The sequence below is a fragment of the Hippopotamus amphibius genome, chromosome 1 (assembly GCF_030028045.1).
Source record: "Hippopotamus amphibius kiboko isolate mHipAmp2 chromosome 1, mHipAmp2.hap2, whole genome shotgun sequence".
NCBI lineage: Eukaryota > Metazoa > Chordata > Mammalia > Artiodactyla > Hippopotamidae > Hippopotamus > Hippopotamus amphibius.
Window position 1 is genome coordinate 163,031,831 of NC_080186.1, and position 288,358 is coordinate 163,320,188.

Below are 288,358 nucleotides of genomic sequence, written 5' to 3' on the forward strand. Positions count from 1 at the left end.
TAAAAGGGTGGGAATGGCATTTAAGAGTCTGATAATATTGTCTGAAGCATCCTGAAACTAACCCCACCCAGGTCCTTATCCATAGGATAAAGTTCTTTTCCTTATCTCACTCACCTCTCCCACTCCCAACCACTATCAAGCCGGTTTGGAGAGACCTGGCCCTCTAGGTTAGATTTATCGCAGAGAACAAAGACCAGGAAGAAAAGGAAGTATAAAAAGTAGGAGGCTTCCAGGTTGAGTTTGCAACTATATAGTATGTTTGCAGGATAAATCAGCTAATACATGTGAAAGTGCTTTGTAACATTTTAAGGTAGTAATGAAAGGTATTACTGTTCCTCAAAAGAATAGGAACTGTGTTCTAGTGATTGCTAAACCTTCAGTGCTCAGCCCAGTGTCTGACACATAGGCCTTTGTTTTTTTTTAATTTTTTACTATTGGAAAATTTTAGTTACACAAAGGTAGAAAGAATGGTTTAATGCATCTCCGTGTACCCAGTTTCAAACTGCTATCAATTCATTAGCTAGGCGTTTAAAAAATTTTTTTAAAAAGATTTATTTATTTATCATTGTATTGGGTCTTTGCTGCTGCGTGCGAGCTTTCTCTAGTTGTGGCGAGCTGGGGCTACTCTTCTGTTGTGGTGCACTGGCTTCTCATTGCGGTGGCTTCTCTGGTTGCAGAGCACGGGCTCTAGGTGCACAGGCTTCAACAGTTGTGGTACATGGGCTTAGCTGCTCTGCAGCACGTAGGATCTTTCTGGACCAGGGATTGATCCCGTGTTCCCTGAATTGGCAGGCAGATTCTTAACCACTGCGCCACCACGGAAATCCCCATTAGATAGACATTTAATTAATGTTTTTTGAAGGAAGCGATTTTGGAAATTTCTTAGACTTAATTTACCCCATCCTCCTTTTCTTTAGAAGATTATGATCAGTATGAACAATAATATCAGAAAATCATATTTCCTATACTAGTTCTCATTATGTTAATCACATCTGAGAAAAAAAGGGGCAAAAATCTTAGGGACACTTTTCATTCTGGGTTATTTGATAAAAGTATTATAAAATAGACATCTTGATTTTATAAAGAGCAGAACCTCAAACTATCTGCTACTCACGCTTGTGATTAATCATTCATCCAGCTTCAGGATTTTAAAAAACATTTTGGCATGGGGGGTGACTGAAAACCATTCTAGCGCTGACTTGTAGGGCCATCAGCTCTCTGCTTTGACTGTGATATGGATGGAATGGGGCCAAGGTCTCCATGTTTCTTGGTGTTTCTATTTTATTTGTCTCCGACCCTTGTCCTCTGTGTTCTTTATCTTTAAGGACACAGATAACAGGCTGCTGAGTCTAATATGTTTGCTTGAACAGCCTTTTGGCAGTTTTCAACTCAGTTTTCCATGAAGACCAGAAAAAAGCCCACAGGTGATCTGGATTGAGATGGGCATCCTAGCTACGAGGCTGTGAATGTTGGGTGAGTTGCTTTCCTTTGGGGTTTCTGTTTCAGTAAAATGAGGCTTTTTGGTGTAACGACATAGTGGAGAAAGTGCAGCCTTTAGAGTAGAAGAGACCAGTGAAAAAGACCAGTGTTTGAATTTCCTTTCCATGTTTTTCATATTTCTCATCTGTAAAATGGGTTGTTTCAAGAAAAAAATTATATTAAAGCACCTAGTGCAGTGGCTGGCACATAGGTAAGTGCTCAGTATATAGTGGCTACTCATGATCAAAATGAGGAAGTTACAAACAGAAAAATAGGCAATGGAAAGGGACAGGTAATTCACTCGATAAGAAATACGACCGGCCAGGAAGCATATACTCAGCCTCACTTGTACCACTGTTTCTGCTCATCAAACTGACAAAAATAAAAATATATAATATCTATTGTTGATGAAAGTTTAAGCAAATAGGCATTCTCCTGTACTGTTCATTAAGCCTTTGCCGAGGTAGTTTTGGTAATATCTATCTAATTTTAAATGCATTAATCTTTAACTCAGCAATTTTGTTTCTAGGTATCTGTTATACACAAATATACACATGAGTATACAGACACTTATTAAATACTGTTTTTCATAGAGAGGACTGGAACAGCTTGAATTTACTATTATGGACAGATTTCTATGGATTATGCATAAATATGTATAAAAATATATTATAGAACATTATAGTATGATCCTATTTATGTTAAGAAAAATAATTGTGTGTGTATTTTATAAATGTATAAAAAGAGGTCTGAGAGGCTATACTTCATAAGATTTACTTTGCAGAGTAAGATTAGGGGATAAATAGAAAATTTTACTTTTTATACTTTATTCTTCTAAATGTTTTGAATTTTCTCAATGACTATATATTATTTTTTGTTTGAAAAAACAATTAAAAAAAAGGTGGTGATTTGAATTAGACCATCCCTTAGCCCCACGGTGAGAACTTGTTTAGATCCAACTTTATACTTGAGTAGAGCCAAGCACTTCTTAGATCTGGAAGAGTGGGCAGAGCTTGTATTTAAGAAGCAGAACTTCCTCTTTATGCTTTGGGGTTTGGATTGTTAGAGCACTGAACCCAGGTGACCCTTTCTGAAGACAGCAGGACTGCACGGGAGTGAGGAAAGGTGTTCCAGGAATCTTCTGTCCTACCCAAGGTGCTCTGTTAAAAAAAAAAAAAGAAACAAAGAAGGGTCTTGGACTCTTTGGAAGAGTCAAGGCAATCTCATAGCTAAAGAATCTCAGAATCCAAGACTCCTGGGCTGGCACAGAACTTCTGAGTTCATCTTCCTCACGGGTCAGCATGTCAGATTTTATCAGACATGCCAGGTCCCTAATAATGAAATTTCTCTTCAGGTCTTAGGGAGCTTTCTTGGATTAGAGGTGCTCACCAATTTCTCTGTGGTTGCACTATTGTGTACAATACCTGGGTGAGAAAATGGATAGAACCTCTTATTTAAGATAGGGATAGGAGCTGAAAGAAAGGGAATCCTGTTTACCTGCTCATCAGTAACTTCCCCTAACTCTGAAAAGAGGTACTTGGGGTTAAGAAAATCATCACTCGAATATCCTTCAGAACTCCCTGATTTTAAGTTGTACACAGAGGAGGAATGGCACAAAAGTACTGGCAAAGGTCTGCACAGGGTGCGAGTGCACTACGTTTCACTACATGGCTAAATATTTTAACATTTAAAAAATTACGAACAACATCTATAGGAAAGAGGGTATAATATAATAGATAATAAACATAAAAACAATTTGAAGAGTAATTATGAAAAACAAACCCCATATACCCTTCACCCAGTTTGAGAAGTAGAATATTATAAAACTTTGGAAGGTCCATGGTGGGGCTGCCAGCACTGTGGTACAAACTGAGCACTGTACACTGGTCTTTGCCAAGGTGGGGTATTTCCTCCTGGAGGATAGGGCCTTTACCTAGGGTACAAAGGCTCTGGCTGCTGTTAGGCTGTGGGCCCACAGAGAATGATCCTTTTTCCCACTCCCAGAGAGGCCACTTACAGGCTTCTGCAGCCCTGTTCGTCGGGGGTACTCCACCTGTGTGCTCCATACCCTCTACTAGAAGGAACAATTATACTGAATTTTGGATTAATTGTTCTCTTATTTTTCTTTAGCATTTTACCATATGTGTATGTATTCCTAAATCATCTACCTCTCTTCTTTTTCCCCTAAAAATGCCATTTGCCATTGTATTTGTTTTTCAGTATTGCTCTAACAAATTGCTACAAACTTAGTGGCTTAAAACAACACAATTCATATATGGGGCAGGGGGTATATGGTATGTCTCTGTACCTTCCACTCCATTTTGCTGTGAACCTAGAACTGCTCTAAGGTTTATAAATATATATGAAACAGCATTAAATAGTAGCATAAGGGGAGCTGGGAATTCTCTGTTCAGTCTTTGCAATTTTTGTGTAAATCTGAAGTTATTCCGAAATAAAAAGCTTTCTTATAAAAACAAAAACGAAAACAACCAACCACTGTCTTACAGTTCTGTAGGTCAGAAGTCTGACTTGGGTCTTGCTGGGTGAAAATCATGGCTCTAGGGGAAAACCTGTGGGGCCTCATAGAGGAGAATTATTTTCCTTGTCTTTCTTAGCTTCTAGAAGCTGCCCGCATTCCTTGGCTCAAGGTCCCCTTCCCTCCTCAAAGCCAGCAGTGGCAGACTGAGTCAGTCCCACATCTAATCACTCCAACCTCTCTTCTGCCTTCCTCTCCCATTTATGAAGACCTTGTGATTACATTGGGCCCACCCAGATAATCTGGGATAATCTCCATGTCTCTGGGTCAGTTGATTAGCAACCTTTATTCTCCTTTGCCATGTAACCTAACATATTCACAGGTTCCAGGGAGTCGAGTGTGGACGCCACTGAGACATTGTTATTCTACCTCCTACAGCCATCTTTGTGTACTCCTTTGTCACATGCTTGTTCTGCTCACCATCTAAAAGGCTATTATTCTTTTGTTTCTTTTTTACAAACAGCTCACTCCATATTTGTCTAAGTTGTTTTCTGAACAAGTGAAAAGAATAAATACTCTTATTTTGATATAGTGACAGTGTTTGGACACAAAGTAACATTAAAAATATTCTCGACATTAAACTCTGGGCATTTATCAATACTTTCAAGTTGAACTTGAGGAGCAAGTAAGGTAATCTAGATACTACCAGTTAAGCTCCCTGTGGTTTCCAACTTTTTAAGTTGCAAAATGAACATATGTTAAAAAAAAAAAAGAGCAGAAACCATAAATGTACAGTGTGAAAAGAATTCTAAAGCAAACATCTGTGTAACCAGCAGCCAATTCATGAAATAGGACATAGACAACACCCCTTCCCCAAGTTCCCCTTGTGGCCCTTGCCTATCCCGTACCATTTCCTTTCCTCTTAGAGATAAACCACTACCCTGACTTTTATGGTAATAAGTTGCTTGCCTTTGCTTTATAGCTTTACCACCAAAGTATGTACCTCCAAACAATATAGTTGAGTTTTGTCTCACTTTAAACTATATAAGAGTCATACTGTATGTTTCTTTTGTGTTTACTTACCTTGTGTATTATAAAATTCAGCCATGTTGTTATCCGTAGGTTTAAGTCTAGTTCACTCGTTTCGTTGTTGTATGTATTCATTGCATGGTCCATTCTTCTGTGGCTGGAATTTTGTGTTGTTTCCATTTGGGGGCTATCATAGTCACTGTAGCTGTGAACATTTTTGCATATGTATTCTGGTACCTATGTGCACATAGTTATTCAGGGTATGTACTCAGGAGTAGAAATGCTTAGTCAGAGTTTTTTGATCTTCAACTTTAGTGGATAAAGCTAAACTGTTTTCCTGCTATCAGTGAATGACACAACCTATTGCTCCACATCCTTGTCAACACTTGGTATCGTCAGACTTACTAATTTCAGCCATTCTGGTGGGTGTAGTGCGGTGGATATATAGTTGGATTTTATCTTAGTTTGCTTTCCCCTGGTTACTAACATGGTTGAATATTATTCATATATTTATTGGCCATTTGGATTTCCTCGTATGTGCAGAACCTATAAAAAAGGTTTCTTTTGGTGAAATTTTATATTGGATTGTATTTAAAATTTTTGATTTCTGGGAGTTCTTTTTATAACATGAATAATACTCCTTTTTGGGTTGAATGCTTTGTAATTAACTTTTCCAGTTCTTTGGCTAGTGTTTTCACTCTTTTTATGGTGTCAAATATAATGTGGTTGAATTTATTACTCCTTTCTCTGTGGTAAGAGAATTTATGTTTTAAGAATCATGAAGACATTCTCCTATAATTATCTTTTTCTTGAAGCTTGTTTTAAAATATTTTTACTGTGAAATATTCATATAGATAAATGCCCAAAACAAAGATATACACAGCTCAATAATAATTTAGTACAAACACCCATGTAACTACCACTCATATCAAGAAATAGAACATTGTTTACAACCCAGACAACCCATTCTTGCTTCTCCCTCCCAATGGAACCACTACCATGACTTCTATGTTAATCACTTTTTGGCCTTTTTAAAAGAAATAATTTTTCCATCTCAATATGTATCCTCAATAACTAAACATGATGATTTAGTTTTTTCTTTTTGGAAAAACACTGTTATATTTATCTTTAATTTTTATTTTTTTTTGAATTAATTAATTAATTAATTTTATTGGCTGTGTTGAGTCTTTTTTTTGCTGTGCGCGGGCTTTCTTTAGTTGCGTGAGTGGGGTCTACCCTTCGTTGTGGTTCATGGGCTCCTCATCGCCATGGCTTCTCTTGTTGCGGAGCACGGGCTCTAGGCACATGGGCTTCAGTAGTTGCAGCACATGGGCTCACTAGCTGTGGCTCACAGGCTCTAAGGCACAGGCTCAATAGTGGCGCACGGGCTTAGTTGCTCTGCAGCATGTGGGATCTTCCTGGAGCAGGGATCGAACCCTTGTCCCCTGCATCGACAGGCGGATTCTTAACCACTGCACCACCTAGGAAGCCCTTTAGCTTTAATTTTAAAAAATGTAATGACCTAATTAAATGATGCCTCACACCGGTCAGAATGGGCATCATCAGAAAATCTACAAACAGTAAATGCTGGAGAGGGTGTGGAGAAAAGGGAACGCTCTTGCACTGCTGGTGGGAATGTAAATTGATACAGCCACTGTGGAGAACAGTATGGAGGTTCCTTGCAAAACTAAAAATAGAGTTCCCATATGACCCAGCAATCCCACTGCTGGGCATATACCCAGAGAATACCATCATTCAAAAAGACACATGCACTCCCATGTTCATTGCAGCACTATTTACAATAGCCAGGACATGGAAGCAACCTAAATGTCCATCAACAGATGAATGGAAAAAGAAGATGTGGTACATATATACAATGCAATATTACTCAGCTGTAAAAAGCAAAGAAACTGGGACATTTGTAGAGACATGGATGGACACAGAGACTGTCATACAGAGTGAAGTGAGTCAGAAAGAGAAAAACAAATACCGTATATTAACACATATATGCGGACTATAGAAAAATGGTACAAATCTACCGGTTTGCAAGGCAGAAATAGAGACACAGATGTAGAGAACAAACATATGGACACCGAGTGGGGAAAGTGGGGAGGGTTGGAGCGTAATGAATTGGGAGATTGGGATACCAAATTGTACACTCTAAATATATGCAGTTTATTGTATGTTAACTGTATCTCAATAAAAGTTCTAAAAAAAAAAAAGAAAAAAAAAGAATAATACAATAAACAGAATCGTCACTAAAAAAAAATGTAAGGAGCTAATTAAAAAACTTTTTTTCAAGTATAAAGTACATATAGAGAAGCATACAAACCATAAGACAGCTAGATAAATTGTCCCTAAGTGAATATACCCATATAATCACCTCCTAAGTTAAAACATAGACTATTTCCTTATAACTCCTCTCCTAATCACTGACTCCTTCCTCCCCCCCAAAAAGGTTTCCCTCCTTAAACAAAATCCTGAATTCTAAAACCATAGTTTAATTTTCCCTGCCTTTAAATTTATTTAAATGAAATCATACAGTCTGTGTTTGTGTCTGGCTTCTTTCATTTAAATTATTTTTATGGAATTTATCATGTTGTTGCTTGTAGCCATAGTTTGTTTTCATTGTTGTAAGTATCATATGGTATAAATACACCAGAGTCTGACATTCATTACTCTATCATTGACAGCTACTTGAGTTTCCATTTTTTTGCCATTATGAAAAACACATATACACATATTTTTAATGTCTTTCAGTGCCTATGTGCACATACTTTATTGATATGAGTGACATTGATGAAGTTTAGAGTACATGTATATTAAACTAGTCTGAATATATATATTAGATATATCTGTGTATGTAATATTATATATATATATAATATATATACTTTTAATGTTTTTTAAAAAGTTTAACTTTTCTGTGTTCTTATGTTTTAATTATGTTTGCAGTAAACAGCATTTAACTGCATTTAAAAAATTTAGTTTGACATTTTTTGCCTTTTGAGAAGTTAATATATTTACATTAATTGTAATCACTCAAATATTTGGATTTGTTTCTGCTAGTTTTTTACTATTTGTTCTGCTTTTAAAACTTCTTATCCTTATTTTGAATTAAGTTTCCTCCATTTCATTTTATCCCCTGTAATCAACTGGCAGTTATACATACTGTTTTATTTATTTTACATAGAAATTTTGACATGCATATTTAACTCAACAAATTATAAATTTAATACATTTAGCCTCCTCTAAACAACCCAAAACCTTATAATACTTAACTCCTTTCATCCTCTCCCAACATATGTACAATTATTCAGTAATTGTTGAATTTAGACATTATTGCTATTATTTTGGATAGCTAGCATTTGTTTAGATTTACAGAATGTTTACAGTTTTCTTTGGTCACCATTACTTCTTGCATTTTGGAGCTTCCTTCTGGGATTACTTTCCTTTTTCCATATGTACATCCTTTGGCATGTCCTTTAATGAACATCCATTGGTAGTAAATTATTTTTTTTAGTCTGAATTTTATCTAATTTTTTCAGTTCTTATATTGTCTTTCTGAAAATGTTTTTATTTTGCTCTCATTCTTAAAATGTTGTTTCACTGGATTTGGCGTTGATGGCAATTTTCTCTTAACATTTTGAAGATACATTCCAGTGTGTTCCGACTTCTGTTGTTGTTGAAGAATCAGCTGTCAGCTGAATTATTTCTTTGAAGATTAATTTGTCTCATCTTCTCATCTTTGAAGATTAATTTTAAGATCCTCTCTTTCTCTGATGTCATGAACTTTCACTATGAGGTGACTAAGCATGGATTTCATTTAAATTTTTTGGCAGAATTAAGAATATTTATTGTCAATTCTGGAAAATGTTCAGCATTATTTCTTTGAATACTGCCTTCCTCCATTCTATTATCTCCTTTTTGAATTTTAATTAGATATTTGTTGACTCTTACCCTATCCTTCATGCATCTAAACCTCTTATACTTTCCATTTCTTTATCTCTCTGTGTTATATCTTGCAAATTCTTCAGATGATCTTTCAGAACATGAATTCTCCCTTCAGCTGTCAAATCTGATAGTTAACTTGTCCTTTGGGTTTCTAATGTCCATTATCATATTTTTTTTATTTCTGTAGGTTCATTTGGCTCTTTTTCAAATCTGCGTGATCAATTTTGATAGTTTCTTATTTTCTCATTATCTTTATTTCCCTAATTCCTTTAAAAATATTAAGCATTCTAAAGGAATAACTGTTTCTGTACTCACAATACTTTTGACACCAAGTGTGTGGGTTTTCCGCACAAAACAATTCTCTAATTCTCTTCAGATGTCAACTGGGTATCCTACAGTTTTAGTCAATTCTAACACTACCTGGACTTAACACAGACTCCATAGGTTAAAGGCTCAGTCCCACAAGACTGCTCCCCTCCCTTCAGATACCAATCACAAGTAGTGGGTCCTCAAGTTACCCACACTTTTGTCTGAACTGGGTACAAATCAGGGGTTCCCATGACCCTCTTCTTAAATTCGATAATTTTCTATAATGACTCACATAACCCAGGGAAACACTTTATTTTCTATTACTGGTTTATTATAAAGGATATTATAAAGGATGTAAATGAACAGCCAAATGAGGTACATAGGGTGAGATCCAGAAGGGTCTTGAACTTAAAGAGATTTTGTCCCTAAGGAGTTTGGGGTGTACCATTGTCCCAGCTCACTGATGCATTCACCAACCCAGAAGTTCATCAAATCTTGTTGTTTAGAGTTTTTACAGAGCTTAATTTCCAGCTCCCCTCCCTACACAGCAGGTCAGGTGTAGGGTTGAAAGCCACAACGCTCTAACCATTTGGTCTTTCTGGCATCAGCCCCATCCTGAGGCTAGAGGGGCCCCCCCCATAAGTCACCTAATTAGCATAAACTCAGGGATGATGGAAAGGGACTTGTTATGAATAACATAATATACTTCTCTTACTCCTATCACTTAGGAAATTACAAGAGTTTTAGAAGTTCTGTGCCAGGAACTGTGGACAAAGACCAAATATATATTTCTTCATATGTCACAATATCACAAATATTCTTTCTTTATATATGGTATTTGATAACTAGAATACTTGCAGTCATTGCAGGTATTATTCTGAAGTTCATTATTTCCTTGTGTTTTTAGTGATATCTTAATATGAGATCCTATTTCTACAGGAACCTTACTTGTAGGATTTTTAAAAAAGTTTTTTTGGCTGCGTTGGGTCTTTGTTGCTGTGCATGGGCTTTCTCTAGTTGTGGAGAATGGGGGCTACTCTTTGTTGCAGTCCGCGGACTTCTCAGTGCGATGGCTTCTCTTGTCATGGAGCACAGGCTCTAGGCATGCAGCCTTCAGTAGTTGCAGCACTTGGGCTCAGTAACTGTGGTGCACGGATCCAGTTGCTCTGCGGCATGTGGAATCTTCCCAGACCAAGGATCGAACCCATGTCTCCTGCATTGGCAGGCAGATTCTTAACCACTGAGCCACTAGGGAAGCCCCTTACCTGTAGGATTTTTAGAGAAGATTTACTTTTGCTTATACAAGGTGCCTGGGGCACTAAAGTGATCACCTTTATGATTTTCAGCTCAAGGCTTTCTGGGTCACACAGGTAGTGTGAAATTCTAGCCCCCCACAATATGCTTGCAAACTTGTTTAGGAATTCTCAGAGGAGAGTTGTTTTCTTTTTTCTTTTTTTCCTATTCCATCCACAGTTAAGGAGTTATCCTTACCCTTTCCCTCCGTAGGTCAGGTTTTTTCCCTTAATCTCCTACTGAGGATGTAGCCCTTCAGTTTTGGGGAGGTCTTAGTTTAGGGAAGGTTGCCAATGTAATATATGGGCAAGAGAAAGGGTCCCAGAGAATGGGGATGTCTTATTCAATCTAGATGAGGTCACAGAGGTGGCCTAGGTAAAGTGACAGTTAGGACACTTAAACTGAACTCAGGCTCATTAAACAATAAATGGGAGTCTGCCATGCAATGGGCATAATTACACTGTGTTCATCACAAGGCAAGAATCATGTCCAGTGTGTTTACTGCTGTGTCTCCAGCACTTAGCATAGTACTTGCACATACTAGGTGCTCAATTAATATATTTAAGTGTATCAATGAGTAAGAAGTATCAAAGTATTCAAAATGGAGGGAAACAATATATATAAAGCAAATAAGAAGAAACGAATAACAAAACTTTATTAAAAATAACAAATTTGATTGAACAAAGGGCCATTTCTTTTTTCAACAAGTGTTTTTACAGTAGTTGTACACAATAGTGTAGGACACTTATTTAGGATACAGACAGTGCCACACTCTAATAGGGATAATAAGATGCATGCATAATAACTATAACACTTCTACCCTGTGCACACAGTTAAGTTTCTCTCTCACTGTGAAAGGCTAAAATAAGGGTATGAGGCTTCATGCTTCAGAGCCTCTCTGCTGATGAGCTTGGGGATTGGGAAAACACTAAATGCTTCTGCAAATCATTATACCCTTGTCTTTACTGGAAAAGAGCAGTTAGGTGTAAATGTTTGGCAAAAATGTGGTTGTAGTTTGATTGCAATCTGCAAATATTTGGGCTGTCAGTTTGCCACAGAAGGTGTAGTCCTCATGAAAGGACTTTGAGGAGCCTGGCTGGTCAAATGGTATGAAGGCTCAAAAGCATAAGGCCTCTAAGGAAGAGGTAGGGTATGCAGAATGGGAAGACCCTCCTACCTGAATTTCTGGCTAAAGGGCCAGCAGAAGGCCCATGGTATTGTGAACGCCACAGTCTTTTTTCTTTCCCTTACATGGATATAGGGAGAGGGAAGAGGAGAAAGGGATATTAATTCTTAAACAACAACAATGACAACAACAACAACAACAACAGAAGTTCCAATTGTGGAAATCATATCTAGTTGACTATACGAATTTAATCCAGAAACCAAAACAACCTAATCTTATAGCTGATGATCTCACTGGCTTATACTATTGTCATACACTGAATTCTGAGTTATCAGGCCAAAAATGTGGACTTGGCAAAGATGAGAGTTACTGTCAATTGTTCCAGCTCCTCAAACTGGATGGCACCAGTGGCTGTATGAGTGAATACAGAAGTTGAAATCAACATCATGTTAACTTTGGTTCTATGCCGAAAACATTCTATTCCAGAGATATGTAAGATGAAACTTTTTTGAGGCAGAGATCATAGCTATATTCCCTAATAGAGTGCCTGGCCCTTAATAGTTGCTCAGGAAATATGTGGTGAATAAATAAATGCTCAAAGGTTACTTTGGGTTGCTAAGAGCAGAACAGTATTTGACATTATTCTGGATGTTGGCGTGGGATTCGTGCACCCTGGAACAGTTTCTTCTTTTTGCAGCTAGTAATATTTTTTTTGTTTATGAAGAACAAGCATTCTTGCACACTGGCACAATGGTCTTGGGGAAAGTGACACAGACAGATTTCCACTGCATTCCTCAGAAGACCCAGCAATACCACTCTCTCTAATGGTGAGTGTTTATCAGAAGATTTAAAATTTGGGGGGTTTTAATCTTTTCTCTTTTCCCAGTAAAGTATTTCAAGAACAAAAAAATGAATTGGCCAAGTTTGATTGAATTTGATAGCATTTTACTGCTCTGCAGGAGTCAGGGTAGTTACAACTTCATCTCCCTGTGCAGTAGTTTTTCCCACACACAAAACTGCAAGTAACTTCTCATCCTTATCTACATTTATGTCTAATTCTATTAGTGGGCACTGTAAATATGTTTCTAATTAGGGAGGAGGTGTGCTTGTATTTATTGTAATTTCCAAGGTACAAAAGATGTTAAAAACAGTATCAAGAGTTTGGGGGTTTTTGGTGGTTCTTGGTTTTCATTTAAAAATAAGTAGACAAGTATTTAGCAACTTCTGCCAAGAAAAATTTCCACATACGGCCTCATCCCTAGCAATAAAAAACCAGATATGGCAGCAAAACATTTCCAGATACTTCTTTAGGTCTCTGAAAGCAGTATAGGAGAGAAGAGTAAAAATATTATAGTATATAGCTTATAAAACACTTTCATGCATGCCAATTCATTTCAGTATTATTTTTCCTATTTTACCAATGGGGACTCTAAGGTACATTTAGGTTAATTACCTTGACCAGAGTCACATGGCTAGTAAGTGATAGGGCTAGAATTGAATGCAGGTTTTCTTATTACAAGTTCAATGTTCTTATCCCAAGGCTAACATTCATAAGTGTTGAATGTTTGTTGTGTCTATTTTCCTTTCTAAGTAATAGCATTGGTGGAGGGTGGAGGGGGAGGTTTTCGGATATGCCTTTTTGGTTCTTGCTGGCTACTGTGGCTCCAGTTTCTTATGAACATTGTACTAAAATAGATAATAGCAGTCTTGACTGAACAAAAATTAATCTGTATGCTAGTGCTTAAATAGCCTTGGTCAGAGATGAGATCAGTAAGGGTGGGGAGGAGACCTGAATAATGAAAGTTTCTTTATTGGTGGCACAAGAGATGGGCTCAACATTCTACTACATCTGAAAGAGCTGAATTCAATCAAACTAATCCAGGGGCAGGGGTAGGCAGGAAAGACGTCTACTTGCATTCTCTTTGAATAATAAGGGTATCTGTTGTAAAGTGACTACAGAGATAGAGACAGCTACTCCCTGACTCAAGTCTCATCCCAGTGACACAGGTGATCCTGGGAAGGCACACATGCTGAAGTCTTCCCTGGTACCTAGGAAATGGTCTGGGGTTGTAGCAAATATATTTCTTTTATAGTGATTTGACCTATGACTTGACTTCTGAGAAGCATAAAGCCTCTGCTCAGACAAGCTCAGTAAATTGTTTGTTTCCCTGGGCTATGAAAGTCATCTTGCAAAGAAATAACTAAAAAATCTCAACTCAAGTAATAATTTTCCTGGCAGGCCTCACCTCCAGAAGAAGTCTTAGAAATATACAAGTCACTTCTCATCCTGACCAAACAGCTATCTGAAATGCTGTTTCTAACACTAGTTATATTATATTAAATTGTGACCTCTACATCTACCAGTAAAGCATTTGTAGGAAGAATGAAGAAAAAGTGATGTAATTTTAAAGTATTCTCTTAGTGACTGCCAAATGTAGAAATTCTATTTGTTACAAGATATTAAGTCTGAAGTTACATCATCAGCCAGATAATTCTTTTTTGTGGGGAGAATTGTCCTGTGCATTGCAGGATGTTTAGCAGCATCCTTGACCCCTATTTGCTGGATGCCAATAGTACCTCCTGAGTTTTGACAACCAAAATGTCTTCAGACATGGCCATAAAAGCTATCCCCAGTTGAGAACTATTGTTTTACCCAAAGCACCAAGATATTACAGGAAAAAAACCCAACTTCCTCCACCCCCTCCAAAAAACAAACAAAAAAACCAACCAACCCCCCAAAATCAAAAAACAAAACAAAACAAACCTCTAACTAAGAGTGAGATCTGAAATGGACTATCCCTGGAACTGAGAGGATTTAGACAAAATCATACCGATAACTTAGAAACTCACAAGTTATAAAAGGACAGGTGAGAATTACCAGGAGTATTTCTTTGGAGATCATTGCTGGTATGCTGTGATTCTTACCACAGACAACTGCCTGCCTCTTACCTGACGCTGAGTGAAAGGGACCTTCAGTGGAACTACTCAGAGTACTTGAGATGTGTCTCTTGCAGTTAAAGGTGCACAGTGGACTTGTGTCTGTCTCCTGCCTGAAAAATATAGAGAACAAGAGACAGGCTGGCAGCTGTTCTGCCAGCAGAGCAGAGGAATGCTGAAGCTGCACTGGGATTGGCCTATATTCCCAAGTTTGGGCAAGAAGTGGATGAGAGCTTCGTGTGGGCCAGGTGTGGATCTTACAGAGCTGCCATTAACCTAAACAGCACCATCAGAAAAGAAGCTCTCCTTCGTCTAGACACTCCACTTCCATCTGTTGGAAAATAATCACACTAATTTAGTTTGGACAAAACACTTTACTGCCACCTGCTGGAAAACAGTCAAAATAAATATACAAATCCACAAGGATGATGTGAATGGCACTCCCTAGGGTATGGAGTGCATAACCTTGCACAATGCGGGGTAGTCCCAGAGCCACTTACAAATGGGCCAGTGTGAGAGCTACCTTAGATTCTGACAGGGTCCTTACTGAGAAAAACAGATTTCAACAGACAAGAAGTTGGAGGTGGGCCACCAGATTCTTAAGGACTGAAAGAGAGAGTAAAAAACTGCCAGAATAAAATGCTTTTGCCCAGGACTTCCTAGGTGGCGTAGTGGGTAAGAATTCGCCTGCCAATGCAGGGGACTCGGGCTCGAGCCCTGCCCCAGGAAGATACCACATGTCGCGGAGCAACTAAGCCCGTGCGCCACAACTATTGAGCCTGCACTCTAGAGCTTGTGAGCCACAACTATTGAGCCCATGTACCGCAACTACTGAAGCCCATGCGCCTACAGCCCGTGCTCTGCAACAAGAGAGGCCACTGCAACGAGAAGCCCGTGCACCACAAGGAGTAGCCCCCACTCGCTGCAACTAGAGAAAGCCTGTGTACAGCAGCGAAGACCCAACACAGCCAATAAAATAAATAAATAAATAAATTTATTTATTAAAAAAAAAATGCTTTTGGCCAGATCAAGGTTACTATGGGTGAGAAACCACCAAAGGATGGGGATGGTGGTGGTTTCTGAAAACCGTAAAAGCATTCATCAGAAAAAACACCTACCAGGCTCAGAGTGTGAAACCATCACATGCAAGTAAAAGTTACAAATTTTCCTGCTCCCCTTTCTTTTCCTCTCTCTCCCTCCCTTTGGCTCTGTTTGGTAAGCTGGGTGAGAACAAGAAAGACCAGGCACGATGCCTCTCCAGTGCAAGCAGTTAGCCAACTGTCCCAAACTGGTAAGGAGGGAAAACTTTCACTCTCTGTGTCTCAATAACCATACGACTTTCTATTCCTAATAGGGACCATAGTACTCATGGAAACTGTGAGTCAGGTATATGACAGATTGACTCCACAGGTTTAAAGGGATGGAGAAATTAAAAAATAAAGTTTTTTCGTTTTGTTTTTTAAAATTATACCCCTGAATCGTGTATGTTGAACATATTGGTTACATATTATAAAGCAGGATCTGGAAAAGATATCTTCCAAGGATATGTTCTTGAGTTTTACGGGGGAAAATGGTCTTTGAATCAATTCATTTGTTGAGAGCCCATACTTTGGGTGTAGGTCACATAAATGCAAGGGAGTCTCTGTCATCTGGGAGCTTACAATCTTGGGTTTCATACTCAGAGCTATGTAACTATTACTGTCAGTTATGTCAACAAGAGCCTGTGTTGCATAGGCAGGGCAGGTTCAGGAGGGTTTTTACTCTAATGATTTTCCTTTCTTATGATTTTTTTACTCGCTTATGATTAAGCTTCAGAAGCAATCATGTCTCCCCTGTTCTTCAAGCCTGGAATCACAGGTAAAGCTTCCATTTAAGACATTTAAAGAGAAATGCAAGGCTGAATGCATAGGCTGTATCTTGATTGGGCCGCTTTGAAACCAGAGTCTGTCTGGTCCTCAGTTTGGCAGATTCAGACACGTAACATTTCACTTTACTCAGGCTCTGAGAATTTAATTTGGGTAAAACAACTTTATTCAACCCAATGAACAGAAGCTGATTTATGAACCATGATTTGAATTTACTGAGAATAACTGTATTGCTAGTATAACTAGTACCAGTCATGTGCTTTGGACAATTGCCTCTTACTGGGTGTGCTGATTTACTTGAGACATTGTGAGTGATGGGAAGACTACCTGACAGGTGTGGAATCAGAGCATGGGTCTTTGTATGTTCTTAAAGGATATCTAGAATTTAAATTTACTAGGATATAAACTCAATGACAGGAATCTTATTTGCTGATGTATCCTAAGAGACTAGAACATAGTGAGCATTCAGGAAGTATTTGTTGAGTTAGGGACTGAATCTGAACTAAGTTTTCCAAACTGTTCTTATAGTGGATGGGTACTGGTCTCGGTCATTAGAATCAGTAGTTTCTCTCCTAGACAGAGTGGGAGCCAACAATACATTCTTATTCAGATTCTGCTCGTTCTAGACTCTTTATGGACCCCACCCCTCTCTTATGACAGCATCAACTGGGCATGTAACACTTAGGTTACAGATGATTTATTTTACTCTCTCTGATGAAATTTGGGAGCCCCCCTGGCCTCTGTAACACATTTACAGATCATCTCATAGGGTGACTTATTTTTTTTCCTTTTTTTTTTGGGGGGGGGCGGGCGTGGGTTGTAAATCTTGTCCCAAGTTATATAAGGGTTCTTGTCTTTCATTTTTTGGGTTTCTGACTTCCACCTCAGGCAGGTAGGGGACAACCGAATTGTGGTGGTTTATATTTTTACAGACACCCAGAGTTCTTTGTGCAGGTGTGGATCTATCTACCCTCCATCAAGGAGTCTAAAGGCAGAACACTGCGTTTTAGTCAATGGAAGATCTCAAAGTCCTTAACAGAGTAAAGCCAAAACGAGATTGGCTGAATATTCATAACCTTGTGAACGTGTGGGAGCTGCACGGTCGGTCTGGGTGTCTATGCAAGCAAGTACAGACTCCCTAGGCATAGAGAGCTCCTCAAGCTTTCTGCCTTTCAGCTCTGCCTCTGAAATTTTGGTTTTGTATAGGAAGCTCTACGTAAGCATGTAGCCCGTCGACTTTCGTTTTCCCAGATGCTTTCGGCACCAGAGGCATCTATGTTCTCTCTGGAGTCTAAGTCGTGTCCTTAGGTGAAGAGTAAGGCTAGGGGCGGGCAGGGTCCCCGATCTAACCTCCGTCGCTGAGAATGGCAACGTGAGTCACCGCTTCAATCAGCCCAGAGGTTTCTGTTAAGATCTCCATGCTCCGCACCTAGGTAAGGGGACCTGGATTTTTCTGGCTTCCTGCAGGGGGGCATGCTCCCTCCGCAGAGACCAGGAGTGACCTCCGGCTGCGGATTTGCTCTTCATGACTCCTACGTCCTCTCCTCACTTTCCTCTATCTTCTTTCCATCCTCCCCAGACTGAGGACCGCCAGACACCTCCCTCAGGCCCGCGTCCTGCTCCTCACATCCTAACTCAGGAGGCCAAATTTCGGGTGGGAGAAGCCCGGCGGCTCTAAATAGAGCCCACAGACTGGCCGGCGGCAGCCGGAGGCCGTGGGGGACCCCCGCCCCCCGCCCTCACTGCGCGCTCGCCCCGCCCCCGCCCGCCAGCCGGCCCGCCCCGCCCCCTCCCACGCACGTCACGTCCGGCCAGGCCCCCGCCCGCCCTCCGCCCTCCGCCCTGCGCTCTCCTCCCGTTTGCCGTTAGGGAGGCTCTGCGCCTCAGCTGCTGCCACCGGTGCCCCTCCCGCCCCGTGTTCCGCGTCTCTGTCGCCACCACCGCCGGGGGCATCCGGGGGTCGCCTACCGGGCTGGCCCCGCGCCACAGTCGTCGCTTCAGCCTCCCGCCAGTGGCCGCCACAGGAAGAGGCTCGCCGGCCGCGGAGCCACTTGGGGCCTCAGTTCTCGCCCTCTTGCAGTCGCCGCGGGTCCTGGAGAAGCGGTCGCGGCCGGGGAACGGGGCGTCGCGGTTCCAACGGTAGGTGAACGGGCGGGTACCCGTATCTGCGCATGCGCTGGTCCCCTGTTGCCGCGGCCCTCCCCCCTCTGCCGCCCCCCAGCGCCGTGTCCCACCCGCGCAGGGTTCCAGGGCTTTGCGCCTCGGGGTGCGGGGGATGCCGGGCGGTGCCGTGCAGGTGCGGCATTCCTTAGAGTGCCCTCTTTCTCCTAGTGCAGGAGAAGGTGAAGCTGGGTCCCTGGCTGCCAGGGGGTGTGGCAGTCTTCGATTTTTCAGTCGCTGCAGTGCGCGTGAGCGGGTGTGCCTTTTCGCCTCCTAGCTCCCCCAAAGTAGAAGGCATACCTACCCACGCTTGTTTGCTAGCTTCCCCTGCACACTGTACCTGCGCCGCCGCCTTGCCCTTTTCCTTCGTGCTGGGCAGTGAAGTTGATGCAGAAAAAAAAAGTGTGGTTTAATCCGGACTCAACTGCGCCCCTTTTTAAGATCACGTGAGATGAGTGGTTGCTGACTTCCTTAAATCGTTCAGAGAATATAGCCAAAATTGGGCTGTTGGTGCACTGGGGACTTGTCTAGAATGCATTCTGCATAGGCCAGGGTAGAGAGGGTACAGCACTGTTTCAGATGGGGCGCCTGGTTTCCGAGATAAGGTAATAGGAAATTGAATCAGTTGGCACACTTGCCCAGTGGGAAGTTGGTAAACTTCAATTAAAAATCAATTAAAAATCAAACGGACTTTTAGAAAGGCATTTCATCCGTCTCCCCATCATGTCGTCTAATCGATGAAAACAGTACCTAAGATTGGGCACTTACCTTAGGAACATTAAATAACTGAGATGCACTTACTTTTAAAGGCAGACGTTAAAGAATGGTTTTGAATTATTGACTTTCTGGGTTAATGTGAGGCTATCTTCAACTTTCCTTTTTGTAACCTTGCATGCGATACTTGTTGGTCTGGATGTCTCTCAGGTACTGTGCATTTAGTAAGTGCGTACTTGCTGAATGGAATTGAATGAACTGGTTATTATTTGTATACCCATCGGGAGCTCATTCTTACCTTCTTAATCTCTGCAGCTTTTAAAATTTGGCAATATTTTTAACGATTTAATTGTGCTACCAATTAGGGATCTGAGACATCTTAAATCCTTGGAAAGATGTAGAAAGGCTTATCAGTGTCATAAAATTCTTCCTTAGATGAAGTAAATGTTACATTGTGTGCGTGTGTGTTTAACTGCATATGTAGTGTTTTATTAATTAGTATGAGTGTATAGAATTCTGTTATTTTCTATATCTTTAAAACATTTATTTTAAAAATTAATAGGCTATTTTAGAGAAGTTTTAGGTTCACAAAAAAATTGATCAGAAGCTACAGAGTTGTTACATATCTTCTCCCCCCGCATGCAATTTTCCCTATTTTTTATATCTTGTGAACAGTGTGTTTTTATTAGAAGGCCATTGTTTTATGACAGAGAAAATGACTGAAATGGATATATTGTGCCTTGTCAGTTTTTCCCCACCAATAAAATGACAGCTACTTTTATTATCATTTATGAATAACCTCAGTCTGTGCATGACTCCCCTTTATTGTACAGAGTTTAATATTGGGGAATATAATAGTATAAATTGTACCTATACTTTGAAAAAATTGTGATAAATATACATAACGTAAAATTTACCATTTTAACCATTTTTAAGTGTACAATTCAGTGGCATTAAGTACATTCACAGTGTTGTTTAACCATTGCCACTATCCTTTTCCAGAACTTTTTCATCATTCCAAACAGAAACTCTGTAGACAGCAATTCTCCATTCCCTCTTCCACCTAGCCAGTGGTAACCTCTATTCTACTTTCTGTCTCTGTAATTTCCCTATTCTAGGTACCTCATATAGGTGGTATCATATGGCATTTGTCCTTTTGTGTTTGGCATATTTCATTTTGTACATTTTCAAGGTTCATTCATATTGTAGGTGTATCAGAATTTGCTTCCTTTTTGAGATTGAATAATATGTGTGTATATACAACATTTAGTTTATCCATTCATCTGTTGATGGATATTTGGATTGTTTCCACACTTTGGCTTTTGTGAGTAACGCTGCTATGAACATTGGTGTACGAGTATCTGTTTGGGCCCTTGGTTTTGATTCTTTTGGGTGTATACCTAGGAGTGCAATTGCTGTTAATTCTGTTTTTAACTTTTTGAGGAACATCTGAACTGCTTTCCAGGACTGCAACACCATTTTACATTCCCATTAGCAATGTACAAGGGTTCCAGTTTCTCTACATCTCTCCAACAGTTGTTACTCTCCTTTGTTTGTTGGTTTGTTTGATAATAGCCATCCTAATGGGGTGAACAGGTATCTCATTGTGGTTTTGATTTGCATGTGCCAAAGAGTGATGCTGAACATCTTTTCATGTGTATATCTTTGGAAAAATGTCTAAGCCCTTTGTTCGTTTTTAAAGTTGATTTTTGTTTCTTTGTTGAATTACGTTAAAAAAAAGGTACTTGAAAAAGTTATTTTGTACATGAGTTAAATCTTTTATCTGAAAACTTTAATGGTTCATGAAATGAATGAAATTCTGAAATTTAAAAAACAGAAATTGGGGAAATCCCTAGTGGTCCGGTGGTTAGGACTCCACGCTTCCACTGCAGGGGGCACAGTTTCAATACCTGGTCGGGATCTAAGATCCTGCATGCCATGCAGTATGGCCAAATAAACAAATAAATAGAAATTGAAAATTTCTGTTTTACACATGGATAAACAGCAAAGAGATTTTACATCTGAAAAAGGTTTCCAGTTATTTAGTAAGTCACATTATATTAAAATCTCAATTAGGTATGTATATCAGTACTGAGAACTTATTTCCATAACCTCAGTATTACAAGCGTGCATGCATTGAGTGAAGATCCTGTCCTCACCAATGAGTAAGGTTAACGCTCCTGAACTTTCCTTTGTTTATAAAGTGTTTTGTTAACATGGTTAGGAGTAGAGGAGAGGATTACTGGATGGAGAAAAAGGAAGCATAGTATGTACACATGAACTTGACCTGAATCAGTGTTCCCCAAGTAATGCAGTAGGCCAATATGTGAGGAGGTTCACTTTGGAGCCTAATGGAAGGGCTGACTTTGATTGGAAACGGAAATAGTGAAGGATTTTTGTAATGGAATGTAATAAAGGCAGGTTTAACGCACCAACTCATAATCACATGGTACACTAAATAGATATTAATACTAATGGTATTAAGAGTAACTCATTATCAGATTTATTTATTCATTCGCTGGGTATTTATTTTTCTCCTTCTAAATGTCAGAGATACATGAAGGAGCAAAACCCAGGTAGTTACTTAGTGATGGTTGCATAACTGTAAATTTACTAGACATTGAATTATACACTTAAAAAGAGTGAATTTTATGATATGTAAATGATGCCATAATAAAGCTGCTTTAAAAAAAAAACAAACCCACCAGTGGACTCTAAGGAACTTATACTTTCTTGGGAGAAAGATACTTTAAACCAACACAGAAAGGGATATGTAATAAAACTTGTGATGAATGTTTTGGAGCCGAGGAGTAACATGTCCTAAGAAAAATTAACAGGGAATTAGGTTGGATGTCTCGGAGAATGCCTCTTCAAGAATGGGACTTGTGTAAGAGCATAAGATGAGTAGGAGGAGTGAGGGTGAGTGTTTGAGGTAAATGAACCAGCACGTATAAGAGTCTTAGGCTGAGGAAGATGCAGTGTGTTGACAAGATAATTTAATGAAATTTATTGGATTTCTGCTAGAGAAGGAAATACCCTAAATCTTTTCAGAGGTTTTTACCTAGCTTTAGTGTGTATTTTCTTTTTCTTTTGTATATGATGTATAATAATTCTTATCTCTTTGGTTTTAAACAGTTTTCAGGGAGATGTCTGTCTGGTTTCTATTATTGCCCTTTTCTGGGATAGAAAATTAGAAAAACTTGAGTTGTTTACTTATTCTTAAAATATGTATTTTTGCTTTTGTGTACCAAACTGCTGTTCCATGTAATTGAAAAAGAAAAGTAAAAATAAAACCGAAAAGCACTTGTTGATTGACATAGTAGGTGCTTAATATTTGGGGGGAAGGGTGGGAGGAGGTCCTTTTTGGACACCAGTCACAGTGGATTAAAAATTTGGAAAGGTGAAGGAGCTATAATTTAGGATCAGATAAGATGAGAGAATTTTTATAGGTAAAGCAGACCATATTGTGATTCATTGTAGAATTACTCTTGAAACTAATAATTGGAAAAGATGTATATTTTTTTCCGTTGAGTATTCTAGTGTTTGAATAATGATTTTTGAATAGCAAATACAGAATATTTAAGTGAAGTATCATTGCATACATTTCAGTGAAATTTCAACTGATATTTTCATTGTTGGTTGTAGTCATTTTTGCCTGAAAGAGCATTAGCCTAAAAGGCAGCTGACTTAGGGTTCTACTCATTAGTTTAGTAACCTATTCACTAGTTAAGTGACTTTAAACCAGTTTCTTCAGCTTTCTGAGATTTTTGTTTGTTTCTTCTCTGAGAAAGAAAGTGATAATCTGCCAGCTTACCTCACAGGGGATGGTTGTGAGGATTCAGTTGGATAGTGAACTGGAAGGTTACCAGAAATGAGAGCATCATTTCAGATATTGGAGTTCTGCTGTTGTGCAGTGTTCACAACCCAGGAAACAAAGATGAAGTCATATTTTTTGCTCTCAAAGTTTATAATCAAGTGGAAAAGACAGATACAAAAAATAAGTATAGTGAGTGCTTTTTTGTGCATATCCCAGCTTTCTCCTCCTGCACCCCCCCGAGCAGTTTTTACACAAGTGTGTGCAAAAAGAGAAGTGTTCTTCTCTCAAGGGACCTGCTTGGCTAGAGCAAGTTGTGGAATTACCTCCAATGGTTAAAAAAAAAAAAAAAGAGAGAGAAAGAAAAAGTATTGTAGTTTTGTATTAAAAGGGCAATAAGAAATGATATGCTAGTCTTCTTAAGACTGTACTCATTAGTAGGCCCTAGTGAGCATGTTTTCAGTGGAGAAACCTGAAAGGTGAAAATTTACTTGAACAGTAAATTCAAGAGGAGTCTTGAAGAATCAACATTTGTCAAAATTGAGATTATATGCATGCATGTAATTGACTACAATATGTGTTCTTTTTATGTATATGTGCTTTCTCAGATACTTTGTCACCTTCTAAATTGTAGAGGTTTTTTTTTTGAAAGGGCTAGTCATTGTGTTGGTACTTAGTGGGAAGAGCTGATTTAACACCTACTCGCTTTGACTTAATAGAAAATCATGCTAAAGTAGTGATCAGTGCCCTTGAAGTGCATGTGGGGTAAAGGAACCTGTTGGGAGTCAGTTTGCCCCGGCACATTACAGGCTTACCCTTTCTTCAGGAGACAGCATTTAAAATGTCACTTTTCCTCATACTTTCACGAGTAGGATTAAACATCCCTCTATCACTCTTAACCTGTTTTTCATGCACTGATATGTGAATCTTGTAAAACTCTAGATCTGACTACTGATAAATATTTCAAAAGGTCATCCTTTGGGTAAGTTTTTTCATCTATCTTGGAGACTAACTTCAGGTACTTTATGTTTTCCTTGGCTTTTTGAATCAGAATTGTGGCTGATTTCCAAGTAAATGTGAGAGTAAGTCTTTTTGCCCTTGTAATACTGCTCATTTTATTCTGGTTTCTTAAGACTTAAACTACTTTCATTAGAAAGATTTACAGTTAGATCCAGCAGCACATTCTAGCATCACCATTTAGAAATTTTGAAGTTTAACTCAGTGACTTGAGGCTCAAAGTACATGAATTAGGGGAATAGTGTCTGCTTCATAGCATTCTTCTAGGTATGAGAAATAACTTGTGAAGTGCTTATAGATATTCCATAAATCATAGTTGCTTTCCATCTTTTTTAAAAATTAAAAATTGATGCACACTATTGTTAGTTTCACGTGTACAACATAGTGTTTCAATATTTTTATAGATTATACTCCATTTAAAGTTATTATAAAGTGCTTTCCTTTTTTGATTTAATTATCTTTGGTTATTGCTGGAAGTAAATATGGCAGTCACTGTTAATGTTTTATTTAGTTTTTAATCACTTAAGATGTTCCCTTATTGTTAATCTTATTAAATTTGAATAGCCAGTATTATTTGCTTCTTATTTGTCTTTATTCAACATATTTTTAAACATTAAATTATATGTTAAGGATTATATGAGGCAATACAGAGATGATACAAAGGTGATATAAAGGTGATACAAAAATGAAATGACAGGGTCACAAGGATCCTCTCTTCTGAAAAAGAGATAGACATATTTTTAGATTCTTTGGGACAATTGCTAAAAAGGTAAGAGGTACATTAGGAGTGAAAGAGAAGGATCGCTGCTTCAGGAAGTCAGGGAAGGTTTGACAGGAAATTGGAGTTGAGACTTGATGGTGGATGGCAGTTTGGTGAGCAAGGTGGAGTTGGCTCTGGTGTTGAGTTAGGGCTCCAAGACAGAAAACAATGTGCACAGTTTGGGAGGTATGGATCGTGAATTTCAAGCAGTTAAGTATTGTTGGAGAATAGAGTGAGATGGAGGAGTGGCAGGAAAGGAGATTTTACTGGTAGGTGAAGTACTTGTAGGCCATGCCATGCGATAGAGTTTTCAGTTTACTGTGTACATCAGAGGTTCTTAAAACTTTGTATGTATTATAATCACTCAAAGAGCTTATTAAACATACAGAGAGCCCAGGCCAGGCTCTCATGGATGCTGAATTGGGGTTGTGGCTTATATTGAATATCTGTATATTAAACAAACCCCTCCTCATCCCCAGATGAAGTTAGGAAGCCAGTGCTGTAGGTCACTGGTCTCAAAAGTGGGGTGCTGGCATGTTCAGTGGTCAGGATGACATATTAAAATGTGTGTGGAGGTAAAGGAGTAAAATTTATGTTTTTATTTATTTATTTTAAATTTTATTTTATTTTTTTGGCTGCGTTGGGTCTTTGTTGCTGTGCATGGGCTTCTCATTGCAGTGACTTCTCTTGTTGCAGGATATGGGCTCTAGGCGTGTGGGCTTCAGTAGTTAAGGCACACGGGTTCAGTAGTTGTGGCACGTGGACCCTAGAGCACAGGCTCAGTAGTTGTGGCACATGGGCTTAGTTGCTGTGTGCCACAGGGGATCTTCCTGTGTCCCCTGCACTGGCAGGCAGATTCTTAACCACTGCGCCACCAGGGAAGTCCCTTTTTCTATTTATTTTTAATGTTAGGTTTTTTTTTTCTTTTGCCACACCATGCTTCATGTGGGATTATAGTTCCCTGACCAGGGATCAAACCCATGGTCCTTGCAGTAGAAGCACAGAGCCCTAACCACTGGACTGCCAGGGAATTCCTTTTAAAATGTTATTTTTGTGTATGTTTATTATGTGCATACTACACTGGGGTATTCACTGTTCTCCTTTAGAAATACACATACATATATGAGAGGTATGCTTATAATCTTTTTCCTGATCAAAAAATTTGGAGCCCAGGACTCTAGGCATTGGAAAACAATTGAGAAATTTTGTGCAGGGGAATTCAGGTTAGATTTGAGGAGGATATGAGTGAGGAGAATAGATAAGGGGACTTAGTCACAGGGGATTTTATCTCCCTTTGGCTTTATTTTGATTTGCTCTGAAAGCTTGAAATTATGGAGGTAATAAAATAATTGACTGTGGCTGTGAAACCCTTGCCTGAATACTTTGAATAAAAGAGGGATAAGTGAGCTGTCCCAAGGTGAAATGTATTGTTTAGTGGGTTGCAATCTGTAAAATATATGTGCTGTATCTAGTACCATGATTTGGTTAGTGTAGTTATACAAAATATACTTGATTTCATTGCTAATTGTAGTTTTGTGGAGTCACCATGGAGGAGGATTATTCCCTCAACAAGTATGTTAAAGTGCACACAGATGAACAGATCCTCAGGTGTAGGGGTAATAATTGTTGTGATAAACACTTTAATCTTTTTAAAAAAAAATTAATTAATTAATTAATTAATTTAGATTGGAGGGTCTTAGTTGCAGCTGGCGAGCTCCTTAGTTGTGCCTTGCTGGTGGCACGTGGGCTCCTTAGTTGTAGCATGCAAACTCTTAGTTGCGGTATGCGTGTGGAATCTAGTTCCCTGACCAGGGATGGAACCCGAGCTCCCTGCATTGGGAGCTTGGAGTCTTAACCACTGTGCCACCAGGGAAGTCCCAGATACTTTAATTTTTTTTGGTTTTGTTTTGTTTTCTAAGGCAAAGAAGTTCTTCAACTTTTGAGTATTAGAGCTTTCTTTAAAAACTTTCTACTTTTTTAGATATATATACTTTGATAAATTACTTTAGGGCAAAGTCAATATGAATTTATTTATTTATTTAAACTTTTAATTTTATTTTGGAGTATAGTTGATTAACAATGTTGTGTTAGTTTCAAGCATACAGCAGAGTGATTCAGTTATATATACACACACACGTATCATTTTTTTTTTTTTTTAATATTCTGCCACCCTCTCTGATCTCAGGGTACTCACCTTTATTTTTATTTATTTATTTGTTTATTTATTTATTTATTTAGGCTGCTTTGGGTCTTTGTTGCTACTTGCGGGCCTTCTCTAGTTGCAGCCAGCGGGGGCCACTCTTTGTTGCAGTGCTCGGGCTTCTCATTGAAGTGGCTTCTCTTGTTGCGGAGCACAGGCCCTAGGTGCGTGGGCTTCAATAGTTGTGGCACACAGGCTCAGTAGTTGTGGCTCTCAGGCTCTAGAGCGCAGGCTCAGTAGTTGTGGCACATGGGCTTAGTTACTCTGCAGCATGTGGGATCCTGGCCCAGGGATCTAACCCATGTTCCCTGCATTAGCAGGAGGATTCTTAACCACTGTGCCACCAGGAAAGTCCCTCTATTCTTTTTTTTTTAATTAATTAATTTTTTAATTTATTGGCTGCATTGGGTCTTTGTTGCTGTGTGCGGGCTTTCTGTAGTTGGGGAAAGTGGGGGCTACTCTTCACTGCAGTGCACAGGCTTCTTATTTGCCATGACTTCTCTTGTTGCAGAGCGCGGGCTCTAGGCGTGCAGGCTTCAGTAGTTGTGGCATGTGGGCTCAGTAGTTGTGGCTCTCAGGCTCTAGAGTGCAGGCTCAGTAGTTGTGGCACACGGGCTTAGTTGCTCCACGGCATGTGGATCTTCCCAGACCATGGCTTGAACCCTTGTCCCCTGCATTGGCACGTGGATTCCCAACCACTATGCCACCAGGGAAGCCCCCTCTATTCTTTTTCAAATGAGTTTAATGGTAGACTTAAATGACTTGGTGTTTTCCTGATCAGAGTGGCATCTATGAACATTTGACAGATAAGTTTACGTGCTGTTAAGATGTTTGTTTAACCTTTCTGTTTCCTTGGTACTATTAAGGATTCAGACAGATTGATGCATTGTCAGTTTTTCAGGCCAGGAGTGAAATTTAGTATACTGGCGACTTTTGTAGTACCATCCTTGTTCAGTCAGAATGAAAGAAGTGCCTTTTCCTTTGGTAAATTGCTTAGAGCTCAATAATGAAAAGATGAATGTATGGAGCAGGGATACATTATCTCTGTTCTCAAAGTTTACCATCTTTATTGAGACTCAGCTCCCTCTTGGCTTTTTCCTCTTTTTGTAGTAGCAATAGTGCTTTTTTTGGTTTTGTTTTGTTTTAGCAATTATTTTCTTTTTAAGTACTTATATTTATTTGGCTGCTGTGGGTCTTAGTTGCGGCATGCGAACTCTTAGTTGTGTCATGAGAACTCTAGTTGCAGCATGTGGGATCTAGTTCCCTGACCAGGGGTTGAACCCAGGTCCCCTGCATTGGGAGTGTGGAGACTTAGTCACTGGACCACCAGGGAAGTTCTGTTTTAGCAGTTATTGAAGATTATTGGCGTAGCTCTTTTAAACTTTTCTGTGTGAATTGTATCCCTATTTTGTCAAAAGCATTTTGGGCAAAAGTGACTTTTCTTTTTCTTTCCTATTCAGTTTGAAGGTGGAACGTTTTTACATTTTTGCAGATACCGCTCTTACCACAGGTTGTTTTATTTGTAAAATGATGAAAGTTTATTAGTATATTACAGATCTACTCTTATTACCATTATACTGTTTTGTAAAATTATTTGCTCTGAAAAGACTTCCAACTAGTGTCTAAAATTTATAACGTCTTCAGTGTTTTATTCTGGTTTGTTTTTTTTAGTTTTGTTTTTTTTTTTTAGTTATGCTACGTAGAAATTGTAGTAATTTCTGGATGTGCTAGATAGAAGGGCCAAACAAGATTGGTTCTTGAAATGTGGTTAAAGAAATACTTTATTTTCAGAGACTTCCCTGGTGGTCTAGTGGCTAAGACTCTGCAGCCCAGGTTTGATCCCTAGTCAGGGACCTAGATCCCACGTGCTGCAACTAAAGATCCCGCACACTGCAACTAAGACCTGGCTCAGCCAAATACATAAATAAATAAATATTTTTAAAAAACCCACAACAAATGCACTTAAAAAAAAAGAAATATTTTATTTTCCTTTTGTGGATGGAAAAGTATATTTTTAAAATGTCATTTTATAATAAAAATAGTTTAATATTCAGTAATTAACCTATTAAAATGATGCTATGCCTTTATTCATGTGATTTTTCTTTTTAATTTTTTCTGCTTTATTGAAGTATAATTTATACACAATTGCATTCACCAATTTAAAATGTTCAGTTTAGTAAGTTTTGACAAGTGTATTAAGCATGTAACCACTACTACCACAATCATCACATAGAACATTTCCATCACCGCCAAAAGTTCTCAGTGCTTTTTAATTTTCTCATCAGTGAAATGAATATAATGAAAGTATGTAGTTCCATAGGATTGTTGTAAGGATTAAGTGGATTAATACATTGAAAGCCCTTAAGATAGTTCCTGGCTCAGTAATAGCTCAGTTAATGCTATCTTTTGTTGTCCATGGTATTGATGTTAGTGTTATATCCTTCTAAAAAAAACTGTCACTACTAATTTTATTAGATGCGTAAGACTAAAGATTCTTTGCTATTAAGAAAGGTGTGTTTGTTGCTGTCACAGATATGTATATGTAACCATATGTGTATGAATGGAGTGTAGAAGGTTGCAGATTGATAGCTGGTATATGAAGGTACACTTTCCTGACTGTACCCATTAGCCAGCTTATTGAGAATTGGTATTTAATTGCATTATTTTTTATCACTCTTGTCTCATGGTAAAGTATGTGATATAAAATTCAAAATGATTTCTTATTTGTTGTTAGTACCACCATGCTAGGCAACTGTCACTTGTATTTAAAATGATTTTTCTGTTTTGATTTATAATAAAATTATTCTTTCAGAAATCCTTGGTTATTTTGAAAGTCTACACATTGTATTCTCTTGGGTTAATTAGCCTTTGATTAACTCCTTTCTTTGCATTTTATTGACTGTATCTTTTCAGGCATTTTATCTGATCTCTTTGGCATATTTTTCTGTGGTACCTGCTGCTGTTTTCTTTTCCATTTTATTTTCTTTGAAAATGGGATATTGTAGTTTAGATGTTGCATTAGTTTTCTAGGGCTTCCATGACAAATTACTAAAAATGGGGTGACTCTAGACTAATAGACAAATTTCTCTCACAGATCAGGAGGCCAGGCATCTAAAATCAAGGTGCGGGGGCTTCCCTGGTGGCACAGTGGTTAAGAAGCCACCTGCCAATGCGTGGGACACGAGTTCGATCCCTGGGTTGGGAAGATCCCATATGCTGTGGAGCAACTAAGCCTGTGCGCCACAACTACTGAGCCTGTACTCCAGAGCCTGCAAGCCACAACTACTGAGCCCACATGCCACAACTATGGAAGCCCGAGCGCCCAGACCCCGTGCTCCGCAACAAGAGAAGCCACCACAGTGAGAAGCCCACGTACCACAACGAAGAATAACCCCCACTTGCCACAACTAGAGATAGCCCATGTGCAGCAACGAAGACCCAACACAGCCAAAATAAATAAATTTTTAAAAAAAGATTAAAAAAATCATTTATTTAAAAAATAAAATCAAAGTTTGGGCAGGGTGATGCTCCCTCTGAAGCTTCTATGGGAGAATTCTTCCTTGCCTCTTCCATCTTTTGGTGGCTCCTGGCATTTCCTGTCTTCTGACAGCATAACTCCAGTTTCTGCCTCTGTCTTTAATGTGGTCTTCTTCCTCCCTTGTGTTCATGTGTGTAGTGACTGGATTAAGTACTCCCCTAAATCAAGGTGGTTTCATCCTGAGATCCTTAACTAATTAGATTTGCAAAGATCCTATTTCTAAATAAGGTCATATTTTGAGGTTCCAGGTGAACATGAGTTTTGGGGGGACACTACAACCTACTACATATATAAAGGGAATATTTACATGATTTAAGCTCTGAAAAGGGACAGGAAACAGTATTAAATAATGTCAGAAACAACTTTGCATTTTGCAGGAATGTTATTTTGGGCCACTCTAGTCTGAATACCTTCAGCATTGTGCTCTAGATAGAGGTCTGAAGTGAACAATCATTGGCTGCTAGGGCTGGAGCATAGACGTGTGTTAAAAGTACCTTTTAGCAGAAACAAACAAAACAAAACAAAACAAAACAAAACAAAAGTACCTTTTAGCAGGCTGTGCATGAATGACTTCCTAAAATATGTATAAGACTCTGTGGTCAGTTTGAGTGATGAAATGTAAGATTCTATGGTACTTTAAATTGTCAGAACTTACATGGAGTGATAGTACAGTATAGTGATAAACAGCAAGGACTTTAGGAGTTATACTCCCTGGATTCAGATTCTGCCTCTGACCCTTATTAACTGGGTGGACTGTGGTTAAATTGGTGAGCCTCTATGCAATGTCTCATTAAAATAAATGTTAAATTAATAATACCGTATCAATACGTCTAAAGTGCATAGAAATGCCTGGCATGTAGTATCAGGCATTTAATGTTCGTGGCTGCTGTTTTCATCATCATCATGATGCCCTTTTCCAGGAGAAAGGCTCATCACCTGAAAGATTTATCCCTTTGTTTTTCCAGTGGTAAGGATGAATTTGTACTGATGAATTTGTGGATTCCTACCCAGCATTGCCTTAGGAAAGATGTGCTTTTCAGATTGTCTAGTTAGAGGTTGGGAGTAGTAGAGAACACAGGATGAGATAACTGGTTTCTGGTTTCACTAACAAGTAACTAAACCTGAATAGCCATTTTCGTGATATATAGAACTTGCCTTTAAAAAAAATTTTATTCATTTGGCTGCGTGGGGTCTTAGTTGCGGCAATGCAGGATCTTTAGTTGCGGCATGCAGGATCTTAGTTCCCTGACCAGGGATTGAACCTGGGCCCCCTGCATTGGGAGCACAGAGTCTTAACCACTGGACCACCAGGGAGGTCTCTAGAACTTGCCTTTCACATACTCTTCTAATGACTCTTAATTTATTATACATCAAGCAGATCCCATTTCCTTTATATCATGCGGATATCAACCTGATCTCTATTTTTTTTAAGGACTTTTATTGAGATATAATTGACATACAATAAACTGCATATATTTAAAGTGTACAATTTGATATTTTTTTTCTTATTAATGTGTATATGGCAATCCCAATCTCCCAATTCATCCCACTCCAAAGTGCACCCCCCTTTCCTCCCTTGGTGTCCATATGTTTGTTCTTTACATCTGTGTCTCTATTTCTGCCTTGCAAACCAGTTGATCTGTATCATTTTTTTAGATTCCACATGTATGCATTAATACATGATATTTGTTTTTCTCTTTCTGACTTACTTTACTCTGTATGACGGTCTCTAGGTCCATCCATGTCTCTGCAAATGTCCCAATTTTGTTCCTTTTTATGGCTAATATTCCATTATATATACATACCATATCTTCTTTAGCCATTCATCTGTCGATGGACACTTAGGTTGCTTCCGTGACCTGGCTATTGTAAATGGTGCTGCAATGAACATTGGGGTGCATGTGTCTTTCTGAATTATGGTTTTCTCTGGGTATATGCCCAGTAGTGGGATTGCTGGGTCATATGGTAATTCTATTTTTAGTTTTGCAAGGAACCTCCATACTGTTCTCTATAGTGGCTGTATCAATTTACATTCTCACCAACAGTGCAGGAGGGTTCCCTTTTCTCCACACCCTCTCCAGCATTTATTGTTTGTAGATTTTCTGATGATGCCCATTCTAACCGGTGTGACCTGATACCTCATTGTAGTTTTGACTTGCATTTCTCTAATAATTGGTGATGTTGAGCAGCTTTTCATGTGCCTCTTGGCCATCTGAATGTCTTCTTTGGAGAAATATCTGTTTAGGTCTTCTGCCCATTTTTTGATTGGGTTGTTTGTTTCTTTGATATTGAGCTGCATGAACGATTTATATATTTTGGAGATTAATCCTTTGTCTGTTGATTCGTTTGCAAATATTTTCTCTCATTCTGAGGGTTGTCTTTTCATCTTGTTTGTAGTTTCCTTTGCTGTGCAAAAGCTTTTGTTTCGCTAGGCCCCACTTGTTTATTTTTGTTTTTATTTCCATTACTCTAGGAGGTGGATCAGAAAAGATCTTGCTGTGATTTATGTCAGAGTGTTCTTCCTATGTTTTCCTCTAGGAGTTTTATAGTGTCTGTCCTTACATTTAGGTCTTCAATCCATTAATCCATTTTGAGTTTCTTTTTGTGTATGGTGTTAAGAAGTGTTCTAATTTCATTCTGTTACATGTAGCTGTGCAGTTTTTCCAGCACCACTTATTGAAGAGGCTGTCTTTTCTCCATTGTATATCCTTGCTTCCTTTGTTGACCATAGTTTATCTCTGGGCTTTCTATCCTGTTCCACTGATCTATATTTCTGTTTTTGTGCCAGTACCGTATTGTCTTGATTACTGTAGCTTTGTACTGTAGCCTGAAACCAGGGAGTCTGATTCCTCCAGCTCTGTTTTTTTTTACCCCCTCAAGATTGCTTTGGCTATTCAGGGTCTTTTGTGTCTCCATAGACATTTTAGGGTTTTTTGTTCTAGTTCTGTAAAAAATACCATTGGTAATTTGATAGGGATTGCATTGAATCTGTAGATTGCTTTGGGTAGTATAGACATTTTCACAATGTTGACTCTTCCAATCCAAGAATATGGTATATCTCTCCATCTGTTTGTGTCATCTTTGATTTCTTTTATCAGTGTCTTATAGTTTTCTGAGTACAGGTGTTTTACCTCCTTGGTTAGGTTTATTCCTAGGTATTTTATTCTTTTTGTTGCAATGGTGAATGGGAATGTTTCCTTAATATCTCTTTCTGATCTTTCATTGTTAGTGTATAGGAATGCAAGAGATTTCTGTGTGTTCATTTTGTATCCTGTAACTTTACCAAATTCATTGATCAGCTCAAGTAGTTTTCTGGTGGCATCTTTAGGATTTTCTGTGTATAGTATCACGTCATCTGCAAACAGTGACAGATATACTTCTTCTTTTCCAATTTGGATTCCTTATGTTTCTTTTTCTTCTATGATCGCTGTGGCCAAGGACTTCCAAAACTATGTTGAATAGTAGTGGCGAGAGTGGACATCCTTGTCTTGCTCTTGATCTTAGAGGGAATGTTTTCAGTTTTTCACCATTGAGAATGATGTTTGCTGTGGGTTTGTTATATGTGGCCTTTATTACATTGATGTAGGTTCCCTCTATGCCCACTTTCTGGAGAGTTTTTATCATAAGTGGGTGTTGAATTTTGTCAAAAGCTTTTTTCTGCATCTATTGAGATGATCATATGGTTTTTATTCTTTAATTTGTTAATATGGTGTATCACATTGATTGATTTGTGTATATTGAAGAATCCTTGCATCCCTGGGATAAATCCCACTTGATCATGGTATATGATCCTTTTAATGTGTTGTTGGATTCTATTGGCTAGTATTTTGTTGGGGAGTTTTGCATCTAAATTCATCAGTAATATTGGTCTATAATTTTCTTTTTTTGTAGTATCTTTGTTTGGTTTTGGTATCAGGGTGATGGTGGCCTCATAGAATGAGTTTGGGAGTGTTCCTTCCTCTGCAGTATTTTGGAAGAGTTTGAGAAGGATGGATGTTAGCTCTTCTCTAAATGTTTGATAGAATTTACCTGTGAAGCCATCTGGTCCTGGACTTTGTTTGTTGGGAGGTTTTTTTTTGTTTTTTTTTAATTAACTTATTTTATTTATTGGCTGCATTGGGTCTTCGTCGCTGCACACAGGCTTTCTCTAGTTGCTGTGAGTAGGGGCTACTCTTCATTGTGGTGAGCAGGCTCCTCATTGTAGTGGCTTCTCTTGTTGTGGAGCACAGGCCCTAGGCGCATGGGCTTCAGTAGTTGCGGCACATGGGCTCAATAGTTGTGGCTCACGGGCTCTAGAGCACAGGCTCATTAGTTGTGGTGCACGGGCTTAGTTGCTCTGTGGCATGTGGAATCTTCCCAGGGCTCGAACCCGTGTCACCTGCATTGGTAGGTGGATTCTTTACCACTGCGCCACCTAGGAAGTCCTGTTGGGAGATTTTTAATCACAGTTTCAATTTCATTACTTGTGATTGGTCTGTTCATATTTTCTATTTCTTCTTGATTCAATCTTAGAAGGTTGTACCTTTCTAAGAATCTGTCCATTTCTTCCAGGTTGTCCATTTTATTGGCATATAGTTGCTTGTAGTAGTCTCTTATGATGCTTTTTTTCCTGTGGTGTCCATTGTAACTTGTGCTGTTTCATTTCTAATTTTATTGGTTTGAGTCCTCTCCCTATTTTTCTTGATGCATCTGGCTAGAGGTTTATCAATTTTGTTTCTCTTCTGAAAGAACCAGCTTTTAGTGTTATTGATCCTTGCTATTGTTTTCTTTGTTTTTATTTCATTTATTTCTACTCTGATCTTTATGATTTCTTTCCTTCTACTAACTTTGAGTATTGTTTGTTCTTCTTTCTCTAGTTTCTTTAGGTGTAGGGTTAGATTGTTTATTTTGGATATTTCTTGTTTCTTGAGGTAGGAATGTATTGCTATAAACTTCCCTCTTAGAACTGCTTTTGCTACATCCCACAGGTTTTGGAAAGTTGTGTTTTTGTTGTCATTTGTTTCTAGGTATTTTTTATTTCCTCTTTGATTTCTTCAGTAATCTCTTGGTTATTTAGTAGTGTATTGTTTAGCCTCCATGTGTTTGTGTTTTTTACAGTTTTTTTTCCCTGTAATTGATTTCTAACTTCATAGCGTTGTGGTTGGAAAAGATGCTTGATACAATTTCAGTTTTCTTAAATTTACCAAGGCTTGATTTGTGACCCAAGATGTGATCTGTCCTGCAGAATGTTCTGTGTGCATTTAAGAAGAAAGTGTAATGTGCTATTTTCCGATGGAATGTCCTATACATGTCATTTAAATCTATCTAGTCTGTTGTGTCATTTAAAGCTTGTTTCCTTATTAATTTTCTGTCTGGATGATCTGTCCATTGGTGTCAGTGGGGTGTTAAAGTCCCCCACTATTATTATGTTACTATCGATTTCCTCTATTATAGTTGTTAGCATTTGCCTTATGTATTGAGGTGCTTCTATATTGGGTGCATATGTACTTATAATTGTTATATCTTCTTGGATTGATCCCTTGATCATTATGTAGTGTCCTTTCTTGTCTCTTGCAACATTCTTTATTTTAAAGTCTGTTTTATCTAAGTATTGGTACTCCAGCTTTTTTTGATTTCCATTTGCATGGAATATCTTTTTCCATCCCCTCACTTTCAGTCTGTTTGTGTCCCCAGATCTGAAGTGGGTCTCTTGTAGACAGCATCTATATGGGCCTTGTTTTTTTATCCATTTAGCCAGTCTGTGTCTTTTGCTTGGAGCATTTAGTCCATTTACATTCAAGGTAGTTATCAGTATGTATGCTCCTATTACCATTTTCTTAATTGTTTTGGATTTGTTTTTTGTAGGTCTTTTTCTTCTCTTCTGTTTCCTGCTTAGAGAGGTTCCTTTAGCATTTGTTGTAGGCCTGGTTTGGTGGTACTGAATTCTCTTAGCTTTTGCTTGTCTGTAAAGCTTTTGATTTCTCTGTCAAATCTGAATGAGTTCCTTTCTGGGTAGAGTATTCTTGGTTGTAGTTTCTTCCTTTCATCACTTTAAATATTTTGTGCCACTCCCTTCTGGCTTGCAGAGTTTCTGCTGAGAAATCAGCTTTAACCTTATGGGAGTTCCTTTGTATGTTATTTGTAATTTTTCCCTTGTTGCTTTTTTTTTTCCTCTGTTCACTGAAAGACCATTTATTTTGTTAACGTCAAGCAGGATGATCTGTTGAGAGGTTAAGTGTAAGTGTTGAACATGAAATCTGTACACATTTTCCATGGTGGATTGCAAGATAAAAGCCACAGGTAATCCCTGACTGAAATCTCGCTATACAGAGCATTCCACAGCTGAGCTATGACCAAAGGTCATAGCCACCACCCAAGAATGCCAAGGTCTCTTGTTTTTAATAATTTTTCTTTGTCTTTATTTTTTGTCAGTTTGATTACTATGTGTCTTGGCGTGTTTCCCCTTGGATTTATCCTGCCTGGTACTCTGCACTTCCTGGACTTGGTTGGCTGTTTACTTTCACATGTTAGGGAAGTTTTCAACTATAATCTCTTCAAATATTTTCTCGAATCCTTTCTCTCTCTCTTCTTCTGGGACCCCTATAATGTGAATGTTGGTGCATTTAATGTTGTCCCAGAGGTCTCTTAGGCTGTCTTCATTTGTTTTCATTCTTTTCTCTTTCTTCTCTTCCACAGCAGTGATTTTCACCATTCAGTCTTCCAGGTCACTTATCTGTTCTTCTGCCTCAGTTATTGTGCTATTGGTTCCTTCTAGTGTTATTTTTCATTTCAGGGATTGCGTTGCTTATCTCTGTTTGTTCTTTAATTCTTCTAGGTCTTTGTTAAACTTTTCGTGCATCTTTTCAGTTTTTGCATCCAGTCTTTTTTTCAAAGTCCTGGATCGTCTTCATTATCATTATTCTGAATTCTTTTTCTGGAAGGTAGCCTGTCTCTACTTCATTTAGTTGTTTTCCTGGGATTTTATCTTGTTCCTTCATCTGGTACAAAATCCTCTGTCTTTTCATTTTGTCTGTCTTTCTGTTGCTGTGGTTTTTGTTCCTCAGGCTGCAGGATTATGGTCCTTCTTGCTATTGCTGTCTGCCCTCTGGCAGATGAGGCTATCTAAGAGGCTTGTGCACACTCCTGATGGGAGGGACTGGTGGTGGGAAGAGCTGGGTGTTGCTCTGGTGGGCAGAGCTCAGTAAAACTTTAATCTGCTTGTCTGCTGATGGGTGGGGCTGAGTTCCCACCCTGTTGGTTGTTTGGCCTGAGGCAGCCCAGCACTGGAGCTTACAGGCTCTTTGGTGGGGCTAATGGTGGACTTCAAGAGAGCTCATGCCAATGACCGCTTCCGAGAACCCCCGCCACCAGCGTCCCCCTCCCTGTGGTGAGCCACAGCCACCACCCGCCTCTGCAGGTGATCCTCCAACACCAACAGATAGGTCTGGTTCAGTCTCCTGTGGGGTCACTGCTCCTTCCCCCTGGGTCCTGGTGCACTCACTACTTTTTGTGTGCCTTCCAAGAGTGGAGTCTCTGTTTCCCCAGGTCCTGTGGAAGTCCTGCAGTCAAATCCCACTGGCCTTCAAAGTCTGATTTTCTGGGGATTCCTTCTCCTGTTGCTGGACCCCCAGGTTGGGAAGTCTGATATGGGGCTCAGAACCCTCACTCCAGTGGGTGGACTTCTGTGGTATAACTGTTCTACAGTTTGTGAGTCACCCACCCAGAAGTTATGGCATTTGATTTTATCACAATTGTGCCACTCCTACCACCTCATTGTGGCTTCTCCTTTGTCTCTGGATGTGGGATGTCTTTTTTGGTGCGTTCCAGTGTCTTCCTATTGATGATTGTTCAGCAGTTAGTTGTGATTCTGGTGCTCTCACAGGAGAGAGTGAGTGCATGTCCTTCTACTCTGCCATCTTGAATCAGTCTCCTAACCTGACTTTTAATGTAAGTTCATTAAACATCTTATCCTTGAAGTTAACGTCTCTAAAGGATCTTATGTAACTTTGAAGTTGGTTTTCACATGAATAGACTACATGTTTTAGCGGGCATTTCAGGATGTTTTGGAAGTAATCATCTACTAAAGATTTGTTGTGGGAATGTGGTTTTCCTTCCTCTCAGTTTTTAATGTTCCTCCTAGAGGTATATGTAACTATTAGGACATTTTTGAAAACCACACTGCATGATAATACTCTTCGGCTTACCTGAATCCTCTTGAGCAGAGTCTTACAGTTTAGTGAGCTTATTAGAAGATTTTAAATAGATTATTAGAATTTACAGAAGATGATGAGACCAAATATTAAACATATTGCCAAACAGGTTTTTCCTTCCCTCTTGTCTCTCTCCAGCTTGTTTTGCTGGTCTTTTAACATTATGTAAAGAAGAGAAGGAAACTGATTTTCTTTCTGATGCATGCATGTACTTTCTCAGTGAAATGTAACATGTGTATAGGTATTATTTTATATAAGGAAACTTAGGCTTAGAGATATGGAAGCTGTTCAGGATCACATCTACAGAATGATGGAGTTATTATTTGAATATGTGCCTTTCTAGTTTTATTAACTGCTCTTTTCCAACATGTGTTACTGCCTCTCCAAATTAGAAGGCTCAGACAACTATATTCTTGTTAATGAAATGTTTGTTGTATACAAAGAAAAGAGTAAAGTATATGTGTAGATCCAAGCTTAAACTCATGTCTTCCACCCTTTCATCTAAAAATGCTTCCATGTTTCGTTTTGAGTATATGAGGAGTCAATAGAACTGGGTGGGGTATGTGTGTGTGCAAATGAAGGGTCCGTTGAGGAAAAATGGATTATTAGAATGGTGTAATCCTTGAAGAAGTGTACTGTCAAAGATTGTCGTGTGTAATTCCTTCATTTGTTTATCTTTAGCAGAAAGATTCATACCCAGATTAGCCATCATAATGTGAACGCTTGTGTAAGATTTTGCCTCTAACTAGGTCACAGACAGATTTTTCAGGCAGAAGAATGCTTTTCATCATAGGCACCTTCCTAAATGGACTTCACTGCTTATTCTAGTCTTTTCTCACAGTTGAAGATGTTGTGGGAAATTAAAAGAACTGTTTTTTTTTTCTTCTAGATTAACTGCTGAAGTACTGATCGAGTTCTGCGTTTCTTCAATGAGGAACTACAGGCTGATCTTCTGCCATAATCTCAAACAGCCATAAATGACAAAAGAATGCTTGCTCAGTGAGGGTAGCTGGTGCAGAAGTCATTTTTTAAACTTAGGTGTTTAAGTACTCAAAGGTAAGTTTTCACAGTGGTAACTATCCCATGCTTATATATCCACAGAGATTTTGGAGTTTATCTCCTGTTGCTGCTATTGGATTATTAACTTGAGGTTTTGTAGTTACTGTGGCATCAGATATGTTAAAGAATGGATTTTGCTTGTCTAAAACTATTTAAATTTGTGGCATTTTGCTGCCCCCAAGTTAATTTCAACTGTTTTTGTAAGTTAGATGGATTTGTTTTCCAGTCACAATGTCTCTTGATCCAGTGGGTACACCAGTTATATACATGGACCTTATTTGTGTAAACTTTAGAATATTGAGCTTTTTTTTTCCCCCTCCCTCTGTCATCTTTCTCTTGTGGTGTGAAAGGAATTGTTTCTCTGGAGTGATGAATAAAGCCCAGTTGGTGTCATTTTGTTCATTATCAACTTCTGAAAATTTTTCTTTCTTTTAAAAATACTCCTTTCCCCACAGAAAGTAATAAATGATTATTTTTTTTTTATTTTTATTATTTTTAGATTTTTTTGGCCATGCCATACAAGCTTATTTCCCCAACCAGGGATTGAACCTGTGCCCCAGCAGTGAAAGTGCAGAGTCCAAACCACTGGACAGCCAGGGAATTCCCAGAAATGATTATTTTAGAAAATGAATTTTTTTTTTTAGATTGCTATACTTGTTCTTTGATGCTTCAAAAATTGGAAACATTATTTTCTTCCACTGCTTGTCTATTGATCACAATTCCTACAAAGTTAAGACAAATAATTTATTTCTTCTGAACTAGCCGGGCTATGGAAATTTTTCTTTTGAATAATTATGAAATAGAAGGATTGATAAAAGAACATTTTCATTAGAGGTTGATGCCTAGAACTGAAAAATTTCCCTTGTTTATAAAAACGTATTATGACTGCTCTGTCATGTAGAAATAAGAACTGGTTAATCTTGTTCTTATTATCCCATCATTTTTTTTTTTTAATGATTCTCTCCTGTTTGAGTGCTTATGAATTGAGAGGTTAGATGAGCTTCACATAGCAGAGTCCAGAAGTGATTAGGTTTTGCTTTTTACTTGTGTAATTAATAAGCTTGGTCAGTAAGGTCCTATTGGAGCAAAATTTGCCCCTTAATTTGTCTTTGAGACATTAATATCCTCTGCTAAGTTTAATGATCCATTTTGCCATTGTTTGATAAATATACAGACACTAAGGGGAGCATTCAGAACTAACTTCACATGGTAGAGAAAATGCTTAGATGATTGTATTGAGCTTTATTTGTAGAACACACTATGGGAATGATAACTGGAACATATTTAATAGATGAGAACACATTCAGGTGTAAAGCCTTTTTCTTTAATGTATTTAGTCATATTGCCACCTGTTAATCATTATAGTCTTTTTTTTTTTTTTTTTCCTTTCATTTGGCAGAAAAGACAGCTTTGATTTCTGGCTGCAAAAAAGATATGAGGAAGAGCTCCTCCCCTTCCTTGAGTAACTGCAACTCCGTTCTTGCTAACAAAATATTTGGAATTCCACTTGATGAGCTGCAGCAGGGAGGACATCCAGACAATGAGGTTCCGTTCATAGTCCGCCACGTAGTGGACTATATTGAGGAACATGGTATACATTTCCTTACTTTGAGGGCTAGCCTTTGTTTTAATAAACACAACTTACCCATTTTTGGCCTTGGATTTTTTTTTTCCGGTATTCTATGTCCAAAATATAGTGAGGAAAAACAATGGAAATTCTTTTTAACATTTTAGTGTGTGTTTTACTTAAAGTCATATATTCAGAAATGCCCAGTTTAGAGCATATTTTGGTGGGAGGGGTGATAGGAATATTTTTAATGTATATAAGGAGGTGGGATAAAATAGAATATCCCTCAGGACAGAGATAGTATATGTTTCTAGATATGTAATTTGAAGGTGTTTAGCCCAATCAGGGGAGCCAAGAATGGCTTTCCAAAAGTATGAATATTTGAAGTTGATTGGAGAATAAATATATATGGTAGTTAAAATTGAAGCTTATTTAATTTTTGCCTTGAACTAATGTAGGAGGTCTGGAGCAACAAGGACTTTTTCAAGTCAATGGAAATGCTGAGACAGTGGAGTGGCTTCGGCAGAGATACGACAGCGGAGAAGAGGTGGATTTGGTTAAGGAAGCAGATGTTCCCTCAGCTATTAGTCTTCTTAGGTTTTTCCTTCAAGAACTTCCTGAACCTGTTATCCCTGGTAGTTTGCATATTCAATTGATGCAGCTTTCTCAAGGTAACATAATTTGAATCTTATCAGTCTTATCAATCAGTCACTTAACATTTAATTTCTAAGTCTTTACCTTTTAGAAATCTTGACATGTAATAATTATAGTAATTCTGAGATTAATTTCTTATGTTCCCATTTGGGGACATATGCTCTTTGGGACTGTATTATCTAGTTAAGGGAATGGCAACCTCTTAGATTTGTGTAGTGCTATTTACTTTTTACGGTTGGTCTTAGGAAGCCTAAGATATAGAGTGATAAGGAGAAGGAGGAAAGGCAAGAGACAAGAACAAAGTGTAGGAGGGAAAAGAAGGAAAAAAAAATGTGTGTGTGGCAGAATGTTCCGTAATAGCCAGTGGTGTTGGTTAGTGGTGATATTACTGTGTTTATCCTTGGTTTGATAGAACATCCTAGCATAAACCAGAAGCTTTGATTCTAAGTTTAGAATATACCTAAAGCTTGTTCTTGGAAACCTGTCTGAAGGAAATAAAATATCAAATTGGACATCAGACTACAAGTCAAATAAAGAAAAAAATTGATTTGTTTGCTTAGTTTTTTGGTGGTGACTAAAAGTAGGGCTTAGCTGGGATGGACAAGAATAATAAAGGTAGACATATGGAGAAAGGTAAAAGAACCAAGGGGTGAAAAGATGCTTCGGTTCCTTGAGCCAGATGGTATTCACGTGTACATAATGGAGTTACAAGTTTTGTTATATAGGAAAATTTTTGAAGTTGGTGTATAATACAGTTGACGAACAACATGAGTTTGAACTTATATACATATTTTTTCAGTAAATTTGTACTACAGTACTACATGATCTGCAATTGGTTGAATCCATGCACGCAGAACCGTGGATATAGAGGGCCTACTGTAACATTATACATCAGTTTTCAACGGTGTGGTGGGTTGGCACCCCTTACCCCTGTGTTGTTCATGGGTCAACTGTATAATACATTTCTTGGATTTTCAGATTGTTTTTTCTGGCTTTTATTTGTATCATGGAATCTCTTTAATTTTTTGAATTGGGGATTCTAGAGAAATTCAGTGATGTTAGGAAATTATAGCTTCTTCCTTAATCCCTATCACTGTCAGAGCTGGACATTTTGTATGTTTGTGTGTACCCTCAAGCAGTGTATGGTCAGAGAAGGAGGATTTCTTTTTGAGAGTATTTATTCACCTTACTTTTTCTTAAAAACGAACCTAAATTAGTGGATGCCTCTTATTTATGTGTCAATACAAAGATATTTTATGACCCTCTTACATATGTTTTCCTCTGTACAGCTGGATGGTAGGGCTCACTTTGTACTTGCTCTATTCAGGAATGGTTAGCCTGATTCAGTTTTCTTGTTTTCTTGTGCCACCTGGATCAAAGAACAGGTTTCAAAATGAAGTGTCATCAATAATGTCACCTTTTTTCATAGTATAACTTTCTTTTTTTCTCCCAACGAATACTGTTTTTTTGTTTTGTTTTGTTTTGAATTTCTGAATCCATTTCAAATTTCTTTTCTTAGAAGTAGGAACTTTTTCAAATGTTTGTATTGAGTCACCTAATAAGCATTTTGCAGCCATTAAATATATAATGAAACTGGTGTTTGAGTTTTTTGAGCCCTTTTTATCTGTCTAGAGCCATTCATTTTGTTTTTATAGTGATAGGGTTCCATTTTCCCAGTGTTATTAGCAAATCGTAGACAGGTCTTTTAAAGTTCCAAGAATCAGATAATCTTTCAGTTTTGATTGAGAATTTATAAATGAATAAATGGAATAAATAAGATAATAAAGTTACTGCCTCTCATTGATGCTACCAGTCAGAAGCTATTTTGTCAGTAGGATTATCATTTTGATTGGTATTCATTTAAAAGTATGACAGCATTATGCATGTGTTATTTATGGAATTACAGTATATATCTTACTAATTAATTATTCTTATGTCAGATTTCACTTGTTAAGGAATTTAGGCATGCAAAAGTGCTTGTGGCCCGTTTGTTATGAGAAATCCGACCACGCTCCTCCATTCCCCACTTACATAACCATTAGCATGTGTATGTATGCATGCACACACACCCATATATACACCTGTTTCTTTAATAGCTATGCAGATAGGTGTGGCAGTACTTGAGGTGATATTTGCATTTCTGTTGTAATAAAATCCTTTAGTTTTTGTTTTGGGAAGGTGTCTAGATCTCTGGGCAGAGTTTCTCTCTCCATTTATTGTAGGTTAACTATTATGTTAATATTTTAATTGACATTCACAAATACATGAGATTAATGCTTTTAGGATCATGGAAGGAGAATGCAGTTGCATTTGAGTTAGTGTCTTTTTTTTTTTTTTTTTTTTTTTTTGGCGCACGGGCTTAGCTGCTCCGCAGCATGTGGGATCTTCCTGGAGCAGGGATTGAACTCATGTCCTCTGCATTGGCAGGCGGATTCCCAACCACTGCACCACCTAGGAAGCCCGAGTTAGTGTCTTTTAAGAAGTGATTTTTATTTTCTGTGGTAGCAGGACATTGCAAAGTGGCCTTTCTGGTGTGGTTTGATCTTTTATTTAGACCAGGATTTCACAGCCTTGGCCCACCTGATATTTTGGGCTGGATAATATAGGGGCTATCCTTGAATTTTAAGATATTCAGTAGTATTCCTGGCCTCAAGTTATGACAACCATTCCATTCATTGTTAAATGTTGTCAACCGTTGGTTTAGCCCATGCTAGTTTGTCCAGTAACTTACACATTATGTTTTGGTAGAAAACACAGTTCACAGTTCTGTGAATTTGTTGTAAAATTTACAAAAACTGTTACGATGCTTGAAAGAATTCCTAGTCAGGGGAATCTTCTTGGATACATATATATTTTTTTTCCTGGTTATGATTTAACTAGGAAAGAGGCTCAAAAGGAAAAAAAATTAAGCAGTTTTTTTTTTAAAAAGATTTATTTTATTATTTATTTGTGGCTGCGTTGGGTCTTCGTCGCTGTGCACAGGCTTTCTTTAGTTGTGGAGAGTGGGTCCTACTCTTTGTTGCAGTGTGCAGGCTTCTCATTGCAGTGGCTTTTCTTGTTGCGGAGCACGGGCTCTAGGCACGTAGGCTTCATTAGTTGTGGCATGAGGGCTCAGTAGTTGTGGCTCGCGGGCTCTAGAGCACAGCCTCAGTAGTTGTGGTGCATGGGCTTAGTTGCTCTGTAGCATGTGGGATCTTCCCGGACCAGGGCTCGAACCCATGTCCCCTGCATTGGCAGGCGGATCCCTAACCACTGCACCATGAGGGAAGTCCAAGCAGGTGTGTGTGTGTGTTTTTTAAAATAAATTTATTTATTTATTTATTTTATTGGCTGTGTTGGATCTTTTTTGCTGTGAGTGGGCTTTCTTTTAGTTGTGGTGAGTGGGGGCTACTCTTCATTGTGGTGCGCAGGCTCATTGCTGTAGCTTCTCTTGTTGTAAGAGCCTGGGCTCTAGGCACATGGGCTTCAGTAGTTGCAGCACATGGGCTCAATAGTTGTGGCTCATGGGCTCTAAAGTGCAGGCTCAGTAGTTGTGGTGCACGGGCTTAGTTGCTCTGCGGCATGTGGAATCTTCCTGGAGGAGGGCTCGAACCCTTGTCCCCTGCATTGGCAGGCGGATTCTCAACCACTGCGCCACCTAGGAAGCCCAGCAGGTATGTTTTTAATACACACACAGAAATGTTTCTCTGCCTTATTTGAAGACTTTAGAAGCAGCCTGGTAGGTGTAAATATTTTTGAATACTAGAAATGTTCACTAACAAGTAAAGCAGCATGAATAGTATTTCAAGTAAACCAGTATAGCCCACAGTCTTACCACCTCATCAAGTCAGCATCTTTTTTCATTTATTGTGTATTTATTCAGCTTCTTCAACTAATTTTTATTGAACTCCTGCTGTGTGCCGGGCACTGTTCTAGATTCTGGGAATGCGGAAGTGAACAAAACTGGCTAAAAATCTCTGCCATCATAGTGCTAAGAATTCTAAAAGGGCATAAGGAGAGTTAGAGGAAGTATAGATGATAAGCAAAATAAATACAAGCGTATGTTAGATGTTAAGTGCTACATAACTAGAGAGTATGTTTTGTAGAATCTGTCGGTGTTGATGTAGTCATACTGATAATATTAATTGCTTACATATGTTTTTTTGAGTTGGTATACGTGATTTCTTAATCTATTCTGCTAAATTTAGGTTGTTAAAAATTTCCACCAATTATAATCACAGTAATCTAAAAAACATTAATTCACAAACTGTTCCAACCAATTATAAAGTCAAAGTACCTGGGCAGTTGATAATATTATGAGATATAGAAGAATTGCTATTGGTTGCATTTTGAATTTTAAGTAAAACTCATTGACTGTAGCCTTTCCTGTAAACTTCTTAAGAGTTGTGTTATTTTGCAGAGACAGCCAATATCATGATCATAACCTTTTACCAAGAATGTTTTTTCCCCAAGAATTTTTAAATTAATTGTAAGAACCTCGAGAAAAATAAAGAATGAAATATAATTGGGTTAATTTTCTCTATTGGAGCAATAAATGGAGGGTACCTCTGAGAAATTACTTCTCCTGAGTGGGGCCCTCATCAGTCAGTGGGTTGATACAGGCCTAATTTCTGTTAATGAAAACTCATTGACCTAAACACAGGGCCTAGCTTCTAGTAGTTGAAAATTCACTTGGTAAACAGAAAACAACATCAGCTTAGAGGAGAAAAACAACTGAGAAGTTGAATTCATTTTTATTTAGTTCTGTTGACATTGCTGAAATTAATTGTTCTTTTCAGAATGCTAAAGAAGAAAGTCTGTCTCTTAAACTGTTCCTTGTTTTTTCTTTCATTCTGATACTATTAGCTGGTTAAATTGTTTCTCATCTTTGCTTACTCGTGGTTGGTGTTACTGCTGTTGGCCAGTGCATTTTGACTTCTTAGAGCTGTCACTAATTTGGAAACACAGGTACAGTCATGCAAGAGACAGTATGATGAGAATTTAAAAAAATAGAGAATTGTGGCCAGTGAGTAATAGATGAAGAAAACATCCTTCAGCAGTTGACGGGGTTACATTCCTTCTCAAATTCTTCCACTTAATAGATGAAATGCAAAGCCCTAAGGTGTTTGGCCTCTAGTAGAGGAAGTGAAGAGGTTTTGAATTGTTATAGTAAAATGGTGATATGGGTGGAATAATATGAACCTGGCAAAATATCTGAGCTTTGCTTTTACTTTATTATTAAAAAACCTGTCATTATGTTTTATAGATTATAATAATGAAGATGAATTTGGAAGAAAGTTGAGGTTCCTCTTACAACAGCTTCCACCTGTTAATTACAGTTTGTTAAAGTTTCTGTGTAGATTTTTAGCCAATGTAGCATCACATCATGAAGAAATCTGGTCTGCAAACTCTTTGGCTGCTGTCTTTGGTCCAGATGTCTTCCAGTAAGTTTTTTCACAAATTTTTGTTTGATTAAAAAAATATATATGCATTTGTGAAATAGAATCATTGTACTGTTTCCCAAGGGTCATAGGTTGCTTGATGAACCATTATTCTTTTTGGTAGATCTGATTAATCCTCCCAGCATTTCTGTGAACAGGGTACAAATTAGGTAGGCTTTACAGATGAAAAAACTGAGGCACAGAATGATGGCATAAATTGCTCAGGTCTATAAAGTGACTCATTGGTTGTCTTCGAACTTCACCTGTGATTACTTTAAGAACTCTCAATTCAATTTGAACTTTTATTCTTAGTATTTACACGGATGTGGAAGATCTGAAAGAACAAGAAATAGTAAGCAGGATAATGGCTGGACTTTTGGAAAATTACTATGAGTTTTTTGAGAATGAAGAGGAAGATTTTTCATCTAATGATTTGAGTTCAGTTACTGAACAGGTGAGAATATTTTAAATATTCTACTTGGAGGGACTTTTTGTTGTTGTTTTTTAAAGAATTTTCTCGTAAGGGCTTGGCCCAAACTTGGGTGGAATTTTTAAGTACTAAACTGGAAGTAATTTTCTTGGTTGTTATATGTAATCATAGGTGATACATCCATGTAGTATATGAATGTGATCTTTTTTCTGAACAACTTGTTGTCCTCAATTTGGATATGGAAAAGTAATTGAAACCAGAGTATATGGCTTTTGTGGACTTTTTTGTTTTTTTTCTTCTGTTAAATTAAGCATTTTTTATGTTGTAAGAATAGTGTGTTTTTGTTTTTGCAAAGGAACTGCTAGCGTAGAGGAAGGTAGGCAAAGTTTGAGAATTAGAAGATAGAGGGAAAGGTTGACTACAAAATTGACACAAACTTTAAAAAATATTCTTGATTGAAGTAGCACGTCAGTATAGCAGTGCAAACATTATCATTAATGGGAAGCATCAGGAGAGTGATAGTTTAGGTTGCAGATAATGTTTTAAATCTTGTGACTCTTGAATATTAAAACCTATTTCTCAAACAACATTATATTTTGTTGTCATTGCTGTGCCTTGATGGTTGAGACTACGGAAGGATCCTAGTCTTTATGAAGTGAGAATATTGATTCTGAGTAATTATAAGTGATTGTAAACCCACATTAATGCAGACTTCTCAGGTTTAAAATTCGTGATTTAGATCTATTTGGAGGTTTTTCTTCTGTACTTAAGTGAAGTGATTTGTCAAGCAAACTTTTATATTAAAACCTATGATGTTATTTATATTTTGAGTGTAGAGTGGGGTGGCTACCTTTTTTTAATGGCTAATAATTCACCAGGTTAAAAATAAATAAGGTAAAATATATAGTAAAATGTCATGTTCTTACCTATGCCCACCCTCTCCCTCTCACTGTTTTTTTATGTGTTTTTCCAGAATTTCTTTATGCAAATATAAGTAAATATTTCCTCTCAGTTTTTTTTTTTTTTTAAACAGGAAAGCAGCATACTCTACATATTATTGTGCACTTTGGTTTTTTTAATCAGTTAACGGTGTATCTTGGAGATATTAGAATGTAGAGAACGTACTCATTTTTTTTTAAACATCTGGGTAGTTTCCTATTGTATGGATGTAACGTGTAATTTATTTGATTCATAGTACCTGTATCCACTTGAAAAGGTGATAGTATATCGGTTTTCTCAGAGTAGTCCTAGTATATATCTGCTTTCTGATGTAATTATTAGTAGCTCCCCTTTTCATTCTCAGATGTATCCAGATTTAGATGATAAATTATATGGTTATGCTATTTGTTGATGGACAGTGAATTACTTTCCTTCATTTGTTCTTAAAGTAGCAACTCTTAAAATTTTATCATGCAGATTTTCATTCATTCTTATAGGTGTTGGCTCTGATTATGTTTATTAAGGAGTTTTATTTCTTGGGTAGCCCAGCTTTTATTTAAAAGGGTTTCTATACTGTTGTGAACTTTTATAGATAAGTCTTTTTAATACTTTGGGGTTGTACTTTCCTTAGGTTGGTTGGTTTATTTTGTTTTTCATTGAAGTACAGTTGATGTACAATATTGTGTTAGTTTCACATGTGCAGCATAGTGACTCAGTTATACATATATTTATGTAGCTGTTCTTTTTCAGATTCTTTTCCCTTATAGGTTATTACAGAATATACTGTGCTATACAGTAGGTCTTATTTTATATATATAGTGTGTACATGTTAATCCCAAACTCCTCTTTGCCCCCACCCCTCTTTGGTAACCATAAGTTTGCTTTCTATGTCTGTGGGTCTGTTTGTTTTGTAAATGTGTTCATTTGTATCCTTTTTTTTTTTTTAAGATTCCACATATAAGTGATATCACATGATATTTGTTTTCCCCTGTTTGGCTTTCTTCACTTAGTATGATAATCTCAAGTCCATCCATGTTGCTGCAAATGGCATTATTCTTTTTTATGGCTGAGTAGTATTCCATTGTGTGTGTGTGTGTGTGTGTGTGTGTGTGTGTGTGTGTGTGTTGTGTTTCACATCTTTATCCATTCATCTGTTGATGGACACTTAGGTTACTTCCATGTCTTGGCTATTGTAAACAGTGCTGCAATGAATATTGGGGTGCATATATCATTTCTGACAATGTTTTTCTCTGGATATATGCCCAGGAGTAGGACTGTAGGATCATATGGGAGCTCTATTTTTAGTTTTTTAAGGAACCTCCATACTGATCACCATAGTGGCTATACCAATTTGTATTCCCACCAACAGTATAGGAGGGTTCCTTTTTCTCTACACTGTCTCCAGCATTTATTTTTTATAGACTTTTTGATGATGGCCATTCTGACTGGAGTGAGGTAATAATATTGCATTGTGGGTTTGATTTGCATTTCTCTAATAATTAGCAACGTTGAACATTATTTTCATGTGTCGGCCATCTGTATGTCTTCTTTGGAGAAATGTCTATTTAGATCTTCTGCCCCCCCTCCTTTTTTTTTTTTTTTCTGATATTGCACTGTATGAGCTGTTTGTATATTGTAGAAATTAATCCCTTCTTGTTTGCATTGATTGTAAATATTTTCTCCCATTTGGTATTTTTCTCCCATTTATTTATTTTTGTTTTTATATCCATTACTCTAGGAGATAAAGCCAAAAAGATATTGTTGCGATTTGTGTCAGAGTGTGTTCTGCCTATGTTTTCCTCTAAGAGTTTTATAGTGTCTGGCCTTACATTTTAGGTCTTTATTCCATTTTAAGTTTATTTTTGTATATGGTGTTAGGGAGTGTTCTAATTTCATTCTTTTACATGTAGCTGTCTAGTTTTCTTAGCACCACTTATTGAAGAAACTGTCTTTTTTCCATTGTATAGTCTTGCCTCCTTTGTTCTAGATTAATTGACCATAGGTCATTTCCTTAAGTTTTTTTATGTTTTCTTCATGTAAGCATTTTTATCTTTGTCTGACTCTCCTTCCCTCTTTTTCTTCTTCCCTTCTTCCCTTCCTTCCTCTCCTCTCTCTCAAGTATCAGAAACTGTTAAGAAAACAGTAAGAGATGCCAAATTGTGACTTATAGTGTATAAACTGAGGATGAAATCAAGTGTGTGTGTGTGTGTGTGTGTATTTGTGAGGTAAATCAAGTGAGAGAATTTGTAGTTCGAATCATTGATCCATGGAACTCTTGGCATATTTTTTGAAGGTTTCCAACTATCATATATAGTACCTGACTTAAAAAACTTGGTTAAAGTAAAGAACTGACCCAGCTGTTCAAAATTATTTTTGCTTAAAAGAAAATGACAAGAAGAGGACAAGTAGATATATATGCCTTAAACCTTTAATGCTTTTTGATATCTGTAAGAAATCCCATCTTTGGGGAATTCTTTGTGCCACCTTTCTTTTCTTTATGTTTTAGTTAAGCAGTTTATTTTTTTAAATAAAATTAATGGCTGCTGAAAATGAAATAATATACATACGTTTGTGTTACTCATGTTCTGCTTTTCCAAGACTATGTGACTTGTAAGAAAATGATGATGCCACTTTGATCTAATGTTTATGTCTTGACTCCTCTAAAGTCTGCAGGGTTTATCTTGATTATGTTTTACATTGTGGTGTAATTCTCTGATATTTGTATTATCCTGCAGCTTCCTTATGTAACGTGAAATATATTTGTATCTCACATATATTGCATTTATATTTCTGTATTTTTTAAGCACTACAAAAACTGACTTAAAATATACTGTGCTTTACATTAAATAGAATGATGGTTAATTAACACCAGGAAATAATGTTGAATTCTGCAGATTTGTCTGTGAATAGAAAAGAGGATGTTAGCATATTGAACAGAATATACTCAATAAATAGGGTACTGCAGTGAGTCCTGAGAGACAGTGATGTGTCTTAATTATCTTGGCTCATGTTGCTAATTATCAGAATCTATTTTCTTATCCATTTTTATTATTTTTTAATTATAACTGGGTTACAAGTAACAGAAGAACAGATTTCTGAAAGTATTTTTTTTTAAAGCAGATTTCATAACTTCATTTTGACTTGTGAAGCTGAATTGATCAGGTATTGAGTGAAAGTAAAGTCTCCTCAAACTCAGCACAATTTGGTTGCATTTTAAAGTTGGCATAACTTAAATGTTGCTGATTTGTTACCCATATATTTAAAGAGGTAGGCAGACCTGGTCTATCCTAGCAGTGCTTTGATTTTTCTCCTGATTTTAATACTTGAAGGAAGCAAAGTTTATTTAGCATTCTCTGCTTTTAGAGTTTCATCCCATTAATGGAAGTGTTTGGCTGTTAGATCCTTTTCAGGTTAGTAGTTATTATTATTATTATTTTTTAAATAGTATGAGAGAGATGACTGGAGATGTTGAATAGGGAGTGTTTGAGAAATGACCCAGAGTCAGAGAACAGGTTCTTTGTATGGGATCCTTAAATGATTGCGAATCCAGTAGAGTGGTTTGAAGATGTAGGTGATAATTATGTTTCTCTATACATTTGAGAAGGCAGGTAGCAGCGTTCTCCACAAGCTGGAGTCTGGAGAGCAGGCATTTCACGAGGCCCTAGAGAAGGGAATTACAGCAGTCAAAGAAAGAAGAGATGTAAGTATGGCTGAGGGTTTTCCATAAGTGGAGTTGAGGCAGCTGCCATATATAGGGCAGGTTCAGAATAACTTATGAACAGAATAGTGTTAATAAGCAGAAGGTCAAGTTGACAAGAAGAGGATCAAGAAGAATTTTTGAAGATAAGTGTGGGGTGAGAGAGAGAGCATTTTTGTCCAAGTTTATAATTTTTACTCTTACCCAAACCAATTTAGTCAATTCTTACTGCAGGAAGTTACACTGGAAGGCCTGAGGGGTGAGGGGTGGGGCGGGAAGAAAAACCCATAGCCCATAGACCGGGCTGGTCATATCTTAGTTGATGATTACTGGCGAAAATACTAGGGAATGTCAATTAATTTATATAAAGCTTATTAAATCAAATATAATATATTCAGTATAATTGAGTATAAGGCTTTTGTAGTTGCTAAGAGCTATTAACTGTAGACATACACTGATTTTAAAATGTGTAATGTAACATGTTAAAATTGCAGTACTTCTGTACCAAAAATTTGTGTACTGAATAAATATTCTTCTATTGTCAGTTTAAATAGCCATCTTAATTTTTTTTTTTTTAATATTCTACTCTTGTGCCCAAACCTGAAAATGATATTTTCTTGCCAGTTTTTTTCTTGCTTGGATTACCCGGTAGATGTTGATTAAGTACATTCTTGATTTTCACTAATGTATTAAATATGTAGATGGAGAAAGAGGATAATTTTCCATTTGATCCAGTTTAAAAACTGACATCATTTGAAATTTTCATCTTTGTGTATAAATATTACCTCTCAGTTAATAACCATTAGGCCAATGATTTTCAGTACTTGTTGATTAGGAATTGGTAGAGTATCACAGTGTAATTACCTTTCTTCTGGTTGAAGTTTTCATTTCTGGGAGTCCTGTAGCAACTGTATTTGCCTGTTGGTCAGGAAAAACACCACTGTTACATGTAGCAGTAAATTTATTCTAGGTATTGTCAGTGCATTTGGCTAGAATGGACAAAAGTGTATGTTTACTGCTTAATGTTTTTAATGACTAGTATTAATTTATAAAAAATGTTAAGACCATTTATGGCTAGTTTATTCTATGGAGTAGCTTAACAAATGTTTCTCATTTGAAAATATTTTGTTGCTTTTCCTTCTCAGATATTTGTATATTTTTATTAGAGTGATTATTTACTTATATAGCCAATTTAATAATAGAAAGTGTTTTATAGCCCCTGCCAGAAAGAGAATTATAACCTTGAGTTGTGGTTAATGGTCAAAACAGTGAGTTCTTCCTTGTTGTAAGGTCCAGTCTCTTCATGAAGAGTTCTTCCTTCTTGTAAGGTCCAGTTCTTCATGAAGAATTCAGTCAATCATTTAGAAGTTGGCCGTCATTTCCTAAAGCATAGTTAAGACCTTAAGGCAAAATTTCTGTGCCCTTCTTTTTTTCACACTTATTCTGTATTAAAATCACTTGTTCATTGCACTTGGAAATTGGAGAGATCAATTGAAGTCTTTGATGTAGCAGTTACATTTATAAATCTGATTGGTTAGGAAATGAAACTTTCTTAATGTTAATTAACTACAGTGTGCAGGCTTTTTCATAGTTTGCAGTCTTATTCATATTCCTAGTAATATACTAATGTAATCATTACTTCCTGCTTTAAAATGTTATGTTTGGTTTGAAATTTTACTCTAATATGGAGAAGTTGGCGGCTACTTACTTTGTAAGAGAAATTGGTCCTAGGAAATAAAGTGAAAAATGAGTTATATTTAAATTTTTCTTAGACTAGTATATCTGTCTTAGAATAGTATGTCAGTTGACAGTTTCATTAAATTTTAATTTTCAGTTTCCTTTTATTTATATAGGTTAATGAACTTTCTGAGGAAGAGGAGGAAGATGAAAAGCTGGAACATATAGAAGAACTTCCAGAAGAGGGTGCAGAAAAATCAGATGACATGTCAGAGGTGGTACAATTAAGGATGACTGAAAACATCCTGGAACCAAATAGTGTTACAGCATCAACAAGGTAGTATTTCAGTTGAAAGGACTTTAGTTTTTGAGCATTTCATTCTAGATATAAATTCACTCAAGCACTAAATCACACAGAGTGTAATGGTATATGAAAGATTAGTTTGTATATGAAAGAGAATAATACGAAAATTTTAAAGAACCTTGTTAAGGAGTTTGCAGTTATTAGCATTTATACCTTTCTTTAAAAATATAATCTCTTACATATATTTCCTCTTAAAGTTTATTTGTTTTTGTGTTATTAATGTATTAGTTGGGTTGGATAAAATTCCAGAACCTTTGGAAGTAGAATTCCTAGAGAAAGATACAGTGATTGAGTTGACTATATTTCCAGCTCCTAGGCTAGAACTAAATTGAACTAGGCTGTAAGGGGAGGACTCTGATCCTTTAAGATAGTGCTTTTCAATCCTTTCCATGTATAAGGTGGTACTATTTATGGGCATACTGGGTAAACTTGGTAAATGTGGTAGGCTGGAGGCACTATCCTAGCATATAGCCAGTACCATTGGACACACTGTTCAGGAAGCATTAGAGAATTCAAGAACTCCCCATACATAGCTCTAGGTTTGTTAAATTCTGTCCTTCTTTTCTGTAAAACACCATGGTTTTCTAATTAGGGGGACAGTTATTTGTTTAAGCCACTAGATATTTTTCATTAAATTTGTGTTTAATAGAATGGTGGTTAAACAAGCAGAGGAAATAGTAATTTAAGAGTCAGGGACTTCCCTGGTGGCGCAGTGGTTAAGAATCCGCCTGCCAATGTAGGGGACATGGGTTCGATCCCTGGTCTGGGAAGATTGCATATGCCGTGGAGCACCTGAGCCTGTGAGCTACAACTACTGAGTCTGCGCTCTGGGAGCCACAAGCCTCTGAGCCCTAGTGTCAGCATGTCGCAGCTACTGAGCCTGCTTGCTGCAACTACTGAAGCCTGCGTGCCTGGAGCCTGTGCTTCGCAACAAGAGAAGCCACCACAATGAGAAGTCTGTGCACCCACAATGAAGAGTAGCCCCCACTTGCCACAACTAGAGGAAGCCCATGCGCAGGAACGAAGACCCAACACAGCCAAAAGAAAAAAAAAAAAGTCAGTGAGACTTCCTTGGTGGGAATTCACCTTCCAATGCAGGGGACATGGGTTCAATCCCTGGTCAGGGAACTAAGATACCACACGTCACTGGGCAACTAAGCCTGCATGCCGCAGCTACTGAGCCTGTACGCTCTGGAGCCCGCACGCCACAACGAGAAAGAAGCCTGTGTGCCACCATTAGAGAAGCCCAAGCCCTGCAACAAAGAGCCCATGTACTCTAATGAAAGATGCTGCATGCTGCAACTAAGACCCAGAGCAACCCAAAAAAAAAAGTCAGACAGCAGAATGTCATTTAAAAATAACTAGTAATAAGGGAAGAACTATTCAATGTCATTTAGAAAAATTATAATTTAAAATATATACTTCTAAATATAACTATTACATTTCTCTATGGGCCTCTAGATTTTTATATTGTGTATATAGTTTCTTCAGATGTGATTATAATTATGGTATATTAACAAGTTTATTCACTCTTTTGCCCCAATTTAACTTTTTGTTTTTGCTTTTCTGTCTGCATGACATTAGCTATATTTTAGTTTTATATTAAAATATTTATAAGCTGTATGTTGAAGTATTTAACTATATCTTAATTATATACTTACTGTCATTCTTTTTTCTGAACTTTGAGTTATTCCAGCTAGCTTGTTGTTACTATACCACTATACAACCTTTGTTGTTAGGTCCTTTTTTCCTTCTTTTGACTTATTTGGATAAATTTATTAGGCTCAAAGAGTAGATTTTCTATAGCTTTTGGTAAGTATTTCCAGACTGCTTAAAAGATTTGGCCCAATTTGCATTACTATTAGCAATATTTTCTTGAGCACCAGAAAACAGTAGATTGAAATTGGTGTTCTTTATTTTGTTAATTTAGAGTTATGCCTTCCAATAAGATAACCACTAGCTAGCTACATGTGGCTATTTAAATTTAAACTTAAAACAATTACAATTAAATAAAATTTAAAAATCACTTCCTCAGTTGTACTAGCCACATTTCAAATGCTCAGTAGCCATATGTGATTAGTGGTTACCATATTGGACAATGCGGATATAGAACAATTCTGTCATTGTAGAAATTTCTTTTGGATAGTGCTGATTTAGAGAGGTAAATTAAGTATTTTTATTTATTTAATTACCAGCAAGGTTAAATACTGTTTCAAGTGAATGCTGCTAATAGTTTCTTCTTTTTGATCATCTGTCTAGTTTTGTAGAGGATTCTCCTTCCCTCCAGCACAGTCATTTTTAGATGGAGTCATTGGAGATTTGATGGTAGTCAGGATTCCTTAATTACGAGTCGTAGAAACAGATCTTGGTTAATGGAAAGAAAAAAGGTAATTTATTAGAAGAATTCTGGATACGTCCCAGAGTTGAAAGGAAAAATAGAGAGAAGAACATGAGAGCTCTGGAGAATTTAGTCACAAAGAGTCATGGAAGAATCTCTTCATCATGTGGCTGTTGCTGTGAGATTTCCACCTGTTTCCTTCCATCTGTCATTCTGCTCAAGATCAGATTCCTGTGGGGTAGCAGGAAAGAGGGTCTGGCCTAAATTGGGTCATGTGTCCATTTCCTAGCTACGGTAGAGCTGGGTCATTGTAATTTATGCATGTAACAAGAGCATTGGATGGAGGGAGGAGCTAGTTTGCCACAGAAAAATGGGGCTAATACCGAAAGAAAGGGGTAGGGATATCAGGCAACAAAAATAGATGAGTCTGTCACAGTGGTCTTCTAGATTTAGTGTCGATATCTATAAATTTCAGTTAATATTTATACATTAAAATTTTGTTTTAGTTTTGGCTGATTGGTTGCATAAAGGTAAAAAATATATTCTTTGATATCCATCTTTGATGAAGGAAAGGTAGGGGACAAATATCCTAGAATGCACAGCATCTAGAAAATAGGGAGCTCTTAAGAAATTCATTTTAGGGAATCAGTGGATACTGTATTGCATGAAAAGAGAGGTTGAACTTTTGCTAACTTAATGTTTTGTTTCTGAGTTTTTCTCTGAGGTCACTTGCAAACATTTTGTGGAAATATTAGGTAGCCTATTTTGTATTTCTGTGGGAAGATATGTTAGAAACTTAAGGGAAATAAACATTAAGTGACAGTTTAGCAGGCTCAAACATTTTGGTCTCAAATGTTATGCTCTTACAAATTACTGAGGACTCCAAAGACTTTTGTTACTGTTGATTTTATACCTCTGGTTATTTACTGTATTATAAATTAAAACAGCAAATTGCTGGGAGTGTTCTTTGTTGAGTTGTACTTTGGAAAACGATTAGTATTTGTAGCTGAGATATAGCTACTTATGATCTAACAGATTTTTTTGTTGATAGATTTCTCCTCCTTTATTAGTTTTAAGTCATCTATTCTCAAACTTTTTGGTTTAATTTGAGGACCGCAAATAACTTTTGTTAATGTAGGTTATAGCTATTGGCATTTACTCTATTGGGAACCAAAACTGAAAAAATTTTTAAAGTAGTAATGAACTCATTACATGTTAATGTAAAAATTTTTAATCGAAAGTAACTTTTTCAGAATCTCCCCAAAATTTTTAGTGAGAAATTTTTTAATGGCATTGTTTTACATTTTTACAAATCTCTTTAATGTGTGGCTTAATAGAGGGTAGCTAGATTCTCACATTTTCTTTTGCATTTCATTTGTTGCCATACGTTGTTTTGGTTGAAGTAGGTGAAGACAGTCTAGCATTATACAAGTATGTAGTTGAAAAAAGAGAATTTTTGTAGCCTTGTCAGATAATTGTGGATATTCTTCTTTGACAATACACCAAAACTCAATAAGTGGTAGTTTCTTAAAGGTTATTTGTAATGTGGAACCTGAAAGCATATCTGAATTTTTCATACTTTGATCCATTGGTCTATCTTGTACTTTGAGAGAATCTTTTAGCCATGCTTAATTTTGTAATGTGGTATATTGGTTGTTTGGAAAATACTGCCTCAGTGAGTTACTCAGAGATTTCAAATAGTGATATATTTTGTTATATAATATCAAAATGTATATTCTGTAATATCACCATTAATTGTATCAAAATATCTTTAAGTACTGGGATGCTTCTAAACTTATGGTGGAAGATACAGGTTTTCCAGAATTCTAATTTGTGCTTGAAAATGCAAATTTTATCAGTATTGTTAGTCTTGCTCATTTTTGAGAAAGTTTCTGTCAGATATTCAAGTTGAAATAACCATAGTCTGCCTGCCTGTCTTTCAAGTAAAAATGGGTATTCCATGATAAAAGTTCTGCTCTCAACTCAAACAAGACAAACATTGTACTAAGTTGTGCAGCAGAGTTGCTTTGTGTGTACTTCCTATTTGTGACACCAAATATTAAAAAGAAGTGTACTCAAGGGCTGAGATAAAATTAATAATATGTATTACTTCTTAATCAAGGACTGGCTCCTTTTAAAAAACGATCGCAGCTGGGTAGTGATGAGGAGTGCAGTGGCCGTGGAATAGTTTGATACCACTTACCCAAAGTTATGCTAAGAACCCAAGCAGTTTTTTTCTGCCATTGATTTTGAATCATCATGCAAATATCAGCACAGTGAAAAAGGCAAATGTTATGAAAACAGTTTTGATCTTTTGGTTCATAGACCACCCTTTGAAAACCAGTGGTTTAGATATTTGGGTATGAGTTGTATTGGTTAATTTACTTATGCATCTATTATTTGTATACATTATTTGTCATTAGCCATATTTTGTTAAGATTTGAGCTGAGTTCAGAGTGGAGAAAATGATGGGTTTTAGGCTGTGGGTAGCCTAGAGTGCACAAAAAGCAGAAGTTTTGGTTGCTTCTGAGGCTCAGTCTTTTTTCTTTATTAATATTTTATTTATTTATTTATTTATTTATTTATTGGATGAGTTGGGTCTTTTTTTTTTTTTAATTATTATTTATTTATTTATCTTTGGCCTCTTCGGGTCTTCATTGCAGCACGTGGAATCTTCGTTGAGGCATGCAGGATCTTTTGTTGTGGTGTGCGGGCTTCTCTCTAGTTTTGGCGTGCAGGTTTTCTCTTCTCTAGTTGTGGGCTCGCCGGCGTGTGGGTTCCAGAGCACATATAGGCTCTGTAGTTGGCAGCACAAGAGCTCTGTTGAGGCACATGAATTCTGTAGTTGTGGCACGCCGGCTTAGTTGCCTGACGGCATATGGGATCTTAGTTCCCTGACCAGAGATTGAACCTGCATCCCCTGCATTGGAAGGCAGATTCTTTACCACTGGACTACCAGGGAAGTCCCTGAGGCTCAGTCTTATCCAGGAACTTCATGGACATCTCAAGCTTGTTTCTAAAGTGCGTTGTATCTATAGATGAAGAATTATTAGTTTATATTCACATGTTTATCTAGTATTTGGCTTTATTTAGATATACAAATGTTAGGGGAATCTTTACCTTTTAAAAATTTAAAGAGAGATGGCAGAGTTCTGAAAGCGTTCTTTGTTTTCCCTGTGCTTTTCACAGTCTTTTTCCTAGACTGTGTTGGAACAGTTTATTTTGGCTTGACATTAAGTTTTAATTTATATTGCTTCCAGAACCACAAATCAAAAACCAGCTAATTGGCATTATTATAAAGTTTTTTTGAAAGTTGTGCTTTTAATGCCTTGCTAAAACTTAGAATTTAGAATGACAATTTGATACTCTTTTATGTGCTGCTGATGCTAGGGCTTCATTTTCGTGAGTTCATTAATTTATGATGGTTTGATTTTAGGTGTGGTGCAGGAAAGAAGGTGTAGTGATTAAGGAAGAGCTCTGAATTGAGGGGTTTGAGATTGATTGGCACTTCATTCTGTGGATATCTTATTGTTGAAGAAATGTGCCTTTAGCTGACTATAGAAGTGAGAAATGTAGTAGTAACTTTTTCTTTTAAATTAATTAAATAAGCAGTTTGCAGAATATTTCAGTTGGTAATCGATTCACATTTTCACTAGCTAGGTTCCACTTAAAAGTGTAGGGGATGAACACTACTTTGGTGGGAGTATCAGAAATGTTGGGTGGGTAAAAGTAGAATTTATGCTTTGGGTCATAAGATAATTTAATTAAAATATTTCTTGAAGTATCAGAGCATAATAGATATTGACAGGTTCTCTTCCTCCTTCCTATTGCCCTGAAAATGATGCATTTGACATTTTAAAGACTTGTGGTTGTTATAACTTATTGACTAGTTTTCTAATAGTGAGGAATCTTTCCAGTTTACTCTTGTCATAGGTATAGGGTATTCCCAAGTTGATGGGGAAATGAAGGAATGGATTTTGCTTTTGACTGGAAAGGGATACGTGGTTTTTGGTTTTTGGGGGTTTTTTTGGCCGTGCTGCACAGCATGTAGGATCTTAGTTCCCCAACAAGGGATCAAAGCTGTGCCCCCTGCATTGGAAGCACGGAGTCTTAACCGTTGGACTGTCAGAGAAGTCCCTGTTTTATGTATTTATTTTTTGAAACCACAGTTTTTTAAATGGTAATTTTAGTGGGGCTCTGGCATGAATTATCTGGAAATCATCCTAATTTTAGATTTGAAAAATTAAACATTAATGCTTTTCTGAAAATGGATGAGTGAACAATAGTTCTCTGCCTGTTGTACATCTGTTCATAATTTATAACTCGATATAGTGTGGTTAATGAAAACAGAATTTTTTTTTCTGCTTAGTACACTGGGTTAGGCTTAAATATTTTTATAGGCCTTCCAGCCAGATTCAAAATTTGTTCCCCTTTCCCTACCTCCTGCCATGTTGCTTAGTACCTGGGAAAAAATTTGTGGGCTGTTGATTAGGTCTCCTTGTCAGTAGTGACCTCATGTTGCAGCCTGCTTCCATTTAGACTGCAGCTCTGATTGCTCAGCAGTTTTTTAAGCCCATCACCATCCTTTATGATATTTGAAGTCGCTTTACCTGATGTTTTTGTTAGGAGATGCCACAGTGCTCAGAATGGCTTGCAAGGCTCTGTTACACAGGTAAAGTGATCCTTAGCAGATTTAACTGAAGCAGAGCTGCAATACTTTTATTAAAATATTGTATATAATAAATATTTGCAATTGGGAAATTAAAATAATAGTATTTCCCTATGATAACTGTATTTGAATTACAAAAATTAGTAACTGGAATAAATGACTGCAAGATTGCTTTTATGCTCTCAAGAAGATTATGTGATTCTAGACAGATTTAAAAATAGAGTTAACAGCAGAAGGGAGAAAAAGTTCAAAGAATGACGACAATCTTTAATGGTACACTTGATTAAAGCCTAAAATACGTGTGATTTATTTTGTCCTTTTCATCTGGTCTTCTTTGTCTGGTGATTTAGTGAAAACAGTTAACATTTTTAAGTGGTCTTTATGGCATCTATCTATAGTACCTAAGTAATTTGACCTTGAATTTGTCTGCAGTTATTTTTATGTGTCTTTATTAATCAGAACTCACATTCTTAATGATACTTATGTTATTTTGCTTCTGCTGCAGATGCATAACCATATTGATAAATCTTTTCTTATAGCCGTAGGTGTGTGTTAGCCTTGGTTTGTACATAAGTACTTTTTATTCCCCACAGAACTTGGCAAAAGTCTGAAAACAAAGAATAATTAAGTTCTTGAAATCTGAAAACCAAATCAATCCTTTGTCCTTCAGAAATTCAGAGATCTTTTTTACAGTCAACTTTGTAGCCTCAATGTGACTCATAAAGTATAAAATCTGTTTATTTGATTTGTTTACTGTAGTTTTTGGGGGTAGGGAGAAGGTCCTTATTGAAAGTAACTGTTTGTTTGATTGTCCTAGTCTATTCTTCAGGGCCAAAGAATCTTTACTTTTGTACTAATAATCTAGCTTGCTGATGACTACTTTTATATATATATTTTAAATTTAATTCCAATAGCATTTTAAAGGGATAGAAAACTGAAAGATCAAATCCTTTGCCTACCCATCTGTTTTTTCTTTTTAATATTTAAATATTTATTTATTTACTTTGGCTTAGTTGTGGCATGTGGACTTCTTAGTTGTGGCATGCGAACTCTTAGTTGTGGCATGCATGCAGGAGCTAGTTCCCCAACCAGGGATCGAACCCAGGTTCCCTGCCTTGGGAGCACAGAGTCTTACCCACTGGATCACCCAGGAAGTCCTTACTCACCGAATTTGAGATCATTAGAACTTTTGTTCTGTTTAGCTCCTTTGGATAACTGGAAAATATAATTAAAGTTTAATCTTTTGGGAGGCTAGATATAAATCTCGGCCAGTGTTTCTTAAATTTATTAGTATGAATCAGAATCATCACTGGGTTTTGTTTTGTTTTTTTTTTGGTGAGAAACTGTGTTTATGTATTTTTTAATTAATTAATTAATGATATTTATTGGCTGCATTGAGTCTTCATTGTGGCAAACGGGCTTTCTCTAGTTGCGGCGAGTCGGGGCTGCTCTTCATTGTGGTGCACGGGCTCCTCATTGTGGTGGCGTCTCTTGTTGCAGAGCACAGGCTTTAGGTGTGTGGGCTTCAGTAGTTGTGGCATGTGGGCTCAATAGTTGTGACTCACGGGCTCTAGAGCACAGGCTCAATAGTTGCGGTGCATGGGCTTAGTTGCTCCGTGGCATTTGATATCTTCCTGGGGCAGGGATTAAACCTGTGTCCCCTGCATTGGCAGGCGGATTTTTAACCACTGTGCCACATAGGAAGTCCCTCATCACTGGTTCTTATTAAAAATGTAAACTCTTGTGGTCCTACCTCAGAGCTTTGGGGAGGGACTGAAGAATCTTACTTTTGTAAAGTTTTTTTTCTTTTTTCCAAACTGGGGAGGAAATCATACATACAGAAATGGGCATAAAATAAATGTATATCAAAACAGGTTAGTAAAAAGCAAATATCCAAATATCCTAGATCTAGAAATAAACACTGAAAGCACCCTGGTAGCTCTCAAAATCCTGATCTCCTCCCTCCCCACCAAAGGTAACAACTATGCTGACTTTTATGGCAATCACTTTCAGTTTCTTATATGTTTTTGAACTTTATGAAAATTAAATCTTACTATATGTATTTTTTGATCCAGCTTCTTTCACTAAACATTGTATGAGAGATATGATTACACCACAGTGATCCAAGTTACTGTTGCTGGACAATTGAATTATTTTTATTTTTGACTGTTGTGGGTAACTTTGCTGTGTACATTGTTGTATACATCTTCTGGTGTACACATGCATGCACATTTACTCTTTCAACTTGAGTAACTATTGCTAAATTGTTTTCCATAGTGCTTTCTCTACTTCTCATTCTAAAAGTGTGTGAGCATTTCCATTGCTTCACATTCTTGAGTATTTCATTGTCCTTGTAATAAGGTCCCTCCCCTTCTCATATGTGTATTGGCCAGTTTCTTATTTTGTGAGATGCTTGTTCAAGTCTGTTTCATATTTTTTATTGGGTTATCTTTTTCTTATTGAAAAAGGAACCCTTTTTAGGGGACCTTTAAAAATATGTTGTAAATGTGTTTTCCTCATTGTGTGTTACGCCTTTTCCTTCTCATAGTGTGTCTTCGATGAATAATTCTCAATTTTAATCAAGCTTGTCATTATTTTCCCTTTGTGGTTAATGCTTTTTGTGTCTTTTTTTTTAATTTTTAATTTTTAATTTTTTACAATAAACTGCATATATTTAGAGTGTACAATTTAGTATCCCAGTCTCCCAATTCATTCCCCCCAACCCTCCCCGCTTTCCCCACTTGGTGCCCATATGGTTGTTCTCTACACCTGTGTCTCTATTTCTACCTTGCAAACTGGTTGATTTGTACCATTTTTGTATAGTCCACATACATGTGTTAATATACGATATTTGTTTTTCTCTTTCTGACTCACTTCACTCTGTATGACAGTCTCCAAGTCCATCCATGTCTCTACAAATGTCCCAGTTTCATTCCTTTTTTACAGCTGAGTAATATTCCATTGCATGTATGTACCACATCTTCTTTATCCATTCATCTGTTGGTGGACATGTAGGTTGCTTCCGTGTCCTGGCTATTGTAAATAGCGCTGCAGTGAACATTGGAATGCATGTGTCTTTTTGAATTATGGTTTTCTCTGGGTATATGCCTAGTAGTGGGATTGCTGGGTCATATGGTAATTCTATTTTTAGTTTTGCAAGGAGCCTCCATACTGTTCTCCATAGTGGCTGTATCAATTTACATTCCCACCAGAAGTGCAGGAGCGTTCCCTTTTCTCCACACCCTCTCCAGCATTTACTGTTTGTAGATTTTCTGATGATGCCCATTCTAACAGGTGTGAGGTGATACCTCATTGTAGTTTTGATTTGCATTTCTCTAATAATTGGTGATGTTGAGCAGCTTTTCATGTGCCTCTTGGCCATCCGTATGTCTTCTTTGGAGAAATGCCTATTTAGGTCTTCTGCCCATTTTTTGATTGGGTTGTTTTTTTGATACTGAGCTGGATAAACTGTTTATATATTTTGGAGATTAATCCTTTGTTGATTCATTTGCAAATATTTTTTTCCCATTCTGAGGGTTGTCTTTTAAAGTGTCTTGCTTATAGTTTCCTTTGCTGTGCAGAAGCTTTGAAGTTTCATTAGGTCCCACTTATTTACTTTTGTTTTTATTTCCATTACTCTAGGGGGTGGATCAAAAAAGATCTTGCTGTGATTTACGTCGAAGAGTGTTCTTCCTATGTTTTCCTCTAGGAGTTTTATAGTGTCTGGCCTTACATTTAGGTCTTTTATCCATTTTAAGTTTCTTTTTGTGTACGGTGTTAGGAAGTGTTCTAATTTCATTCTTTTACATGTAGCTGTCCAATTTTCCCAGTACCACTTATTGAAGAGGCTGCCTTTTCTCCATTATCCTTGCCTCCTCTGTCATAGATGAGTTGACCGTAGTTTATCTCTGAGCTTTCTATCCTGTTCCATTGATCGATATTTTTGTTTTTGTGCAGATACCATACTGTCTTGATCACCGTAACCTTATAGTATAGCCTGAAGTCAGGAAGTCTGATTCCACCAACTCCATCTTTCCTTCTCAAGATTGCTTTGGCTATTTGGGGTCTTTTGCATTTCCATACAAATCGTAAAATTTCTTGTTCTAGTTCTCCGAAAAATACCATTGGTAATTTGATTGGGATTGCATTGAATCTGTAAATTGCTTTCGGTAATATAGTCATTTTCACAGTGTTGATTCTTCCAATCCAAGAACAGGATATGTCCCTCCATCTGTTTGTGTCATCTTTGATTTCTTTCATTAGTGTCTTATAGTTTTCTGAGTACGGGTCTTTTACCTCCTTGGTTAGGTTTATTCCTAGGTATTTTATTCTTTTTGTTGCAATGGTGAATGGGAATGTTTCCTTAATATCTCTTTCTGATCTTTCGTTGTTAGTGTATAGGAATGCAAGAGATTTCTGTGTGTTCATTTTGTATCCTGCAACTTTACCAAATTCATTGATTAGTTCAAGTAGTTTTCTGGTGGAATCTTTAGGATTTTCTATGTATAGTATCACGTCATCTGCAAACAGTGACAGTTTTACTTCTTCTTTTCCAATTTGGATTCCTTATGTTTCTTTTTCTTCTATGATTGCTGTGGCCAGGACTTCCAAAACTATGTTGAATAGTAGTGGCGAGAGTGGACATCCTTGTCTTGTTCCTGATCTTAGGGGGAATGCTTTCAGTTTTTCACTATTGAGAATGATGTTTGCTGTGGGTTTGTCCTATATGGCCTTTATTATGTTGAGGTAGGTTCCCTCTATGCCCACCTTCTGGAGAGTTTTTATCATAAATGGGTGTTGAATTTTGTCAAAAGCTTTTTCTGCATCTGTTGAGATGATCATGTGGTTTTTATCCTTCAATTTGTTAATATGGTGTATCACATTGATTGATTTGTGTATATTGAAGAATCCTTGCATTCCAGGGATAAATCCCACTTGATCATGGTATATGATCCTTTTAATGTGTTGTTGGATTGTATTGGCTAGTATTTTGTTGAGGATTTTTGCATCTAAATTCATCAGTGATATTGGTCTGTAGTTTTCTTTTTTTGTGGTATCTTTGTCTGGTTTTGGTATCAGGGTGATGGTGGCTTCATAAAATGAGTTTGGGAGTGTTCCTTCCTCTGCAATTTTTTGGAAGAGTTTGAGAAGGATGGGTGTTAGCTCTTCTCTAAATGTTTGATAAAATTCACCTGTGAATCCATCTGGTCCTGGACTTTTGTTTGTTGGGAGATTTTTAATCACAGTTTGCATTTCATTACTTGTGATTGGTCTGTTCATATTTTCTATTTCTTCCTAATTCAGTCTTGGAAGGTTATACCTTTCTAAGAATCTGTCCATTTCTTCCAGGTTGTCCATTTTATTGGCATATAGTTGCTTGTAGTAATCTCTTATGGTGCTTTTTATTTCTGCAGTGTCCATTGTAACTTCTCCTGTTTCATTTCTAATTTTATTGATTTGAGTCCTCTCCCTCTTTTTCTTGATGAGTCTTGCTAGAGGTTTATTGATTTTATTTATCTTCTCAAAGGATCAGCTTTTAATTTTATTGATTTTTGCTATTGTTTTCTTTGTTTCTATTTCATTTATTTCTGCTCTTATCTTTATGATTTCTCTCTGTCTACTCACTTTGGGTTTTGTTTGCTCTTCTTTCTCTAGTTTCTTTAGGTGTAAGTTTAGATTGTTTATTTGGGATGTTTCTTGTTTTTTGAGGTAGGATTGTATCGCTAGAAACTTCCCTCTTAGAACTGCCTTTGCTACATCCCATAGGTTTTGGATGGTTGTGTTTTCATTGTCATTTGTCTCTAGGCATTTTTTGATTTCCTCTTCGATTTCTTCAGTGATCTGTTGGTTGTTTAGTAGTATATTGTTTAGCCTCCATGTGTTTGTATTTTTTACAGTTTTTTTCTTGTAATTGATTTCTAATCTCATAGCATTGTGGTCAGAAAAGATGCTTGATATGATTTCAATTTTCTTGAATTTACCAAGGCTTGATTTATGACCCAAAATATGATCTATCCTGGAGAATGTTCCATGTGCACTTGAGAAGAATGTGTAATCTGCTGTTTTTGGATGTCACGTCGTATAGATATCTGTTAAATCAAGCTGATTTACTATGTCATTTAAAGCTTGCGTTTCCTTATTAATTTTCTGTGTGAATGATCTGTCCATTGGTGTAAGTGGGGCATTAAAGTCCCCCACTATGATTGTGTTACTGTCAATTTCCTCTTTCATAGTTGTCAGCATTTGCCTTATGTATTGAGGTGCTCCTATATTGGGTGCATATATATTTATAATTGTTATCTCTTCTTCTTGGATTGATCCCCTGGTCTTTATGTAGTGTCCTTTCTTGTCTCTTGTAACATTTTTTATTTTAAAGTCTATTTTATCTGATATGAGTATTGCTACTCCAGCTTTCTTTTGATTTCCATTTGCATGGAATATCTTTTTCCATTCCCTCACTTTCAGTCTGTATGTGTCCCCAGGTCTGAAGTGGGTCTCTTGTAGGCAGCATATATATGGGTCTTGTTTTTGTATCCATTCAGCCAGTCTATGTGTTTTGGTTGGTGCATTTAGTCCATTTACATTCAAGGTAGTTATTGATATGTATGTTCCTATTACCATTTTCTTAATTGTTTTGTTTTTGTTTCTCTAGGTCCTTTTCTTCTCTTCTGTTTCCTGCTTAGAGAAGTTCCTTTAGCATTTATTGTAGGGCTGGTTTGGTGATGCTGAATTCTCTTAGCTGTTGCTTGTCTGTAAAGGTTTTGATTTCTCCATCGAATCTGAGTGAGATCCTTGCTGGGTAGAGTATTCTTGGTTGTAGTTTCTTCCCTTTCATCACTTCAAATATTTTGTGCCACTCCCTTCTGGCTTGCAGAGTTTCTGCTGAGAAATCAGCTTTAGCCTTATGGGAGTTCCCTTGTATGTTATTTGTCGTTTTTCCTTTGTTGCTTTTAATAACTTTTCTCTGTCTTTAATTTTTGTCAGTTTCACTACTATATGTCTTGGCATGTTTCTCCTTGGGTTTATCCTGCCTGGGGCTCTCTGCACTTCCTGGACTTGGGTAGCTATTTCCTTTCCCATGTTAGGGAACTTTTCAATTATAATCTCTTCCAGTTTTTTCTTGGGTCCTTTCTCTCTCTCTTCTCCTTCTGGGACCCCTGTAATGCTAGTGTTGGTGCATTTAACGTTGTCCCAGAGGTCTCTTAGGCTGTCTTCAGTTCTTTTCATTCTTTTCTCTTTATTCTTTTCTGCATCAGTGATTATTACCATTCTGTCTTCCAGGTCACTTATTCACCCTCTGCCTCAGTTAATCTGCTATTGGTTCCTTCTAGTGTATTTTTCATTTCTTATTGTGTTGCATATCTCTGTTTGTTTGTTCTTTAATTCTTCTAGGTCTTTGGTAAATTTTTCTTGCAACTTTTTGATCTTTGCATCCAGTCTTTTTTCAAAGTCCTGGATCATCTTCACCATCATTATTCTGAATTCTTTTTCCAGAAGGGTGCCTATTTGCTCTTATTTAGTTGTTTTTCTGGGGTTTTATCCTGTCCCTTCATCTGGTACAAAGTCTTTTGCCTTTTCATTTTCTCTGTCTTTCTGTGGCTGTGATTTTCAGTTCCACAAGATGAAATACTGCTGATACTGCTTGATTCTGCTGTCTGCCCTCTTGTGGAGGAAGTTGTCTAGGAGGCTCCTGGGTGCTTCCTGATGGGAGGGACTGATGGTGGGTTGGGCTGGGTGGGTGGAGCTCAGTAAAACTTTAATCCCATTTGGTGGGTGGAGCTCAGTGACACTTTAATCTGCTTGTCTGCCAGTGGGTAGGGCTGTGTTCCCACCCTGGTGGTCATCTGGCCTGAGGCAACCCAGCACTGGAGCTTACAAGCTCTTTGGTGGCGCTAATGGTAGACTTTGGGAGGGTTCACTCCAATAAGCACTTCTCAGAACCCCTGCTGCTAGTGCCCCTGTCTCCTCTGTGAGCCACAGCTACCCCCCACCTCTGCAGGCAACCCTCCAACACCAGCAGGTAGGTCTGGTTCAGTCTCCTATGGGGTCACTGCTCCTTCCCCCTGGGTCCTGGTGAGCACACTTTTTTGTGTGCCCTCCAAGAGTGGAGTCTCCGTTTCCCCCAGTCCTGTGGAGGTCCTGCAATCAAATCCCACTGGCTTTCAAAGTCTGAGTCTCTGGGGATTCCTCCTCCCGTTGCTCAACCCCCAGGTTAGGAAGCCTGACGTGGGGCTCAGAACCCTCAGGACTTCTGCGTTATAACTGTTCTCTAGCTTGTGAGTCACCCACCCAGCATTTATGGGATTTGATTTTAACGGATTGTGCCCCTCCTGCTGTCTCATTGTGGCTTCTCCTTTGTCTCTGGATGTGGGGTGTCTTTTTTGGTGAGTTCCAGTGTCTTTCTGTCGATGATTGTTCAGCAGTTAGTTGTGATTCCGGTGCTCTTGCAAGAGGGAGGGAGGGCACGTCCTCCTACTCCACCATCGTGATGGGTCCCCTTTGTGTCGTTTTTAAGAAATCTTTTCCTAAATAAACACTTCTGTGTTATCTTCTAAAAGTTGTATCATTTCACCTTCCTTGTTTAGGTCTGTAATCTACCTGGAATTGATTTTTGTGTATAACAAGTGACTGGGGTGTCAAGTTACCTTTTTCAGTATAGATACCAAATTGTTGCAGTATTAATTTTTGCACCTTTGTTCTAAATCATACATGGGTCTGTTTCTGTTCTGTATACCATACTATCTTATTTAGTTTGGTTTTATGGTATTTGAAGTCTGGAGTAGGGTCTGGGTCTCCAATAAAATAACATTGTCACTTCACGAGGTCTGATATAGGCGATTCATGGATGACCTCCCTGTTTAAGAAATGGGTGGTAAGAAAGCTTCCATATTCTGGTTTAATCTTTATTAGCCTGTGTGTGTAAAAACATATTTATTAAATGTAACCATTTTGATACATGGTTGCACACATAATTTATGTTCTTTCTCATGTTATATTTCCTAATCTTTATGGACATCAGTAATTTCAAAATAGTCCATTGGCTATGTGTAGCCTGGTCCATTTTCTATATTTATTTGCTGATATTTCTTAAAAATAATTCTGCAAATGTATATTCTTTTCCAGATTCTTTTCCTGGTTATTAGAAGATACTGAATATAGTTCCCTGTGCTGTACAGTAAATCCTTGTTGTTTATCTGTTTTAGATATAGTGGTGTGTTTCTGTTAATCTCACACTCCTAATTTGTCTCTCCCCTCCCTGCCCCCATTTTCCCCTTTCATTTTTTATTTTTTATTTTTTTTATTATTTTTTGGGGGTACACCAGGTTCAGTCATCTGTTTTTATACACATATCCCCGTATTCCCTCCCTTCCTTGACTCCCCCACCTCGAGTCCCCCCCACCCTCCCCGCCCCAGTCCTCTAAGGCATCTTCCATCCTCGAGTTGGACTCCCTTTGTTATACAACAACTTCCCACTGACTATTTTACAGTTGGTAGTATATAGTATATATATGTCGTTTTCCCCTTTCATAACCACAAGTTTGTTTCCTATGTTTGTGAGTCTCTGTTTTGTAAATAAGTTCACTTGTGTTATTTTTTTAGATTCCATGTGTAAATGCTGTCATAACAGTATTTGTCTTTCTCTGTATGACTTATTTCACTTAGCATAATGCCCTCCAAGTCCGTCCATGCTGCTGCAAATGGCAAAAAATTTTTTTTTTATCGCTGAGTAGTATTCCATTGTGTGTGTGTTTGTGTGTGTGTGTGTGTGTGTGTGTGTACACATACACCACATCTTCTTTATCCGTTCTTCTGTTCATGGACACTTTGGTTGCTTCCATGTCTTGGCAATTGTAAGTAATGCTGTTATGAACACTGGAGTTCATGTATCTTTTCGAATTAGTGTTTTTGTTTTTTTCGAATATATACCCAGGAGTGGAATTGCTGGGTTGTATGGTAGTTCTATGTTTAGTTTTTTTTTTTGAAACCTTCATGCTGTTTTCCATAATGGCTGCACCAATTTTCATTCCCACCAACAGTGTACAAGGGTTCCACTTTCTCCATATCCTCCCCAACATTTGTTGTTTGTATTCTTTTTGATGATGGCCATTCTGACAGGTATGAGGTTTCTCACTGTGGTTTTGATTTGCATTTCCCTGATGATTAGTGATGTTGAGTGATTATTTTTCTTTTGTTTATTTGATTCTTTGTGAAGTGTCTTGTGTCCATGTATCCACTAGTACTTTATTGATAATCTAACGTAATAAAAAAGGATGAGGAAATCCCTCTGGGAGAATGAGTAGATGGTTAACGGTGCAAATTTGAAAAAGAATGTAGAGGGGATGTAAACCCTATGAAAAGTTAAAACATGATAGAAGGCTTTAGTAACACACTGATGGGACTATGTAATTGAGAATTGGAACTTTTTGAGAATTTGTTGTAAGATACAGCAAAAGCTCACTAGAAATCACAAATTAAATGGTGACAAGAACGATGTTGGATATATAAATTTTCTTCACACCATTCAACATACTACACTGTCAGTGGCTAACAGGTATTAAAAGTAAAATGTATATTTCTAAATAGGTAACAAATTATCTAAACTTAGACACTGCTAATGTTACTGAGGAAAATATACCAGATTTAACTTTTATAATGAAATAGAAACTTATAACCAAAATTAAATATATAATCAACAGATCATTGTAGCAAAATATCAGAAAAAGATCTAATATCCTAATTGACATTTAAACACTCTTGGGACTTCCCTGGTGGTGCAGTGGTTAAGAATCTGCCTGCCAATGCAGTAGACATGGGTTCGATCCCTGGTCCTGGCAGATCCCACATGCCATGGAGCAACTAAGCCCATGCACCACAAGTGCAGAGCCCACGTGCCACAACTACTGAAGTCCACGTGCCTAGAACTTGTGCTCCGCAATAAGAGAAGTGGCCACCGCAATGAGAAGACTGTGCACTTCAGTGAAGAATAACCCCCAATTGGCTGCAACTAGAGAAAGCCTGCACGCAGCAACAAAGACCCAACACAACCAGTAAATAACTAACTAAATAAATTTAAACACTCTTTGAGGAAAGCCTCATTTATCATTTTCTGTATTTTGTTTTTTTCCTGCAAAATTTAAATATTTAAATTTCAGTTCATCTGAAACTGCTATAAATAGACTGTAGGCTATACTGTTCTTTGTGCACATGTGATTTTTCTCCCCAGCTTTTTCTGATTTTAGAAATGAAAATGATTAAATGATTTCACTTAAATATGAAAGAATTTTAAGTACTTTCCTTGAGGGTATCAGCATGAAAGTATTAGTAGCTAGCAATAATCCATTCATGAAAACTAGTATCATATTGGCACTTAAAAAACTTTTTTTAAAGCTAGAAAGGTTGTGTGTGCCAAACGAGGATGGCTTACTGTTGTCTGATAAAGCAGTTGTGCAATTTGCTACTGATGTGTTTGCTTAAGGGAGACCTGAAGATTATTGGATGACTGGTAAATGGTGTTCATTTGGTTTTCTACAGACAATCCGGAGAATATTAACGTGATAGATCTTCCTCATGTCGGTTAGAGTTTGAGTTGGCACATTTTACAGAGGATCTTCATAAAACTAATTTAAATTTACTTTTTAAAAATGATTATTTTATTGAAGAATCACGTGCATACAGAAAAGTTCACAAATTATATATAAGGTCATTAAATTATCAGAAAATGAACTCAACTTATATAAACACTGCCTGGTTCCCTGCCCTGTCCCTTCTCAAATGGTACCAATTTCTCTGCTCCCCCAAAGTAGTCACTATCTACTTTGATTCTTGTAGATTATTTTTTTTCTCTTACTGATTTTTTCCTTTGAAAATCAACTTTACTGAGATGTATTTTTCACACAATAAAATGTATTCACTTTATAAATGATGAACTCCTATACATATGTATCTGTTAATAACCACGGCAGTCAAGATAGAGACTGTTTCCATCACTTCACCTGCTTCTTTACAGTAACTCTCCCCTTGACCCCCGCAATTTCTGGCCCCAGGCAATTACTGATCTGCATTCTGTCACTATGTAGATGAATTTTGCCCGTTTTAGAATTTCGTATAAATGGAATCTCATAGAGTAGGTACTCTTGTGCTGTTACTTCTGGCTTCTTTTGCTTTCTGTAATGCTTTTTGAGATTCATGTTATTGCATGTATCAGTTCAAGACTTTTATAAAAAAAAATGCTAAGTATATTCCATGGTAGGAATATCCCACACTTTGTTTATCCATTCACCTGTTGGGGTTGATTGCCGTTTTTGACTATTGTGAATAAAGCTGCTGTGCTTGTGGAAGTCTTCCTGTGGACTTAAACTTTAATTTCTTTTGAGAAAATACCCAGGAGTACAATTGCTGGGTCACTTGGTAGGTTTTATAAGAAAACTGCCAGGGAATACGGGGATATGTGTATAAATACAGATGATTGACCTTGGTGTACCTCAAAAACTGGTACAAGAGTGTAAAGCAATTATATTCCAATAAAAAAAAAGAAAAAAAAAAAAAGAAAAAAAGAAAAAAGAAAACTGCCAAACTGCCAAACTGGCTTCCAAAGTGGTTGGAACATTTTACATTCCCACCAGCATTATGTGAATATTCTGTTTGCTTCACGTCCTTACCAACACTTTAATTTTAAACAATTTAGTAGTACCCATATTTCATTGTGGGTTTTAAGTTGTACTTTTGATAACTGTGGTAAAAATGAGTCTGTTTTATGTTTTTACAAATGTGAGTAGATTTTGTGGTACAAAATTTGCTCAGGAAAGTCTGTTACCAGCACAGTGAATGATGTGGCCTGAATTTTAGTTTCTGTTTTGCCTTTTCTTTTTGTAGCTTGAGAACATCCACTGAGTAGTAGCATATGCTATTACTTCCAGCAGGGAGTACATGGCCAACATTGAGGCCTCCATACTATCCTAGATGGGTACTTTTGTTTGTCCCAATAGTCAGTTTTTTTCCCTTCAGGCTTGGAATAGGTCAGTGTTCCTCCAGGTAAGCACCAGATGAAGTAGTTGCGTCCACCCCCCCGCCCCCGCCCTGCCCCCAGAATATGTATTTTGAAGGTCTTCTTATGTGAGAACTAATTTCTGTAGAAAATTAGAATAATAAAATTTAGTGCATGCTCTCCTGGGTATATCAAGGTAGTGTAATTGAGGCAGTTTTCTCCACATTTTGTAGGCATTAAGTACTGAAAATTTTATAGCTGATTTCTTTCTGTGATTACAGTGCCCATATATCTCCCATCAGCATCTTACCAGCCTCTGTGGAGTAAGTACTATACTTATAGAAGACAATTTAAAAATTAAAAAAAAAATTACTAAACTGTAGAAATTAAAATCATGTATTTATTGTACTTACTTTAGAGGAAGGATTGTACATAAGGCAGTGAAACTAGTTAGTATTTTATGTACTTCAGTTGGAACAAATGAGGAAGGAGTGCATTGCATTAATATAGAAAATAAAGATCAACATTTTTTTCAGATGATTATTTTGATCTTCTGAAATGATTGAAAATGTCAAAAGAGCTTTTTTATGAAGGGTTTTTTTTTTTTTATGACTGCTCGCTTTATTTATGTATTTATTTATTTATTTTGGTTGCGTTGCACGGCATGTGGGCTCTTAGTTCCCCGACCAGGGATTGAACCCATGCCCCCTGCAGTGGAAGCGTGGAGTCCCTAACCACCAGACCAACTGAAAAGTCTTTTTAAATGGCTTTATATGTATTGAGGTGAGGAATGAATTACTTGGGACAAGTGATCATTCCTACCTCAGTAGCAATAGTGACATTATTATTGATTTGTATAATATCAATTTGGGCAAATTTCATTTTAAAATTTAAGCCAATATCGTGTATTCCTATTTCTTTTTCCCCTCTAGCCTATTCATTTAAATACCTCTTTTTTTTTTTAACTGGTACATTTTAAAATTTGTGTTTATGTGACCAAATACCCAGTTAGGGGTTAGGGTGAGTGCTTCTCACTAAAATGTGTTCTGTTTTATAGCATTTTAGAAAGAACAATTAGAGCAGCTGTGGAACAGCACCTTTTTGATCTGCAGAGCAGCATAGATCATGATCTTAAGAATTTACAGCAACAAAGTCTGGTGTGTAATAATGAAGCAGAAAGTGTTAATTGTGATGGGGAAGGATCTAATAACCAGTAAGAAACTTTTAAAACATTTTACTGTTATTTGTTGAGTTATAAAATTGTTTCATCTTTTAAAAAACTGTTTTTTTTCTTAAATGATGGGGTCTGATTTTACTTGCACATCTCTGAAAGTCAGTGTGAAAAGTGACTTTGTGTATACTTCTTAACATTGAAAATCTCTTAAGTCTTCCATTAAGGTAGTAGACATTAAGTCCAGCACAGCCTGTGAATACCAGATGAAGTAGCAAGCTTACCTTTAGGATCTATGTTGTATGAAAAATAACTTTAAAAAAAAGTAGACCTATATTCTGTTCTCCAGATGGTCACACCATGACATGCAGTTATCTAGACAGATAGGTACAGGGACAGCAGATTGACATCACTCCTAGTGCACATGGTCATTGAGTGAAATGGTGGATGGAATTATCCTTTGCTATTTCAATTGTTATCCCCTGCCTGAGCCTTTGCCCTCCCTATATGCTGTTGTTTTAGGTTAGCTGTTAATAATTGAATTTGTGTAAGTTAAAAGTACTCTATGTACTGTGTGATGTGTGATATTACTGCCGTTTTCATCTGACTTGTTACCTTTAAATAACAAAAGCTTCATCTCCTTTCCTGTTAATTCAGCCTTGCACTTTAGTATATATAGGTACCTTTCTCTGAGACCACAATGCAATGATTTCATAGTTTGCATTGATCAGTTTTTGGTTTGGGGACAGATCTACACAGCAGCATAGATCATGATCTTAAGAAAGATGTACCCAAATTTGGAGAATTTATAGGAAGGCCAAAAAAAATTGATGGCTGGGTAGAATTTTGTTTTTGTTGTTAAGAATTAGATTTTTGAAAGGCTAAATATGTCAGGTATACTAGACTAGCTATCAAATATGAAGTGAAACTGAAAAATTAATGGATATAAAAACCAACGCTTAGTATATGTTTATGGAATACCATATTGTACAACTGCAGGTGTGCCATGTAGTCTGCACAGATGGCATCACCAGCCTGTGCAGCTCAATGTAATGATTTGTGTGCTTTGAAGGCATGATTTGAATTATATAAGTGGATCTGTAGGGGGAGTATTTGAGTTGAATATGAAGGAAAGCAGCGGTATCTAAAAGGTGGAAATAATAGGAAAATATTTCAAAGGATATATGTTAAGCAGATTTCTTGGCGTTTGCACTTAGGTTAGAGATTCTGAAAGCCTATGCCCATGCTCAGACAGTGTTATGGAAATAATTCATATTCTCATTGGTAGTGGTATTGTCTTTGTAAACAAAAACCTGCAGTGTTTTGCATATTCTAAATTATATAAGATGAAAAAACCTGCAGTAGGAAGCTATTCCTGTTGTACTTGATAAAGTATTGGACTCAGTGGTACCTAATGCTAGACTTGTATTTTAATTAGCAAACAGATCATTATTATGATTTAGAGTATGCATTTGTAAAGGAAATCATTATTTTGGCACATAAATTATTATTTTTGTTTGTTTTTTCATTTTACTTATTTATTTTTTTTGGGGGGGGGCACACCAAGTTCAATCATCTGTTTTTATACACATATCGCCGTATTCTCTCCCTCCCTTGGCTCCCTCCCACCCATAAATTATTTTTAAAGCCGTTCATTTGTTTTTGAAAATATTCAAAGTGGATAACAAACAAGGTAGGTTCCTCACAACATCCCATGGAGAGACAAAAATAAACTTTGTGCACTTAATAATCTAACTTGGCAAAATCAAGAAACAGTGGCTCTTTTATGAAAAAGACACATTTTCTTTGACAAGGAAAAGTTTCAGATTGTCATTTTTGTTTATTTTAAAGGCATATTCAACATGTGGCCTGATCTGACTTTTTAATCTTCATTACTAGGGTTGATATTGCTGATGATATTATTAATGCCAGTGAACGTAACAGAGACTGTTCAGAACCTGTGGCTAGCACTAATTTAGAGAATGAAGTTATGCAGCAAGACTTTGTATTTGAGGATGAAGAAAATAACCAGGTAAGAAATGCAAAGACTTAAAAATCTCTGTGTTTGGTGTACTAGATTACAATTCTGATTGCTTCATGTGTTCTTTTGATACCAGAAGCCATAGTTCAGTATCTTTGCTGATACACGTTTGTCTTGATTGTAAGCCCCAGGAACATGCATTCTCTCAGTAGAGGTCAGGAGCCATCATTGAGTAGAGAAGTAGATATAAAACATCTTATTTTAAAACACTTTTCTGGAAGGAGACAAATTATGATGTCAGCTGAGGTGGCTGATGGTATTATTATGGTTGAATCTTGTTCTTTTTAAAAGCCCTTACGGAGCAACTAAGCCCGTGCGTCACAACTATTGAGCCTGCGCTCTAGAACTCATGAGCCACAACTACTGAAGCCCATGCGCCTAGAGCTCGTGCTCCACAGCAAGAGAGGCCACCACAATGAAGAGCCCACGCACCACAATGAAGAGTAGCTGCTGCTCACTGCAGCTAGAGAAAGCCTGTGTGCGGCAACGAAGACCCAACACAGCCAGTAAAATACATACGTACATACATAAATTTATTTTTTAAAAAAGCCCTGTATGTCCCAGAGTTTTTCTGAACAACATGGGATCTTTTCATAATTATGGAAAACCCATGAATATCATTTAAAAAGTAAATTATTTTCATTGTCATAATGTTTATAGTAGTGTTGTTTTTAAAATAATTTCAGTAAATGTACAAAGCAGCATTTTTCTTTCTTTTTTTAAAAATTTATTTATTTATTTTATTTTTAAATTTTTGGCTGTGTTGGGTCTTTGTTGCTGTGTGCGGGCTTCCTCTAGTTGTGGAGAGCGGGGGCTATTCTTTGTCGCGGTATGCAGGCTTCTTCTTGCAGTGGCTTCTCTTCTGTTGCAGTGTGCAGGCGTCTCCTTGCAGTGGCTTCTCTTCTGGAGTATGGGCTCTAGGTGCGCAGGCTTCAGTAGTTGCAGCATGTGGGCTCAGTAGTTGTGGCTCACAGGCTCTAGAGTGCAGGCTCAGTAGTTGTGGTACATGGACTTAGTTGCTGCACAGCATGTGGGATCTTCCCAGACCAGGGCTTAAACCCGTGTCCCCTGCATTGGCAGGCAGATTCTTAACCATTGCACCACCAGGGAAGCCCCAAAGCAGCATTTTTCTAAGATGTTTCAAAGTTTAGTTTTGTTTTTTAAATATTTATTTATTTATTTGATTGCACCAGGTCTTAGTTGTGGCAGGCAGGCTTCTTCAGTGTGGCAGGTGGGCTCCTAAGTTGTGTCTCCTGGGCTCCTTAGTTGCAGCAGGTGGGCTCCTCAGTTGTGGCTCCAGGGCTTTTAGTTGCAGCATGTGGGGTCCTTAGTTGCAGCAGGTGGACTTATTAGTTGAGGCTTCAGGGCTTCTTAGTTGCGGCTCGTTGGCTCCTTAATTGTGTCAGTGGGCTCCCTAGTTGTGGCATGTATGTGGGATCTAGCTCCCTAACCAGGGTTTGAGCCCGGGCTCCCTGCATTGTGAGTGTGGAGTTTTTTAATTTTTTTATAAATTTATTTATTTATTTATTTATTTATTTATTTATTTATTTATTTTATTGGCTGTGTTGGGTCTGTTTTTTTTTTTTTTTTGCTGTGCGTGGGCTTCCCTTCTAGTTGCGGTGAGTGGGGGCTGCTCTTCATTGTGGTGCGCGGGGCACCTCATTGCCATGGCTTCTCTTGTTGTGGAGCACGAGCTCTAGGCGCGTGGGCTTCAGTAGTTGCAGCACATGGGCTCAGTAGTTGTGGCTCACAGGCTCTAAAGCACAGGCTCAATAGTTGTGGCGCACGGGCTTAGTTGCTCAGTGGCATGTGGGATCTTCCTGGAGCAGGGATCGAACCCGTGTCCCCTGCATTGACAGGTGGATTCTCAACCACTGCGCCACCTAGGAAGCGCGAGTGTGGAGTTTTATCCACTGTGCCACCAGGGAAATCCCTCAAAGATTAGTTTGGTTAACACTTTTTATTTTTATTTATTTATTTAAAAAATATTAATTAATTAATTTAGCTGCACTGGTCTTAGTTGTGGCACGTCGGATCTTCGTTGCAGCATGTGGGATGTTTAGTTGCCACACACGGGATCTTTAGTTGCGGCATGTGGGATCTTTAGTTGCAGCATGTGAACTCTTAGTTGTGGCATGCACATGGGATCTAGTTCCCTGATCAGGGATCGAACCCAGGCCCCATGCATTGGGAGCGCAGAGTCTTAGCCATGGGACCATCAGGGAAGTCCCTTGTTAACACTTTTTAAGATAAGATGCTTAATGAATGAGGAAATTTTCTTCAGCATGTTTTCATTCTAAATAGTAAGCTAACATACACGTAATAAGGAATTTATAGAGATTTGTATTCTGGCTTTGCCTCTTAATAGCCGTGTGATTTTGACGAAGTTACCTAACTTCTCTGAGTTGTTCTTCGCTTTTCTTTATATAAGTGGGAGGTGATACCTATGTTAGAGGATTGTTATAAATATCCAAAGAAGTAAAAGCATAAAGTTATTTTATAAAGTGGAAAAGATTTCACAGAAGTTAAGCTGCTGCTGTTACTTTTACTGGACTTGTACATTGCTTGTGTATTAATCTTCTTACTTCCACTCGTGTATTAGATTAATCTCTTTTCATCTGTTCATGGTTATTGCTTCTGCTATTGGCTCTTTGCTCTTTCCTGGTTTATTAGTTTCTGCCTGTCTACTGGATCATTCCCATTAGTGTAAAGTATTTTTGCTGTTACTTTTCCCATGTTTAGGAAAGAACCCTCTCTTGACTCTTCATCCCACTCTAGCTACACCACTACTTTTCTGCTTTCCTTTTTAATAAAATTACTTGAATGAATTGTCTGTGTCTGTTTTCTTTAATTCCTCTCCTCACATTCTATCTTAAATCCACTCCAGGCAACCTTTACTCTTATCATTGCTCTGAAACTGCTCTTGCAAATCACTAATGATGTCTTTTGCACATTTTACTTGACCTAAGAGTACAATTTGATTCAATTAATTATGCCTACTACCTTGATACATTTTCTTCACTTGGCTTTCAGAATTTCGCACTCCCCTGGGTTTTTTTTCTCCCTGACTGGCTGCTCTATCCCTTTGCTGATTGCTTTTGGTGTTCTGAAATTTAGTATGGCCCAGGGCCCAGTTCTCACATCATTAATTTTCATTCACTCCCTTGGTAATCTTATTTAAAGTCTTATGGTTTTAAATACCATCTGTATGCTAAAGGCTCCCAAGTTTATATCTCTAGTCCAGATCTCTCTCTTGAACTTTAGATTCCTATACGCAGCTGTTGTACTCGACATTGAATATCTTATAAACATCTTAATATCTTATAAACCTCTTATAAACAGTTTATAAACATCTTAACATGCACCAGATTACTTGTAATCTTGTTGACACATCTGTTCTTCCTTTCGTCTTTAAACTCTCAGTAAACGGCAGTTTCTCCTTACATATGCATGGGCCAAAAGCCTTGTGTCATCCTTGCTTTCTTTCTCATTGCACATCCAGTCTGTTGCAAAGTACTGTTGATTGTATCTTCCAATTTTATATAGAGTCTGACCATTTTTAATGTTTCCATTGCCACCACACAGGTCCAAGCCAAAATCATTTCACTTAGATTAATACAGCCTCCTAACTGATCTTATCTTTTCTGCCCTATGGTTTGTTCTGAGCAGCAGCTCGAGTGATTGTTTCAAAATGAAAATTACATAATGTCAGTTCTCATCTCAGAACCTTCCAGTGCCATCTAGGTATAAAAATACAGCAATAGGCAGTATGGAAACATGGACTGAGAGATAGTTATGATTGAGACAGCTCAGTCTTAGGGTGCTGTCTGGATTGCTCTTTGCCCAGATATCCCCATGGCTTGTTTTCTCTTTTGATCCTGCAGATTTTTTCTCAGTTTTACTTTCTCAGGCCAAATTTCCTCATTATGTATTAGGAGGCCTCCTCACTGACCTACCTCCTTTCAGTCTCTGAACTTTTTGTCCTTCTTCACTGCCTGTCCTCCTTACCCCTTAATAGTTCTGTCACCATTGCACATATCTATTGTTAGTTCGTTTCCCATAATTAGACTATAAACTTCATGAGTGCTGAGATTTTCATCCATTTTGTTTATTATTACCTCCCTATTATCTAGAACACACAGTATGTATTCATTAAGTATTTGTGGAATACATGACCAAACAAATAAATGTCACCAGGCACATAGTAGGCAACTCAGTAAATTTGTTGAATGAAATTAGTGTATCAGTTACTGTAAGAAAGCAGGAATTCTTTTTCTTTTTTAAGAGACTTTATTTTTAGAGGTGTTTTAGGTTTACAGACGTAATTGAAAGGGAGGTACAGAGATTTCCCATATGCTTCATGCCCCCACATATGCATAGCCTCCCCCATCATCAACATCACTCACCAGAATGGTACTTTTTTTTTTTTACCCAGAGTGAACTTACACTGACATACCATAATTACTCAAAGTCTAGTTCACCTTAGGGTTCATTCTTGGTGTTGTACCTTTTATGGTTGGACAAATATGTAATATACTGAGTTTTTAAACTGTGCTCTGCCTTTTCATACCCCACCACAGCAGCAACTACTGATCTTTTTATTGTCTTTATAGTTTTACCTTTTTCAGCATGTCGTGTAGTTGGAATCATATAGTATGTAGCCTTTTTAGATTGGCTGCTTTTACTTAGCAGTGTGCATTTAAGGTTTCTCTGTTTTTGTGACGATAGCTCATTTGTTTTTAGTGCTGAACAATAATATTCCATTGTCTATATGTACCATACTTTATTTCTCCATTTACCTACTGAAGGACATCTTGGTTGATTCCAAGTTTTGGCGATTATTAATAATGCTGGTATAAACATCTATGTGCAGGTTTTTGTGTAGACTTAGGTTTTTAACTAACTTTGGGTAAATACCAAGGAGTGTGATTGATGTATCATACAGTATGAGTTTTGTAAGAAACTGCCAGCTGTCTTCTGAAATAGCTGTACCAGTTTGCATTCTCACCAGCAGTGTATTAGTGTACCTAATGCTCTATAACCTCATCAGCATTTGGTGTTGTCAGTGTTCCAGATTTTGGCCATTCTGATAGGTATTTAGTCGTGTCTTATTGTTTTAATTTGCATTTCCCTGATGACATATGAAGTGGGGGTATCTTTTCATATGCTTCTTTGCCATCTGTTATATAAAGAAGTGTATCTTCTTTGGTGAGAAGTCTTTTTTTTTTTTTTTTTTTTTTGATTGAGTTTTGTTGTTAATTGAGTTTTAGTTCTTTATTTTGGCAGTGCTGCATGGCTTGCAGAATCTTGTTCCCCAACCAGGAATCAAACCCAGGCTGCCTCTGAAAATGCCAAGTTCTAACCTCTAGACTGCCAAGGGGATTCCCTGGTGAGAAGTGTTTTAAGGTCTTTGGCACAGTTTTCAATTGGGTTGTTTCTTATTATTGAATTTTAAGAATTCTTTATGTATTTTGTATAACAGTCCTTTATCAGGTGTGTCTTTTGCAAATATTTTCTTCTAATCTGTGGCTGTCTTCTAATTCTCTTGATATTGAATTTTGCGGAGCAGAAGTTTTTAATTTTAATGAAGTCCAGCTTATCAATTACTTCTTTTTTTTAATAGACAAACTTTAAAAAAATGTTTATTTATTTATTTGGCTGTGTCGGGTCTTAGCTGTGGTGCACAGGCTCTTCGTTGCGGCACTTCGGATTCTCTCTAGTTGTGGTGTGCGGGCCCCAGAACACGTGGGCTTAACTGCCCCACGGCATGTGGGATCTTAGTTCCCTGACCAGGGATTGAACCTGTGATCCCTGTATTGGAAGGCGGATTCTTAACCACTGGACCACCAGGGAAGTCCCTGCTTCTTACATGGATTGTGTTTTTGGAGGTGTATCTAAAAAGGCATCATCATTTCCAAGGTCATCTAGGTTTTCTCCTGTGTTACATTCTAGGAGTTTTATAGTTCTTTGTTTTACATTAGGTCTGTGATCCATTTTATTTATTTATTTATTTTTATTTTTTAGGCTCTTTATTGGAATATAATTGCTTTACACTCTTGTAGCAGTTTTTGAGGTACACCAAAGTCAATCAGCTGTATTTATACACATATCCCCATATTCCCTCCCTCCCTTGACTCCCCCCACCCTCCCCTTCCCGGCCCTACAGGGCATCACCCATCATCAAGTTGATCTCCCTTTGTTATACAGCAACTTCCCACTGGCTATCTATTTTACAGTTGGTAGTATATATATGTCTATGCTACTCTCTCACTTTGTCCCAGCTTCCCCTTCACCCCCCGCCCCCCCCCAACCTCATGTCCTCCAGTCCATTCTCTGCATCTGCATCCTTATTCTTGTCCTGTCACTGGGTTCATCAGTACCATTTTTTAAAAAAAATTCCATATATATCAGTTAGCATACAATATTTGTTTTTCTCTTTCTGGCTTTTTTCACTCTGTATGACAGACTCTAGGTCTGTCCACCTCATTACATATAGCTCCATCTCATTCCTTTTTATAGCTGAGTAATATTCCATTGTATATATATGCCACATCTTCTTTATCCATTCATTTGTTAATGGGCATTTAGGTTGCTTCCATGTCCTGGCTGTTGTAAATAGTGCAGCAGTAAACATTACGGTACATGTTTCTTTTTGAATTATGGTTTTCTCTGGGTATATGCCCAGGAGTGGGATTACTGGATCATATGGTAGTTCTATTTGTAGTTTTTTAAGGAACCTCCAAACTGTTTTCCATAGTGGCTGTACCAACCTACATTCCCACCAACAGTGCAGGAGAGTTCCTTTTTCTCTACACCCTCTCCAACATTTGTTGTTTCTAGAGTTTTTGATGATGGCCATTCTGACCGGTGTGAGGTGATACCTCATTGTGGCTTTGACTTGGATTTCTCTGATAATTAGTGATGTTGAGCATCTTTTCATGTGTTTGTTGGCCATCTGTATGTCTTCTTTGGAGAAATGTCTGTTTAGGTCTTCTTCCCATTTGTGGATTGGGTTATTTGCTCTTTTGGTATTAAGCTGCATGAGTTGCTTGTATATTTTGGAGATTAATCCTTTGTCCTTTGCTTCATTGGCAAGTATTTTCTCCCATTCTGAGGGTTGCCTTCTTGTCTTCCTTATGGTTTCTTTTGCTGTGCAAAAGCTTTTAAGTTTCATGAGGTCCCATTTGTTTCTTCTTGATTTTATTTCCATGATTCTAGGAGGTGGGTCAAAAAGGATCTTGCTTTGATGTATGTCATAGAGTGTTCTACCTATATTTTCCTCTAGAAGTTTTATAGTGTCTGGCCTTAAATTTAGGTCTTTAATCCATTTTAAGTTTCTTTTTGTGTATGGTGTTAGGAAGTGTTCTAATTTCATTCTTTTACATGTAGCTGTCCAGTTTTCCCAGCACCACTCATTGAAGAGGCTGTCTTTTTTCCATTGTATATTCTTGCCTGCTTGGTCAAACATAAGGTGCCCATATGTGCTTGGGCTTACCTCTGAGTTCTCTCTTCTGTTCCATTGATCTTCCTTTCTATTTTTGTGCCAGTACCATACTGTCTTGATCACTATGGCCTTGTCATATAGTTTGAAGTCAGGAAGCCTAATTCCACCAACTCTGTCTTTCCTTCTCAAGATTGCTTTGGCTGTTCGGGGTCTTTTGCATTTCCATACAAATTGTAAGATTTCTTGTTCTAGTTCTGTGAAAAATGCTGTTGGTAATTTGATAGGGATTGTGTTGCATCTGTAAATTGCTCTGGGTAGTACAGTCATTTTCACAGTGTTGATTCTTCCAATCCAGGAACATGGTCTGTCCCTCTATCTGTTTGTGTCGTCTTTGATTTCTTTCATCAGTGTCTTATAGTTTTCTGCATACAGGTCTTTTGTCTCCTTAGGCAGGTTTATTCCTAGGTATTTTATTCTTTTTGTTGCAGTGGTAAATGGGAGAGTTTCCTTAATTTCTCTTTCTGCTCCTTCATTGTTAGTGTATAGGAATGCAAGAGATTTCTGTGCATTAATTTTGTATCCTACTGCTTTACTAAATTCATCAATTAGTGCTAGCAGTTTTCTGGTAGAGTCTTTAGGGTTTTCTATGTATAATATCATGTCACCTGCAAAGAGTGACAATTTTACTTCTTCTTTTCCAATGTGGGTTCCTTTTATTTCATTTTCTTCTCTGATTACTGTGGCTAAAACTTCCAACTATGTTGAATAATAATGGTGAGAGTGGACACCCTTTTCTTGTTCCTGTTCTTAGAGGGAATTCTTTCAGTTTTTCACCATTTAAAAAGGTGCTGGCTTTTGGTTTCTTATATATAGCTTTTATTATATTTAGGTAATTTGCTTCTATGCCCATTTTCGGAGAGTTTTTATCATAAATGGATGTTGAATTTTGTCAAAAGCTTTTTCTGCATCTATTGAGATTATTGTATCGTTTTTATCGTTCAGTTTGTTGATATGATGTGTCATGTTGATTGATTTGCGTATATTGAAGTATCCTTGCATCTCAGGGATAAACCCCACTTGATCTTGGTGTATGATTTTTTTAATGTGCTGTTGGATCCTGTTAGCTAGTATTTTGTTGAGGATTTTTGCATCTATATTCATCAGTGATATTGGCCTGTAATTTTCTTTTTTGTGACATCTTTGCCTTGTTTTGGTATCAGGGTGATGGTGGCCTTGTAGAATGAGTTTGGGAGTGTTCCTCCTTCAGCTATATTTTGGAAGACTTTGAGAAGAATAGGTATTATCTCTTCTCGGAATGTTTGATAGAATTCGCCTGTGAATCCATCTGGTCCTGGGACTTTTGTTTGTTGGGAGATTTTTAATCACAGCCTCAATTTCTGTACTTGTGATTGGTCTGTTGATATTTTCTATTTCTTCCTAGTTCAGTCTTGGAAGATTGTATTTTTCTAAGAATGTATCCATTTCTTTCAGGTTATCCAATTTGTTGGCATAAAGTTGCTTGTAGTAGTCTCTCATGATCTTTTGTATTTCTGTGGTGCCTGTTGTTACTTCTCCTTTTTCATTTCTAATTCTGTTGATTTGAGTCGTCTGCCTTTTTTTCCTGATGAGTCTGGCTAATGGTTTTTCAATTTTGTTTATCTTCTCAAAGAACCAGCTTTTAGTTTCATTAATCTTTGCTATTGCTTCCTTTCTTTCTTTTTCATTTATTTCTGATCTGATCTTTATGATTTCTTTCCTTCTGCTCACTTTGGGGTTTCTTTGTTCTTCTTTCTCTAATTGTTTTAGGTGTAAGGTTAGATTGTTTATTCGATAATTTTCTTGTTTCTTAAGGTAGGACTGTATTGCTATAAACTTCCCTCTTAGAACTACTTTTGCTGTGTCCCATAGGTTTTGGGTTGTTGTGTTTTCATTGTCATTTGTTTCTAGATATTTTTTGATTTCCTCTTTGATTTCTTTAATGATTTCTTGGTTGTTTAATAGTGTATTGTTTAGCCTCCATGTGTTTGTATTTTTTGCAGTTTTTTTCCTGTATTTGATATCTAGTCTCATGGTGTTGTAGTCAGAGAAGATGCTTGATATGATTTCAGTTTTCTTGAATTTACCGAGGCTTGACTTGTGACCCAAGATGTGATCTATCCTGGAAAATCTTCCATGTGCACTTGATGAGAAAGTGTAGTCTGTCGTTTTTGGATGGAATGTCCTATAAATATCCATTAAGTCGAGATGGTCTAATGTGTCGTTTAAAGCTTGTGTGTCCTTATTTATTTTCTGTTTGGATGATCTGTCCATTGGTGTGAGTGGGGTGTTAAAGTCTCCTACTATTATTGTGTCACTGTCGATGTCCCCTTTTATGGCTGTTAGCATTTGCCTTATGTATTGAGGTGCTCCTATGTTGGGTGCATAGATATTTACAATTGTTATATCTTCTTCTTGGATGAATCCCTTGATCATTATGTAGTGACCTTCCTTGTCTCTTGTAATAGTCTTTACTTTAAAGTCTAATGTGTCTGATATGAGTATTGCTACTCCAGCTTTCTTTTGACTTCCTTTTGCATGGAATATCTGTCTCCATCCCTTGACTTTCAGTCTGTATATGTCCCTTGATGTGAAGTGGGTTTCTTGTAGGCAGCATATAGAAGGGTCTTGTTTTTGTATCCATTCAGCCAGTCTGTGTCTTTTGGTTGGGGCATTTAATCCATTTACATTTAAAGTGATTATTGACATATGTGTTCCAATTACCATTTTCTTAATTGTTTTGGGTTTGTTTTTGTAGGTCTTTTCCTTCTCTTGTGTTTCCTACTTAGAAAAGTTCCTTTAGCAAGTGTTGTAAGGCTGGTTTGGTGGTGCTGAATTCTCTTAACTTTTGCTTGTCTGTAAAGCTTTTGATTTCTCCGTCAAATCGGAATGAGATTCTTGCTGGGTAGAGTATTCTTGGCTGTAGGTTTTTCTCTTTCAGGACTTTCAGTGTATCCTGTCATTCCCTTCTGGCCTGCAGAGTTTCTGCAGAAAGGTCAGCTGTTATCCTTATGGGTTTTCCCTTATATGTTATTTGTTGCTTTTCTCTTGCTACTTTTAATATTTTTTCTTTGTGTTTAATTTTCATTAGTTTGATTAATATGTGCCTCAGTGTATTTCTCCTTGGGTTTATTCTGTATGGGACTCTGTGCTTCTTGGACTTGGTGAATTATTTCCTTTCCCATGTTGGGGAAGTTTTCTACTATAACCTCTTCAAATATTTTCTCAGATCCTTTCTTTTTTTCTTCTTCTTCTGGGATGCCTATGATTCGAAGGTTGGTGCGCTTAATATTATTACCAAGGTCTCTGAGACTGTCTTCCATTCTTTTTATTCTTTTTTCTTTTTCCTGCTCTGAGGCAGTTATTTCCCCCATTCTGTCTTCCAGCTCGCTTATGCGTTCTTCTGCCTCAGTTATTCTGCTGTTTATACCATCTAGAGTATTTTTAATTTCAGTTATTTTGTTGTCCATTGCTGTTTTTTCTTTAGTTCTTCTGAGTCCTTATTAACTGTTTCTTGTATTTTCTGTATTTTGTTATTGAGATTTTTTATCATTTTTACTATCATTACTCTGAATTCTTTTCAGGCATTTTTTCTATTTCCTCTTCATTTATTTGGTCTTGTGGGTTTTTTTCCTGCTCCTTTGCCTGCATGGTGTTTCTTTGTTTTCTCATCGTAGTCCAAACTTCAGAGGTTGCTTGACCTGGTAATAAAGGGGTTTAAAGAAGACTGTCCAAGCCCCAGACTAATGGCAGAGTGCTGAGTCAAACAAATACTAAGGAAACACATACCTGTATAAGACACACAAATACTGAAACCAGTAGAACATAAGGCACTAGAAAGACCTGACAGAAGAGCCCCAGTATGCTGTCAGACATTCAAAGAGAAAATCAACAGAAATTCAAAACCAAAACAGAACAAAACAGAAACAAAAGCAAAAACAAACAAACAAACAAATAACACCACACACACACAGACACAAATCCAGGGAGATATTGAAAGCTAAGATCAAATATAATAAAGAGTTGGGGTACCACTAGACAGACTGCAGGTTCTCAGAATGAAATCAGACAATTATACTTAGAACTAAGATAAAGACAAAAACCTAATTATAGATACCAAAGCAGTGTGTCATCTGGAGAATAAAGCAAAGAGACAGAGCAGACTGATAATATTGCTTATAAGTATATGGAGATAAAATAAACTAAAGAAGGGTAGAAGACAGGACAACAGAAGTGCATAGTGTGACTGGAAATATGAAAATAAAAAGAAAGAAATAGAAATGTATGAAAGATAGAGATGAAAAGAAAGTAGGAGAGATACAGTCAGCACTACAAAAAACTTAGCTAGAAATAGAAATATATTAAAAGGCTAAAAATAAAAATGGAAAAAAAATGGAATAAAAAATATGTTATAAAACTTGTAGATCCCTGAGGACTAAGATCGTAATTAATAAAAACAAAACAAAACAAAAAAACTAGAACTGACCCCAGCATGAACCAGTTCGATAGAATCAATACTAATATTTCTGTTTTCTTGGGTTCTCAGCTGTAAGTGTCCTTCTACCCGCTTGGGTTTTTTGTATTATTCTGCGACCAGCAGAGCTTCCTTTATTGTTCGTCTGTAAGCGCTGGTGTGTGGGGAGGGAGAGGGTACAATAGTGGTTCCTTCCCCTGGGAGTGAGTGAGCAGTGGTGCCCTGTGTGGGACTCAGCGGTTCATTTGGGTGTGGCGGTGCCTGTTGCAGAGGGATGCCGGTGGCTCAGGTGTAAACAGAATGTCTCAGAGTTGGGCCACTCTGTGGGGCTTTTGGCTCTCGGCTGCAGGCACTCTAAGCAAGCCCTTCCCCGGGGACCTTTGTTATCACTGAGTGCCTTAGCTTGGCCCACTGGGGTCCTTCATCTGTCCGTCGCAGGTGCTGAGAGAGAGGCTACGTCTGTGGTTCCTCCCCTCTGCTGGTGGGTCAGCAGTATCCAGCCGCCACTATGGTCTCGCAGCCCTCTGTGGTAGGCACTCCTCTCTGTGGACCTCTTCCCTCCTGTCCCCTTGGTTCGTCTCCCCACCACCAACAATGTTTCTCACCCTGAACCAGCTCTCCGGTTCCCACGCTCCCGCTCCCAGACCCCCTGTTCAGCTGCGAATGGACATCTCAATCCGGGCACGCTGAGCCGTGGTGCGGACCCTCCATGTGTTTCTCTCTCACTCCCGTCTGCCACAGCTCAGCCGCTTCACCCTCTTCTTTGAACAGTCACAAATGTCTCCCTACTGGTTATGTCAGGATCTTTGTGGTCCTTTCTGGTGTCTGAGGTCGTTTGCTGCTGTTCAGCTGGTTCTTTGTGGGAATTATTGCATCTTTTGGTGTATTCTTAATACATCTGTGGAGAGGGATGCATTCCACATCCTTCTACTTCGCCGCCATCTTGCTTCCTATGATCCATTTTAAATTAATTTTTGTGAAGGATTAAGATCTGTGCCTAGATCCATTTTTCTGCATGAGGATGCCCATTTGTTCCAATACTGTTTGTTGAAGAGACTATCTTTGCTTCATTGTGTTGACTTTGCTTTTTGCAGAGATCAGTTGGCTACTTATGTGGGTCTATTTCTGGGCTCTCTGTTCTGTCCCATTGATCTCTTTGTCTATTCTTTCATCACTACCACATTGTCTTGATTATTGTCTTTTTATAATATGTCTTGAAGTCAGGTAGTATTAGTTCTCCAACTTTGTTCTTTTCCTTCAGTATTCTTTTGGCTGTTCTGGGTCTTTTACCTCCCTCCATAAAGATTAGAAACAGTTTGTTGATTTCCATAAACAACTTGCTGGGATTTTGATTGGGATTGTATTGAATCTATACAACAAATAGGGAAGAACTGACATCTTGACAGTATTGAGTGTTCAGTCCATGAACATGGCATACCTTTCGATTTATTTAGTTCTTTTATTTTTTTAATTTATTTTTATTTATTTATTTTTTTGGCATACAGGCTTAGTTGCTCCATGGCATGTGGGTTCTTCCTGGAGCAGGGATCAAACCTGTGTCCCCTGCATTGGCAGGCAGATTCTTAACCACTGTACCACCTAGGAAGTCCCTATTTACTTCTTTGATTTAGTGCCTCAAAATTCTGTAGTTTTCCTCATATAGATCTTATACCAAAATTTTTCACTTTTTTTGGGTGCTAATGTAAATGGTATTGTGTTTTTAATTTCAAAATGCACTTGTTTATTATTGGTATATAAGAAAGCAATTGACTTTTGTTTATTCACTTTGTATGATGATAGATTACATTATATGATTTTCAAATGTTGAATGAGTCTTACCTACCTGGGATAAGTCCTACTTGGTTATTATATATAATTCTTTTAATAGTTTTTTAGGTGTTTAATTAGGTAATATTTTGTTGAGGATTTTTGCATCTTTTTTTTTATTGGTGTATCCTTGCTTTACAATGTTGTGTTAGTTTCTGCTGTACAATGAAGTGAATCAGCTATATGTATACATATATCCCTCTCTCTTGACCTCCCTTTCCCCCCACCCCCCACCCCAATCCCACCCATCTAGATCATTACAGAGTGACAAGCTAGGCTCCCTGTGCTATACAGCAGGTTCCCACTAGCAGTTTTACAGATGGTAATGTATATGTCAGTCTAATCTTCCAGTTTGTGCCACTTTCCCCACCCTCCCCGTCTACATGTTCGTTCTCTACATCTGCGTCTCTATTCCTGCCCTGCAAATAGGTTCATCTGTACCTTTTTTCTCGATTCCACATATATGCATTAATATAAATTTTTTTGCATTAATAATACAATTATGGTTTTTTCAGGGTATATGTCCAGTAGTGGGATTGCTGGGTGATATGGTAGTTCTAGTTTTAGTTTTTTAGTGAGCATCCATACTGTTCTCCATAGTGGCTGTATTAATTTATGTTCCCACTAACAGTGCAAGAGGATTCCCTTTTCTCCATGCCCTCCCTAGCATTTATTGTTTGTAGATTTTTTGATGATGGCCATTCTAAGCAGTGTGAGGTGGTACCATATTGTAGTTTTGTTGTGCATTTCTCTAATGATTAGTGATGTTGAGCATCTTTTCATGTGCCTCTTGGCCATGTGTGTGTCTTCTTTGGAGAAATATCTGTATAGGTCTTCCATCCATTTTTTTGATTGGTGGTGTTTTTTTGATATTGAGCTGCATGAGCTGTTTGTATATTTTGGAGATTAATCCCTTGTCCATTGCTTTATTTGCAAATATTTTCTCCCATTCTGAGGGTTGTCTTTTCATCTTGTTTGTGGTTTCCTTTGCTGTGTAAAAGCTTTTAAGTTTCATTAGGTCCCATTTATTTATTTTTGGTTTTATTTTTGTAACTCTAGGAGGTGGGTCAAAGAAGATATTGCTGTGATTTATGTCAAAAAGTGTTCTGCCTATATTTTCCTCTCAGAGTTTTATAGTGGCCTTACATAGGTCTTTAATCCATTTTAAGTTTATTTTTGTGTATGGTGTTAGGGAGTGTTCTAATTTCATTCTTTTACGTGTAGCTGTCCAGTTTTCCAAGTACCACTTATTGAAGAAACTGTCTTTTTTCCTTTGTATATTCTTGGCTCCTTTCTCATAGATTAGGTGACCATAGGTGTGTGGGTTTATCTCTAGACTTGCTATCCTGTACCATTGATCTATATTTCCGTTTTTGTGCCAGTACCATACTGTGTTGATTACTATAGCTTTGTAGTATAGGCTGAAGTCAGGGAGTCTGATTCTTGCAGCTCCGTTTTTCTTTCAAGATTGCTTTGGCTATTCGGGGTCTTTTGTGTTTCCATACAAGTTGTAAAATTTTTTGTTGTAATTCTGTGAGAAATGCCATTAGTAATTTGATAGGGATTGCATTGAATCTGTAGATTGCTTTGGGTAGTGTGGTCATTTTCACACTATTGATTCTTCCAGTCCAAGAACATGGTATATCTCTCCATCTGTTTGTGTCATCTTTGATTTCTTTCATCAGTGTTTCGTAGTTTTCTGAGTACGTCTTTTGCCTCCCTAGGTAGGTGTATTTCTAGGTATTTTATTCTTTTTGTTGCAGTGGTAAATGGGATTGTTTCCTTAATTTCTCTTTCTGGTCTTTCTTTGTTAGTATATAGGGATGCAAGAGATTCTGTGCATTAATTTGTATCCTGCAACTTTACCAGATTCATTGATTAGCTCAAGTACTTTTCTGGTGGAATCTTTAGGATTTTCTATGTATAGTATGTCATCTGCAAACAGTGACAGTTTTACTTCTTTTCCAATTTATATTCCTTTTATTTCTTTTTCTTTTCTGATTGCCATGGCTAGGACTTCCAAAACTGTGTTGAACAATAGTGGCAAGAGTGGACACCCTTGTCTTGTTTCTGATCTTAGGGGAAATGCTTTCAGTTTTTCACCATTGAGAATGATGTTTGCTGTGGGTTTGTCCTATATGATTATTATATTGAGGTAGGTTCCCTCTGTGCCCACTTTCTGGAGAGTTTTTATCATAAATGGGTGTTGAATTTTGTCAAAAGCTTTTTCTGCAACTATTGAGATGATCATATGGTTTATATTCTTTAATTTGTTAAAATGGTGTATCACATTAATTGATTTGTGTATATTGAAGAATCCTTGCATCCCTGGGATAAATCCCACTTAATCATGGTGTATGATCCTTTTAATGTTTTGTTAGATTCTGTTTACTAGAATTTTGTTACAGATTTTTGTGTCTATGTTCATCTGTGATAGTGGTCTGTAATTTTCTTTTTTTGTGCTATCTTTGTCTGGTTTTGGTATCAGGGTGGTGGTGGCCTCATAGAATCTGGGCCTCTTCAGGTTGTCTATTCCTTCCTGAGTGAATTATTTGTATCCTCTAGTTTTTTCTTAGCTAGCTTGACTAGAGGCTTATTGATTTTATTAATCTTTTCCAAGAACCAGCTTTAGTTTTTGTTGATTTTTTAAAATTGGTTTACTATTTTCAACTTTATTTCTACTCTGTGTTTTATTGTTTCTTTTCACCTCTGTACTTTGAATTTAATTTGCTCTTCTTTTTCTAGTTTACTGAGATTATTCATTTAGATCTTCTTTTCTAATATATGCATTCAGAGCTGTAAATCTCCCTAGACATTGTTTTGCTGCGTCCTACAAGTTTTGATTAGTTGTGTTTTCATTTTCAGTTGGTTCAAAATATTTTAAAATTTTTCTTGAGATTTATTCTTTGACCCATGTGTTATATAGAAGTGTTTAATCTCCACATATTTTTGGATTTTCCTGTTATCTTTTTGTTGTTGATTTTTAGTTTAATTCTTTTGTGCTCTGGAATTAATTTTTTTCTTAACTGGGTTTTAGGAAACCTTTATGGATGATAGCTTCTTGGTCAGAAAAGAAAGCTAAGATACAGACTGGTTTTCTTGTTATTGTTGGAATAGGTCACTTCAATTGAGCATATATTTAGTTAATACAACATGTAATACCTGTTTACTTGGATGTATAAACAGAAAAACACCAGATTTAGGTTTTCATTGATTTGATAATCTAGATTGTAAATGCACACAGCTTAATATACAGAGTATAATTGTGTTGTTAGAAGTAGAACTGAAACACTACAGTTTTGCAGAAGAGAGGAAAGAATGTCTGGCTGGGAAAATTATGGAATGCTTCTGGGAGGGAGGGGTATTTTTGAATGTGGACTTTCAGTGAGTTTGATTTTGTTAGGAATTTGCAGAAGAGACTATAGTAACAGTATGAGTGAAAATTACAGAGAAATGTTGAATGTTGGTGAAGTAGTGCTAGTCAGAGTGTTAGTGGTATTGTGGAGAGGGTAAGTTGTGGAAGATAATTCTGGAAACTTTAATAGATATGGGTCATGGATAAAGTTTGGAATACTATCTTAAGAACTATGGGTAGCTGGATCAAGATGGTGGAGAATGAGAACATGGAGCTTACCTTCTCCCACAAATACATAAAAAAAAATCTACATGTCGAACAATTTTCACAGACTACCTGCTGAATGGTGGCAGAAAATCTCACAAAACCAAAATTGCAAGAAAGATCACCATGTAACTGGAAAGGGTGAAAAATGATAAAATAAAGGAATTGGGACAGGATCTGCACTCCTGGGAGGGAGTTGTGAAAGAAGGAAATGTTCCCTCACTCTGGGAAGCCCTTCACCTGCAGGGAGATAAGCTTGGACGGAAAGGGAGCTTCAGAGGCTTGGAGGAGAGTGCAGTACCTGGTTCACGGTGGGCAGAATGGAGAGAGACCTGCATAGAAGGTCCTGGTTATCTCTTTGCAGCTCCTAGTCTGAGATGCTTGTCTGCTGGTGTGTGTGCACAGAGGCTGGGTGGTGAAACTCAGGCTTCAGAGGAAAGACCAGGGAGAGAACTGGGAGTGGTTGCTTGGAGACAGCTTGAAGGGACTGGAGTGTGGTTCAGGCTACAATGGTGGGTGTGCACAGGAAGGAGTCGGGGTCCATCATTAAAGCCCCATTGTTAATGCTTGTGAAAGGTGGGGCAGGGTCCATCTTAGAAGCTTCATTCTTGGTGTGCTCACAGCAAACTTGGCTCCACCTCTATGAGTTCTGGGAGCATTCAGGTTCAGGCGTGTTGCCCACATGTGGAGACGGGGCTGAAATCTGAGCCGATCCCCAGGGACTGTGCAACTTGGGAAGCAGGGCTGAAATGTGAGTGTCCCAGCGGCTGTGTGATTATGAATGTATACATGGCAGGCAGCTTTGTAAACTTAGTATCCACAACATCTGAGTGGATTGCTGCAGACACACCCATGCAGAGGTGGAGCTGAGGTCTGGGCTGCCTTCAGTAGTTCCAGGGTGGGTCCAGGTGTGTGACTCTGGCAGTCCTGGTGCCTGACCTCACTGGTTCTGCACCAACAGATGGGCGCTAGTGGTTTTGTGAGCGCAGTGCCTGAGGGACACCTGGCAGATTGCCTGAATTCCCATGGCTGAGGCAGGGCTGAGAGTGGTACCAAAAACAGTGTACTTTGTGAGCCCGCACACCGGGTGATAGGCAACAAACACCACAGAGTGCACTCCCCAGTAGACAGCTTCTTCGGAGGAATACTCGATGGCTCCTCTCCCAGCAGGAGTGCTCCAGTTTCACCTACCTCACACCACAGTTCAGAAATGGATCTGGGGGCGTCTACTCCAACAACTGGGGAGCAGATCCTGCCCCCAACAGGGGTTTGACAACCATGGAGCAAAGAGGAGGCCCCACTCAACATCCAGTGCAGGCTGTGGTCTCCACAACAACAATCACACCCACTACCAAGAGGATAATGGCCAACACACACTGAAGAAAGCCATGGCAGGCATCCATACTAAAAACAGCCCTTGCACCAAAAATACTAGACTCACAAAAGGCTACACAGGGACACTCCCACATAAAAACAGCCCTTCAAGACCACAGTAGATAACTGTTTCTTCTAAACTCATAGAGTCAAAGAAGTGTTAGTAAAATAGTAAAATGAAGAAACAGAGGAATCTCTCCCAATTAAAAGATCAAGAAAATTCCCCTGAAAGAAGAAACAATGAAACAGACATCTCCAGTCTACCAGATCCTGAGTTCAAAAAAGAGGTAATGAAAATACTGAAGAAAATTTAAAAAGGCTATCGATAGAAATGCAAATTACTGTGAAAAGGAACTAGAAACTATAAAGAGGAGCCAATTAAAATTAGAAAGCTCAATTGCCAAGACAAAAGCTGAGCTAAAGGCAGTCAGTAGCAAACTGGATAATGCAGAAGAACAAATAAGTGATCTGGAAGATAGAATAATGGAAATCATTCAAGCAGAACAGCAGACAGAAAGACAGATGAGGAAAAAAACGAAAGTAACACGTGAGACCTATGGGATAATATAAAGCCTCCCAATCTTTGCATAATAGGGATCCCAGAAGGAGAAAAAAGAGAAAAGGGGATTGAAAATGTATTTGAAGAATTTATGGCTGAAAACTTCCCAAGCCTAAAGAAAGAAACAGATATCCAGGTATAGGAAGCACAGAGAGTCCCAAACAAGATGAGCCCAAACAGACCTACACCAAGACATATTATAATAAAAATGGCAAAACTTAAAGAGAGGATTGTAAAGGCAGCAAGAGAAAAACAAAGAGTTAATGACAAGGGAAGCCCCATAAGGCTGTCAGCTGATTTCTTTACAGAAATGCTGCAGGCGAGAAGGGAGTGGCAAGATATATTCAAAGTCCTGAAAGGGAAAACCTGCAACCTTGGATGCTCTGCCCAGCAAGATTATCATTTAGAATAAAAGGAGAGAGAAAGAATTTCTCAGATAAGAAAAGCTAAAAGAATATAGCAGTACTAAACTTATCCTAAAAGAAATATTGAAGGATCTTTTTGAAATAGAAAAGAAACAATCTGTAGGAAAGAGAAATCACCATTGGAAAGAAAATTACTTAAGTAAGCTAGCATACAGATTAAAAAAATTTTTTTTCTAGTGAAAGCGATGATAACTACAATAAACAGCAAAAGGATGAAGATGAAGATGTAAAAGAGGACATCAGAATCATAAAATGTGGGGAAGGAGAGTAAGAAAATGTAGGGGGATATTTTAGAATGTGTTTGAGCTTGTATGACTACCAGTCTAAAGCAAGTAGATACAGTAATGTGTTAACCTACTTGAAAAACAGGGTAACCACAAATCAAAAACATAAAGTAGATTCACAGAAACCAAAAAGAAGAGAACACAAGCATAGTACAAAAGAAAACCATCAAATGACAAAAGGAAAAACAAATAAAAAGAACAAAGAAGAAATACAAAATCAACTGGAAAAAAAGGTTTAAAATGGCAATAAATACACCTCTGTCAGTAATTACTTTAAATGTCAATGGACTACAAGAACAGGGAAGCAGATACAGGGAATGGACTGGAGAACTCGAGGTATGGGAGGGGGCGGGGGGTGAAGGGGAAACTGAGAAGAAGTGGGAGAGTAGTACAGACATATATATACTACCAACTGTAAAATAGTCAGTGGGAAGTTGTTGTATAACAAAGGGAGTCCAACTCGAGGATGGAAGATGCCTTAGAGGACTGGGGCAGGGAGGGTGGGGGGGAATCGAGGTGGGGGCGTCAAGGAAGGGAGGGAATATGGGGATATGTGTATAAAAACAGTTGATTGAACCTGGTGTACCCCCCCAAAAAATAAAATAAAATAATTAAAAAAAAAAAAATGTCAATGGACTAAATGCTCCAATCAAAAGACATAGAGTTGAGAATTGGAGAAGAAAACAAGAGCTTGCAAGATGCTGCCTGTAAGAGACCCAGTTTAGGGCAAAGGACACACATAGATTGAAATTTAAGGGCTGGGAAAAGATATTTCATGCAAGTGAAAATGACAAGAAAGTGGGGTTAGCAATACTCAAATCAGACAAAATAGACATTAAAACAAAGGCCATAAAGAAAGATAAAGAAGGACACTATACAATGATAAAAGGATCAATACAGGAAGAGGATATTACACTTGTTAACATATGTGCACCCAATATAGGAGCACCTAAATATGTAAAACAAATATTAACAGACAAAAAGGGAGAAATTGACAGGAATACAATAACTGTAGGAGACTTTAACACCCCACTCATATCAGCGGACAGATCTACCGGACAAAATCAGTAAGGCAATAGAGATCCTAAATGATAATAGAACAGTTAGACTTCATTGATATTTTCAGGACATTACATCCAAAAAAAATCAGAGTACACATTCTTTTCAAGTGCACTTGCAACATTCTCTAACATTGGCTACATACTAGGACACAAAACAAGTCTCAACAAATTTAAAAGGATAGAAATTATTTCAAGCATCTTTTTGACCACAATGGCATGAAACTAGAAATCAGCCACAGAAAGAGAAATAAGAAAAAAATGATTATGTGGAGACTAAACAACATGCTACTAAAAACCAGTGGGTCAACAATGAAATCAAAGAGGAAATTAAAAAATACCTTAAGCCAAATGACAATGAAAACACAGCCGTACAAAATCAATGGGATGCAGCAAAAGTAGTTTTTAGATGGACGTTCATAGCGATATAGGCCTTCCTCAAAAACAAGAAAAATCTCAAACAACCTAATCTACCACCTAAAAGAATTAGAAAAAGAAGAACAAACAAAACCTAAAGTCAGCAGAAGGAAGGATATGATGAAGATTAGAGAGGGAGTAAGTAAAATAGAGATTACAAAACAATAGAAGATATCAATAAAACCAAGAGCTGGTTCTTTGAAAGGGTAAACAAAATTGACAGATCTCTGGCCTCATCAAGAAGAAAAGGGAGAGGACCCAAATAAAGAAAATAAGAAATCAATGAGGAGAAACAGCAACAATACCATAGAAATACAAAAAACTGTGAGAGAATACTATATGCCAACAAATTATATGCCAACAAATTGGACAACCTAGAGAAGAAATGAACAAGATTCTAGAAACATACAGCCCACCAAAACTCAATTCAGGAAGAAATAGATAATTTGAACAAATTGGTTACTAGAAGTGAAATAGAATCTGTAATTTAAAAAAAAACAAAAACAAAAAAACTCCCTACAGACAAAAGCACATGACCAGATGGCTTCACAGGCAAAATCTACCACACATACGAAGAATAACTTATACTGATCCTTCTCAAAGTCATCTAAAAGATTGAAGAGGAGGGAACACATCTAAAGTCATTCTATGTGGACTTCCCTGGTGGCACAATGGTTAAGAATCCACCTGACAATGCAGGGACCACAGATTTGATCCCTGGTCCCAGAAGATCCCACATGCTGCGGAGCACCTAAGCCCATGTGCCATAACTATTGAGCCTGCACTGTAGAGTGCAAGAGCCACAGCTACTGAGCCCTCGTGCCACAAATACTGGAGTCCATGCATCTAGAGCCCATGTTCCACAACAAGAGAAGCCACTGCAATGAGAAGCCTGTGCACCACAAATAAGAGTAGCTTCCGCTCACCGCAACTAGAGAAAGCCCGCCCACAGCAATGAAGACCCATTGCAGCCAATAAATTATAAATAAATAAAGTCATTCTATGAAGCCACCATCACCCTGATACCAAAACCAGATAAAGACATTATGAGGAAAGAAAATTACAGGCCAACATCTTTGATGAATATGGATGCAGAAATTCTCAACAAAACATTAGCAAACCAAATCCAGCAACACATAAAAAAGATCATACACCACAGTCAAATTGGATTCATCCCAGGGCCACAAGAATGGTTCAGCATACATAAATCAATCATTGTGGTACACCGTGTCAACAAAAGAAAGGACAAAAAGCACATGATCACCTCAGTAGATGAAGGAAAGGCATTTGATAAAATTCAACATCCTTTCGTGATAAAAACTCTTACCAAAGTGGCTATAGAGGGAACATATCTTAACATAATAAAAAGCTATTTACAACAAACCCCAGCCAACACAATACTCAACAGTGAAAAGCTGAAAACCTTCCCGCTAAAATCTGGAACCAGACAAGGATTCCCACTCTCATCATTTCTATTCAATGCAGTATTATAAGGCCTAACCACAGCAATCAGAAAAGAAAAAGAAATAAAAGGTATCCAAATTGGAAGAGAAGAGGTAAAATTGTCATTATATGCAGATGACATGATACTGTATATAGAAAACCCTAAGGACTCCACAGAGAAATTACTAGAACTGATAAATGAATTCAGCAGCATAACAGGATATAAGATTAAACATACAGAAATCTGTTACATTTCCTTACACTAACAATGAAATATCAGAAAAGGAAAAAAAGAAAACAATCCCTTTTAAAATCACATCAAAAAATAAATAAAATACTTAGGAATAAACCTGACTAAGGAAGTGAAAGACTTATATGCTGAGATATATAAAACATTGATAAAGGAAATTGAAGATGATTCAAAGAAATGGAAGGTATCCCATGCTCTTGGAATGGAAGAATTAGTATTGTTCAAATGGCCATATTAGCCAAAGCAGTCTACAGATTTAGTGTGATCCCTATCAGATTACCCATGACATTTTTCACAGAAGTAAGACAAAAAATCTTAAAATTTATATGGAACCACAGAAGACCCAGAATTGCCAAAGCAATCCTGAGGAAAAAGAGCAAAGCTGGAGGCATAACCCTACCAGACTTCAGACAACACTACACAGCTACAGTAATCAAAACAGCATGGTATTGGCACAAAAACAGACATATGGATCAATGAAACAGAATAGAGAGAGCTCAGAAATAAACCCACACACCTGTGGTCAATTAATCTTTGACAATGGAGGCAAGTATATACAATGAGGAAAAGACAGTCTCTGCAGCAAGTGGTGTTGGAAAAGTTGAACAGCTGCATGTTAATCAATGAAGTTAGAACACATCCTGACACCATACACAAAAATAAACTCAGAATGGCTTAAAGGCTTAAACATAAGACATGACACCATAAAACTCCTAGAAGAGAACATAGGAAAAACATTTTCTGACATAAATCATACCAGTGTTTTCTTAGGTCAGTCTCCCAAGGCAATAGAAATAAAAGCAAAAATAAACAAATGGGACCTAATCAAACTTAAAAGCTTTTGCACAGCAAAGGAAACCACAAGCAAAATGAAAAGACAACCTGTGAAATGGGAGAAAATATTTGCAAACAATGCAACCAACAAGGGTTTAATTTCCAAAATATACAGACAGCTCATACAACTCAATAACAACAACAAAACCCAATCAAAAATGGACAGAAGACCTTAATAGACATTTCTCCAAAGAAGACATACAGATGGCCAATAGGCACGTGAAAAGATGCTCAACATCACTAATTATTAGAGAAATGCAAATCAAATCTACACTGAGGTACTATCTCACACCAGTCAGAATGGCCATTATTAAAGTCTACAAATAACAAATGCTGGAGAGGATGTGGAGAAAAGGGAACCCTCCTATGCCATTGGTGGGAATGTAAATTGGTGCAGCTGCTATGGAAAACAGTATGGAGGTTCCTCAGAAAACTAAAAATAGAATTACCATATGATCCAGCAATCCCACTCCTGGGCATATATCCAGAGAAATCTACAGTTTGAAAAGATACATGGACCCAGTGTTCATAACAGCACTGTTTACCAAGCACTGTTAGCCAAGACATGGAAGCAACCTAAGTACCCCTCAACAGATGAATGAATAAAGAAGATGTGGTATATATGCACAATAGAATACTACTCAGCCATAAAAAAGAATGAAATAATGCCACTTGCAGCAACATGGTGGACCTAGAGATCATCATACTAAGTAAAGTAAGTCAGAAAGAGAAGGACAGATACCATATGATATCACTTGTATGTGGAATCTGAAATATTACACAAATGAACTTATTTACAAAACAGACTCACAGATGTAGTAAACAAATTTATGGTTGCCAAAGGGAAAAAGGGATGGAGGAGGGATAAAGTAGGAGTTTGGGATTAGCAGAAACAAATTTGCTATATATAAATTAGATAACTAGGTCCTACTGTTTAGCACAGGGAACTATATTCCATATCCTGTAATAAACCATAATTTAAAAAAGTATGTATAGGTATAACTGAATCACATTACTGTGCATCAGAAACCAGCACAACGTTGTAAATCAGCTATACTTCAATTAAAAAAAATAAGAATTGTGAATTTTCTCAACAGAGGGAAGTTTTAAAAGACTTTGAAGCAAAGGGAATGTATAACCAGATCTGTATTTTAGGAAGTAGGCTGTTACAGTAGAACTATAGAAAATAGACAATAGGGAAGATTAGATGTAAGGACAACAATCAGTAGGCTTTGTGCACTAGATTTGTTGAGAGCTTATAAACAGTGTGAACTATGGGCCCTAGGAAAGAGAAGGAGGATAAGGAAAATTCCACAGGTGAAAATGATTTCTCTGTAAACTTGGGTAAGAAACATGCTCAGAGAGTAGGAAAGAGGTCAGTTTTGTACCACTAGGATATGAAGGTGAATATGAGAGCAGAAATTTGAGTCTTGAGCTTTGCTTTGTCATTTTGGTTGTGAGTGAATGGAATTGCCATTCAAAAAAGTGATTTGAACAGGAGAAGAAAAGGGGGATTGAGGGAAGCCTTGGGGAAACATCTGTATTTGAGGGCTTTGGAGAAGAAAGTAACCATGGCCGTAGAAGCTGGGATTGTCAAAAAGGGTGGGTTTTTTCCCTAAGTCTGACATTCTATAAAAATAATTAAAAGAAAGGAAAAGGGTGGGAGACAAATGTGCAGAAGTAAAATGTTTGTTTAATTTTCATTTATTTGCTTGTTAGGTTGAAAGTCTAACGAAATAGAGAGATCTTTTTCCCCTTTGCCTCAGTGTTGAACGAAAAATTTAAAAATACCCAGGAACAAAATATTTAATGCTGGTGAGTGTGAGGTTAAGATGGACAGCCTTATATACACAGACATTGGGACTGTAAACTGCTACAAACATCCTGGAAAATATTTTGACAATAAGGAATAAAGACCTTAAAACCTTTTACTTAGAAATTTCAAAATCTGTGACTGTGTCCTAAGAAAGTACACACAAATCAGAGATGCATGCAAAGATTTGTCTACTAGAATTCTTCTTAGGGGTTTGTTCGCAGGTGAAAAAATGGGAAGCATTAAAAATTTTCATTAACTGGGATGTGGTCAAATAAATCATGGTATGTCCATAAAACGAGGTATTCTTTAGGCATTAAAAATTATGTTTTAAAGGCCTGAGTAATTGTCATGGTGTGAAGGTATATTGAAAAAGCTCATGTGTAGATGGCTAGAACTATTGCAGCCTCAATTTGTGTGATATTGACACATAGTCCAAAGACTAAGAAGAAATGCAACAGAATTTTTACAGTGGTCATCTCTGGCTGATTTTACTTTTCTTCATATACTCTTTTACACTTAGGTTTTTGATTGTTTCTGTTAATTTTTTTTTTTTTTTTTTTTTCCGTTTCTTTTGTGGTGAGTGGAGGCTACTCCTCATTCTGGTGTGCGGGCTTCTCAGTGCGATGGCTTCTCTTGTTGTGGAACATGGGCTCTAGGTGCATGGGCTTCAGTGTTGCAGCATGTGGGCTCTAGGGCACACGGGCTTCAGTAGTTGTGGTGCACAGGCTTAATTGCTCTGCGGCATGTGGGATCTTTCCGAACCAGGACTTGAACCCATGTGCCCTGCACTGGCAGGCAGATTCTTAACCACCGCACCACCAGGGAAGTCCTGTTTCTGTTGATTTTTTAAAATTAATTAATTTATTAATTTATTGGCTGGGTTGAGTCTTTGTTGCCGCGCACAGGCTTTCTCTAGTTGCGCTGAGCAGGAGCTACTCTTCGTTGTGGTATGCAGGCTTCTCATTGCAGTGGCTCCGCTTGTTGTGGAGCATAGGCTCTAGGCACATGAGCTTCAGTAGTTGTGGCACACGGGCTCGGTAGTTGTGGCTTGCAGGCTCTAGAGCGCAGGCTCAGTAGCTGTGTCGCACGGGCTTAGTTGCTCCTTGGCATGTGGGATCTTCCCAGACCAGGGATCGAACCCATGTCCCCTGTATTGGCAGGTGGATTCTTAACCACTGCACCATCAGGAAAGTCCCTCTGTTGATATTTTTTTCCTCTGTTGATTTTTAATCAAATAATTTAAACAAAGTTAATTTCAGTTAAAGAAAATTCATTGGGTTTAGTGATAGAAGTTATTGGTAAAGCAAGCAGTAGATTTTAGTGAAGAGGATACATGTTAAGAGTTGGGGAATGAGTGCCAAATGAGTAGGTAGAGGTGGCAAAGTAGAGTGTCTTTTGGACAAGTTTTGCATTAAAAATCAAAGGAAAGAGAACTGTTGAGGCAGTCTGGTTGTGGAAGAGTTTGTGTGTTTTTCTTTCTGTAGGAAAGAGATTTGAGCATGTTGGCAGGAAGGATGGGAATTAGTCAATGTTAGGGAGAGACTGAAAAAAATGTCAGAAAAACGATAATTAATGGGACACTGCATGGAAGGGATGAAGGTAGGGGTAGAAGGTGGAGGGAAGATGACTCGGCACAGGTTGAGTGACTGTTACTACATAGGAAAATCTGCTTTTTAATTGTCAATTGAGGGGGAGATACAGAATATTTTTTGAAGTTGGAGGAGTTTGGGGCACTTATTCCAGATGTTTTTGACCATTTAAAAATGAATTGCCTTATCTACAGAGGGTGAAGAATAAGGAATAGGGTTTGGGATTTGAAGAAATTGGTAGTTTTGTAAGTTTTCTCTTTGCAGGGAAGTCAAGTGGACAGAGATCAAGTAGAAGTGAGTTAGTAGTATTGAATACAAGTGGAGGTCTAATTGAAGGTTGATAATGTGTTTATTGTGACCCAACTCAAGCAAAGTTGCATAATGTGATTTTATCATGTTGTGTTTGTCTGCCTGGAAGACAGAAACCTGACCATTAACTTGTTTCATATTGGTAAGACCATTCATAAAATAGCTTTGACCAGAGGTACAGAATACACAATAAAGTAAGTTAGAAACTTGAAATGGAATCTTAAAGCTGGTTCAGTAGAAGTGAGCAGGGTGAAAAAGTCAGAAGAGGGTAATATGAGTTGAACATCATGTGTGCCATGGTATGATTTAAGAAGCTTACATAGAAGGTAACTGGAATCCAGAAAATTTGAAAGGCTGGATAGAGTAGGGGTCAGCAGACTTTTTTTGAAAGGGCCAGATGGTAAATATTCTAGGCTTTGTAGGCCTTACAGTCTGTCCTAACTATTTAACTCTGCTGTTATAGCATGAAAGCAGCCATAGAAAATATATAAACAATATAGGATAGCTAGGTTCCAGTAAAACTTTTTTTATGGATTCTGAAATTTGCATTTCCTTTAATTTGCAGGTCACAAAATATTTTTTTTTTAATTTTTTTTCTTACCCCCGATCATTTAAAAATGTGAAAACCTTTCTTAGCTTATGGACCATAAAAAACTGGCAGCAGACTGGATTTGGCTGTAGTTTGCCAACCCATGGGCTAGAATATTGTAAGGAGATCAAGGTTTAGCTACAAAAAATAATTTTGAAGATTATTTCTATGAAATTGACTTAAAATATAAGGAAACCTGATTACTTTTCGTTTATTATTATTATTTTAAATTTTATTTATTTATTTATTTTGCTGTGCCGGGTCTTAGTTGCTGCACATGGGATCTTCGTTGCTATGTGCGAGATCTTCGTTGTGGCATGCAGGATCTTTAATTGCGGCATGCAGGGTCTTAGTTGTGGCATGAGGAATCTAGTTGCCTGACCAGGGATTGAACCTGGGTCCCCTGCATTGAGAGCATGGAGTCTCAACCACTGGACCACCAGGGAAGTCCCCTGATTACTTTTTAACATTTCAAGTAAACTAAAGAGTATTAGGTGCTGCTAGACAAACCACAGTTCCCCAGTGGTTGTTGATTAGCCAGTGTGAAATCAATCTTAAGGACTCTTAAGTTACTAAATGCTTTATGTGTGGATGAATGATTTTTGTTGTATAAGTTTTTAAAATATAATTTTATATATTTGTCTTTTGAAAAGGGATAGTTTCAGATAGTTAAAATCAAAAAGTTATAAAAGGATATATAGAAAAGTCATCCCTTTCATTTTTATCCGTATTAATTTCCCCTCACCATAATGGCATACAATAAAACTAGAAAGAAAACCGTCCTATTCTAAAAATTGTTGCAGTAAATAGCCTCATACATATGCTATTTTACCTGTGCAGACCGATCTTAAGTTTATAGAAGTAGAATTTTGGGTTGTAAAGTATTATATATGCATTTGTACTTTTATTGTATATTGCCAAATGGCCCTCCAATGAGCCATTTTACGCTATCAACTAGCAGTGTATAGGGGTATCTACTTCACTGTGACCTCACCAGTAGCAGATTTTTTATTACAACCTGATAATTGAAACTTGTAAATTGTAATTTACAAGAGCCATTTCTACTTCCAATTGTCTGTATCCTTTGTGCATTTTTCTGTTGGGTTGTTGGGGTTCTTTTCCATTTTGATTTGTAGACACTTTTGATTTATTAAGAAAATATTCCCCCTTTTTTGTGATCAGTTGCAAGTATTTATTTCCAGTTTGTTGTCTTTTGACCACTTACAGTAATTTTTGACAATATTTAATTTTGTCAGTTTTTCTTTTTTCGTTTTTAGATAGGTTTTATGTCATTAGAAAGGCTTTCTTCTCTGAGATTATAAACTAGTTTTCTTCGTCTTCTTTTTAAATACTTCTTTGGTTTAATTTCCCACATATAATTATTTGGTCCTTTGGAATTTATTGTTTAGTAAGTTATGAAGAATGGATTTAACTTTTTTCCTAGATGTTTACTTAGTTTTCTCAATATATGAATTTATTGAATACTCTATCTTTTTCCCCACTGATTTGAAATGCCACCTTTGGGAATTCCCTGGCAGTCCCTCACTGTCAAGGGCCCAGGTTCAGTCCCTGGTTGGGGAACTAAAATCCCACAAGCTGTGTGGTGAGGCCAAAAGAAAAAAAGAAATGCCACCTTTATTATAAACTAAATGCTTGCATAATTTGGGTGTGTTTCTCTTTCATTCAGCAGCAGTGAATGAGCTCCTGTTGCTCCATGTTCTTGCCAGTGTTTGGTGTCAGTGTTTGGGATTTTGGCCATCCTAATAGGTGTCTTCTGTTATCTCGTTGTTTTAAGTTGCAATTCCCTCATGACATATATGATGTTGAGCATCTTTTCATATGCTTATTTTCCATCTGAATATCATTGGTGAATTCAGGTCTTTTGTTCATTTTTTGATTGGGTTGTTTTCTGTTGAATTTTGAGAGTTCTTTATGTATTTTGAGTAAGTCTTTTATCGGATATGAAATATCAGGTCTTTTGCAAATTAGTAGTTTTTTAAATGTGCTAATGAATTCTGTAGAAAGTATTTAGGATTTTTGTATTGTTATGATGAGATTGATCTATGTAAATTTTTAAAATAAGTACAACAAGCTGTATGCTAATTTGCACTGTGTTGCGGTTGGAAACTGTCTGCAAATCACTAGCCTCATTAGAACTCACATCAGAATACCTGGTCTTATCAGTGAATTTCTCATAAAATCACTCCATTTCAGGATTAGCAGGCTTTCATTGCTGGCACCCTGCTAAATTTGCAATTATTTGTATCCTCTGAACCCTGAGAAACTATTGGAATGTAAGTATCTCCTTTTAGAAGTGGAGGCCAGAAGTATTTGGGAAACTCTAGCAGGCAACCAAGAGGAGGAAATGGTTGTCAATTTGACTTGTAGTATATGAGATGTCACTCTTTTTTTTTTTTCTTAAACAGAAATACTCAAAACCTCTGACAGGCAACAACCATTCAATGAAGTGTTTTTTGTTTGTTTGTTTTTTAAATCACAATCTCTTTGTTTTAAATTTTAAAAAATTGAGATATAGTTGATATAACATTACATTAGTTTCAAGTGCACAACATTTGATACATGTATATATTGTGAAATGATCACAAGTCTAGTTAATATCCATTACCACACAGCTAAACATTTTTTTTCTTGTGATGAGACTTTTAAGATCTACTCTCAGCAACTTTCAAATATACAATACAGTATTATTAACTATAGTTACCATGATGTATATTATATCTCTATGTCTTATTTATTTTATAACTGGAGAGTTTGTACCTTTTGACTGCCTTCACCCATTTTACCCACCCCCCAAACCCCACCTCTGGCAACCACCAATATGTTCTCTATATTGATGTTTGACTTTTTTCTTAAAATTCCACATATAAGTGAGATCATATGGTATTTGCCTTTCTCTGTCTAACTGATTTCACTTAAAATAATGCCTTCAAGGTCCATCCCTGTTGTTGCATGTGTCAGGACTTCATTCTTTTTTAAGGCAGAACAATATTCCATTGTGTATACACACACTCACACACACACACAAACACACACATTTTTTCTTTATCCATTTATCTATTAAGGGACACTTAGGTCATTTTCCTATCTTGGCTTTTGTAAATAATGCTGCATTGAATATGGGGGTGCACCTATCTTTTTGAGTTAGCATTTTCCTTTCCTTCACATAAATACCCAGGAGTGGAATTGCTGTTAATCCTATAGTAGTTCCATTTTTAATTTTTTTGAGGAAACTCCATACCATTTTCCATAGTGGCTGCACCAGTTTACATTTCCAGCAATTTACATGTCCATCTCTAGGACATTAGGGTTCCCTTTTCTCCACATCCTCACCAGCATTTGTTATGTCTTGTCTTTCTCTCTCTTTTTTTAAATTAATTAATTGATTGATTTTATTTTTTATTTATTGGCTGCGTTGGGTCTTCATTGCTGTGCATGGGCTCTCTGTAGTTGCAGAGAGCAGTGGCTACTCTGTTGTGGTGCGTAGGCTTCTCATTGTGGTGGCTTCTCTTGTTGTGGAGCATGGGCTCCAGGCGCACGGGCTTCAGTAGTTGCGGCACATGGGCTCAGTAGTTGTGGTGCATGGACTTAGTTGCTCCGTGGCATGTGGGATCTTCCCAGACCAGGGCTCGAACCCATGTCCCCTGAATTAGCAGGTGGATTCTTAACCACTGCGCCACCAGAGAAGTCCCCTTCATTGTGGTTTTGATTTGCATTTTCCTGATCGTTAGTGATATCGAGTACCTTTTCATGTACCTGTTGGCCATCTGTATATCATCTTTGGGAAAATACCTATTTAGATTCTCTGTCCATTTTTAAATTGTATTAATTTTTTGATATTGAGTTTTAAGAGTTCTATATATATTTTGGATATTAATTCCTTATCAGATATATGATTTGCAAATATTTTCTCCCATTCCGTAGGTTGTCTTTTCATTTTGTTGATGGTTCTTTTGCTATGGAGACCTCATTAGTTTTGACCACATTAATTCAGTGGAAGAAACTGGGCTAGATTGAAGTATATTTAATATTTTTTTATATAACCTTTAAAAATTGTGAATCACTATGAGGTATACTTGAAACTTATATAATATTGTATATAAACTACAACTCAAAAAAATTTTTAAAGCCTTCATAATCTAACTGATGGAAAAATATAATGAGTTGGCAACCCATTTAAATGGAAAGCTGTTGTTAATAAAAATTTTTTTCTGCTTAACACAGCAGACTTTTGCTCCAATGTGTTTTTGTGTCTGTTTAACTAAAAAATAAAATGAAGTTGGGGACTGAAGTTTTATTTTTCTGGGTATAATCTGCCATCTGGTGGTTGAAAATGCTTTAGTTAGTGTTTTCTAATAAGCAGAGAAAATGTAGAGAATGAAGTGGGGATATTAGTCTACCTAAAAGACGTATCTAGCATACTTGAGCAAAACTAGGTGGGTGGAGATGGGAAGATGTGGGACTAAGCTATGTGGAAGTATCAGTTATGGGTGGCTAAGGAATGGATGGAGACCAAAGAAATTGCTGTAAGTGCCCATTAGTCTTTGACTGGTTCCTGGCAGTAAGCCCTGACAGCCCCTAAGACATTGGCAATATTATTGTGCTGTAGATGCGCTCCCACTATTACTGCCACCGCCACCGCTACCACCAAAGCTCTCTAGCTTACCTGAATTGAAACCAGAGTGCCTTAGACGTCCTTTTTGAGGACCCTGATGTTTGTGGAGAAGGGAGGGAAGAAAGTATGGGCTATTTTGTCAGCTGATATTTTAGAAAAAAACAAAAAAATAGGCTCTTCCCTGCTTGTGTACAAAGGATTGTCTGTTTTATCTGCGATGAATTCTGAGGAAGTGAAATTTCTTTAAGTAATGAAGTATATTTTAGTTTCTAAAGGAAGTGTTGTATATTTCCCTGTGTGTTAAATTGAAGTCCGTCCATATTCTAACCTGACTCTTAATAACTTATTTTTCTTTGTCTTGGGATATCATATAGAGCACAGTTTTGCACTTGACTCTGAATTGCATCTGCCTTCTCCACTGCTGGGCTGTCAGCTTTTGCTGCTGTCACCGCATCTTTTATATTACCCCAGTCGGGTTTTTGTTTACTACTTTTCACTATTTGTTTAAGAATTATGTTGCCTAAATCTGGCTGGAGGGTATGTGGGTGTTAGTTATTTCAGTCTTCATACTTTGTTTCAATTATTTCATAGTAAAAGGAATTATAGGTTAAGAAAGAGTTGGTCATGTAATAGTATGCTTTTATAATCGAGCTTTATAGTTTTTCTTATAAGTTTTTTCTTTTGATTCTCTTACAGTAACTATAAGATAGGCAAGTAAGTGATGAGTATTTTCTTATTTTTCATGAGAAGGGAGCTGGGACTTGAATTTGGTTCTTTGAGTAAAACAAGAAGGCTCATTTTAAATATTGGGTCCGTGTAGTGGTTTTTCATGGTCCTTGAAACCTTCATATTTAAGAATGTAAAGCTGTATTCCTGTGTGTAAAGTTTGCTGAAGTCTGATTTCTAGATCAGTGGTTCTTACACTTTGGGTCCCAGGACCTCTTTATACTCTTAAAAATTATTGAGGATCCCCCAAAACTTTTGTTTACATAGGTATATCTATCAGTATTTAGTATATTAGAAATTAAAACTGAGCAATTAAAATATTTATTAATTCACTTAAAAATAGCAGTAACCTCACTCAAGATAACATAAATAAGGTTGCTTTTTTTTCCTTAATAAAAGCAGCTATTTTTTTAAAAGTTATTTTGAGGTATGGCGTTGTTATACATATTTACAAATCTTGTTAATGTCTGTCTGACAAGAGAAGTCAGCTGGATTCTCATAATCTGCTTCTGCATTCTCTCTGTTCTATAGGATCTTTTGTTTCTAGTGCATGAGGCCAGTTTAGCTTCGCATAGATATGTAGTTGGAAAAGAAGTATTTAAATAGCTTTTTACAGACTGTCTTTCATATTAAAATTGCATAAGTGGTAGTTTCTTAAGAATCTAAGATCAAATCTTTTGTTGATTTCAGAGGTGGTCATCAAAAACACTAAAAAGTTTACATAGTTTGAAGTAATGCACAGGACACTTGTATTAGACTTGGTAGGTATTTATTTTAGGGAGGAATAGGCATGGGATGATGTCACTAAACCCTTTGGAAAATGGGGGAGCATTCTCATGTGTTTCTGAGGTTCAGAGTTATTTCAAATATATGTAATAAAGGGATCTGGTGAACTACATGACTCCTCTGTTACCTGCTAGGAAGTTAACCAATTTGTATGTTCATGATTGAGGAGTAAGAGAAGTAGCAGACCATAATTTTTAAGGAGAGAATTCTAAGGAAGGAAAAAAGAATGTGATAGTAGTAGCAGTACCTGTTGCCCAGTAAGCAAGAAATTGCAGGGTCCTCATTTTATACACACACACAACTCAGTTTTTGAGGAAGATAAATTACTCTCTGTAAACGGAGATACTAACACCTGCAGACTATTATAAATAGTAGTTAAAGAGGGGCATTTGACTAACTTGTAAGCTAATACCCTAATTTAGATTGGAAACTTTCTCTCATGAGTAAGTGATGGGAACTCCATTAATACGGTGGTGTGTTCTTTTTGTCAGTCTGTAGGTATACTGTTAGAGCCATGCAGTGACCATGGTGATGGTGAAGATGGCTGTCTTGAGAGGTAAGCATTCTCTCTCTCTCTCTCTTTTTTTTTAATAAATTTATTTACTTTATTGGCTATGTTGGGTCTTTTTTGCTGTGCGCAGGCTTTCTTTTTAGTTGTGGTGAGCGGGGGCTACTCTTTGTTGTGATGCGCGGGCTCCTCATTGCCGTGGCTTCTCTTGTTGTGGAGCACGGACTCTAGGTGCGTGGGCTTCAGTAGTTGCAGCACATGGGCTCAGTAGTTGTGGCTCATGGGCTCTAAAGCGCAGGCTCAGTAGTTGTGGTGCACAGGCTTAGTTGCTCTGCGGCATGTGGGATTCTTCCTGGAGCAGGGATCGAACCTGTGTCGCCTGCATTGGCAGGTGGATTCTCAACCACTGCGCCACCTAGGAAGCCCCAGCATTTTCTCTTGTTGTTGCTAATTAATTATTCATTTTGAGAATCAGAGTTCTTTATAGATCTGGGGGTGAATTTTTTTTCATAAAGCTATGCATTATAACATACATTTTAGATGATCTAAAAAACCAAATGTCTTATTTTGATGGTAAGTATAAAGCATATTAAATGTCTGTAAATATTCACAGTAGATGCAGGTTCAGACAGACATTAGTTATAACTTGGAAAATATTCAGAAGGAAGAACACAGCCTTCTTGGAGACACTTAAAACTTTCAGTCGATTTGTAGAACAATTTGGGAGTTTACTGATATTCCGAATATGTCTTTCAATGAGTTAATTCATAGTCTTGGAACTATGGATAACTAACTGAAAGATTGTAATATATTTGCGTCAACAATTATGTAGGAATGTTTTTGTTCCCCTTCCAACTCCTCCTCCATGTGTCCCAGCAAAGTCCTATGCAGTTGGTGCTTGTTTATGTCCTTGGCCAGCAGTAATGGAAGGGGGATCCCTGAGGCAATGAGTCTTTCAGCCATATGTAGTCCCCATAGATACTCGATTTGAACAGAAGCTTTCTAGAATATTTTAAAGTAGGTTTTGAGTGTTGTTACTTTTATGATTTTAAGACATTGCCAAGAAGTGTGTTATAATTTTCTTAAAAATGATGATTTGATATTCTGAAAACACATCAGTAATGAAGTTGGAGACTAGATTGTAAATACTGAGAAATCCCATACAGCATTACTAATTTGGTGATAGCCTGTTGGCAAGGGTAAACTTGCATTAGTGCCGTTGTCTGTCTTAATTGTGGGTTGGAAACCTGTTCTCTGAGAGCAAGTAAATTCTTTGGAGCCGTGTCTCTGGAGTGTCTCCATACTCTGAAGGTCCACAGATTTCCTGCTTGCAGCAGTTCCTTGTGCTTCCTTTCAGGAGGCAGGAATGATCCTCTTCCAGCCCAGAAGTATTGGAGCTATGGGCTGAAGATAAAAGATTAACAGCATTAACAGGCATCCCCAGAATGATGACATCTGAATTTGGTAGAACAATAAGGAATCCATTTAGTGAGCACTCAGTCTTTTTCAAGAAAGCTCTTTCCCCTTCAACTTATGTGTAGGTTAGCAAGCTTGTTTTTAGACCCAAAGATTTTCTTGGTTAGGTAGATTACATTTTGCATGTCTAACACTCATGTTGCCCAAATTTAGGCGATTAGGTCTTTTAGTCTGTTAGGGTAGAATTTAGCTCACCCCCCCCCCCCCATTTGCTCCCACTCTAAGCAAAAGAGGGCCTTTGCTTTCCAGGGAATTTAGTTTGTTTTTCATGCTCAGCAAGAATAACGTTATTATATATATGAGGAAATGACTTGCCATCTTTAGATCAAGACCTGTTTTCTGAGTGTGCACTTTTATGGCAGCACCTTATGAGTATCTTTTTAAATCGCCACAATGTCCTTGGGGCAGAGAACTTTCCCACAGTCAGCATATTGATAACCTACTATGTTACTAGATACTGTGTCAACTGGTCAGATAGGTAGAGATAACTTGTGACAGCTTGCTTTAACACTTGTTCTAGATGGGGGTTAGTTTTTATGGGGGAATAAGAGGTGAATTGAGATTTTTAAAAATTTCCTTTTTACACGTTACCGTTATGTTTAGAGGAAGGAGAGGTTTAGAAGTAGTAACTTTGTTTTAATTGTAATAGAATGCCATCAGATTTAAAATTTAGGACATAGGTATACTTTTAAAAAAATCTTTAAAAGGAAAAAAATGTCCCAGAGTAGGAGAGAATAAAGTTATTTGGTTAAAACTAATATTTATTTTATAAAATCCTATTATACATTCAGTTCTTTTGGTTTTTATTATTATGGATTATATTTTTCCTTTTAAAGTGTTTTTCTTTTGGGGCAGTGGCTGTTATAAAAGGGTGGTAAATGTTACTTAATTTTTCGAAACCTGAACTGATTCTGTGGATCTTTTCAGTAGTATGTGATTTTCAGATATAGGGCTCAAAAAGAATGGGCATATGTTCAATGGTCATTTTCTTCTTTCATACTGTAAATGCTGACTGTGTGAGGAAGAGAGGAATCTAGGTAAGAAATATGCAGTGATAGTAACCAGTTTATTCTTAAAAGACTAATAACTTTATTTGATTTTTAGGAAAGAATATTGGTCATTTGACAGTGGTAAATTGTCACGCTTGATTCTGGTAAGAATTATTTTTCTCTTATGATTCTTAAAAGTTTGACTAGGTTTAATCTACTAGTTATTATATCTGGCCTTTAACTCTTGGGCTCAGTAGACTTAAAGGAGATTTAAATGTAAATACTCCTACCAAATGTTTTTACAGTTAAGCAGCAGCTTGATTTGCCACTTTTTTTTGTTTGTCTTTTGATTTGCCACCTTTGGTTACAAGAAACTTGGTTATGAAAATAGTTTTCTCAATTTGGGATCCAAACTTTGTCTTCCAGTAAGACGTATTATAAAACTGCAAATTTGTATTTGAAAATAGTTTGAATGTTGGAAGTAGGACAGTTGACTGTCTAGGCTCAGAGTAAACTAATGACTAAATGAGGATATATGCTGGTTGTCTTTAAGTTGGGTGTGAAAAGTTTCTTGGTTGTGAAATGTATTCTTTATTTTAAAATACAGGATTCTAGTAGCAAGATATGTGATTTGAATGCCAACACTGAATCAGAAGTGCCAGGAAGTCTAAGTGTTGGTGTTCAAGGGGAAGCGGCATGTGTCCAAATTCCACATTTAGATCTGAAGAATGTTTCTGATGGTGATAGATGGGAAGGTAATTTTACCCACACACATTATTTTCCTGATAATGTTATTTGTAACTGAAATTACCCAAAGCAGTAATGAGATTACTGCCCTTTTCTGAACAACCTTATTCATTTTTATTTGATTCATATTAAGAGTGAGTGACTATTTTTATTCAGATACACTAATGAAATTATGCGGCAACTATTTCATTTGAACTAAAAGTTCTTATTTGATCCATTAGCTCTGAAGATGGATATTAAAACTGATGAAAAAAAAATAAAATCAAGGATAGGCTTTTGTTAATTGTTAAACCAGGTGCTATCTCCCAGTTTTTGAAAGTCCAGTGTGGTAGGACTTGGGTATCTCACCACTTTAAACAGAGGGCTTATATTATTTATATATAGCTACCTTTTCTTTATAATCATCAGGAATACATTTAAAAAGAAATTATCTTCAAGGGTAGTTGTAAGCTAACATTGTACTGTACCCCTGTATCTTTGTGTTAGGTTATGAAGGTATGGGAGCAGGGTCCTAACAAATTTTACAAAGGAGAGAAATTTTAATTTGAAAAGCAAGCCACATGGGTATATGTATTTGTCAGAACTCAGCAGATGTATACTTCGGACTTGCATTTCATTGTTTGTAAGTTTTTTTTAATCAAAAGAAGCAAAAACTATAAATAAATACTGAACTTCAGTGAATGATTTGCATGCAGAAATGTTTATGGGGAAGTATATAGGTATCTACAGTTTACTTTGAGATTCGTGAAGAAAATAAGATGGTTAATGGAATGGAAATGTTATAAAGCAAGTATAGTAAAATGTTAATGATAGATCTAGGTGATTGGTATATGGATGTCCACTGTAAAATTCTTTCAACTTTGCTGTGTATTTGTAACCTTTCAAATAAAATGTTGGGTGGGGAGTGAAAGTAAGCAGCAAATTTGGATCCAGGAGGCCTCTGGATCATACACCTTCCTATGTTAAGAGACAAGGAGACCACTCAGAAATCTTACAGTTATATATTTGTCCACTTGGATGAAGATCCCTTGGTAATCTCACTTGGGCAAATTAGCCAGTGACATACAGTGGCAGTAACAAGAGGAATTGCAATGCCAATACCACAGATTCCTTTTGCCACCTTGAGTCTATGCACCTGATCACAGTTGGAGCTTTATTTATTTATTTATTTATGTATTTATTTTTAATGTATAGCTAATTTTTTAAAAGCCCCAATCAAGTCATTGTGCCGCTCTTTACTGCTGTCTTTCTGCCCCTGCCCCCCTTTTGGTCTAGATGTTTGGCATGCCCATTGGCATAGTATGTGTCTTAACTTAGACTAAATTAGGACGTTCTCTTCCATTTACTTTGTTCTGAGTTATTCAGGATGTTTGGAATTTATGAAGATGCTCCCCAGAGTTAGGGATATGTTAGCATTCTGGTGGCAATGAAGATCAAATGTCCCTTTTAGTATTTATCCTGGCATAGTCACTGAAAAGGAGTGGTGGTCAACAGAGCATCCCTTGAGCTGCAGTAGGAAAGGAGTCTCTGAAAAATGAAGCTGGGATTCTGACAGAGGATTTAATGCCGCTTCTTTTTGGAGGATGCAGATAAATAGCCCTTTACAGTTTTTGGCCTAAGGGTTCTGACCTTAAGTTTTAAGCATAGAAGACCATTTGTTTTCCATTGTCTGGGGAGATAGGACATTCTCTGTCCAGCTTCAGCTTTCTGGAGGCTTCTCCAAAGAGACTCTGATCCTAGGCTCTCTTCTGTTGCCTTGTCAGAATCCACCCTTTAGGTGGTAGGGAAAGTAGGTCACTATATACTCCTGATCCCTGATTTTCAGTGTCTGAACTGCCCTGTTAGCTACCTGACTCAACAGCTGTGACAAGTCCATGTAGACCTCCTTCTGACTCTTCCAGGAATAGGGGCCAGTGACTTTTAGAGAGCCAACAGCAGTAGACATATCTGAGTGAACTTCTCAACCATGAACTCTGCATGTGCTTGGGAGAGTGGCTGTTAGCAGACCATGTTGTTCTTTCCAACTGTGCCCACAATACAGATACTGATTTTCTTCAACTAGGAGTTAAGATATTCTAAATATTAGTCTTCTTTAAGGGACCAAATTACTTTAGACCCTGTATACCTTGGCATCAGAGACATACCCCACTTGAAATGACTCTTAATAGAGAAGTAGGGTGACTTCAAATGGAGGACCACCTCACTCTTCTTAAGTATGTGGGTTTTGTTTTTTTGTATTGTTCAAAGAGTAGCCAGCAGAATGCAGTTAGCAGGCAAGTAGCACATGTCTGCCACCAGTATGCATTTGTTGCAGCCATCCAAAGGTCTTGGTTTCTAATGGAAGTGGACAACATCTTTACTTCAGATTATCTCCTTCTGACTCTTGAATGAAATACAGTAGGATCTTTTCAAAGAGCAAACTAAGGGAAATATTTTTCTGTCAAATCATTTATACTGAAAAGCTTCAACAGTACCTAAGTTTCCATTTCTTCAGTTTTATGTTTGAGTTTTAATAGAACAGCACTACTTTGATTTTTTTGCCTTGCTTGCTGAAACGGAAATGTATGTTTGTGTTTGTTTTTAAAGTTTGGTTAGTAGTAATTTCTTTGAATAAAGTTTTTGAGCAGAATGCCTAACTGGTTTTAGGGAAATGTTTTTGGTATCTTTGGTTTTGTGTTAGTTATGTGTATGGTTTGTTCTGACTGTGCTGTGTGTTCACTTTAGTATTTTTTGCCATTTTTTCCATTTTATTAGCGTCATGCCCTATCACTTTTCCCCTCATTGATTTCAAAACAATGCATCTGCAGAGAGATGGGGAGGGTAAGTATGGTTCACCATAGTTTAGCTTTATTGCCTTTTTATGGTTCACGTTGCTTGCCTTTTTATTAGCCCTTCTCCTGCTGTCCCCATATATTAGGAAAACTGTTCTGGGTTAAAAATGATACCCAGAAAATATTGTTTTTGTTAGTTCCCTCTTTTCTTAAAACAGGAAATTTCTCGTAAAATGTTTATTACCAGTTACTTATTTTCTGGGAAGCAGGTACAAGGGTTGTTTTGAAAATCACTTTATTGCTGGGTTTATCATGGGATTGCACGCTTTGTACCCAATTTTTAGTTATCAGATTGGTCTGGGCTTTAAAAACTAAAGTATTTATTCTTATTACCCTGAAAAAAGTGTAATGCTTTAAATTGCTAAAGCATAAAGTTAAACTAAATTAGTAGCAATCATAGCTATTGTGTGAAGAAAAAGAAAACATCATTCGTGATTTTTGACACTGTCAAGCCACTTTTGCATCCTGAAATACTTAACTCATTTTTGCTATTAAAGCCATAGCATCAAAGTTTTACTTTGTAGTTATAAAGTTAATGTGTAGATGGAAAAGTCCCAATCCCCACCCGAATCCAGTGATACTTAAAGATAATTTTATATTTGGAGTATATTTGTGGATTGTGTGTTTATCTGTATGTGTTCTATATGTAATCAAATCTTATTTGTGCAAAGACATCAAATTTCTCAACATGGCTTCATTTGAGAACATACAGGATAACTCCAATAAAATAAATGTGTTTAAGAGGGAGCAGTGCTATTAAATTTTGTCTTGGTAATACTTTTGGGTGATTAATTATTAAAATATGTATTATACACAGGAATCCTGTAGGAGAAAATAACCACCACAGTTTAATGCTAGAGGCCAGGGACTGTCAGGTGAATTAGCTGCTTGTTTGGAAAGGTTAGGATTCTTTTGGAGTCCAAGAACTAGCTTCCACTTCTTAACATAGTTACTTTACAGTGAGGGACAGTATATTTACCTGGCAGCATTTGACTAAAGTTAAATTCCTAACTAAGGACTGTTAAGTGTTTACTGTTTCTAAATGAAGACTTTCCCCTACTTGAAAAATAACATTATAATTTTAAAGAGCTTGACAGTGTCCCTTCTTGCTTTGTGACTGGGTTCAGAAATTTAAAGTGTAACTCCTATGTGAAATTAGAACTCTGAGCTAAAAATGAAGCTCAGACAATTTTAAACTATAGTATGCTTTATGAAGACCCTAGTATCCCATAAATATTATATGAACCACTACATAATGATAAAGGTTTAAAGAATGTATAGTTGATATTGTGTGACTTTTTTTTTTCATGTGGAACCAAGAGACCCATGGTACTATTCTTTGTGTTTGTTTTGCAGAGCCATTTCCTGCTTTTAAGTCTTGGCAGGAAGACTCTGAGTCTGGAGAAGCTCAGCTCTCTCCACAAGCTGGAAGAATGAATCATCATCCCTTGGAAGAGGACTGTCCTCCAGTATTATCACACCGGAGTTTAGATTTTGGGCAAAGCCAGCGTTTCCTGCATGATCCAGAAATGTTGGATTCCTCATCTAAAGCACTTTCTTTTGCTAGGTATATGATTTTTACATTCTTATAGGAGGTGAATCCTATCAGATACCCAGGTCCTTTGAGAGATTTTTAATCCTCCACACCTGCAGTTGAGAGCTTTCTCCACTATTTCATGAATCACGGTTTGTAACTTTTTATTTTGGATGCCCCCAAATTCTGAGTTCATTAAGGTACTTAGGGTTTGCTCTCTAATAAGACATTTTTCCATGGTGTCTTTATTCATTTATGACTGAAATGTAGAACTCTGGAAGGGAAGCTGCAAGTGGAGCTCACCAATCCCAAATGTCTTTATTGTCAAAACTTTAAATTGATCCTGAAAGTTAAAACCTTTCCTCTGCAGTTTGAACACCAAAAGAGCTCTGAGCTGCTAGGTGTCTGTTTCTTTTCTGCCTTTGCCCAAACAACTTTTGAATGATTCCAAATTGTTTTCATTGCTACCTGTGTTAGCTAATTTTGTGGTCTCTAATATAGTATAAGTTTCTTTATACTACCTGTCCTTTAGTGTTAGGGACTTAATTTCACTTTAAAAATATACTTCTTGGTAATAATATCATGTTTTATCAGGGTAATAAGAGAGATGGTATTGATAACTTGAAATTTTAACTAACAGTGTTCACCTCTTGTTTTAATTCAGGATTCGAAGATCATCTTTTAGTTCAAAAGATGAAAAGAGAGAAGACAGAACACCATATCAATTAGTCAAAAAACTTCAGAAAAAAATCAGACAATTTGAGGAACAGTTTGAAAGGGAAAGAAATAGCAAGGTAAATTTGTAGCATTGTCCAGTGTGAGGTAGATCTGTTGAAACTTGGAGGACATTCTTTGGAGAGCATTAATCTCTCTCTTTCCTTAGGAGAGAAAACAAATCTAAGATGCCCAGAGAAATACTGATCATATAGATCTGAGATTATATAGATCCTTAGCCTTCTGATTCCAGACAAGTATTCTTGCCATTGCACCACTGCATTTTTATATTTCTATTGGAAAACAGCTTGTAGAATTCTTAAAGCAAATACTTTACATTGACAAATCACGTTAATGCTATTTCTGTTCCCTCAAAAACCACAGGTAGCCAGGCGAGGTGGGGGTGGAGGGATGATATTTAATAATTAGAATGTGTGAAGTGGAAAAAGTCCTACACTTGAAGTCAGAAGACCCATATTCAAATCTAGCTTCTGCCAGTTGACCCTCCTCTGAGACAGCTTTACTTAATATCTTACCCTGTCTCCTTAAAGATGAAGTGAGGATTGAGTGAAATCTCTGCTGTGGGAACTGTAAAATACTATTTGGGCATAAGTTAAAATAACCATTGGGACTTCCCTGGCAGTCAGGTGGTTAAGACTCCATGCTTCCACTGCAGGGGGCACGGGTTCAGTCCCTGATCAGGGAACTAAGATCCCACATACCATGCAGTGTGGCCAAAAACAAACAAACAAGCACACAAACAAAAAAAACACTGCTTACCCACAAAGGTTTTAATGATTCTGTTTCTTTTTTTAGAATTTCATATCTTAATTTTATTGAGGTGTTAACAAATCTCTTAAAATATTATCTTTATGAAAGAACAGTGCGAGTCTATGAGTAGATTTATAGTCATTGTTTTAGGTTAGATCATCTGGGAAGCATTCTGAGACAGAGATTTCAGTGCATGCGATTTCCAAGGGAATGTTTAGGGAGAATTGCAGCTGTAAGGAGTGAGGCCAAGAGGAGAAAGTAGACCTGTGATACAGTTGCTTTCTAGGCCTTAGCCTGATTCCAGTGTTTCAGGCTAGGATGGCCACTAAGGATTGACCTGAATTGAGATGTGGGGGACAGGCCTTTTTAATCCCACATAACAGTCATGGGGATGTGGGCTACTCCAGAGGAGGGGTTGTAACCTTGGGCCAGGCAGCTCCTTTGGGCAAAGGCAATTCCCGCGGGGGGACTTAACACAGGTAGGAGGTTGATGAGTGTCTAATCAGTGATTCTGTTTTCTTAATTTTTCAGCCCTCCTACAGTGATATAGCAGCCAATCCAAAGGTATTAAAATGGATGACAGAGCTCACCAAACTGCGAAAGCAAATTAAAGGTATAAAATATACCATTTTTCTAATATAATTGCTTTTTAAAATATTCTTTATAATAATATCTGAGAATTATAGTTATAATTTTTGATAATTTTAAATCTTGGACACTTTGGTGAAATAAAAGTTCTCTTGTTCTTTTATTAGCTATGGTCAAAGTGGCAATACTATATTCTATTCTTCCAAATGTCTTTCATTTTTTAAAAAAATTAATTAGCTTATTTGGCTGTGTCGGGTCTTAAGTTACGACGCACAGACTCTTTGTTGTGGTGCGCAGGCTTCTCTCTAGCTGTGGTGTGTGGGCTCCAAAGAGTGGGGGCTCATTAGTTGCGCTGCATGGGCTTAGTTGCCCTGTGGCATGTGGGATCTTAGTTCCTCGACCAGGGACTGAACCTGCATCCCCTGCATTAGAAGGCAGATTCTTAACCACTGGACCACCAGGGAAGTCCCTCTTTCATGTGTTTTTACTAGTACAGTCTTTTGAAGGGTGCCCTAGATTATATATTCATAGGTGGTATTGTATTATGACATTTATATGAAATATATTTCAAATATTGAACAATTTTGGGTTTGGGTAGGTATTAAGAATTTTTGGTGGGTATTTCATCTAAGACTAAGAATAATCATCAGCTATTTATACTACAAAGACTAAATTGTAAGTCTTCTTAATCAAAAACTAGGTCGTGTGTTACTGGGTGTCAGCCCAGTATAGCAGTTACTAAGGTATATTTACTTTGTGGGTGTTTAGAGAACATGCTTTTTAATAATTGTTAATACCTAAAAAATTATCTGTACTAAGTGTGGGTTTGTAATGTGGAGCATCACATTTTGGTTTATTTGTTTGAATTTATTCAACAAAAATTTTCGTGTCTGTAAGTACCAAGTACTTGAAGACATCTGAGGTTGCAGTGAATGAGACAAACAGGGTCCCTATTGTCATTGAGTTTATTTACATTATTATGGTTAAATAAATTCTCCTACTTCTTTAGAATTTTCCCTTACAATTCTGTCAAAAATTTCCTCGTTTAAAGCCAGTTTCCATCCATTAGTAGAAATCACTACCTTGAATGTATTACTAATGAGTGTCATTAAATTATTAGCCTCCTAACTAGTTTCCCAATTTTCTTCCACTCTTATCATCCTATAGTACATTCTCTGCATAGCAACCAAGTTTATCCTTTATAAAAACTGTGTTACTATCTTGTTCATAGCTCTTCAGTGGGCTTCTTTTTCCACTTAGAATAAAGTCCAAACCCCTTACCCTGGCTTTCAAGGCCTTTTGTACTCTGCCCTTTGCACATTTTATCACTTTTCCTCATTTTCTGTTCCTTAAATATGTCGTGGTTTAGGGACCTTGCCCTGGCTATTGCCTCATTTGGGGAGAAATGTTCTTCCCCTAAATCTTCTATGATAGTTTTGCTCCTTTTTATTCCATGTTCAACTAGGATGTCACCATCTCAGATAGGCCTTCTTTGTCAATTTCATCCAAAGTAGTTGCTCTTCCAGAAAGCACACTTCTTTAACATTGTGACATCATTCTATTTTATCGTCTTTATAGCACTTAGCAGTCATTGAAATTATTTTGTTTATGAATCTGATTACTTAGTTTTTGGTTCTTACTACCTGAATTTATGCTCCATGACAACAGAGACCATGTCTGTTTGTTTACTGCTGTATGCTCATCAGAGCATCTTACTTTAGTAAGCTTTCTATGAATATGAGTTGAAAGAAAAACCATACAGTTCTCTTGATATGTGTATAATTTAAATATTCATGTGACCTTGAAATAGCTGAGCCTGTGTATTGTTGATGTATACTTTACTTTTGCATGTCTTGCATCTCTTTTTACCTAGCTGTGTTTTAGCTAAAATCAGTATTACTGATCTGTCCTCTTGGTTTTGAAATGTAGATGCAAAACACAAAACCTCTGATGGAGAATTTGTACCTCAGACACGTCCACGTAGTAACACTCTTCCAAAAAGCTTTGGTTCTTCTCTAGACCATGAAGATGAAGAGAATGAAGATGAATCACGGGTCATTCAGAAGGAGAAGAAACCATCTAAGGAAGCAACACTTGAACTTATTCTGAAAAGACTGAAAGAGAAACGTGTGGAGCGGTGTCTTCCAGAAGATATCAAAGTAATCTTGAGCTATGTTCTTGCCCAGAATAGCCTTTAGAATCCCTGAAATAAAATAATTACAGTAGTGGTATATAAAGATGTCTAGGTAGTCTGCTGGCCTGAGTCTATTCTTCAGGTTTGCAGTTATAGAAACATGTTTTTATCAACACAGCAGAAGTGCCTGAGTCACAATAATAAAACTAAAAAAAACTAGAATATGACCTGTCTACTTATATTGGTGGCATTTGGCAAGATGAATGTGTTAAGAGCATGAAACATACCTGAGTTTGAGTCTTGGCATTGTACCTTAGTAGTTGCATGTATCAAACTCATAGCTTATGCCAGTTCCTGACTGGTTATATTGTGGGCATCCTGCCACTGAGTCCCTTCAACAGCCACGTGACTGTGATTACATCCATTAAAATACTAAAATAGTATGATTATGAGGACTAATTGAATGCATTTTTATGAAGAACCATTGCTTAGTAAAGCCTATGCCTAGGGCAGTCCTGGTCAAAGCACTTGGCAACCAGGATCATTTATCAGATGAAATTTGATTGGAGTGTACAGAGGTAGATGGTCTCAGGTGAACTTTTGTCCAGGCAGTGATGAATCCTGATGTGCATTCCTATCTTGACAACAGAGTACACGTCATGATCTAAATGAATGTTGGAGTCTTTCTCCCTTCAAACAGAGCTGGATTAGAAATTCTAGTCACTCCCCTCCCCAGTTTTTCTTGATTTTGCTTTTATGTTATACAGCCTCCTCTTCTCCTCACTCCCTTTCCTGTAAATGATTTGATTGGATAAGCTTTATTCAAATTCATCTTCCTAGGTTTAAGGTTCAAGCTTGAGGTTGAAATCACAATTTTTACAGAGTCTACACCTAGCTATCCTCTACTGAATGTACATAATAATCTAACATACTTTTTAGAGGATGTATGTATCCACTGATTTTCTCTTTTTTATTTTGTACCTCTCATTTTCATTCTGGTGACAAACAGGGTAGTTTTAACTAGTCCTAGGAGTAACTGGAGAGTGTATTTGGGTTAAAGTGTATTCTGTGGAACATTGGTTCATTGGTATGTTAATAGGTCGTGCTAAGGAACAAAGGAAGAAGGCACTGTGGGCAAATAAATTTGGGATTCCTGCCTACTACCATTAGAGTACTAAGAAATGTGAGAAGAGTATCTTATTTTCAGTATAAAGAAAGTACCAGATGAAGGGGAACTGCAGTCATAGAGTAGAAGTCTAGGGTCACAAATTGAGATTGTTGAGCTGTTTTCAGAATCTTTCCACTACACTGCTGCCAGAAGACCTGTGCTTGTGTATGCATGTGTTTTGTGTATGTGCCCACACACAACAAAATTATAGTTATACTGCTAATAAAAAAGATTGTGTGCAAAATTAAATAAAATAATAGGCATTTATTTTGCTTATTGTGTGCTGAGCAGGCACTGTGTGAATGCCTTTATAACATATTAACTCATTTAGCCTTCATTAGAGCTCTATGAGGTAGGTCAAGTATCTCCATTTACAGGTTAGGATGTTGAACAAAAAAGAGGGTAGGTAGCTTACCCAAGGTCACTAAGTTCTGGTATTCATAACTTATTCAGATAAAATATAAATCAGACCACCAAAAGGGGTTTGGTACCTAGTTACTAGAAGACCAGATTCTCCAGGAGACTGAAAAATGTTGCCTGCAAATCCATAAGCAAAAGATGTGTTCTTATTAACCTAAGCTGAAGTGGTAATGGGCGGCCCTTTCAACGAAATTATTTACATTGTGCAGGTGAAGGGAATGATGCTGCTAATGGAGATTTTTTTTTTTTTTAATTCTAGAAAATGACAAAAGATCATTTGGTAGAAGAGAAAACTTCTCTCCAGAAAAGTCTTCTTTATTACGAAAGTCAACATGGAAGGCCGGTAATGTCTCTCTTGCTGAAAAGATTTGATTTTCTGTCTTAAAGAACACGAATCACTTCTGTGGCCCAAATCTTCAGAGCTATTTCATAGAGCATTGGCTTCCTACATTTGAGAGATTGCCTGCTTATTTAAAATAACCTTTTAAAAATTGGAGGGAAAGTCATATTGCTTAATGTTTTAGAAATTTTATATTTCTGATGACTAGGTGATTTCCATTTTTCTTGCTTCAGGTGACCAGGGAAGAAAGGCACATTGTTAAGCCTCTTTATGATAGATACAGACTTGTAAAACAGATGCTGACAAGAGCTAGCATCACTCCTGTCCTTGTAAGTAAAACACGCGAGTATTTATCTAGTTCATTTTACCAAGACCTACTCTTTTAAAAAAATTATTATGGTGGTATACTGGAGAAATACACAGCTGAGGTAACAAGAATTGTGTATGTAAGGTGAGGTTATGGTTTTAAAAGAATAGGAAATTAGTAAAAAGTGCCTACTACTATCTCCCAGATACTCTTGTAAGCATTTTTAATCTATGATTATGTCATTAAGTCCTGACAAGTCAAGTCACAACAGGTAGAGGATGGTAGCCTCATTTCACAGATGATGAAACTGAGACTCAGGAGTGATGTGCCCAGGGTCACCTACTTGTAGAATTAAAAACTCATATTTCAGACCCTTGCCTAATTTCTTTCCATTTAAATTTGTGTCTTTGAAAATACATTACTTTTGTGATAGCCATCATGATGACGTTCACTTAATTGCACAATAATACAAACTGATTTTTTTTCATGTTCATCATTGTTAGCAAAAATGTCTTAAAATAATACATATATATGTGTATTTTTTTTGAGAAAAAGTGAAAACTGTAATACTTACAGGCATATTAAGTGCTATCCCCAAATTAACCATTAGATGGTATGCTCCAGGTGTCTCTCAGGCTCAAACGGAAAAAAGCATGTAGCCCATTCTGCATCATCTCTTAGGAATTAACTCTCTGGAGCTTATGGTTTGCTTAAGCTTGCAGGCCATTTTTATGTTGATGGCCTCTTGGAATAGGGGTTCCCTTGAGGCTTTGACTCTCTGGCTGCTTATTTTTAGAAGGTTTGCAGTAGCCTTCTGAGCACCTTTTATTTAGCCCTTACATAAAATTCTTTTTTAACTGGCTGTTTTTTTCAGTTGGCCATCTCTTAACAGTATTTAGATATAATCAATTTTCTTTGAACAATGAATGCTGTATAGTTTATACTCTTTTCACACATAAGATAGTTTATTTAATACAGGTTTAATCTTCTGATTACAAGATATTTTTGTGTGTCACTGACATTTTCATAATTCCATAATAGTATAGTCTTTGAATTTATTTATGAAAACCATCTTAGAATTCCACAGGTTTGTTTTTAAAAATTGAGTCTGTAGGAAGCATTTCTAGATCTTATGGATGCTTAAATATGACTATCATAAAGAGAAATTTGGAGTCTAAAAGTTAAGCCAAAAACAATAGGAAAGAATTTTTTCCAACAGATGGTGCTAGCAGTTCCTCAAAAGTTTAAACATAGAGTTACCATATGACCTAGCAATTCCCTTCCTAGTATATACCCAAGAGAACTGAAAACATATGTCCCCACAAAGATTTGTAGACAAGTGTTCAGAGTAGCATTATTTATAATAGGCAAAGTGTAAAAACAGTCCAGGTGTTCAGCCAACTGATAAACATAACGAGGTACATCCATATAGTGGAATATTATTCAGCCATGCAAAGGGATGAAGCACTGATACAAACTACAACATGGATAAATCTTGAAAACATTTATGCTAAGTGAAAAAAGCCAGACACAAAAGGCCACATACTGTATGATTCCATTTATATGAAATATCTAGAATAGACCAGCCCTCTGAGACAGAAAGTAGATTATTGTTTGCCATGGGCTGGAGAGAGAGGGCTAATGAGTATAGGGTTTCCTTTTGGGGTGATGAAATGTTCTAGAATCACTTAGTGGTGATAGTTGTAGAACTTTGTGAATATACAAAAGCCACTAAATTGTACACTTTATTTTTTTCTTTCGATCTTTATTGGAGTATAATAGCTTTACACTGCTGTGCCAGTTGCCCCTGTACAACAAAGCAGATTAGCTGTATATATACATATATCCCCACATCCCCTCCCTTGTGAGCATCCCTCCCACCCTCCCTATCCCACCCCTTTAGGTCATCACCAATCATCTAGATGATCTCCCTGTGTTATGTAGTTGCTTCCCACTAGCTATCTGTTTTACATTTGGTAGTGTATACATGTCAGTACTACCCTTTCACTTTGTCCCAGCTTCTTTTCCCCCCCTCCCCTTGTCCTCAAGTCTGTTCTTTACATCTGCATCTTCATTCTTCCTCTGCCACTAAGTTCATCAGTATCATTTAGATTCCATTTATATGTGTTAGCATATGGTATTTGTTTTTCTCTTTCTGATTTACTTCACTCTGTATGACAGACTCTAGGTCTGTCCACCTCACTGAACACTTTAAAAGAGTGACATGAATTATATCTTTTAAAAAAATATTTATTTATTTATTTATTTATTTATTTGGCTATGCTGGGTCTTAGTTGCGGCATGCAGGCCAAATCTTTGTTGTGGCACACGGGATCTTTTAGTTGCGACATGTGGGATCTAGTTCCCTGACCAGAGATTGAACCCTGAACCCCTGCATTGGGAGTGCAGAGTCTTAGCCACTGGACCACCAGGGAAGTCCCAGTGGTATATGAGTTATATCTTAATGAAGCTGTTATTTTTTAAAAAAGGGTTTAAAGGGGTCCTCAGACCTAAAAAGTTTGAGAGCTTTGTTAAAAAGAAAAATGCTTCCAATTAAATAATTTGTAACACTTTATTATTTAGAATTTTTAAAACATTTATTGAATGAGCTCTTTTAGAATTACCTAGACATAAATTATCATTTATCACTCTTACGCATACGTAACAAGAAAAAAGCAAAAATAAATTTAGCAAGGAATTCTTAAAAAATTTTAAACCGTATGGTTAGGATTTTGAAAATAAAGTTTACAATCTGTTAAACTTTAACTGTAATAGTGAAGCAATCTTCCTTAAACACTTTTTTTTTTATTTTTTTTTATTTTTTAATTTATTTTTTTATTATTTTTTTGGGGGGTACACCAAGTTCAATCATCTTTTAAACACTTTAAATACTTAAAGTGTACCCCATTTGTATGTTTCTTGTCACAGGGATCTCCATCCACCAAGCGAAGGGGTCAGATGTTACAGCCAATCATAGAAGGAGAAACTGCTCATTTTTTTGAAGAAATCAAGGTAATCCTTGAGAGAAATTATTCTCTGGTCTTTTTCCTAAAGGAAAAGTTGAAATCGTGGCATGTTTGATTCTCCGTTTGGATGTATTTTTAGGAAGAAGAAGAAGATGGTGTTAGTCTGTCCTCTGAGTTAACTGATATCTTGAAAACTGCTGTACAGGCACAGACTTCATTGGAAAACTCAGAATCTGATGTTGAAGAAAATCAAGAAAAACTGGCTCTAGATCTCCGATTGTCAAGTACTAGAGCAGCTTCTATGTATGTATGCTGGTTTGTGATTTTAGCCTCTTAATGTAATAAAATTTATAGGCAGAGAAATTCAATGTTAAATAATTGAGTACTTGGAGAGAATGAATACAATGCTTAAGAAATATACCCACTTTAAAAAGTGTGCTTTACAAATACATGTTGTCATTCACATTTTCTTTATTGAAAATCAGTGTGTTTTAAAAATTAAAAAAAATTAAAATCCTACATTTGCTGTATGACAAAGTGCCAGAACCAGCTGAGAGTTATCTGTTAGTTTGTGCTCTTTCAGCTTTTTACCTGATGTGGCCTTTGATTCTAATTCTTAGCCCTGGCGTCACTTTAGGATCATGTGGGAAGTTGTTTTGTTTTTGTTTTAAGTACTTATATAGAGTCCTACCAGCAGCTATTCTTATTTAGTTGCCCAAGGTGATACTTAAGATATTGGTATATTCTAAAAGCTCCGCAGCTGACTTGATTTTGTAGCCAGGGTTAGAACACCGTTAAGAACATAATGAATCAAAAGTGCCCTTTCAAATGTTTTCTTCCCATTTCAATTTTTAGGCCCGAATTACTGGAACAACTTTGGAAAGCCAGAGCTGAAAAAAAGAAACTACGTAAAACATTACGGGAATTTGAAGAAGCATTTTATCAACAAAATGGAAGGTTTGTTGAGCATCACAAAATTGAATCTTCTTTCTTCTTAAACTCACAAGTGCCCATATGTTGAAATAAAGAAATATATAAGAATAGAAATAAACTGTGCATATAAGGATGTTAACATAGAAAATAAAAGTGAAAAACATTCCTTTATACTTTGCAGCCCTGCAGTTAATGGAAAGAAAAAGAGCTGGAGTAAGCAGCATCTGACAGAATATTTCAGAATTGTCTTAGAGAATGCTTGGTTGGGTGGCAGTTATTTTGTGTTCCTTAATTCAGTATCCTAATAGTATCCTCACGATTTTGGAAGTGTTTGTGAAATGAGATCTCCTTTTAGAAAGGGTCCCAAACATGAGTGGTATCCTAACTAGTTTGAATTCTTATACTGAGACCATTGCTGCTTAGGCTACATGTTGGGTCATTCTAGGGCACATATTTCCAAAATGTGTATCAATCAGTGTGGCAGTTACGTGGCTCCTGTAATACAGTATGGCAGGTGCCTTTATCTAACTGGATAATGCATAGTTGACCCAGTGGGACTCTTTTAAAAGTAAGAAAAATATATTCTAATTCAGATTGTGGCCAGAAATGAGGATTAATTTATCTCAGGCCTCAGAAAAGTTTTTCCATGTTACCAGATGGTCTTACCAAGCCAACAGCTCTACAGTCCCCCCTCTTCAGTTTTGCTTTGCAGTTTCAGTTACTCCATGGTTAACTGCGGTCCAGAAGTATTAAATGGAAAGTTCTAGAAATAATTCATAAAGTTTAAATTGTGTACCATTCTAAGTTGTGTGATGAAATCTCATGCCAGCCCACCCAGGATGTGAATCATCCCTTTGTCCAGCATATCCTGCCCCTGAGTCACTTAGTATCCATCTTGTTTATGAGATCAGCCAACACAGTATCTCATTGCTTGTATTCAAGTAACCTTTACTTAATGCCCCAAAGTGCAAGAGTAGTGATGCTAGCAATTCGTATATGCCAAAGAGAAGCAATAGAGTACTTCAAGTGAAAAGGGGAAAGTTCTTGATTCAGTGAGGCAAGGAAAAAAATCATGTGCTGAGGTTGCCAAGATCTATAATAGGAACAGATCTGTCCATGAGATTGTGAAGAAGGAAAAAGAAATTCATACTTGTTTTGCTGTCATACCTCAAACTGCAAAAGTTATGGCCACAGTGCATAAGTGCTTAGTAATATGGAAAAAGCATTAAATTTGTACAATAAGATGTTTTGAGAGAGACCATATTACATAACTTTTATTACAGCATATTATAGTTGTTATTGGTTGTTATAATTATTCTATTTTATTATTGGTTGTTATTAACCTCTTACTGTGTCTAATTTATAAATTAAACTTTATCATAGGTGTGTGTGTATACTATATACAGGGTTTGGTTTCAGGCATCCGCTGGGGGTCTTGGAACATAACCTCATGGATAAAGGGGGGACTAATGTATTTGAGAGTCTTCTGTGTAGGTTGGCATATATGGTTAAAAAAACCTCACATGTGTTTTGCAAGTACCTTCTAATTCTCTGTCTTATTGGAAAAAAACTTTGCTTATAATTGGGATAGTTTGATGCTTTACCTGGTTATTAAACTGAATTGTTTTGGATCAGTAATATAAAGTGAGAAAAACGACTTTTTTGCTACTAGCAAGATGTTTTACTTTTACATCTTAATTCACTGAAGCCAGAGTTAAGTGATGTATAAAATGACTCACTGTAGCCGTCTAGCACTTAGTATATACTCAAAGACCTGACACAGTCTAGCAGTGCATGTCTTATTAAAATATTTGATAATCTGTAGTTACCTACAATCATCATTGATACTGATAGCATCAATTAATCTGTCAGTAGAGAAATCCATCAAAATTAGAAGTGTTTTAGGAGTGTTCCATTGGAATGAGGGGAGTTAGTCCAATAATCTTTTTTTCCTTGCAGAGCACTTTTTTATTTGAGCTTATATTGGGTAATAATCTGTCTCACATTATGACAACTTCTGAGACTTTATTTTCCAGATGATCTCTAGGTTTTATTTTCTCCCCTAGGAATGCCCAGAAAGAGGATCGTGTTCCAGTGCTTGAGGAGTACAGGGAGTACAAGAAAATTAAAGCCAAGCTTAGGCTTCTTGAAGTTCTTATCAGCAAACAAGATTCTTCAAAATCCATATAAAATACAGTCCTTGAAAACATCATAAAATCAGTTGCATTCCCTGAAGCTATCATCGTTTGTACTTGGCTGGTACTTAAGTTCATTTTGTCAGGCACTCAGCGTCTCATTTTGTACTTGCTGGTGGTGCCACTAGAGAAATGATGGGAGGGTAAGTAGACCCTGTCTAGGTAGTGCGATGTTCCATATTAACCACAGACTGTCCTCTCTACCTTTAGCAGACATCCACTTTTCTTCATTGTTTTGTACTACAGATACATCGTGTTAGTAAAAGACTAATATTTTATCTTTTCAACTTTAAGAACTTTGGAGATAGAAGCTTTTTGTTATTACCAACTTTATTATTTTGTTTTTCAATACTCAAGAAAATTGAGAGGAAAATCTTCATGTTGAATTCTTCTTCGGTTGCCTTTTTCTTACAGAATGACTGAAAATTTGAAAGAAAAGCCTATAAATGTGCACATATGCAGCTATGTTCTATGTTTTCTTAGAAAACCAAAATCAACTGAAATTTCAAGTCCTACTGTGGAACATATTTCTGTTAAATTCCCATTGTGACACTTTCTCACAGGTAGTATGTTAGCAGAATTTTGCAGTTCAGTGGTCACACAGTTCCTGGATAAAGACAACAGTGGGTAGACCAAAAAGTGACCTTGCTTATTAGTATAGTGAAAACACAGACCACACATCACACACACAACTGAATTATATCACATGCTGCCTTTGGGACTTAAGTTACTGTTTGTTTCCTTAGTTACAGTTTATCAGTTGGCGATGATGTGATTTGTCTGGATTAGGTCCTGCGTTTTTTCCCGCTACCCACCTCCAGATAATGTGAGAAAATAGCCATTTGGAATGCAGGAACTCTGATGGTGCTCAGATTTGTGTGTTCAATTAAATGGGCATAAATTGGCAAAAGAATCATTATGCCTGAAGTAAATCTATTCTTAATAAGGGCTATACCACTGCATTTTTACCTGTACCTTCAGGGGGTTGCATCATTTTTTTTTCTTTTTTAATCAGCAAAATCCATAAAGAAAACATCTAAAGGGATCACCTTTTGCTCAGTCATATGCTGTTTAAAGCAGCTTGTTACAAGGTGTATAGTGGTATGCATCTTGTCATATACTCTAAGCATATCTTTTCTTCTTTGGCTTTGCATGGCTTTTCTTCAGATTCTTTCCTGGTATAATTCTGCTAATTATTTTCACAGAATGGTGACTTTATTTGTGTTAACAATATAATAGTCATTAACAGCATATTCCGATCAGGCTTAATCTAAATGTTAATTTTTTTCCTGGTGCTTTTTTGGATTGATGATTGTCTCACTTTGTGCCGAAGTTTTGCATGCAGTGACTCATGCATGGTTTTCTTAACTCACTAATATTCATAATTTGTTTCATACAAAAATGGACTTTTGCAGCATCCTTTAGCAAGGTGAGGGAAGCATGAACCTCAGACTTCTGGCACTATTACATAGCACATGAAGTAGCTTGATAATAAGTAGCATTTCTTGTACTTCACATTTCACCTATGTGTGCAATGCCTTTTTGGGGGGAAGGGAATGTTCCTTGGTAGTGAACGTGTGTCGTTGGGGAATAAAGCACTAAATCCAGCTTTTTTGTGTCATTTCCTTTTGATACAGCGAGGTTATTCATAATGTACACCTAGAAACATGAAATTGAAAACACCAAAAGATGTTATCACTTTGATTTGAATTCATCATGCAGTGTACATTTAGTTAATTTCTTTCAGTCTCCACACAGGAGTATATCCAAACATCTTATTTAATGTGCACTGTATATTGTTTTATATGAATGTTTTATTTTATATACCACATGCAAAAATGTCCATATGCACTATTTAAATGTTTTAAATAATATATTCCTTCTTTATAATGCTAAATCTATATGAGTACCATATTTTTATAAGTCAGTGGCCTGACTGGTTTCATTTTAGAATTAACAGCTGCTTCATGATGTTGGTTATTCACTGTTAATGTTTGGCTGTGAGTAGAATAGATAAAAAGTGGCATGGCAGCACTTATGCTGTGTGACAGTATTGTGTGTCATAGTTCAGCAGTAAGTGATAGAATTAGGCAGTTTGTGATAATTTTACTTTGGTACAAGTAAAAACTGTATATCTATATACAAACAATATATAGATATATTTGACTATGAGTATAATTGCATTGCTGTGTCTGGCACTTCATTGTATAGACTTTTGTAATAAAAGAACTTTAATGTTCTAAGTCATTATAAACGTTTTTTTGTTTTTTTCAGTAGATGTTTAAAAAGAAAAAATAAAAATCTCAAGTGTTCCCTTGCCTTAATGTTCTCAGGCTTTGTTTGAATTACCCCAGCCAGGGACCATGTGGGGGGACAGCAGGGTTACAAAACCACATGGCTGACTACAGCTCTAGGAAGTGGTAAGACAAGGAAAGTCCATGTTGTTGATTCTCTTTGGAAATCTAGGGAGAAGATGCAGAGAGAATAGTCAGCATTTCTTGTTGCAGTGAATTATCTTATTAAGAAAAACTTGACATACAGTCTCTAAGAGAAGGGCTTGGCTTGAGGAAGGTGGGTATATTTAACAATTCCTTTGTTTGAGTTTTACTGTCCAGGGACTGTTGAGCACAGTGTGGAAGTCTATGGTCAAATGATGTTGCCTGGGCTGAAAGAACATATGGCTCTTCTAGGAGGGCTTATGTAACCTATATTAGAAGAGTTTCCTTCCAGTTTCCAAAATGCCAGCCATCCACAACTTCCCAACCATCATACAGAGCTTTTGCAGCACCCTCATTTACACTTTTCAAACATAACTAGACTTCTTATAACCCTAATACTCTTACCTTGCTCTTTTATTTTTTAAAGGATATTTTGCTTTTAAAGTAGTCGAGGAAGCACTTTTGGAAACTTCAAATGTATTACTTTAGAAACTGTCTACATGAATTTCTAATTTGAAGATATTAGTGAAATTTCTATAGGTGGTTGGGAAGTTTATTCTACACTTTGCCTTTTTCCAGGCGAATTGCAACTGGGAAGAATGGAGGTGAGATTATTTTACTTGGGGTCTTACTTAGTGGTTTTCTAGGATCCTAAGCATTTCTCTTAGTTTACCTTTGACTAAAGAAGTTAGAATGGGGCACATGATGAGAATGTCAACAGTTCTTATACTCTGTAACATTGAGAAAACTGTCTTTACTTACTTATTGAACTGTTAATTAGAGACCTGCCCCAAGAACTAAAAGCAATATTGTTTTATGCTTTCCATTCACACTCCTAGAATTTTATAATAAACCTCATTATAAAAGTCCTTATGTGTACCTGTGTATGTATACTGTGGAGGCATGTGGTAATATGCATGGGTTATATATTGGGTCCTGTTCCTAGAAATCATTTGATGATTATCATTGACCCTGACGATAGTTTGGTGGTAGCCGGTTTTGTGCTTTTAAAATGTACCCAAAATGGGGACAAATTTAGGAAATAATTCAGTACAAGAATAAATTGTTAGAAATGCTCCATGATTGTATCACAGATTCTCACCTCCATTTGTCTCAGTATTGTAGAGCTGAAACCTTTCTCATCACTCGGTTTAGTTTTAAACTGACGTAGTGTAATTCTTTCTCCAGCTCCACAGCATATAAAAAGAGGCTAGAGGATAATTTAGAAGGAAGTAGAGAATGAGTCAGTAACATTTTTGTACATAAAGAGACAGCAGGTTATTAGTGCCTATTGTGAAATACTTTGAGTGGGAAGATGGTATTTTAAGCTCCCAAAACATGCCTAGTATGGCCAGTTATGATTTAATATTCTGAAGCTGTGTGGAGCACAGTATCTGCTACATATGTCAAGTGTAAATGGCAGTTCCTGCTATTTAGAGATGTGAGGACAAAAGCAGTTGGTCTTGCTCTCACCTTACATTTAAACAAACGGAGTCTTGTGCTTTCTGTGTTATTTTAAAGTTGGGTAAAAAACCGGGAAAATAAAGTGGCTTCTTCACAGAATAAGATTCTGGATTCAGGAAAATTGTGCGATGTCCCCATTCCCCATATCATGATATCCCATAGTTCCCTGGTTAGAATGAATGCTTACTCTCGAAATTCTTGTTGAGTGACAGGCTGGTAGTCATCTTGAATTTCTGTAGAATAATACTTTTTCTCAAGCCTCTCTTTCCATTTTTTCATCTGCTCTGCACTTTGAATCTCCTGTAAAGTTAGAGGAAAAAACATAAGCTACAACCTTTGAATTTTTCTCTATTTAAGGCCTGTGGCACACAAACATCACAGGATTGAGAATCTTAAACTTTACTCTCCAGGGCTGTGATTTTGAGCCCCACTAGCTTTTTGCCCTGCCTGGTGTTTGGGTCTGTGCATCAGCAGAGTCACCTCAGAGAATTTAGTGTTAAAACTGTTTAGCAGAGTTAGGGGATTTTACAATTATACATATCGACTTATTCCTGTCTCACTGCCTCTTCCCCTCCACATCTCCAGCTGAATTTCTTCCTGGTATTCTCCATTCTTCACTCAGCCAAAGCTGAGATGTTCTTTGTTCTTTTCTTTACCTCTGTTCTTTAATGAAGCAAGTGTACTTCAAAGTAAGTTAGTAGGTATTATTTGCCCTCCCAGCTGCTTCTAAGCCAGACTCCTGTCAATTCCCAATCTCCTCTTCATAATTACTGCATCAGTCTGTGTACTCCAATCTGTCCACATACCCCAAATTAAGCTCCTTATACTAGAAGATTCTTGCTGTATCCTTGTCTGATCCTAAAGAGGCCTTTCTGTGCGTTGTGCTCACTACCCACCCATTTTCCTTTTAGTGTCCAAATACCTTTTCCCACCTTTAGGAAAAAATGCTCTGTGTGTTGTGGAAAATAGGGACAGCCCGAGAAAAAGAGGGAAAGAGGAGACAGTGCACCCAGGTACAATTCAAAGACTTCTCAGTAAGTGAGTAGGCTTTTGCCCTGCTCCAGCAGTAATGCTAGGTAGCAAAGTGGATCCCTGTATAAGGGTTCTGATTGCCGTTGTGGAGAGAATGATGATGCCCAAGTTCATACATTGTTTACCTGATAAATGAATGCTGTTCTGTCCAGAGGAGCTATGCTATATATCAGGAAGTGTTTGTCTTTAAACCAACATATCCGAAGTAGGAAAGGGTGGTTTTCAATCTTTTTAGTTTTATTTTGGCCACATTACAGCACCTATATTTTGACATGTTTACCAGTACTTCTAATGTGATGTTAAAAAAGTGATGGGTCCTGCAAATATTTCTAAATGACCAGGTCTATTAAAATGTGGATGCATTAGTAATATGGGTTGAATAGATTATCCCTGGTAAATGATGCATCCTTCAAAAAACCCATCTCAACCATCACTCTTTCTATGAAGCCTTCCTTGACATCATAGGAAAGTAATACCTTCCCTCACAGAGTAGCAACTATGTGGGGCCATTTGCTCAAGCTCCTAGGTTGTAGTCACTCACCCTCTTCCCTGTAGGTGGTAGCTGTTGCTTATAATTGTTTCTGGGTTAATTTAGTGTTCCACAATGGTTCTTACAGTCCTCTCATGCCTCAGAAATGAATTCCGTGAAGTAAACCCCCTCTTTTTGAGCTACCTAGTGTGTTTCTGTTTTTCTGACTGGACCCTAACTGATGACTGGTTGGTAGCAGAGAAGGCCCAAAGAAACAGACCTTATAGATAGTGTGCTTCCACCAAGGGACAGAACAATTGACTTAAGAGTTTGAGACTGCCACCTGGCTATTTGGGATTCCTCAGGCTACGGAACCAGCAGGCAAAGAAGTGACTGAGGTGACTGATCCCAATTACCAAGGGGAGATTGGTGCTACTACAAAATGGGTTCAGAGAGGGCTGTGCTTGAAGCCAGGGAATTCTCTGAGGGGTGCCTCTTAATACTTCATGTCTAAAAATGAACTCTGTATTTTAAAGGTTAAGTTCTTAAGGAATTGTGATTCTAGTAGAAAAGGTCTTAACGTCACCCAGGGATGGATACAGTTACCCTTGGGACTTTACTTCTCCCCTTTTGGGGAGAGAATAGGAGGGCCTTCATTTGTGTAGAGGATAGTTCTATCTTATTAGGTAGAAGCTTGAAATAATTATTGTCATTTTATGGAAGTACAAATGTGTGCTCAATAGCCAAAGGGGGTGAATTGGGCTGACCATTTCGCTAATATCTTTCAACTCAAAATTTGCCCTCTTATACTCTTATGCCCTCTGATGCTGGATCTCAGGCCTTGCAAACCTCATTCCCCAGACTCTCTTGCTACCAGATTTGTTAGGTTCTGCCTTACTGGACAATGGAGGAGAGAAGGTTCTTTTTGTTTTCTCTATCAGCATTGCTTCTGCAAATGGTTGTTATCTCTAGCAGCTGTGGTTGGCTCCAGGCTGCAGTGGCCCAGCTTCTTCTGGCATACCCAGAAGCAGATTTGTCCTACTCCCTCAGAAGTATCAGGAGCAGTAGGCGTGGGAAGGGGGTGACCTCAGAGGTCTGAGCAACAGCTCCAGGCCCCTTTATCTTAGGTTCCAATAAACCCATCTTTTGTAACCTTAGCCCTGGGAGTGGTAGCATCCTCCTACAGTCATTAATTATGAGTTGCTCCAATTTTTTACTTTTTCTATTTTCTAATACCTGTGTAACCAATTCGCTATAATAAAATTTCTCTGTTTGAAATACATAGTATGGTTTCCATTTTCCTGACTAGGTCCTCACTCACACATGTAGTAAGTATGTCATTTGGTCAGGTGTATTTTTGTCTTTAAGGAACGTTTAAAATTTTTCCTTATCTTGGTTTTAAACATTTTAAAATTAATCCCTGGGCATTTTCTATTTTGTTGCTATTGTGGATTCTTCTATTATAATTTTTAATGAGCTGGTTGATGTTTGCATATATGACATGACTATTTATGTAAGTTATTTTTTCCTACTAAATCTTTTTGTCATTTTTCAGTTCATTTTATACCTGAAAAAGAGAATCATATCTCAAATAGAGGTAGTTTTTACCTCTTCCTTTTGAACTCTTGTACTTCTCATGTATTTCTCTTGCTTAAGTCTTTTGGCTGATCCCTCTAATACATCCTTGTCTTGTCTTTGACATGTCCAATGTTTCCCTATCAGGCAAGGTGCTAGCTTTGGGGTGAGATAAATATGTTTTTATCATGTCAAGGAAGAGTCCATTGATTCCTGTTTTGTTTTCCCCCTCAAAATTGGATGTCAATTCAAATCTTATCAAACACCCAGCATCTATGGAAACTAATAATGTAATTTTTCTTTTTTGATCTATAAATAGAATGAATTTTGTTACTTAGTTGATGATACAATTTTGAATCATCTTTCCACTCTTTGAGTAAACTCTATCTGAATCATGATGTTGTGTTCTGTTGGATTCTGTTTGCTAATATTTTATTTAGGATTTTTGCTTCAAGATTTATAAGTGAAATTTTCTTTTTCTCTCTTTTTTTTTTACTTTTTGGCTGTGTTGGGTCTTTGTTGCTGCACATGGGCTTTCTCTAATTGCAGAGAGTGGGGGCTACTCTTCGTTGCAGTGTGTGGGCTTCTCATTGTGGTGGCTTCTCATTGTGGAGCACAGGCTCTAGGCTCACGGGCTTTAGGTTCACGTGCTTCAGCAGTTGTGGCACAAGGGTTCAGTAGTTGTGGTGCATGGGCTTAGTTACTCCGCAGCATGTGGGATCTTCCCGGACCAGGGCTCGTACCCGTGTCCCCTGCATTGGCAGGCAGATTCTTAACCATTGTGCCACCAGGGAAGTCCCTGAGTTTTTTTGTTTGTTTGTTGAGGTGGATACAATCTTTACTAGATTTTAGAATTAGTATATAGTTGCTTTATAAAAATAATTTGGAAGTTTTCAATTTTCTCTCTGCTCTGGAACAGCTCAAATAGCTTGAAATTATTTATTCCTTAAAAATCTGGTAAAATTCCCTTGTGAAACCATCTGGGCCTGATTGATTTCAGAGGTAGCTCTTTGATGACTTTATTTCTTCTATGGAATGGATTTGTTTAGGCTTTAAAAAATCTTTTTTGGGGCTCAATTTTGATAAATGTTATCAAAAATCATGGAAGTTGATGCAGTATTATTTGGTGCAGAGATAATCATAATTATTAACATTGATCTTAGCCTTATAAAGTGCCCTTCATCTCATTTAGAACTTTTTGTCAAAAATTCTGCCTTGACTTATATTGTGTCCCCTGATAACTTTTCCTTGACTTTTATATCTTGGCTCATGCTTTTTAAATTTATTTATTTATTTATTATTTTTTGGGGGGTACACCAAGTTTAATCATCTGTTTTTATACACATATCCCCATATTTCTTCCCTCCCTCAACTCCCCCCCCCCGCCCCCATCCCAGTCCTCTCAGGCATCTTCCATCCTCGAGTTGGACTCCCTTTGTTATACAACAGCTTCCCACTGGCTATCTATTTGGCTCATGCTTTTAATACTTAACTTTTCTAGGTTTTAGGCTGTAACATAGAATTAGGTGTTGCTCTGTGATTCAATATGAAAATATTTTCTTTTTAAGTAAATTAAACTTGTCTTTACTGATATGTCATATATACCTGGACACAATAGTATTGTTTTAAGGTATATTTAAAGTCTTTTAGCATGTGGTATATTTTCAGTTTTCTTTTTTGATTTGGTACTGCTTCCCTTTAAGAATGTATATATTTTTTAGTGGTCTGTTCTTATTCATGTATCTTTTTATACATCCTAGGACATCTCTTTCTTGTTTTGGTTCCCTCAACAAGAACCAAATAAGTTCAGCAATAAAAATTAGGTTATAATTTCTTCCTCCTCATTTCTTTCCCCTCTACTACCCAAGTATATTTAATCATATTACCATATTTTGTTGTATCTGAGAAATGAAGTCTGTTGTAAGACCATTACACCATTATTTTATGTACCACTTGGGGAAAAAAACGCTACCAGTTAAAACATGGCACACTGTCAAATATGAGGCACATCTTGATTTCAGAGATATTAAAATGTGGAAAAATATGTTTTAACATTAATATAATATCTTTCTTAATTACTACTGTACTCTTAAATATGCTAAAGTTTCTTCTTTTTGGTTACTAACCCTAAATGATAATTCTTCAACTTTTTAGCTATTATATATGAAATAGTCAACTTTTTCTACTTTATACCTTCTCTCTTCCTTCTTCTTTTTTCTAAAATTTCTCAGTCATCTCTTGTTTGGCTGAAGATGATCCTCACATAGAATCCTCAGGAATACAGTGGTATTCCCCAAGTTCTTACATGTTCAAAACTGTTTGAGCCTTTATACTTGAAGCACAGCTTTGCTGTATATAAAAACCCTTGGTTTACGTTTTCTTTCCTAGCTATGTTGTAGGTGTTGTTCTGTTGATTTATGGTGTTGTGCTAACCTAATTTTCTTTTCCTTGTAAGTAAATCCAAATTTTACTTGGATAAGTTTCATGTTCATTTTATGTAATTTTTCCCAGGTACACAGTATGTCTTTCTATTTACATTGCCTTTTATTTCAGAAATGGTTTATTGAGTTATAGTTTTGTTTTTTAAAAGACTCTCAAACTTACAGAAAAGTTTTAAGAACAATACAAGTACTTTCTATCCTCTGAAGTATTTGAAGTTGCCAACATGAATGTCTTACTGTCCCTGAATACTTCAGTGTATATTTCCTGCATACAAGGACATTCTCCTTTATAAGCACAGTATAATCATCAGAATCAGAAAATTAATATTGATTATTACCATCTAAATCCTCTGTCCCTCATTCAAATTTATCAGTTGTCCCAATGATGTCCTTTATAGTAAAAGGATCCAGTCCATGATTATGCATTGTATTTACCCATCTTTTAATCTCAGTCTGGTTTAGTTCCTCAGCTTTACCTTGACTTTCATGGCCTTGACACTTTTGAAGAATATAGGCCAGTATTTTGTAGAATGTCCTTCAGTTTCTTTTTGTGTGATGTTCCATCATGTTATGCATCTTTGGCAGAAATTTTACAGAAGGTATCCTGTGTTCTCTTAGTGTTCTATCAGGTGGCATATGATTTCAACTTGTTCCCATACTGATCAAGGTACTGTTTTCCAGACTTCTTCACTTTAATGTTATTCCTTTTCTTTTTGTAATTAATAAGTATTTTGTGGAGAGGTATGGAAATGTCCTTTTCTTCCTCAGACTTTTATTCGTGTATATGTTTAGATCAGTGTGGACTCATGGAATCCTTTTTTATCTCATGGGTTTAAGTTAATATTCATTATAGTGCTTAAATAGTCCCAGACTTAGCCAGTGGGATCCCCACTCAAGCTGACTTTTGTGTCCTTTTAACAGATTTCCATCATTCTATACGGAGTATGGTATAAAGCACCTATACTTTCCAGTCCTGGAATTAACTGCATTTCCAAGGAGCCCTGGTTCCTTTTAGAAGAGAATGGCATTTGGAAACCAAAATCTGGACACTTGTTCTATCATTGCTACTAGGATGCCACTCTAGCCTTCTCAGGAACTAGAAGATACACACACACACACACATACACACACACACACCTGCAATTCTAATGCAACACCACAAGATTCATTTTAACCTTCAACCTTTCCATTTTTGCAATTCCATTGTCTGATAATGAGAAACCTCACTCCAATATACATACTTACTTGCTTATTCCAATCTCTCGACCCTGCTGTCCTTTTTCTCAGTATATTGAGGGGTGGGAGGCATCCAGAAGTAGAGCAGTGTTTTATTTTTTCACTTGAGTGGTAGCAGTATGTGGAGGTTTGCTTAATAATTATTTATTAAACATATATGTTTAGTCATTTTTGAATATATATGTTACAATTTTGAAATATAAGAATCATTAAAGTGATTCATCACAGTAATGATTAAAAGAGAACAATTATGTAATCATCTCAATAGGATGTACTCACTAAACCCTGTGTGCTAATCCCACAGTGAGGGTACAGCTGTAGGACCAGGGTATCTGACTAAGAGCACCAATAAGAGAGAAGGAGCATCTGGAATCCAAACAATTTGTCCTAAATAAGAAATAATCTAGATCCTGGGAGAAATTTGGAGGTGGTCAACTACTGCTCTGAAAAAAGCAAATCATTCAATTCTTAATCAGAACTTTTTCTAATAAAGCTATCATTTCTTTATGAGAAAATTAAAATCTTACTTTTTCATCAAAGCCTTCTCTTCTGGCTTGTTCAGCCAAATCTCTGTTTTTCCTACTGAGAATATAAAATAAAAATCAGAGGCATATGACAGTAAAAAGGAAAATGACATTATAAAATACAACCAGATCTGTATTAAGGATCTGATTTACATTTCTGTTCTTTCTGATAACGCTAATTATTTGGAAAATGTGGTCATTAATAAGTTCTCTAGAGTATCAGGTCTCTAGCTATGGAAACGTTTATATTATGTCCCACTGCCAGAGGTCTGTGTTTGGGAAACATTTTGACACCAAAATTATGTAATAAATGTTAAGTATATTCTTAAATATTTTGTGTAAAATTTTTTTTTTACTTTGATAGCTAAAAACATGCATTTAATGTAGACTAATTTCTTACTTTTTTAGAGGGACTTTACTATCCTGTCCAGCTTTCTGTTAAAGCTTTCCCCTGGGTGGCATGGCATGCCTTATATTAATTTTAAATTAGCTTTGAGTTTCCTGACACTCTCAGAAATTATGAGATGCTACTGCATGTTTTGACAGCTTATTTAGAATCAACATATTGAATGGTGGTGTTTTAAAATCAAAACCTTACTGTCATTGTAAGTTTCTAATATAGAGCTTTAATAAAATGGTAAGTTAAAAATCAAAGAAAATTCATCTTACCTTTTCTTGTCTTCATCTGTTTCAGGTTTCTTCAGTTTGAGTTTTTCGAGAGCATTGTAGTAACTCTGGGCATAATTTAAAATAGTTTACAAGTTCATAAAAAATATATTCTGTATTGTTAATTTTTGATCACGGTAAAGGAAATAGGGAATGGTTGACTTTTGGGGACTGCTGCCCTAAAGAAATGTAGAGGCAAATACTACGATTATCCTTCTTTCACCTTGTCACTACTTGTGGTTTCTGCCTGCTGGTGAAAAAGCTGGTAGGCATCACACTTGAACTTGGGAAAAAAATCTTTAAAAAATATTATTAACATTTATTGCATTAGTGGATATTAACACTTTAATGCATATAACCAACATCAAATCAAGAGATAAAAGATGAAAAAATCCACAGTTAAGCTCATTGGGGGACATACTAATAGTTTACATTTACAGATAAGTTCTTGGACAGAGTTCTTAAGCCCCACTAACCCCCCAGCTAATGGGACCTCTTCTGTGTGAAATGCTATCGTTAGAGCTGTGGGTATGCAGAGATGGGCAAGATGGTACACACATGACTCTGCTGCAGTTCATAGTGAGGTAGGTGTTGAGAGGACAAGGAAGATTCCTCTCTGACAGGGAGAAAAGAATGTCAGGGAGAGAGCAGAGGGAATATTCCTGGGGGGTCAGGGAATGACATGAGCAGAGACCCAGAGGAGACAGGGAGAGCAAGCGTGGTAAACAGCACTGTACTCAGCATTAGCTGGGGCACACAATGCTGTAAATGGAGGCATAGAAGGTAAAAGTTGTATAGCTGAATGACAGTGACTAAAGATAGCTTGAGACTGTGAGACTAGAGAAGGCCCTTGAATGTTTGAGTAAAGAATTTGGACTTAGTTTGACAAGCCCAAGGAAACTGAAGAATTTTGAGCAAAGAAGTGATATGATCAAAACTGGGCTGGCCCAGGAAGGAGGCTTGAACAGTTAAGAAGATGTTACCATACAGAAGGCTGAATGAGAAGTACTGAGGGCCCTAATTATTAGTGGTGGCAGTTAGAATTCAAAGTGACCTTGAGTCCCACAAGTGTGAGCAAAAACTACAGAGGTGAACTTTACACACAAGCTTTGGCAACACACCGTTATAAGGGACAAAGAAAAAGTTCAAGGTTTTTGAGCCAGGAGTAACAGGAGAGTGTTGCCACTACAGAAAATGAGGAAGATAAGGCACATGGAGTTTTGAGTTCAGATTGTTTATAGGAATTTACCAGCATCTAAATTGAAAATTTTTGGAGGGAAGAGAGTTTTATTATAATACCCAACAGTGCTTTGCATTTAGTGCTCAATAGCTTTTTGATACATTGAACTCTGAAATAATTTTGGTCACATTTTTAAGCCAGAGAACATTTCTCTTGGTAGTGAAATAATATAAATATGAGTAACACTGAACCAAAACACAAAAACCCCAAACTCCCTCCTCACGCTACCACTTGGGGTTTAGGTGTTATTCAAACTACAGGAGTATAAACCGAACATGATTGGTCTTAGAATTCTGATTAGAAGAAGAATTTGACATACCTTTTTAATCATTTTAAACCGAACATGATTGGTCTTAGAATTCTGATTAGAAGAAGAATTTGACATACCTTTTTAATCATTTTACCAAGTTCAAAATCTGGCTTTCTGCCTATTGAATAGTCAGCTTTCACTTCAGAATAGGTATCATTAATTATTGCCAAGAACATGTTCTGGGGAGAAATGTTGAAATAAAGTATTTCAATAAAAATTTAGTTTAAATGTTAATGACTTTGACAAGTGCTGGGATTTGTAAAATTAGATTTAAATTTTAAAAGTAACTCATGCTCAATAAGAGATATGGCTATGCAGACTATATATAATATAGTAGAAGGGGAATGTGTAGTGTGTGGATATGGGCAAGTATGCTTATGGTAAATGGGGAAAGCAGAATGTAAAATAGTGCGTACAAACTGGTTAATAATATATATATAACTTTATTAATGTTACATATCAGAAGAAAACTTAGAATAATAAATGTTCGTAAGGGTGGTTTTTCTTTTTCTTTAAAATTCTATACAGCTGTTTAAATGCACAATTTTAGTAGGGCTCTTACAACTGCTAATGTCCAGATAACACAAACAGAATTGTGGAGAAGGTATTCTTACTCCAAGCCTACCTCTCTACCTTTCACTGTGGCCCAGATCTGTCACTGTGAGGACTCTTGCCCACCATCAGGGGATAACTGCTGTGTATGACAAAAAATGTTTTCATGGAGGACAGTAGCAGTGCCTTGTGTAGAAAGGCAAGTTTCCTTGATTAGGAAGGCCAGATAGATTTGTCCTGAGCACATGTGAGAGGCCCATCCTGGGGATTCCTACAAATTACAATGGTGTGAGCTTTCAGCCATGAGGGCCAGAACTGTTGCAATTTGCGTAGAACGTGAAGGGCCTCATTCATACCTACTGGTATGAAATCCCAGGCTGGAGAGACCTGGGACGTTCAAGTTATATGTGTAAGAGGTTTAGCACACTCTTGACGCATAATAAACACCCAGATGGTAACTATTATGATCACATTCTCCACTGGACAACTTGAAAACATGTAGACGCCCTGGATGACTAGGAGTCTACACCATTCTTAATAAATGTAAAGTGTTCTGACAGCTAAGCAGTGATACTATAATTTCTTCTAAGTTAATAATTATTTTTTTTTATTCTGAAAAATGTAAGCAAAAAGGGAAACATATATAGTCATTCTTACCAGCAGGACAAAGAACACGAAAAAGATGAAAGTGACGAAGTAAATGGGTCCCAAGATACGACTGGCTTGCTGAATACCAGCAAAATTAAAATCTCCAAGAACAATTCGAAATTGTGCGAATCTTTTATGGGAATAAAGAAAAACATTAGAAAACATTACATCTCTTCATACATACATGACAACAGATGAGGGTTGCTAATGTGCCTAGGAGAGTACCTAGCTGCATATGGTATATGTTCTCTGGCTTTAGTTTTGTTAGCACAGAGTTCTTTAAAACCGGATGTAGACTTGATAGTTGAACAGATAGTTGAGGAAATGATGGGCTTCAATTTATTTAACCAATGTGAACCCAATGTTCACCTGCAAGATTTGAACCATGAGATGCCTGCTTATCAGCTTGTTTTGACAGTGGCCTCCTTAGCCATTCCTGTGCCCTTATAAAACTTAGAATGCTTTGAGCTTTTCCAATAAGTGATTTTCAACTTGTGCATAGACCCAAGAGCCCTACAAATTCTAATATCAATGATATGCTTAATTTTTGCATCTCTTCCACTGAAACAAGGATGCCAACAATTTGTCACCTGCTAAGTCTCAAACAAGTGCTAGTAGTGTTCCTCAAATATGATCCTGAGGTGTATTTTCTCCATTAAGTACAAAAGCTTGGCTTTGAAGTGAAATAGCATTGAAAATATTATAAATCTTCATTTTATGAACTTTAAAGATGGAAAAATTAAGACATTAAGGCTTTGAATGAGCACAGTAGTTCCAGAGGTAGAATTAGGATTTCATAACCTGAAGTCTTATTTTCTCATCATTAATTTGCAGCGGTATTGCCATACACACCACGGATATGTTATAAATTATATATATATGAGTTTTTATTTTAAGGGGAAACTTGGGAAGGAGTTTTTAATAGTATGTAGACACTTTGCATGATTGGTAAGTCAAAGGGCAGAATGTTTCTTGTTCCTTGTTGCTTTTGCCAGTCACATGAAGGGAGCATAGGACTACGTACAATGAGGGAAGAAAATGTATTCAAAGAAATCAGCTATTTGGAGTCCTGGGACTCAGTTTTCTGGAATTTCATCCTCAGTACCTGAGACCTGACTAAATCATACTTAAAGTATTTATCTAGCTTCTTATACTGGATTCTAATTCTCATCTACACAAGATAGAGAAATGCTGAATTAGGAGACCAAAGTTTCTCAGCAAATCAAAATTTTTTTTTCCTCTCTGGCATAGGAGAATATGAGGTTCTGTTTTAGTGTTTTTAACTTAATTTTTTATCCTTAAGTTGTGTTTATGTAAGATAAGTTGAAGTCAGCATTTCTCCTCTCCAGAAAGTGTCCACATACCTCTGCTCTGTAAATAATGTGAATAACAAAAACCTGAGCAATTTACTGAATGGTTATAATCACATAGGAACTGGAAACTCCAAATGCAATGCAATTGTCACTTTTCTCTTAATTAAGCAAATTAAGCCAATTGGCACTTAGTTTATCCTCCCACCTACCCCCAGACTAAAAGGAACACCATGATTCTTCAGGATACAGGGTTATATTGAATGAAAACACTGTTTTTTAACTTCTTGATACCCCTGCTAACTTTCTACAGTTCTCTTTTGTTGAATTAAAATAACTTACAGACTGTTTCATAATAATGTACCATTTATGATTAATCTGACTTCCAGTCTCTCACTTACAGGCATGACTGGTTGCTAGGTATTCCTAAAGCATTCTTCAAATATTGCCTCTATTCCACTGCCATCTTCTGTAATTCAGGTTAAACATTTATCAGGCCTTCTCATTCTACCCTTTATGCCCTTTTCCCAACATTTTGCCTCTGTATCACTTTTAAATTTTTTCTGACCTATTTTTCATTTTACTCATTCTCTTTTCATCTGTCTCATTTGCTATCAAACCTGTCAACTGGGCTATAATTTTTTGTTCTAGAATTCTATTTGATACTTTTTCAAATATGTCACTTTTTTACACTATCCTGTTCTTTAAAGGTATTTTCTGACTTGTGTTTTATTTCCTAACTTTAGTAAGTATTGAGTGATTATTCCAACATTTGAAGTCTTTGAGTATGTTTCTGTTGTCTGTTGTATCTGCTGGTTCTTGCTTATGATTTTTTCCTCCTTATATACCAGGTTATCTTTGACCATGAGCAGTAAATTATACTTGAAGGGTTTAGGATGAAGATATTCTCCAGAGAGGTTTTGTGTGTGTGTCTGCAGGTGCATATGGGCATTCTAGCCTAGGACCATCTTAATCCAAGTTCAAGACATGAGGTTCCCTGGACACCTAGGTGATTAAACCCAGTCTTCAAGTCAAGTCACTCTGAGGGATTTACTTTTAACTTGAGGCTGTAGCACTTCAGGCTCCCTGCTTTATGTGTGGAGAGGTTATCAGACATTCCTCCTCTCCCCCCCAGCCCACTCCCCAACACACACACACAGGCCCTGGGTTTATCTTCTGTCTCCTCCTTGAGAGGTAATTAGAAACACAATTTCTCAACTATTTCTTCTGGATCAGCAAAAATGCCTTCATGGTGGAGGTTTTGGGGAGTAAGAAGCACTAGGAATCTGTCTCCCCACCTAGACAACAATCACACTGGCACAATCTGTCTGATGTAACTATTTTGGAACTCTGGAGTCTGTTGAAGGTTTGCAACTTCCAGGAAAGGATTAGGCAATTTGGGTCAATTTAAACTTTTAGTTTGGCAGTAGCTACCCATCTCCTTGCCCCACCCCCCCCACCCCAGCCCATGGCAGGTAGTCCTGCATGTGTTCCTGGAGCAGCTTGCATACAGCTCGTGGCAGCCAGGGTGGACAAGAAGGAATGTGTTGTCCAAACATCAGGAGTATGTGTTCTGATTGCTGATTGCTGCTTCTGATCACAGAAGCAGGCCCCTCCCTCTCTGGCTGAAGCAATAACCTTGGGATTAAGAGGCCCAATGCCCTTCCCTCCATCTTCATTTTTCTCTTTTTCCCCTTTGAGAGCCAGACATTCAAGACTAGGACATAAAAAACGAAACAAACAAACAAACAACAAAAAAACCCCAATTGCATATATGGAGGAAATTAAAAAGTCACCATGCATGCCCAAGGAATGGCACAGGCTTAGAAAAGACCTGAGAAGACCTTAAGTTTACACCTCTGGCTGATCCTCAGCATGGAGACAGTTAACAACAACAACAAAAAACCCCAAAACAGCAAACCTGGGGAAGGGAAATAATCTAATTTCCAAAGTAATCACATTGTTACACTTGAATGTCCAATTTTCAACAAAAAAATGACAAGACATACAAAGAAACAGGGAAGTATGGCCTATTCAAAGGAAAAAAATGAACCAACAGAAACTACCCCTGAGAAAGACCAGATGGCAGACCTACCACACCTAACCATCTTAAAGATGCTCAAAAAACTAAAAGAGGACATGAAGAAAGTCAAGAAAACTATGTGTGAACAAAATGGAAATATCAATAAAAAGAAAGAAAACCTAAAAAGAAACCAGAAAGAAATTCTAGATAATGAAAATTCATGGAGAGATTCAAAGGTAGATTTGAACAGGCAGAAGAAAAAAAAATCAGTCAACTTGAAGATAGGGCAATTGAAATTATTGAGTCTGAGGAACAGAAAGAAAAAAGTTTAAAGAAGAGTGAACAGAGCCCAAGGGACCTGTGGGACACCATCAAGTGGACCAAACATATGCATAAGCACATGAAAAGATGCTCAATATTGCTAATCAGTAAGAAAATGCAAATCAAAAACGTAATGAGATATCACCTCACACCCATTAGGATGGCTACTATCAAAAAAAAAAAAAAAAAAAAAGCCCAGGAAATAAAAATTTTTGACAAGGATGTGGAGAAATTGAAACATTTATGCACTGTTAGTGGAAATGTAAAACGGAATAGCCAGTGTGGAAAACAGTATGGCAGTTCCTCAAAAAATTCAAAATAGAATTACCATATGATCCAGCAATTCTACTTCTGGGTGTATACCCAAAAGAATTCAAAGTAGGAGCTCAAAGAGATATTTGTACACCATGTTCTCATAGCATTATTCATGATAGCTAAAACGTAGAAGCAACCCAAGTGTCATTGACAGATTAAGGAATAAACAAAATGTGGTATATACATACATTGGAATATTATTCAGCCTCAAAAAAAGGAAGGAAATTCTGACATATCCTACAGCACTGTTGAATCTTGAAGACATTATGCTAAGTGGAATAAATCAGTCACAAAAGGACAGATACTGTATGATTGCACTAGGTACCTAGAGTAATCAAAATCATAGAGACAAAAAGTAGAATGATGGTTGCCAGGGGCTGGAGTAGAGAGGGAAATGGAGAGTTCCTGTTTAATGAGTATTGAGCTTCAGTTTTGCAAGATAAAAAGATTTCTGGAGATGAATGATGGTGATGACTGAACAATATGAATGTACTTCACTCTACACTTAGAAATGGTTAAAAAAAAAAAAGAAATAGTTAAGACGGTAAATTTTATGTTATAACAGAATTTAAAATCTTTATCAGCTTAAAAAAAAAGTCTTCAGGGCAAAAGTAGCTTTGGATGCTGAGTTTACATCTCTGAGTTCTTGCTTTCTTTTTTTTTTTTTTTTTTTGTCATTTATTTATTTATTTATTTTATTTTGTGTGTGTGTGTGTGTGTGTGTGTGGCACACGGGCTTAGTTGCTCCGTGGCATGTGGAATCTTCCCAGGGCAGGGCTCGAACCCGTGTCCCCTGCATTGGCAAGCAGATTCTTAACCACTGCGCCACCTAGGAAGTCCTGAGTTCTTGCTTTCTGATTTTGGCCACTCACTTTTTTTTTTTAGTTCTTCAGTGTTTCATATATTTCATCCAGCTTTTTGAATTGTGAAAATGTTGATTTGAATAACCTAGCACATCATTACCAAAAGCAGAAGTCCCCTCATTAATCCATTCCAGAGTTTTCTGTCTGTTTACTTTGTGCCTTTTGCTTTCATTCCACCCATTATCCAAGGTAAGACAAACTTCCAAGGTTCTATAAATTACTACATTTATATTTAATGCCCAATACTACTTAGTTTTATTATTAACACTTGAATTAAGATGCTAGGAAAGGACCAAGAAGTTGTTGGAACTGCAAACATTATTCACTCTGGATAAGCTAATTAGACTTCTCAAATTATAGGTCATTTGAAGTTGAAAAGGACCTTTGGGAGTGATTTAGTCCAGCCCCTTCATTTACAGATAAAGAAATTAAGGTCTAGAAAAGCTAAATAGCTAGTGGCAGAATTGGAAGGTAGAATTATATCCTCTCAGTTGCTAGTCCACTCTTTCCACTACTGATTTAGTAAAGGGTTATTTCAGAAAAATTAAATTTCACGCATTTGATACTTCAATTATTTACATGTGGATGAGGAAAAGAAGGCAACCTAAGAAACTTTTCAGACCAGAATTTACCCCACATTGACTAATGGGCCATGGATAAGTTTGAGGAATTCTTAACTAAGGTTAGAAAGTTATTGCAGTTTTTCTCAGAGCCATATGTTACCATGCACTACAAATTTCTAAAAGAGTGATGCAAAATTTCCTAAACTTATTTAAACATGAAGCCATTTCCCCCAGACTATCTTGGTCTACACTGCACAGAACACATTGTGAGAACTGATATTTTAGACTATCATAATTTTTTTTTACACAGAATTTGTTTTACCTACTCAAAAACAAGTACATTTATTAAAATTATTCACTTTTAAAGAAAAGCCTGAATACTTTTCTAGGGATTCTACCTAATCAGTTCTATAAGTTAGTTATCTGTTGATTGCTTTATGTGTATAAAGCTATTTTTAAAATTCAGCTTTGCCAGATCAGCAAAGGATAATCAGGTCAATACCAATAAAAGGATTCTAAAGATAGAGCCCTCTAAAGAAAACACTTAAGATTTCTTTTGCCCAGAGAATAAATACTACAGAGACATGGAGCCAATTTCTTTTATCTTAGGTAAAATTTTCACTTCTAGTGAAAAGTAAAAAAATATTTTTGTAGTTTGACCTAGTAACACTTGAAAAGTGGATAACCATTCATTTGGATCTTTCAGTGCCTGACTGTACTTCTTTGAGTGTGACAGATATTTAGCCATCAGTGAAAATATCAAACCACTTTTAAATTTATTAAAGCTTATGTCACTATTTATAGGCCTTTTCATGATTTTTTTTGTTATAAACTGGAAAATATAATTACATTTATACCAAAAGCTTACATGGAATTTTGAAGAGTGGAAAAGTCATCAACTTGTGATCCAAAAACAAGAAATCCTAACTGAGCATAAGCAAAGAATATTATAAAAAACATGATGGCAAATCCTACTATGTCTTTGATACAGCGGGACAAGGTTGATGACAGCTGAGACATTGTCTTATTAAAGCTTATGAATTTGAATATCTGAAAAAGAATAAAGTTAATTGAAATGGGAGAATATTAAAGATTATAATTACTTAGAGTAAATTGATTTCAGAAGAAATCTGCCTGAAATTAAAAAAGATGCTTAATGATAGTCAGGGGTATTTGAGGATTTGCTGGCAATCATTGCAAAGCCAAACTACTTTAAAAATTATCGTATAGTTAAGAATATCCTTTTGTTTTTTCATAACTTCGTAGTTTAAGTTCCCATTTTATTATCTAATATAATAAAATATACCTAATCTGTTGTATCTGATAAAATATAAATACCTTTATCCATGCAAAGAAGATGGTTATGGCAATTATATTGTTGTAATAAATGTGCCAGTATGCAAGAAAATAGAAGTCTGGATATTTTTCAGTACTTTTTAACAGTTGTCCAAGCGAGAGAAAAATTTGTATATTACAGTATGAGTTGAAGAAAATGGCCACAAAACACAACTAAATGGGAAAATAAGAAGGGTTAAATTAAAGATTATTTCTACCTCCAAATCTCCTGCAGCCTACAAAGAAACACATGAAAAAGTTCGTCAGTTCAACAAAAAGGGAGGGAGTGATAAAACATAGGCTTTTACGTAAATGAAAGTAAGCCTCAATTTCGAGAAGTTTAAGGTAGCATAATTATCATAAAAGTAGCAAAATATTGATCGCCTGGCCATCCTAATCTATATGCCTTTTTGCTTCTTTGAGTCATAAAACACAAATGTATAAAATGATTATATAATTCTGACTCGGCTATGCGAGTTTCTGCTCCATATAACTACATGATACCTAAGAGTTTAATATTTTTCACCATGTAACACTACAAGAAAAAATTATTTACAGTTTCAAAAAAATAAACCCCTTTAGGGCTCTTTAACAACTCTTTCAGAAGAGGATTTTAGAACCAGATTATCTTAGGTATCAGAGTTTTATAGCTGTCATGAAAATTTTCCTTTGATTTCTCTTCCTTAAAATACTCAGTTAAATATTTAATGCTATGCCCTGTATTAAGCATTATTGGGGATACCAGAGAGGTAGATGGCACACTTTCTGACTCTGAGAAACTTTCAATTTGGTTTTGGGAAACAAATATATATATATGCACATACTGGATTGGCTATAACTAAGGGCCAATAAGAGTGAAAGGTTGTATAAGCCAAAATACTTGTTCATTGTTCCTAAAACCAAGCTCTTACAATTTGTTCCGCCCTGGCCACACCTCTATGTTTATTTTAGTATTTTCCAGTGATAAGAACTAGCAGTCTTTGGAATTTCTTTCAAAGATTATTTCCCCAATGCTTGTGGTGTCATCTGTGCCTACAAGCTACCCTCTGGCTGCTCAAACCTTATCCCCCCTTCAGTATTCTGCCTAGGCTTGTCTTTTGCCTGTTCTTTAAAAATTCAGTGTAAAGAGGAAAGCAGATTTAGGCAACATAGAAGAGTACATTTTAAAGGACCCTGGCCGAAAAGAATCATTGTTTTCAACAGGAGGCCCTGTAAGGAACACATTTTTTTTGAGTGACAGTAGGGAGACCTACTGTGCCTATTAAATCATAATACCTATGGAATCACCTATTCCTCTAGGTTTATGCTAGTCCTCCCAAGGACCAAGTCAGAGGGAAGAAAAGAAAAAAAAAAAGACTTCTCCCTTTTGGAGGCACACCATTAGTATGTACTATGATTGTTCATTTTATGATTGATACTTAGGACAGCTTTTAAAATAAGTCCCAGATGAAGGAGGTGCTTTTTACACCTCCCTCACTGGTGGGTTCAGATGTGATTCCCTTCAACTGTATCTGCGATTATATACTTACCACCAAAAGTAGTAATTCAAGCCAGTTCCAAATACTTTTGAAATAGGCAGACTTAAATTTTCTCATTTTTTGGATTTCTTGTGTTGTGAAGACAATAAGAAAAATACAAAATGTGATTTCACAGGAAGCAATAAAATAATCATAGTAGCTAACATATCTGAGGAGCTTCACAGAGTAAAACTGCCATGAAGTAAGTATTCCTCCAGTTGCAGGGAATTCTGCCACCAATCTGTAAAATGAGGTTTGTGAAAGTAATTGCATTTCAAGGATTTATATTTCAGTACCTAACTTGATTGAAATTTCTAGTTAGTGATGTTGTGTACTTTAATCAGTTATTTTGTACAAAATATGTTTTCTCAGGGTTATGGGCTCAATTCATTACTTCTTTTTAATGCTCCACTTTCTTTTGGTACTCTGGAAATTCACAGTGGTAAAAGACCAATGTAAATGAGAAAGAAAGCTGATTTTAGACAGACATTCATTTTACTCTGTGTTTTGATTGTTCATTCATAACTGGGATACAAATTTATCCCCACAGGAGAATGAGATGATATTCAAGAACATGCTATACTGCTGGTTACGCTTATTAGTCAGGACTCCTCACAAAATACACAATTTTTGAATATTTCAGAGGAGGGAAATACACTCTCCCCTTTTAGCTTATCAGAGATAATTCTTGCTTCTAAATGTCAAGATAACATATTTTACTAAAGCGAATGTTTTCTGTTTAACTTTAGGCACTGGATACAAAGATTTATATGCAAATAGAAGTATAAAAATTAATTCCAATACTAAATATGAAAAGATTTTGAAGTTGTTCACTGTATTTCTAGTGTTCTCCACAACTGCAGATAGTTAAGAACTGGCAGTAATTTAAGGAACCAGCATCTCTATCACAATGTCACAATGTAATTATTCCTACCTAAAGATATTAGCAAATCTTATCCGTACTGGAATAAGGTGCTGCCCAAAAAACAAAACAAAGAAACAAAAACAAAACTGAAAACAAAAACAAAAACGAAAACCCCCCACCAAAACCAGGAACAAAACAACCAGTTAACAGAGAGAAAACAGGAATTTTTTTTCCACCTTGCATACAGTAGGTGCGCAATGTTGGGTAAGTGAGTGAAGTGAAAGAAACTCAGTATTTTGATCTGAATTGTAGACAAGTAAGCAAAAAGCAAAAAATGATGAGCATTCAGTGTAGTCTGCCAGATATGTATACAAAAGGAAAGTAAGTGGATAAGGTCTTAGTGTAACCAATATGCTCCCATACAACTACTGATTAGATATGCTACCAGTTAAAAGTTTCAGAATCTGAAGTTTCTAAAAAATAACATTTTAAAAGGTAACATAGATGGGACATCCCTAGTGGTCTAGTGAGTAAGACTCTGCTTTCCCAATGTGGAGGGCCGGATTCCATCTCTGGTCGGGGAACTAGATCCCACATGCATGCTGCAACTAAGGAGCCCACATACTGCAACTAAGACCCAGAATAGCCTAGATAAATACATAAATAAATAAAATAATAAAAAAAAAAAAGGTAACAGAATAAGCATAAAATCTAGAGACAGAAAATATAGACTTTATCTAGTATTACAAGGAGTCCTTCATATGACTTTAAGCAAATTACCTCACTGTTTCTACTCTTATTTAGGAGAGAGAAATGATTTGTATTCTTCACTTTATCCCTACCAAGACTATTAGGAAAGGTGAATAATGTTGGTAAGAAGCTGATTCCCTGAAAGAAAATACTATAACATAAAAGGTAAAATGTCCATTGGCTGCTGACAGTAATTCGTTTTCATTTTTACAAATTTTAAAGGCTGTGATTGTGTTTCACCATCACTGTTGCACAAGGGTAAAATTCCCCAGTCAGAGTAAATGGCAATTCCATATTCCATTCAGAGTAAAAATGTAAGGCTCATGAGAAAAAAGTGGCTCACTGAGACTTAGTGGACACTACTGTTTGCCTGTCTAGTGTTCATTATCCCATTTCTCCTTTCTAACAGGACCCCAATTGTATCAGGCATTCACCCATTCTCAGATCGCTTAGAAGAAGCCAGTTCAATCCCCAGGCAGATTCAATCACAGTAATCCTATTTGCTTTGCCGGTAGAACCAGGCCTAAGCCAAATAGCATGGTCCAGGTTAGGCAGATTACCTAAGGTAATCAGACCTACAGAAATAATTTTTTCTCTTTGGTTGGTTCTCTCTCCTCCTCCTTGTGAGAGGGGATGTCTCTCATTCTTTTCTTGGGTCCAACAGGTTAGCCCAGGCATGTCCTTCTCATGCAACAGCAGAAGTGCAAGAGAGCAAGTTTTAATATACAAACCCTTTCCAAGCTTCTGCTTGGATCATATGTGTTGACATTCCATTGACTAAAGAAAGTCATGTGGTTGAAACCAGTATCAAGTTCTGGGTCAGTACATCTTGCCCTGGGTGACAGGGTACTGCAAATTTACATGGCAAAGGTGTGAAGAATTGGGGCCATTTTTGCAAATCACCATCGGCTGTAATCATTTCTAGAATGCTGACTACTGTTACATATTTTTGAACTGTAAATTGCTCATTTTTGTCTCAAAAATGAACAACTTAATAAAGAAGCTCATTCTGAAAGAAAATCAACAGATTTGAATGATCTGATTTAAAGGAAGCAATCATTAGGATTAAATGTCAGATCTGTCCAACTGCAGAATTACAAGAAATAAGACTACATATTCTTAAGTAGTATAAAACTAACCTATTGTATGTAATTCTCCATATTCTGGAATACATCCTGAAACAGTGAAACAATGAATATGATGTTGCTTTTTCTTCTTTATCATTATTGGGAGAACTACATTATATTTATTTTAGAGTTTATGATTTTAATCTCAGTACAAACATGCACAAACTGGAAACACTAGTGAGGGCTGTGGATGCCTTGTGCTGCTAAGAGGTTTTGAGTCACTCACCTGATGATGCAAAACAGATTTACATTAGCATTGTACAATGAAAAATCAATAAAAATAACTCTAGTGCTTCTTGTGATCCAGCTGTTCATTCGAAGATTAATTAACTTGTTTAGGGTTTCAGATTTTGATTTTGATAAAGTGAAAATATATCCCCCATTTCGGTAAACACCAACAAATCCCCAGTGCCAAGGGGAGTTCATACTAGGAGCAGAGTACTTCCATCTGTTAGATACAAAAAGAACAATGGAGAGATGAGAAAGCCTGACTGAGACGTATCTACGAATTTAAGTTAACCTTTGGTTTGAAAGTAGTAGTTAAAAAAAAAAGTAGTACTAAGTTCCTAAGTATTATAATAAATTTGAAGCAAGATGCTGAGTTAAGGATTTAGCTAAAAGGATTAAGATTGAGTATGTTTCCATTTTTTTAGTGCTTATTGTGGGCAACACGTTGGACTACATGCTATGAGAAAAGTTTTTTAATTCCATCTGTTGCCTCAGGGAACTTGAAATCTAGAAAATAATGATGGATTTTTTTTTTCTTTAACACGTTGTCTCTGTTGTCTTATGAGATCTGTAGTCTGAGTAGGACAAGAATATCCAGGGTTTTGATTCAGAAATATCTGTTTCAGTATGGGAAAAAGATGCTTCACCGTCTGTCTTTTAATAATCATATACCATTTATAAATGCCCAATAAATAAAAACTTTGTTACAATGTCTATATTGTTATATAGGTATCTTATTTTAATGAAAATACACAAAGTAAAATCTGTATAACTAAATTTTGTTTCATTCTTTCTACTTTTAACTTAGTTATGGGATATCAAAAAATAAATCTTTGAATCTTCATTTCAGTCTCTATTCAGTCTCCCAAAACAGATCTGAACAATTATCCAAAAATGCTCTGCTTAAACTTGTTTTTCTATTAGTAATACCATGTTCGTTTTCAGCAGAGAAGAAAAAAGTGAGAACCCTAAGAAAAAATACTCATATTTAATGAAAATTCCATATGTTTGAGTGTTTTCCATACAACTGTTAAACTGAAACAAGAACATTTATTACACCAACCCTCTCCTACTTCCAATTTTTTTATACTGGTTTTAATTAATGAATGTTACATTTTAGAAAGACAAACAAGCACAAATTGATTCTTATTTTGGTTGCTAAGAAATGACATGTATTAAAATTCTAAATCCATAATGTTAACTTTGGTATTTAGATTATTTGTAGTTGTTATGAAAATTTGGGACATTAGAATACTTGACAGATTAGTCTTTTTTTTTTTTATTCTTTTCTTTTTTTTTGACAGATTAGTCTTGAGATCAAATTAAAATGTGTAATTAAGAATTGACTTGTAATTTTTCACTGAAAGGGAAATAGTGTGTAGTACTATTAAAATAGTATAACATTTAAGAGAATGTGTCACCATATTCATGAATTTATTAGGTTTATAAGAGTTATACAAGCACTTCATTGCCCTCACAAACACCCAAAACTTGTACAAAGGAAACATAAGTCAACAAAACCCACAAAGCAATGATCAATCCTAGAACCACTACAGGGGTAGTTGTTCAAGAAAGCAAATGTAATCACTCCTCATATTTATAAAATAAACATCGACTAATGATTAACACAAATTATGGTATAACTACAGCCTAAGAGGAACAGGAAGCGTGTAAGTGGAGGCAGTGGCATAAGAGGGATACAGGACAGACACGTTCCATGATAGAGACAATAGATATATAAAACTATAAATCCAGTAATAGCAGTGTAAGCATATTATTTAGAAATAGGAAGTATATACAAGAATAAACAACTAAAAGTGCCTGCTTCTGGAGTGGGAATTATAAGTAGGAAAGGGTGGACCTTTGTAAATATTTGCATCACTTTGATAAACGTCAAGTTTTTAAAAAGATATATTCTTTGCCTCTATGATTTTCATATGACCTTAAAAGCAATGATACCAGCAGCTTCTGTGTTAAGGGGAAGTAGTGTCAGTGGCTTTGGGCTTTTACATTTTCAATATAAAGCGTAGACATGAGTCTATACTAGCATTAGCTTCAGTCCCTTTGGAGAACAATGGCCATAATATCTTTGGCAGGCATCATCAGATGCAGTGTCTGTAAAATGTAACTGCTTCTTTTCAATATTGGCACCAATAGAAGACATCACTGACGTAAGCCAGAGTGAGAAAGCAGCAGCAAAGACACTCCCTAGGGATCCCAAGAAGCATTTGGGATGTGTTTGAGGGCATCTTGCCAGAGCCAGAAAAGCTGATTGATTACTGTAAAAGCAAAATTGGGTGCTTTGCCCTGTGTCCAATATGACTTAGCACTTCATTTACTACAGTTGGAAAAAAACCACTTTACATCCTTTGGTAAACAAAAAAATAACAGGTTTACTCTTCCTTTTCTAAACATTGCATTGCTGAGTCTTCCTTTGATACTATTATTGAAACAGTCTCTACCAGCCTGCACCCTGTTGGTATTGTTTGGAAAATAAATATATTTTCACAATTGTTTGAAGATACAATGACTGCTAGAAAAAGTTATGTGTACTTTTATACTACTTACTCAGTATCATGTTTAAGGCCAAAATCAGACAGATCTTCATTTGCAGAAGTGTATTTGTCATAACATTCATTCATCAAAGACTGAAAGGATGAATGGACCTTGCATGTGTCGTTGCGGACTTTTAGTTGACGGACTCTGGGGACTCCTAAAAGTATGTTCTCATAGTAGATGCGACTGCTGTTCTTTAAATCATACAAATTTTCGTTATTGTACCATGAGTCCCAGTACAGACCTTCCAAAAGGGGTCCTTCCATAAACTTCACATAGAAAAATAAATGTTATAGGAAAAATACTTTCATCAATTGTATAACAGAATCTACATTCATAATGTTATCCATAAGAATATAAAAATCAGTGATTTTGAGGATGAGTATGAAAATTATTAGCCAAGCCACCACTACCAATGGTAATGGTAAGTGATGACATTGGTGATGATGATGAAGATGGTTAACACTTACTGAATACTTGCTATGTACTGCTCTAGGTACTTTACAAGTATTAACTCATTTAGTTCCATAACCCTTCCTCTCCAAGGGGTATCCTGAAAACCCTCCCCTAATACATGAGCATCTGGACTGGTCATAGCCACAGTTAATGACTTCACCTCTGTGTCCCCCCTTTCTCCTCCAACTCTGGCGGTGGTGACCACTTCTGTCTCTGTCCCTGTGTGCTCCTTCTAGAGATCCCAAGTCCAGGATTCATTTTTTTCTTTCCTGCTTTTGTCTTATTTGCCATTGGCCACATACACACCTCAAGATAGCACAGTAAAAAAGAAGCAAGTGAGCTCTACTTTTCGTCTCAGGGAAGATTTCTTATCATTCTTTCATATTTCACTTGGCCTAAACCAATGACTTCTAAGCCATTGGCCACATACACACCTCAAGATAGCACAGTAAAAAAGAAGCAAGTGAGCTCTACTTTTCGTCTCAGGGAAGATTTCTTATCATTCTTTCATATTTCACTTGGCCTAAACCAATGACTTCTAACCATTTGCCTTATCTCACACTTCTCTACTCTCAGGAAATGACAATGTCTCCTTGATAAGTTTCAAACTCCCAGCATGGCATTCATGATTCCATCTCTGTTCAATTCATAGTTTGGTCTTTTCTACCTCATCTCCCATACACCTATAATGCCAAACACAGCTCCACATGATGAATTACTTATAGTACATATCGTTTATTCTTCCTAGGATGCCCTTCTGCTACTCATCCTTTAAAACGTAACTGAACTATGATCACCTCTGGAAAGCCTTCCCTACCTCTTCCTTGTATGTCCCAATGTTTGTGGGACAGACATGGGATACCTGAAGCTGCTGTTCCCTTAATTGCTCTTTTCTCATAATGTGAACATCTTGTTAAGTATAACAGGAAAAAAAAAGTCTGTTTCAAAGCTAAAGGAATGATACTCTTATGCAATTAAAAACACTATAAAATTATATTTTGTATGTTACTCTTTATTATATACTGTACATTACTGTAACACACACACAGAGGACAGGGCTGTATACCAAAATCACATATACTTTAATTTATGGCAATTGAAGGAATTTTTAACAGTAATTTTCACTGTATATAATGAAAACTGTATACAGTGACTTTGGATCCTAACCCCCACATAAGAAGTCTCCTCTTTCCCAAATGCAATGAAAATGTTAAAAAATTAACTGTCACTTTTTTAAAGTTATAAGAACTCTATCACACTGAGAACACAGGTTCTCAATAAACACTTAATGGTTGATTGATTCTAATAGTTTAAAGACATGACATTTATTTTTATTCATCCCTTCAATAAATATGTATCAAGTGCCTACTAAGTGTGCCAAGGCCTTGTTTATGCAATACCTAAAGCTACTTCATCCAGTCACATGACACCTTACCTTCCAAAAGTCAGTTATACTGCGAATAGATTTAAAGTTGGTTCTTTCTTCACCACGCGCAGACGTGTCCAAAAATAGAGATGACATAACTTTGTTTAAGTAATACATATGTGGGTTTACCATTCCAAAAGTCACTAAGGAGAAGAATTTTTTGTTTAAAAATTTATGTTTAAAAACTCAGTTTTAAAAACAAAACAAAACTCAGTTTTTATCAGGATTAAAAATGTACTTGTAATTTGTTCCCAATTTTGTTTTGAAAATTTATTTTTCTAATTACAAGAGTAATAATAAAAAAACTAACATAGAAATACACAAAACAGGAAGAAATTTCCTGTAGTCCCACTGCTAGAGTTAGGTTTGGCATATATTCTTCAGATTTTTCTAAGTGCATACACACTAACAGAGAAAATGAAAAAAACTGAGATCACATTATAGATACTATTCCTCAAGTTGGCTTTCTCCCCCAATATTGAGAGTAGGCAACATAATATAGTGAGTAGTTAAGTCCATGAAATTTAAAATCAGATAACGGTTTGAGTCCCACCACAGGGGCAGTATCTCCTACCTCATACCTTTGTTATGAGACGTAAGTGAGCTAATTCATGTGGAACATTTAAAACTATGTTTTGGCACATGATAAGACTGAAAAGAACAACTAAACATGTCTTTTTTTTTCTTCTAGAAGCCTTTTATTTTTAGAATTAATATATCTTCAACATCATTCCTAGGCACACATAAGCTTATGCCATTCTTTAATGTTGCATATTATGTCACTGTATATACCAAAATATTAAACAAATCCTCTATTGGAGGTTCGTTTTGCATTCTTCCTAATTACGAAAAGGTGTTTTAAAAAAAATCCTTGAATAATGGGAAATGAGTGATTTTTAAATGTTTTCCCACTTCCCAAATGTTCTATAATAAGCGTTTAAAAACCAATCTATATTAATTTATAAGACTGGCAAAAGCTGTCTTTTTAATCAAGATCTGACTCAAGCTCACCCCTACAATACTAATTAATTAGTTAACTGATATATAATTGCCACTATGTATGCTGTACCAACTCAAGCCCAGCCAGTGAGCTTACATCTACTATATGTTGGGTGCTGAAAGTCAAAATGCTCTTTAATACTAATTAAGTCTATGCTATTGACCCAAAGGTATGAGGAGTGTAGGTTGAGATGTTCTCCTGGTCCTTCCTAAAGATTTTCATTGATTCATAACTTCTGTGACTCAGAACTATCATATTTTACTGTTAACTCTGCAACAGGCCAGGGAAAAGAACAACGCAGATATCAAGACTAACTTCTTAGGCCTCATTTGTAGTTTGACCTATGAAACTAGAGCAAAGCTAATGTAACTGAATGGCTCCAAAAGAAATCAAGAATTGGCAACTCAAGGGAATAATTATATTCAAGATGGAACTGCCAACAGGAAGGAATAATTAATTCAATCAATGCTGACTATGAAAGCTTTTTATTACTTCTGTGACCTAAAGCTGTGCCCCTTAAGAATTGGAAATATCAATCTAAATGAATTTAAGATGTTTAAAATGTGTTACCATTGTTTGAGAGATTTCAGTAGTTTGAAAGCCTATGGTTTTATAAAATTCATGTTTTGTTTTTCATCTGCACATAACTTCTTAGTTCAAAGTGTCTTCATCTACATCTGTGTACTTACATATACATAAGTTTATTAGAAAAATAAAGTAGAGTAAGAACTCCTGTAGTGTGGTTCTAATTTCTACTTCCTCTCTGTAACGCAGCTTATGTTTCGGAGTTCCTGTGAGACATAAAACAGAAATTTCCCTTAATTCATAATGTATATAAATAATAGGGATGGAAAAACACAGGCACTTTTAGCTGTTTACACTGTGTGAAGGAAAACTCCAGTGGCTTCTGGTTATGCTTTTACTCTCACTTTTATGAAGGAATAATTACTAACATTTTCCCATGCTGATAGTGCGCAATCATTTTATGACCGTGTATAATGAATTTTATAACCCATATGTTTCCTCAACAGTGTTGTTTTAAAGTGAAAAAATACAATATAAAGCAAACAAAACCCGCTCATTTGTCCCTAATCATTTTCTCCACTTATCATTGCTGCTAGGGATGGCTGGCTCCTGCTGGAGGGGAGGGAAGGACGCAGCCTGGGGTTCTGCCAAGGCCACTACTCCCTAGATCAACAAAGGCCTTCGAAGGCCGGCCTAGCGAAGGCCACTCTACAGCAAGTGGCAGCGCCCAGCTCCAGCTTGGGGCAAGGGGCGAGATGTGCCCTCAGGGCTTCACGTTTCCTGTCTGTGAAATGGGACCACAGTCCTTCTACGCTTCTGAAGGCTAACGGTTCTGGAGGTCATATCTGGAGGTCTGAATACACGTGCGGCTACATCTTTCCTTGCAAGATATTTGGAATTGCCAGCTCCGCCCTGCCCCACCCACTCCCTAGGAGTACCCCTCACCGCCTACGTGCCACCGGGATGCCTCAGCCATGGCAGATTTGGACGACAACGCCCGTCCAGCCTTCCCAAGCCGGCAGCGCCTGCGCGATACTCGTGCTGTGCGCGCCCCTACGTGATGCGCCTGCGCGAGCCCTTTGGTTCCACGATGTGACGGAGCGGCGCTAGAAGTCGCAAGCGCGCGTGCGCACCGAGGACTGCCCGGAGAGCCTTTTTGTGAGGCCGGCCTGGGCCTGGCGGCGTTTGTGTGCTGTGGAGGACGGACTTCCAGGGCAGACCTGGCTTTAGGCCTGGGGTTAATCATAAAAAACATAGTAATTAATTATAATGGGCTACTCTTTCTTGACTTAACATCTTTTGGCTTGTTTAGTCTTCACACCGCCTCTTCCTGAAAGGTATGTGTTTTGTCCTCGTTTTAGACCTGAAGAGACTGAGGAGAGTAAATTACTTACCAGAGGCCCATTGGGGCAAGGTTTGTTCGACGCCAAAGCCCGCATTTGTAACCAAGACCCCTGTCCGCCGCTGCAGCTTGCAGAGACTGATTATTACTAATCGAGAGCTGTTGATAGAAATATTTTCCACCCTTCTTTCTACCCAATATGGTGAAAGAGAACGTTGAAATAGATTAAAAAAAAAAATCAGTTCTGCAGTGATAGTGTAAAAGCGTAGGCCAAAACAGTAGTCCTGGGGAGCCCAGGCTCACATCTGACCCAGAAGCTTTGCAAAAATGAGGAGGTATGTAAACCAGCTATGGAAAAGGCCAGACAAATTTGGCTGTAAATTAAGGCATCCATAAGCCCTCCAGAATATGAGACAGGAGGGATTCTTATGTTGGTAAAAAAGGAAAATAAAAGGGAATTCAGTGGAAAGCCCCAGCGCAGCCAGCTAAGAAACCCGTCAGGCTGTTTTGAAAGTAAAAAATAAAGCCACTTTTGTTATTTCTCTGAAAGAGCTGTAGAGTGATGTTGATAAATGCTGTTTCATGGCAGGTAAAAAGGAAAACTAGGCTACACAGCAGTGAGGATGAGAGACTACCAATGATAAAAGGTATAGGAGAGGTCTAGCAAAAAGCCAGCAGCCAGTGGAGGAGAGACCTGAGAAAAAGGACTACTGGCCTAGCTTAAGTATGGTTTAATAGAAGGATTTGCCCTTTCCGGTACTCGGACTCTCAGAGGCTGGCAAAATTATGTTTTCTGAAGTAGTAGGTTATCTGAACCAGAAATGTAGGAGGAAAACCCCCCAAAATATAAGTATTCAAATTTACATTAAATATAAGAATTAGGTAGATGACTGCAGACTATTCTTAACCCATTGAGCTCAATAGACTCAAAGATCTTGAAGAATTAGAAACCTATTTGATTAAAACAAAATCACAATTTCAGAAGAGATTCTGTCTTGATTTAAGTTATTGTGGTTGCCTTTGAAGTGCAAACCGTAAAAAGTCTAGTTCCGTTTCAGGGGGAATTAGCTGAGCTGTAAGTGAGCGTCACCAAGACAAGCTGTTCTAGAATAAAATATTGTTGGTCCCTTGGAACTTGTTATTCATAGGTTTTGCTGTGTGTCGTTTAATAGATGACAAACCAGAAGTTTTATTTTAAAGATCTAGGCTTTTGTGAAGAGGAAACAGTCTGTTTTAAATATTTGAAATTTTATTCTCTTTTGACATAAAACTAAGGAACAATCAGATAATCTATACCATGTTAGTATTCCTATCAGAGAAAACAGGTAAAACAGTATTTAGAAAGCAGTACCAGTAAATCTTATTATGCATTAGATGTGTTTAAAACATTGATATTCATTTATAACCTGTAGTTGTTAAATGTATATGACTTAAATATTAAAACCCCACATTATTTAAGGCCTTCATCTACAATTACAAATCCAGATTTTCTGTAGGCTTCACAAACCGGAGAGATGAACAGAATGTGCAAGAGTCAAAGAATAAATGTATTATAAATATATATTAGTTGTATTACCTAATTAAAGTCATAATCTGTTAATACAGCTAGGCATTTCAAAAATTTAATTGAATATATTGCTAATAGTGTGATTGTTGTGTTTTCCAATGTTGGTAGAATTATTAAAGTTCTTCACTTTCATAGAGTCCAGATTGAGCTGCCAGACGCTCAAACTCTCCTTCAGGGTTAAAAGCTTGTTTCACATTCAAACCTCTCCCGTTAAGTGCTAAATATTTGCTGAAAGTTGGTCGGACACGTAACTGCTTAGGAGCTGGAGGAGCTTGGTTTGGACGGGCTGAAAATAGATCAAATAAAAGTCAATTTAGAAAACTTGTTCTAAACAAATAGGTTGCACTAGGTAGTTGTTAATCAGACAGGGAAAGAAAAAAAATCAAAATTGATTATATATGGGGAGGATCCCTCAGAATTTATATTGTACTGGAATTTGTGTTTCTTATTAAATCTTTCCAGTTAAGTTCTTTGTAACTGTTGACATAGCACTATATAACAGGGTGACATACCTGTAACATCTAATCTCGTGTTACATGTGGTCACTCCAGCTTCATTAACTGCAGACACAGTATACCACCCAGCGTCTTTCTTGTTTACATCTTTTATCAATAAAGTAACTCTTCCAGAGTTATCATGATATAAACTGGAAAGAAAATTAAAAATTGAAAGTAAAGGAATTAATTTTCCTGTGAGAATTTATTTATGATGCCTCTGATCTATAGAATCAGACTAATAAGAAAAAATGCATTTGGAAATTCTGAGTCTGTAGCTAGTCATTGCCAAATAGCTATTGGTTTTTTTGAATTAAACATCCCCCCAATCTTGTTTGTATATTTCCTTAAGCGTTCTTCTTTTATTGTTAGTAAAAAAGTAAATCCTAGCCTGCTTTCTCCCTTAAATTTCTGATTAGTGGAATCTGGCTTAATGAGGCTTATTATATTTCTCTGTCTCTATTTTTTAAAATTGAAGTTTACAATATTGTGTTAGTTTCATCTATATATGTTTTTAAAATTAGACAAATTGAGGTCACAAATGCATGCCATTTATAATGCATTTCAAAGTATAACTGGATTCACCCAAGTACACTTTAGTTAAGTCTAGAAATACTTATCCTACCTTATTCGATCAGTGTTGAATTGTACCATTTCATTATTTCTTTTCCAGAAAAGCTTTGGTGGAGGTATAGCCGAGATTTGGCATTCTAGCTTCACTGAGTCTCCCTCAAAAACTTTTTTACTCTGTGGTTTGTAGATGAACATTGGTGCTCTTCTATGTTCTTTTGCTACATATTAATAAAAAATTCATGTATTTGAAATATTATAAAAATATTAAGTCAAACCAAAGTATTATGAAGTTTGTATGCTGATATAAAAGTTTAAAAGTACTAACAACAGGATTGGAAGCTTTATGTTTCAGCTTTAGTTAAGATAATATGCAATACTGCTGTATTTTGTATACTGTATATAGTTGTAAAACAGTAATGATGCGTCGAATTTATAATCATGTTTCATTTGAAGCATTTAAGTCATGTTGAGATCATCTCAACTATAGGGAGGCAGCCTTAGTGGTGGAAAGAGTACCAAAAACTTGGGTTCAAATTCTGTTTGTCCCACCAGCCATGCCACATTGGGGAACATTTTGTTTAGTTTCTCTGAGGCTAAATGTTATCTATTGTAAAATGATACCCAGGTAATAGTGACTGCTGTGCCCACCAAAGCACAAAATTATTGTGAGGATCAGTTGTGATAATGAATGAAGAAGCACTTTGTAAACTATAAAATAATTTACAAATGCCAATAATTATTATGTCTTTTCTTCAAATACCTGAGGGAAAAGAAGGACTGATACTATGATACTATAACACTAACTTTTCTGAAGGAGAAATGAGATTGGATGGATGTCTGCCAAAGTCTCTTTCAGCTCTAACATTACTGTATTTTTGGAGCTATTGGCACAGAAAGGATTTGCCCTAAGCTTAATCACTTGGATTTTGTGTGTGTGGTTTGTTTTTTTTTTAAATAAATTCCCAGATCATTAGTTTTTCCCTTAGTCTGAGGCCTCATTATATCATAGAATAATCTTAAAGATTTTTCATTCGTCTGAATAGAATACAAACTCAAGATTGCCCATCTTTTAACTTGATCAAGCTTTTACATACTAAACTGTGAATTATAGCAAAACATCAGTTATACAGTATATTGTGGCTTAAGTCATTGCTAATGTGATATATTTAAAGCACTTAAATTGTAATATTTTAAAACAGGACGTTAGTTTTATGAGAACTGCCCTACTAAAGACAAAATTGACGTCAGTTTTACCATACTTGTTTTCTAAAGCAAGTAAGCGTGTTTTTATTGTCATAATTAGAGACTAGTTTCCCGTGCAATTTTAAACTATGTGTGATTATAACAGTTCTGTGAAAATGTGAGTCAGGTTGATTATTTTAGACTGGAGACCAGATAAATGATTAGAACAAAAATTTTCATTTTAAGACCCTTTAAGCATATCTACAAATACTGTACATCTAGAAATGTATCTAGAATATACTACTTTCTTTGGTCTGTCTGAAATTTTACCTTTATTTCTCTTCCAGAAAAGCCTTGTGGTAGATCTGTCATTCTAGTTTCACTGAGTTTCCCTCAAGAATACCAGCCCCTGCCCCACTGTGGTATTTACATAAGAATTGATGTTCTGCTGGGTTGTATAGTATAGACATTAACCTTAAATATAAAGTCCTCGGGGTTTTTCTTTTTTAACACTTTCTTTTTTGATTCTACAAAATTTTAAGGAGCTCTCTAGGATCTCTTTGAAAGCTTACCCAGGACATCCAGCTGCACAGTAAAGGTGGCTTCTCCTGCTCTATTCTTGGCAACACATGCATAAGCCCCTGCATCTGAAGCTCTGACCACTTCAAAGATAAGTGAATGAAAACCCTTCTCAGACACTATCATTTTGTGAAAATCATCTGATTGAACTGGTCGTCCATTTAGATACCATGACACATCAGGAGCTGGTAGTCCACTCACCTAGAAATGAAAACACAAGGAGATGATAGAATTTTAAATTATAAATCACCAGAACCCATTTGTCCATTTATGAATTTTAACAATTCAGTATCTGAGTGGGTTTGTGATTGAAAATACAAGACAAGAGCTTAAAAGATATTTTCTTTCAATATTTTTTAACGAAATAGTAAAAATTATAACCCTTGAAATTAATATAGTATTTTCAGACTATCTCAAACCACATCTAGCTCTTTCATATACAACCTCAGGCTCCTTAAGATCTCTTAATTGCATATTAAGGACATTAATTTATTTTATATTGATCTCCACAAGGAATATGGAAGTCATATGGCTTTTCTGGCTAATGACAAGTGAGAATGATGTCCCAGAGGCACACATATATGAGACTTGCTGATATAATTAATAACCTTTCCAAAACTGAGTGTTCTTGAGCTGCAATTCTGATGTGTAAATGGCATTTTGTTAAGTGTTTTCGTATAAGACTTAGCAATTAAATCCGTACACTGACTTTCATTCATAAGGAATCTGGAAAACATTTTATAGGAAGAAGTTCTCCAAAATGAGGATAATAAAAACATAGGCCTTTCTAATAAGTTATTTTAGCCTGAAGCATTCTTGTAGGCCAAGAGAGAGCAGAGTGACTTGAATTTCTTTTCTTCTTTTTTTAAGAACTTTTATTGAGGGACTTCCCTGGCAGTCTAGCGGTTAAGACTTTGCCTTCCAGTGCAGGGGTTGTGGGTTCGATCCCTGGTCGGGGAGCTAGGATCCCACATGCCTCATGGCCAAAAAAAAAGAAGTTTTATTGAGATACAGTTAACATACAATAAACTGCATATATTTAGAGTGTACAATTTGGTATCCCAATCTCCCAATTCATCCCCCCCCCCAGTCATCCCCACTGAATTTCTTTCTTTTTTTTTATTTATTTATTTTATTTTATTTTATTTTTTTATTAATTTTATTTCCCGCTGAATTTCTTAAAGAGGCATTCTACTTTAGAAATCCTATTGTTATGAAAGCTTCACTTATATAGAGTATTAGGTGGTAGGCACTATTGTGAGTACCTTATACCTATTTACTCAGTTAATCCTCAGACAGCTTTATGAGGTAGGTATGTTTGTTATTCACAAAGAAAAGCATAGAGATGCTAAGTGACTTGTGTCAGGTTACACAGTTGGAAAGTGGCAGGGCCAGAATTCTGACCCAGGTAAATTTAGCTTCAGAATTTTGTGTTCTTACCTACTCTGCATACTGCTTGTCAAGCTGTATAGAAAGCTATGAAGAGAAGGAGGACATTTTTTAAAAACTTAGTATCCCATTGTTAATTTTTCTCCAGTATTTTTGAACTTTTCTCTTACTTTGAAGTCCATTCTGCAGAATCTTCCTTCTTCAATTGACATGTTCTCTGGCACTTGAATGAAACGAGGCGGGTAGAATTTCTCCTGGATTGCATCCTGATCATTCACATCTCCCCTTGAAGATGATCTACTTCTACAAAAATATTTTAATAATCACTATGTAGAAGAGTCGTCATTGCTCTCTTTCATGCAAATATAGTTTAGCCATCAAATTTGAAACCCTAGAGTCTATGCTGTTTGATCTGATAGTGTAGTAACAATGCAGAGAGGCTGCAGAGCTGTATTTAGCTGTGGCATATTTGATGACTATTAGAAATGGTAGCAATTTAGAAACATCTGGTAGAAATTATATATCTTTTTTTCAGTGCCAAGAATTGATGAAGAAACTGATCCATTAAAATGCAGAGTACCCCATGGACAATTCTAGTCACATGCAAAGATTGTATAATTAGAATTGGGTTTCCATTGTTATGAAAAAGTTGTTTAGCATGGAAATGTGGTCCTGGCTTCTTTGACCAAAACATTTAAAAAATTTCCTCTGAGATAGTTGTGATAATTAACAGATAAAAGTTTTTATTGTCATCTTTGATATTAGAAAATTCACATTTTTTTCTCTATTGGTTCCAAAGCAGTATAAACATTATTTTCTTTTTTTATAGCCATATTTTTTAATTGTAGTATAGTGAATTTATAATGTTATGGTAGGTTCAGGTGTACAACAAAGTGATTCAGTTATGTATATATAATATATAATATATAATATATAATATATAATATTTTAGGTTCTTTTTCAGATTCTTTTCCATTATAGGTTATTACAAGACATTGAAAATAGTTCCCTGTGCTATACAGTAGGTCCTTGTTGTTTATCTGTTTTATACATAGTAGTGTATATCTGTTAATCCCAAACTCCTAATTTATCCTCCCCCCACCAACCTGCTATCGCCTCTGGTCACATTGTTTTTTTATAAAAGGTGTGTAAGAAGCTTGAAGACTTTGTAAATATTACATTTTTTAGGCTGAAAACATTTTAGGTAGCAAAATATATACTTCTTTAAAATTAAAAAATTTTTTTTACCTTACTTGTGATGTAGGAACTTGCAGTCGTGCATGTTCTATATTGTGCTGCTTGAGATTAAAAAAAATGTTAATGTTAACATGCCATTGTTATCTTGAAATGAAGCAGAATTTAGTAGTTGTAGTTGAAAGGAACATTTCTTTTGTGGCTGTATTTGTACTGTCATGGATAGTTCTATATATTTAGCTGTTAAGTATTTAAAATACAGTGCACTAATCTTCTAATACTCTAGCAAGAAATCACTAGAATTAAGACTATTCAATAGATATGATTTATGAAAATTAACTAGACTTTGAATTGATGGTGGTTCATTTTTCAAATGACTATTTTATGACAAAGGATGATGAGTCCCCCTGGTGTATTTGAAATGGGAGCACATAGTACAGATTGTCCTTTGATAAAACAGGAATAGTCATGAAGTCACTTGTGTTGGCACTAGATACAGGGTATTATGCCTACTGCCATAAGTGGCACCAACAGCAGTAAACACATATTAGACTGGAAAATACTTTCCTTTTTAGCTCATGGCATGAAATCATGATGGAGACTCTGGAAGCTATGTGTAGAGCTATGAAAAGCCTTTGAAAAACAGCATTAATTACTTCCTGCTTAATAAGGATGTATTAATTTAAGCAACCATCTTTTAGAATTTATATCTGAGCACCAGAAAATGATTCATATTTGAGGGTAAAATCAGGAATTGATGAATTTATTGTAGAATTAATTGATTAAATATTTAGTGCCTATTTTGCATATTTCATTGTGCTTGGTATAGTGAGAGTTACAAAGAAGTAGAAAATATAGTGCTTACCCAAATATATGAAAAAACATCTGTATAGCAACATAGCAGATCAGTACAAATAATTTATTTGAGGATGAACTTTAATGTATTTTGTCACCCTAAAACAAAATTCTTACAACTGTAATAATCTTTGGCTAGGCTTGAGTTTCTCTAAGCAAAATGTCAAAAGAACAATCAATGAATTTTTTTGGTAAAAAATAAGAATAATCAACTTAAATTCATAATATCTAAGTTAAGTTTTTGACTTTTTCCTACAGTGGTTTGAACATGTGTGTATTCATATTCATAGGTGTGATATTTCAGTTATATGTAATTTGATGACATTTTGTATTACTTAAGTAGACTGTTTGAAGTGTACCAAAAAGTGTAAGATTTTTCTTTTCTGATTTCTTAATGTGTTTTGCTGCTGTCTCTTTTCTTGGTGCCATCACCTTCATTTTAAAGCTTTTAAAGAATGAATGAGAAAAATAATACATTCTTGTCCTTGAAATCATACACTGTGTATTTACAAAATAAACCATCATCAAAATAATGTTACTTTGAGTTATTTCTTCTAATAGAGATTGTATTTGTGTCTTATTCTTGCTGTAATTTCCTGTACCAGCTCCAGAGCCCAATACACAGTAGGTGCTTCCTATAAATTAGTTGAATAAATGAGTGTGTGAACTCTTCAGTAGCCAAAAGAGATTTAAGTTCTGTTTTCAGGTTCTAGTTACTTGCTGTGCTAGACCCTGCTCTATCCTTTTCAGTAGGTGTAGTAACATTTAACAGAAACAAAAATCTTATTTTCATCTTCCTAAACTGCAGAAGGTTAGAATTCTTAAATGCCTGGTTTGGCTCCCAGTTTCTTGTGGACTTTTTAGGAAGGAATGAGACGTAACTACAGAAGGAAGACAGAAAGAACAATAGAAGTTCTTTCTGCCTTTCCAGATGTACACTTCTCTTTGAGGTTAAGTTAACTTGTTAAAATGAAGTTGGTCAGAAACTAGCCTGTGGGATATTCACTTTATGTTCTCCATAAAGTTAATCCTTTTCTTGGAAAGAATGATTTTGTTAATCCTGGAGCCATTAATCATAAGGTTTTTGTTGTTTGTTTTGTTTTGTTTTTAATAAGAAGCATTTTAAAATATAGGAACATGACAAAAGGAATTGGATATTTCATCAGTACATGAGTTTATTTTAAAACACTGAAATAATAAACAGCTTATAAGAAAAGGTTATAATTACTTTGGTTTACAGTTTTAACTTCTGTCCTGTTAAAGATTTACAACGCATAAATTTTCTGTCCATGTAGAGGAGAGTCCTAGATCTAACTGACCCCTAAATGTCCAGATGAAAAGTGACACCATTAGCCTTCTGGTGTTTTGACTTCGTAATATTTCATATGCAGATATTAGACTCTCCAGAAAATGGGGTAAAATTAAAATTTTTTGTGTATATATTCAACGCATCATGGCTTCTTTTTATATCTGTGGAGCATGGAAGTAATTGACTTTTGCTTTAAATGCTACTTATAAGCATTTAGAAAAGCAGACATTTAAAAATCACACAAAAGAAAAGTGCTCCAGTTAGATAAAGATTATTTTAATTTACCTGTGCTGAATCTTGTGCCTCACTGTCATTTTGAGTTTGAAACACAGCAGCTGCATTCTGTGGTCCTAGCAATCTGCGAGCCATCTTCTCCTCATATGTTAGGCGCTTTAAAGAAATAAATCATAAATGAGGTAGTAATGAGATTTAATAAAAGGTTGTATAGCTTTACCTTAAATCCACCAAGAATTATACCAAGGAAGTATAGTTATGCCTATTGAATGGTAGATACTGTGTTTTTAAAAAAGCATTTTCTTTCATTCAAAGCATTTTCCTTTCATTCTGGTGCCACTTCAGTTGTAATATTCATCTCTTTTCTTTCTTCTAGGAAAGGCAAGCATAATCACCCTTAAATAAGTCTCTCTCCCCAATAAAGGGAAATTCTTTGTCTTCCTCCTTGTTCTGCATGTTCGCATTGGCTCTGTCTTTGAATATAGTACTGTATGTCCTCAGATTCAGATTCAGAAATAACTTTTAAGTGAACACTGTATATTTGATTTACTAACTTCTGATTAAGAGCAGTGCAACTCATATGTTAAATGTATTTGGATTAAAGGGATATAGTAGTACTGTTTCAGAGATCAGTGACTAATGTCCATAATAAGAATTATAGCTATTTTTCCATCAATAATATATACCAAAGTATATAAAGAAGTCAGGTTGACAGCATTTCCCATGTTATTTGGTTACCAGACATATTTTTATGGGAGGGTAATGCTTAAAACAAAATTTTAATTAAATTATTCAGATTGATTTTTTTTTCATTTACCTCGTTCTTTTACTACTGAACCCCTAGAGGGGATTTCATGCAGAGAAATATGGAATAGGATTCAAATATTCCCTTCTTTTAGATACTCCTATCCCCTGCTGATTATATGGACATAGATCTGTGAGACAGAAACAACTTTCGTATTGAGATTAGATTTTATAGTTTTATTGGCTTTTTTTTTAAATACAAAATAGACTTCTTGCTTACTTGGTTTCCATTATGAAGAAGGCTGTCCTTGCATTTTAACTTTCTCTCCAGATCTTGAATCAGAGCTTCTTTTGATCCTTGTATTTCATGGTCAGGAGTCCTTGGTGTGGGCTTAGCATTTACAGGTTGGCCAGCTGAGGGATGTTGATAGCTTTAAAAAGAAAAAAAGATTTTTTAAAAAGAAGATCTTTAAGATGTGGTATCAAAAATAGAATTGGCATCATTTTGTCAGCCAGCTTTAGGTAGATTGAATTTACCATTTAGTACTGCTGGTATTATTAAAACACCAAGTGCCCTGATAGCAGTGGAGATTTTATAAGAATGGTTACTAGCTGTTTTTTGTTTCTGTTTTTGTTTCTTTTTGTCTTGGCAAATGAAAATTAAGTAGCAGGAGGAGCAATTTAGATTAGACATAAGGAGAATGTCCTTCCTTGAAGATCTTCCCTAAAGAAGTGAGAGTAAGTCTGGTTACTGGCAGCTGGAGAGCTCTTTCAATATTCCAACTGAATTTCCTAAGTTTGATTTATGGGTGGATAGTAAGCAGTGATGTGCTAGAGCTGACTTGTATGGGCTTAAGAGAACTGATTTTTAGTGTCTCTTCCCAGCTCGCTGTGATCTCATGTTGAAAGTTTGAAATTGGTATCTTTATCAGGGAAATTGGTAAATACCACAGGTCATGGCTTCTTCCTCCAGAGCTGATTGTTAAACATTTGTCGGCATAACCACCAGCTATTTAATGAATATTCGCTTGCTTTGAATGGAGTCTACAGTTTACATTTTAATTTCCACTTCCTATTAATTTCATATTCTAGATAATCCAAGTGTGGCACTATATAACAGCTTGTACAGTAATAATAGTTTCTTCAACATTGCTTAAGTGATTTTTAGAGAAAGGGATGATTAGAGGAAGAAGGAGAAAGAAATGTAAACAGAAAAAAACGGGGTTTGGGGGGAAAAAAAGCAAATTTGAATGGCAGTTGAAGAGTTTGGTTTAAATCCTTATTTCAAATTGCAGTTCTGAATTTTCTTCTGAGATGTCCTTGCCCCCTCCCAGAGTTCCCCTGCTGATTCTGATAGAGGGCAGGGGTGGTATTTAGGGAGTCCTGTATTTTTAGACCTATTAGGTAGCTCACACTTCTCACAGTTTATTCAGATTTTACCTAGTTTGTTTATTTAGGGTTCTGCAGGTGCTAGCTTATAGCTATTTAATGTGGGAAAACTGGCCACTGCCCTTTTACTATTATCATAATAAATATTCTCCAGATATCCAGATAAGGCAGCCTTGGTCTGTTCTCTGACATATTCTTGTTCAAAAATTCTCAAGAAGCATTAAAAGAACTTGTAAGCTAAGTGGAAACATATTTCCTCTGAGTGGAGCCAGGGTTTTAATTTTTGCAGGCTTTGGGGACTTGGTTAGTAATTGCTAGACTGTAAATATACTGAGGAAGAAAAGAAAGATGTTTTATTACTCACCGTTGTATTATTTATATCTACTAACAAAGCCTGCAAAATAGTGAGGCAATACTCACTATCAGTTCAGTGAATGAGTACTGTTCATTGTATTCAAGATGCTGTGTGTTGAAAGTTGATTATAAATATTTTCCCTCCTTGTATTTCAGATCTTCAGGATTGATTGTCTGTATCTGATTTATTTGTTCAGTGAAGTAAATAGCCAAACCAAGTGTTTGTTTTGTTTTGTTTTAAGATTGAATTTCCAGGTCAAAGTGGTAAAATTTCTTCGATTTTATAGATCTACTAATTCTCCAACTGTATGAAGTTAGAGTAGCCTGTTTTTTTGTTTTTTTCCATCTGAAAAAAGTCACATGTGTTTGGTAAAGTGAATTAGCATTAAGTAATTCTTCTGTCAGACTCATAATATGATGTAATATACCTGAGAAGTCCTGAAGCGCTGTCAGAACCAAGCTTGAGAATCACTGATATATACGTAACCTCAGTCACTGTATTCACTGAATACCTGCATTATTATCAGTTTAAATGGTTTAAGTGTTAGGACTTGATATCTGTTCATAACTAGAAACTAGTATTATACTTGCACAGTGCTTTATAGGTTTTTTTTTCCCCTATCATCAATCACCTAAATCCTTACTTTTGTTACACGTCAGAGAACTCAGTCACCAAGCAGGTAAGGTAAACTTGCTCAATGTCACAGAGCAAGCTTTTTGAAAGGAATACTTAAAGAGTTCCCCTAAATTTCCAGTCTGTGGTTTGATCAACTGAATAAAACATTTGCTTAAGGGTTTCATAACCTAAATGAAGCCTCAGACTTCTCTAGGTCAGAATCCAAGGGATTATTTTAGAAGACAGGGCAAACTTAAGCTCATCATAACAATGAAGGAGTTGTGCACAAATGTTCAGAGGGCCAGAGCTTTCCACCCTGTGCAGCTGGACGCTGAATGGGTATCAAGTAGCTGTGGCAAGATTAGAAGAGTTATCTATGGTTGCTGAAAATGGAACAGCTAAAGCTGGATCTTTGATCTCTGGTTTGGGATCCTTATATGCTTTATTTCTTATCCTCTCCATTTGCCCCTTCCTTCCTCTCTTAGTTCTGTGCACAAAGCTAGGTACATGCTTGAGGCACACTAGTATTTATATGGTAGCTTTCTTTTCTGGGCAGGAATTTGGAATAGGATTAAAAAGTTTACTAAGAAAAATTTTATAGTCAGAAGAGGTTATTTTAGATTTAAACACGTTAATACAGGAAATTTGGAAATAATTGAAAAGTAGATGGAACTAAGAAAAATCTACAGTGTGTGATAATGAGTATAATGGGAATGGGGGTAGAAGAGAAAGAGGGCTCAATTCTTGAAAGCATCTTTCAAAATCATTAGGCCAAATGATTGGCCTGTGAGAATGTGTTTTTCGTAGGTCAAAAATTTTTAACTATCAGCCATTTCAAATGGTTCAACCTAATATCTTTAGGATTCTAACAAATGTTTTTGGCTTTCTTGGTTTTTATTTTTTAAAATGTTGAAAAGATTTCTTTGCAAGTTGAATTGCTGTGGTCAGTTCAACTAGGTTTCCAGAGTTATCTCCAACAATAGGAATCTCTAGAAAAATTAATCTCTAGAGAATACTGAGAGGAAATGGGCAAGAATTTCAGCAAACCTGTTGATAAGCCTATAACCAACAAAATATATTCCCTCACACAATTTTTCAGATGCCTCTGATTTAATTTTCTGGTGTTCTAGCCAGGAAAGCTGATAGCCCAAAGTTTGCATAAGCACAAAGTATTCAGTTCATGTTTTAAAAAAAGCACAACCACTGTGTCCTTCTTCATATCAGGTTCTCCTAGGACAGTTTTAGGGCTGTGGAAATAGTACATGCTTGCATAAGGCTGCAGGTATTCTTCTCTGTATTTAGATTTGTCCAACCAATTTGAACAAAGTGTGGTTTTAATTACGAAAGGAAACCTTAAGCTCGTGAGCCTTTATCTCTTCAATCCTTTCTTCTGATCATAGGGAAAATTCATATACTTTAGTATCTGAATCCCATATTTTCTTTTTAGCCAAGTGGATATTCAGGATCAGAGGGGAAAATGAATAGGAAGAACAGACTAAGACTGAGAAGAAACTTAATAGCCTCTGCTTATGTGAGAGGAAATCCTATCTGAAGAAGAGCAGACAGGTGTTCATCTCAGCTAAGCTCAGAACCAGAGCAATTAAATTTACAGCATGAGGAACTTAACTTAGAGCTGGGGAATAGTTCATTGTTCTTGGATGTGTTAGAAATCTTTTTTTTGAAGATGGAAAATATTAGGTAAGTAATTGTATTAGGTAATAGGTGGTTTGGGTTCAACTCAAACCACTGGAGAATGGGTCAAATGACTTATTGCCAGTACCCTGGTTCAAGATGTTCTAGGAGAAATATGGAATGAGACTCTGATGTCACATTGACTTTTTAGATAGTGAAGGGTGACGTACATAACCCATCCCCCTTTCTCCCCCAGATACAGTATACACGGTTCTCTCTGTCTGTCTGTGTGTGTGTCTCTCTATACATATTTTAAAATTTCACTTACTTGGAGTCCACAGTGGAAGGGATTTTACTTCTATTGTAATCAGGCTGTGATGGTAATATGGAGCTGAGGAAGCTGGCTGGGGACTGGTTATAAGTGGCTGTAACCTTTTGGCCTGGGTTGGAGCCAGTAAGTTGCTGAGGAGAAGCAGGGAAAGCAGAGGAGGACAGTGTGATGTGAGAGCTCACTGTTGAGGAAGCAGAAAATCTTTGCTCTGTGCTCTGGCGGGGCTGGATGATAATGGAAGACTGCTTGGTCTGGCTAGAGTAGCTGGAGGTTTCCGGTCCGGGAGGTTGCAGTCTGGAGCTGCATGGATTTTGGGATTGGATGAAGTGTTTTGGACGTTCGTAGTTAAACATGCTTAGCTGGTTTGTGGAAGTTGAAGGCCACTTATAATGATTTGCTCCTGGAGGGGTGGGGTCCTGAATCTGGTGCTGCAAGCCTGGAATTACAGAAGGTTGCTGTGAATCAGAAGCAACCTTGGTCTGCACCTCCTTGTTGAGATCCTGGGAATACTGTGCTCCTGGCTTTGATGGAGTGGCCTTCTCTTGAAGAATATTGTTCCTTCAAAAGAAGAAAATGCTTCAGTTACAGTATTTGCATAAAAAACAGTACTGTTTATTTAAGATCTTTAGGAGTTTATGTGCTTTTTTTTTTTTTTAAAGCTTATGTGCTTTCAAAGTCACATCAAGGTGGAACTTTCTTGGCTTCTACACTTCCTATTCTTTTATCTGTGGTCTTTGCACAAGTAACTTTCCCCTTGAGAACAAGCAAAAAGAATTCATTAGTGTTTGTTTGCCTCTGGGTGATTCTTAAAGCACACCCAGGGGCTTCAAGATGTAGGAAAAATTTGAGTTTGAGTTTGCCAAGTGGTTGTTTATGAAAAGAAAACCTCTGATGTTGCTCAGTGATATTTTTATGGTTTCATATTTACCTTTTGCCCAGAAGCTACAGTTTCATTAACCACAGAGAGTTAATGATTTAAAATTATTGTTAAATATATAATGTCAACTTCTATTTAGTCTGAATTCTTCCCCTTGCTCATCAAAACTGATGAACAGCTCTTCTGATACACCAGTTAATTCATGCCCTGGTGATCTGTGATGAATGACATGGTGAATCAAGGGGAGCAATGTGCTTCTTTTGTAAAGAACATTCTTTACTGTCTGTATTTGCTCCTTCGCCCTTTTACACTTTCACACAGTAGAGCAAATATCTGTACTTCACTGTTGTCAACCTTGAGTGGAGTTTGTTTTACCTTTTAATTCACTGCCTCTTTTTCTCCCTTTGATTCCCAATTGACCATAGTACCAAACTAGATGATTTTAAAGAGTGACTATTTGTGTGTCTCTGTGTATATATATGTTACTGACTGTATTCCAGAGCCCTTTGTAATTTTTTGTTATTTTTAGATTGTATTATCTAGTTCTTGGTCTCAATGGTATCTTAATTATTTAGTTTCACTTTAATTTTTACATGTTTAATATGTATTTTAGACTAATTTTGAAATTGTTTTAGTTCCTATGTTATTTTTTTCTTTTGAAATGGCAAACAGGATGTACAGAAGGAAGTAAGGCAACTGTGAAGCTAGCCTATATTTTCCCGAGAAAAGATGGGTGCCATTTCTCTTACTTAGCTCTGCATTGGCACTTCTGACTTCCGACAGTAATTCCACATTTTTCCTTTGATGAATCATTTGCCGCTGTAATCAAACTTAAAGAATTATATTTGCCTCTGATTTCTTCCATTAGTAAGGTAAATCTTGGCAGGACTATATGTAAACTTTGCACACAAAAACTAGCACCATAAATTGTTGTGATATTGATTCTGTCTTCATCCAAAATATCAAGTAATTTCAAAATGTATTTAGTTTGTTTCATATAATATAAACCAACACTGAAGTAATGATAAATCAAAACTTTTAACTAATAAAATTAACCAAGTTGTTTGTCACCATTGAAACATAGTCTTATAATTATTTAATTTCCTATCTTGAAGAAGTATTGTTTTTAATGGAAAATTTCTAAACCAAACAACTTGATCCTCAGGTTGTGCATGTAGTTTAGAGTTAAATTAAAATTAGCAGTTTTAGGAAAGAACAAAAATGCAACTAAACAGCCAAGAGAAAGATTCTATTGAAAAAGGCACTTAAAAAGTCATACGTCTTAATTTTGAGTTTATGAACACAAGCACATTCAACTAGAGTGCATTTTAGTAATTAACTATATTAGGCCTTTAAATTATTGGAGAAAAACATCCAGAAGGAGGCTTTAATGAGATACTCTAAAAAAAAAAAAAGACTATTTCAAGGCAAGTAGTTTTATACTTATGGGTTTATTTATTCCATTGCAGAACTGAATCCAGTGTTTGGTTTTAAATTCCTTTCTGGGCAGGTGAATAACTCAGATTAATTTCAGATAGCAAGGAATAAACTGTTTAACAAATAGCCAGTAGATAATTTCCAGAAAATTCCCTATTTTTCTTTACATATATTTTTAGAATATCAGCTATCTTGTATATTTTGGTATCAGCCTACATAGTTAACAATTACTATTATTTTTTAAAAATTCAATTAAAAATATGTTCTTTCAAAAGTTTCATTTTATTCATGTCTCAACAAAATTTTACACAGATGCTCACACAGGTAACTCTGAAAGGTTTTTCTTCATGTTTGTAGTTACTGTTCAACAATTCAGTTCTATAATGCCTTCTATTATATGACAGTATCATTTTATTCCAAATAATGTTAAATAATTTTCAAAGATTTTTGAATAACGTACTATTGTCTCCTATTTAGAAAAATCTTGACTCCCCCATCTCTAATATAGCACAGACTTGCACAAAAAACTGAGGATATTTTGAAGCTATAGGACATTACCACAATTACAATTAGATCAGGTGTCCCTTTTCAAAGAAAAATGATGATTTAAAAATAATGACACACAACTATCTTTCCTTCTACCCTTTCTGTAATGCCTTCCAATTTCAGTGGAATGAACAGGTCATATTCTTTTCAAATCTTTGTAAAATGCCATTATGATCTTGTGGCTTTTGAACTTTTTATCTGAAGATCACCTTTTACATATTGTGCTGATTTGGACAAAAAACATAAACAAAACCCCAAACTGAAGCAGGAACAAAGAAGAGACTTACCCGAGTTCCAGGGTGTGCCAGCTGGGTTTAACCTACTACTAAAGGGAAGGGAGAGATATCCACTTCCCTCACAGACTAATCTAGTGGCTCTGTGCTTAGTATTATAGCACCACTGACTTTTATCAGCTGCCAAACAGTGACATCTGATGTGCTTGCCTGTCCATCTACCTATGCTGGCGTGTCAAAGTAAGAGTCCACAATCTAAACAATATCTCAGATGTCTTAGCGATATTTAAGGAGTGGGATTACATGAGCTTCTCTTGCAAGCCTCTTTAGATGTGAACTTTGACTATGAGCTTTAGCAAGCTCACGTAGAGGGAAGAGCAGAGAATTGGGAAATGGGAAAAAGTATAAAGAAAACTCATTTTCTTTTTTGTGGTGGGGGCTTTGATCTTCCTTGTTGAAGAAAGGACTAAAAGGGAAATAGTATTCTAAGACTGACATTCTAACTACTAAGATTTCTCTAGAAATAAGACCAGTGATGGATGGGCTCCAAACTGATTTATATTGGATAGTTGTTCATCTGAAGACCTTTTTTTTTCTCTTGCCAAATGGGAGGGGGGATGGAGTGGGGTTCAAGCAGTTTGTTTCAAGAGAGGGAGTGTGTCTGGGCAAAGGCAGGAGAGCAGAATGATAGTGCTATGTCACTGGGAAGGTGGGGAAAGTGGAAAAATGCAATTTGGTTTTTTAGCAGGTTCTCTGAATCTGTATGGCATATGCCTCCTTGACCTTATACTTTTATTCTAAAAGAGTTTGAAACACTTAAGAAACTACCAAACAAACAGTCTTTGCAATTAGGGCTCTGTACTGTTAGCTCTTTTTATCTGCCTTATTCCTTATAGTTACAGTTTCCTTTCTCTTTTCACCAAGGAGACCATCTTAGCATTTAAGTTTCTATTTTTGTACAGGGAAGTAAATAATTACAGAGGAAGAAAGCTTCAGATCAACAAGAGGTGGTGAAGAGGGGTAGGTGGCATGAGGATTGGGCTGATCGAGTGGAATTATACTTATTTAGTGGCTTTAGCTTTGGTATGGTTTTATTGTTTAAAGCATGTCTATTTATTTCCCTCCTTCATGGTACTCCTCTTGATGTAGTTACGGTGTAAGTTAGGGTCCAACAAATAAATGTTTGAGCACATGTGAGCCATTTAAAATTCTTCACAGCTGACCATGTAGGTGTACCTTCCTTTGGTGTGCAGAGAAAGTTTGATAACTGCCACCTGGGCACATAGCCATTACTTAGTAGAAAAAACATACTAGACTTGAGTAGGCATTTGCTTACAAAGCCATATTTCAGGAATCACCCAAAATATTTCTCTACATCTGCTCACTGATATTTCAGATTCCATTAATAGAGACAAATCCTTTCAATCCAAATTAGAGAGACTTAAAATGTAAGTGCAAGTGACAGTAAAAATAACAAGAATAACCAACATGTATAGCATTTACTTTGAGTGAAGGCTGTATTCTAAGCACTTTAAATGGGGTATATGTGAATGATGCTTGGTTCTTCCCAAGAACAGGGTTCGATTGAGATATACCCTACCAGCCAAGTAGGGAAGATGCCCAGGATAAACCTAAATCCCCAGTTTTGCCTAGGGCAGATTCTAAATGTTCCACAGTTGAGGAAGAAATTTAGTTTTATTTACTTTTTATACTTTAAGGTTTGCCTCTTCTTTTCCCTAGACCTTTGTAAGATACTGCATTTGTTACAGTGTGGTAGCTCCATGGTACATCTAGGCTAAGGTTCTTGCTACAATTAGGGGATCAAGGGATGGTTTAGGAACGATAAGTAAGATCTCTTATAACACTGTTTTCAAAAGTTAAGGGTCTATATTCAGTAATTTACCATGAATCTGTTTTTCTACTTTTTAATATTTGGTTTGGTTTTTTGAGTGATGTTTTGTGTTTTCTCACAAGTATGGCTGTTTGAATGCCTTAGTTGCTTATTTGAGAAAAGTCATCCTAAAACTGAAAGAAATATTAGATGTCAGGTGGGTGAACCACGTTCCAGTCTGCCCACCAAAGACAGCTTTTTCCATTTCTATCTCTGAATTATCAGTAAGGGCCTGTGGTAAATCATTCTAATGCCTCACAAGATGTAGGTAACTTCCTACTATCTCACATGTTTACTACTGAAACATTTCTTGCTGCATGTCCAGGAAATTCCTTCTTGTCTCATCATCAGCGGAAGGGTAGCTGTTTAACTGTCACTCATTCATCTCTTGTTGTTTTTTAAAATGTGAAGTGTATATGTGATTGTAAAGATGGTTCTGTGAGCTGCTTCTAAAATCAGAGGTCAGATGTGTGTGATGAGGCTAATTTCTGCTCTATCAACTGAGGGAAAATGTCATATTGAAGATGAAAGGACTAACAAAATGAAGAATGTTTTATTCATTTTCAGGTTATGCATCAATCACTATGATTACTGAAGTTCTGCATAAACATACAGCAAAAGGGAATCCCATTGTAGCAAGTGACTCCATCATATTCTTCTCAAACAAGAAATAATAATGAACACTGGGTATAGAGTCAAACAGGAAAAATGATAACATTAATTTGGTTGATGTTCTACAGCTTCCTAGACACATTAACCTTTTTGTTATCTATTTTGAAGACCTGAGTGTGAGTGCTCACTCTACTGCATACTTGCTGTGTAACCTTAGACAAATTGCTTCAGCTCTCTGAGCTTTAATAATTAACTGAAAAACAAAGATAGTATCAGTTTTACTAACCTAAATCAGGGTTGCTGAGAGACTCAAATGAAACAGGAAATCATACAGTGGATTATTATGTGGTATAATATATCTCCTCAACTAGGTTAAGTTTTTTCTGAGGGAGGGACTCTTTATTACTTATTTATCTTGTGTAGGACAGTGTAGCTCATGGTAGACGTTCAGTAAAAACTTAACGTTCATGGAACTTTTACCTGATAATTGTCCCCACAAATGATTTTATTAATGAAAAAGATGGTGGTCTCATATGAAAGATACTATAAGTTCAAGGCCTTTTTAAGTCCTAAAGGCTCACTGATAAACACAGGTACTCATGGAGAAAAATTTTGAGTATGAATATTGACTATTTTCCCAAGGCACAGAAACTGACAAACTCATACAATGTGCTTAATAAAGGTTTGTTGAATAAATTGCAGTCTTATTTATTTTTCCACACACCCATCCTTATTGATCTCATGAGTAATCTTTGTTTATAGGGATTGCCACTGCCAAGGTGACTAGTGATCCTATAAGGTAAAGGGATTCCAGGAGACCAACTGAAATCACAGTCATAGGCTGTTATTGGAGATATACTGATCGTGATAAAAAAAAATGCAGTGAAGTAATAGATACTATTTATTGAATTCCTACTATGTACTTCACACACTGTTCCAGGTCTGTTAGTCTCCAATGACTTTTTAGTAAAAAAATTTTATTTATTTATTTATTAGGCTGTACCAGGTCTTAGTTGCGGCACACAGGATCTTCATTGTGGCATGCAGCATCTTTAGTTGCAGCATGCAAACTCTTAGTTGTGGCATGTGGGATCTAGTTCCCTGACCAGGGATCAAACCTGGGCCCCCTGCATCAGGAGCACAGAGTCTTAGCCACTAGACCAGCAGGGAAGTCCCTCCAATGACTTTTAAGTATCAATTTTTGGGTTTTTAAAAAATCAGCATTTTGGTTTGAGGTTTGTGTTTGAGGGCTGGGAATGGTGGTGGATTGTGTTGTTTTTAAACATAGCCTGGGGACTTCACTGGTGGTGCAGTGGTTAAGAATCTGCCTACCAATTTAGGGGATACTGGTTTGATCCCTGGTCTGGAAAGACCCCACATGCTGCTGAGCAACTAAGCCCATGCGCCACAACTACGGAGCCTGCGCTCTAGAGCCCACATGCCACAACTACTGAAGCCCATACACCTAGAGCCCATGCTTTGCAGCAAGAGAAGCCACCACAATGAGAAGCCTGCACACCACAACGAAGGGTAGTCCCTGCTTGCCATAACTAGAGAAAGCCCGCACACAGCAACGAAGACCCAACACAGCCAATAAATAAATAAATAAATAAATAAATTTGTGGGAAAAAAAACATAGCCTGGTTGGCAAATTCACTTAATTATCTTTCCATTTGTACGTTTGTCCTCTAAATGCAAGGACAATTTTGTCTGTATTTTAAAACTAACCGTGAAGAAACCTGTACCACAAAATGTTTTACCTATTTGTATTAGTATAGAGACATTGAATTCTATTTTGGGAAAAGATCCCATTCTTCAAAATCTTTTGCCATTCAGCATTGGTTTTTTTTCGTTTGTTTTTGTTTTTTTTCAATAAGTCTCTGTAGCAAACCTTTAAATGTGGATCTAAGCACGTGACTTACTATTTCAGCCCTGGTGAAATGCATGATGGAGGACAAGGGAGAAATGACAGAGGTAAAGTGATTCATCTCAGAATGCAAGCTCACTGAGGGCAGGAACTTTGTCATTTTCACTGTTCTATATATAGAGCCAAGAACATGTGTTGAATGAGTGAATGTTAGGTCTGTCTGCCCTTACCGTTGTGGTTGTAGCTCAGAGGAATTTTCATCGATGGTATAGAAATCCTCCTTTGGAACCTGGATCTCATGTTCATTGTGACTGGCTGTTTCAGGAATAGCTGGCATAAGGTTTATTGGAGTATTGTCTGGCTTTTTGTCCTTTATGTAGCTGTCACTGCTCCAGGGAAAAGAGGCCAGTTTTGGAGAAAATTTCCTCGTGGGTAATTTTGGAGAATTCTCTGATTTCTCCATTTCTTTTCCCTCTGAAAAATATAATTAGTCGCCAGTTCAGATAGAAACAGAGAGAATCTTCGCCTTGGCTCAGGGCTGAATTTGAGCAGGGTGATCCTGAGGAGTTACCTGGAGAAACAAAGAGTCTTGCTGTGGAGACTGCAGTCCCAGCCTCATTTTCTGCAATGCACTTGAATTCCCCAGAATCTTCAGGAAATACTTCTGTGATAATTAAGGTGCACACTTCCTCTGGAAAGGGGAGAGATTCAACTTGACCAGAGTATTTGGATCCCCCAAATTAACAAACTGTGTGGAAGGATGTCAGGGAGAGTAGGTACTGGGAATAGTGTATTCCTGAGATTTAAAAAAATCCATCTGATTAGGTTTTTTGCCTTTGAGTCAGCTCATGAAGATAAATCTTAAAACTACAACCTGAAATAATCCCAGGATGGTCCCTAGCACCTACTTCTTAGACACATCTGTTTTCTCTACTAGACTGTGAGTGTCTTAAAAGCAGGGATTACACTTTATCTCTTGAATTCTAGATTTTTGTAGCTTTCATGCTTAGCATAAAGGTCCTCTAGAAAGAGTTTCTGAACTGACCTAAAAGTTATTATTGCCATGGTAGTTAGACCTAATGTTAGTACAGTGATGGCCACTGTGTGATGGGCACCGCACATACTTCTTGGACAGTGAACAATTTGGATGTATGATGTCAGGACACCTCCTTACTGCCTCTGTGTGTTGCTCATGAGGCACAAGTAATATGCCAAGTGGAATTAGAGGAAGAATTCGTGCCCTGTGAGGGCAGACTCCTCAGTGTGAAGAACGGAATTTGGCCATAGCCTATATCTAGTAAATACATGTTGAATGGATGAATAAATGAACAAATACACTGATAAATCTCAGTTATCTTGCTTCCTCTGTTGTATCAGTTCAAGAGGTGGCATAGAGTAGCCTCAAAGCTGCTCCTGAAGGCAAAAGTGGTTTAGGAGACAAAGTCTTCTGATGCTAAATTTGGTTTAGTTATTTATTATTAAGATGTTGAGAAATTGTGCTTACCAGGAATGGATGATAAACAAGCTTCTGAAAGATAAAACAAGAGAATAAAGAGAGAGTTTAAATGATGACAGTTTAATTGGGAGAAGGGGCCATGTATATATAAGAAATAACTTGAAGCAAATACAACATTGACTGAAATCTTGAGTCACAGACTAGAAATTCTGTAGAAACTCGGAAAAGGTACATAATGGAGTGAACACTTGGCAAGGTGCTAGAAAAAAAAACTGTATTTTAGTCCTGTTCTACCAATAGATTGCTCTTACTGTGTGAAAATTACTTTACTTCTCTGGGCCTTAGTTCTTCATCTTTAACAGGAAGTGAGACCAGATACATCTCTCCTCTGAATGTGAACTGTCAGTAAAACACTAAATCTGAGGTGGCCTTTTTCTCCCAGGAAAATCCTTTTCTTTTACTCCAATTAAAATAAAATTGAATATTACTTTATAAAAATACTGTAGTATTACTGTAGAAAAATAAACAAAAGGTTGATAATAGTTTTCTCTAGGTGGTAAGAATGTGAGTAACTACATTTCTTGAATATTTTGTATTTTTCTAGATTTATTATGATAAATTTGTATTCCTTCACTTTCAGAAAATGCAGTAAATGTTATTTTTAAAAGAAATCCCATGTTGTGTAATAGCAGTGTTTGTTCCTAAATGTGATGTGGAAATGTTCAGTTGTTTTGAATTAATATTTGAGTAAGTATATTTCCTTCACTTGATGCAAGAAATATCTTGGCTTGAACCTTGGCTGCAGCATGTGACCTTCAGCACGGTGTTTAGCATTTCTAATTCCAGTTTTCTTGCTTATAAAATGGAGATGATAACACATACCTCAAAATATTGATGTGAGGATTAAATGAGACATTGTTTTGAAAGTATAAACAGTGTTTGGCATGAGGTAGATCATCATACTTGTTACCCTTCCCTAAATTAATTATTTGGTAGGAAACTTACACAATATTTAGAAAGTTATGCAGGGACTTCCCTGGTGGCACAGTGGTTAAGAAACTGCCTGTCAATGCAGGGGGCACAGGTTCGATCCCAGGTCTGGGAAGATCCTACATGCCACGGAGCAACTAAGCCTGTGAGCCACAACTACTGAGCCCTCGCCTCGCAACTACTGAAGACCTCGCGCCTAGAGCCTGTGCTCCACAACAAGAGAAGCCTCCACAATAAGAAGCCTGTGCACAGCAACAAAGAGTAGCCCCCACTCACTGCAACTAGAGAAAGGCCACATGCAGTAATGAAGACCCAACAGAGCCAAAAAAAAAAAAATTAATTAAAAAAAGTTATGCATCAGTTTCCATTTGTTTTAACTCTTTAAAGATATGTTTATTCTCACATCTTTTTCTTGTTTGTATGCCAAGAACTCATTAGGAAGATAATTAAGATTAATCTCTGAAATCAGACTACTCTTTTTATAACTATTAAAACTATTGTTTCATCAGAACAAAACAGCTGTTTTTTCTTTTTTGGTTGTTTATGTTGCGGAATCATTTGGATTTGAAGTAATTGTTTAGCAGTAGCAATCTCTGAGCCTGTAACAAATCAGCTATTAAACATTAAAACATGAATTAGATTTCAAGGTTAATTGTAATGAAAAGTAAATTGGAAAGCTTATCATTGTACTTTTCCTCAGAATTCGGAAGTCATCTGAGTCTGCTAACTGCTCTTTGTCTCTGTACCAGTGCACTTGAACTGTGGCTGTGGCCTGGACTCGGCATTCAAACACGACAAACTGGCCTCTGGTTGTAGAGATGTCTTGGAGATGCTGAAGAACAAACACAGAATTCACAGAATGGAATAAACTGTTTCACCACATACAGTGATTTGGGGTGCCAATTGCAGTAAGTGTGCATGCTTTTCATCATAATTATTGACAACTGACTGTACCTTAATCAAAGTAAGGAGCTTGCTGGGTATCTTTTGTGGTTTATAGCGTGCTTTACAGTCAGGTATAAATTTTTACCTCAATTTCACGGAGTTGTGTTTAATGATAAAGTTGCTATTCACTTCCACAAGAGCCATTTTTCAAGACAGAAAATGGATTAGTTGAAAAGTCTTCATTTTGTTGTTATTTTATTGAGTACGTATGAAATCACAGATTTAATCTTTATTATTGGTCAAGCAACATGGGCAGTATTGTAATTTGTTAAGGATTCTGAATCATGATTTAGAGGAATTGGGCCAAAATCAAAACTTTGCCACTAGCTGGTTGAAGCTCATGATAGAAACTTGGAAGACTCTTAACGTTTGTGGAACTCATGTTCTTTATGAAATAGGGCTAGCAAAATGCTCAGCCAATTTGAGGTTTTGAGGCTCATTTCAGAGAAATAATCTGAAAACTTTCTTTAAAAAATGAAGAGTTATATTGATATATAAAAAGTATTTATTAACAATAGCTAGTATAGTCTCATAATGCATGTGAACGAGTGGCATCTGTGGTAAATTTACCCCTTAAATCCTAATCTCCCTCTTCTATTATCAGTCCAGGGTGCTCTAGAATCTAGAATTACATTTCAGGTTATAACTTGGCCCTCAGACCAGAGAGAGAGTATCTGAGGTCCTTCTATCAGGTTAGAACTAGTTAGGACATAATGCCCACCTGTCAAGCCCTTGAGCCTGATGCCCAGGGCTGCATATTACAGGGGAGGAATGCCGCAGGAGAGGAGACTTGTGGAAATAATAGACACATGTGCCTGATAGCATCTGCTGAAAGTGGGCTTCCAGAATTGATAGTAGCGTGCCTTACTCTTAATGACATTGTTTCCTGTGTCTCTCATCCTGTATCTGGTTAAGTCCCTGCCATGGTTCTCATACCTTGGGCCAGCAATGGCAGTGGTACCATGTCTGTTAGATTTGGAAACTGGGGAACAGAGCCCAGAGAAGATATCAGTCTTAGCTTGGTTTGACCTAGCTGATTGAATCCTGCTGTTTCCAGTGAGTTACAGAGGAGGCTTCTCAATCCTGATCTCTGACTGCGACCCAAGCAGGAAATAGACATGGCTTTGCTTGTTGACTTCTTCAGAAGGACATTTATGGCCAGTTAAGAGAATCTGGTGAATTTTGAGGTCAGGCAGAGCATCGTCTGCTTGGAGAGGACAGTCTAAGCGTTGCCTTCCAGAGCTGGAGGATTGACACAGAGCAAAAGTCTAAAGAGCATAGCAAAAACCTGAGCTGCTCTGTGACATTGAACAATAATTTCATGCTTTCTGGGACTCAGTTTTCTCATATATCAAATAATTATAGTCTCTGAGATCCTTTCTAGTTTTCTCTTTCCTTCTTCTTACACTTTTGATAATCTCTACAATTTTATCTATAAAATCCAAACTCCATCATGCAGTGTGGATAGGTTACCTTGGTAAAAACAGGGGCTACAACACAAGTAGATCCTGACAGGCTGCTGCAGGGACTCTGCATCTGGTTTAAGAAAGAGAAGGGACACTATCATCCATATTGTCAAGGCCCCGAAACCTGGGTGCATGGTGGCCATGGACTAACTGGATCATTTTTAATTGTTACTGACCTCACCTTAAGTTTACTTTATGAAAGGATTATGCTCCTAATTTAAATGTCAGTTTGGATGTCTGCTCCAATGCCACCCTTTTTTCTCTCTCCTCCAGCATTCCATTAGCTGAGATGGTGAAATACAACACTGGGAGATTACATTTGAGAAATGAGTATTGGCAATTATTTAGAGACTGTGCATTAAAGGTTTAAATAACTTCTGAATTTTACTGATTAGATTTTTTCCTTCCTCCATACAGTTGTTCTTATTGTATCGTTTAGATTTTTGAAAAAGCATTTCCCCCTTTTTTGTAATTAAAAGGAAATTCATTCCTTGGGTGCTTGGAATATTCTGTTATGGGACTGAGCTCCTAGAAACCAACGGTTCCTTATGGTCTGGCACATAGACAAATGGCCAACCCACAGAACTACGTGGAGTTATTTTTGAGACCCAAAGATTTCTTTCTCGTTCTTTCTAAGGTCATGCAGCTGGAGGCTCTCCCTGTGTATACTTTTCAAGAAAGTTGCATTGATTCCTTCCTCTCTGGGCCTGTGTCTGTATTACCAGAACCCCTCAGAAAGCTTTTAAAACTGAACCTACCCTCTGTGGATCAATACACAGTGGTTGAACTAAGGTAGAATAACTTGATCTGATATTGAAGGTTTCATTAACAGGGGAACTGATGGTCAGAGAAACTCTAGTGGTTTTCTTCTTTATCCTGCGGGGGAAACAAAACCAAACACAATCCAGTTAAAGAAAGATTAGAGGTGGCTTTGATAGAAATGCCTCACTGAATACATTTGACTGTTTGACATTTTTTACCTTTAATCCTTATTTTTCTTTTGATTTGCAGACTAATTCAAGTGTTTTTTTCTTCTTGAGCAAGTATTAGTGGATTATGGCTCCTAGTAGTTGTGCTTTAAATTTGCTTTGTCTTAGTCCCATAATCAGTAGGCTGTTACTAAACATTTAAATTGTGCAAAAGAAATAACTTGTAAAGCAAATATCACTTTGCACTGTGTCTGGGAAGTTGGTAATTGATTGGTTTATTTTTTTAAAAGTAGAATTCCCCTTATATTCATACGTGACAATGCACATTCACATTTTGTACTTACTCTGACATTTCTGTCTCATATTCCAAGAGAGAATATGTTTTCTTACTTCTCTGGGTACTTACCTACAAGAAAGAGAAAAAAGAAATTCTATCTAAATCTGATGAGAATTTAATGAAGTTTAGTTCAAGTATATTGTATTCATACTAGGACCAGCAAATTAATTACAGACAGCAGATCAATCCAGAACATCTGAATTCTTGAATAAGGATGGAACTACTTAAATACTCCCAATATAAAAATTCCAGATGTTTACCTTTACGGAGTTATGATGCTTGCATAACTGAGTTATTTCCCAAAAACATCATTTCAGAGGGCATATATTAGTGTCTCTGAATTTGCATTTTGGTTTGAAGTCTTCAGCATTATTTGCTATGATAAGAAAGCCACTGAACCTAATTAAACTTAAAAGCTTTTGCACAGCAAAGGAGACCATTGACAATATGAAAAGACAACCTACTGAATGGGAGAAAATATTTGCAAATGATATGGCCGATAAGGGGTTAATATTCAAAATATATACAGAGCTCATACAACTCAACATCAAAAAAACAACTTGATTAAAAAATGGGCAGAAGATCTGAATAGATACTTTTCCAAAGAGGAAACGCAGATGGCCAACAGGCACATGAAAAGATGCTCAACAATCATCAGAGAAATGCAAATCAAAACCACAATGAGTTATTACCTCACACCTGTCAGAATGGCTATCATCAAAAAGAACACACATAACAAATGCTGGCGAGGATGTGGAGGAAAGGGAACCTTTATACCCTGTTGGTGGGGAATGTAAATTGGTATAGACACTATGGAAAATCATATGGAGATTCCTCAAAGAACTAAAAATAGAACTATCATATGACCCAGGAATTCCACTGCTGGATATATATTTGGAAAAAAGAAAAACACTAATTTGAAAAGATACATGCAACCCAGTGTTCATAGCAGTATTATTAACAGTTGCCAAGATATGGAAGCATCATCAACAGAAGAATGGATAATGAAGATATGGTGTGTGTGTGTGTGTGTGTATGTATATGTAAATGCTACTCAGCCATAAAAAGGAATGAAGTTTTGCTATTTGCACCAACATGGATGGACTTGGAGGGTATTATGCTAAGTGAAATAAGTGAGACAGAGAAAGACAAATACTGTATGATATCACTTATATGTGGAATTTAAAAATTACAACAGACTAGTGAATGTAACCAAAAAGAAGCAGACTCACAGATATAGACAACAAACTAGTGATCACCAGTGAGGAGAGGAAGTGGGGAGGGGCAACATAAGAATAGGGGATTAAGACATACGAACTATTATGTATGAAATAAACCACAAGGATATATTGTACAACACAGGGAATATAGCCAATGTTTTACGATAACTATAAATGGAGAATAACCTTTAAAAATTGTGTCACTATATTATACACCTGTAACTTGTATAATATTCTACATTACCTATAATAATTAAAAAAAAAAGAAACCCATTAAAAAACACATGTGTTTACTATAAGGAAGGAATGTCAGTGCTCATATTATCTCTGTGAGGACTTAATAGAGAAATATATATCAGGAATAATGGGGCTTCTCCTGTGCGGCTGGTTTAGTTTTTCCTCATAGATACTGTAAATTTTAATATTGATTGTATTTCCTTCTGTATTAGCTACTTGAAAGTCTAGTGCTCACTTCATGAAAGCCAGTAATTCAGCAGAGACTAGAGTCAGGATCTCCTAAATCTGTAACCTGATGCTTTTTTTTTTTCATTTTATCTATGCTGAATATTTACCCAAACCAACATTTACAGCACATGACCCCACAAAGAACTTTTATTTCCAAATAGAAGAGGTAGATTGGAAGATGTAGACTAGTTTGAATAACAAAATATTTTTTTTATTATTATTAATTTATTTTTGGCTGCGTTGGGTCTTTGTTGCTGCATGTGGGCTTCCTCTAGTTGCCGTGAGCGGGATGCTACTCTTTGATGTGGTGTGCGGGCTTCTTACTGTAGTGTCTTCTCTTGTTGCATAGGCTCTAGGGTGCGTGGGCCTCAGTAGTTGTGGTGCATGTGCTCAGTAGTTGTGGCTCATGGGCTCTAGAGTACAGGCTCAGTAGTTGTGGCTCACGGGCTTAGTTGCTTCCCGGCATGTGGGATCTTCCTGGACCAGGGATCAAACCTGTATCCCCTGCATTGGCAGGTGGATTCTTGACCACTGCGCCACCAGGGAAGTCCCTGAATAACAAAATATTGTAATTTCCAGAAAGTCATTGATTTATGGAAATGGAATGAAATTGTAACTATTCCAAAAATCCAGGCTATGTAGTCATTTTATACTACAATGCTTTAATGAAAATAAAATAGTTCCAATTTGAAAAGTTTATTTATTTAAAAAATTATTTTTATTGGAGTATAGTTGCTTTACAATTTAAAAAGTCTTTTTTTTGAGAAAAACTTATTCCCTACTTTATTTTTTATACATCTTTATTGGCGTATAATTGCTTTACAGTGTTGTGTTAATTTCTGCTGTACAACAAGTGAATTACTATATGTATACATGTATCATCATATCCCGTCTCTCTTGAGCCTCCCTCCCACCCTCCCTATCCCACCCCTCTAGGTCGTCACAGAGCACGGAGCTGATCCCCCTGTGCTGTGCAGCAGCTTCCCACTAGCTATCTGTTTTACATTTGGTAGTATATATATGTCAATGCTACTCTCTCAGTACGTCGTAGCCTGCCCTTCTCCCTCCCTCCCCAACACCCTGTGTCCTCAAGTCCGTTTTCTGTTCTCTACGTCTGTGTCTATTCCTGCCCTGCCACTAGGTTCATCAGTATTTGATACCATCATTAGGACTAGATTTATCTAATCTCCTTCTAATCTCAATATATAATCCTGTAATAGTTGGTATCTTTTTTCATTCTTTAAAAACCCCTTTATCATCTTGAAGTTTTATAACCATTTTATTTAATTAATTATTTATTTCATTAATTTGTTAGCCACACTGTGTGGCATGTGGGTCTTAGTTCCCCAACAAGGAATCGAACCTGCACCCTCTGCATTGTAAGTGCAGAGTCTTAACCATTGGATCTCTGGGGAAGGCCCCTTATAAACGTTTTAGACTTAATTTGCTTTAGACTAAAATTCTGGTAATATAAAAGGTTTACTATTTAATGTTTTATTTCCTATGATGGATAATGGCTACAGAGTGAATATTTTATTACTATTTAAATTTTACATATATATTATGTTTACTCCTTTATAAGTATGTAGTATTTTTTTTAAGCTGTTTATTGGAGTATAATTGAAGGAGTTGCGGGAGGGAGGGGATATGGGGATACATGTATAAATACAGCTGATTCACTTTGTTATACAGCAGAAACTGGCACAGCAGTGTAAAGCAATTATACTCTAAGTACACAGTATTTTATAATAAATTTTTAAGATTAAAATAAATCTGTGGGGACTTCCCTGGTGGTCCAGTGTGTAAGACTCTGTGCTTCCAATGCAGGGGGCCTGGGTTTGATCCCTGGTCGGGAAACTGGATCTAACATGTGTGCCGCAACTAAGAGTCTGTATGCCACAACTAAAGATCCCACATGCCACAACAAAGGATTCTGCATGTCACAACGAAGATCCGTGTGCCACGACTGAGACCTGGCACAGCCAAAATAAATAAATAAATAAATAAATAAATATTTAAAAAAATCTGTGAATTGGAACTACTTTTTAAACAAGGGTTGGTTGTTTTTTAGTTTTCAAAGAACAGATAGAGTTTTTCTTTGGTAGTTCAGAAGAAAAGAGCTTTAGTTTTGTGAGTGTACAAGAGCTAAAGGGATTGCAAACCTGCACAGATTACCTTTATGTCCAAAACTGGGCACAAAAAGAGTCTATAACTACAGACTCTCTAAACAGGGTAGAATCAAATCTTGAAGTGTTAGCTGTATTTATTTAACTTGGATCATTTTTCTAATGAGTGAAAACTTCACAAACACTCAAACTTTTGAATTAGTGACTATTTCCTGATGTCTCCTATGCTGAGACCCCAGGAGCAACACAAAGAAGTTTAGAGTTAGTTGGCACAATGAAAGTATATGAAAAGTTCAGTAGTGCAAAAGATGCATGATAATAATAATATAGGTTCCATCTTAGTAATACCATAAGACATCAGAAACACTAAAGTCATAAGACATTAAGTAATGCCAGTGACATTACAAAACAGCATGTAATTACGCCACAGGCTGTTGGAAGTAAGTACTCTGACTTCAAAGGAGAGAGAAGCTTGACCGGTATAGGAAAACTTCCTGCATAGGGTAGACCTTCAGTTTTGGAGAATGTTAAAATTGGAAAAGACAAAGTGTATGTGTGTGAATTGGGGATGGGAGTTAGGGGGTAAATAGTGGTGGGGGATGGATGGAAAAAAGAAGTAACATTCATAGAACACTAGACTGGTGTGCCAATACTGTGCTTTTGTCTTTATCTCATGTGTGGGGAAAGCATTCTATACCATTCAATGGCATGGAATGCTCTGGGATCAGATTGCCTGAATTTACCATTTATTAGGTATATTAGGTTTCCCTCTAAGCCTCAATTTCCCAATCTGTAAAATAGGCACAATAATAGTGTTTATTTCTAGTGTTGTTTTGAGGATTAAATGAGATAGCCTACAAAAGCACTTAACTCATATTTGTGCCACATATCAATCACTCAGTAAATGTTAGCTGCTATTATTATTGTGATTGTTATGTGTAGATCTAGGGTAAGTTCCATCTTTCCTCAGAGGTTTCTAATCTAGCTGTCTTTGATTTTTTTTGCGAACTTACAACCCTTATAATATGCCTTTTTTACCCCACACGCTGTATGACTTGAGGAATCTCAGTTCCCTGACCAGATATTGAACCTGGGCCATGGCAGTGAAAACCCAGAATCCTAAACCCTAGGCCACCAGGGAACTCCTTATAATACATTTATGTTTTCAATTATTTACTATTGTGTAAATACCTTCATCTGGAAGTTCCTTAAGATCAGGGTTGTTTTCATATGTTTCCCAAAGTATCCCGTGTGTGTCGAACACATAGGTGTGGAGCTGATTGATTTTATAGATTATGGTATAAGGAAATGCTATGAATAGTTGTCCTGGGAGGTGCGTGTTGGTTTGTGCTATTTCCCTCAATCCCATCCCACAAATAAAAACAGTTGGTATAGAAATATTACTCCTCTTCCAGAAAAAGGAACCCTTCTTACACTGTTGTGGGAATGTAAAATGGAGAACATTATGGAGATTCCTTAAAAAACTAAAAATAGAGCTACCATATGACCCAGCAGTCCCACTGCTGGGGATATATCCGGAGCAAACCATAATTTGAAAGGATGCATGCATCCTGATGTTCTTTGCAGTGCTATTTACAATAGCCAAGACATGGACACAACCTAAATGTCCATCAACAGATGAATGGATAAAGAAGATGTGGTACATATATACAATGAAATATTACTCAGCCAGAAAAAAGAACTAAATAATGCCATTTGCTGTGACATGGGTGGACCTAGAGTTTATCATACTTAGTGAAGTAAGTCAAAGACAAATACTGTATGATATTGCTTATATGTGGAATCTAAAAAAATGGTACAAATTGAACCTATTTACAAAACAGAAATTGAGTCACAGATGTAGAAAACAAATGTATGGTTACCAAGGGGGTAAAGCAGGGAGGGATAAATTGGGAGATTGGGATTGACCTATACATGCTACTGTATATAAAATAGATAACTAAAATAGTAGGTTCCCAATAAGAACCTACTATGTAGCACAGGGAACTCTATTCAATACTCTGTATGACCTATATGGGAGTAGAATCTAAAAAAGAGTGGGTATATGTATATGTATAACTGACTCACTTGCCATACAGCAGAAACTAACACAACACTGTAAATCAACTACACTCCAATAAAAAAAAAAAAAAAGATTCTTCCTCTTTTAACCTTGGAAGCAAGTCCTCACACCACATCAGCCATCTTAGGTAAAGTTAACCAATCACAGAATTGCAGGGACTTTCCTGGTGGTCCCATGGCTAAGACTCTGTGCTCCCAAAGCAGGGACCCTGGGTTCGATCCCTGGTCAGGGAGCTAGATCACACATGCCGCAACTAAGAGTTCGCATGCTGCAACTAAAAGATCCTGCATGCTGCAGCTAAAGATCCTGCATGCCTCCACTAAAGATCTTGCACATGGCAGGGAAGATCCTGCATGACACAACAAAACCTGGTGCAGCCAAATAAATAAAAAGATTTTTTTTTAAATTCTAAAAAAAAAAAAAAATTGCAGACCAAGGGAAGACACAGGAAATCTTGTCTAACATCTTCAGAGGACAAAACTCTTAAGTGTCATAGAGGTTATGTATTTGCTCAAGGTCATGCAATCTGTTGGTAGAAAAGTCAGGATTAGAATCCAAATCTCCTCTTTTCCAGTGCAATCCATATGGGCCTCTAGCAAATGGACTCTGTATTACCAGATAAATGTAAAACTGCTGATATGAGTCTGAGTAGTTGAGACTATAGTGATGTTTTTCTTTTATCAGGATAGAGCATTGTTATGGTTCTGAATTCACTGGGTAATGGAACAGTCTTTTTACTTTGTATTTTAGCTCCTTGAGGGCAGAGACATAGTCTGTTTTGTTTACTCTTGTATCCCTAGTGCCTAGAATAGTGCCAGGCACATAGGAGATGCTCAATAAATATTTGTTGAATGAATGAATTTGTTAGCAATATTGGCTGAGATGTCAGTTGAGAATGTTTGTGGCTTCTAGAGATTCTAACCTTTAAGTATCAGACCCTGGAAAGAAACCCTATAAACAGCAGGGAAACTTTGGCTGTGGCAGGAAGATAAAAATGAAATGCTTCCCCTCATGGGAAGAGAAGGATTAAGTAAAAGTGTGTATGAAATGTTTGAAACTTCTTGGAAGAAACATACCTTATAAATAAATATAAGGTCAGTTGGTTCAAGAGGCTAGAATTTCTTTTAAGCCCCTTGGCACATATTGAAGGAGAAGCTAGAAAACATCAGCAGAATAGTTTTGGTGGTGGATGAGATTCAGGTTTTTGCCCACATTGAAATTGTCCTATGCCCCCAGGCTAATGAGAAAAAAAAGAGAAAATCCAATTCTTATGAAGGTCAGGCCCCCTAACATTCCAGATGCTTCCTGTTCTAAGCATGAACAATCAAACTTTATGCGCAAGGCACCAGACAGCCCATGCTATCATTTAATCAGTGGGGTTAAGAGGCCAGGCAGGATTTCCCATCTTCTGTCCATGATCTTCCAACCAGTGAAAGGAGACAGTGATAACTAATAGAACCATGAAATGTCCTGAATCTTACTTTGGGATATGCCACTGGTTAGCATGAGTTAAACAAGCTATGTCTGAAGACAACATAGAAATGGATAAAAATATAGAGAGGCCAGATAGTGTGGGAGAGAGAGCACTAATTCAGGATTGAGGAAATCTGGATTTTGGTTCTAGATATATCATTAATTAGTTACATGAGGGACAAGACCCTTTGGAGTCTGAGTTGTCTCATATCTAATGAGAAGTGAGGTTTCTTCACTTAGGTCTGTTTGCTCTTTTTAGATATTTAAAAAATCTGATCCTGCTTTAAAATCTCTGATTTTCATAATTACTGGAGTAGAAAAAATTCCATTAGCGGATAAAGGAGAGAAAGATGAACATTGGCGAGAGAGGCAAAAGCAGTCAGTACTTAGGACTGTGGCTTAGACTGCCACTCCAGAAGGCAGAGGTTTGAAAGTTGAGCTGTGCTTTAGGAATTACTTAAACAGTTTAAAATGTGATTTATTTATGCAAACAGATTTTTCAGAACTCATTTGGGTTAGTGATAAAACCAAACCAAACCAAACATGAGAACCTCCCCTCTTCCTTCCAGAAAAGGAATATTTCTAAAAAAAATGCTCACTCTTAAATATTGACTTCTCTTGCTAAAGCCACTGTAGTCATTACATTTGATTCTCATATATTTTCCTCTAGGGGATAGAAAAGGTTTTCAGAAAGAAAAAATCCTTTTGCTTCACTGCTGTGAAATAATACCACACTCTAGAATATCAAAATGAAAATGTGGATTCAGAATATGTGTGGGCCCTACATATGACCTGTCCTGAAGTGTTCCTTCTTGATTTTAGGTAGCACTGGGGATGTCCTTGAGAGAAAAAATAGCTAGGGATTTTACTTTGGTGATGAGTTACGTTAGCAGGCTTCATGTCTCACGTAAATGGTAACCTTTGCTGAGTGTAACCCTAGCTCTTTGTAAAGAGAACAGAATTAGACTCTACCAAATGAAGAGCCTAAGATCTTGGCAGTCTTACCCTGGAAATATGACAAGATACATAGAGATCATGAACAATGATGAGGCCCTTATAAACACTGCCTGAATAGGAAGTCTGCAAAGTTATACTAGCATCATGGATGTAATGTAGGTTCCGTGATGTGTGAAGTAGAACATCAGGTTTATTTAAAAGTGAACAACAGAACAATTAGATAGTAGCTACATTAGGCAAAAATTGGGGAAAGAGAAGTGAGGTAAGGCAAGTTAGCAACATACAGTATTTCAAATGTTTCAAAATGTCACCTTAGTGAGAAGACTTAGTGAAAATTCATACTAACTAAGCTAAATTTGTTGCATTCTTTTTAAATGTTACCTAAGTTATTTGATTTGATGGATGAGTTTGCTGTTCCAGTCTTTTTTGTTTGTTTGCCTATTTTATGACTTAGTATGTATTTTAAATATTTATCTCCTATTTGATAATAAATGCCATAGGGAGTTACCTTTATTCACCTAAAGATAATTAATATGAAGTGTCCACAAAGCAACAGATATTGTGGAAGATATTTATTTTTCATTTTATATTATTCCTAACAGAGCACAAGGAGGGAGGAAAAATAGTTGAGAAAGGAGGTACACGAGTTCAGTCAAAAGGAGTTGTGAATTGTGTGTATATTTGATGATTACCATCACTTTTTGAACAAGTTCAGAGCTTCTGTACTCTGTGGCCCACTGGTGTCAGTCCCTGCAAAAATGAATTTGACATGTGAACATATTTAAGCTGTTTGAAAGAAGATGGTATTTGACATAGACTGAGTATTTTGCTTATGGTTTTGAAAAGTTCTTAAGGACGTTTTGGTACACAGGAAATTCTAAAAATGCAGCTTATCATTTCTTCCCCAGTTTATCTAGACCGCTTCCCAGCAACGGTGGGTTTTTATTTTTCCAGATCTCTTGATCATTTACCATACTGTCTTCACGTTTGGCTGTTTCTGCCTTTTGTTCTCTCTCTCTTGCTTTTTATTTATTTTTTAATATTTATTTATTTATTTTGGCCATGCCACGAAGCTGGTGGGATCTTAGTTCCCCGACCAGGTATTGAACTTGGGCCATGGCAATGAAAGCGCCGAGTCCTAACCGCTGGACTGCCGGGGAATTCCCTCTCTCTTGCTGTTTAGAAAAAGAAACCACTTCTTATTTTCAACACAGTTAAACTAATGTCAAGAAAATATGTTATTTATTTTCTAGATGACTAGGAATTTTACTTAATCACATTCAGTGTTTTGCCTCTTCCTAATGTTTTGTCAAATTTCTTGATTTTATACACTGCCAAGGGGATTGTCAATTATGTCTTTCCACGTTAGAGTAAAATACTCACTCTCCTGGTTCTCATGGTTTCTCCTGTAGCTAAGTGGTGTTTTGATATAAAGCTGTTTTAAAAGTTAATTGTTACACTCTAACCAGCATACACATTTCTATTTGGATATCTATGTGGCTCAACCTATACCATGCTTGTTTTCCTATCGTCAAGGTCCACATTGTTCATGGCCTTTCTCAAACTGCTTCTCCATCAAAGGATATGATGCCTGATCGTGAGTTAGGAATGTCATTACTTCCTCCCCCTGATGCTAAGATCCTGGTGGGCTTGGAAACAACTGGGACATATCTTGAAATTCTTGCTCATCGAGGGGCTCTTTTGGGGCATATGATCTTTCTATCATGACTTGATGTTTTAGGTCAGGAATTTGAGAAGCATTAGCTAGGCAGTTCATCTCTGATTCATGTGTTTTCAACTGGGGCAGCTGGGCCTAGAGAGTGCATTTATCCAAGATGGTTTCTTCACTCACAAGTCTGGCATGTTGGTGCTACTTGGCCTCTCTCTCTCTCTTTGCATGTGATGTCTCTTCTTCCAGGACCTTTCCATACAACTTTGGCTTTTGACAGCATGGTGACCTCAGGGTAGTTGGATTTCTCACATGGAGGCTTAGGTCTCTAAGAGCAAGTGTTCTAAGAATCTCTCTTTTAAAGAAAGACTTTCCCCACTTTGTTTTATTTTTATTTCTTGGACCCTCATTTATGGAAGTACAGGAAATAGTTTTAAAAGACTCAGTTTGTAGAATTCTTCTATACAATAAGTTCAGACCTTAGGGCTCAAATACTAAGATAAACAGATGTTTGGTTTGAATTATTTGGCAAGTCACTTTTTACTTTGTTTTGTTAGAGAACTTTCAAATGTAGTGAAAGATTGGGTTTAAGATTTTTTTTTTCTTATTTGAGGATAAAATATTGAAACTGAACCAGCCCTGGGACAAAGGAGCGGTGGTAGCATAGACCTAGATTCCAGGAGAATAATCTGCAACATTTCTGGTCTCATTCTCCAGCACCTGCAGTGACTGCTGGTCAGAGATGTCAGGAGAAAAGTTGCCTAGAGTTAAGAGTCTCACTGTCTTGGAAACAGTCAGCAACTTTCAATCCAACTTTTGGCAAATCAACAAAGTTTGTATTTTGCAAACTCTCCTCACCCCCAGAACCCTTTCTTGCACACACTTTATAGTGTTTTCTTCCTTTAGACTTAGGCCTCCAAAGTCATCACACCCGCAAGGCCACATCAATACTGACTTGTTTTATACCAATACTCTGATAGACTGGTTCAGACAAAGACACAAATTTCTCCATGAAGACATTCCAGTCCTCCATTTGTCTTTAAACAGGAGAGCCATTACTTTAACACAAATGACACCCTCTCCAGTGGTGACATTCTGAAGCAGACAAGCCAGCTGTCGAGTCATCTTAGAGGTGGGGGAGATTAGATTCCTTCTAATGTCTTTCATATCCTGCTAAATTCAGAAGAGACTGATATTTAACCCTAAAACTTTTATTTCCTTTGATAGCCTAAAATAGAAAGAGGATGTTTGTCCTTTTTGATGCTACTGGCTTAAGTACATAAGTTTTTATGTTATAAGATCATGCTCGATTTTTAAAAGAGGCTGTTCCATTTCTGTTTGCCTTCCTCACACACATGCAGAGTTATTACCAAGAGGAATGCTATGTGCACAAGGACAGCTAAGACCACATACTGTCCTTAGCTGGGAGTCAGGTTACCCAGCACATGGACAGCAGCATGTGCTAGAGCTATGTGTAACTAGAAGAGCCCTAGAGAGGAGAATCTGTAGCATTAAGCAGGCTTTGCAAATTAAAAAAAAAAAAATCACATACAACAATCTTCTCTGAGCTTGATTTTAACAACTTAAAATGAGGTTAATCACAAGCACTGTACTAACAACTTTATACGCATTATCTCATTCACTCCCACAAGACCCCCAAGATATAGAGATATTATTGTTCTAATTTTACAAATAAGGAAACATAAGCTTGGAGAGGTTATACAAATTGCCCAAACACACATAGTTGGTAAGCAGAGAAGGCAGGAATAAAATCTACACAGTCTATCTCTGGAGAAGAGAGCTTTTAACCTCTACTATAAGAAATATGCTTCCTTGACCAGTGTACTTCTTGGGAAGCAGGAGGAAAGGGGACCTAAGTTCTAATGAAAAGCCTAGCGTTGGTCAAAATTCAGCTAGTTATAATTGTATGGATCTATTTCTTGATTCTCTCTTCTGTTCTGTGTTTCTTTCCTTCTTCTAATACCCCACTGTCTTGCTTACTGTAGCTATATAGCTTTGGGTTTAGGAGGAACCTTATGAGGATATGAACAGAGATGTCCGTTAATAATCTTCTCACATACAGGACACTGAGTCAGGAACTTACCTCTGACAGTGGGCTTTGTTTATTGCTTAGATGTATAAGAAATTAGATGTAGTGTTGAGATAAACCAAACTGGACAGTTTGTAAAAAGCTGTTTGCAAAGTGTGAGAGTATGTGTGGTAACTGTATTGATTCCATTTTGGGGATATGAAATAGCTTTGGGTCAAAGCTCCAAAGACGTAGATTAGAGAGCTTGGGAGAAGCAGAACTGAAAATGTGTTCAGTGAGTAAAAATATTGAATCCCAAAGGGCAAATTCTCACTTGGTCCAGCCCCTCCACCCCTACTACAGTTCTCTCAAGAAAGTTACCAAAAATACTTGCAAACGATGCAACCAACAGGGCTTAATTTCCAAAATATACAAACAGCTCATACAACTTGACAACAAAAAAACAAACAGCCCACTTGAAGAATGGGCAGAAGACCTAAAGAGCCATTTCTCCAAAGAAGAAATACAGATGGCCAATAGACACGTGAAAAGATACTCAACATCGCTAATTATTAGAGAAATGCAAATCAAAACTACGAGGTACCATTTCATGCCGGTCAGAATGGCTATCATTTAAAAAATCTACAAATAATAAATGGTGGAGAGGATGTGTAGAAAAGGGAACCCTCCTACACTTTTGGTGGGAATGTAAATTGGTGCAGCCACTGTGGAAAACAGTATGGAGGTTCCTCAGAAAACTGAAAATAGAACTACCATATGATCCAGCAATCCCACTTTTGGGCATATATCCAGACAAAACTCTAAGAAAGATACACGCACCCCTGTGTTCATAGCAGCATTAGTCACAATAGCCAAGACATGGAAACAACCTAAATGTCCATCGATAGGACAGATGCATGGATAAAGAAGATGTGGTATGTATATACAATGGAATACTACTCAGCCATAAAAAAGAATGAACTGATGCCATTTGCGGCAACGTGGATTATAAAACTAGAGATTACCATATAAAACTAGAGATTATCATACTAAGTGAAGTAAGTCAGAAAGAGAAAGACAAATACCATATTATATTGCTTATATGAAGAATTTAAAATATGACACAATAAACTTAACTATGAAGCAGAAACAGAATCAAGGACATAGAGAATAGACTGGTGGTTGTCAAGGGGGAGAGGGGTGGGAGAGGGTTGGATTTGGGATTGGCCGATGCAAACTGGTGTATGTAAAATGGATAAACAAGGGCCTATTGTATAGCACAGGGAACTATATTCAGTATCTTGTGATAAACCATAATGGAAAAGAATATGAAAAAGAATGTGTGTGTGTATGTGTGTATGTGTGTGTGTGTGTGTGTGTACATATGTATGTATATCTAAGTCACTTTGCTGTACAGCAGTAATTAATACAACATTGTAATTCAATTATACTTCAATAAAAATAAATTTTAAAAAAAGTTACCAAAGAATACACAAGGGGAGGGGGCAAGGGTAATTAGGACAGGTTATCAGGACATCTTTCTTTCCTAACTTTCTTCTTTTAGCACAGTTTAATTAGCTCATTGTCACCTTGGCAAAGTTGAACTGTGTGAGAGACCAAGAAGCTGAGCACAGAGTAGGAGAGAGAAGTGTGACAGTGACAAGCTCATGGAGGCACGGGCAGTTGGAAGTGCCAGGAGATGGAAGTGTCATGATAGGAGACTCACATGTAGAGCAGGAGCTTTTCGAGGAGGTTATAGAGAAGCTGGGGTTTAGAGAGGAATGAGAGAGGAAGTCAGGCTTTGCAGCTTCAGACTTAATCTCAGGGCTCTCCCTGGTCCCTGCAGTCACTTCTAGGACAGTGCAAAAGTGACATCCCTTGGAATCATAGAATCATGAACTATTGGAGCCTCAAATGATCTTGGAGTCTATCAAGTAAATCTGGCCCCTTAGTTTTAGTTTAAAGCAGACTTACAGTGACTATCTAATTGATCCCAAAACAATTTTAATATTCATGTCAGGCTTTAACATCCCATTCTTTTGCAGTTTCCTCTCCTGTTAAAAATCCTTTTCCTAAAAGACCCTGTGTGTATATGTCCTTGTGTGTTTGTGTGCATATGTTATCTCTGTTGGGTCTGGTTTGTCAGACAATAGAGTGAAGGATGGTGATTCTAGTTACCTTTTTAGCTCCAGAACTGAAACCAAATTGGTCAGTCCATAGATATTTAGTGAGTATCTGCTCAATGTGGTCCTTTGTTTCTGAGGGCAGCATATCTTAGGCACATAATTTAGATAACTCTTTGCTTTCCAGGTGCTTACATATTCTGTAGGGAAATAAATAATGATGATAACAGTCCCTCAAAGCACTACAGAAAAACACTTGATAGTTTTACAGTGGTTCTAAAAATTTAATGTGCATATGCATCAGCTGAAAATCTTGTTAAAATGCAGATTCTAATTGAGTAGGTCTGGATGTGGGCCTGAGGTCCTGCTTTTCTCACAAGCTCCCATATAAAACTGATGCTATTGGTTCACAGACCACACTTTGACAAATAGCATGGCAATGTGTCTTAATATTGGTTAAAATGTAAGGCATGCATAGGAAATACAAGTAAGTCATTTTGACAGGAGACAGAAAGTTGGAAAGATTGGTTATGATCAAATCCCAAGAGCCTTGAATGCCAGAGTATGGCTTTAGATGATGTAATGGGTTAAGAAATCATTGAAGGTCTGTATTGGGTATAGAGTGACCTTATAGGACTTAAGGGAGATTATCTGTCATCATGTATAGAACAGATGGGGTAGAAGTTTCATATTAGGTATTAAGTAGCAGAGACCCAACTCCTGGCCTTTAATGTTAGATGAAGAAAGTTGCAGAAAGGAGAGAGGAGGAGATTGGCAATAAGGAAGCTATCTGCTTAAAGACTGACCCTGGGTTCGGGGCTGGGGACTTGTTTGGATCATAAATCTCTTTATTCTTCCCAAATTCCAAGAGATCCCTGCCAATCCATTGGAATTCTGGCCAATTCTACCAAGCTATAGGAATTACCAATTTTTAGAGAAGTAGAATACAGTATAATATAGTCAGTGCTAAAACTATCCTGAGTATAATTTAATTTTTTTGATTCATAAGGTATTTTTAGAAACTTGGGATGTTCTATGCAACTGAATCTTCCAGAAAATTGAAACAAACCTGTGAGTGCCAAAAGATTTTAAAAAGTAAAAGTAGAAGATGCTTAGGGCAAAAATTCTAAAAATTCAGAGTACAGAAGGTATAAAGTGAAAAATAAAAGTTGACTCTTTCCTCCTAAAGCAAGTAGAGAAAGAAGAACAAACAAGACCCGAAGTTATTAGAAGGAAAGAACTCATAAAGATCAGAGCAGAAATAAATGAAATGAGACTAAAAAAACAGTGGAAAAGATCAGTGAAACTAAAAGCTGGTTCTTTGAAAAGATAAACAAAATTGATAAACCTTTAGCAAGACTCATCAGGAAAAAAAGGGAGAGGGCCCCCCAAAAAAATCAGAAATGAAAAAGGAGGAGTTATAACTGACACTACAGAAATACAAAGAATCATGAAAGACTCCTATGAGCAACTATACGCCAATAAAAAGGACAACCTAGAAGAAATGGACAAATTCTTAGAAAGGTACCATCTCCCAGGACTGAACCAGGAAGAGGTAGAAAATATGAACAGACCAATTACCAGTACTGGAATTGAATCAGTAATTTAAAAACTCTCAACAAACAGAAGTCCAGGACCAGATGGCTTCACAGGTGAATTCTACCAAACATTTAGAGAAGAGTTTCACCTGTCCTTCTGAAAATATTCCAAAAAATTGCAGAGGAAGAAATACTTGCAAACTCATTCCGTGAGGCCACCATCACCCTGATACCAAAACCAGACAAAGATATCACAAAAAGAGAAAATTACAGGCCAATATCACTGATGAACATAGATACAAAAATCCTCAACAGAATACTAGCAAACCAACTCCAACAATACATTAAAAGGATTGTACAATGATGATTACGTGGGATTTATCCCAGGGATATGAGGATTTTTCAATATCTGCAAATCAATCAGTGTGATATACCACATTAACAAATTGAATAATAAAAACGATATGAGCATCTCAGTAGATGCAAAAAAAGCTATTGATAAAATTCAGCATCCATTTATGATAAAAGCTCTCCAGAAAGTGGGCATAGAGGGTCTACCTCAACATAATAAAGCCATATATGAAACACCAACAGCTAACATCATACTCAATGGTGAAAAGCTGAAATAATTACCTCTAGGATCAGGAACAAGACAAGGATACCCACTCTTACCACTTTTATTCAACATAGTTTTGTAAGTCCTAGCCACAGCAATCAGAGAAGAAAAGGAAATAAAAGGAATCCAAATTGGAAAGGAAGAAGTAAAACTGTCACTGTTTGCAGATGACATGATACTATACATAGAAAATCTTAAAGGCACCACCGGAAAACTGCTCATCAATGAATTTGGTGAAGTTGCAGGTTACAAAAGGAAAAAATCCCATTTACCATTGCATCAAAAAGGGTAAAATATCTAAGAATAAATCTGCCTAAGGAGGCAAAAGACTTGTACTCTGAAAACTAAAAGATGCTGATGAAAGAAATTGAAGACCACACAAACAGATGAAAAGATATACTGTGTTCTTGGATTGGAAGAATCAATATTGTTAAAATAACTATACTACCCAAAGCATCCATAGATTCAATTCAATCCCTATCAAATTACCAATGGCATTTTTCACAGAACTGGCATAAAAATTTTTTAAATTTGTATAGAAATACAAAAGACCCAAATAGCTGAAACAATCTTGAGAAAGAACAGAGCTGGAGGAACCATGTTCCCTGACTTCAGACTATACTACAAAGCTACAGTAATCAAAATAGTATGGTATTGGCACAAAAACAGACATGTAGATCAATGAAACAGGATAGAAAGCCCAGAAAAAACCCACACACTTATGGACAAAGGAGGCAAGAACATACAATGAAGAAGACAGTCTCTTCAGTAATTGGTGCTGGGAAAACTGGATAGTTACATGTAAAATAATGAAATTAGAACATTCTCTAACACCATATACAAAAATAAAATCAAAATGGATCAAAGACCTAAATGTAAAACCAGATACTATAAAACTCCTAGAGGAAAACATAGGCAGGACACTCTTTGACATAAATCACAGCAGTATTTTTTTGGATTCGTCTCCTAGAGTAATGGAAACAAAACCAAAAATAAACAAATGGGACCTAATCAAACTTATAAGCTTATGCACAGCAAAGGAAACCATAACAAAATGAAAAGACAGCCAACAGAATGGGAGAAAATATTTGCAAACAATGTGACCGACAAGGGATTAATAATCCAAGGTATACAAACAGTTCATCCAGGTCAATATCAAAAAAACAAACAACCCAATCAAAAAATGGGCAGAAGATCTAAATAGACATTTCTCCAAAGAATACATACAGATGGGCAAAGGCACATGAAAAGATGCTCAACCACAATGAGGTATCACCTCACACTGGTCAGAGTGGCCATCAAAAAGTCTACAAATAATAAATTCCAGAGAGGGTGTGGAGAAAGGGAAACCTCCTACACTGTTGGTGGTAATGTACATTGCTGCAGACATTATGGAGAATGTATGGAGGTTCCTGAAACTAAAAATAGAACTACCATATGATCCAGTAATCCCAATCCTGGGCATATATCCAGAAAAGATGAAAACTCTAATTCGAAAAGATACATGCACCCCAGTGTTCATAGCAGCACTACTTACAGTAGTCAAGACACGGAAACAACCTAAATGTCCATCAAAAGAGGAACGGATAAATAAGATGTGGTGTATATGTATACAATGGAATATTACTAAGCTATAAAAGAATGAAATAATGCTATTTTCAGCAACATGAATGGATCTACAGATTATCATACTAAGTAAAGTAAGTCAGACAGAGAAAGGCAAATATCATGTGATGTCACTTATACGTGGAATCTAAAATAATGATCTAAACGAATTTATTTACAAAACAGAAATAGACTCACAGACATAGAAAACAAACTTACGGTTATCAAAGGGGAAAGTGGGGGAGGGATAAATTTGGAATTTGGGATTAACAGAGACACACAATTATATATAAAATAGATAAACAACAAGGACCTACTGTATAGCATAGGGAACTGTATTCAATATCTTATACCGACCTATAATGGAAAAGAATCTGAAAAAGAAACAATCACTTTATTGTAAATCTGAAATATTGTAAATAAACTATACTTAAATAAAAAAATAAAAATTAAAAAAAGCTGACCCTTTCTAGTCTCTAATTTCTATTACTAACAATTTTTAATATCCTTTCTGATATATAATTATATATATACAGCTATGTATATAATTTTATCTTCTTTTTTTATAAATGTAATCATACTATTTATATTATTCTATACCTTGCTTTTCCAGTTAATATATCTGGGTCATCATTTGGCAACAGCACATAAAAATTAAATTTATTCTTCTAAATTCCCACATAGAATTTTTATATGGTTTAGTTAACTTAATAGTAAACTTAATCAGTTCCTTGTTGAAGAATATCTGTGTTGTTAAAAACAATACTTAAGTAAGCATCTTTATAAGTACACCTTTGCATGTAAGTATATCTATAGCAGTGGAATTACAGGAGAAAAAAGCATGTGCATTTTGAAGTTTAATAGTTATCGCCAAATTGCCCTTTTCTAAAATGGTACATTCTCAATAATTATTTGAGAATCACTTCCTTATAGTCCTCATAATTTGGCATCTCATTGTTCTGTAGACTTGCATTTCTTTAATGTTGAATGAGGTAGTACATCTTCTGTGTGTTTATTGGTCACTTTTGCTTTCTGCTCTTGTAAAACACCTGTTGAGAAATAATGATTTTCCAAACTGCACATAGAACATTAATGATGTATTTTTACAGCTATACTTTTACAGTTAGACTTCATTCAAAGAGAATATTTAACAAATAATCTTTTAGAATCTTGAGATTATTTTTCATTATTATTTTTTTTACACAGTGTATTGTCACACCAAATATCTAATATCAAGATGATGACATCTGGTCCTTCTGTTTGATTTAATGAACAGTTGTATCTTACCCAGACTTCAGTCTAATTTCAGCCTCGTGCAAGTTTGGAAAATTCCTGGAGTGGAAAGCTCCAGAAAAAAAAAAGGAGGGTATGTGTGATAGTTGACTTCACTCCCTGCTCTGTCAAAACAGTACATACCTTCCCCCCACTTTGGTGAGAAATAATCTTGGGAATAAATTTATATATACCCATCAGTACAATTCTGTGAGTTTAGGGCTCATGCCTTTTTTTGTGCAGTGTACACTTTTTCGACCACACTGTGGCTTCTTAGGAAATGTCCAAGAAAAACAACAATAATGCTGGTATTTGGTTTGTCATTTGTGACTGAGGGCATCAGTGGGGGCATAGAGCAGAATTCTTGCTGAGGAATATGATCCTCCCTTGATTCTAATTTTATCTTTGTGGAGCAGCTTTTAAATATGAGGACAGCTGGTGTTGGATAAATCTGTCCTCACAAGCTGTATGAGATTGAAGTAAAGTTAAATATTTGGGGTTAAATCCAAATGCAAAAATGTGGAAAGTACTGATTAATCTTTTGTTGCTTCCCTTTTTGCATCTTGGTGAACAGGTACTCACTATTCATTGTGAACTCCTAGCAACAGTCTAATTTGAAGCTTAAGATAAGCAGAATGTGTGCTCTAGTTTAAATTCTAACATTTCATAAAAGGTAAAGCACAGTTCTTGCTTTTCACCTCATCTTCCACCCTGCTGATAAAAACAATAGGCTATACATACCTGTTTTTGTTAGCAACCTCTCCTTCTTTGCCTTTCTCCCTTGAGTAGAAGATTGCTATCAGTGAAATAGTGAGGCCCACATTTCCACTTGGGTTAGAGTAATAATCCTCTGTGGCCTCTAAAAATTTGCAAATTATGGAACCCCAGACTCCTAGTAGATTCTCCCCCAGGTGATTAAATGTCTTGCTAATACTAATAGATAAATAAGGGTGGTGAGCTCAGAGATCAGTCTGGTTGCTAGCTTTTCTTCAGCTGACTGGATTACTAAGGTAGAAAAGCACTAAAAATAAATCGGCACAGATTCTCCTGCCAGGGGTTGAGTATTGAGATAACTTGTCTTCTTGGCTGGTGTTGACATCATCTATTCTAATGTGCACTGCAAATAGGAGCCAGAATGAGAAACATATTTGGCCAGGGACTAGTGTCAGTAAAAGTCTGTAGCCCTGTACTTAATGTTGCTTCTTGTCAGACTCAATTAACTAGTCCCTCCACCGCCTGTGGGAGAGAGCTGAATACATCAAGGTGAGAACTGGAAACAAACTCAAGGTCAATCTCAGGGGAAATCACTCAATCTCTTCTAGGTTCAAATGTAACTTTGCTAGGTCTCTTCCAAGTCAGTTGGGTTTCAGTGTTTCCCCCAAGGGGTCAGAGTCCACCAGAGTTGGAAAAGTGGGAAGCTCTCTCAGGTATTCAGTTCTAGGACTTGAAAATCTCGCAATCATCCAAGTCACCGGACATGGAGTGAAAAAAGATTCTTATTGCTGAATTTCTGTTTCTCTTGTTGCTTCAGATGTCGTGAGCAGAGAGCCTTTGCCAGTCAAAATTACTCCGTGGGTTTCATTTGAACTCAAATGGAGGGGAAATTCATATAAATCACTACTTTCTTTATATTTATCCCCACCCTCTTTTCATTTTATAGAAAGTTGCCCTTAACTGGAATAATACTGTCTCACACTGATTAAGTACTTGATACAAAACGCTTTCACACATTTATCTTGTGACCTTCAGAACAAGTCTTTAAGGAAGGCAGATGCTATTATCCCTTTATTAACTGCTGAACTCAGAAAAGCCAACAGATTCAGATGTTGGCAACGATTGGTGTTAAGAGCTCTGGGAGCTCTGGAATTTCTTGGTCCACTCAGCAATGTGGAGTCTGACCCAGGGCCCTCTCTCTAACTCTGGAGGTTTGTTCTATTTTTATAAAATAATCTATTTAAATGTTTCTATAAAAATGCATTTTCATCTTAGAAAACTTGGAAAATATGGCAGAGAAGTGAGAGAAAAAAAATCAACCACAGACCCAGTACACAAAAACAAATTCCTTAAAACAAAAAAAGATACAAGGATATATTGTATAGCACAAGGAATATAGCAAATATTTTATACTTTAAATGGAGTATAATCTATAAAAACATTGAATCACTATGTTGTATGCCTGAAACTAATATAATATTGTAAATCAACTGTACTTTAATATAAATTAAAACAAACAAAAAAACCAACTTCCTTGGGTTTCCTTAGGTTTTTGCCTAAATCTGTGGGCTGGAAGGAGAGATGAAATAGGTATTCAGTAATGCTCATTGTATATCTACCCATGTCCCTGCATTTAGCATAATGTACATTATAGACATTTTAGTTAAGCTGCCTCCAGGGATCCTTTGCAGGTAGGTGTTGGCTGTAGACCTTTTGATCTGAGCTTTAAAAGGTACCATCCCTGGTAGAGACCAGCTATTCACTGTTCTCCTTTCATTATTCTTTTTTTTTTTTTTTTTCTTTCCTCCACACAACCTTCTTCCTTTCCTTCTGGCTATATCAGTACAACCTCTCTTCATCTCTCCCTGCTAGTTGTCATTTCCAGTCTTAAAGTCACCAGCAACATTTTTGCAGACCTGGATTCAAATCCTGCCTGGCTTCCCCAGTGTGGAGTCAAGGACCCGGTAACATTGAAACAATGAAAGGGCTGCTCTTTCTCTAGGATCCTATGCCCGCAACTTGGCACTCAGAAGGTACATCTGACCAAGAGGAGTGCTGGGAAGTGCAGGGACTTTAGCAGCTCTAGATGTTTGGAGCCAGGAAATGCTAAATTCCAATATATCTTTGAACCCCCTCCTGCATTTTTCTTAGTGCTTTAATAATAAATGTTAGGTAAGTGTTTATTGATAAGTGTGAGTGAGTGAATGAGTGAGTTAGTGAATGTATTTGGTCCTGTGAGTAGAGGTGGGAAGTCACTGTACTGACTTCCTATAAATTAAAAGCTGTGGAATTATATTCTCTGTCCTGAGCCCAAGGAATTAGAAATATTTGACTATTCTCATCTGTAGGATCACTATGATATGAGAAAACCCAGCCAGCCAGCAGCCTTGGTTTCAAAGGTACTCACAGCCTCCACGTTGTCTGTGTGCTTTTCTTCTCCTGTTGTCCTCACAGGAAGAGCCCCTCGGGGCTGGGTTTGTTTGAGGTAGATCCCTGCTCTCTGGCAAGGAGGGGCTTAAACTGGAATGACAGCTGTCAGCAAAGAGGCTAGGGTATCAACGGGAAGGACTGGGGAAGGGTCTCCCTATTCCACTGTATTTGGTGTAGCCCCAACTTTCTATTAATCACGCTTGGGGAGTGCACATCCTTGCAACAGACCAAAAAAATGTGACCCTGAGTTAACCACTAATAGTTATACATCAAATCTAAATGAAAAGCAGGAGATAAAAGGCAGGGCAGAAGCCAGAGTCTCATGGTGAGCAAAGCATTTTTAGCTGGAATGTAAGGAATTTTGGTATTGGCATTTCAAGGAAATTCAAGCTGCCTTTCCTCTCAATCCAGAAGACAGGAGATAGCTCACAGTTGCTTGGGTCAGGATTCCAATTTTACTGATTTCAGAAATGTAATATTAATATCAGCACTGACTTTGATGGAGGATCTGTGCAGAGTTGTAGATCTTTGTGGAGAGGTATGTGGAACAGCACATTTTTTTCTTTGAAGCTTAAGACTTGTGTTTTACGTGCTGTTGGTAGATGTGCTTTTGATTGTGTTGGATTGATTAATACACCTAAAATATAATATAAAGAATGTAGGTCCAGTAAATAGGGAAACTTCTTGTTATCATGAATAAGCTGAAAATTTCTGTGTTAAGTATAGACTTCCATTCTGTGGTAAATTATGATTAAACAGCAAGCTTTGATGACCTACTGTATGCCTAGTACTGAGCAGGTGGAGAGTGCTACGGAAGAGCTAACAAAAGGAAGAAACATAGATGTCATGCTACATTTACACTAACCTAAGTGTATCTTAAGTGCAGTCCTTAGTGTCCCTGAGTAAGTAATCCCTAGGTAAGTAATAAAGCATTACTACAGCATGGTAAACTAAGTGCAGTTATCGCAACTCCACATACACGGTATAAAAATTTCCAAGGCCATTCAACTCAGTCAGTTTTTTTGGAGCATCTCATGTAGACCAACTACTTTCTTTTGTTTTTTTTCATAGCTCCAGATTACTTCCCTCTCTAGTTCCAGTCAGTTGTTTAAAAATTAAATGATGCTTCTTGGTCATGACAGAAGCTGGGGGGATTCAATATAATCCTATTTCTAGCAGTAGTGCAAAAAAGCAAATTGTTTTAGAATGATTCATTAGAAATATGGTCTCCCTCATCAAGGGATGGCATGTCCCATCAGAAGGGAAGTAAGTTATGTGATGTAATCATGAGTGCTGATGGCTTAAAGGGCTCTATTGGCTGTAGGAATTTGTGACTCAGCATCTGACCCCTGGAAGCTGGTAGCTTACCAGGCTGTCAAAGATCAAGGCAAACTTCAGCTCATCCAAGCCAACTCCTCCTTAAAAAACTTTTTTAAAACAGACAGGGACCTCAAGTCCAAAGAAGAGAAGCCATTTGCCAAAGGAGTGAATTACCTTGAGTGCCAGAAGAATGTCAGGAAAAATTGTGGAATTTGAAAAAAAGAATTACTGAGAATCCTTTAGAATGCTAGGCATTGACTGGTATGTTCTTCCAAGTTATCTGATTCTGTAGTGATCTGTACCTTTCAGTATCTATGAACTGTTTTAAACTCTATAAAATTGTAGAAAACTGAGGGTAATGCAAATTGTTCTTGTTTATAAAACAGCAAACCAATTTTGTTTTGTGAAGGTGCAGTTGACCACCTCTTCCAAGAGGCTAGTTTTACATCTCTTAACAAATTAATTTCAGCATTTCTGGCTGATACCGAGCAGGGCCCTGTGGGGCTCCTGGACACAAAGCCTTTCTGTGTCCCCTATTTCTTTGATTATAGGAAAACAGCCTTTATTTAGCCTCCACGACCTTCCCTGAGTTCCAGTGAACAGATTCAAGCAGTTGTCTATTAGTGAAGGGAGGGGATGGGCGAGACCCAGGAGAAACAGGCAAGAGCAGCCTTGGGGCAGGTCCTGTTTCCCCAGTGACAATACACACAACAATATCTTTGAGCTATTTTGCAGAAGTTGAAAACCCCTCCAGGTGTGAGAAGTTAATGATTAAAGATGATATGCTGCCCACAAGCATGGAGACCCCAGACCCGTTGGACCTGGAGGCTGATGATGCGGACTCCTACTTACCTCACCACCCACCCATCACCAGAATGCAAGACTGTTATTGCCTTGATCCTTATTGCCTACCCCTGACCACGAGCCCCGACGATAAGACCTCTCCCTATTTCCCAGAGAGGGGGGCACCGTTCTTGAGGCACTAGCCTACTGTGTTCCCCCTTTGCCTGGCAAAGTAATAAAGCTCTCCTTATTTCTATTCGGCATCTGTGAACAGAGGCCAGGTTTTTCTCGGCAACATGGCTACCTCTAGAACCAGTTTTAACATCTTCTGATTCTGTCTTTAATTGATTAGTTAAGTAAAACCTTTGGCATGTGTTCATTTTATATTTATATGACAGTCATAATTTTACCTTAAATAATTATCCATTAACAGGCAGGAACTAGGATTTTGGTAAGAGCTCTCTGTTCCTTCCTTCACTGTGGATAGATGTAGGCCCTGTTTACATGGGTTTCTGAGATGCCTAAGCCATCACTTGTAAATTTTTTTGGTCACATTTTTATGCTTATAGGCCACGTGGATAACATCTTAAAAACTCACTGAGATGAATTTCATGTAACATAAAACTTTTTTTCTTTTTTAGAACATTTGTTATAAAACTAACCATATTAAAATGAACAATTCAGTGACATTTAGTACATTCACCATGTTGTACAACCACAACTCTATCTAGTTCTAAAACATTTCCATCACTCCAAGTAGAACGCCTTATCTATTAAACAGTTTCTCCCTACTCTTCCCTCCCCATTACCCCTGGCATCCACAAATCTACATTCTGTGTCTATGGATTTATCTATCACATAAATGTAATTATATGATATGTCACCTTTTGTATCTGACTTCTTTCATTTAGCATAATATTTTGGAAACTTATCCATGTTGTAGCATATATCTATAATCCATTCCTTTTTAAGGCTGAATAATATTACATTGTATGTATGTACCACAGTTTGTCCATATATTTGTCGATAGACATCTGGACTGTTTCTACCTTTTGGCTATTGCGAATAGTGTTACTATGAACATGTGTGAACATCTACTTTTTTAAGCACCTGTTTTTAATACTTGGGTATGTATCATGGAGCAAAATTGCAACATTGTATGGTAATTCTCTGTTTAGCTTTTTGAGGAACCACCAAATTGTTTTCCACAGAGACTGTACTATTTTATTATACATTCCCACCAGCAATGTATGAGCGTTGCAATTTCTCCGCATCCTCAACAACCCTTGTTATTTTCCATTTTTAAAATCATTGCCACCCTGTTGGATGTGAAGTGGTATCTCATTGTGGTTTTGATTTGCATTTTCCTAATGACCAAAGTTGTTGCATATCTTTTCATGTTCTTATTAATCATGTAGAATTTTGAACAGTAATATGTTTTGAGTATGCTAGGGAAGGTGGCCATTAAAAAGATATGTAATGTATTATCCCACTATAATACAAGTGATTGTCCCTTAATTTAGTTTCTTAATTTAAGATTTTATACATTGTTTATTAAATGATTCTATAGAGAAAGTTATCTTTTTTGGACAAAATTAGAGAGGATTTTCTTCGCTCCCTATGTGATGCTTTTTACAAGGTGTTTTCATAGACCATGCCTGAACCTTCCACAGTATCAAGCAAGTGCTCCTAAGAAGCTCAGAGAAATGTTGCCATGGTGATAATATCTGTCCTTGTGAAACACTACGTGTGAGCTGTTTCATGCATTAAAGTCTTGTTTGGAGCTGTCTCTTTGTAAGATTTATTTGCTGATTTGCTTTTTAAACGTGGATACATAGTACTTTTTTAATAATAATGATAACAACAACTAACATTTGTTGAATATTTATTAGGTACCAGACTCTCTACTAGGCATTTTATGGAGATTATATCCTTTAAAATCCGAGTAGAATATTAGCTCCTAAGGGTAGAATCTTGTTTTTTTTATCGGCTGTATCTCCAGCATCTAACAGAGTATCTTTTACAGAGCAGGTGTTTAACAAATGTCACTGAATGAATAAACAACACTTCAAGGTAGTTTCTGTGATTACCTTCATTTTGCAAATGAGGAAGCTGAGGCTAAGAAATGTAAAGCTAGTTTCCCAAGATCGTACAGATGGGCAGTGGTGGTGCTTCAGTCATAACCCAGGTAGCCTACTGCAGAATCTATATGAAGTTGCCTTTTAAGCCATGGTATTCGTGGCTTTCAGAACACCACTTTCACCTCTTCCTTCCATACTATGCAGGGTAGCCAGGTAGTTTTGTCAAACAAAGAGGAAGCAATAATTAATTTCAGTTCAAGAAAATATTTATTAATGGCCATCTCTGTGCCCAGACATTTGTTAAGTGTAATGTTGAGAACTGGGGATTAAGAAAATTAGTTTCTATTATGGATTTTGACACTAACATGAACAAATAGTATACTCTTTCTAGACTTTGGATTCCTCATGTGTGAAATGGAAAAGTTGGACTAGATACTCTAAGTATGCTCCTGTAATAAAATATGATGACTTTAAGAAATGGCACTGGGGACTTCCTAGGTGGTGCAGTGGTTAAGAATCTGCCTGGTGCCCTCTTGCAAGAGCACCAGAATTACAACTAACTGCTGAACAATCATCGACAAAAAGACACTGGAACTCACCAAAAAAGACACCCCACATCCAGAGACAAAGGAGAAGCCACAATGAGACGGCAGGAGGGGCACAATCGCGTTAAAATCAAATCCCATAAATGCTGGGTGGGTGACTCACAAACTGGAGAACAGTTATACCACAGAAGTCCACCCACTAAAGTGAGGGTTCTGAGCCCCACATCAGGCTTCCCAGCCTGGGAGTCCAGCAATGGGAAGAGGAATCCCCAGAGAATCAGACTCTGAAAGCCAGCGGGATTTGACTGCAGGACCTCCACAGGACTGGGGGAAAAAGAGACGCCACTCTTGGAGGGCACACACAAAAGAGTGCTCACCAGGACCCAGGGGGAAGGAGCAGTGACCCCATAGGAGACTGAACCAGACCTACCTGCTGGTGTTGGAGGGTTGCCTACAGAGGTGGGGGGCGGATGTGGTTCACAGAGGAGACAGGGGCACTGGCAGCAGGGGTTCTGGGAAGTGCTTATTGGCATGAGCCCTCCCGGAGTCTGCCATTAGCCCCACCAAAGAGCCTGTGAGCTCCAGCCCTAGGTGGCCTCAGGCCAAACAACTAACAAAGTGTGAACATAGCCCTACCCATCAGCAGACTAGCAGATTAAAGTTTTACTGAGCTCTGCCCACCCAGCCCTACCCACCATCAGTCCCTCCCATCAGGAAGCACCCACGAGCCTCCTAGATAGCTTCCTCCACAAGAGGGCAGAAAGCACTATCAAACAGTATCAGCAGTATTTTGTCTTGTAGAACTGAAAACCACAGCCACAGAAAGATAGAGAAAATGAAAAAGCAGAGGACTTTGTACCAGATGAAGGGACAGGATAAAACCCCAGAAAAACAACTAAATGAAGAGGAGATAGGCACCCTTACAGAAAAAGAGTTCAGAATAATGATAGTGAAGATGATCCAGGACTTTGAAAAAAGACTGTATGCAAAGATCGAAAAGTTTACCAAAGACCTAGAAGAATTAAAGAGCAAACACACAGAGATATGCAACACAATAACTGAAATGAAAAATACACTAGAAGGGACCAATAGCAGATTAACAGAGGCAGAAGGGCAAATAAGTGACCTGGAAGACAGAACAGTGATAATCACTGATGCAGTAAAGAATAAAGAGAGAAGAATGAAAAGAACTGAAGACAGCCTAAGAGACCTCTGGGACAATGTTAAACACACCAACATTCGTATTACAGGGGTCCCAGAAGGAGACGAGAGAGAGAAAGGACCCGAGAAAATATTGGAAGAGATTATAGTTGAAAACTTCCCTAACATGGGAAAGGAAATAGCCACCCAAGTCCAGAAAGTGCAGAGAGTCCCAGGCAGGATAAACCCAAGGAGAAACACACCAAGACATATATTAGTCAAGTTGACAAAAATTAAAGGCAGAGAAATGTTATTAAAAGCAACAAGGGAAAAACGACAAATAACATACAAGGGAACTCCCATAAGGTTCACAGCTGATTTCTCAGCAGAAACTCTGCAAGCCAGAAGGGAGTGGCATGATATATTTCAAGTGATGAAAAGGAAGAACCTACAGCCAAGAATACTCTACCCAGCAAGGATCTCATTCAGGTTTGGTGGAGAAATCAAAAGCTTTACAGACAAGCAACAGCTAAGAGAATTCAGCACCACCAAACCAGCCCTACAACAAATGCTAAAGGAACTTCTCTAAGCGGGAAACATAAGAGAAGAAGAGGACCTACAAAAACAACAACAAAACAATTAAGAAAATGGTAATAGGAACATACATATCGATAATTACCTTGAATGTAAATGGACTAAATGCACCAACCAAAAGAGACAGACTGGCTGAATGGATACAAAAACGAGACCCATATATATGTTGTCTACAAGAGACCCACTTCAGACCTAGAGACACATATAGATGGAAAGTGAGGGGATGGAAAAAGATATTCCATGCAAATGGAAATCAAAAGAAAGCTGGAGTAGCAATACTCATATCACATAAAATAGACTTTAAAATAAAAAATGTTACCAGAGACAAGAAAGGATATTACGTAAAGATCAAGGGATCAATCCAAGAAGAGGAGATAACAATTATGAATATATATGCACCCAATATAGGAACACCTCAATACATAAGGCAAATGCTAACAACTATGAGAGAGGAAATGCAAGGCAGAAATAGAGACATAGGTGTAGAGAACAAACACATGGACACCAAGTGGGGAAAGAGGGGAGGGTTGGGGGGGGGATGAATTGGGAGATTGGGATATCAAATTGTACACTCTAAATATATGCTGTTTATTGTCTGTTAACTGTATCTCAATAAAAGTTCTTAAAAAAAAAAAAAAAAGAATCTGCCTGGCAATGCGGGGGATATGGGCTCGTTCCCTGCTCCAGGAAGATCCCACATGCCATGGAGCAACTAAGCCCGTGAGTCACAACTGTTGAGCCTGTGTGCTGCAATTACTGAAGCCTGTGCACCTAGAGCCTGTGCTCCACAACAAGAGAAACCACCGCAATGAGGAGCCCTTGTACCACAATGAAGAGTAGCTCCTGCTTGCAGCAACTAGAGAAAGCCCTGTGCAGCAATGAAGACCCAATGCAGCCAATTAAAAAAAAAAAAAATGGCACTGATAAGGACACAATGAACTTATTTGTGGACAATAGGGGTGGTGGGGAATGTAATTGGTTTATATATCTTAATCTTTAATCTAGAAGGAGTGAGAAAAAGAGGAAAGGGCAACAAAGTGGTAAATATATGATGGCAGTGGTAGAGTGTATCATATGAAAGAGAAAATAAAGCAACTATCCAAGTAACAAGGAAGCCTCATCTCAACCTTAATTTTAAGAAATGAGATTTGTTTCTGTCCTAATCCTTACCTTTGAGAAGCATGATGTTCTATGGTTATTTAGTATTTTATAGTTTTTCAATGCTTTCCTTTTCTTTGTGCCCTATAACTTTGCTGAGAAGTAGTTTGGGGATGACAGTTGGGAAAACCAAGGGCCTAGCCAAGCTTATACAGTTGTCTCATGATTCTCAATCTTTGGTTTTTGATACTTCAGGCTGTCTTATCTTGGGATTTGAATAAAATGTGAAATTATTATTTTTTAATGATATGAATTTTTCTTTTAAATTCACTTGATTAAGCAGTATATAGGCTGCATGACACTTTTCCCTTTGGTTTCTGAGTAGAGGATATTGCCTAATAGAACAGGTAATAATAGAGTACAAAACTTCCAAAACAATGTGTTAACTTTTTAAGGGAAAAGATCTTATAGACAAAACATGCTTTTAAAGGTTCAGTTGTTTTATACTTTATTTTTTTTGTTTGTTTTGTACTTTAAACTAGGTTGAATGATTATATTACTTATCCTGCAAAATTTAGTCAGTAAATGCACTAAACGCTCATCAGATGCCTGGTGTGTACAAAGCGCTATGCTGGATGCCTAAGAAATTCAAAGATGACTCTTTCCGTTAATCTCGTAGTAGTTATGAGATCTATGTAACTAACCACAGCATATGATGTAATATTATAAGTGCCTGAATCTAAAGCTAAATCTAAAGTGTTGTAGGAAATCAAGAAGATACCCTTTTAAGCTGTAGTAGTTTAGAAAGTCTTCTTGGAAGGGGAGATACTGCAGCCAAGTTTTGAAGGATGTATATATCAAGATGAGAGTGAGAGAGAGAGAGAGATGGAGAGAGAGAGAGAGATTAACAGATGGAGGGAATAGTATGAAAATGGGCTCAGGAGGAAGAATATTCAGGGTGTATTTGTTAGTTTATGAGAGTGGAGGAAAGTTATAAAAGATGTGTAGTGGGAAGTAGTGGGAAATAGGGAGAAGAAATGATTTAGAAGTTGTGAACAAGTTTGTACACGCTGACAAAAACTGTTAGATTCTTACAACAATTGGTTCTTTGTGTGCCTATCAATATTTCTTCCCCATTCTTGTCCCACACTAAATAAAACAAAAGAATACAGTTAATTCCTTCATTCAGCAGATATTGAGTGCTTGCTCTGTCCCAGGTGTTTTGCTAGGAGCATGAGTTATGAAGATAAACTAGTCACAGGCCTGCCCTCAAGGAGCTCACAGCCTGGTGAGGAAGACCATCTCTTGGTTAGAAAAGGGGTACATAAAAAGTGCTCATTATATTTGAAATGGGGCCACCTTGAAAAAGAATGATCTTGGCTACACTGGGCTAATTGCCTGAGCTCTGCTTTTAGCCCTTGGGAGCAACCTCAGGATGTGTGGCATACCAGAAGAACAGCTGCATACTATATTCTGAAAATGATGAAAGTGACGCCTCTGTTTTTCCAGACCCAGAGCAGTGACTCTGAGAAGGAGAGCCAAGCTCTTTCTCTCCTGGCTTGTGCTGGTGGGTACATTGTTGCAAAGATTTTAGAGGGGAAATTTCAGATTTTCCTGCCTTTGTCCTAAAGAAAGGAGAAACGGAGAAGGAAGGGATAAGGGAATAATAAACTATAGAGTTCGTTCATCTATCAGTATTTCTTAATGCAGCAAGAGATGGTAATAATAATGATAGGTATTATTTATTGAGTGCTTACTTTGTGCCAGGGACTGCGATGAGGGATTTAACATACAATACCCAATTTAACTCACACAGTAGTCCTAAAAACCAGCTACTATTTTCATCACTTTTTATAGATAAGAAAACTGAGGCTTAAAACGATTAAGTAACTTTCCTATGTTACATAGCTCATAAGTGGATATAATGGAAAATATATTGGAATGGGTTTTATATTTTGTGTTTTATAGGGAAAGCTAAAGCCCAGAGAGAAGTGTTTGGTCCACAGGTGCAGAGCAGAATGATGTCAGAGCCAGATTTAGAACTCATGTCTCAATTCTATGTCTTAACAAAATTGTGATTCTTTTGTAATAGAAAATTTTAAACATATATATTACTCAGCTTCTTCAGTTACCTATTCATGATCAATATTATTTCATCTATACTTCCACTCACCTGCCCTCTGCCATTTTAATTTTTAAAAATTAATTAATTAATTAATTTATTTATTGGCTGTGTTTTGTCTTTGTTGCTGCACATGGGCTTTCTCTAGTTGCAGCGAGCGGGGGCTGCTCTTCATTGTGGTGCGCAGGCTCCTCATTGGGGTGGCTTCTCTTGTTGAGGAACATGGGCCCTAGGCACGTGGGCTTCAGTAGTTGCGGCACACAGGCTCAATAGTTGTGGCTCATGGGCTCTAGAGCACAGGCTCAATAGTTGTGGCACATGGGCTTAGTTGCTCTGCAGCATGTGGGATCTTCCTGGAACAGGGATCGAACCTGTGTGCCATGTATTGGCAGGCAGATTCTTAACCACTGTGCCACCTAGGATGACCCTATATTAATTTGAAGCAAATACTAAACATTATATTTTTTCACCTGTAAATATACCAGGATGTTTCTCTAAAAGATGAGTCATTTAAAAAACATAATCATAATACCATTATCTATATTTAATAATTTAGGTGAAACAAAATTAATAATAATTCCTTAACACCATCAACTATCTAGTCTGAGTTCACATTCCCAGTTGTCTCAAAAGTGTTATGATTTTTTCTTACAGTTTGTTTGCTTGAATCAGGATCCAAATAAGGTCTACATATTACAGTAGATTAATGTATCTTTTAAGTCTCTTTTAGTCTATAGCTTTCCCTTCCCCTCTCAAATTTTCTTGTAATTTAAATGATTGGAAAAACGGTTTGTTTGCCCTATAGAGTTTCATGCAATTTTTATTTTGTTGATTGTATCCCTGTAGTTTAAGTGTAGTTTAAGATGTTCCTTTGTCTTCTGTATTTCCTGTAAATTGGTAATTGGGTCCAGAGGCTTGATCACATTCAGTTGTGATATATATGTTTTTGCAGAACTACTTTATAGATGACATTGTATCATTAGGAGGTACATAATGTCTAGTTATCTCTTTTTGTGATGTTAAGAAACATTGATGCTTAATGCCTGGATACATTAATTTATTGGAGCTTGCAAGGCCTTCCATTGCCAGCAATGATGAGTTGTCAAGAAGAGAATTTACCCTTTCACCCTAAACAGCTAAAAAACCCAACCAGATACAGAAAAGAATAGTTTTCAGACATTGGACAACAGGCATCACAGGACTGTAATCTGTAAAAGAAAAGAAATGACATAATGTCTGGCATCCAGTGAAAATTACTGGGCATGCAAAGAAACAAGATCATACAGTCAAAATACAAAATTATTATTAATTTATAGAAACAGAATCCTGAAGTGGGAGATCATAGAATTAGTAGACAAAGATTAAAAGAGCTATTATGAATATGCTTCACTTGTTCAAGAAGTAGAGGAAAACATTACTATAACAAGGAGAGGAAATGGAAGATATAGAAAGAGACCCAAGTCTAGAGATTAAAAATACAATGTTTGAGATGAAAAGTGCATTGCATGGGATCAACAGTAGATTCAACACAGTAGAATAAAAGATTGGATACTTGAAGAGATAACAATAGATACTATCCAATATAAAGCACAGGGAAAAAAGGGTGGGGAAAAAAAAAAGAACAGAGCAGTAGTGAACTGTGGGACAATATCAAATGGTCTAACATACATATAATTGGAATTAGAGAAGGGCAGAGACACTAGAAAAATACTTGAAGAAATAATGGCTGAAAAATTGCCAAGGACCTTAAGAGGACCTAGAGACCTCTGATTGTTTTGTAATGAAAGACAAGACTGCTTCTCTGCAGATAAAGAGATGGTTTCATAATGAGCAGGCAGCAAGCTATAATTTAGACTAAGCCTTTTAGACTACATTGTGACCTTCTGTATACTATAACATGTTGTCTTCTTCTTAGGGTCATCCTGGAAAAATTGTGATATTTGTCGTTTGTCTTCCTCTTCTTTCTATCCTTGAATCTCTTATCCACTCTTAAAGGGATTCCTTCCCCTCCTCCACTAAAGACTGCCAAAGTGCCCCTGGCTACCCAAGGAAGACCTTCACCTGTTTTCTGAGCATCCACCTGGGCTGCAGTCTCCTTCTATTCATCTGTGCAGCCATCCCAACCTTCCCTAATGAAATTTTGACCCACTTTGGTCCTGTCAGCCCATCTTTTTATTTTTTAAATTAATTTTTTTTTCTTTTTTAACTTTTTAGTTTATATTGGAGTATAGTTGCTTAACAATGTTGTGATAGTTTCAGGTTTACAGAAAAGTGATTCATTTATACATATACATGTATCTATTCTTCTTCAAATTCTTTTTTTCATTTAGATTGTTACATAATATTGAGCAGAGTTTCCTGTGCTGTACAGTAGGTCTTTGTTGTTTATCCATTTTAAATATAGAAGTGTGTACATATAAATCCCAAACTCCCAATCTGTCCCTCCTCCCCCCTTTCCCCCTGGTAATCATATTGGTTCTCTAAGCCTGTGAGTATGTTTCTGTTTTGTAAGTTTATTTGTATAATTTCTTTTTAGATTCTGCTTATAAGCGATATCATATGAGATTTCTCTTTCTCTGACTTACTTCACTCAGTATGACAATCTCTAGGTCTGTCCATGTTGCTGCATGGCATTATTTCATTCTTTTCAATGGCTGAGTAATAATCCATTGTATATATGTACCACATCTTCTTTATCCATTCTTCTATTGATGGACATTTAGGTTGCTTCCATGTCTTGGCTATTGTAAACAGTGCTGCAGTGAATATTGGGGTGTATCTATCCTTTCTGACCATGTTTTTCTCTGGAAATATGTCCAGGAGTGGGATTGCAGGATCATATGGTAGCTCTATTTTTAGTTTTTTAAGGAACCTCCATACTGTTCTCCACAGTGGCTGTACCAATTTACATTCTCACCAGCAGTGTAGGAGGGTTTCCTTCTCTCCGTACCCTCTCCAGCATTTATTGTTTGTGTATTTTTTGATGATGACCATTTTGACTGGTATGAGGTGATATCTCATTGTAGTTTTGATCTGCATTTCTCTGATAATTAGCAATATTGAATATCTTTTCATATACCTCTTGGCCATCTGTATGTCTTCTTTGGAGAAATGTCTGTTTAGGTCTTCTGTGCATTTTTTGTTTGGGTTGTTTGTTTTGATGATATTAAACCATATGAGCTGTTTGTAAATTTTGGAGACTCATCTCTTGTTGGTCACATCATTTGCTAATATTTTCTCCTAGTCCGTGGGTTGTCTTTTCATTTTGTTTATGGTTTCCTTTGCCGTGCAAAAGCTTTTGAATTTACTTAGGTCCCATTTGTTTGTTTTTATTTCCATTACCCTGGGAGATGGATTGAAAAAAATATTGCTGCAATTTATGTCAGAGAGTGTTCTGCCAACGTTTTCCTCTAAGAGTTTTATAGTGTCTGATCTCACATTTAGGTCTTTAATCCATTTTGAGCTTATTTTTGTGTATGGTGTTAAAAAATGTTCTAATTTTTTCTTCTTTTTTTTTTTTTACATGTAGCTGTCCAGTTTTCCCAGCACCACTTGTTGAAGACTGTCTTTCCACCATTGTATAGTCTGGCCTCCTTTGTCATAGATTAATTGACCATAGGTGCATGGGTTTATTTCTCGGCTTTCTATCCTTTCCATTTATCTATATGTCTGGTTTTGTGCCAATACCATACTGTTTTGATGAATATAGCTTTGTAGTATAGTCTGAAGTCAGGGAGCCTGATCTCTTCAGCTGTGTTTTTCTTTTCTTTTTTTGTTCATAATGTTCCTTTTATTTATTTACTTATTTACTTTATTTTTTACATCTTTATTGGAGTATAATTGCTTTACAGTGTTGTGTTAGTTTCTGCTGTACAACAAAGTGAATCAGCTATATGTATACATATATCCCCATATCCCCTCCCTCTTGAGCCTCCCTCCCACCCTCCCTATCCCTCCCCCAGGTTATCACAAAGCACCGAGCTAATCTCCCTGTGCTCTGTAGCAGCTTCCCATAGTTATCTATTTTACATTTGGTAGTGTATATATGTCAATGCTACTCTCTCACTGTGTCCCAGCCTATCCTTCCTCCCCCTGGGTCCTCAAGTCCATTCTCTATGTCTGTGTCTCTATTCCTGCCTTGCCACTAGGTCATCAGTACCATTCTTCTAGATTCCATATATATGCATTAGCATACAGTATTTGTTTTTCTCTTTCTGACTTACTTCACTCTGTATGACAGACTCTAGGTCCATCCACCTCACTACAAATAACTCAATTTTGTTCCTTTTTATGGCTGAATAATATTCCATTGTATATATGTGCCACATCTTCTTTATCCATTCATCTGCTGATGCACATTTAGGTTGCTTCCATGTCCTGGTGTGCATTAATTTTGTATCCTGCAACTCTACCAAATTCATTGATTAGTTCTAGTAGTTTTCTGGTGGCATTGTTAGGATTTTCTATGTATAGTTTCATGTCATATGCAAACAATGACAGTTCTACTTCTTCTTTTCCAATTTGGATTCCTTTTATTTCTTTTTATTCTCTGATTGCTGTGGCTAAAACTTCCAAAACTATGTTGGATAATAGTGGTGAGAGTGGGCATCCTTGTCTTCTTCCTGATCCTAGAGGGAATTCTTTCAGCTTTTCACTATTGTATATGATATTAGCTGTTGGTTTGTCATTTATGGCCTTTATTATGTTGAGGTAGGTTCACTCTTGTGCCCACTTTCTGGAGAGTTTTTTATCATAAATGGGTGTTGAATTTTGTTGAAAGCTTTTTCTGCATCTATTGAGATTTTCGTATGGTTTTTAACCTTCAGTTTGTTAAAATGATGTATCACATTGATTGATTTGCATATATTGAAGAATCCTTGCATTCCTGGGGTAAACCCCACTTGATCATGGTGTATAATCCTTTTAATGTGCTGTTGGATTCTGTTTGCTAGTATTTTGTTGAGGATATTGGATCTGTGTTCATCATTGATATTGGCCTGTAATTTTCTTTTTTTGTGATATCTTTGTCTGGTTTTGGTATTAGGTGGCCTCATAGAATGAGTTTGGGAGTATTCCTTCCTCTGCTATGTTTTGGAAGAGTTTGAGAATGATAGGTGTTAGCGTTTCTCTAAATGTTTAGTAGAGTTTGCATGTGAAGCCACCTGGCCCTGGGCATTTGTTTGTTGAAAGATTTTAAATCACAGCTTCAATTTCAGTACTTGTGATTAGTCTGTTCATATTTTCTATTTCTTCCTTGTTCAGTCTTGGAAGGTTGTACCTTTCTAAGAATTTATCCATTTCTTCCAGGTTGTCCATTTTATTGGCATATAGTTGCTTGTAGTAGTCTCTTATGATCCTTTGTATTTCTGTGGTGTTAGTTGTTGCTTCTTTTTTCATTTCTAATTCTGTTGATTTGAGTCTTCTCCCTTTTTATCCTGATGAGTCTGGCTAATGGTTTATCAATTTTGTTAATCTTCTCAAAGAAGCAGCTTTTAGTTTTATTGATCTTTGCTATTGTTTTATTTCTTTTTCATTTATCTCTGACCTGATCTTTATGATTTCTTTCCTTCTGCTAACTTTTGTTTTTTTGTTTGTTTTGTTGTTGTTGTTGTTCTTCTTCTTTCTCTGGAAAGTTGATTTAGGTGTAAGTTTAGGTTGTTTATTTGAGATTTTTCTTGTTTCTTGAGATAGGATTGTATTGCTGTAAACTTCCCTCTTAAAACTGCTTTTGTCCAGCTCCGTTTTTCTTTCTCAACATTGCTTTGGCTGCTCAGGGTCTTTTGTGTCTCCATACAAATTTTAAGATTTTTTTGTTCTAGTTCTATGAAACATGCCATTGGTAATTTGATATGGATTGCATTGAATCTGTAGATTGCCTTGGTTAGTATAGTCATTTTGACTGTATTGATTCTTGTAATCCAAGAACATGATATAGCTTTCTATCTCTTTATGTTGTCTTTGATTTCTTTCATCAGTATCTTACAGTTTTCAGAGTACAGGTGTTTTGTCTCCTTAGGTAGGTTTATTACTAGGTATTTTATTATTTTTGATGTGATGGTAAATGGGGTTGTTTCTTGAATTTCTCTTTCTGATCTTTCATTGTTAGTGTACAGAAATGCAACAGATTTCTGTGTGTTAATTTTGTAACCTCTAACTTTCCCAAATTCATTGATGAGCTCTAGTAGTTTTCTGGGGGCACCTTTAGGATTTTCTATGTATAGTATCATGTCATCTGCAAACAGTGACAGTTTAACTTCTTCTTTTGCAATTTGGATTCCTTTTATTTCCTTTTCTTCTCTGAATGCTGTAGCTAGGACTTAAAAACTATGTTGAATAAAAGTGGTGAGAGTGGACGTCCTTGTCTCGTTCTTGATCTTAGAGGAAATGCTTTCACCATTTCACCATTGAGTATGATGTTAACTGTAGTTTTGTCATATATGGTCTTTATTATGTTGAAGTATGTTCCCTCTGTGCCCACTTTCTGGAGTTTTTATCATAAACGATGCTGAATTTTATCATAAGCTTTTTCTGCACCTATTGAGATGATCATATAGTTTTTATTCTTCATTTTGTTGATGTGGTGTAGCACACTGATTGATTTGCAGATATTGAAAAATCCTTGTATCCCTGGGATAAATCCCACTTGATCACATGCATGATCCTTTTAATGTATTGTTGGATTTGGATTGCTAGAATTTTGTTGAGGATTTTTGCATCTATGTTCATCAGTGATACTGGCCTATAATTTTATTTCTTTCTTTTTTTTTGGTGGTATCTTTGTCTGGTTTAAGTATTAGGGAGTTGGTGGCCTCATAGAATGAGTTTGGAAGTTTTCCTCCTTCTGCCATTTTTTGGAACAGTTTCAGAAGGATAGGTGTTAGCTCTTCTGTAAATGTTTGATAGAATTCACCTGTGAAGCCATCAGGTCCTGGACTTTTGTTTGTTGGGAGTTCTTTCATCAGTTTCAATTTAAGTGCTTGTTATTGGTCTGTTTGTATTTTCTATTTCTTCCTGGTTCAGTGTTGGGAGATTGTACCTTTCTCAGAGTTTGTCCATTTCTTCCAGGTTGCCCATTTTACGGGCAGATAGTTGTTTGTAGTAGTCTCTTATGATCCTTTGTATTTCTGTGGTGTCAGTTGTAACTTCTCCTTTTTCATTTCTAATTTTATTGATTTGAGCCTTCTCCCTTTTTTCCTTGATGAGTCTGGCTAAAGGTTTATCAATTTTGTTTATCTTTTCAAAGATCCAGCTTTTAGTTTCATTGATCTTTGCTGTTGTTTTCTTTGTCTCTATTTCATTTATTTCTGCTCTGATCTTTATGATTTCTTTCCTTCTACTAACTTAAGGTTTTGTTTGTTTTTCTTTCTCTAATTGCTTTAGGTGTATGGTTAGGCTGTTTATTTGAGATTGTTCTTGTTTCCTGAGGTAAGATTGTATTGCTATAAACTTCCCTCTTAGAGTTGCTTTTGCTGTGTCCCATAGGTTTTTGATTGTTGTGCTTTCATTTTCATTTGTCTCTAGGTATTTTTTGATTCCCTCTTTGATTTCTTCAGTGATCAATTGGTTGTTTGGTAGCATATTGTTTAGCCTCCACATGTTTGTGTGTTTTTTTTTTTGATTTCAAAATATCGATTTCATTTTATAATGTTAATGTACTGTGAGAAACACACGTATTTCCAGTCTTTTTCTTTCTGCCTTTTTTTTTTTTTACAGTTTTTTTCTTGTAGTTTATTTCTAATCATATAGTGTTGTGGTCAGAAAAGATTCTTGATATAATTTCAATTTTCTTAAATTTGTTGAGGCTTGCTTTGTGGCCCAGCATGTGATCAGTCCTGGAGAATGTTCTGTGTGCATTTGAGAAGAATGTGTATTCTGCTGCTTTCAGGTGGAATGCTCTATAAATATCAAGTGCATCTGGTCTAATGTGTCATTTAAAGCCTGTGTTTCCTTATTGGTTTTTTATCTGGATTATCTGTCCATTCATAAAAGTGGGGTGTTAAAGTTCCCCACTGTTATTGTGTTACTGTCAATTTCTCCCTTTATGCCTGTTAATATTTGCCTATTGAGGTGCTCCTATGTTGGGCACATATATATTTACAATTGTTATATCTTCTACTTGGATTGCTCCCTTGATTATCATGTAGTCTCCTTCTTTCTATCTTATAACAGCCTTTATTTTAAAGTCTATTTTGTCTGATATGAGTATTGCTACTCCAGCTTTTTTTTAATTTCCATTTGCATGGAATAACTTCCTCCATCCCCTCACTTTCAGTCTGTATGTGTCCCTAGGTCTGAAGTGAATCTCTTGTAGGCAGCATGTATACAGGTCTTGTTTTTGTATCCATTCAGCCAGTCTTTGTCTTTTGGTTAGAGCATTTAATCCATTTACATTTAAGGTAATTATTGATATGAATGTTCCTATTGCCATTTTCTTAATTGTTTGGGGTTTGTTTTTGTAGGTTTTTTTTCTTCTTTTCCTCTTTTGTTCTCTTCTCTTGTGGTTTGATGATGATCTTTAGGGTTGTATTTGGGTTGCTTTTTCTTTTTTGTGTGTGTAGCGTTTTCTTTTTTGGGTTTTGTAGTTTTTGGGTTTGCTGTTCCCATGAGGTTTTGATATAGCAGTCTGTATATGTACAAGATTGTTTTAAGTTGCTGGTTTCTTCGCCACCTAGAGGAGTTCCTTTAGTATTTGTTGCAAAGCTGGTCTGGTGGTGCTGAATTCTCTTTAGCTTTTGCTTGTCTGTAAAGCTTTTGACTTCTCCACCAAATCTGAATAAGATTTGATGGGTAGAATATTCTTGGTTGTAGCTTCTTCCTTTTCACCACTTTAACTTTATCGTGCCACTCCCTTCTGGCCTGCAGAGTTTCTGCTGAGAAATCAGCTGTTAACCTTATGGGAGTTCCCTTATATATCATTTGTCATCTTTCTCTTGTTGCTTTTAATACTTTGTCTTTAATTTTTGTCAACTTGATTACTATGTCTCTTGGTGTGTTCCTCCTTGGGTTTATCCTGCCTGGGACTCTCTGCACTTCCTAGGCTTGGGTGACTGTTTCCTTTCCCATGTTAAGGAATTTTTCAGCTATTATCTCTTCAATTATTTTTCAGGTCCTTTCTCTTTCTCTTTTTCTTTTCCTTCTGGGACCCCTATAAAGTGAATGTTCATGTTTTTAATGTTTCTCAGAGGTCTTTTAGACCATCTTCATTTATTTTCATTCTTTTTTCTTTATTCTGTTCTGTGGCAGTGATTTCCACCATTTTGCCTTCCAGGTCACTTATCCATTCTTCTGCCTCAGTTATTCTGCTATTGATACCTTCTAGTATATTTTTCATTTCAGTTATTGTATTGTTCATCTCTGTTTGTTTGTTCTTTAGTTCCTCTTTGTCTTTGTTAAACATTACTTGATTCTTGCTGATCCTTGCCTCCATTCTTTCTTTAAGATCCTGAATCACCTTCACTATCATTATTCTGAATTCTCTTTCCAGAAGATTGCTTATCTCCACTTCACTTAGTTGTTTTTCTGGGGTTTTATCTTGTTCCTTCATCTGAGACATAATCCTTTGCCATTTCATTTTGTCTAACTTTCTGTGGTTGTGGTTTTTGTTCCCCAGGCTGTAGGATTATAGTTCTTCTTGCTTCTGCTGTCTGTTCTCTGGTGGATGATGCTGTCAGCCCCTCTTAAGGCTAATGCTTGATATTTAATCTAGTGGGTTCCAGTGGTTTATTGTACAACATTAATAGGTTAATATTCACATTTAAAAGGCCACTTGGAAGTTTACTTTAAATCTTACTTATGTATTTAAGGTCCAGTTCAAATATAATTTTATTTATTCAACAGTAATTTCTCTAGTGGTACCGTGAGTCATGTACTGTGCTTAGGTGCTAGGGCATAATGAATAAGACCAAGCTCCTGCCCTCCTGCTCTCTGGAGCCTCACAGGCATGAAAGACAGACTTATAAACAAATACAAGTTGATATCACATAAATACAGTCAGGTAGGTATTAAGAAAGGTTCTGAGCACTCAGTGAGGGACAGCTAGCACGACCTTGGGCACTCAAGAAAACAGACTTTTGTGATGGCTCTAAAGGAGAAATATGAATAAAACAGTCTGAGAATACAAAGAGAATCTCAGGCAGATAAAACAAGATCAAAGGCACAGAGATAACTAACAATATTGATTGCCATTTACTATGTTTTTACTGTGCATCAGGCACAAAGTTAGGTGCTTGGCATGCATTATATCAGTTGACTCTTACAAAAACCATTTAAAATGAGTATTACTATAATCTCCACTTTGCACATCAGGAAACTGAGGCTTGGTGAAGTTACAGGCTTGCCCAAGGTTGTCTGATGTGTCAGAGCTGGGATTAGAACCAAGATCTATCTGATTCCAAAACCTAAACTTTTAATCCTTAAATTACTGAAGAAAATTTATGTTCAGAATATGGTAGGGTAAGAATAAAGTAGTAGCTGGAGAGAAGGCAGGGAAGGTTTGTAAAGGCCAGACTGCAAAGGGTTTTGTGTTCCGTATGTGTGAAATCATTCTTTATCCACTTATTGTCCCCAATCCCCTAACACCCAAGCCAGAAGAATTCTTTATTTTTCCCTCTTAACCCTCAAGTACTTAATATTTGTATCTCACATGCATTCATAATTATGTTCTTAACTTATTTCCTTCTGTTCACCACGAGGCAACAAAGTCTTAATCAAAGGGATTATAACAGTGCTCTACTCACTTAGGGAGTGAATGAATGAATGAACCTAAAGGAATGCCTGTGGTGGTTGAAGGTTTAGGTAGTGGGCTTTGTAACACCATATCAAAGAAGTTATTGTTGCCTTGGAGTTATTGGAAACTCAGATTAATTTTAGGCCATTCCTGTACACCAGTTGGTAAATCACATAACCCCAGCATTGCCCTGTGGGCTTCAGTGAGCATGACATCATTATGAGAAAAGTCAATTGGGCTTCCCACAAAAACTTTTAAGAAGGTTTTGGCTGAGTCACAAATCTTATGAGCTTTAACCCTGGGACACAGCAGTGCTCCTGGTAGTTGTTGCTGATTTCTGGATGTTGTGGCTTCCTTGCCTGGGATCTATTTGGTGTTCAGCGTTTAGCTATAAATAAGTCTTGAGCCCCAATATAGGCTGGGGTTGGGGAGCAGAGGGAGGGAGGCCAGCTGAAGAGGCTAGAGATGTTAACCAAGAATGTGCAAACCAGGAAGGAAGGCAGGAATCCAGGCTTATTTGGATGCCTTTTTCTATAGGTCTAGGCCTAGAGCATACCTAAACGTGTTTCATCCCCACTCCTACATAGTTGTGAATAAACTGCCTCATTTAGAGTCAGGAGATGTGTGTTCAAGTCCTGACTGCCAATTACTGTGACTGTAGGTAAATCACATAATCTGGTAAATTGATGTTATAGCTCCTTCCTGCCACTCCACATAGTTGCTGGGAGGATGAAATGAGATCATAGGGTTGAAAATGTTTTGTGAGTTATCAAGCTCTGTGTAATTGTAAGAGAGAAAGAAGATGTGGTTTCTTGAGGGCATTTTAGACTGGGGAGGACCCAGATTGAGTAAACCCTTCTGTCTAAGCTGTCCAGTGTGCCACAAGGTGGCAGCAGGAGCCTATCTCTTCTCCTGTCTTTAGCACAGGGGGAAAAATAGGAAAGGGATTTGTATGCTGCTGCTTTGCTCTTTTCTGCAAAGTTGAAGAAAATGATTTATTCCTTTACCACTGACTGCCTGCATTGCTCACTCCACCAAATCTTTCAAATCTGTATTAAATTAAAGTCTCAAAGGACTTGCATTCTTTTCTTTTCTTTCTTTTTGGCAGCACCATGCAGTAGAAGTGCAGGGTCCTAGCCACTGGACCACCAGGGAATTCCCAGGACTTGCAGTCTTAAATCAGAATCCCAGGACACTTTCCTTTTTCCCCTGTTGAAGTTAAACCAGCCCTGGCAGGTTTCAGTTAATGATTGCAAATCTGTTTCTGTTAATGGTTGCAGATCTGGGCTTTGGGCTTTCATACAACTCTTCCCCTCCGGGATTGCACTGCTGTAGACTCCAAACTCACTTTAATTTTCATTCTTGAATGAAAACCATCTAATCCAACTCCTCATCTTCCAGAAGAGGAAACTGAGGCACAGAGAAGAGAATTTGTCCAAGATGAAACAATCGATTTATTCAAGAGTTAAGACTTCAATCCCAGTTTCTTCCTGTGGGTTCAGTCTCTTTCTAAATGTGAGTATTTTCCAGGTGTGGGAGGCTCGAAGCTGCTTTTGTTTCTCCAAGTGGTGAGAATTTTGAGGACTTTCTGAGGCAAAGGGAAATAGGAGACCTCTCTGTAGTAACCATTTGAAAAAATCTTTTGAAGAAGAGTTGCTGTAAGCACCTATTTAGGAATCCCCAAGTATCTGAAAGGTAGGCCTTAGAAACTCTCAGGTACGCATTCCTTAAAAACTTTTAGGTACACATTCTTGAAGGATTGCAACATGTAATGCCTCGGGAGAAAGAAAGAATTATTTATTTATTTATTTATTTTACAGTGAAAATGTTCTCTCTCTCAGAGGTTACAACTATTGTCAATTTCTTTTGTATCTGCTAGGAGATACACTATGCATATGTGAACATATGTTGAAAGAATCATTTTAAAGGACACATTTCAGTATATGGGCTTTCATGTTAGGCCTGCCTTCCCAATTACATTCTTCTCAGAGGCACATGTTAAAATGAGACCATTCTCAGTATCCGATGGCTTATGGAAAAAGAAGGCAAGAATGAGGGAAGCCAGCCTTAAACATTTGCTACCTATTTAGAGCATTCTCTGTACACAGGAAATACATATGAACTTGGCAGAGTGGTATAATAAAAGAATGTGGATTGAGAGTCTAACAGATACTGGTTCAAGGCCTGCTGCAGTTATTTACCTTTATAGGCAATTTTCATTGTCTCAGTTTTCTTTTTAAAATATTTATTTGTTTATTTGGCTGCGCCAGGTCTTAGTTGTGGCATGTGGGATCTTTGTTGCTGTGTGCAGGATCTTTAGTTGCAGCAGGTGAGATCTTTAGTTGCGGCATGAGGGATCTTTTAGTTGCGGTATGCAGCAGTTTTAGTCATGGCATGCGGAGTCTTTAGTTGTGGCATGCGAACTCTTTTTTTTTTTTTTTAATTAATTTATTTATTTATTGGCTGCATTGGGTCTTTGTTGCTGCACACGGGCTTTCTCTAGCTGCTGCGAGCGGGGGCTACTCTTCATTGTGGTGCGCAGGCTCCTCATTGTAGTGGCTTCTCTCGTTGTGGAGCACGGGCCCTAGGTGCAGGGGCTTCAATAGTTGCGGCATATGGGTTCAGCAGTTGTGGCTCACGGGCTCTAGAGCACAGGCTCAATAGTTGTGGCACACGGGCTTAGTTGCTCCGTGGCATGTGGAATCTTCCCAGGGCAGGGCTCGAACCTGTGTCCCCTGCATTGGCAGGCAGATTCTTTACCACTGCGCCACCTAGGAAGTCCGGCATGTGAACTCTTAGTTGTAGCGTGTGGGATCTAATTCCCTGACCAGGGATAGAACTTGGGCCCCCTACATTGGGAGTGCAGAGTCTTAGCCGCTGGACCACGAGGGTAGTCCCTAAGTCTCAGTTTTCTTATCTATAAAGTGGATACAGTAATATCTACCTTATTAGCCTTGGACAAGTTCTTTAACCTTGGACAAGTTCTTTAACCTCTGTGTACCTTGATTATATTGTCTGTAAAATGAGGATAATAGTAAAATGAAAAGCCCTAATTCATTGGTTTTATACTGATTAATAAATTATTATCTACAACCATGCATGGCACATAATCAGCAGTTGGAAAGTATTAGCTATTGTTGTTATTATTATTAATACTACTGCCATACAGGATTGTGTTGTGATTAAATTAAATGAGACAGTGTATGTACATGTTTTTAAAGAGAATAGGCACTCAATAAAATGGTATTTATTTTTATTTATATGTAATTAATAACCACAGTAGTGTAAATAGTATTCATAGTGAATGAATCTGCTCACTTACATTCTAGGTACAGGAGTATTGTTTTGTCATTTGTTTTATGTTTATTCCCTCTGTATTATTTGAGGATAATTCTTGGCTTTTTGAATTACAGAGTCATCTTCTTTTTTGGTAATCTGAAAGCAGTAATAATGATTAACATTTATTGAGCCCTTACTATGTGCCAGACTCTGTTCTTTTCTCTTTTTTTTTTTTTTTATTATTTTTTTGGGGGTACACCAGGTTCAATCATCTGTTTTTATACACATATCCCCGTATTCCCTCCCTTCCTTGACTCCCCCCCTTGAGCCCCCCCCACCCTCCCCACCCCAGTCCTCTAAGGCATCTTCCATCCTCGAGTTGGACTCCCTTTGTTATACAGCAACTTCCCACTGACTGTTTTACAGTTGGTAGTATATATATGTCTGTGCTACTCTCTCGCTTCGTCTCAGTTTCCCCTTCACCCCCCGCCCCCTCCCATACCTCGAGTTCTCCAGTCCATTCTTTGTATCTGCATCCTTGTTCTTGTCACTGAGTTCATCAGTACCATTTTTAGATTCCGTATATGTGAGTTAGCATACAATATTTGTCCTTCTCTTTCTGACTTACTTCACTCTGTATGACAGATTGTAGTTCTATCCACCTCATTACATATAGCTCCATCTCATCCCTTTTTATAGCTGAGTAATATTCCATTGTATATATATGCCACATCTTCTGTATCCATTCATTTGTTGATGGGCATTTAGGTTGCTTCCATGTCCTGGCTATTGTAAATAGTGCTGCAATAAACATTATGGTACAAGTTTCTTTTGGGATTATGATTTTCTTTGGGTATATGCCCAGTAGTGGGATTACTGGATCATATGGTAGTTCTATTTGTAGTTTTTTAAGGAACCTCCAAATTGTTTTCCATAGTGGCTGTACCAACTTACAGTCCCACCAACAGTGCAGGAGAGTTCCCTTTTCTCCACACCCTCTCCAACATTTGTGGATTCCAGATTTTGTGATGATGGCCATTCTGATCGGTGTGAGGTGATACCTCATTGTGGCTTTGACTTGCATTTCTCTGATGATTAGTGATGTTGAGCATCTTTTCATGTGTTTGTTGGCCATCTGTATGTCTTCTTTGGAGAAATGTCTATTTAGGTCTTCTGCCCATTTGTGGATTGGGTTATTTGCTTTTTTGGTATGAAGCTTCATGAGCTGCTTGTATATTTTGGAGGTTAATCCTTTGTCTGTTGTTTCATAGGCAATTATTTTTTCCCATTCTGAGGGTTGCCTTTTAGTCTTGTTTATGGTTTCTTTTGCTGTGCAAAAGCTTTTAAGTTTCATGAGGTCCCATTTGTTTATTCTTGATTTTATTTCCATGATTCTAGGAGGTGGGTCAAAAAGGATCTTGCTTTGATATATGTCATAGAGTGTTCTGCCTATGTTTTCCTCTAGGAGTTTTATAGTGCCTGGCCTTACATGTAGGTCTTTAATCCATTTGGAGTTTATTTTTGTGTATGGTGTTAGGAAGTGTTCTAATTTCATTCTTTTACATGTTGCTGTCCAATTTTCCCAGCACCACTTATTGAAGAGGCTGTCTTTTTTCCATTGTATACTCGTGCCTCCTTTGTCAAAGATAAGGTGCCCATATGTGTTTGTGCTTACTTCTGAGTTCTCTATTCTATTCCATTGATCTTCCTTTCTATTTTTGTGCCAGTACCATACTGTCTTGATCACTATGGCCTTGTAGTATAGTTTGAAGTCAGGAAGCCTGATTCCACCAACTCCATTTTTCCTTCTCAAGATTGCTTTGGCTATTCGGGGTCTTTTGCATTTCCATACAAATCGTAAGATTTCTTGCTCTAGTTCTGTGAAAAATACCATTGGTAATTTGATCGGGATTGCATTGAATCTGTAAATTGCTTTGGGTAGTACAGTCATTTTCACGATGTTGATTCTTCCAATCCAGGAACATGGTATGTCTCTCCATCTGTTTGTGTCATCTTTGATTTCTTTCATCAATGTCTTAAAGTTTTCTGCATACAGATCTTTTGCCTCCTTAGGCAGGTTTATTCCTAGGTATTTTATTCTTTTTGTTGCAATGGTGAATGGGAGAGTTTCCTTGATTTCTCTTTCTGCTCTTCTGTTGTTAGTGTATAGGAATGCAAGAGATTTGTGTGCATTAATTTTGTATCCTGCTACTTTACTAAACTCATCAATGAGTGCTAGCAGTTTTCTGGTAGAGTCTTTAGGGTTTTCTATATATAATATCATGTCATCTGCAAAGAGTGACAATTTTCCTTCTTCTTTTCCAATTTGTATTCCTTTTATTTCTTTTTCTTCTCTGATTGCTGTGGCTAAAACTTCCAAAACTATGTTGAATAATAATGGTGAGAGTGGACACCCTTGTCTTGTTCCTGTCCTTAGAGGGAATTCTTCCAGTTTTTCCCCATTGAGAATGATGTTGGCTTTTAGTTTTTCATATATGGCTTTTATTGTGTTGAGGTAATTTCCTTCTATGCCCGTTTTCTGGAGAGCTTTTTTCATAAATGGATGTTGAACTTTGTCAAAAGCTTTTTCTGCATCTATTGAAACGATCATATGGTTTTTATCCTTCAATTTGTTGATATGATGTATCACATTGATTGATTTGCGTATATTGAAGAATCCTTGCATCCCAGGGATAAATCCCACTTGATCATGGTGTATGATTTTTTTAATGTGCTGTTGGAGTCTGTTAGCTAGTATTTTGTTGAGGATTTTTGCATCTATATTCATCAGTGATATTGGTCTGTAGTTTTCTTTTTTTGTGACATCTTTGCCTGGTTTTGGTATCAGGGTGATGGTAGCCTCGTAGAATGAGTTTGGGAGTGTTCCTCCTTCTGCAATATTTTGGAAGAGTTTGAGAAGGATAGGTGTTAACTCTTCTCAAAATGTTTGATACAATTCGCCCGTGAACCCATCTGGTCCTGGGCTTTTGTGTGTTGGGAGATTTTTAATCACTGCCACAATTTCCGTACTTGTGATTGGTCTGTTCATGGTTTCTATTTCTTCCTGGTTCAGTCTTGGAAGATTGTATTTTTCTAAGAATGTATCCATTTCTTCCAGGTTATCCAATTGATTGGCATATAGTTGCTTGTAGTAGTCTCTCATGATGTTTTGTATTTCTGAGGTGTCCGTTGTTACTTCTCCTTTTTCATTTCTAATTCTGTTGATTTGCATTTTCTCCCTTTTTTTCTTGATGATTCTGGCTAATGGTTTATCAATTTTGTTAATCTTCTCAAAGAACCAGCTTTTAGTTTGATTTATTTTTCTTATGGTTTCTTTCCTTTCTTTTTCATTTATTTCTGCTCTGATCTTTATGATTTCTTTCCTTCTGCTCACTTTGGGGTTTCTTTGTTCTTCTTTCTCTAGTTGTTTTAGGTGTAAGGTTAGATTGTTTATTCGATCATTTTCTTGTTTCTTAAGGTAGGACTGTATTGGTATAAACTTCCCTCTTAGAACTGCTTTTGCTGCATCCCATAGGTTTTGGGTTGTTGTGTTTTCGTTGTCATTTGTTTCTAGATATTTTTTGATTTCCTCTTTGATTTCTTTAGTGATTCCTTGGTTGTTTAAGAGTGAATTGTCTAGCCTCCATGTGTTTGTCTTTTTTGCAGTTTTTTTCCTGTAATTGATATCTAGTCTCATGGCGTTGTGGTCTGAGAAGATGCTTGATATGATTTCAATTTTCTTGAATTTGCTGAGGTTTGATTTGTGACCCAAGATGTGATCTATCCTGGAAAATGTTCTGTGTGCACTTGAGAAGAAAGTGTAGTCTGTCGTTTTTGGATGGAATGTCCTATAAATATCAATTAAGTCGAGATGGTCTAATGTGTCATTTAAAGCTTGTGTGTCTTTATTTATTTTCTGTTTGGATGATCTGTCCATTGATGTAATTGGGGTGTTCAAGTCTCCCACTATTATTGTGTTCCTGTCGATGTCCCCTTTTATAGCTGTTAGCATTTGCCTTATGTATTGAGGTGCTCCTATATTGGGGGCATAGATATTTACCATTGTGATATGTTCTTCTTGAATGGATCCCTTGATCATTATGTAGTGTCCTTCCTTGTCTCTTGTAATAGTCTTTACTTTCAAGTCTAATTTGTCTGATATGAGTATTGCTACTCCAGCTTTCTTTTGACTTCCATTTGCATGGAATATCTTTTTCCATCCCTTTACTTTCAGTCTATATGTATCCCTTGGTCTGAAGTGGGTTTCTTGTAGGCAGCATATAGAAGGGTCTTGTTTTTGTATCCATTCAGCCAGTCTGTGTCTTTTGGTTGGAGCATTTAATCCATTTACATTTAAAGTGATTATTGACATGTGTGTTCCAATGACCATTTTCTGAATTGTTTTGGGTTTGTATTTGTAGGTGTTTTCCTTTTCTTGTGTGTCCTACTTAGAGAAGTTCCTTTAGCACTTGTTGTAAGGCTGGTTTGGTGGTGCTGAATTCTCTTAACTTTTGCTTGTCTGTGAAGCTTTTGATTTCTCCCTCAAATCTGAATGAGATTCTTGCTGGGTAGAGGATTCTTGGCTGTAGGTTTCTCTCTTTCAGGACTTTCAGTATATCCTGCCATTCCCTTCTGGCCTGCAGAGTTTCTGTAGAAAGGTCAGCTGTTATCCTTATGGGTTTTCCCTTATATGTTATTTGTTGCTTTTCTCTTGCTACTTTTAATAGTTTTTCTTTGTGTTTAATTGTCGTTAGTTTGATTAATATGTGTCTTGGTGTATTTCTCCTTGGGTTTATTCTGTATGGGACTCTCTGTGCTTCTTGGACTTGGTTAATTATTTCCTTTCCCATGTTGGGGAAGTTTTCCACTATAACCTCTTCAAATATTTTCTCAGACCCTTTCTTGTTTTCTTCTTCTTCTGGGATGCCTATAATTCGAATGTTGGTACGCTTAATGTTATCACTGAGGTCTCTGAGACTGTCTTCTATTCTTTTTATTCTTTTTTCTTTTTCCTGCTCTGTGGCGTTTACTTCCCCCATTCTATCTTCCAACTCACTTATTCGTTCTTCTGCCTCAGTCGTTCTGCTGGTTATAGCATCTAGAGTATTTTTAATTTCAGTTATTTTGTTATCCATTGCTGTTTGTTTTTCTGAGTTCTTATGAACTGTTTCTTGTACTTTCTCTATTTTGTTATCGAGATTTTGTATCATTTTTACTATCATTACTCTAAATTCTTTTTCAGGCATTTTTCCTATTTCCTCTTCATTTATTTGGTCTTGTGGGTTTTTTTCCTGCTCCTTTGCCTGCATGGTGTTTCTTTGTTTCCTCACGGTTGTCCAAACTTTTGGGGTTGCTTGTCCTGGCGATAGAGGTGTTTATAGAAGACTGTCCAAGCCTCACACTAATGTCCAAGTATTGGATTAAACGAATATTAAGTCTAGGAAACACATACATGTATAAGACACACAATTACTGAATCCATTAGGACATAAGGCTCTAGAAAGACCTGACAGAACCCCAGTGTGCTATCAGATATTCAAAGAGAAACCCAACAGAAATTGACAACTGAAACAGAACAAATCAGAGACAAAAGCGAAAGCAAACAAACAAACAAATAACACCCTACACATACAAACATTAATCCAGGGAGATTTTGTAAGCTAGGATCAAATATAGAAAAGAGCTGGAGTACCACCAGAGAGAATGGAGATTCTCAGAATGTAATTAGACAAGTGTACTAAGAACTAAGATAAAGACAAAAGCCTAATATTAAATACCAAGGCAGTGCGTCATCTGGAGAATAGAGCAAGGAGTCTGAGCAGACCGATAGTGTTGCTTATAAGTATGTTAAGATAAAATAAACTTAAAAAGGCTGGAAGAAAGGGGAACAGAAGAGCGTACTGTGGTTGGAAATATGCAAATAAAAAGAAAGGAATAGAAATGTATAAAAAATAGGGATGAAAGGAAAGTATGAGAGATATTTTGTCCATACTACCAAAAACTTAGCTAGATATAGAAGTATATAAAAAGGCAAAAAAAAAAAAAAGAATAAAAAATATCATTAAAAAATTATGTTATAAAACTTGTAGATCCCTTAGGGCTAAGATTGTATTTAATAAAGAAAAAAAAAAAAAAAGAGAGAGAAAAAGAGAAAAAAAAAAATCCAGAACTGATCCCAGAATGGACCAGTTCAATAGGTATTGATACTACTATTTCTGTTTCCTTAGCGTCTCAGCTGTAAGTGTCCTTCTCCTTGCCTTGGGTTTTTTTGCATTTTTCTGTGACCAGCAGAGGTTCCTTTATTGTTCGTCTGTAAGCGTTGGTGTGTGGGGAGGGAGAGGGTACAACAGTGGCTCCTTCTCTTGGGAGTGAGCGAGCAGTGGCGCACTGTTGTTTCAGTCGGTCTTGGAGGTGCCTGTTGCAGAGGGACGCCGGTGGCTCAGGCGTAAACAGAAAGTCTTAGAGTTGGGCCTCTCTTGGGTTTTTTTTGTTGTTGCTGTTGTTTTTTTTTTTTTCTCTCGGCAGCCTCCCTGCTGCTGGCATTGCAAGGGGTTTTAATCTAGCCTTGCCCGAGCGCCTGAGGGTGCTTGTTATCCCTGAGCGCCTTAGGTGGCCCACGGGCGTCTCTCCACTGCCTGTTGCAGAGGCGCCGAAAGAGAGAGAGAGGCTACACGCGCGGCGCCTCCCCCCCACCCGTGAGCCTGCAGCCTCCAGCTGCCATCATGGCCGGGCAGCTCTCAGGGACGGGCACTCCTCTCCGCGGACCTCCTCCCTCCTGTCCTTTCGGTCCGTCACCCTACCGGCAACAGTGTTTCTCACCCTGAACCAGCTCTCCGGTTCCCACGCTCCCGCTCCTGGACCCTCCGTTCAGCTGCGGATCGATGTCTCGGTCCGGGAACGCTGAGCTGCGCACCCTCCATATGTTTCTCACTCCCTCCCGTCTGCCACAGCTCCACCGCTTCACCCTCTTTGAGCCTTCGTAGATGCCTCTCTACCGGCTATGTCGGGCTCCCCACAGTCCTTTCTGGTGTCCGAGGTCGTCTGCTGGTGTTCAGCTGGTTCTCTGTGGGAATTACTGCATCCTTCCGTGCATTCCCAATGCATCTGTGGAGAGGGATGCACTCCACGTCTCTCTACTTCGCCACCATCTTTTTCTCTCCAGACTCTGTTCTTTATGTACACTGTCTCAGAAGGATTCAGTAACTTGTTTATGTCTATATGGATAGCAAGTGATAGAACTGGGATTTGAACTCAGGCAATCTGATTTCAGAGTCTGCTTTCTTGACTTTTACTATTCTACCTGCCTTAAAAAATGTTTACCACTGGGGGCTTCCAGTTCTTAGCAGTAGAATTATAATATCCTAGAGCCAAAACATATTTATGAATTTGTCATGGATTTATAATATACATCAGGCATAATAAAAATGTTTGTAACCTTTGGCCTGACAGATCCACTTTTGGGAATTTATCCTAAGGGAATAATCCAAAACACAGTCAAAGTTTTATCACAGTGTCATTTGATCCTAGTGTCATTTCTTATATAAGATAATACTTTAAAGTGATCTAAACATCTAACCACATAAATGATCAGTAAAATATTGTGCATCTATTTTCTTGTGTACCAATTTTTAATTTCCTTGCTCTGGCAAGATTAATAGGACAAAGGGATTCTCAATTCTGTTATATATTAGGATTTGAGGAATTTGGGTAATTTCTAAAGTTTGAATCTTCTCTAGCTGATAGAAATTCTCTAGGTTATCTTTTCTTTACTTAGCAAGTATATTTGGCCCTATGCTAGACCCTCAGGGAGAGTCAAGAGATGAAAAGGCCTGAATCTGCGGGTGAGGTGCTCACAGTTTTGTTAGGGACAGCCTGGCAGCCTGGAAGCAGAGTACTATATGTAGAAATAGAAAAGGGGTGGGCAACAGGAATAGATGACTTTGTGTACAGGCACTGTTGGGACCCAAGGACTGGAGGCACAATGAGTCAGGGATGCTGAGAAAAGGCTTTTTAGGGGAGGTGAGTCTTGGACTAGATCTTGAAGGAAATTATGGATCAATACTGGTTGCTTTTCATGAGGTACGTATACACAATGGAATATATATATTACTCAGCCTTAAAAAGGAATGAAATTGGGTCATTTGTGGAGATGTGGGTGGACCTAGAGACTGTCATAGAGAGTGAATAAAGTCAGAAAGAGAATAACAAATATAACATATTAGTGCATATATGTGGAATCTAGAAGAATGGTATAAATGATCTTATTTGCAAAACAGAAATACAGACACAGACGTAGAGAACAACATATAGACACCAAGAGGGAAAGCAGGGGATGGGATGAATTGGGAGATTGGGATTGATATATATACACTATTGACACTATGCATAAAACAGGTAATTAATGAGAACCTACTGTATAGCTCAGCGAACTCTACTCAGTGCTCTGTGGTGACCTAAATGGGAAGGAAATCCAAAAAAAAAAGGGGATATATTATGCATATGTATAGCTGATTCACTTTGCTGTACAGTAGAAACTAATATAACATTGTAAAACAACTATACTCCAATAAAAATAAAAAACAATAAAAATTAATTTTAAAAAGAAACTAGTTGCTTTGCAGAATAGAAGAGTATCATGGGGTAAAGGCCCAGAGACTGCATTGGCATATGTTGTGGACAAAATAAATGACTATCTTAATTAGAGTGGAAGGGCCACCTTGGGAAGATCTAGGGGTAAGTTTAGCTTTTCTTTTTAAAAATACGAGATCATTTAAGCACACAGTCACTGATCATCTTGTTCTGGCTTTCTGACCCAAGCTCAAGGATAGTGAATTTTATTTTCAGTTATCTTTTCCTTGACCAGTTTTAGCAATGTGTGTTTGAGATGGGTGCTGTGTCAAGAAGGTAAGAATCAGGACAAAAAGAAATAATTTAGGATGGAAAGAAGCCTTTTTATTGTACTGAGAAGAAGCTATAAGGGAATGCTTTTTGTAAATTTTTAAGTGCTTCTGTGAACACCAAAGTGGGGTCATCTGGAGCAAATAGATATTTATGAGAAGAGTCAAAGCTTAAGGGCTAACTGACAAACCTGTCATCCCCAGAATTTCAGAAAATAAAAAACGGTAGAATGAAAGATAATGATAGAATGGTAATCATTTTCATTTAGAAAATGAAGAATGATAATCAGGAGGTATTGTAAAGCACTTCAAGATCCTTTGTAAAAGCTATTGGCTGACCTGTCTGAATCAAGATACTGATAACCCTGGCTCCATTGTGGTAGAGACTTCTGGTGTCCACCCATATCTGGTTCTCTCCTTCTGGGCACATTGGGGGATTATATTTCTTCATCCCTTGCATTTAGGTAGGGACATATGAATAGTTCTGGCCAATGGGCTTTGAGTAAAAGTGATGTGCATATCACTTTTAGGCCAGAGCATTTAATCAATGGTATGAGACATTATCTCTTCCTATCCTTGCCAGAGTAACTGAAAAGTCATGTATTCTAGATAGTATAACTACAAGATGGTGGAATCTTAATATCTTGGGTCCCTGAGTGGTTATGTGGAGCAGAAGTTGCCCCCAGTCTCAGGCCCTGACCTGGGAGATTTGGTGGTGTTTGTTATCATAGCATATGCACGCCTGTCCTGACAAATATATTCATCCTGCACACTTCTCTCCTTATTCTTCTCTTCTTTCTTGGGACTTAGAAGAAGCTTGGATTCACCCCTAGAGTGTAGGGTAAAAGAGTTGTAGAAGTATGTTTTGGAAGGAGAAGGAGGAAGAAGGGATAACCTGAGAGATCTGTACAATCTGTTCATCATCTCTGTGGGTGTTGTGCTATCTGCACAGGTTTCCCCACGTCTACCTCTTGGCCTACCTGCAGAGGCCTTCCCCTGAGAAGGCTGTGAGTGGTGACTGAGCAGAAGAAAACTGATCTGGAAGCTTTAACACTTAAAATCATGGTCAGCTGAATTTCCAGTGACTGACCCTGGTGTTCACAGAATTCCTTTAAAGGCTCACTATGGAGGAGTAAACCAGCTCATCGAGCTCCATTTCATGTGAAGTTTCTGTGTGAATTTGAGAATCCTCAATCATTAATCACTAAAGTCAGCTCAGGTAGAGAATAAATATTGTTATAATGCAATTCACTCCAAATATATTTCTTAACAGAAGTCAGGGGTCAGCCTGCTCAATTTAGTTCTGCCACTGATGAAGCTTTGTGGTAGATAACAATTCACTTTCCTTCTCTGAGCTTCATTCCTCCCTATAAACAGTTCCAGCCCTAATGTTCTAAAGTTCTGAGATTTTGAGGGAGTATAGAAGAATGTTTCCAATTTGGGGGTTGAGGATTCCAGGGGGAGAGAGGGAAAAGAGTTAACTCTGATCCATGCTTTACCTTTTGGTTCCTCGCACTGTCAGAGGCTGTCCTTATTTCCTCCACTCCTGCAGAGGATGGTGACAGTGCAGTAGGTTCATGAAATTGCTTTAAAGCTTCCTCCCTGGAGGCTGTAAGTACCTTGAGAACCTGGTTTCATTTGTCTCTTCCTCTCTTGTGTCTGGCATGGTTCTTGCCACAAAGTAGATGCTTAATAAATATTTGTGACTTGAAATGGAGTGAATACTTTGTGTTCTTTAAAATTTTTTTACAGCTTTATTGAGCTATATTAACATACAGTAAACTGCACATATTTAAAGTGTGCAATTTGATAAGTTTTGACGTACAGTACGTACGCCCATGAAGGCATTACCACATTCAAGGTAATTAACATATCCATCACCCCCCAAAGTTTTCTCATGTCTCCACATGTAAACTTCCCTTTTACCCTCCATCTTCAAACAACCACTAATTTACTCTCTGTCCGTGTAATTTACTTTGCATTCTCTAAAATTTTATATAAGTGGCATGCAGTGTGTACTCTTTTTTGGGGGGGGGGATGGTGTAGCTTCTTTTAATTAGTATAATTATTTTGAGATCCATCCTTATCATAGCCTGTATCAATTGTTCATTCTTTATTGCCATGTAGTACCCATTATATAAATATACAGTGTTTGTTCATTCACCTGTTGCTGGACATTGGATTGTTTTTGGTTTTTGGCTATTACACGTGAAGCTGCTGTGAATGTTCACATATAAATCTTCATATGGGCGTATGCTTTTATTTCTATTAGGTGAATACCTAGAAGTGTAATGGTTGCATCAAATGGTAGTTGTCTGTTTAGCTTTAAAGTGGTTGTACTGTTTTAGATCCCATCAACAGCTTACGAGGTTTCAATTCCTCTACATCCTTGCCAACTCTTTATGTGTGTCACTTTTTAATTTTAGCCATTCTGACAGATGTGTAGTGTTAGTATCAAGTGTTTTTCATGTAGATTTCCCTAATGACTAATGGGCATGAGCATCTTTTCTTGTGCTTACTTGCCATTTATATATCTTATTTGGTAAAATGTGTCTTCAGTTTTTTTGCCCATTTAAATTAAAAAGTTGGGTTGTTTGTTCTCTTGTTACTGAATTTTGGAAGTTCTTTATATATTTTGGACAGAAAGTCTTACATTAGATATGTGCTTTGCAAATATTTTATCCCAGTTTGGCTTGTCTTTTCATCTCTTATCAGTGCCTTTCAAGGACAGAAGTTTTAAATTTTGTTTAAGTCTGGCTTATCAGTTTGTTCTTTAAAGGAACATGTTTTTGGTGTTATATCTAAGAAATCTTTGTCTAGCCCAAGTTCTTAATTTTCCCCCCCTGTGACTTCTTGTATAAGTTTTATAACCTTAAGTTTTACATTTAGGTCTGTGATCAGTTTGACTTTTTATATGGAATGAGGTATTGAATCACAGTTCCTTTTTTTGCATATGAATATCCAATTGTTCCAGCCATTTGTTGAAGAATACTTTATGTACAATATAGTTTTTCAGATTAAAAAAATCTCCATTAACTCAGATTGTTCCATTTTACAGATAAGAAAACAGGCTTAGAGAAGTAACTTGCCCAAGGCCACATAGCCAATTAGAGCAGATGTAGGCCTAAAACCCAAGTCTTCTGATTCCCACTTCACTGATTTGTTCACTATGTTGTCATTTTACTTTAAAGTATGCTATTCTTCTTGAGTATTACCATTCTGCCTATTTTTTAGGAGAGAGAACTGAGGCCTATGAGAGGGCTATCACTTCAGAGACCACATGTGAAGGTCCTCCCTTCCTAGACCTCATCCTCTTATTAGTTTCCCCTCACTCACTCTGCTTCAGTCTTCTTGCTTCCTTGAATCCATCAGACTTATTCCTGCGTTAGGGCCTTTACAACTTGTTCTACCCTCTCCCTAGACTCTCTTCCCTCAGCTGTCTGCATGTCTTACTTCCTTACTTCTTTCAAGTCTTTTCTCAAATGTCACCTCAGTGAAACCTTCACAAACCACATGTTTAAAATTGCAAGCCCTTCCTCCAACAACCTGTATTCCCCTTCTCTGCAGTATTCTGTAGTCAGGTTATGAACCCAGGTCCCATGGAGTGACAAGAGATTTCTTGTCAGACTGATACCAAGGCCGTGGCTGAGTGAAGATGGAAGGTCTCTTTCTATGTGATCAGGGTTAAGTAAGGATGCTGAAAGCAGTGTGAAATTATCTGCTTTTTTTCTCCCACCATCTTTAGGAAGTTAGATTCCGCCATAGATTTTAACCCTACTCTCTGATGTGGGCTGGTTCTGACTCAGGTAAATTTATAGAGGAGTGCCCTCCTCCGGGCTGATGTAGGTATCAGAAATTTTAATATTTCTACTATTTTTTCAGTCCCTGCTTGTGCCAGGCAGCATGCATACATTATTTTGATCCTCACAACAGTCCTGTAAGGCAGGAATTATTCCCTGTCTTATGTATTTAACTCTAGGGTCAGAGATGTTAAAGAAGCTTGCCTCATTTTACAGAGCTGGGAAGTGGTAGAGTCAGGATTCAAACCCAGGGCTGGATGGCTGAAAATCTGAGCTTTTTACACTATGCTTTGATAATGTGTTTCCACTTTACTTTCCACCCCTCCACCCTGGGAGCAATATCATTAGGTAACTACTGAAGCTGATGGGGTGAATATTCCAATATCATCTCTACATCTTTTCCAGAAAGGAAGACAGCAGGAATCCCTTTCCATAGATGGCAGAACTGAGGTACAGAGGGGTTAAGTGACATGCTTAGGGCTACAAAATAAGTCCTTAGAAGAGCTGGGATAAGAGTCCCAGGACTCCTGGCTTCCAGGGGCATTGTTTGACAGTCCATGTTTCACCAACATCAGAGACAATTTTATAGTAAGCTTGAATATATGAGTAAGTAGCTGCTCCTTGTGGCCTCTCGGGAGGATGAGTAAACATCTGAGATCTGTGAGCTGTTTCCCACCAGTTGCTCTGTGGAGAAATTGAAATCCCTCCACACAATACTGTTGGTTTAGGTTCCATTGAATCATTGACTTATGAGCCGTATCCCAAACTCATTCTAACAAACTAGATGCCCAGCATTTTAATGAAGCTCCAAAATTAGATTTAACTTCGGTTTCTGAGAGCTCCTGACTGAAGCTGTTCCAGAAGCAGCTCTGACATCCTGTTTTTGTAATTTGCTTTCTCAATTCCCTGGAATCAGAGAGAGAGGGTATTTTTTTTTCATGGTTGTATTATATTTTTTTGAATAGCCGCATTCCATAATTTGTTAAATCAGACCGCTGCCACCCACCATTGGTAGACAATTATGGTTTCCAATCTTTATAAATAAAAACAGTGCTATAATAAATATACTAGTGTGTCTAATTGTGAATATTTCTTTAGGCCTAGAAGATATTTAGGAGAGGAATCTCTGAGTCAAAGGGTATGTCATGGTATATTTGGGTAGATATTGCCCAACTGCCTTCCAGGGGGAAGCTCTATCAATTTAAATAACTTCTAGAAAATCCAGAGTGAGTATTTCTCCAAATGTTCTCCAACACAATGATGAGAAACTTTTATTATATTTTGGCATTATGATAGATGAAAACAGTATATTTTAGTTTTGTTTGTCTTTTTCTTCTATGACTTACAGTGAGCATCTTTCCATATATCCATGAAAAATTAGTATTTCTTTTTCTGTGAATTATCTATTTATGTATGTTTCCCTCTTATTTTTTTAAGCTCTTCATTGGAACATAATTGCTTTACACTGTTATGCCAGTTTCTGACGTACACCAAAGTGAATCAGCTGTATTTATACACATATCCCCATATCCCCTCCCTCCTGTGACTCCCTCCTATCCTCCCTGTCCTGGCCCTCTAAAGCATCACCCATCATTGAGTTGATCTCCCTGTGTTATGCATCAGCTTCCCACTAGCTATCTATTTTACATTTGGTAGTGTATATATGTCAGTGCTACTCTCTCACTTCGTCCGAGCTTCCCCTTTGCCCCCCACCCCATGTCTTCAAGTCCGTTCTCTACATCTGCATCTTTTCTCTTGCCCTGTCACTGGGTTCATCAGTACAATTTTTTTTTAGATGCCATGTATATGAATTAGCATACAGTAGAGGGTATTAGTACAGAGAGAGGGTATTTTTTAGAAGACATATGAGTAAGGAGGGGCTTTGCCTGAAAACTTTCATGAAGTGTTCCATGGTTACAGACGGCATGATTTAGCTTGTACCTGTCTCTCTCTAGGAACCCGTGATGCTAGTCCTCATCAGTTTGAGATGCTGAGAGCATGCTTATTCTGTGTAGTAAGGTGCGTGGGCACCATTTGGACCTCCATTCTCCTGGAAAATTTTCATCTGAACAGACTGGCAAGACCCAATGGTATAGGAGACAGAGCTGCTGGTCACTGCCAGTTAGGGATGCCAGGCTTCAGCTGCAGCTTTGCATAATTTGCTATCTGTGTAGTCTTTGTCAGAGATCATGTACTCTCTCTTAGTTTCCTGCGGGAGCTAGGAAATTAGATTCTGACAAAAAGGCACAGTTCCACTCTGCTTCTTTCTATTATTATTATTATTATTATTATTATTATTATTATTGGCTGTGTTGTGTCTTTATTGCTGCCTGCAGGCTTTCTCTAGTTGTGGCGAGTGGGGGCTACTCTTTTTTGGGGTGTGTGGGCTTCTCATTGTGGTGGCTTCTCTTGTTGCGGAGCATGGGCTCTAGGTACGTGGGCTCCAGTAGTTGCAGTATGCAGGCTCAGTAGTTGTGGCACACGGACTTATTTGCTATGCAGCATGTGGAATCTTTCCAGACTAGGAATCAAACCGGTGTCACCTGCAGGCGGATTCTTAACCACTGCACCACCAGAGAAGTCCCTGCCTTTTTCTAAATTCTTAACCATGTTGCAATCGTCTGGCTTACAGTGCATTCCTCAAGAGTAGGGACCCAGTCTTAATCTTTTCTTTATGTCCAACGTCTAGCAGAGAACTTGGCAGGTACTCAGTAAATGATAACTGAATGATGAATGAAAGATGATCAGATTTTAAGCTAGACAGATCAGGATTTACTACTGTGTGACTTTAGGCAATTGTTTAACTAACAGTTTCCTCATTTGTAAACTGGAATAACATTATCTACCTTCAAGAATGTTTTTTGGGATTAAGTGAGTTAATGAGTGGAGAGACAAAATGGCCCTTTGGACAGCTTAGAACACAGAATCACAGAATTACAAAGCAGTTAAGAGCATAATGAACCTTATCTTTGCCTGGCTAAATCCTAATCATCCTTTGGATCTTAGTTTTAAAATTATTTCTTCCAGGAAGATTCCCTTATCTATTTCCTGTCCCCATTCTACCTAGATTAAGTTAGTTCCTTCTGATAAGTGCCCTCTTAATGTTATATTTTCTCTGTCCTATTACTTGCCACAATTTATCTTTTTAAAAAGGTTCTGTCTTCGATAGATTGTAAATTCCAGGAGAGTAGGAAATTATGTTAGTTTTGTTGATTATTGTATTTAATCAGTTAGTAGATACTTGTCACATGTTTATTCAATGAGTGATGCATTTTACAGAAGAGGAAACTGAAGCTTAGGAAGGATAAGCAATTTACCCAAACTCCAAGCTAGACCCATGTCTCTTGACTTCTTGTACCACAGCTGCCTCATGGACAGTCACTTTGGATTCTTAGTTGTTTTTTTTAAAGTTTTCACCTTTTCTCATCCATTTGAAAAAATTATACAGATAATACATGTTCCTAGTAGAATATTAGAAAATACAGATAAATAAATAGGCCAAAAGAAAGAGAGAGGAAGGGAGGTTAAAAGGTAACGCAGAACAAGGAAGAAAGAAGATAGGTCACCCGAAAGTCTTATCACCCAGGATAAACACTGTTAACATTTTGGAGTATTTCCTTTCAGATGTTTTTCTAGGTGCTGTGCACAAATGCACGCACGTGTGCACACACACACACACACATTAAAAAAATACTTGTCTTTGTTTTTAAATTGAGAAAGTTTGCAGGGAATAGAAAGGTGTAAACCTTGAATCTTCAGGATACGACTGTCTGGTGACAGTGTCTAGGAGTCAAGGACTCCTGCTGCTATAAAAAAAAGCAGAGGGCATCTTCTGAGATCCCAGGAGGAGGAAGACTGCCTCCAAATCAGTAATACAATAACTTTGCTTTAGGTTTTATTTTTATTTTTTTATTTTTTATTTTTTTAAGCTCTTTATTGGAATATAATTGCTTTATACTCTTGTACCAGCCTTTGAGGCACAGCAAAGTGAATCAGCCGTATTTATACATACATCCCCATATCCCCTCCTCCCGCAACTCTCACCCTCCCTGTCTTGGCCCTCTAAAGCATCATCCATCATCAAGTTGATCTCCGTTTGCTATACAGCAACTTCCCACTAGCTGTCTGTTTTACAGCTGGTAGTGTATATATGTCTGTGCTACTCTCTCACTTTGTCCCAGCTTCCCCTTCACCCCCCGCTGCCCCAACCCCGTGTCCTCCAGTCCATTCTCTGCATCTACATTCTTATTCTTGCCCTGTCACTGGGTTCATCAGTACCAATTTTTTTTTTTTTTAGATTCCTTATATATGAGTTAGCATTCAGTATTTGTTTTTCTCTTTCTGGCTTACTTCACTCTGTATGACAGACTCTAGGTCTATCCACCTCATTACATATAGCTGCATTTCATTCCTTTTTTATGGCTGAGTAATATTCCACTGTATATATATGCCACATCTTCTTTATCCATTCATCTGTTGATGGGCATTTAAGTTGCTTCCATGTCCTGGCTATTGTAAATAGTGCTGCAGTAAACATTACGGCACATGTTTCTTTTTGGATTATGGTTTTCTCTGGGTATATGCCCAGTAGTGGGATTATTGGATCATATGGTAGTTCTATTTTTAGTTTTTTAAGGAACCTCCAAACTTTCCCATGGTGGCTGTACCAGCTTACATTCCCACCAACAGTGCAGGAGAGTTCCCTTTTCTCCACAGGCTCTCCAACATTTATTGTTTCCAGATTTTTAATAATTAATTAATTAATTAATTTTCTTGGCTGTGTTGGGTCTTTTCTGCTGTGTGTGGGCTTTCTTTTTAGTTGCAGTGAGTGGGGGCTACTCTTCATTGCGGTGCATGGACTCCTCATTGCCATGGCTTCTCTTGTTGTGGAGCACGGGCTCTAGGCGTGAGGGCTTCAGTAGTTGCAGCACATGGGCTCAATAATTGTGACTCATGGGCTCTAAAGCGCAGGTTCGATAGTTGTGGTGCATGGGCATAGTTGCTCCGCAGCATGTGGGATCTTCCAGGAGCAGGGATCGAACCCGTGTCCCCTGCATTGTCAGGTGGATTCTTAACCACCGCGCCACGTAGGAAGCCCCTCTAGATTTTTTGATGATGGCCATTCTGACTGGTGTGAGGTGATACCTCATTGTGGCTTTGACTTGCATTTCTCTGATGATTAGTGATGTTGAGCATCTTTTCATGTGTTTGTTGGCCATCTGTATGTCTTCTTTGGAGAAATGACTATTTAGGTCTTCTTCCCATTTGTGGATAGGGTGATTTGCTCTTTTGGTATTAAGCTGCATGAGCTGCTTGTATATTTTGGAGATTAATCCTTTGTCAGTTTCTTTGTTGGCAAGTATTTTCTCCCATTCTGAGGGTTTTCTTCTTGTCTTGTTTGTGGTTTCTTTTGTTGTGCAAAAGCTTTTAAGTCTCATTAGGTCCCATTTGTTTCTTCTTGATTTTGTTTCCACTATTCTAGGAGGTGGGTTAAAAAGGATCTTGCTTTGATGAATGGCATAGAGTGTTCTGCCTATGTTTTCCTCTAAGAGTTTTATAGTGTCTAGCCTTACTTTTAGGTCTTTAACTCATTTTGAGTTTACTTTTGTGTATGGTGTTAGAAAGTGTTCTAATTTCATTCTTTTACATGTAGCTGTCCAATTTTCCCAGCACCACTTATTGACGAGGCTGTTTTTTTTCCATTGTATATTCTTGCCTCCTTTGTCAAAGATAAGGTGCCCTTATGTGCTTGGGTTTACCTCTGAGTTCTCTCTTCTGTTCCATTGATCTTCCTTTCTGTTTTTGTACCATTACCATACTGTCTTGATCACTGTGGCCTTGTAGTATAGTTTGAAGTCAGGAAGCCTGATTCCACCAACTCCGTCTTTCCTTCTCAAGATTGCTTTGGCTATTCGGGGTCTTTTGCGTTTCTATACAAATCGTAAGATTTCTTGTTCTAGTTCTGTGAAAAATGCTGTTGGTAATTTGATAGGAATTGTGTTGAATCTGTAAATTGCTTTGGGTAGTACAGTCATTTTCACAATGTTGATTCTTCCAATCCAAGAACGTGGTATGTCCCTCCATCTGTTTGTGTTGTCTTTGATTTCTTTCATCAGTGTCTTATAGTTTTCTGCATACAGATCTTTAGCCTCCTTAGGCAGGTTTATTCCTAGGTAATTTATTCTTTTTGTTGCAGTGGTAAATGGGAGAGTTTCCTTAATTTCTCTTTCTGCTTTTTCGTTGTTAATGTATAGGAATGCAAGAGATTTGTGTGCATTAATTTTGTATCCTGCTTCTTTACTAAATTTATTGATTAGTGCTAGCAGTTTTCTGGTAGAGTCTTTCGGGTTTTCTATGTATAATATCATGTCACCTGCAAAGAGTGACAATTTTACTTCTTCTTTTCCAATGTGGATTCCTTTTATTTCATTTTCTTCTCTGATTGCTGTGGCTAAAACTTCTGAAACTATGTTGAATAATAATGGTGAGAGTGGGCACCCTTGTCTTGTTCCTGTTCTTAGAGGGAATGCTTTCAGTTTTTCACCATTTAGAATGAGGTTGGCTTTTGGTTTCTCATGTATGGCTTTTATTGTGTTGAGGTAATTTCCTTCTATGCCCATTTTCTAGAGAGTTTTTTATCATAAATGGATGTTGAATTTTGTCAAAAGCTTTTCCTGCATCTATTGAGATTATCATATGGTTTTTATCCTTCAGTTTGTTGATATGATGTATCACATTAATTGATTTGCATACATTGAAGAATCCTTGCATCCCAGGGATAAACCCCACTTGATCATGGTGTATGATCTTTTTAATGTGTTGTTGGATTCTGTTAGCTAGTATTTTGTTGAGGATTTTTGCATCTATATTCATCAGTGATATTGGCCTGTAATTTTCTTTTTTTGTGACATCTTTGCCTGGTTTTGGTACCAGGATGATGTTGGCCTTGTAGAATGAGTTTCGGAGTGTTCCTTCTTTGGCTATATTTTGGAAGAGTTTGAGATGGATAGGTGTTAGCTCTTCTCAAAATGTTTGATAGAATCCGCCTGTGAAGCCATCTGGCCCTGGGCTTTTGTTTGTTGGGAGATTTTTAATCACAGTCTCAATTTCCATACTTGTGATTGGTCTGTTCATAGTTTCTATTTCTTCCATGTTTGATCTTGGAAGATTGTATTTTTCTAAGAATTTATCCATTTCTTCCAGGTTATCCAATTTATTGGCATATAGTTGCTTGTAGTAGTCTCTCATGATCTCTTGTATTTCTGTGGTGTCCGTTGTTACTTCTCCTTTTTCATTTCTAATTCTGTTGATTTGCATCTTCTCCCTTTTTTTCTGATGAGTCTGGCTAATGGTTTATCAATTTTGTTTATCTTCTTAAAGAACCAGCTTTTAGTTTCATTGATCTTTGCTATTGTTTCCTTCATTTCTTTTTCATTTATTTCTGATCTGATCTTTATGATTTCTTTCCTTCTGCTCACTTTGGGTTTTTGTTGTTGTTGTTGTTCTTCTTTCTCTAATTGTTTTAGGTGTAAGGTTAGTTTGTTTATTGAGATTTTTCTTGTTTCTTGAGGTAGGATTGTATTGCTATAAAGTTCCCTCTGAGAACTGCTTTGCTGTGTCCCATAGGTTTTGGGTCATTGTGTTTTCATTGTAATTTGTTTCTAGATATTTTTTGATTTCCTCTTTGATTTCTTCAGTGATTTCTTGGTTGTTTAACAGCGTATTGTTTAGCCTCCATGTGTTTGTATTTTTTACAGTTTTTTTTTCCCCTGTAATTGATATCCAGTCTCATGGCATTGTGGTTGAAGATGATGCTTGATACGATTTCAATTTTCTTGAATTTACTGAGGCTTGATTTGTGACCCAAGGTGTGTTCTTTCCTGGAAAATGTTCCATGTGCACTTGAGAAGAAAGTGTAGTCTGTCGTTTTTGGATGGAATGTCCTATAAATATCAATTAAGTCTAGGTGATCTAATGTGTCATTTAAAGCTTCGGTTTCACTATTTATTTTCTGTTTGGATGATCTGTCCATTGGTGTAAGTGGGGTGTTAAAGTCTCCTACTATTTTTGTGTTACTGTCGATGTCCCCTTTTATGGCTGTTAGCATTTGCCTTATATATTGAGGTGCTCCTATGTTGGGTGCATAGATATTTACAATTGTTATATCTTCTTCTTGGATTGATCCCTTGATCATTATGTAGTGTCCTTCCTTGTCTCTTGTAATAGTCTTTACCTTAAAGTCTAATTTGTCTGTTATGAGTATTGCTAGTCCAGCTTTCTTTGGACTTCCATTTGCATGGAATATCTTTTTCCATCCCCTAACTTTCAGTCTGTATGTGTCCCTAGGTCTGAAGGTGGTTTCTTGTAGACAGCATATATAAGGGTCCTGTTTTTATATCCATTCATCCAGTCTGTGTCTTTTGGTTGGAACATTTAGTCCACTTACATTTAAGGTAATTATTGACATGTATGTATGTTTCTATTATCATTTTCTTAATTGTTTTGGCTGTGTTTTTGTATGTCTTTTTCTTGTCTTGTGCTACTGCCTAGAGGAGTTCCTTTAGCAGTTGTTTTAAGGCTGGTTTGGTGGTGCTGAATTCTCTTAACTTTTGCTTGTCTGTGAAGCTTTTGATTTCTCCATCAAATCTGAATGAGATTCTTGCTGGGTAGAGTATTCTTGGCCATAGGTTTTTGTCTTTCAAGACTGTAAGTATATCATGCCACTCCCTTCTGGCCTACAGAGTTTCTGCAGAGAGATCAGCTGTTATCCTTGTGGGTTTTCCCTTATATGTTATTTGTTGCTTTTCTCTTGCTGCTTGTAATATTTTTTCTTTGTGTTTAATTTTCATTAGTTTGATTAATATGTGCCTCGGTGTGTTTCTCCTTGGGTTTATTCTGTATGGGACTCTCTGTGCTTCTTGGACTTGATTGACTGTTTCTTTTCCCATGTTGGGGAAGTTTTCCACTATAATCTCTTCAAATATTTTCTCAGACCCTCTCTTTTTTTCTTCTTCTTCTGGGACAGCTATGATTCCAATGTTGGTATGATTAATTTTGTCCCTGAGGTCTCTGAGACCATCTTCCATTCTTTTTATTCTTTTTTCTTTTTCCTGCTCTGTGGCAATTATTTCCACCATTCTATCTTCCAACTCACTTACTTATTCTTCAGCCTCAGTTTGTCTGCTGTTTATACCATCTAGAGTATTTTTAATTTCAGTTATTGTGTTGTTCGTTACTGTTTGTTTGCTATTTAGTTCTTCTAGATCCTTATTCAATGTTTCTTGTATTTTCTTTATTTTGTTTTTGAGATTTTGGATCATCTTTACTATCATTACTCTGAATTCTTTTTCAGGCAATTTGCCTATTTCCTCTTCATTTATTTGGTCTTGTGGGTTTTTATCTTGCTTCTTTGCCTGCAAGGTGTTTCTTTGTTTTCTTATTTTGTCTAATTTATAGTATTTGCTGTCTCCATTCCCTGTGCTGCCTAGTAGTAATTCCTCTTGTCTCTGTTCTTTTTGGCTTGCAGTTTCCAGCAGTGGAGCATGCTGGCCTTTGGGTGGGTTTGGATCTTAGTGTTGAAAATGAGACCTCTGGGAAAGCACTTGCTGATTAATATTCCATAGGATTGGGAGTTCTCTGGTGGTCCAACAACCTGGACTCAGCTCTGCTGCCTCAGAGGTCCAGGTTTGACCCCTGACCGGGACACCAAAACCCTTGGAAACTGCACAGCACGGAGAAAAAGGAGGTAGAAGGAGGGAAATGAAAAAAAGAAAAAAAAAGGAAGAAAGGGAAAGGACAGACAAATCCCCAAGACTGGTGATAAAAGCAACTCTAATCAGTCAAAATCACACAAGGAGATGTGCACACTTATACTTGTGAAGAGAGAAGAAGAAGAGAAAACAAAGAAAAGAGAAAGAGAACAAAGAAAACAAAGAAGGGAGTAATCAAACCAATAAACAAACAAATCCACATACAAATATATAAAGCTTAAACTAACAAATATATAAAACCAGCAACAAGTCAAATATACCAGGACGTCCTCCAATACTTATAGGTAGGTCTCTGCACCTGCTGTGGGGAGGACTGTGGAGAGCTCGACTGTGATCTGGTATTAGTCCTGTGTGTATTTGCCCCCACAGTCCACAGTTGCACCCTAAGTCCACAGTCTCTGTTATAGAAACACTTGTGTATTCAGGTGATGCACAGATGCAGGGTCTATCAAGCCTATTGTGGGTATTAAATCTGCTCCTCCTGTGGCTGTTTCCCTTTGTCTTCTTTGGTCCTGCAGTCCTCGGGGATCAGTTTTGGTTTTGGTCCCTTCTCTTCGTGTGGGCTGCTCTCAGGAGTCAGTTCCCCGCCCAGGCAAGAGGGGGTGAAAGAGGATATTTGGGGCTAACTTGCAAATTCAGGTTGTGGGGAGGGAGGGATATGGCAGTCCAGTTGAAATTTGCAGGACCGCTTGCAGCAGCAGAGGTTGGCATGAGCCTGAGGTGTGCTGTGTGTTCTCCCAGGGAAGTTGGTCCTGAATGCAGGACCCTTGGCATTGGTGGGTTGCACCTGCTTCCGGGAGGGTGTGGTGCCAGTGACCTACCTTGCACACAGGACTCTTGGTGGCCGCAGTGGCAATGGCGGCAGCAGGCTCTGTGTTTTGATTTAGCAGCCACGGGTCATGGGTGGTGCTCGCACAGGTGCTGCTCTGCAGCCTGTGAGTTCATGGAGCAACAAGCTCTTCTTGAGCACCCCTTAACAAAGGTCTCCTGCCTCTCCATGAGGCCCAGGCTTTTCCCCAAAGTCCCTCCCAGCTAACTGTGGCGCACTTGCCCCCCCGGGTGTTTTTACACAGCTAGTCCAGTTCTCTCACTGGTATCCGTTCTTCAAAGCCCAAGCCTCTGCACCCAGCCCCCACCCACCACTGCAGGTGAGCAGACTAGCGTCTCTGGCTGGGGAGTGCTGCTTGAATCCTCCGTGTGGGAATCTTTCCACTCTGCCCTCTGCATACCTGTTGTTGCTCTCTCCAGGGGCTCTGAAGCGCCCCCAGTTCATCCCACCAGCAAGGGGGCTTCCTAGTGTGTGGAAGCTTTCCCCGCTTCACAGCTCCCTCTGAGACGGGCACATCTCCTCAGGATTCCTTTGTCTCTTTTTTCCCCTTTTTTTCTTTTGCGTTACCCAGTTTTGTGGGGATTTTCTTGCCTTTTTGGAGGTCTGAGGTCCCCTGCCAGCATTTGGAAGGTGTTCTGTAGGAGCTATGCCACAAGTAGATGTATTTTTGGTGTATTTGTGGGGAGGAAGGTGATCTCCATGTCTTACTCCTCCGCCATCTTCCTGTCCCCCCGGCCTTACATTTAGATCTTTAATCCATTTTGAGTTTATTTTTGTGTATGGTGTTAGGAAGTGTTCTAATTTCATTTTTTTACATGTAGCAGTCTAATTTTGCCAGCACCACTTATTTTTTTTAAGAATTTTTATTGAACTATAATTGATATACAATAAACTGCATGTATTTAAAGTGTACAGTTTGATATTTTTTTCTTATTAGTAATGTATATATGGCAATCCCAATCTCCCAATTTATCACACCCCAACCACCCCCCATCCCCCCCTCCCCCTTTGGTGTCCATATGTTTGTTCTCTACATATGTGTTTCTATTTCTGCACTGCAAATCGGTTGATCTGTACCATTTTTCGAGATTCCTCATATGTGCGTTAATATACGATATTTGTTTTTCTCTTTCTGACTTAATTTACTCCGTATGACAGTCTCCAGGTCCATCCATGTCTCTACAAGTGTCCCAATTTTGTTCCTTTTTTATGGCTGGGTAATATTCCATTGTATATATGTACCACATCTTCTTTATCCATTCATCTGTCTGTTGATGGACATTTAGGTTGCTTCCATGACCTGGCTATTGTAAATAGTGCTGCAATGAACATTGGGGTGCATGTATCTTTTTGAATTATGGTGTTCTCTGGTTATATGCTGAGTAGTGGGATTGCTGGGTCATATGGTAATTCCATTTTTAGTTTTTTAAGGAACCTCCATACTGTTCTTCATAGTGGCTGTATCAATTTACATTCCCACCAACAGTGCAAGAGGGTTCCCTTTTCTCCCCACTCTCTCCAGCATTTATTGTTTATAGATTTTCTGATGGTGCCCATTCTAACCAGTATGAGATGGTACCTCATTGTAGTTTTGATTTGCCTTTCTCTAATAATTAGTGATGTTGAGCAGCCTTTCATGTGCCTCTTGGCCATCTGTATGTCTTCTTTGGAGAAATGTCTATTTAGGTCTTCTGCCCATTTTTTGATTGGGTTGTTTGTTTTCTTGATATTGAGCTGGATGAACTGTTTATATATTTTAGAGATTAATCCTTTGTCTGTTGATTCATTTGCAAATATTTTCTCCCATTCTGAGGATGGTCTTTTTGTCTTGTTTATAGTTTCCTTTGCTGTGCAAAAGCTTTTAAGTTTCATTAGGTCCCACTTGTTTATTATTGTTTTTATTTCCATTACACTGGGAGATGGGTCAAAAAAAATCTTGCTGTGATTTATGTCAAAGAGTGTTCTTCCTATGTTTTCCTCTAGAAGTTTTATAGTGTCTGGCCTTACATTTAGGTCTTTAATCCATCTTGAGTGTATTTTTGTGTATGGTGTTAGGGAGTGTCTAATTTCATTCTTTTACATGTGCAATTTTCCCAGCACCACTTATTGAAGAGGCTATCTTTTCTCCATTGTATATCCTTGCCTCCTTTGGCATAGATTAGTTGACCATAGTTTATCTCTGGGCTTTGTATCCCATTCCATTGATCTATATTTTTGTTTTTGTACCAGTACCATATTGTCTTGGTTACTGTGGCTTTGTAGTATAGTCTGAGGTCAGGGAGTCTGATTCCTCCAGCTCCTTTTTTTTCCTGGTAGCTTCTTTTTAAGCCACTGTGATTCTTAATTTTTTCTGAACTTACAAACTTGCCTAACTATTCTGAGGTCATCTTGACTATATTGTCTTTTTTTTTTTTTAAATAATGAATTAATTATATTTATTTATTGGCTGCACAGGGTCTTCATTGCTGTACATGGGCTTTCTCTTGTTGCTGTGAGCATGGGCTACTCTTCATTGTGGTGCGCAGGCTCCTCATTGTAGTGGCTTCTCTTGTTGCGGAGCATGGGCTCTAGGCACATGGGCTTCAGTAGTTGCAGCACACAGGCTCAATAGTTGTGGTTCATGGGCTCTAGAGCACAGGCTCAATAGCTGTGGCACATGGGCTTAGTTGCTCCGCAGCATGTGGAATCCTCCCAGAGCAGGGCTTGAAGCTGTGTCCCCTGCATTGGCAGGCAAATTGTTAACCACTGAGGCACCTAGTAAGTCTGGCTATATTGTCTTGATATAAATTTTTTTAAAGAACTTTTATTGAGATACAGTTAACAGACAATAAACAGCATATATTTAGAATGTACAATTTGGTATCCCAATCTCCCAATTCGTTCCCCCCCAACCATCCCCGCTTTCCCCAGTTGGTGTCCATATGTTTGTTCTCTACATCTGTGTCTCTATTTCTGCCTTGCAAACCGGTTGCTTTGTACCGTATTTCTATAGTCCACATATATGTGTTAATATACGGTATTTGTTTTTCTCTTTCTGACTCGTTTCACTCTGTATGACAGTCTCTAGGTCCATCCATGTCTCTACAGAGGTCCCAGTTTGTCTACTAACTTTGGGTTTTGTTTGCTCTTCTTTCTCTGGTTTCTTTAGGTATAAGTTTAGATTGTTTATTTGGGATTTTTCTTGTTTCTTGAGGTAGGATTGTATTGCTATAAACTTCCCTCTTAGAACTACCTTTGCTGCATCCTATAGGTTTTGGATCACTGTGTTTTCATTGTCATTTGTCTCTAGGTATTTCTTGATTTCCTCAGTGATCTCTTGATTATTTAGTAGCGTATTGTTTAGCCTCCATGTGTTTGTGTTTTTTACAGTTATTTTCCAGTAATTGATTTCTAATCTCATAGCATTGTGGTTGGAAAAGATGCTTGATATGATTTCAGTTTTCTTGAATTTACCAAGGCTTGATTTATGACCCAAAATGTGATCTATCCTGGAGAATGTTCCATGTGCACTTGAGAAGAATGTGTAATCTGCTGTTTTTGGATGTCATGTCCTATAGATATCTATTAAATCAAGCTGATTTACTGTGTCATTTGAAGCTTGTGTTTCCTTTTTAATTTTCTGTGTGGATGATCTGTCCATTGGTGTAAGTGGGGCATTAAAGTCCCCCACTATGATTGTGTTACTGTCAATTTCCTCTTTCGTAGTTGTTAGCATTTGCCTTATGTATTGAGGTGTTCCTATATTGGGTGCATATATATTCATAGTTGTTATCTCCTCTTCTTGGATTGACCCCTCAATCTTTATATAGTCCTTTCTTGTCTCTGGTAACATTTTTTACTTTAAAGTCTATTTTATGTGATATGAGTATTGCTACTCCAGCTTTCTTTTGATTTCCATTTGCATGGAATATCTTTTTCCATCTCCTCACTTTCAGTCTGTATGTGTCCCCAGGTCTGAAGTGGGTCTCTTGTAGACAACATATATGTGGGTCTTGTTTTTGTATCCGTTCAGCCAGTCTGTGTCTTTTGGTTGGTGCATTTAGTCCATTTACATTCAAGGTAATTATTGATATGTATGTTCCTATTACGATTTTCTTAATTGTTTTGTTGTTGTTTTTGTAGGTCCTTTTCTTCTCTTATGTTTCCCACTTAGAGGAGTTCCTTTAGCATTTGTTGTAGGGCTGGTTTGGTGGTGCTGAATTCTCTTAGCTGTTGCTTGTCTGTAAAGCTTTTGATTTCTCCACCAAATCTGAATGAAATCCTTGCTGGGTAGAGTATTCTTGGTTGTAGGTTCTTCCCTTTCATCACTTGAAATATATCATGCCACTCCCTTCTGGCTTGCAGAGTTTCTGCTGAGAAATCAGCTGTGAACCTTATGGGAGTTCCCTTGTATGTTATTTGTCGTTTTTCCCTTGTTGCTTTTAATAACTTTTCTCTGTCTTTAATTTTTTTCATTTTGACTACTATATGTCTTGGTGTGTTTCTCCTTGGGTTTATCCTGCCTGGGATGCTCTGCGCTTCCTGAGCTTGGGTAGCTCTTTCCTTTCCCATGTTAGGGAAGTTTTCAACTATAACCTCTTCCAATATTTTCTCGGGTCCTTTCTCTCTCTCGTCTCCTTCTGGGACCCCTGTAATGCGAATGTTGGTGCATTTTAACATTGTCCCAGATGTCTCTTAGGCTATCTTCAGTTCTTTTCATTCTATTCTCTTTATTCTTTTCTGCATCAGTGATTATCACCATTCTGTCTTCCAGGTCACTTATTCGTCCTTCTGCTTCCGTTAATCTGCTATTGGTCCCTTCTAGTGTATTTTTCATTTCAGTTATTGTGTTGCATATCTCTGTGTGTTTGCTCTTTAATTCTAGGTCTTTGGTAAATTTTTCGATCTTTGCATCCAGTCTTTTTTCAAAGTCCTGGATCATCTTTACTATCATTATTCTGAATTCTTTTTCTGGAAGGGTGCCTATCTCCTCTTCATTTAGTTGTTTTTCTGGGGTTTTATCCTGTCCCTTCATCTGGTACAAAGTCCTCTGCTTTTTCATTTTCTCTATCTTTCTGTGGCTGTGGTTTTCAGTTCCACAGGATGAAATACTGCTGATACTGTTTGATACTGCTTTCTGCCCTCTTGTGGAGGAAGCTATCTAGGAGGCTCGTGGGTGCTTCCTGATGGAATGGACTGATGACAGGTAGGGCTGGGTGGGTGGAGCTCAGTAAAACTTTAAACCCATTTGGTGGGCAGAGCTCAGTTAAACTTTAATCTACTTGTCTGCCAATGGGTGGGGCTGTGTTCCCACCCTGTTTGTCCTTTGGCCTGAAGCCACCTAGCACTGGAGCCCACATGCTCTTTGATGGGGCTAATGGCGGACTCTGGGAGGGCTCATGCCAATGAGCACTTCCCAGAACCCCTGCCGCCAGTGCCCCTGTCTCCTCGGTGAGCCACATCCGCCCCCCACCTCTGTAGGCAACCCTCCAACACCAGCAGGTAGGTCTGGTTCAGTTTCCTATGGGGTCACTGTTCCTTTTCCCTGGGTCCTGGTGAGCACACTTTTGTGTGTGCCCTCCAAGAGTGGCATCTCTGTTTCCCCCAGTCCTGTGGAGGTCCTGCAGTCAAATCCTTCGGGCTTTCAAAGTCTGATTCTCTGGGGATTCCTCGTCCCGTTGCTGGACTCCCAGGCTGGGAAGCCTGACGTGGGGCTCAGAACCCTCACTTTAGTGGGTGGACTTCTGTGGTATAACTGTTCTCCAGTTTGTGAGTCACCCACCCAGCATTTATGGGATTTGATTTTAACAGGATTGTGCCCCTCCTGCTGTCTCATTGTGGCTTCTCCTTTGTCTCTGGATGTGGGGTGTCTTTTTTGGTGAGTTCCAGTGTCTTTCTGTCGATGATTGTTCAGCAGTTAATTGTAATTCCAGTGCTCTTGCAAGAGGGAGTGAGCGCATGTCCTCCTACTCTGCCATCTTGATCCTATTCACATGTACCTTTTTTCTTTTTTTTTCTAACTTTTTCTTTTTTTAATTTTTACAATAAACTGCATATATTTAGAGTGTGCAATTTGGTATCCCAGTCTCCCAATTCGTTCCCCCCACTCAACCCTTCCTGTTTTCCCCACTTGGTGTCCATATGTTTGTTCTCTACATCTGTGTCTCTATTTCTGCCTTGCAAACTGGTTGATTTGTACCATTTTTCTATAGTCCACATATAAGTTTTAGTATTCAATATTTGTTTTTCTCTTTCTGACTCACTTCACTCTGTATGACAGTCTCTAGGTCCATCCATGTCTCTAAAAATGTCTCAGTTTCATTGCTTTTTACAGCTGAGTAATATTCCATTGTATGTATGTACCACATCTTCTTTATCCATTCATCTGTTGGTGGACATGTAGGTTGCTTCCATGTCCTGGCTATTGTAAATAGTGCTGCAATGAACATTGGAGTGCATGTGTCTTTTTGAGTTATGGTGTTCTCTGGCTATATGTCCAGCAGTGGGATTGCTGGGTCATATGGTAGTTCTATTTTTAGTTTTGCAAGGAACCTCAATACTGTTTTCCATAGTGGCTGTATCAATTTACATTCCCACCAGAAATGCAAGAGCGTTCCTTTTTCTCCACACCCTCTCCAGCATTTACTGTTTGTAGATTTTCTGATGATGCCCATTCTAACCGGCCTGAGTTGATACCTCAGTGTAGTTTTGATTTGCATTTCTCTAATAATTAGTGATGTTGAGCAGCCTTTCATGTGCCTCTTGGCCATCCGTATGTCTTCTTTGGAGAAATGCCTATTTAGGTCTTCTGCCCATTTTTTGACTGGGTTGTTTATTTTTTTGATATTGAGCTGGATGAACTTTTTATATATTTTAGAGATTAATCCTTTGTCTGTTGATTCATTTGCAAATATTTTTTCCCATTCTGAGGGTTGTCTTTTCATCTTGCTTATAGTTTCCTTTGCTGTGCAAAAGCTTTGAAGTTTCATTAGGTCCCACTTATTTACTTTTGTTTTTATTTCCATTGCTCTGGGGGGGATCAAAAAAGATCTTGCTGTTATTTACGTCGAGGAGTGTTCTTCCTATGTTTTCCTCTAGGAGTTTTATAGTGTCTCGCCTTACATTTAGGTCTTTTATCCATTTTGAGTTTCTTTTTGTGTATGGTGTTAGGAAGTGTTCTAATTTCATTCTTTTACATGTAGCTGTCCAGTTTTCCCAGCACCACTTATTGAAGAGGCTGCCTTTTCTCCATTGTATATCCTTGCCTCCTTTGTCATAGATAAGTTGACCGTAGTTTATCTCTGGGCTTTCTATCCTGTTCCATTGATCTATATGTTTGTTTTTGTGCCAGTACCATACTGTCTTGATCACTGTAGCCTTGTAGTATAGCCTGAAGTCAGTAAGCCTGATTCCACCAACTCTGTCTTTCCTTCTCAAGATTGCTTTGGCTATTCGAGGTCTTTTGCATTTCCATACAAATCGTAAAATTTCTTGTTCTAGTTCTGTGAAAAATGCCATTGGTAATATGATTGGGATTGCATTGAATCTGTAAATTGCTTTCGGTAATATCATCTGTACCTATTTTCTTGATATACATTTTTAACAGGTTGTCCAAATATCAGGAATATTGTGAAGCTCATGTCTCTGCAAGCCTTTCATAATAAGGTGCTTTTCCAGCAAAGGAAATCATAAACAAAATGAAAAGACAACCCACAGAATGGGAGAAAAGATTTGCAAATTATGTGACTGACAAGGGATTATTCTCCAAAATTTACAAACAGCTCATGCAGCTTAATATCATCAAAACAAACAATCCAATCAAAAAATGGGCAGAAGACCTAAATAGACATTTCTCCAAAGAAGACATACAGATGGCCAAGAGGCATATAAAAAGATGTTCAACATTGCTTATTATTAGAGAAATGCAAATCAAACCTACAGTGAGATATCACCTCACACCAGTCAGAATGGCTATCATCAAAAAATCCATAAACAATAAATGCTGAAGAGGCTGTGGAGAGAAGGGAATGCTCCTATACTGTTGGTGGGAATGTAAATTGGTACAGCCACTGTGGAGAACAGTATGGAGGTTTCTTAAAAAACTAAATACAGAGCTACCATATGATCCTGCAGTCCCAGTCCTGGGCACATATCCAGAGAAAATCATGGTCAGAAAGGATACCTGCCACCCCAGTGTTCATTGCAGCACTGTTTACAGTAGCCAAGACATGGAAGCAACCTAAATGTCCATCAACAGAAGAATGGATAAAGAAGATGTGGTACATATAAACAATGGAATATTACTCACCCATTGAAAAGAATGAAATAATGTCATTTGCAGCAACATGGACAGACCTAGAGATTGTCATACTAAGTGAAGTAAGTCAGATAGAGAAGGAAATATCGTATGATATCGCTTACATGTGGAATCTAAAAAAATGATACAAATGAACTTATTTACAAAACAGAAACAGACTCACAGACTTAGAGAAGGAATTTATGGTTACCTTGGTGGGGAGGGGGATAGTTAGGGAGTTTGGGATTGACATGTACACATTGTTATATTTATAAATTTATTTATTTATTTACTTATTTATTGGCTTCATTGGGTCTTTGCTGCTGCACACAGGCGTTTTCTAGTTGTGGCGAGGTGGGGCTAGTCTTCATTGTGGTGCATGGGCTTTTCATTGCAGTGGCTTCTTTTGTTGCAAAGCACCAGCTCTAGGCGCACAGGCTTCAGTACTTGTGGCACATGGGCTCACTAGTTGTGGCTCACAGGCTCTAGATCACAGGCTTGGTAGTTGTGATGCACGGGCTTAGTTGCTCTGTGGCATGTGGTATCTTTCTGGAGCAGGGATCGAACCCGTGTCCCCTATATTGGCAGGCATATTCTTAACCTCTGTGCCACCAGGGAAGCCCTGGCAGGTGGATTCTTAACTACCGTGCCACCTAGGAAGTCCCACACTGCTATATTCAAAATGAATAACCAATAAGGATCTACTGTATTAAAAAAATGGAGAGGAGACGAGAGAGTGATATAGATGAGATGAGATTGGCCATATGTTGATAATTCTTGAAGGTAATTGATGGATTCATGAGGATTTATTATACTACTCCTTCCACTTTTGTGTATGTTTGAAATTTTCCATAATAAAAAAGTTAAAAAAAAATGAGGTGCTTTTCTATTCTAAGATGTTTGAGTTTCCCACCTAACCAGAAGGCTTTGTTTCTTCAAGTACAAGAAAATGATTTTTTGTTTTGTTTTGTTTTCTGGTATTTTGGAATTTATTCTTTGCTCTTCTCTGCCATCTGGTGGTTATGTGAATGGAAAATTGCATTTGGAGGGAAAATAAGGAATTTCAGCTATTTTGAAACATATGATACTAAGTATATATTATCCTGAAAACATGTATAATATATGATACATATTATACTGAAAATATATATAACATATATTATACTGAAAATATATAATATACTGAAGAGAAGCAATAAATGGTTGTATGTGTTTGTGATTCCAAGCATTGAAACTACCAAATCACAACAATAATTTGAGGGCACAGAAATTTGTCTGTCTATGGTATTTTCTGGCTTCTCTACCTACTTTTCTCTTACCTCCCTTGCCCTGCTTCAGCATCTGGCAGTTTCAACCTCATATATAATGCTAAGTAAACTGAGTAATAAGAGTTAAAATTTTCCTTCAGCGCTTCTCTTAATTAAATCAGTGTTGGCTTTATGACCTGTACAAATGTGTGGCCTCCTTTACTCCTCCCTGTGATTCTTCTCCTCTTCTGTCTCTGTAGCCCTGTGGTAGAAGGATAATGACCCTTCAAAGGTGTCTGCACCCTAATCCCTAGACCTATGAATGTGTTCCCTTGCGTGGCAGAAAGTACCTTATAGATGTGATAAGGTTAAGGACCTTGAGATAGGGAGACTATTTTGGATTATCTGAGTGGGTACAGTCTAATCATATAAACCCCTTTGCTGGCTGTAGTCAGAGAGCCAGAGGGAGAGAGAGAAAGAGATCGATAGGTAGGTAGCTAGCTAGCTAGCTAGATAGGACAATGAAAGAAGGACCAGGAAAAAATTTGAAGTGTGAAAGGAAACAGACTCACTGATGCTGGCTTTGAAGATAGAGGAGGGGGGCCATGAACCAAGGATTGTGAACGGCCTCTAGAAGGAAACAGTTTCTCCTCTAGAGCCTCCAGAAGGGAATGCAGCCCTGCTAACATTTTAATTTTAGCCCAGTGTCAGACTTCTGACTTATAGGACAGTAAGATAATAAGTCATATTATTTTAAACCACTAGATTTGAGGTAATTTGTTATGGCAGTGATAGAAAACTAATGTGAGCCTCTGCCCCATGTTTTGATTAGAACTGAGTCTGGAAGCTTAGATTGGGAGGGCAGAGGTAGTTTGAATTTGGGCTAGTGGCAAACCTAAACAACTGGAGGTAGGGTGGTAATAAACTAGTTTCTTTGGCAAATTTAATGTTGTTCCTCTCTTTCCAGATTATGTTATGACCTTTCAAGTGCTCATTACCCTGTTATTTTCACCTTTCTCTTCCAGGTTATGTTGTGGCTTCTTTTTTCACCCTTTTCTTCCTCTATTCTTGCCTAAAGGCAAGAGTTTGGAACAGATTAAATTATATTGCCAGTAGTCATTGAATAACTATCATGTGAGGAACAGTTCACAGTCCCTGACTTTGAAAGATTCATCATTAATTAGAAATAGATAAGTAAACAAACACTGCAAATTTTCCTGATAAAAGTTATAATATAGGTAAGCATAGGATGGTGGAGGAGAATGTAGAAGAGACACCTAACCCAGCCAGTGAACTCAGGGGCTGACTATTTATTTATCCGGCTGCACCGTGGCGTTCAGAAGGAGTTCCCTGACCAGGGATAGAACCTGTGCCCCCTGCAGTGAAAGCTTGGACCCTTAACCACTGGACTGCCAGGGACATCCCCTGACTAGTTATTTGAATTCATTATCACGGATCTTAAATGGGAACTTAAAATTTCCTGGAAATGCTATTAAATTTTCCAGTAATATTATATTCATTTGCTCACTCTCAGAAACAGTTATTTCACACCTTCTTTCTCTGCAAGCTTTCTCCATTTCTCTTTATGGTGGTTTAAGATATGTCCAGAAATTCTTTGGTTATCTTCCTTTCCAGGGGTGGAGCTTCATTCCCCTCCCCTTGAGTATGGGCTGGACCTAGCAGCAAATTTCAAACAAAGTAATATGGCAAAAGTGACTGGGTAGATGGTAAACATCACACTGTGTACTTTATATTACAATTTTATTTGTCAGTTATACCCCAGTGAAGCTGAAAATAAAGGAAGCGACTGTGTATGACATCTGAGACTAGGTCATAAAAAGCATGTGCCTTCCCTTGCTCTCCCTCTCTCTTGAATTGCTCACTCTAGGGGAAGCCCGCTGCCAGAGGCTATGTGAATGAGCTCTCCTGGAAGCAGATCCTCCAGCCCTGGCTGACATCTTGATGACAACTTCTAGTGAGACCCTGAAGCAAAATCACCTAGCTTAGTACCTCACAAATTTCTGACTCATAGAAGCTATGAGATATAAATATTTGTTGTTTTAAGCTGCTGAGTTTGGGTGATTTGTCAGAGGGAACTAATGCAGATCTTGGCGCTTGGAAGTAGAATTCCTCTATAACAAAGACCTAAAAATGTGGGAGTAGTTTAGGAACTGAGCAGTAGGCAGAAGCTGGATGGACTTTGAGGAGAATGTTAGAGAAAAGTTGAAGTGGCTTGAATAGTTTGTTAGAAGAAACATTATGGCCTTTCAGGAGACTGTGGGTGAAGTCTGAAGGAGAAGTGAGGAAAATATTAGTGGAAACCGAAGGGAAGGGGATCATATATATATGGAAGCAGCAAGTTTAGCAACACTGTCAGCTGTGTTAATGTGGAAGGTAGCAAATGTGTATGAAGAACTTGTTGATTTAGCTAAGGAAGTTTCCAGGCAGACTGCTGAAGATGTTTCCTGGTTTCTTCTTGCTGCTTGTAGTAAAATGTTAAGAGAGATGCTAAAGAAAAGCTAGCTTAACACAAAGAAGCCAGGACTTATTGGTCTTAAAATTATTTCTAGCATCTCCAAAACAAATGATTCTAAGTTTAAGAACTGGCTTTTAGTCAGAGATCATATCTAGGAAACTGTGGAGAAAACATGATCTCATGAGCTGCTAAGTTTTGGGGAGTAATTTTGTTATACAGCAATTTAATTAATACACTTTTACATCCTTGTGCTAAGTTGGTCACCTTGCTTCAGGCCTCGTGTAGCAGCACCTTTCTTGTCTTCCTAACACTATCTATGGTCTACTGACATGTGTGCCTTGGCTCTCTGCCTTCTCCCTGTTGAAGGGAAGGCATACCAGCCGTTTCATTTGTGCTTTTTAATTATCCCTTTTTCAAGGACTTTGATTCAATAGCAAACATTTTCTCTCTTTCACTATCAATTTCTTCCTCCACATCGATTCATTCTCATGAACAAACATGCTGTATTATCTCCCATCTTATGAAAACAAACCTTCCTTTTATTCCATATGCCTCTATTTCATTACCCTGTTTCTCTGCAACCCTTAACAGCAAAACTTCTTTGACTCTATTTCCTCACTTCTCATTCCTTCTCAATCCACCCTATTTGCCTTCTGTCTCCATCACTCCACTAAACATTTGTTTGTCAAGGTTATGCATGGCATTGATGCTAACTGATAGAATGGTCTCTACTCCTTTCTAATCTTACCTGATCTCACAGCAGTATTTGCTTTAGGTGACCTCTCCCTCATTTACATACCATGCTATTCACGTATTTAAATTGTACAACTCAATATTTTTGGTATATTCACAGAGTTGTGCAACCATCACCCACTCTAATGTTGGAACATTTTTGTCTCCGCTGAGAGAAACCCTGCACCCATTAGCACGCACTCCTTATTTCCCCCTCCTTCCCTGTTCCAGCCACAGGCAGCCATTAATCTACTCTCTGTTTCTGTAGACTTGCTTATTCTGAACATGTCATATAAATGGAATCATATGATATATGGTGTTTTGTGTCTGACTTGTTTCACCTAGGAAAATGTTTTCAAGGTTCATCCATGTTGTACTGTGTATTAGTACTACTTCATTCCTTTTTGTTGCCAGATAATGTTCAATTGTAAGAATATGGCACAGTTTGATAACCCATTCATCAGTTGGTAGATATTTGGATTGCTTTCGTTTTTGGGGTCTTATCAATAATGCTTCTCTGAACAATTTGTGTTCACGTTTACATGTGGACATATGTTTTCATTTCTCTTGGATTTATATCTAGGATTGGGGTTTCTGGGTCATATGGTAACTGTATGTTTAATCTTTTAAAGAACTACCAGACTGTTTTCCACAGTGGCTGCACCATTTTACATTTTCATCAGCAGTGTATGAGGATTCCCATTTTTCCACACCTTCACCAACACTCGTTATTATCTTTTAGATTATAGCAGTCTGGTGTAGACTGAATGTTTGTGTCCTCCCCGAAATTCATATGTGGAAACCCTAATTCCCAATGTGATGGTATTTGGAAGTAGGGCCTTTGGGAGATAATTTGGGTTATATAGGTCATGAGAGTGGAGACCCCATGATGTGATTAGTGCCCTTCTAAGGGTTTGAAGAGATCAGGTAGATGCTGTTTCTGTCTGTCTGCCTCTCTCTCCTCCTCTGTTTCACTCTCTCATTCAGCGGTGTGAGGAAACAGGAAAAGACTGTATACCAGAGTGCTCTCACCAGAAGAAGCAGCCTCCAGAACTGTGAGAAATAAATTTCTGTTGTTTAAGCCACCCAGTCTGTGGTATTCTGTTGCGGCAGACCTCATTCTTGAAAACTTTCATGTTTTGGCTTCTAGGACATCACACTGTCCTGGATTTTCTCCTATCTCACTTGCTGCTCTTTCTCATACTCATTTGTTTGTTTACCTCATCTTCTTCCTCTTTATTCCCCTTTTCCTCTACTAAACTTCTAAATGTTGGAGTGCCCTAGGTCTGTGTCTTGAGATATCTTCTCTGTCTACAGTCTTGCTGTGTCATCTTGTCTCATGTCTTTAAATACTATGTGCAAATTGCTTCCAAATTTATATCTTTAGCCCTGACCATTTCCTCATTTTCAGACCCCTATATCCGTTTGCTTACTTAACAACTCTTCTTAGATATCTAATAGGAATTTCAGATAACGTGTCCAAAACAGAACTCATAATTTCATCCAAGGACCTGCATCCTCTCCCAGTCTTCCAAATTTCAGTAAGTGGGATTCTGTCTTTCTCAAGTCAGAAGTCTATGAGCCATTCTTGATGACTCTTACCCTCTTATACCCTATATCATGTCCATCAGCAAGTTTCTTTTGACTCTGTTACCATAGTGTATTTGAATTCAACTCCTTCTTTTCATGTCCCTTACTACTAGCCTCATCCCAGACATCATTGTCTCTTCCCTGGATTACTATGGTAGACCCCTACTATGGTAGCTTCTGTTCTACAGTTCATAATTTGTGTAGCTGCCAGTCATCTTTTAAATTTTAAGACATCACATCATGTAACTTCCTTGTTTAAAATCCTTCAGTGGTTTCTATTGTTCTTAAAATCTAAACTTGTTTGCTTGACTTAATCATGCCCTTGTTAGATCTCTATCCTCATTTCCTACCACTCTTCTGTCAGTAATCTCTAGCCCACTGGCTTTCTGTCTTCCCTGGGACCTTTACACTAGCTGTTTCCTCTGTCTGGAATGCTCTTCCCTGATTCTTTGCTGACTGGCTTCTTCTTGTCATTCGTGTTTTAGCACCTATTGTTTCTAATTTTTTGTGTGTATTTATTTATTGTCTGTCTGCTCTCCTAACATCTGCTTCACCAGCTGTAAAATCTTTGCAATCAGGGCTTTGTCTCTGTTGTTCAGGGCTGCATTGCCAGAATTTAACAGGGTGCCTGGTAGACACTTTTAAAATATTTTCTTTTTTAAAAAAATTTTTATTGAGATGTAATTGACATAAAACTGTATTAGTTTTAGGTATAAAATAGGTATGTATATATTGTGAAATGATTACCACATAAGTTTAGTTAATATGCATCACCGCACATAGTTACAACTTTTTTTCTTGTGATGAGAACTTTTAAGATCTACTCTCTTAGTAACTTTCAAATATACAATACAGTATTGTTAACTATAGTCACCATGCTATAGTTTGCACCCCCGGCACCTATTTATCTTATATAACTGGAAGTTTGTACCTTTTACCTATTCCACTCTCTACCTACTCCCTGCTTCCGGCAACCACCAATCTGTTCTCTGTTTCTACAAGTTTGTTTTTTTTCTGTTAAATTCCATATATAGATGAGATCATACAGTATTTGTTTTTCTCTGACTTATTTCACTTAGCACAATTCCCTCAAGGTCCACCTATGTTGTCTCAAGTGACACAATTTAATTCTTTTTTATGGCTAAAAAGTATTCCAATGTGTGTATATATAAATATATACACACCACATTTTCTTTATCCATTTATCTATCGACTGACACTTAGTTGTTTCCATGTCTTGGCTATTGTAAATATTGCTGCAATGAATATGGAAGTGCCCATATCTTCCTGAGATAGTGATTTTGTTTCTTGCAGAAGTGGAATTGCTGGATCACATGGTAGTTCTGTTTTTAATTTTTTGAGGAACTGCCATACTGTTTTCTGTATTTGATGCACCAATTTACTTTCCTACCAACAGTGCACAAGAGTTCCTTTTTCTGTACATACTTGCCAATACTTCTTTTCTTTGTGATAACAGCCATGCTAACAGGTGTGAGGTGATAGCTCATTGTGGTTTTGATTTGCATTTCCCTGATGATTAGTGATGTTGAGCATCTTTTAATGTACCTGTTGCCTATTTGTATGTCTTCTTTGGAAAAATATCTATTCAGATCTACTGCCCTTTTAAAAATTGAATTGTTTGATTTATTTCTGTTGAGTTGTGTAAGTTCTTTATATATTTCAGACCTTAACCCTTTATCAGATATATGATTTTGCAAATATTTTTCTCCCATTCTGTAGGTTGCCTCTTCATTTTGTTGATAATTTTCTTTGCTGTGCAGAAGCTTTTCAGTTTGATGTAGTTACACTTGTTTACTTTTGCTTTTGGTGTCAAATCCAAAAAATCATTACCAAGACTGATGTCAAGGAGCTTACTCCATATGCTTTGTTTTTATGGTTTCAGGTCTTATGTTCAAGTCTTTAATCTATTTTGAGTTGATTTTTGTGTATGATGTTAGATAAGGTCCAGTTTCATTCTTTTGCATATGGCTACCCAGTTTACCCAATACCATACTTACTTCATTCTATATTCTGGCTCCTTTATTGTAAATTAATTAATCATATATGTGTGGGTTTATTTCTGAACTCTATTCTGTTTCATTGATCTGTGTATTTTTATGCCAGTACCCTACCTTTTTGATTACTATAGCTTTGTAATGTAGCTTGAAACCACAAATTGTGATGCCTTAAGCATTGTTCTTCTTTCTCAAGATTGCTTTGGTTATTTAGGAACTTTTGTGGTTTCATAGAAATTTTAGGATTATTTGTTCTATTTCTGTGAAAAATGCCATTGGAATTTTGATAGGGATTGCATTGATTGCTTTGGGGAGTGTAGACATTTTAACAATATCAATTCTTCCAATCCATGAGCACAGAATATATTTCCACTTATTTGTGTCTTCAATTTCTTTCATCAGTAGCTTATAGTTTTCAATGTATAGGTCTTTTACCTCCTTGGTTAAGTTTATTCCTAGGTATTTTATTCTTTTTGATGTAATTGAAAATAGGGTTGTTTTCTTAATTTCTCTTTCTAAATATTTGTTAATTGAATGAATGAATGATTTTGAACTTCTTAACTGAGTTCTGAATCAGAATAAGAATTATCTAGGCATAGAAAGGAAGAAAAAGGAGCCAGAAATATCCAGTTAGTGTGTTTCAAATGGATTATAGGTGTGCAGTAGATGTTAATCCCCTCAGTCCTTGATATACTCAGGTGCAACCTGGGAACAATGTCAAGAGCATCCCTGTGCTGAACTCCTTAGAAGGCATTTATGATGGAGCAGTGTTTGACCACAAGACCCATCATCCCTGCAAATAGCAAATATTTTTAAGGATATCTGGCATTTGCTGTTGCAATGCAAGGTACTGAGTGCAGCCCAAGGATGTCATCTACCAGCTAGACATCTGTTCAGGAGCCAGCTGCTGCCTGTTAAGGACAAGAGACAGTGGAGTCACTCCTAAAGAAAGTGTGTACTGGCAAGGGCAGTATCTGGGGTGTGGGAAATGATTGGTCATGGGCAGAAGTTGGCTATGGCCTTTTGTCAGGCTTCTGTGTCTTTCTGCAGAGCCAAGGGCGTGTTGGGAATCCTGGGGAATCTCGACTGTGTATGGGAACGTGGTTGGGTTTTATGCCAGCCTTTTCATGTTGGCTTCCAGCACACTTCTGCTGAACACACTCTGCACGTTGGTTGGAAGAAAGAGGTCACATGGGACCTGTCAGTGACCCCTACATAAAGCTAGGGCCATTTGGATCCTCTGGGGCAAGTGCAGATGAGCCTGGATGTCCAGGAACCTCCCGGGTCAGGTGTCCAGGCTGGAGGATGAAGCCCTCCTATTTCTCTTGCTAAAGAGGGCATACACCCCAGGCTGTTGCTGTCCCTTCCCCTGTGTATCTGCTGGAAAGCGTTGCTGCTTGGTGGTCTGGTTTCTCACCATTTTTGTCTTCCTCTTTGTGGGGGGGGGGGGCATTGCCTCAAGGGCACCTTGTCTACCCTCTCAAGGAAGAGGGTATTTTTGACACAGCAGTGTGTAGAGGGGATTTTGCATTGTGTGTGGTGCTGCGCTACTGGAGGAGGGAGAGGATGGGGAGTTGAGTTTGCAGAGCTGGGAGGTGCTGTGGTTTCCCCATTTCAGGCTTTTGCTTTCTCTTGATTAGTGAAATCTGGTCCCAGCAGGGATATGACAAGGCTCTGAGAGTATAAGGAAACATTGAGTGGGGAGGACAAGGGGCTTTGGTGTGAAAATTGTGGTGGACGTTGTGGGTTCAGGAATGTGTCTCCCGTCTCCTTGCCCCATTCCCTCACACTACCTCTGGGTGCCATAGCTGTGTTATAGGAGATAGCAAAGCACACGGATGGGTGTGAAGTGAGAAATGTCTCACCTTGAAAAGCTGAGACATTAATATTGGGAGCAGGTCTTCCTATTTCATTTTCCCAGTGAACTGTGGGCCTCTCTGCCAGGAGAAGGTATTTGTGTCTCTGCCGATTTCTGTGCACTGCAGGTGCTTATGTTGATGTTTTTTTTTTTCCAGAGGTATCTTCCTCTTTCCTGTAGCTTTATGGGCTCTTGGGCACTGCTTATGGTGTTCATTTCCTGTTCTTCAGGAGGGTCTAGCTGAGTTTCTGGTCTCAGCTGCCTAAGTTGTTCCCTCTTTACCTAGTTCTCATCCATTGCAAGGATTTTAGCTGCCAGGTCCTTGAAGGAACATTCCTGGGTTGTCAAATTAGCAAGAGGCTTTTTAGCTTTTAAAAAAGATTTGCATACATTGAAAAGAGGCAGAGAAAGAACTCACAAGTTTTCCAAAGTAATTCCTCTAAGAAAAGGGAGGGATGGAAGCCTGCTCTCTATTTTCAACAGGGATAATTAAACCTTTGTTTCTTTTTTTTTTTTTAAGATTTTTTTAATGGGGACCATTTTTAAAGTCCTTACTGAATTTGTTGCAATATTGCTTCTGTTTTAAGTTTTGGTGTTTTGGCCACAAGGCATGTGGGATCTTAGCTCCTCAACCAAGGATGGGACCTGCACCCCCTTCATTGGAAGACAAAGTCTTAACCATTGGACAACCAGGGAAGTCCCAAATCTGTTTCTGACTTGACCTACTTTGTATTTGGCCTCCAACATGCTACCATGAGATACCAGGTCCCCCCAGGTGTCTGCCCCCTACAATGGTGGTTCCCGAGTCCTGGCCAAAGTCAGGTCTGTGCAGGGAACTTCCTTAAGCGGAACTTATGCCAATGGTACCTCAAGGAAAAGGAATAAGTAGGAGTCATTGTTCACCCTTCAGCTTGCTTATGCTTTTACCAATACCTGTGCCCTTATGGTGCGTTCTCTGTGGTCATTTGGAGTAAGGAATACAACCACAGGGCTTGTTTACAGATCGTTTAATTGGCTCTAGTCTTGGCAAAAGGAGATGTACTGTTCCTCTCATGTCTTCCCTTTCCTGAGTGTCTTGGAGGAAACAAAACCCAGTTGGTAGAGGAATTTATAAAATATTTATATTTTCTCAATAAAAAGTGTATGTTGGAAAAGCTAAAAAATCAAAAAGAGAGACAGTGGAGTCAATGGAACAGGTAGTGATCCAAGAATCCAGTGAGAACAGTGTATGGCTGGTCTGGAATATGAAGCAGAGGGGCTGAGCAGAGGATCCTGGTGGGCACAGCTTGGGATGGTGGCCCTAAATTATTATCTGATTAAATATAATCCTGAATTAGATATAATCTGATACTCTTGTCTCTACACTTGGGATACACTTTTGGTGGGATCTAAGGGTAACTACAAGGTAACTATTCTATAGTCTATAGTATAGGCTGCAAATAAGAGCTTCTTCATTATTTTAAAAGTCTGGATAATGAAAAGTTTGATTGAATTTGAAATCCTTTTGCATTAGCACAAGAAATCTCCCCTATCAGTCTCCTGCTCTGTCATTAACCTCCAGCCTGCTGGACTTCTTTCTTCCTTGGGATCTTTATACTAGTTGTTCCCTCTGCCTGGAATACTTTCACTTGCCAATAAAACAAAATGCAGAAGTATTAGATTTTTTTAAATTATTATTTCAATTATAGTTCATTTTAGAATGGTTATAAAAGCTGTTTTATATTTTCATCTACCTACCCATGAATAAAGTTTCTTGTGAATGGTGATTGTCAAAAATTGAAGAGATTATCATTAAAAAAATTATCAGGAATTGCACCTGGCCATTTCAGTTATAAAATCAGTTTTCTCCCTCCCCTCTCCTCCCCTCCTCCCCTCCCCTCCCTTTTTTTACCTTTCCTTCCCTTCCCTTTCCTCCCTCCCTCCCTGTTTTTCTACTTTATGATCTTCCTACCTTCTTTTCATCCTTCCTAAATAATCCAGTTAAAAAACCATTAGGTAGGATTAGCAAGGTAGGCATCTGCATTGGAGTGTGGGGGCTGTTGGTTGCCTGACATGGTGTTATCAGAGTCCACGTGAAGTGAGGAGGGTGCTTATGAGGAGGAGGATGGTAGCAGCCTGTGTGGTTGTTGGGAGCTTGAGAGAGATGAGGAGGTTGTCTGCACAGGTTGGTGGTGACATTGGCAGCCAGGCACAAGGTGTTGGAGCTTGAGTGAAGTGAAGGGGGTATTTGGGTAGCAAGGGCACTGGAGTATCATGTTGGTAATTTACTCTCAAGGAAAAAAGTTATAGTATTATCATTGAAACTCTTTTGTAAGTTTGGAATTATTTTAACATGAAAAGAATAAAGTTATGTTTAAATGAGCAAGCTAAAGTTTCTTATTAAAATCTTTTGATATGTTATTTTTAAAATATATTTTAAAATTTTATTTACTTATTTATTATTTTTTGGGGGGGTACACCAAGTTCAATCATCTGTTTTTATACACATATCCCCCTATTCCCTCCCTCCCTTGACTCCCCCCCCCACCCTCCTGATATGTTATTAAATATCTTTTCAGTTGAATTTTCTTCCAACAAGGCCCATATAGATAATTTCAAATTTCTTCGAATTTATCTCTGTGTGTTATATAAATATTATCCATTTTTGTTTATAACATATTATGAAAAAAGTCTGTGATTATTTTAGGCAGAGGGAGTCACATATGCAAAGGCCAGGAGCTCAGAGAACATGACTTTTATGAGAATTGCAAGCAGTTCAGCACATCTGGAAAGTGTGAAATTGGTGGTGGGGCAGCTGTCAAAGGAAAAGACGTCTAACCACCTCAGCTGGATGGTGGTACCATTCACTGATATAGGGGACATATTCACTTCTATGACCCTAAAGCTGATAACCAAGAATGCAGTGTCAAAGAAGATGCTCCGCAACTGGTACAGATAACCATTTGTCTAAAAAACTGCATGAGGATGCTTCTTGAGCTCAGAATTCAATCACAAATTGCCCTAAACTTGTGCCTCCAGGAGGTACTCCTCAGAAACATGAAGAGGAATGGAGAATGTAGCCTCTGTTATATCATATCTGCTTTCAAATAATTTAGCAAAAAGGATACCTTACAATTGACACATGTGATAGGATAATTTATTGAAAGATTAATTTGCTTTTTATTCTGTTTTCCTGCCCTATTCTAAGAATACTTTTCTACTTTCTTTGAACTTTTGTTCAGCAGGACCAATGTAGAAGTAAAACTGCCTTTTGTTTTTAAAGCCTGCAGGGACCTACTGTGTAGCACAGGAAACTCTGCTTAATATTATGTGGCAACCTAGATGGGAGGGGAATTTGAGAAAGAATGGATGCATGTATGTGTGTGGCTGAATCATTTTGCTGTACACCTGAGGCCAGCAGAGCATTGTTAATCAACTATACTCCAATATAAAAGTTAAAAAAATCTCATCCTCTAATTCTGACTTAAAAGAAAGAAAACAGTCAAGTTTTGGTATTTATTTTCAGACTTAGTGATATTATGATTTCATCTATTTTTAATGTTCATTTGCTGGAATAAAGAGAGGGAAATGAAAAAAAAAAGCCTAAATTCATCGAAGGGCTTATGCCAGGTGTTCCCAGAGGAGAGGAGAGAGAGGAGCCTAGGAGGAGAGTTTATTATGGAGACCTCAAAGAGAGATTTATTTGGGGAGGGAGGGCCCCATGGAGTAGCAGGGACCAGCATCCAGTCCCTCTGTGCTGCTCTTTTGTAACCTGCTGCGGATGCGGCCTTCCTCAGTGTGGAGTGGCTTTGTGGTACAGTGGGAAGCTGAACCTTTGGTGTTCCTAGCATTGGTAAAAAGGAGTCCCAGATCAAGATGGGAGGCAAGTTTCAGGAAACAGCAGTCACCTTCCTGCAAGGGACCTGTAGTCTTGGATAAAGAGCCTATCAGGAGGGACCAATCTAGACCATAGATCAGAGGGCTGTCCTTAAGTATTCTGGACTGTGTACAACCTGAAGTCTTTGTTCTAAGGTGGAACTTGACTCTGGTATTGACTGAGGTTAAATTTCTATCAACTTGAGGAGTGGTGGCTTAAGATGAGATCTGATGATAGAAAAAGAGAATGATGTTTTCTTCTCCTAGACTATGAAGTAACTTTCATACTTAGCATACACATTTATAGCTCGCAAAATCTGGGGGAAATCACTTACACATGAAAAGACTTTTTTCCCCAGAAAAATTTGGCATCAGTCTTTAATTGTATCTTTTCTGTGAAACAGCTAATATATTTCAGTTTGATATGTGCCTCCAGAAATTAATGCCAGACGGACTCAATATGCCTCAATAAGCTTGGTTTTCTATTATTTTTTCTAACCCAGAAGCTGAAATGGTGGGAAGGAAGGAACAAACCAGCCCAACATTTGGTAGACAGGTACCTTTCTGTTCTTTTCACTTTCCCAGTGCTCCTGCATCTGACCTGGGGCTGGGAGCAAGTATTGGGTGAGTATCGGTTTAATTCCAGTTTTCTTACAGCTTTATCTTCCAGGTGCAAATTGTCATTCAAATACCCAAACCTTGTATTTCTTTTAATCTTAATTTGAGACAGGAGAAATTGAGCTCTGAATTGAGTCTACTTAAGTAGACTTCAGATAAATGATGACTAAAAGGATAGAATAACAACCCAACTCCTTTTTTTTTTTTTTTAATTTTATTTATTGTTTTGGCTGCATTGGGTCTTTGTTGCTGCGTGCAGGCTTTCTCTAGTTTTGGCGAGTGGAGCTACTCTTTGTTGCAGTGCTCAGGCTTCTCATTGTGATGGCTTCCCTTGTTGTGGAGCATGGGCTCTAGGCTCCTGGGCTTCAGTAGTTGTGGCATGCGGCCTCAGTAGTTGTGGCTGGCAGGCTCTAGAGTGCAGGCTTAGCAGTTGTTGCGCATGGGCTTAGTTGCTCCTTGGCATGTGGGTTCTTCCCAGACCTGGGATCGAACCCGTGTCCCTGGCATTGGCAGGCAGATTCTTAACCACTGCACCACCAGGGAAGTCCCCAACCCCTTCTTTAATGTTTTTATTTGCTAAATAAGGATGCCTGTACAGAAACCATATGAGCAAGAGTGTTATAGGCTTAGCCATGTGTGAAAATGCCAGTTTACCACAAATTAGAAGTTGTTACTTTGCCACTACCTGTCTGTGTGGCCCTGGGCCACATCTGCACATGGAAGTTTTGGACTGGATGACCAATAATAGGTCTCTTCATGCTCTATTCTTCTTGTGAGTCTAGAATGTAGAGTAAGACTATTCTTTTAAAATAGAAATACAGGGTAATAAAGGAGCCCTAGCGACATTAAATGCTTAGATATAATGGGACTTATTATTTTTGGTAGAACTTTTGAATGTGCCAGTAGTTCAGTGTTTTTACAAAACCATGATCAAACCTTGTGAGGAAACTTAGAAATTGTATTGCTATATATTTTGGCTGTATGCAGTAGATAATCATATCAGAGCTTGGCAAAAAGTAAATCCCCCAAAAGCAATGATGGGAATCAGCAAATTATTAGAATTTGAACTGAATTATATTCAATTTTAACCCTTGAAAGAAATCCCTTTATTTGATTCCTATGAATGAAAAGTGCTTTATGTGTTATTTTAGAAGCTGGAAAATTGACCATATTTAGAATCCTGGGCAGCAAAGTAAAACAGATTTTAGGTAAATTATGCTGTACAGATAGTCAATCCCAAACCAACAAATCACTGCTAAATAGATTGAGAGATCTCAGTCAGTGCTTATCATATGGAATAGTTTCCTCAGAAAGCATTTGATTCTTGATTTCATAGTTGCTAATCATTAGTATACTGTTGTTGCTTGTATAAATCTTGGCTAATTATTTTTATTTTTTCCCACTGTTTTCCTAGTTTTATTTGAAAAAAAAGAGATTCCTGTAATTTCCCTTCTCTAACATTAATGTGCTGAAATTATGATAATATCATTTAACTAAGAATGTTTAGATCCTGAGTCACCCAGAAAGGCTTTATACATAATCTGAATTCATTGAACAACTGCAACTAAATACCACTCTTACTGCTTATTACTGAGTAGACTAACCTGTTCTTTGGTCTGTTCAGTGTATATTTAGAAATTAGGGAGGACCAGATTCCCGAGGACTCAAAATGTATATGGTAGTATGAGTATTACTTTGTTCACAGGTCTGAGTATAGAATACTTCACAAATTAAATCTTACCCTGAGTTGCCACTCTTTGGGTGGATGGAAATTTGATCTCAATCAATGCACATTATTTCCCTTTTCTTTGTAAGTGAGGAAAAGAAGCTTTATTAAGCTGTTATACACATTTTGAACTATACTATAGGCTAAAACTAGAAGTGAAATGGACTTATCAGGTAAGTTTAAAAAACTTCATTTTCACATGGATCCAATACATGTCTCCTGGAGAGGAAAATATTAAGTATAAAATTTGCTGAAGAAAATAAATATTTAAAAAGATTGAAGTTCTTACTGGGCTGAGTAAAACAGTGCACTAAAAAATAAACTTTAAGCGTAATATAAATAAATGTCATAAAATTCAACATGAAAAGGTGAATGAATAGTTTATGTAATTTTTAAGGAATGTAATTCTGTGACCTTGTTATGGAATTTATAGGTAAAACACTAAATCTGGTATAATCTTATCTAGGCAAGATGTATATAGGAAGCTTTGCAGGAACAGATGAGTGAGGTCTGACTCCCTGAATAATGGATAC

General features: G+C 37.3%; 4 protein-coding genes and 1 non-coding gene across 17 annotated transcripts; 1 reads left to right on the forward strand and 4 right to left on the reverse strand.

Annotated features, from left to right (window-relative positions):
• The first annotated feature begins 18,302 nt into the window (after positions 1-18,302).
• FAM13B (family with sequence similarity 13 member B) lies at positions 18,303-135,328 on the forward strand. 12 transcript variants are annotated; one of them, XM_057734108.1, is made up of 25 exons: positions 18,303-18,607; positions 39,750-39,916; positions 41,319-41,510; positions 41,945-42,157; positions 47,386-47,563; positions 47,873-48,014; positions 52,534-52,629; positions 54,480-54,640; positions 74,941-74,982; positions 75,717-75,872; positions 77,730-77,862; positions 112,855-112,919; positions 115,452-115,500; positions 115,944-116,091; positions 118,838-118,903; positions 120,271-120,481; positions 121,113-121,242; positions 122,465-122,546; positions 124,451-124,680; positions 126,503-126,586; positions 126,817-126,912; positions 129,819-129,902; positions 129,996-130,159; positions 130,712-130,813; positions 132,856-135,328. In XM_057734108.1, exons 3-25 carry the CDS (start codon positions 41,354-41,356, stop codon positions 132,977-132,979), a joined length of 2,913 nt encoding a protein of 970 aa, XP_057590091.1. In that variant the 5' UTR covers positions 18,303-18,607; positions 39,750-39,916; positions 41,319-41,353; the 3' UTR covers positions 132,980-135,328. The 12 variants fall into 12 exon arrangements, with proteins under 12 accessions (XP_057590091.1, XP_057590114.1, XP_057590122.1 ...); XM_057734131.1 differs by having other exon boundaries at positions 130,062-130,159; XM_057734139.1 differs by having other exon boundaries at positions 124,541-124,680.
• TRNAG-CCC (transfer RNA glycine (anticodon CCC)) lies at positions 31,913-31,985 on the reverse strand. The gene has a single exon. It is a non-coding gene; the product is annotated as a tRNA-Gly (tRNA).
• On the reverse strand, positions 133,075-165,735 carry PKD2L2 (polycystin 2 like 2, transient receptor potential cation channel). The gene is made up of 14 exons (XM_057734205.1): positions 165,705-165,735; positions 164,924-165,025; positions 163,244-163,377; positions 161,365-161,621; positions 158,795-159,016; positions 155,839-156,067; positions 154,313-154,483; positions 153,843-154,024; positions 147,589-147,709; positions 146,457-146,558; positions 144,833-144,897; positions 144,167-144,221; positions 137,074-137,186; positions 133,075-133,108 (listed from the first exon to the last, which is right to left on the reverse strand). Exons 1-14 carry the CDS (start codon positions 165,733-165,735, stop codon positions 133,075-133,077), a joined length of 1,818 nt encoding a protein of 605 aa, XP_057590188.1.
• Positions 165,736-167,330: 1,595 nt separating this feature from the next.
• Positions 167,331-183,788, reverse strand: MYOT (myotilin). 2 transcript variants are annotated; one of them, XM_057734225.1, is made up of 10 exons: positions 183,691-183,788; positions 180,541-181,101; positions 176,502-176,652; positions 175,529-175,633; positions 173,134-173,180; positions 172,056-172,188; positions 170,490-170,697; positions 168,788-168,953; positions 168,181-168,314; positions 167,331-167,954 (listed from the first exon to the last, which is right to left on the reverse strand). In XM_057734225.1, exons 2-10 carry the CDS (start codon positions 180,894-180,896, stop codon positions 167,782-167,784), a joined length of 1,473 nt encoding a protein of 490 aa, XP_057590208.1. In that variant the 5' UTR covers positions 180,897-181,101; positions 183,691-183,788; the 3' UTR covers positions 167,331-167,781. The 2 variants fall into 2 exon arrangements, with proteins under 2 accessions (XP_057590208.1, XP_057590200.1); XM_057734217.1 differs by having other exon boundaries at positions 173,134-173,183.
• A 4,287-nt stretch (positions 183,789-188,075) lies between these two features.
• Positions 188,076-216,450, reverse strand: LOC130843774 (palladin-like). Its single transcript, XM_057719776.1, has 8 exons — positions 216,427-216,450; positions 194,137-194,198; positions 193,622-193,739; positions 192,871-192,933; positions 191,143-191,284; positions 189,511-189,534; positions 188,578-188,697; positions 188,076-188,480 (listed from the first exon to the last, which is right to left on the reverse strand). The coding sequence occupies exons 2-8, from the start codon at positions 194,142-194,144 to the stop codon at positions 188,233-188,235; spliced, it is 723 nt and encodes a 240-aa protein (XP_057575759.1). The 5' UTR covers positions 194,145-194,198; positions 216,427-216,450; the 3' UTR covers positions 188,076-188,232.
• Positions 216,451-288,358: the final 71,908 nt, after the last annotated feature.

Bases quoted from the DNA above. Each gene is read 5' to 3' on its own strand.
- FAM13B (XM_057734108.1), top strand. From the start codon at position 41,354: ATGAGGAAGAGCTCCTCCCCTTCCTTGAGTAACTGCAACTCCGTTCTT. The intron at 77,863-112,854 runs GTAAGAAATGCA...TCTTTTTGTCAG, and splicing joins AGGATGAAGAAAATAACCAG to TCTGTAGGTATACTGTTAGA. The intron at 115,501-115,943 runs GTAAGAATTATT...TTTAAAATACAG, and splicing joins AATTGTCACGCTTGATTCTG to GATTCTAGTAGCAAGATATG.
- PKD2L2 (XM_057734205.1), bottom strand. From the start codon at position 165,735: ATGGCTGAGGCATCCCGGTGGCACGTAGGCG. The intron at 165,026-165,704 runs GTGAGGGGTACT...TATGTCTCACAG, and splicing joins ATCCCGGTGGCACGTAGGCG to GAACTCCGAAACATAAGCTG. The intron at 154,025-154,312 runs GTATTTATATTT...ATTCTTTTTCAG, and splicing joins TCTTCTTTGCATGGATAAAG to ATATTCAAATTCATAAGCTT.
- MYOT (XM_057734217.1), bottom strand. From the start codon at position 180,896: ATGTTTAACTACGAACGTCCAAAACACTTCATCCAATCCCAAAATCCA. The intron at 168,315-168,787 runs GTAGGATAAGTA...TTTTCTTTCCAG, and splicing joins TTCAACACTGATCGAATAAG to TTTATATCATGATAACTCTG. The intron at 167,955-168,180 runs GTATGTCACCCT...ATCTATTTTCAG, and splicing joins CACGAGATTAGATGTTACAG to CCCGTCCAAACCAAGCTCCT.
- LOC130843774 (XM_057719776.1), bottom strand. The intron at 192,934-193,621 runs GTAGGTTCAGTT...TTCTTAAACCAG, and splicing joins TGTGTATTGATCCACAGAGG to ATGCAGAGTCCCTGCAGCAG. The intron at 189,535-191,142 runs GTACAATGATAA...TTTATCTTTCAG, and splicing joins CTTCCGAATTCTGAGGAAAA to AAGCTTGTTTATCATCCATT.